This window comes from Pan paniscus, chromosome Y (assembly GCF_029289425.2).
Source record: "Pan paniscus chromosome Y, NHGRI_mPanPan1-v2.0_pri, whole genome shotgun sequence".
In the NCBI taxonomy this organism is placed as follows: domain Eukaryota; kingdom Metazoa; phylum Chordata; class Mammalia; order Primates; family Hominidae; genus Pan; species Pan paniscus.
Window position 1 is genome coordinate 37,982,600 of NC_073273.2, and position 288,358 is coordinate 38,270,957.

The 288,358-nt window shown below is 43.9% G+C and overlaps 3 protein-coding genes and 3 pseudogenes across 3 annotated transcripts; 4 read left to right on the plus strand and 2 right to left on the minus strand.

The window, feature by feature from the left end:
* The first annotated feature begins 1,301 nt into the window (after positions 1 to 1,301).
* LOC129395549 (protein FAM8A1-like) lies at positions 1,302 to 2,514 on the plus strand (annotated as a pseudogene).
* Positions 2,515 to 25,961: 23,447 nt separating this feature from the next.
* Positions 25,962 to 36,215, plus strand: LOC129395550 (arylsulfatase L-like). The gene is made up of 2 exons (XM_055107015.2): positions 25,962 to 27,418; positions 33,577 to 36,215. Exons 1-2 carry the CDS (start codon positions 27,267 to 27,269, stop codon positions 33,905 to 33,907), a joined length of 483 nt encoding a protein of 160 aa, XP_054962990.1. The 5' UTR covers positions 25,962 to 27,266; the 3' UTR covers positions 33,908 to 36,215.
* A 4,232-nt stretch (positions 36,216 to 40,447) lies between these two features.
* LOC129395507 (arylsulfatase D-like) lies at positions 40,448 to 64,520 on the plus strand. Its single transcript, XM_055106939.1, is given in 11 exon segments — positions 40,448 to 40,661; positions 42,051 to 42,160; positions 44,354 to 44,515; positions 47,746 to 47,948; positions 48,736 to 48,885; positions 51,705 to 51,826; positions 52,982 to 53,035; positions 53,038 to 53,103; positions 59,358 to 59,772; positions 63,436 to 63,572; positions 64,366 to 64,520. Coding segments are annotated over 11 exon segments (1,788 nt in total).
* Positions 64,521 to 64,524: 4 nt separating this feature from the next.
* On the minus strand, positions 64,525 to 109,964 carry LOC129395506 (uncharacterized). Its single transcript, XM_055106938.2, has 8 exons — positions 109,944 to 109,964; positions 107,268 to 107,561; positions 106,034 to 106,172; positions 92,961 to 93,077; positions 92,564 to 92,705; positions 92,151 to 92,271; positions 66,503 to 66,600; positions 64,525 to 65,550 (listed from the first exon to the last, which is right to left on the minus strand). Exons 1-8 carry the CDS (start codon positions 109,962 to 109,964, stop codon positions 65,505 to 65,507), a joined length of 978 nt encoding a protein of 325 aa, XP_054962913.1. The 3' UTR covers positions 64,525 to 65,504.
* Positions 109,965 to 141,836: 31,872 nt separating this feature from the next.
* On the minus strand, positions 141,837 to 199,709 carry LOC129395505 (glycoprotein Xg-like; annotated as a pseudogene).
* Positions 199,710 to 220,537: 20,828 nt separating this feature from the next.
* On the plus strand, positions 220,538 to 237,901 carry LOC129395504 (protein Shroom2-like; annotated as a pseudogene).
* Positions 237,902 to 288,358: the final 50,457 nt, after the last annotated feature.

Here is a 288,358-nt window from a genome sequence, read left to right on the forward strand (position 1 = left end):
AATAGTATGGGCCCGTTATCTGAGCGCAAGTTGGGTCATGGGAATACCGCACCCCAATCTATATGCTCAACTGCATCATAAGGTTGCAGGCAGTCCTTGAAATAATAACCAATGAAATGTCAAGGAAACTAGATTTATTGATAACACAAGCAACACAAATGAGAAATGCTACATATCAGAATAGATTGGCTTTAGATTACCTCTTAGCCTCAGAAGGAGGAGTATGTGGAAAATTTAATTTAACCAGTTGTTGCCTGGAAATGGATGATAATGGCCAAGCTCTAATGGAAACCACAGCTAGAATGTGCAAGTTGGCCCATGTTCCAGTTCAGACTTGGTCTGGATGGTCCCTGGATTCCTTGTTTGGAGGATGGTTCTCAATGTTTGGGGGATTCAAAACCCTCATTGGTGGATTTTTGTTTATTCTTGGCATCTGCCTCATCCTCCCTTGCCTTTTACCCCTGTATATTAGGAGTATTTGTCAACTATAGAGGCAGTAGTAACCCAAAACACTACCATGCTATTGACGGCATTAACCAAATATCAGCCACTGCCAATAAAAGAAACAGCTCAGCTCCGGGAAGAGATGGCAAATAGTGGTGCTTTCTATTAACATCTTTGTTTTAAAAAGCACCAAATGGGGGAAATGGAAGAGGAATTGAAAGAAATTAAAGAACGTGTAAGCAAAAACTCAGTCGTATATAAGAAAACGCAGTTCCCCCTGAGGAAGAGAAAGAGCTGAAGTCCTTTAAAATTAACTGCCTGTTTTTCTGTGGCTAGTGAGCCTTATCTCTCCCTTTCCCAGGTATTGTGAAGACCCTGTTTCTCTAGCTGTGCAGCTGCAAAGTCACTAGGCAGATAATCTCAAGTCGTAAAACATGTTGTTTCTTGAAAAGTAAGAACTGATGTAATGCATATCTCAATTGAATAACTGTCTTTGTTTCTCTCTTCTGTAATATGCTTCACCCTGCACAGATCTCCTCCAACCCCACAAAATGCTTAAAAGGTAGCTTGACTCTGTTCACAGCTCAGTTCTTTGGGTGTTAATCTGACTGGGTCGGTGCACCTAAATAATTAAATAATTCCTCCTCAACCCCTAGGTCTCTCTGATTCCTTAATTATCCTGCTACAAGTACTCAGAATTTATTATCACTCTTTAGTGCAGTAAAGAAGTTTTGCCCATGGTTCCTGAACAGGGGGCTATGGAGTTGGATGAATGGGAGAGAATTGGAAGAGATTTTAAAAATGCGTATCAAGATGGAGCAGTGACAGATACCATGGAGGGTGCTTCTGAGGTGACAATGGCAGAGGTGCCCAAGGAAGCCTGAGGCTGCTCTCCCAGTCATGACAAGGGCAGAGAGGACCACAAGCCCATCCCTTCCCTGAGAGGCCCTTCTGCTGCCACTGTCCCATGCCCCCGTGTCAACCCCAGGCTGAACCCCAGGCCCTGGGCTGGCCCACAGCCCCCAGCCTCACAGCTGCCACCACCAACAAATCAGAGCTGCCCAGCAAGATCAGGAAGTGTGGGGAGGCAGCCTCCAGCTCTGGTGCAGGGCTGCAGGGGCAGGCAGGCTGTGAAGTGCCCAAGGCACTGGTGCCATGGGAGAGAGTGGGGCAGCTGAGCACCCAAGAATGCTCCTGGCAAGTGCATGACTGGCTGTGGGAGTTCTGCTGCAGCTATGTCACCTGGTGCAGTGGCCCAGCCACCTTCCCTGCCTGCTGCAGGCCCCAACCATTCCCACAGAGCTTCCCTTCGGGCAGTGCCACCATCCCTGCACATGGGCTATTATAAACCCTTCTACTTCCAGTCTAGTGTACCAGGCCTGACCTGGGGACAGCTGCTGGCATCAGCACCCCTGCTCCAGTTGCAGGCCTGGGACCCTGGGCTCCTCATGTGTAGCCATCAGTCCAGGCCACTCCAGTGATGAAGGGAGGATCTACAGCCCCTTTGAGAAGCCCAAGTGACCCTCAGTGACAGGCAGGCAGAGAATACATTATTCCATCCTTGGGCCACAGATTTATGGCAGAGAAGATGGATTTCTTTATTCTTTTCTTTGTGAAAACAATAATTGTCTTAAGCATTATGCACCTCAGTGGGATAAATGATACCTCTAAGTTTGCTATGCATTATATAATGGAAGAAATAGATGAAGACACATCAATGGAAGACTTGCAGAAAATAATGGTTGTGGCTCTTATATACAGATTATTTGTTTGTTTGATGAGATAATTTGCATTTGGGGAGCAGGTGGATCTACCCCAGGGAAGTTCCTGCTGGGGCTTCGAGTTGTGACATGTGATATATTAGTAGTGCTTATTGCACCAAGTCAGGTTTTAGTGATTTCTTCCTCAACTGTTAGCATTACAATGTCTGCTATATGAGCTTTGATCAAGAATTTTTCTATAGCTTCTTTTTTCCCTGATTGCATCACACTGCTGTTTTTTCCACATAATTGAATAGCCTATGACATTGTAGCAGGAACCATTGTGGTAAAAAGAAATGGGGTCAGATGATGCCCCCCAAAGCCCTTATTACCACACACTATAGTAACAAGACTAAATTATGTATCAAGGCCATCAGTATCCCTGGGTTACACTAACTGATGATTTAGAAATTAAAGCAGTCATTCCAGTGTGATGCAGGTGACTACTCTGAAAATATTGATTTTACTTGAATGCCAAAGAACTTTTCCAGAAGAAAAACCTATTAAATTCAAGTATTAAAATTTTTAGGTCAAAAAGGCAAATGATTTTATAGACAATGGACTATATATACTTTCCTAAGATTTAAGAATTTGCTGAAAGTATTTTCAGCTTTTAAATCTCCAAATGAAACTTTAAAATTTACTTTGGTTTATCTCAAAATAATGGAAAATGTCCAATTGTGTTTTGTAAACATGTATGTAACTCACCTTTTAGTTCACACTTCCTAGGGAGCCACCAGAGAAGGTCCTCACAGAAGTTAGCGGACCCTTACCCTCAGGAACAGTCAGTTTATTTCTTGGAAGTTCTAGTCTAAATTTAAAAGGTGTTACTGTGCATAAGGGATTAATTGACTCTCACTATACCAGAGAAATTCAATTAATTATTAGTTCCTCAAATCTGTGGTCTGCCTCTCCAGGGGAAAGAATTGCTTAGTTGTTGCTGCTACCTTACATGAAACTAGGAAGCAGCACAATGAAAAAAACTGGAGGCTTTGGTAATACTTATCCAGCAGGAAAAGCTGTGTATTGGATTAATCAAGTGTCTGACAAAAGACCTATTTGCACAGTAACTATTCAGGGAAAATATTTTGAAGGACTAGTAGATACTAGAACTGATGTCTCTATTATTGCTATAAATCAATGGCCCTGGCACTGGCCTAAGCAAAAGGCAACCATCAGTATTGTTAGAGTAGAAGCTGCCTCAGAAATTTTTCAGTTTTCCTTGATTTTACCATGTCAAGGGCTGGATGGTCAGGAAGAGACAATTCAGGCTATCATTACATCTATTTCTCTTAATTTATGAGGTAGAGACTTATTGCAACAATGGGATGCTGAAATTTCTATTCCTATGGATCAGTAGAGTAATAATAGTAGACAAATGATGAAAAATATGGGATATCACCTGGGAAAAGGACTAGAAAATGATAATTGGCCAATCAGAATCTTTAGAATTAAAAGGGCCAACAGATTGGACCAGATTGGGGTATCATTTTTCATTAAGCCTCCAACTCTCATTCCTGTTTGGCTAACTGCCAAGGTTTGGGTGGAGCAATGGCCGCTGAAACAGAAAAAACTGGAGGCTTTAAAAGAACAGGTGCAGGAACAATTGCAAAAGGGACATACAGAGCCTGTTTTCTCCCCTTGGAATTCTCCTGTATTTGTCATTAAGAAAAAAATCAGGGAAATGGAAAATGTTAACAGATTTAAGTGCTGTTAATCCTGTGATTCAACCCATGGTTGTGCTACAACTGTCTGCAGAATTGGTTCCTTCCAATGGGTTCTTGGCTTTGCTAACTTCAAGAATGAAGCTGCAGACCCTTGCGGTGAGTGTTACAGTTCTTAAAGATGGTGTGTCCAGAGTTTGTTCCTTCAGATGTTCAGATGTGTCCGGAGTTTCTTCCTTCTGGTGGGTTCATGGTCTTGCTGACTTCAGGACTGAAGCTGCAGACCTTTGCAGTGAGTGTTAAGGGTTCTTAAAGATGGCACATCCAGAGTTGTTCATTCCTCCCGCTGGGTTTGTGGTCTTGCTGACTTTAGCAGTGAAGTTGCAGACCTTCATGGTGAGTGTTACAGTTCTTAAAGGTGGCGCATATGGAGTTGTTCATTCTTCCTGGTGGGTTGTGGTCTCACTGACTTCAGGAGTGAAGCTGTAATCCTTTGCTGTGAGTGTTATAGCTCATAAAGCTAGTGTGGACCCAAAGAGTGAGAAGCAGCAAGATTTATTGTGAAGAGCAAAAGAACAAAGCTTCCACAATGTGAAGGGGGACCTGAGCGGGTTGCCACTGCTGGCTCAGGTGGCCAGCTTTTATTCCCTTATTTGGCCCTGCCCACATCCTGCTGATTGGTCCATTTTACAGAGTGCTGATTAGTTCATTTTACAGAGTGCTGATTGGTGCTTTTACAAACCTTTAGCTAGACACGGACCACTGACTGGTGCATTTTTACAGAGTGCTGATTGGTGTGTTTACAAACCTTTAGCTAGACACAGAGTGCTGATTGGTGCATTTACAATCCTTTAGCTAGACAGAAAAGTTCTCCAGGTCCCCACCCAACCTAGAAGCCCAGCCAGCTTCACCTCTCACAACCAGGCTGCCCTCCCCAACAATGATGCCTAAATAGTGGCCTCTCAGTAATAGATCTAAAGTATTGCTTTTTTTACCATTCCTCTGGCTGCCCAAGATTATGAAAAATTTGCTTTTACTGTTCTAAAGAAATTGTGTAACACTGTTCTGCCTGCCAAGTCCTGCATCAGCCACATTAAGGAACAGGAGTTAACCCAAGAGGTTAATCTCCAAATTCCATTGGCAGATGGATGTAACAAATATTTCTGCTTTTGGACAACTGTCCTTTGTTCATGTTTCAGTAGATACCTATTGACATTTTATCAGGCCACATGTTAAACAGGGGAAGCTACAGCTCATATTAAAAGACACCTTTTATCTAGCTTTTCAGTTATGGGAATCCCAGAAAAAATCAAAACCGATAACAGCCCAGGATACTGTTGTAAAGCCATGGCTATATTTTTTCAACAATAGAACATTACCCATACAGTGTCCAGAATTTATTCCTTCCAGTGGGTTCTTGGTCTCACTGACTTCAAGAATGAAGCTGCAGACCCTCATGGTATGTGTTACAGTTCTTAAAGTGGTATGTCCAGATTTTGCTCTTTCAGATGTTCAGATGTGTTTGGAGTCTACGGCCGTACCACCCTAAATGTGCCCGATCTCGTCTGATGTGTTTGGAGTTTCTTCCTTCCAGTGGGTTCGTGGTCTCACTGACTTCAGGAGTGAAGCTACAGACCTTTGCGTTGAGTGTTAGAGCTCTTAAAGGTGGCAAGTCCAGAGTTGTTTGTTCCTCCTGGTGGGTTTGTGATCTCACTGACTTCAGGGATGTGTGGGGAAAAACAAGAGAGATCAGATTGTTACTGTGTCTGTGTAGAAAGAAGTAGACATAGGAGACTCTATTTTGTTCTGTACTAAGAAAAATTCTTCTGCCTTGAGATTCTGTTAATCTGTGACCTTACCCCCAACCCCGTGCTCTCTGAAATGTGCTGTGTCAACTCAGAGTTAAATGGATTAAGGGCGGTGCAAGATGTGCTTTGTTAAACAGATGCTTGAAGGCAGCATGCTCCTTAAGAGGCATCACCACTCCCTAATCTCAAGTACCCAGGGACACAAAAACTGCGGAAGGCCGCAGGGACCTCTGCCTAGGAAAGCCAGGTATTGTCCAAGGTTTCTCCCCATGGGATAGTCTGAAATATGGCCTCATGGGAAGGGAAAGACCTGACCATCCCCTAGCCCGACACCCGTACAGGGTCTGTGCTGAGGAGGATTAGTAAAAGAGGAAGGAATGCCTCTTGCAGTTGAGACAAGAGGAAGGCATCTGTCTCCTGCCCGTCCCTGGGCAATGGAATGTCTCGGTATAAAACCCGATTGTGTGCTCCATCTACTGAGATAGGGAAAAACCACCTTAGGGCTGGAGGTGGGACATGCGGGCAGCAATACTGCTTTGTAAAGCATTGAGATGTTTATGTGGATGCATATCTAAAAGCACAGCACTTAATCCTTTACCTTGTCTATGATGCAAAGACCTTTGTTCACGTGTTTGTCTGCTGACCCTCTCCCCACAATTGTCTTGTGACCCTGACACATCCCCCTCTTGGAGAAACACCCACGAAAGATCAATAAATACTAAGGGAATTCAGTGGCTGGCGGGATCCTCCATATGCTGAATGCTGGTTCCCCGGGTCCCCTTATTTCTTTCTCTATACTTTGTCTCTGCGTCTTTTTCTTTCCCAAGTCTCTCATTCCACCTTACAAGAAACACCCACAGGTGTGGAGGGGCAACCCACCGCTACATCTGGTGCCCAACATGGAGGCTTTTCTCTAGGGTGAAGGTAAGCTCAAGCGTGGTCATTGAGGACAAGTCGATGAGAGATCCCGAGTACGTCTACAGTCAGCCTTACGGTAAGCTTGTGCACTTGGAGGAAGCTAGGATGATAATGGGGCAAACTAAAAGTAAAATTAAAAGTAAATATGCCTCTTATCTCAGCTTTATTAAAATTCTTTTAAAAAGAGGGGGAGTTAAAGTATCTACAAAAAATCTAATCAAGCTATTTCAAATAATAGAACAATTTTGCCCATGGTTTCCAGAACAAGTAACTTTAGATCTAAAAGATTGGAAAAGAATTGGTAAGATACTAAAACAAGCAGGTAGGAAGGGTAATATCATTCCACTTACAGTATGGAATGATTGGGCCATTATTAAAGCAGCTTTAGAACCATTTCAAACAGAAGAAGATACCGTTTCAGTTTCTGATGCCCCTGGAAGCTGTTTAATAGATTGTAATGAAAAGACAAGGAAAAAATCCCAAAAAGAAATGGAAGGTTTATATTGCGAATATGTAGCAGAGCTGGTAATGGCTCAGTCAACGCAAAATGTTGACTATAATCAATTACAGGAGGTGATATATCCTGAAACGTTAAAATTAGAAGGAAAAGGTCCCGAATTAGTGGGGCCATCAGAGTCTAAACCACAAGGGCCAAGTCCTCTTCCAACAGGTCAGGTGCCCGTAACATTACAACCTCAAATGCAGGTTAAAGAAAATAAGACCCAACCGCCCAGTAGCCTATCAATACTGGCCGCTGGCTGAACTTCAGTATCGGCCACCCCCAGAAAGTCAGTATGGATATCCAGGAATGCCCCCAGCACCACAGGGCAGGGCGCCATACCCTCAGCCGCCCACTAGGAGACTTAATCCTATGGCACCACCTAGTAGACAGGGTAGTGAATTACATGAAATTATTGATAAATCAAGAAAGGAAGGAGATACTGAGGTGTGGCAATTCCCAGTAACGTTAGAACCGATGCCACCTGGAGAAGGAGCCTAAGAGGGAGAGCCTCTCACAGTTAAGTCCAGATATAAGTCTTTTTCAATAAAAATGCTTAAAGATATGAAAGAGGGAGTAAAACAGTATGGACCCAACTCCCCTTATATGAGGACATTATTAGATTCCATTGCTCATGGACATAGACTCATTCCTCATGATTGGGAGATTCTGGCAAAATTGTCTCTCTCACCCTCTCAATTTTTACAATTTAAGACTTGGTGGATTGATGGGGTACAAGAACAGGTCCGAAGAAATAGGGCTGCCAATCCTCCAGTTAACATAGATGCAGATCAACTATTAGGAACAGGTCAAAATTGGAGTACTATTAGTCAACAAGCATTAATGCAAAATGAGGCCATTGAGCAAGTTAGAGCTATCTTCCTTAGAGCCTTGGAAAAAATCCAAGACCCAGGAAGCGCCTGCCCCTCATTTAATACAGTAAGACAAGGTTCAAAAGAGCCCTACCCTGATTTTGTGGCAAGGCTCCAAGATGTTGCTCAAAAGTCAATTGCTGATGAAAAAGCCCGTAAGGTCATAGTGGAGTTGATGGCATATGAAAACGCCAATCCTGAGTGTCAATCAGCCATTAAGCCATTAAAAGGAAAGGTTCCTGCAGGATCAGATGTAATCTCAGAATATGTAAAAGCCTGTGATGGAATCGGAGGAGCTATGCATAAAGCTATGCTTATGGCTCAAGCAATAACAGGAGTTGTTTTAGGAGGACAAGTTAGAACATTTGGAGGAAAATGTTATAATTGTGGTCAAATTGGTCACTTAAAAAAGAATTGCCCAGTCTTAATTAAACAGAATATAACTATTCAAGCTACTACCACAACAGGTAGAGAGCCACCTGACTTATGTCCAAGATGTAAAAAAGGAAAACATTGGGCTAGTCAATGTCGTTCTAAATTTGATAAAAATGGGCAACCATTGTCGGGAAATGAGCAAAGGGGCCAGCCTCAGGCCCCACAACAAACTGGGGCATTCCCAATTCAGCCATTTGTTCCTCAGGGTTTTCAGGGACAACAACCCCCACTGTCCCAAGTGTTTCAGGGAATAAGCCAGTTACCACAATACAACAATTGTCCCCCGCCACAAGTGGCAGTGCAGCAGTAGATTTATGTACTCTACAAGCAGTCTCTCTGCTTCCAGGGGAGCCCCCACAAAAAATCCCCACAGGGGTATATGGCCCACTGCCTGAGGGGACTGTAGGACTAATCTTGGGAAAATCAAGTCTAAATCTAAAAGGAGTTCAAATTCATATTGGTGTGGTTGATTCAGACTATAAAGGTGAAATTCAGTTGGTTATTTGCTCTTCAATTCCTTGGAGTGCCAGTCCAGGAGACAGGATTGCTCAATTATTACTCCTGCCATATATTAAGGGTGGAAATACTGAAATAAAAAGAATAGGAGGGTTTGGAAGCACTGATCTGACAGGAAAGGCTGCATATTGGGCAAGTCAGTTCTCAGAGAACAGACCTGTGTGTAAGGCCATTATTCAAGGAAAACAGTTTGAAGGGTTGGTAGACACTGGAGCAGATGTCTCTATCATTGCTTTAAATCAGTGGCCAAAAAGTTGGCCTAAACAAAAGGCTGTTACAGGACTTGTCGGCATAGGCACAGCCTCAGAAGTGTAACAAAGTACTGAGATTTTACATTGCTTAGGGCCAGATAATCAAGAAAGTACTGTTCAGCCAATGATTACTTCAATTCCTCTTAATCTGTGGGGTCGAGATTTATTACCTAAAATTACCAGATGTGAACCTTTAGAAAATGCTCTAACAGTATTTACTGATGGTTCCAGCAATGGAAAAGTGGCTTACACAGGGCCAAAAGAAGGAGTAATCAAAACTCCATATCAATCAGCTCAAAGAGCAGAGTTGGTTGCAGTCATTACGGTGTTACAAGATTTTGACCAACCTATCAATATTATATCAGATTCTGCATATGTAGTACAGGCTACAAGGGATGTTGAGACAGCTCTAATTAAATATAGCATGGATGATCAGTTAAACCAGCTATTCAATTTATTACAACAAACTGTAAGAAAAAGAAATTTCCCATTTTATATTACTCATATTCGAGCACACACTAGTTTACCAGGGCCTTTGACTAAAGCAAATGAACAAGCTGACTTACTGGTATCATCTGCATTCATAAAAGCACAAGAACTTCATGCTTTGACTCATGTAAATGCAGCAGGATTAAACAACAAATTTGACGTCACGTGGAAACAGGCAAAAGATATTGTACAACATTGCACCCAGTGTCAAGTCTTACACCTGCCTACTCAAGAGGCAGGAGTTAATCCCAGAGGTCTGTGTCCTAATGCATTATGGCAAATGGATGTCACGCATGTACCTTCATTTGGAAGATTATCATATGTTCATGTAACCATTGATACTTATTCACATTTCATATGGGCAACTTGCCAAACAGGAGAAAGTACTTCCCATGTTAAAAAACATTTATTGTCTTGTTTTGCTGTAATGGGAGTTCCAGAAAAAATCAAAACTGACAATGGACCAGGATATTGTAGTAAAGCTTTCCAAAAATTCTTAAGTCAGTGGAAAATTTCACATACAACAGGAATTCCTTATAATTCCCAAGGACAGGCCATAGTTGAAAGAACTAATAGAACACTCAAAACTCAATTAGTTAAACAAAAAGAAGGGGGAGACAGTAAGGAGTGTACCACTCCTCAGATGCAACTTAATCTAGCACTCTATACTTTAAATTTTTTAAACATTTATAGAAATCAGACTACTACTTCTGCAGAACAACATCTTACTGGTAAAAAGAACAGCCCACATGAAGGAAAACTAATTTGGTGGAAAGATAATAAAAATAAGACATGGGAAATAGGGAAGGTGATAACGTGGGGGAGAGGTTTTGCTTGTGTTTCACCAGGAGAAAATCAGCTTCCTGTTTGGATACCCACTAGACATTTGAAGTTCTACAATGAACCCATCAGAGATGCAAAGAAAAGCACCTCCGTGGAGATGGTAACACCAGTCACATGGATGGATAATCCTATAGAAGTATATGTTAAGGATAGTGTATGGGTACCTGGCCCCACAGATGATCGCTGCCCTGCCAAACCTGAGGAAGAAGGGATGATGATAAATATTTCCACTGGGTATCGTTATCCTCCTATTTGCCTAGGGAGAGCACCAGGATGTTTAATGCCTGCAGTCCAAAATTGGTTGGTAGAAGTACCTACTGTCAGTCCCATCAGTAGATTCACTTATCACATGGTAAGCGGGATGTCACTCAGGCCACGGGTAAATTATTTACAAGACTTTTCTTATCAAAGATCATTAAAATTTAGACCTAAAGGGAAACTTGCCCCAAGGAAATTCCCAAAGATTCAAAAAATACAGAACTTTTAGTTTGGGAAGAATGTGTGGCCAATAGTGCAGTGATATTACAAAACAATGAATTCGGAACTATTATAGATTGGGCACCTCGAGGTCAATTCTACCACAATTGCTCAGGATGAACTCAGTCGTGTCCAAGTGCACAAGTGAGTCCAGCTGTTGATAGTGACTTAACAGAAAGTTTAGACAAACATAAGCATAAAAAATTGCAGTCTTTCTACCCTTGGGAATGGGGAGAAAAAGGAATCTCTACCCCAAGACCAAAAATAATAAGTCCTGTTTCTGGTCCTGAACACCCAGAATTATGGAGGCTTACTGTGGCCTCACATCACATTAGAATTTGGTCCGGAAATCAAACTTTAGAAACAAGAGATCGTAAGCCATTTTATACTATCGACCTAAATTCCAGTCTAACAGTTCCTTTACAAAGTTGGGTAAAGCCCCCTTATATGCTAGTTGTAGGAAATATAGTTATTAAACCAGACTCCCAGACTATAACCTGTGAAAACTGTAGATTGCTTACTTGTATTGATTCAACTTTTAATTGGCAACACCGTATTCTGCTGGTGAGAGCAAGAGAGGGCATGTGGATCCCTGTGTCCATGGACCGACCGTGGGAGACCTCGCCATCCATCCATATTTTGACTGAAGTATTAAAAGTTGTTTTAAATAGATCCAAAAGATTCATTTTTACTTTAATTGCAGTGATTATGGGATTAATTGCAGTCACAGCTACGGCTGCTGTAGTAGGAGTTGCATTGCACTCTTCTGTTCAGTCAGTAAACTTTGTTAATGATTGGCAAAAAAATTCTACAAGACTGTGGAATTCACAATCTAGTATTGATCAAAAATTGGCAAATCAAATTAATGATCTTAGACAAACTGTCATTTGGATGGGAGACAGACTCAGGAGCTTAGAACATCGTTTCCAGTTACAGTGTGACTGGAATACGTCAGACTTTTGTATTACACCCCAAATTTATAATGAGTCTGAGCATCACTGGGACATGGTTAGACGCCATCTACAGGGAAGAGAAGATAATCTCACTTTAGACATTTCCAAATTAAAAGAACAAATTTTTGAAGCGTCAAAAGCCCATTTAAATTTGGTGCCAGGAACTGAGGCAATTGCAGGCGTTGCTGATGGCCTCGCAAATCTTAACCCTGTCACTTGGGTTAAGACCATTGGAAGTACTACGATTATAAATCTCATATTAATCCTTGTGTGCCTGTTTTGTCTGTTGTTAGTCTGCAGGTGTACCCAACAGCTCGGAAGAGACAGCGACCATCGAGAACGGGCCATGATGACGATGGCGGTTTTGTCGAAAAGAAAAGGGGGAAATGTGGGGAAAAGCAAGAGAGATCAGATTGTTACTGTGTCTGTGTAGAAAGAAGTAAACATAGGAGACTCCATTTTGTTCTGTACTAAGAAAAATTCTTCTGCCTTGAGATTCTGTTAATCTGTGACCTTACCCCCAACCCCGTGCTCTCTGAAACATGTGCTGTGTCAACTCAGAGTTAAATGGATTAAGGGCAGTGCAAGATGTGCTTTGTTAAACAGATGCTTGAAGGCAGCATGCTCCTTAAGAGTCATCACCACTCCCTAATCTCAAGTACCCAGGGACACAAAAACTGCGGAAGGCCGCAGGGACCTCTGCCTAGGAAAGCCAGGTATTGTCCAAGGTTTCTCCCCATGTGATAGTCTGAAATATGGCCTCGTGGGAAGGGAAAGACCTGACCGTCCCCCAGCCCGACACCCGTACAGGGTCTGTGCTGAGGAGGATTAGTAAAAGAGGAAGGAATGCCTCTTGCAGTTGAGACAAGAGGAAGGCATCTGTCTCCTGCCCGTCCCTGGGCAATGGAATGTCTCGGTATAAAACCCGATTGTGTGCTCCATCTACTGAGATAGGGAAAAACCGCCTTAGGGCCGGAGGTGGGACATGCGGGCAGCAATACTGCTTTGTAAAGCATTGAGATGTTTATGTGGATGCGTATCTAAAAGCACAGCACTTAATCCTTTACCTTGTCTATGATGCAAAGACCTTTGTTCACGTGTTTGTCTGCTGACCCTCTCCCCACAATTGTCTTGTGACCCTGACACATCCCCCTCTTGGAGAAACACCCACGAAAGATCAATAAATACTAAGGGAATTCAGTGGCTGGCGGGATCCTCCATATGCTGAATGCTGGTTTTCTGGGTCCCCTTATTTCTTTCTCTACACTTTGTCTCTGTGTCTTTTTCTTTCCTAAGTCTCTCGTTCCACCTTACGAGAAACACCCACAGGTGTGGAGGGGCAACCCACCCCTACAGGGATGAAGCCGCAGACCCCCGCAGTGAGTGTTACAGCTCATAAAGGTAATGTAGACCCAAAGAGTAAGCAGCAGCAAGATTTATTGTGAAGAGCAAAAGAACAAAGCTTCCACAGCATGGAAGGGAACTCAAGCAGGTTGCCACTGCTGGTTTGGGTGGCCAGGTTTTATTCCCTTATTTGGCACCACCCACATCCTGCTGATTGGTCCATTTTACTCAGTGCTGATTGGTCCATTTTACAGAGCGCTGATTTGTCCATTTTAAAGAGTGCTGATTAGTGCATTTTTACAGAGTGCTGATTGGTACATTTACAATCCTTTAGCTAGACACAGAGTGCTGATTGGTGCATTTACAATCCTTTAGCTAGACACAAAAGTCCTTCAAGACCCCACCCAACCCAGAAGCCCAGCTGGCTTCACCTCTCAATACTATGGGTATTCCATATAACTCACAAGCACAAGCAATACTGGAAAGAGCTAATCGTACTTTAACAACTCAAATACAAAAGCAAAAGGGAGGGGACCAGGAATATAAGACACCACATATGCAATTGCATTTAGCTTTATTAACATTAAGTTTTTTTAATTTACAAAAAGATCAACCCATGACTGCAGCTGAACAACACCTGATGGGACAAAAGGATAAGAAAAAGGCTGGACAAGATATATGGAGGGATGAACATACAAAGAGCTGGGGAAACGGAAAGATAATTTTATGGGGAAGAGGATTTGCTTTTGTCTCTCCAGGTGACAATGAGGTACCTGTGTGGGTGCCCACCAAACGTCTGAAGCTCTACCATGAATCACAGCATCCAGTGGATCCACCTGTACAGTGCAAATTGAAGAGGTTTAAGGATTGCTTTTAAGCCTCAATTTGTGTTCTCTGTGCTTTTTGCCAGAAGGGGCCTGCTTCTCATTATCAATGGTAAGTTTTATCCCATGGTAATTAACCAAAGAGGCAGAGGCTGAGTTACAAATGCTTCAACAATGGCATGCCTCCTGGCTACAGCCACAAAAGTTTTTGCTTCTGTTTCAGTAGATTTACTAACATGGGGGTGAAAGTATGCTTGTGTTTTTGCAGGAGACACAAACCATGTAGGTGCCCTCAAGATGTGTACAACCATGGAACAGGAGACTGGAAGGACCCATGGATCCCAACCACGGACCAGGTTCACCTAGTACAAGCCATGCTGAGAAACTACTGGAGTGCCAGGGTTTTACCTATGCTTAACTGACCAATGCTTTTTAACCGAACTCCTCTCTACCCTGAATACAAGAGACCCTAATACGTAGGCAAGAGTATCATCACCCCTATTCAGCAAGAAGAAGTTACAGAAGATGGACCTTCATCCTCCTGAAACCGCTAACATTAAAGGTTCTTTTGTAAAAGGGAAAGGGGAGATATGTAGGAAGCGTTCAAACCAGAGCAACTCCATTTTGAATAAGGTCTAAGAAAAATGAAGCTGGATCACCAACCAGCAATTAAGGGCTACACAGCCTGCAATTGCCTTGCTCAATTAATTTTTTAAAAGGCCACCTTATGCTAATAATAGTGACAGCTGTGGTGGTTTTTATGAAAAAGAGAAGGGGGGCATGTTGGGAGAAAAGCTGAGTGTTGGGAGAGAAGCTGAGGCAGGGCTTGCATTTCTGCTAGACTTGCTGGCTCCTTGCTTCTAGCACTCCCATTATCTCAAGCAGCCATATGTTTCTCATTCACTTGTACACTGTTTCCTTTCAACCGCCACATCCTCACCACCTGTTTATTTGTTTGAGCACCAATAAATAGGGTGGGCGCCCAGAGCTCAGGGCCTTCGCAGCCTCCACACTTGCAATGGCCCCCTCGTCCCACTTTCTCTCTCCAACTATCTTTTTCTCATTCCTTTGACTCTGCTGGACTTTGTCACCTCCACGACCTCATGTTGGGTCTAATCACCCCTACAGAGGGTCTTTTATGGATGCCTCAGAGAGCCAGCAGTACATTCCTTGGGGACTTGCCTGATCTGTTCCTGGGATAACCTAGCTTTGTTTCTCCAGAATTCCTGTTTTTGCTTTTCAGACTGAATCAACTATGCACATGTGTGACCCAGACGTTCAGTGCTGCCAAAACAGCCAGTGCGTGTCTGTTTTGGCAGGAAGAAGACGTTTCTTCTGAGGAGCAGCCTCCCTGCTAAATCCAGCTGGCCTGGCCCTGACAGAACTGCATGTCAGGTAACTGGACTTTCTTGGGCTTTTTCTTACAGGCCAGCTTTTGCTCCTGCAGAGATGCTCGAGGGCTTATTCTCAACAGAACACTCGTTTGCGCCAAACTGCGTCTTTTCAAATTGCATCTTTTCTGTCGATGTTTTATAAGCAATTTCCTTTCAAAATAATAATAATAATCAATGAAAATGTCAAGTACATATTTTACATGGGAGATTTCTAAATGTAATGTGTAAGAAAAATCAACAAGGGAAGATGTACCAAATGGGAGGCATTGCATCCACACTAGATTCTTGTCTTAGAGATGCTGAAGGTACATGTGGTGAACGTTGAAGAGATACTGGAGATGAAAAGCAAAATTGGGTTTGGGAACAGGGCCCAGGCAAAGCGCTGAAGACAGGCTCACTGCCCAGGGCTAGAGATCAGGGCAGGAATGGAAGGTTGTGATTCCTTCTCCCTGGAAGAGAATCAAAGGCTACCTTGTCAGTCTCGCATGGGTGTTTCCTCATCTGCTTCTTTTATCTTTCTTTTTATTGTATTGTATTATATTTTATTGCATTCTATATTTTATCATTTTGTTTTATTTTAAATTCAGACAGGATCTTGCCATGTTGCCCAGGCTGGTCTCAAACTCCTAGCCTCAAGTGATCCTCCCATCTCAGCCTCCCAAAGTGCTGGATTACAAGTGTGAGCCACCATGCCCAGCCTCTTGTAACTTTCTGAAGATATCTTGTATCTTTAGAATAAAAAATAGAAAGTTTTATTCAGTAGCAAAAACTCAATCTGGAGCAAAATGTGTAACATTCTAAAGGTTAAAGTGCAGAGTTCTTTGGAAAAGAAAAATCTGCTTTTATTGTGTCACTAAATAGAGAAATACATCACTTCAGAGTTAGGCCACAGACTTGATATCTAACCGTACGTCATATGACTTTTTAACAATGACTGAGGGTCGTTTATTTAGACACCAATATACCAGCCAGATAAAACAAATACAACCAGTCATGTTCCCCAGGCAAGTCAGAAGCAGCCCATAATATGCTTTTCCTTGAAAAATGATGTACATATACATAATGTATATGTGTATGTTTTATATGTATATGTGTACTATACATACACATATAAACATTTTTATTTTAAAATGTACATATATTAATGTTATGTGTATATATACACGTTTTATATGTATGTGTATATGTTGTGTAAACATGCATGTGCATGTTATGGATATATGTATTATATGTTATATACATGCATGCACATACATACATTATATACAAGTACATTTACACATGTGTGAACATAAGCATGTACATATATATGCTTATATGTTATACATTTATATTTACATGTGCATTTATAACATGTATTTATATGTATGTGTACATATATGTACACATTTTAGGTATATGTACATATAGTTTAAAAGCATGTTTTTATATCTATTTTATTTATTTTTACAAAGAAAAACATGCATATTTTAATAATGAAAAATTATGCAGCTAGGCACAGTGGATCACGCCTGTAATCCCAGCACTTTGACAGGCCAAGGTGGGCAGATCACCTGAGGTCAGGAGTTGGAGACCAGCCTGGCCAACTTAATGAAACCCCACATTTACTAAAAATACAAAAATTAGCCGGGTGTGGTGGCACACACCTGTAACCCCAGCTACTCCAAAGGCTGAGGCAGGAGAATCGCTTAAACCAGGGAGGTGGAGGTCACAGTGAGCTGAGATAGCACCACTGCACTCCAGCCTGGATGACAGGGTGAGACTCCATCTCAAAAAAACAAAAAGTTATACTATATTATATATAATAAATGTGAATAGATAACTTAAAATATAAGTGAAAACATTCCTTTAGGCCCCCTGTGAGGAAATGATTTAAGATTTGTTGCCAAAAATCACAAAGTAAAAGCAATTACCATTAAGGCACACACCTGTGGCAGGGAAAAGAAGCATTTCTGATGTCCCTCCTAATACTAATTTTGAGACACACCATCAAAACCGTTTACTTGTAAAAATGAGTCAGTCCGGAGTGTGCCAGCGTTTCAGCTCCTCATCCTAGAAGTAGAGTGGTTTCCACCCCCACATAAGGTAGGCTATGTGACTTTTCACAGACCCAGCATATGGCTGCACATGAAGTTGTGAAGAGACGGCAAGTGGAACTCTATGAAACCCTGTCCTTGTAGGTCATGGATGGTTGAATAATAGGGACCATTGCATAGGGTTACTTTCCATAGAGTAACTTCCCAACAATGATCATGCAGTGCCTCAGAAACTGCTTCCTGCCCTCTTGGTCTTGTCTTTTCTTTTTTTGGGAAGCAGTCACTCTGTCACCCAAGCTGGAGTGCAGTGGCACAATCTCAGCTCAGTGAAACCTCTGCCTCCCAGGTTCACATGATTCTCCTACCTCAGCCTCACCACTAGCTAGGATTACAGGCATGTGCCACCACACCTAGCTAATTTTTGTATTTTTAGTAGAGACAGTGTTTTGCCATGTTGGCCAGGCTGGTCTTTAACTCCTGACCTCAGGTGATCCGCCCACCTTGGCCTCCCAAAGTGCCGGGATTACAGGTGTGAGGCACGGCACTCAGCCCATCTTTTCTATTTTTTTTAAATGAAGCATTGCTTGAAAATAATCCTTTTTTTATCTTTTTCTTTTTTGCTTATTTATATTTTTTATCTTATCATTATTATTATTATTGACACAGAGTCTCGCTTTGTTGCCCAGACTGGAGTGCAGTGGTGCCGTCTTGCCTCACTTCAACTGCTCACTCCTGGGTTCAAGCAATCCTCCTGCCTGAGCCTACCAAGCAGCTGGGATTACAGGTATGCGACACCACGCTTGGCTAATTTTTGTGTTTTGTTTTTTTTTTTACCATGTTGGCCAGGCTGGTCCGGAGCTCCTAGGCTCAAGTGATCCACCCAACTCGTCCTCCGAAAGTGGTAGAATTACAGGCATGAGCCAAACTACCACGCCCGCCTTTTTCTTTTTTTTCTTTTTTTTGAGACGAGTCTCATTCGGTCACTCAGGCTGGAGAGCAGTGCCACGATCTCTGCTCTCTGCAAGCTCCGCCTCCTGGGTTCACGCCATTCTCCTGCCTCAGCCTCCCGAGTAGCTGGGACTACAGGCGCCGGCCACCACACCCGGCTAATTTTTTGTATTTTTAGTAGAGACAGGGTTTCACCGTGGTCTCCATCACCTGACCTCGTGATCCGCCTGCCTTGGCCTCCCAAAGTGCTAGGATTACAGGCGTGAGCCACCGCGCCCGACCCTTTTTGTTTGTTGTTGCTGTTTTGTTTACTTAAATTGTTTTTCTTTTTTCTTTTTATCTTTATTATTTCTTATTTACTTCGTTTACCATTAAACAGATATCTTCTTTTAAAAACAATTTTTTTTGAGACAGGGTCTTGCTCTGTCACTCAGGCTGTAGTGAAACTGCAGCTTCAACCTCCCAAGCTCAAACAATCCTCCCACCTCAGCCTACTGAGTAGCTGGGACTAAAGGAACATGCCACCATGCCTGGCTAATTGTTTTATTATTTGTAGAGACAGTGTCTTGCTATGATGCCCGGGCAGGTCTCTAAGTCCTGGGCTCAAGCAATCCTCTTGCCTCAACCTCCTGAAGTGCTAGGATTATAGGCATGAGCCACAATGCGCAGCCTAATTTTTTTATTTTTGAAGAGATGATGTCTCGCTTTGCTACTCAGGCTGCTCTGAAACTCCTGGCCTCAAGCAATCTTCCTGCCTCGTCCTCCCAAAGCGCTGGGATTATAGGCATGAGCCACCATGCCAGGCTGGATATGATCATACTATAGCCAGCAGCCTGTGTTAATAGCATAGGCAATCACTTAAAAACCTAAGGACACTGGCAGGATACGGTGGCTCACGCCTGTAATCCCAGCACTTCGGCAGGCCAAGGAGGGCAGATCACTGGAGCTCAGGACTTTGAGACCAGCCTAGGCCACATGGCAAAACCCCGTCTCTACAAAAAATAAAACAAAATAGAAACCTAACGAAACTGACCACTGGTTTGGTAGACGTGGGCGTGGCTTTGAGAGTCCCCCATGCTGCGATGTGGGGGGAGTCTGCTCTGTCTGTCCTAACTCTCTCTGATCTTCTGACTTGGGAAAAACAAACTCGAAGTCAATCATTCCCAGCTCAAAGCCTTGTGCGAGTGCTCTCTGCCTTCACGTTTGCTTCCTTTGGTAGAGAACCTTTGATTGGGGATTCAGGAGGGGCCGGAGGAGCAGAGGTGAGTCCTGTGAATGTTCATTTGTGCTGGAATGGGACTCCATCCCCAGGCATAAGGTAGTGTGGTGAACAAAGAGTTTCCCATTCCCTTTTCTGTCTCAGAATAATTGCCCAGATTGTTTTTATAAAGCAGAAAAGTACCTACTTTCTTACGGGCCTAGGAATGTAGCTCTTTCCTGGAGAAGGGGAATCTGTTTTCTAATCTGCAGGAGAGGCCTTGGGTAGGCCTAATGCTCTGGGTCACCTCAATGTCACAATTTCCAAAATTAAACTCATTCAAGGCTTTTATCACCATCTCTTTATTTATTTAACTTTTTTATTCATGAAAAAAATTTCATCTTTTTACTTATAAATACATATCATTGTGGGAGAAAGAAAAATTAGGCCGTGCACCGTGGCTCAGGTCTGTAATCCCAGCACTTTGGGAGGTCAAGGCGGGTATATCGCTTAAGCCCATGAGTTTGAGACCAGCCTGAGCAGGAGAGGAAATCCCACCTCTACATACAAGAAACAATAAATAAACAAACAAGAAACAATAGCCAGGCATAGTGGCATATGCCTATAGTTTCAGCTACTTAGGAGGCTGAGGTGGGAGGATTGCTTGAGCCCAAGAATTTGAGGCTGCAATGAGCTATGATTGCATCACTGCTCTCCAGCCTGGGTGACACAGCAAGACCCTATCTAAAAACAGAAAAGAAAAAAAAAAAGAAGAAGAAGAAGAAGAAGAAGAAAAATTAGAAAAAGAACATTTTCCTAAAGCTCTACACACCCAGAGATAAACTATTGCTGGGCAGCATTGCTGCAAACCATCTTCCCCTATTTTCTGGTGGTTTTGGGTTTTCTAAAATCTGAGACAGCTCTAAGATGATTTAGAAAGTCTATTTTGTCAAGGTTGAGGATGCTCCCATGACAGACACATGCTCCATACATGTGTGGAGGCTGATGCTCCACAGCCTCAGGAAGTCCTGATGACATGAACCCAAGGTGGTCAGGGCAAAACTTGATTTTATACATTTTAGGAAGATACGATTTTATACATTTTAGGAAGATATGTAATTAACATCTATTTGTACAGTATTTTGCTTGTATTTATTGTTTTCTGAACATTGGCAGTGTGTCATTGTAGGTCAGAAAGCAAAGCTGAGGGTATTAAAATGCTCCTTTGGTTTTCTCTCCATGTACAATTTTAAATCAGTCTCTTTCCCAGTAAAGATGCTATTAGGTTGGTGAAAAGTAGTTGTATCTTTTGCTATTACTTTTATAATATTAGAATTGTGTGTGCTCTCTAGGGTAAAACAAACAAATAAACAAACCTATGAGCAAGGCATACACCTTTTCCCTTCCTCCTGTTTTCTAAACAAAGCACAGGTGACATCTGAGGTCTTTTTCTCTTCAACAGACAGAAAATTATTGGAGATGTAGCAATTCAGTGTTATGTACTCTTGTCTTTAATTTTTTTATTTTTTCTTTATTTTAAATTGAGACCGGGTCTCGATATGTTTGCCCCTGCAGGCCTCAAACTCCTGGGCTCAAGTGATCCACCTACCTCAGCCTCCCAAAGTGCTGGAATTACAGGCATGAGCTGCCAGGTCCAACCTCCTCTTGTCTTATTTAATCAATTTAGCTAATTTATTCTTACGTTAGAATGTTTGACGTTGGCGTACAAAGATAAATACTGCTTTTTGTACGTTGATTTTGTATCCTGCAACTTTACTGAATGTGTTCATCCATTCCAAAAGCTTTTTTTTTCAGGAGTCCCTAGGATTTTTTCTAAATGTAAGATCATATCATCTACAAAGATAACTTGACTTATTCCTTTCCAATTTAGATGTCCTTCATATATTTCTCTTACCTGATTTCTCTGGCTAGGACTTCTAGTACTCTGTTGGATAAAGTGATGAAAATGGGCATCCCTGTCTTATTCCAGATCTTAGAGGAAAGGTGTTGAGCTTTCCCTATTCAGTATGATACTAGCTGTGGCTTTGTCATATGTGGCTTTTGTTGTGTTGGGGTATGTTCTTTCTATACCTAGGCTTTTGAGAGTTTTTATCAGGAAAGGGATATTGAATTTTATCCAGTGCTTTTTGGCATCTAGCTTATTTGTATTTCTAGCAATATTTATATTTGTATTTCTTCTATTTGAGCTGTAAATAATTACTATTTGGAAGGTTTTCTTCTCTCTTTCTCGCTCTCTTTCCATCTCTCTGTCCCTCTTTCTGTCTGCCTTTGTCTTTCTCTCTGCCTCTTTCTTTTTCTGACTTTTTCTCTCTCTCCTTTTTTGCTTTCATTAAAGTTATATATGTACTAAATCAATACACACTCATTATGCTTTTTAGCATAATATCTGTTTTAAATCATCACAAGAATGCATTTCTTTTGAACATCACCTGACATCTGAAGAAAAGACACCAAATCTCCTTTCCTAGCCACCATAAATAAATCTCTTGACCATTTATTTACTTGATTTTTTTTCCTGTTTGTATCCACATAAATACACTAGATCATCATATCACATAGTGTATATGGCTTTGTCTTCTTTTATCACAACGTGTGATCAGCATTTTTCACTTTGTTATTAAAGCTGTGAACCCAGAAAAATCTGAGACAGCTCTAAGTTGATTTAGAAAGTTTATTTTGTCAAGATTGAAGATGCTGCCATGACAGACACATGCTCCATGCATGTGTGGAAGCTGATGCTCCACAGCCTCAGGAAGTCCTGGTGACATGAACCCAAGGTGGTCAGGGCAAAACTTGATTTTATACATTTTAGGAAGATATGAGACATCAATCAATAACGTAAGAAGTACATTGGGTGCTTCTAAAAGTGGTCAGGTCACTGCCCTGGTTACTCACAGGCCAAAACCCAACACGTCTGTATGCTCCCATCTCTTTTTCTTCTACGCATGCCTATGTCCTGTCAACAAAAAGAAGTGAACTCTGTAGAATATTTGAAGAGATTTATTCTGAGCCAAATAGGAAATATGAGTGTCCATGGCCCATGACAGAGCCCTCAGGAGGTCCTGAAGACATGTGCCCAAGGTGGTCAGGGTGCAGCTTGGTTTTATACATTTTAGGGAGGCAGGAGACATCAATCAAATACATTTAAGAAAGACATTGGTTTGGTCCAGAAAGCTGGAACAACTCAAAGCCAGAGGGGTTGGGTTTCTCTAAAGACCTGGGATCAATAGAAAGAAATGGCTGATTTTGGCGGGGCATGGTGGCTCACACCTGTCATCCAAGCACTTTGGAAGGCCAAGGTGGGTGGATCACGAGGTCAGGAGATGGAGCCCATCCTGGCTAACACGGTGAAACCCCATCTCTACAAAAAATACAAAAAAAAATAGCTGGCTGTGGTGGTGGGCGCTTGTAGTCCCAGCTACTGGGGGAGGCTAAGGCAGGAGAATGGCATGAACCTGTGAGGTGGAGCTTGCAGTGAACCAAGATTGCACCTCTGAACTCCAGCCTGTGCAACAGAGAGACTCTGTCTCAAAAAAAAAAAAAAGAAAAGAAAAGAAAAAGAAAAGAAAGAAAGAAGAGAAATATTCGGTTTAATATAAAGGATTGTGGAGGCCAGGCACAGTGGCTCACGCCTATAATCCCAACACTTTGGGAGGCCAAGGCGGGTGGCCTTGAGGTCAGGAGTTTGAGACCAGCCTGGCCAACATGGTGAAACCGCATCTCTACCAAAAATACAAAAATTAGCTGGATGTGGTGGTGTGTGCCTGTAAGCGCAGTTATTCGGGAGGCCGAGGCAGGAGAATTGCTTGAACCTAGGAGGCAGAGGTTGCAGTAAGCTGAGATGTCGCCACTGTACTCCAGCCTGGGCAACAAAGCAAGACTCCATCTCACAAAAAAAATAAAATAAAATAAAATAAAGTTTGTGGAGGCCCAAGTTCTTATTTGCAGAAGAAGCCTTCAGGTACTAGGCTTCAGAGAGGAGAAGAGGTAGACAATGTTTCTTATCAGACCTAAAGTCTATGTGGATGTTAATACCAGAGAGGTATCATGAGGCATCTTCAACCCCTGCTTCCCATCATGGCCTGAAACAGTCTCTTAGGTTAAATTTTAAAAGAGCTCTGACTAGGCCAGGCACAGTGGCTCACACCTGTAATCCCAGCACTTTGGGAGGCCGAGGCAGGCAGATCACGAGGTCAGGAGTTTGAGACCTCTGGCCAACATAGTGAAACCCCGTCTTCACTAAAAATACAAAAAATTAGCTGAATGTGTTGGTATGTGCCTGTAATCTCAGCTACTCGAAAGGCTGAGGCAGGAGAATCACGTCAACCCAGGAGGCGGAGGTTGCAGTGAGCTGAGATCGTGCCATTGCACTCTAGCCTGGGCAACAATACGAGACTCTGTCTCAAAAAAAAAAAAAAAGATCTCTGACTAAGGAGGAAGTCCATTCAGATGGTTGAGGGACCTCAGAATTTCATTTTTGTTTTACGACCACTATTTATTTTCATTCTTAAAATTTATTATTATTATTTATTTTTATTAAGACAGAGTCTGGCCCTGTCTCCCGGGCTGGAATGGAGTGGTACAGTCTCGGCTCACTGCAACCTCTGCCTCCTGGGCTCAAGTGATCCTCCAGCCTCAGTGACTACAAATAGCTAAGACTACAGGTGCGCACAATCACTCCTGGCTAATTTTTGTATTTTTGTAGAGAGGGGGTTTTGCCATGTTGCCCAGGCTGGTCGCGAACTCCTCACTTCAATTGATCCTCCTACCTTGGCCTCCCAAGGTAATGGGATGACAGGCGTTAAGCCACCACATGTGGCCTACCACTGTGTATTTTCAGAACATTTCATCACCTCACAAAAAAATCCTGTACTCACAGCAGTCACTCCCTTTTCCCCTGTGCTAACATCCATCACCCAAAAACTTATTTTTGGTTTATTATTTAATTTTTAAAATTTTTTTGTAAAGATAGGGTCTTGTTATGTTGCCCAGGCTGGTCTGAAACTCCTGAACTCAAGCAGTTCTCCCAACTGGGCCTCCCAAAGTGCTGGGATACCAGGCGTGAGCCACCATGCCTGGCCACAAAATTATTTTGTATCATCATATATTTTCCTACTCTAGACATTTATGTAAATGAAATCATGCAATATGTGGGGTTTTTTGTGAATGGTTTATTTTACTTAGCATGATGTTTCTGAGGTTCAACTGTGTTGTAGAAATGTTTCATTCCTTTCCATGGCTGAATATATTCCATTGTGTGGACTCAGGTTTGAATTTTATCTTCAAACAATGCATCCAAGAAGGATAAGGCCAGGCACAGTGGCTCTCACCTGTACTTCCAGCACTTTGGGAGACCAAGGCAGGCAGATCACTTGAGGTCAGGAGTCCAGCCTGGCCCACATGGTGAAACCTCATCTCTACTAAAAATACAAAAATTAGCCAGGCATGGTGGCCCACATCTGTAATCCCAGCTGAGGAGGCTGAGGCAGGAGAATTGCTTGAACCTGCGAGGTGAAGGTTGCAGCGAGCTGAGATTGTGCACTGCACTCTCGCCTGGGTGACAGAGTAAGACTCTGTCTCAAAAAAAAAAAAAAAAAAAAAGGAAGAAGGGTGGACACCTAGCTGGCCACATTATATTCAAAGCTGTATTCCATTGTTTCCAAACACGCCATTATTTCGTGTACCACAAAGATTCTAAAATGTGCTGCCCCATGTACAAGACTTCACACTGTTGTGCTTACACATTTTGTCTTCTCCCTGCTTAGAGAGCTTTATTTTTCAGTCCTTGAAAGAGCCTTTTTGGACTAATGTTGGCAAGTATACCTATGATGTTTATTTGCTTTGAAGTAGATGGATCCACCAATCTAGTACATATGTAAAACGGAATATATAAATGCCAACTGCATCCACTAATGCCTTCCCAAAACAACTTCACATTGAAGGCCTGACTCCTCAGAAACCTTCTTTATCTCATTGCCATTGACGTTAATGTATCCTCTACCCAATCTGGTTTTCTGTGCCATGAAGAATGTCAGTATTATAAACTGGGGGAGCTTTAAGCAACAGGAATTTATCCTGTCCCAGCCCTGGAGATCAAGAGTTTCAGATCAAGGTTTCTCCGGGAAATGTTCCCTCCAGAAGATCTAGGGGAGGCTTCTCCCTGCCTCTGCCAACTCCTGGGGGCCCCAGGTGTCCTTGAGCCTGTGGCCACATCACTCCAGTCTCTGCCTCCATCTCTATGTGGCCTTCTCCTCTGTGTCTGTGTCTCCTCTTCTGTCTCTTAGAATGCTGTCATTGGACTTAGAGTCCATCCTTCTCCATGATGATCTTGAGATACTTAATTGCATCTACAAGGACCCCTTTTAAAAATAAGGTCCCATTCACATAATCTGGAAATCAGGATGTGGATATATCTTTTAGGAGGACTACACTGCAATCTACTGCAATTGAATCCACTTCTTTCTGGATGCTCTAGGGGAGGCTCCTTCCTGCCTCTCCCAGTTACCGGGGGCTCCAGGCATCCCTGGGCTTGTGGCCACATCACTCCAGTCTCTGCCTCCGTCTCCATATGGCCTTCTCCTCTGTGTCCATGTCTCCTCTTCTATCTCTTAGAAGGACATCTGTCATTGAATTTAGGGCTACCCTAATCCAGGATTGTCTCAAAGTCCTTAACTTGATTATGTCTGCAAACCCCCTATTTCCAAATAAAGTCTCATTTATAGGCTCTGGGAGATATGACATGAACATGTTTTGGGGTCACCATTCAATACATTGCAGTTGTACCCACTTTCTTCTTGAGCCTCTAGGGGAGGATCCTTCCTGCCGCTCCCAGCGCATGGGGGTTCCAGACTTCCCTGGGCTTGTGGCCACATCACTCCAGTCTCTGCTTCTGTCTCCACGTGGCCTTCTCCTCTGTGTCTGTGTCTCTTCTTCTGTCTCTTAGAAGGACATCTGTCATTGCGTTTAGGTCCACCCTAATCCAGGATTATCTCAAGGTCCTTAACTTGATTACATCTGCAAAAACCCTATTTCCAAATAAAGTCTCATTTATAGGCTCTGGGAGACATGACATGAACATGTTTTGGGGTCACCATTCAATACATTGCAGTTGTATCCACTTTCTTCTTGAGGCTCTAGGGGAGGATCCTTCCTGCCACTCCCAGTGCCTGGGGGTTCCAGACGTCCCTGCGCTTGTGGCCACATCATTCCTGTCTCTGACTCCATCTCCACATGGCCTTCTCCTCTATGGAATGAGGACTCTTATAAGGACAAGAGCCATTTGCAGTGAAGGACCCAACTTAATCCAATGCACACTAACCAACAACAAGGTTAATAAAAAATATAAAATCAAACCTCTAAAGGGGAACTACATGAGATTGAATGTTTTAATGTCACTAAAACAGAGAGAAAGAAAGAGAAGGGGAAAGAGAGAGAGAGAAATTGAGATACTCAGGGGGAGAGAAACTTAAAAGAAGTGAAACAAGCAGAAAGGTTAAATCACCGAAGCTGAGCATTTATTTCTGGTTTTTAACCACTTTCTTTTGTTTCTGTTCAAACACAGGTGGGAAGGGCATGGGAGGATGGGAAGGTGGGATCTGCATGCCTGGGATCTTCCGCTGGCCCGGGCTGCTCCTGGCCGGCCGAGTGATTGGCGAGCCCATGAGTCTGATGGACGTGTTCCCCACCGTGGTCCAGCTGGTGGGCGGCGAGGTGCCCCAGGACAGGTACAGAACAACCCAAAGAAACAATTCAGCTTTGCACAGACACAGCAACACTTATGGAAAATGAAAATGTCACTTTGGCTTTGCAGTAAGGCGTCCCTGAAATTGTTCCCCGATCAAACTGAGGGTCGGGCTGCTTAGTCTCATGGCCCAATAACGAGATGCAAATGAACGAGGAAAGAAAGGAGTTTTATTTCTGTAACCAGATACAGGGAGAAGGCTGGAAATGATCACTAGACCAACTCCAAATTACAAAGTTTTCCAGAGCTTCTATACCTTCTAAGCTGTATGTCCACATGTAAGCGTGCATCCATCTAGACATAAGTGATTCAACTTCCTTTCATCTAGAACTAAGCTCTGAGTCCTGAGGACCTTCCTCTGGAACCTCAGTAAATTGACTTAATCTAGATGGTTCCAGGTGCTGGGGTGATTACCCTTATCTTGTCTTCTGCTAAGCATGGAGGTTTGGGGAGTTCCTTTAGACCCCCAATAAAACTTCATTGTGGAGGTCTGGGGAGTTTCTTCAGACCCCCAGTAAAATGTGTTTAATCCTAAATGGGTCCAGTTAAGAATTCCTTCCTTGTCTTGTCATGCTTCAAGGCCTAGGAGAGCACTGGGCCAAACTCTTGGTGGGCTTTTGTTAGATTCCAGCCTTTGTATAAGGGCCTGGGTCTTTCAGCTTTTTTTTCTTTTTCTTTTTTTTTATTGAGACCAAGTCTTGCTCTGTCACCCAGGATGGAGTGCAGTGGTGCAATCTAGGCTCACTGCAACCCTTCTGGGTTCAGCCCTCCTGGGTTCAAGGGATCCTCCTGCTTCAGCCTCCCTAGTAGCTGGGATTACAATCATGTGCCACCACAACTGGCTAATTTTTGTATTTTTAGTTGAGATGGGGTTTCACCGTGTTGGCCAGGGTGGTCTCAAACTTCTGACCTCTGGTGATCCACCCACCTTGACCTCCAGAAGTGCTGGGATTACAGGTGTGAGCCACCGTACCCGGCCAATTAATTACTTTTAACCAAACAGGTGATGTTTGGTGATGACTAATGTGGGTAGCTGCTGCATGCTTCTTCTAAGCGTGCTAACGCACACACATGCCTTCCATCCATCTGCGTTCACACCCAGACTTTCCCTCCACTGATACAATATAAGGAGAGTGCAGCACCTGGGGCTGGGGCTGATGGATGCTGGAGGGACAAATGTCCAAAGTCCCTGTTCCAACCCTGAGCCATGCCATGTTCCTTCCTGCGTTGTGATTGACAGCCAGGACCTTCTGCCCTTGCTTCTGGTGACAGCCTAGCATTCAGACCACGATTCCTGATGCATTACTGTGAGAAGTTTCTGCACTCAGCCAGGTGGCATCAATGGGACAGTGAGTAGGGGAGCCCCTTCCTAACACTCTTTGGGAAAGAGTCCCTCTATGCAGGAAAGCACCATGCCCTAGAACAGGCTGGGAATGGAGCTGCATTCCAGATTCCATCTCCATGTCTCCACACTTCTGTTTTTCTTCAGGAGCTTTTAAAATTTAGTTTTTGTCAATATGTATCCTTCTCATTCCAGTGACATACCTTCTGAGATCACCTGTCAATCGTCTTAAAACAATGGGAAGGGGGTTGTTACCTATAGTTTAAGCACCTTGTATGGTCTGTATTTCATTCTTTTTTTCCCTGCACTATATGAAGTGCAACTTTTATCATCACACACACGTATATGCATGCATACACATGCACACACACATGCTTGCACACACATGTGTTCAAGACTTTTCTAATCCTCTTTTTTTCTTATTTTTTGTAATAATTTTTTTGATACTAGTCTTTCTTTGTCTCTCAGGCTGGAGTGCGGTGGCGTGATCTTGGCTCACTGCACCTGCAGTCTCCTGGGTTCAAGCGATTCTCCTGACTCAGCCTCCTGTGTAGCTGAGATTACAGGTGCCCACTACCACACTGGCTAACTTCTTGTATTTTTAGTAAAGAGAGGGTTTCACCATGTTGGGCAGGCTGGTCTCGAACTCCTGGCCTCAAGTGATCCACCTGCTTTTGGTATCCCAAAGAGTTGGGATTACAGGCCTGAGCCACCATGCCTGGCCTCCAGTTTTTCTTATTAAACTGAAACAAGGTCTCAGTATGCTGCCCAGGCTGGTCTCAAACTCCTGGGCTCAAGCGATCCACCCATCTTGACCTCCCAAAAAGCTGAAATTATAGGTGTGAGCCACTATGCCCAGCCTTTTGTAGTCCATTTTATGCATCTAGATGTGCTTCCAAATGTTTTACCCACCTGACCTTAACACAATTTCATCTTCTTTGTTAACAATTATAACTTTGTAATATAAACAAACACATGCTTACTGAATACTTTTTGCTTCCCTAAATTTTCTTGGTCTTTTGACTCCCATGTCCTCTCAAAAGAGCTATGAAATCATTTGCAAGTTTAAAAAAGAAAAAAAAATGCCACAGAAGTATTAATCATCTCTGCATTTGATGGTTCATTACCTTTAAAACACTAGCTCTGTCCACACTGAAATATGCTACATTTCTCTATTTAGTTAATTCTTCATATTTAAAAAAGTATTTATTTCATTAAGAACTTGTCCTCTTGTTAAGTAATTGCATTTTTTGTTTGTTTGTTTTTGTTCTTCCTTTTTTTTTGAGACAGTCTTCTTCTGTCCCCCAGGCTGGAATGCAGTGTTTCCATCTTGGCTCACTGCAACCTCTGCCTTCCAGGCTCAAGCAGTCCTCCCACCTCAGCCTCCCAAGTAGCTTGGACTACAGGTGCATGCCACCGTGCCCAGCTAACTTTTTACTTTTCATAGAGATGGGGGTCTCCCTACATTGCCTAGGCTGGCATCGAACTCCTGAGCTCCTGCAATCCTCTTGTCTCAGCCTCCCAAAGTGCTGGAACTACAGGCATGAGCCACTGCACCTGGACTTCATTGTGTTTTATTTATTTATTTTTGAGTTTTTGAGACAGTCTCACTCTGTCACCCAGGCTATAGTGCAATGGCTGGTCTCGAACTCCTGACGAGGTGAAGTGATCCTCCCGCCCACTTTGGCCTCCCAAAGTGCTGGGATTACAGGCTTGAGACACCATTCGTGGCCTTCATTGTCTTTTAATTGCTTGTATATGTATGGCTATGTTTACCAGAGCTTTATAGGATCTTTCTGTCATTCTCTGTCATTTTAAAAAAATCCAGCTCTTGGATTTACTTAACAATTGTATTCTTTAATTTTATAAATGATTGATTTCCGCTTCTAACTTTGTGTTCAGACAAGAGAGTTCTACCTGTTTGACTTTATCAAATTCTCTTTTTTTCCTTTATGCTTCCCTTTCTGTAGCTTTGTCTTGTCTTGATGTTTTTCATCTTTTCTGGATTTGCTTGACAGACGTGGTTTTCTTTGGTCTTTTTCCAAGATTTGATAAGATCTGTATCCTCTTATGATTCAGTTGGCTGAAGATTTCTCAAAAGAATTGTCTAGATATCTCCAGGTATCTGAATCAACAGTGAATTTTTTTTTTTTTTTTGAGACAGAGTCTTGCTCCGTCACCCAGGCTAGAGTGCAGTAGCGTGATCTCAGCTCATTGCAACCTCCGCCTCCCAGGTTCAAGCCTCAGCCACCCAAGTAGCTGGGATTATAGGCACCTGCCACCACAGCAAGCAATTTTTTTTTTTAAAGACAGCTTCTCACTCTGTCACCCAGGCTGGAGTGCAGTGGTATGATCTCGGCTCCCTGCAACCTCTGTCACCCAGGTTCAAGTTATTGTCCTGCCTTGGCCTCCTGAGTAGCTGGGATTACAGGCCCCTGCCACTGTGCCTGGCTACTTTTTGTAGTTTTAGTAGAGACAGGGTTTCACCATCTTGGCCAGGTGGGTCTCAAACTCCTGATCTCAGGTGACCCGCCTGCCTCAGCCTCCCAAAGTGCTGGGATTGCAGACATGAGCCACCATGCCCGGCCAAAAAAATATCATTTACAGTCTCTTTTATTTGATGGCATTACAATAGATTTTTTTTTTCTTAGTCTCTCTTCCTTTTCTTTCTTTTTTTTTAATTTTGAGACAGAGTCTTATTCTGTTGCCCAGGCTGGAGTGCAGCAGCTCAATCTTGGCTCACTGCAACCTCTGCCTCCCCTGTTCAAGAGATTCTCCTGCCTCAGCCTCCTAAGTAACTAGGATTACAGGCGTGCATCCCCTCGCCAGGCTAATTTTGTATATTTTTTATAATAAGTTGAACTTGAACCACTTAAATGCCCTGAACCTACTTTTTCCTTCTATTTTTTTTTAATTTCTTTTCATTTTTCTAGAGGTGGTATCTCACTATGTTGCATAGGTCGGTCTCAAACTCCTGGGCTCAATCAATCCTCCTCCCTCAGCCTTCCAAACTGCTGGGATTATACGCATAAGCCAGTGATCTGAGGACAGGCTCATCTTGTCGCTGCCTCATGGCCTTTGTACGAACCATTCCAACCACATGGAATGCACTCAGAGGACTGGACCTCCACATGGCTGGCTCACTGTTGATGTGCATGTCCTAAGTCAAATATTACCTTCTCAAGCAGGCTTCTGGGATGAAAACCAAGTCCCCTGAACTGCACTCACACAAACCTCCACTGTTAACTATCCATCACCCATCATGTGAACCAACTGTACTTAATTTGGAGCACTTACACCTGGCCACAATTTTCTGTTTTGTTTTGTATTGTTTTGTTTTACTTTAAATAGATGTGGGGCCTTGCTGTGTTGCCCAGGCTTATCTGAAACTCTTCTATGCAGGCAGTCCTCCTACCTCACACTCCCTGAGTGCTGGATTATAGGCGTGACTGCATGTCAGTCACTCTAATCTATCTATCTATCTATCTATCTATCTATCTATCTATCTATCTATCCATCCATCCAATCATTCATCTCCCTATCCATCTATGAATTATATTTATCTATTTATCTATGAATATCTGTCTATCTGTCCATGTATCTATGAATGATAGTTTTCTATTTATCTGTGAATATCTCTCTCTGTCCATCTGTCTATCCATCCATCCCTATCTATCTATCTATCTATCTATCTATCATCTATCATCTGTGAGTGATGTCCATCTACTTATCTATGAATGATATTTATCTGTGGTCTATCTACCTATCTATCTATCTAATCTATCATCTGTGAATGACAGGGTCTTCCCCTGTTCCTCAGGCTGCATACAGCGCACTGGCATAATCACAGCTCGCTGCAGCCTCAATCTCCTGGTCTCAAGTGATCCTCCTACCTCAGCCTCCTGAGTAGCTGGGACTATGGGCGTGAGTGCATGCCCATCCGGTCTATCTATCTATCTATCTATCTATTTGTCTATCTATCTATCTATCATCTATCATCTGTGAATGATGTCTATCTACTTATCTATGAATGATATTTATCTGTGGTTATCTATCTATCTATATCATCTGTGAATGACAGGGTCTTCCTCTGTTCCTCAGGCTGCAGTGCACTGGCATAATCACAGCTCACTGCAGCCTCAACCTCCTGGGCTCAAGTGATCCTCCTACCTCAGCCTCCTGAGTAGCTGGGACTATGGTTGTGAGTGCATGCCCATCTGGTCTATCTTATCTATCTATCTATGAATGACAGGGTCTCACTCTATTGCCTAGCTTGGAGTGCAGTGGCATGATCATAGCTCACTGTAGCTTTGACCCCCTGGACTCAAGCAATTCCAACCTCAGCTTCCTGAGTAGCTAGGACTATGGCATACACACCACACTGAGCTAATTTTATTTTATTTTTTTTAATGGAGGCCAGGCATAATGGCTCATGCCTGTAATCCCAGCACTTTGCGAGGCTAAGGTGAGCACATAATGAGGTCAGGAGTTTAAGACCAGCTTGGCCAACATAAGGAAACCCCGTCTCTATGAAAAATTTAAAAAAAATTTAGCCAAGCATGGTGGCAGGCACCTGTAATCCCAGCTACTCAGGAGGCTGAGGCAGGAGAATCACTTGAACCTGGGAGATGGAGGTTGCAATGAGCCAAGATTGCACCACTGCACTCTAGCCTGGGTGACAGACCAAGACTCTTGCACAAAAAAAAGAAAAATTACCTTTTAGCCCTATGAAGATGCCATTCTCCAGCAAGGCACCCTATTTCTCTATGCCAACTCTGTAATTATTATCTTTCCACCAGGAGGAACAATGCGGAACTCCACTTTGTGATGCCTGTGTTCCAGCCAGAGGGAGCTGGTGCCTGCTATGGAAGAAAGGTCTGCCTGTGCTTTGGGGAAAAAGTAGTCCACCATGATCCACCTTTGCTCTTTGACCTCTCAAGAGACCCTTCTGAGACCCACATCCTCACACCAGCCTCAGAGCCCGTGTTCTATCAGGTGATGGAACGAGTCCAGCAGGCAGTGCGAGAACACCAGCGGACACTCAGCCCAGTTCCTCTGCAGTTGGACAGGCTGGGCAACATCTGGAGACCGTGGCTGCAGCCCTGCTGTGGCCCATTCCCCCTCTGCTAGTGCCTTAGGGAAGATGACCCACAATAAATGTCTGCAGTGAAAAGCTGGAGCCCTGATTCCTAAATTTGTCACTCAAATTGAAACAAACCAGCTGGCCATGGTGGCTGTCATCCCAGCACTTTAGGAGGCCACCACAGGAGGATCACTCCCGTGATCAAAACCAACCTGGTCAACATGATGAAATTCTAGCTCTACAAAACAAAAATAAAAAAAAAATTAGCCTGCATGGTGGCACACGCCTATAGTTCTAGCTTCTCAGGAGGCTAAGGCAGGAGGATCATTTGAGCACAGGAGTTGGAGGCTGCACTCAGCTATGATTGTACCACTGCACCCCAGCCTGGGCAACAGAGCAAGACCCTGTCTTAAAAAAGAAAGAAAACAAAAAATGAAACAAACTTCGGTGTCAGGTTAAGGCATCTATGTGCATAAGGATGAATCGTTTCTCCCTGACAGAAACAAAGAAAGGCGAGAAAAAGTAGAAATGAACAATAAACACTGGCCAGGTGCAGTGGCTTACTCCTGTAATCCCAACACTTTGGGATGCAGAGACGGGCAGATCACTTGGGGTCAGGAGTTCAAGACCAGCCTGGCCAACATGGTGAAACTCCATCTCTATCAAAAAAAGAAAAAAAAAAAAAAGGCTGGCATGGTGGCGTACACCTGTAATCCCACCTACTCAGGAGGCTGAGACAGAAGAATTGCTGGAAGCCAGGAGGCGGAGGTTGCAGTGAGCTGAGATCACACCACTGCACTCCAGCATGGGTGACAGAACAAGACTATGTCTCACCAAAAAAAAATAAATAAACAAACATTAATAATGCACTGTTGAATGATCACTCAGACACCCAAACTGGAGAGGTAAAGTATCTCCTGGAGTAGGGGAGGATTCTGTCAATGGATCCTAACTCAGTCCAGAAGAGGCTGCCCTGTAGCCCAAAACAGCACAAGTCCCAGGAAAGGTGTCTCTGTGACCTACAGATTTGCACATGAACAGGAGATAGGTTCCAAAGATAAAAACTGGCACTGATGTGGCTTTGTCTGTGGTGCTCATTTATAGTGTCTGTTTATCGTTTACAACCACAAGGATGTACAGTCCTTTCCATTGGAATTGTTTTCAGTCCCCAGTGCCCCAGGTAATTAGGGCAAATTCAGGCTTTGGAATCTGTGCTGCACAGGCAGTGTTCTCCCCAGCTCTGAGCTGCAAGGTCATTGCAAAATCAGGCTTTGCCTTACTTAATATGTCTAGGCTGCTAGAATGAAAATACCATAAAGTGGGTATCTCAAGAATATTTATTTATTGCAGTTTTAGAGGCTGGATGTCCAACACCCAGGCATGACAGAATCTGTGTCTGGGTAGAACCTGTTTTTTGGTTCACAGCTACCACCTTCTTCCCCTGTCTTCAGACAGTCATCCATCTATGTCCTAGTCTCCGATTCTTGGTTTTTTGTTTTTTTTGTTTTTGTTTTTGTTTTTGTTTTGAGACAGAATCTTGCTCTGTTGTCCAGGCTGGAGTGCAATGGTGCAATCTCAGCTCACTGCAACCTCTGCCTCAGGTTCAAGTGATTCTCCTGTCTCAGCCTCCCAAGTAGCTGAGACAATAGGCTACTTGCTCCATGCTCAACTAATTTTTGTATCATTTAGTAGAGGCAGGTTTTTGCCATGTTGCCCAGGCTGCTCTGGAACTCCTGACCTCAAGTAATCTTCCCGCCTTAGCCTCCCAAATTGCTGGGATTATAGGCATGAGTCACTGCACCCAGCCCTAATCTACTCTTCTTATAAGGACCCCACTCCTATTGGAATAGGGCCCATTCTTGTGACCTCATTTTAAAGGATGACTAAAAACCTTATTCCTGTGAGTTTGAAGGCAACACAATTCAGTCCCCACCACATTCTCCCCTGGGAGTAAGGAGGTCTTTCCAATAGCTCTTTCTGTCTCCAGATTCAAGAACAGTTCCCTCCTCCCACTCTTCCAAGACTAGGTATGTGACGAGCAATGCCCCACCTTGTCACCACTTCAAGAACATGTCCTCAAATTATCCAATCCACATCAGCCTCCAAGAATTCAGGCTGTGCATAGAGACCAAAAAGTCAAATCCATCTCCAGCCAATTCTCTTGGGTCAAGAAAGAAATAGTAAGCCAGGTGCGGTGACTCACATCTGTAGTCCCAGCACTTTAGGGCACTAAGATGGCTTCAGGCCAGGAGTTTCAGACCAGCTGGGGTGACATAGCGACACCTTGCCTCCACATAAAATTTAAATAATTAGGTGTGGTGACACATGCCTATAGTCCCACCTACTTGGGAGGCTGAAGTGAAAGAATCACTTGAGTCTCTGGCCTCCGAATGTGTTCAAGGCTGCACTGAACTATGATTGTGCCACTACACTCTAGTCTGGGTGACAGGGTGAGATCTTGTCTCTAAAAAGAAAGGAAGAAGGAAAGGAAAGAAGCAAAAAGAAAAAGGAAGGGAGGGAGGAAGGGATGGCAGGAGGAACCAGTTAACCCCTATGGCTTTCCCCATAGCCATGGCTTATGGAACAAGACCAGCACTTTGGGTCAGCTGTGCCAGATGTTCCTGGCCCATAGAGTCGCCTTTAAGATCTTCAGCATCCACTGGGGAGAGTCACCTCTGTCTCCACACTTGTCCACACTCTTGACCTTGATGGCTTTGAAGCCAAAGTCCCCAGTAGAGGCTCCATGTGCTGAAAGTCATGTGAGACCCTCAGGGTCAGGGCTTACCCACCCTTTCCATCCCCACAACCTCCCCCAAATATGACTTCTGGTACACCAGCTTCTACTGCCCCCAGGCCCCATTTCCAAATCCTGGGCACCCAAGACAGCTCAGTGTGTTTACATAATTTACCTAAGTGCACCCAAGGCTCTTTTCTCTCTAGTTCTCAGGATCTCTAGTTCTCAGGAATCTCAACTCCCAGCAGTACAGGATTTCTTCCAAGGATCAAATCTCCACTCCACCCCTGCTAAACCTCCCTGCAGAACTGCTTATGGGCTGTCTCCTGCCCGCTCCTTCTAGGCCTTTGCCTGGCCTTCTCCATCTGTGTGATAATGGCTCAGCAAGAAATCCCAGTTGCAAAGCCCTCAAGGATAAAAAAGTTATTTTTTAAATTTTTATTTTAGAGACAGGGTCTTGCTCTGTCACCCAGTCTGGAGTGCAGTGGTACAATCACAGCTCACTGCAACCTCAAATTCCTGTGCTCATATGACTCTCCCACTTCAGCCTCTCAAGTAGCTGGGACTACCGGCACACCACCATATTCGGCTTTTTTTTTTTTTTTTTTTTTTTTTTTGTAGAAATAGGGTCTCTCTATGTTGCCCAGGCTGTTCTCAAACTCCTGCTTTTAAGCAATCCTTCCCCCTCAGTCTCCCAAAGTGCTGGGATTACAGGTGTAAGCCACCATGCCTAGTCTGATAAAAGCTCTTTCAGAGTAACAGGGCAAAGAGAGAAGCAATAAACAGTGCTCAAGGACTAGCTCTGTCTGGACATGGTGGCTCATGCCTATAATCCCTGCACTTTGGGAGGCCAAGGCGGGTGGATCACCTGAGGTCAGGAGATCAATACCAGCCTGGCCAATATGATGAAACTCTGTCTCTACTAAAAATAAAAAAATTAGCTAGGTGTGGTGGTATGTGCCTGTAGTCCCAGCTACTTAGGAGGCTGAGGCAGAAGAATCGCTTCAACTTGGGAGGCGGAGGTTGCTGTGAGCCAACATTGCACCACTGCACTTCAGCCTAGGCAATGGAGCATAATAAATGTAAATGAACCTAATTTGCCAATTAAAAGTTAATGGTCTTTTTTCTAAATAGAATTCCCAGCACCATTTTGGGAGATTCCAATTCAATCAATTGAGGGAGTTGGGGGCTCCTGACTGTATTGTCTTGAACAAGCAGCCCCATTATCCCATGCCAGGGGAGTGTGGGGCAGCTCTCTCATATATGAAAATCCTAACTCAGTGAATTTAAGGAGGGACTTCTGATTCTATGTTTTCAACACAAACTTCCACCCCACCTCCCTGGCCTTACTGACTCTATTTGGTAAGCATAGAGAACTAGTTACAAAGGGGGGGGGGGAAGGCATAATTGTTGGAGGCATAATAATGGTGAGGAGGACCTGGATTTACCTCCTACCTATACACTTAATATAGAGTCTTCTGGATGGTCAGGCACAGTGGCTCACCTGTAATCCAGTACTTTGGGAGGCCAAAGCAGGAGGACTCCTTGAGGCCAAGAGTTTGAGACCAGCTTAGGCAATATAGTGGGACCTAGTCTCTACAGAAAAAATAAATTAATAAAAATGGGTCAGGGGTGGTGATGCACACCAGTAGTTCCACTTCCTTAAGAGGTAGTGATAGCCTCACCCTTGACAGCCAGAGCCTTAGAAGAAAAAAGTACTGTTATCTTGAAGACTATGGAATTATTTTGCCCCTGAACAGTGCAAGAGGACCTAAGCAACCCCCTTTGAGGGAAAGTGGGTCACCTGGGCTGGAGGTAGAAATGTGATATTGTTTTGTAAGCTAGCATTTCCTACAAAATATGAATTTATACTTTGAGCAGATCTTGCATTGTGAGGGGATGTGAGGGGATGAGGTACGAAATGAAGGGGCTTGAGAAAATCAGTGACTAGGGTTCAAGAGAGTTAAAGACAAAAAGGTTCACTGCAGCCTCAACTCTCAGCCTTGATCTTTCTAGAGGTCAAAAGAGTTAAAAACAAAACACACAAACAAAAAAAGGGGGACCCAAAGATACAAAGAAAAGAATTACATGACAGCCGCCCCATCTGGGAGGGAGGTGGGGGGCAGCCCTCTCCCGGCCAGCCGCCCTGTCCAGGAGGGAGGTGGGGGGCAGCCTCCGCCCGGCCACCACCCCATCCAGGAGGTGGGGGGCGCCTCTACCCAGCCGCCCTGTCTGGGAAGTGAGGAGCCCCTCTGCCCGGCCACCACCCCGTCTGGGAGGTGTACCCAACAGCTCATTGAAAACGGGCCATGATGACGATGGCGGTTTTGTCGAATAGAAAAGGGGGAAATGTGGGGAAAAGAAAGAAAGATCAGATTGTTACTGTGTCTGTGTGGAAAGAGGTAGACATGGGAGACTCCATTTTGTTCTGTACTAAGAAAAATTCTTCTGCCTTGGGATGCTGTTAATCTATAACCTTACCCCCAACCCCGTGCTCTCTGAAACACGTGCTGTGTCCACTCAGGGTTAAATGGATTAAGGGCGGTGCAAGATGTGCTTTGTTAAACAGATGCTTGAAGGCAGCATGCTCCTTAAGAGTCATCACCACTCCCTAATCTCAAGTACCCAGGGACACAAACCCTGCGGAAGGCCGCAGGGTCCTCTGCCTAGGAAAACCAGAGTCCTTTGTTCACATGTTTATCTGCTGACCTTCCCTCCACTATTGTCCTATGACCCTGCCAAATCCCCCTCTCCAAGAAACACCCAAGAATGATCAATAAATACTATTTTTAAAACATGCAAGTTACCTCCCTGCTATCCTGGCGTTTTCCTAATTACTGTAATAAATCTGTCTTTCTCTACCTACAAAAAAAAAAAAGAAAAGAAAGGAATCACATGAGAGGGTAATGAGCAAAACTGCATCACTCAAAAACAAAAGGTTGAGTCACAGAAAAGACGGGGAGGGGTCCAGGGCACAGCGGTTAATCAAAAGGAGTAATTTCAACAGCAGTCTGATGGAAGGAATAAAGATTAAAATAGCAGTTGGAATTAGCCAGGCTTGGTGGTGGCCACCTGTAGTCCCAGCTACTCGGGAGGCTAATGCAGGAGAATCGCTTGAACCCAGGTGGAGGTGGAGGCTGCACTGAGCTGGGATCGCACCACTGCACTCCAGCCTGGGCCACAGAGTGAGACCCTATCTTAAAATAATAATAATGGTAATAAAAGGAAAAAAAAGAGTCCATCTAGCATTCCCCATCCCAAACTTAGAGTACAAGTCCAGCATCTGGAACAGACATTTCAAACACCAAGTTTTGAGAAACTGAAATTGCAACTTGATTGCTCTGGGCAGGTCATAAGACCCTTCCCGACAAAAAGAAAAGAGACTCCGTGTGCTCAAACCTAACTGGGTTTGTTTATTTATTTATTTATTTATTTATTTATTTATTTATTTATTTATTTATTTTATTCTTTGAGACAGAGTGTCACTCTGTAGCCCAGGCTGGAGTGCAGTGGCGCAAACTCCACCTCCCAGATTCAAGCAATTCTCCTGCCTTATCCTCACCACTAGCTGGGACTACACACGCGAGCTACCACGCCTGGCTAATTTTTGTATTTTTAGTAGAGACAGGGTTTCACCATGTTGGCCAAGCTGGTCTGGAACTCCTGACCTCAGGTGACCTACTCCTCTTGGCCTACCAAATTGCTGGGATCCGAGGCGGGAGCCGCAGCTCTGGGTCAATCACAACTGGGTTTAATCAGCTCCTCCTTGGCATCGGCCTCTCTGAGTGACGACCTGGGAAACCTGCTTCCACGCACAGGTCCTGGAGATCCCTGAGGTCCCGAGAGCCAGGACATGAGGCGGATGAAGGAGGGGCAGGCGTACACCCTAGATCCCGTAGCTGAGAGGGATCACCTTGGCACTAGCGGAGCCCTGCGCAGAGTGCGCAAGGCAAAGGTCCCTCGCTCTGGGCCAGCGATGGGCCATGCGATCAGCCAGCTTGAGTGGACGCACCCGCCCGCCGCCAGGTGCCAGGGACCCTGGGATGCGGCCCACACTAAGGCTTGGGGTGAGGGCCTGGGAAGGGGGTCGCGAGCACGAAGGGTCCCTGTAAAGGGCGTGGTTATGTCCGGCACCCTGTAGTCCCCAGAATGTAGCTGGAGGCGCCTTCTGTGCCTGGGAAAGACGCCAGACATCAGAGCCCAGGGATAGGAGGCGACTGAGGGGATTCCTCGGTTATAACAAGGGGGTTAGTTACATTGGGTTTTAAGATACGTAAGTTTGACAGAAGCTATGCGTTGTTTTACAGATTTAAGAAACTAATTTTAATATATAATGGTTGGTAGACTAAACAAGAGAAGGAGAAAAAGGGTTCTGCCAATCTAGTAATTAGGGTAGTTAGTCATAGATTACAGTTAAACATGCTTTGTACTAGGGGGTGTCATGAATGTAAGCATTCCTTTCTACTTTTAGAGCCATTGGGGTGGTAAGGATGACAGTATGAGGTCTTTTCTAAGCAGGAGTCCTTCTTTCTGGAACTTTTTAACAAACACCAGGTCACCTGGCTGGAACGAGTGGCAGGGCCCCATCTGATCAGGAACTGGATTGGGATGAGCTCTCAGTCCAAGTGGCTGGATGATATCTCACACCTTTTGAAGAGACTGTAGGTAATGTAATAAATTAGCTTGTGAGATTTCTGCTAAATGGGTATCTTTTAGCTTAGGCAAGTTGGGCGGAACCCTCTTATATATGATTTTAAAAGGTGAAAACCTAGCCTGGTAGGAAGTTCATCTTACTTTAAGAAGGACTAAAGAAGGAGCCTTACCTAATATTCACCAGTCTTTAAGATTAACTTTGTAAGAGTATTTTTAGGGTGTGGTTTATGCGTTCTACCTGTGCAGAGCTCTGAGTTCTTACTGACTGACTGAGGTATGGACAAGGTGAAGGCTGGTCTATTATCAGACCTTATGGCAGCAGGCAGCCTATATCAAAGGATGATTTCATCGAGTAAAAACCTAGCTACTGTGGTGGCAGTCTCGTTTTTGGGGGCAAATGCCTCAGTCCATCCAGAAAATGTGTCTGCTAGTACCAAAAGGTATTTCTACTTAGTCCAGTGTGGTTTTATTTCTGTAAAGTCAATTTCCTACCTTTTTCCTGGCGAGTTTCCCCGGAGGCAGTGCCCTGAGATGGGTTTAGGACCTTGCTTGGCATTTACTTGAGCACAAGCCATACACCACAGAGCTGCTTGGTTTGCAGGGTTCTGAAGGCGAGGGATCTTGAAATGGCTCCTTAGGAGCTGGGCCAGTTTTACTCCTCTTAAATGGGTGGTAGAATGAAGACGACTGATTAAAGTTTCCTTGAGAGCTCGGGGTATGAAGATTCTAGAATCAGGAAGAATCCACCAACCTTCCTGATTTTTATTGGCCTGAAGATCTGAAGCTTGTTTCTTTTTTTTCAGGGGCTGCCAAGTTAGGTTGCGGAAAGGACACAGCGGACAGCAGGGTTAAAGGCACGACAGGGAGCCATACTGCCTTTCGAGTTACAGAATCTGCTCTTTGGTTCCCATGGGCAATGGCCAAGTCTTCCTTTTGATGTCCTTTGCAGTGAATTACAGCCACCTGCTGAAGAAGTCAAACAGCTTCAAGCAGGGCTAAAATTTCTTCTTTGTTTTTAACAATCTTTCCTGCTGAAGTAAGTAGCCTGCATTCTTGATAGAAGGCTCCATGTACATGTACAGTAGCAAAAGCATACCTGCTGTCAGTATAAATATTAATACATTTGTCCTTAACCCATCAGACAGCCTGAGTGAGGGCAATCAATTCAGCCTTCTGTGCCGAGGTACCTGCTGGCAACACCTGGGACCACAGCACATCTGTCTCCGTAGTAAAGGCTGCACCAATCTTTTGTACTCCCTGTTCGAGGAAGCAGCTACCATTTATAAACACGCTGGCATCTGCCTTCTTTAGGGGCACTTCTTGGAGATCAGGTCAGCCAGTTTCCCTAGTTTCTAACAGTTCCTGGCAGTCATGGACAGTTGTAGTGAAGTTTGGATCAGGGAGGAAAGTAGCTGGATTTAAACACCTTATGGGAGAGAAAGTCAAAAGAGGCTGATCTAACAGTAAACTCTGATACTTCAGGATGCGAGCATTTGACATCCATTTGCCAGAAGCGCTTGGTAGCAAAATCTCTATGGCATGAGGAGCCATGAGGGTTAAGTTTTGGCCCAGAGTCAATTTATTAGCCTCCTGGACTAGGCTTGCTGTTGCCACTACGGCTCACAGACAAGTTGGCCATCCAGCGGCCACAGGGTCCAGTCTCTTAGACAAATAGGCTACTGGGCGTCTCCAGGGTCCTAAAGTCTGAGTGAGCACCCCCTTAGCAACTCCCTGGCTTTCATGAATAAAAGGTGAAATGGTTTTGAGATATTAGGGAGGGCTACAGTGCGGACCTCAGTTAATGCCTTTTTCAGGTTTTCGGAAGCCTGTTCTTTGGTGTCAGTCCATACTAGTGGGCCATTCCTTCCAGTAGCAGTGTACAGCGGCTTGGCAATCTCTGCGAACCTTAATATCCACAGGTGACAGTATCTTATGGCCCCCAGGAATTCACGTACCTGTCTCTTGGTGGGAGTGGGGATTTGTGGGATGGCTTCCTTACAAGCACTGATAAGTGCCCTTTTTCGTCTATTTATCTCATACCCTAGGTAGGAGACTCTGGGAAGACAAAGCTGGGACTTTTTGGCTGAGACTTGATACCTGAGTTCCTGAAGGAGGTAAAATAGGTCCTTAGTATGTTGCAGGCAACTGTCAGTAGTTTCAGTACCTAATAAAAGGTCATCTGTGTACTGAAGAAGAGTACAATTAGGGTTCTGGCTTGAAATGGTATAAGATCCTGTTGGAGGGCTTCCTTAAAAAGGGTGGGGGAATGTTTAAAACCTTGAGGTAACTGAGTCCAGGTCAATTGGGTGGTGTTTCCTGAGCCAGGATCTGTCCATTAAAAAGCAAAGATAGGTTGGCTTTTGGGGGCCAGAGGAATAGCAAAGAAAGCATCTTTTAAGTCAAGGACAGTGCAAATTGTGTGTTCTGGTGGAAGCAGTCTGAGTAAAGTATAAGGGTTAGGGACAGTTGGGTGGACAGTGACTATATGTCTGTAAACTTTCGTTAAGTCCTGTACAGGCCAGTAATCATTTGTTCTGGGTTTTTGGACCGGAAAAAAATGGAGTATTCCAGATGGACTGACAATAGTGTGAGTATGCCAGTTTGTAACAGTTGCTGAATATGGGGGTTGATTCTCTCCCTAGCCTGCTGACTCACAGACTATTGCTTCACCTGGACTGGCAAGGCGGTGGCCAGGAGTTCTACTACCACTGGTGGATGGTGCTTAGCCTGTCCTGGGGGGATTGGCTCAGCCCAGACTCAAGGAAAGAGAGTCTGTAATTCCAGTAGGAGAGGATTAGTTTTATTTTCTGGTGGTTTTGGAGGTGAAACTAACAGATATTCTTCTGACAGAGGGGTGGTTAACAGGAGCTGACCAATAGGGGGCATTGTGTCCCCTAACATGAGGTGAGCTTGTTGGGCCGAGAAGGAAATAGATGCCTACAGCTTGTGGAACAGGTCTCATCCTAGGAGGGGAAAAGGACACTCTGGGACCAAGAGGAATGAGTGAGTTGCTCTTTTCTGTCCCAAACTCACCTCTTATGACTGGGTGACAGGATATTCCTGAATAACTCCAGTAGCCCCCTGTACAACCACTTTCCCATTACAGACACTGCCTAGGGGCATCTGCAGTACTGAGTGTTCCAACCTGGTGTCAGTTAGGAAGTGTACAGGCTGGCGCCCTACTATGGCGGTCACCATGGGCTCCCGAGGGCCAAGTGTAAAGGAGCCCTCGTCCCATCAATCATCAGATTCCTCCGCAGCAGGGAGGGTGAGGACTTTTTTGTCTTCTGGTTTTTCCTCTGGTCTTAATGGGCATTCCTTTTTCCAGTTTCCTATCTGCTTGCACTAAGCACATTGGTTTTTCTTTGAAGGGAACCCTGGTCACTTTTCTGGCTTTTCTAGCATGGACCCAGGGTCCCCTGGCTAGTGTTCTGTGATGGGGGCCTTTCCTTTCTGGCTTCCTGGATGGCCGCCACTAAGATTTTCACTTGTCTTTCTGATGCTTTGTCAGCAGCCTTGTCAGCTGCCTCAGCTACCTGTTTTTGCTTTTTAAACTCTTGATTGTCAAAAACTTTTTGGGCTATTTCTAAAAGTTGACTGATATTCATCCCAGCAAATCCTTCCAGTTTTTGTAGCTTTCTTTTAATATTAGGGGCTGCCTGAGCCACAAATGCTAAATTAAGAGCACAGCTATTTTCAGGAGACTCCGGGTCAGAAAGGGTGTAAGTCTGATAGGCCTCCTGGAGGCATTCTAAAACGTTCAGTGACTCATCAGGCCCCTAGACAACTTCAGTCGTCTTAGACAAGTTTACGGGTTTCCAAGCGGCTCACTTGATACCCACAAGGAGATACCGGTGAAAATCGTCTAAAGATCTCTTCCCACCTGAGGAGTTTGGGTCCTAATTAGGCCGGGTAGAAGGAAAAACTTCCGTAAGGAGGCCTCTAGCTTCCACTTCTGGCCTATTGGCTGATGTGAGGAAATACTTACTGGCCTCTCTTTGGATCTATTCCTTCTCTTCAGCGTTGAAAAGGGTCAAAAGGAGCTGCTGACAGTCATCCCAGGTGGGCCGATGGGTCCAGAGCATGGACTCCATCAGTGAGGTCAAGACCTGGGGCTTTTCAGAAATGGGGGGTTTATAAGCTTTCCCATTATACAGCTCAGAAGTAGAAAAGGGGACATAAACTAAGAATGGAGCTGAGCGCTCATCACCCAAAGGGACTTGTGCCTCTCTCAGTGGGAGGAGGAGGGCTACTTCCTCCTGCCATGGCCGCAATCTAGAGGCAACAGGCGGACAGCCCACAGGGGACGTCCTCGAGGAGACAAAGGAAGATTCTAAGGGAGCAAGAGGGTTATAAGGTGGTGGAACTGGGTGAAGAAGATTCTCTTCTTCTTCAGAAGGAAGCAGAATAGGAGGAGCTGAGCCAGCTGAGGGTTGAGGCAAAAGTGAGGTCTGGCTCAAAAGGAACTTAGAGGTAGAATTATGAATGATGCATTAGCAGAGCCATGGAGGAGGGCTCCTGATCAAACTCAGCCACTTATCAATGTATGGAAACTGATCTGGGTGACCAGGAGTTCCAGCAACAACCTGCCACACAGCCTGAACAACTGCGAGCTTCAGTGACCCTTCTGGGGGCCACCCAGCTCCAAAATTTGGCCATTCTACTTCGCAGAGTGTCCAGAGTTTGCCTTTTTTAAGGCAGACCCCATAATCCTATGAGAAGCCTAGAGAAAATTTTTGTAACATACATTGGAGAGGGCTCAAATCTTTATGAGGCCGGGAAGAAGAGTATCCTATTCTGGGGCAGTTTAACAAGGTTTGAGCAGAGATAATAAACCCAGCACTGACAGAGAAATTCATGACCTGGGGGGTTGTAGCATCAGAAGAACAGAAATAATATGGCTAAAAGAAGCAGGAAAACAGCTATTGCCAGTGCTTCTTGCTACATGAGTTCTGTCCTTTTAAGCTTTGAGATTTAGGGAGAGGACAAGAGGTGGGTCCGAGGCTGGTGGGACCTACATGATTTCCCTCTGCCTTTTGATTTACAGCCTAAATATCTTTGGTGTCTCCACGACTGAAAGGCAAATAGTTCAAACTCAGCCTTTTCTTTTAAGGGTTTGAGGAGGGAGAGCAGAGCTAAGTCTTGGAGGCGCTGGACTTGCTGTGACACAGGAAAATGAGATGTGCAGGGCAAGGTATGGGGATGAGGAGAAAAGGGGCCACTCAGATCCTTTCAGGCTGAGAGGAGCCATGCTGGGCAGTGCTGGTTTGCCAGGATGACTCTGCAGTCCCCCGCCCCACCTCCAGGCCCCATCAGGCACTGCAAGCCTAGCTTAGAAGTCTGGCCCAGGGCCAAGGCTACCACAGCAGGCTGGGTGCCTGCATTCTGAGCTGGGTGTGGAAGCACTGGGGCTCGGGGAAGTCGGCGGCTTTGATGCCTGAAGGCGTAGGAGCCGGGCACCTGCGGGGTCCCCTTGGGGAGGGGGTCCGGCACTGTCACCTCCTACTCTTCGCCTGTGGGTCAGGAGCCCCTGCCAGTGGGGAAGGAGGCTGTTTCTTTTGTGTACTGGTGGAAGCATGCCTGGCCCCTGGGCCCAGCAACCTGAAGACACACACCTGAGACCTCCTGTGTTAGAAAATCTGTACTCAGGACTTTGAAGAAGTCCTTACCCAGTCGTCTTGGGCAATATTGATGACCTGACATATGAAACTTACACAAACACTAAACGGGACAATAAACACCAAACACAACAATAGACACAAAACAGGCAATAGACACAAATCAGGCAATAGACCCTAGGGTATATAAACAATTATGGAAGTTTTTATAGACAAACAAAGGGGAGGGGATCCCGTGATGGGATCAGTCAGATGCCCGCCTGGCCACTGCCCCTGAGGGGACTTAGGCTCCTCTTAGCATTTGCAGGCCGGTATAAACCCCTGGCTCGGATCCAGCTATGCCCGATGCTGCCTTAAGCCTTATGAGGTCACCACGGAACTGCAGGTGAGGGCCCACTCGAACTCCGTAGCTTTCGCCGTGGAGCTACAAACTGGAGATTCAAGGGCAAGCCTTTGAATTCCACATTCATGCACACATTCACACAGAGTTTATAACAATTTTTCTTATTCCCGTTCTAAACAGAGGTCTCCAGGAGACCTGAACAAGAGAAAGAGAAGAGATAGAAAAACGGGGAGGGGGAGAGAGAGAAAAAAAGAGGGGGAGAGACTGAGAGACTAGTCTTAATGGAGAGGCCGGCCTGCCAGAAACCAGGACTCTGTCCTCCAACATCCTGGAATATGGACAGAGTCAAAGAGAAATGCCCTCATCAGGGACAGTTCCCGCTCACCAAACCAGAACCAAAGGTGCCTAACAGAAAACCAAGGCTCTGTCCTCCAGTGTCCTGGAATGGGGGCAGAGTCAAAGAGAGAGACACCCTCATCAGGGCCACTTCCCTCTCACCAAACCAGAGTCAGAGCTGACTTACATTCCTGAGACCAGAAACTGAGGACTCAGAAGTTGAATTTTGTGGGCACACACCAGTGGTCGATCCGTTCTCCTCCGGAAGATGGGGTCTTATGGGGCCCTGGGACATCTTCAGGTGGTGCCTCCCCTATAAGTCCACCATCTGGGGGAGCCTGGAATGAGTCCAGCTCTCACCTGGTGGCAGATATCTCGCTGGGGTCTCCAAATATTGTAACCAAGTGAGTTATAGAGAAACGCCACACTTTGAGACTAATTAAAGAGACCTTTATTAGCGGGCAACTGAGAGATGACTAACGCTCGAAATTCCCTCAGCCCTGAAGAAGGGGCTAGATTTTCTTTTATACTGTGGTTTAGAGAGGGGAGGGGGAATTGAGCTGAAGCAATCTTAAAGAAGTAAAACAGGCAAAAGAGTTGAAAAGACACATGGTTACAGGAAAACAAACAGTTCCAGGTGCAGCGGCTTTAAACTCATCACAAGGTGATAGGTGCGGGGGCTCTGGGTGCTATCTGCCAGACACAAAAGCGGGGGCTTAGGGTACTATCACCCAGGTGAATTCCTGGAAACTGTGGACATAGCTTGCCACCTTACCTTATCAGTTAATTGCACTGTTTGATGTGCTAAGTGTCAGCTTGCACAAGTTAAGTCCTTGAGGAAGGGGGTGGGTAAGGAGCCCTTAATGTCTTGCAAATGAAGGAGCCAAATGGAATCCATCCGGCTTTTTCAGCTAAGAGAGAGTCAATAAAGTTAATACAAGTTAGGGTATCAGACATCTGCATCTCGCTATTGAGTCACAGGAAATAGCAGTCTGACCCTCGTTTGGTCTGGGGACACAAGTGCAGGAATTCAGGCCAAGATAATAACCTCCCATAAAGATGAATGTCTTAATTTAGTGAAGAAGATCTTCCACTAGGAAGACTTTCACCTTCCCAGCAAGCCGCCTTGAAATGCCTACTTCCCTTGCCAAATTGTAGATAGTCATTTCTGTGTTTCGCTTTTCTCTCCAGGGACTCTTTGCCGGTGCTACTGTTTTTATGCTTGCTTCTGAAGACGTGTGAACCTAAAACTGCAAATGCCTTTAAACCAAATATCCTACTGATCATGGCAGATGATCTAGGCATTGGGGATCTCAGTTGCTATGGGAACAATACACTGAGGTACAGTTGGTTGTTGCTATTGGTGATGATGTGATGTGAGTTTGACGGAATAGTGCATTTAAAATCTGCCTGGAGAAATTAGGAAACTCCTTAGGGCCTCAGAACTCAACAAAAAACTACCAACAGGTAAAAAGGCCCTTTTCAACGCTGCGGAACTGCGGTGAGGGGGTGAATGTATTACTACCACAAAATGGGTAGCTTAAAACAACAGAAATCTTAAATCCAGGTGTGGGCAGGGCCGGGCTCCCTCTGGGGGCCCTATGGGAGGATCCTTCCGGACTTTCCCAGCTCCTGGGGGCTCCAGGTGTCCCTGAGCTTGTGGCCACATCACTCCAGTCTCTGTCTCCGTCTCCACGGGGCCTTCTTCTCTGTGTCTGTCCTAATCTCCTCATCCTATAAGGACACCGGCCATTGCAGCAAGGCCTGCCCACTGTAAAGATCTCATCTTCTGTTGATTACGTTTGCAAACAACGTCTGTTGTGGGCTGAATTCTGGCCTCCTCCAAATTTGTAGGTTGAAGCCCTAACCACCGGTACTTCAGGGTGTGACCGTATTCAGAGATGGGGTCTTTGAAGTGGTAATTAAATTAAACTGAGGTCCTTAGGGTGAGCCCTAATCTCATATGGATTACTAAAAGAGGAGATTGAGACACCAACAGAGCGTGGTGGTGCATGCCTGTAGTCCCAGCTACTCAGGAAGCTGAGAGTGGAGGATGGCTTGAGCCCGGGAGGTGGAGGTTATGGTGAGCTGAGGTTGCGCCACTGCATTCTAGCCTGGGCCACAGAGCAAGACCCTGTCTCTAAATCAATCAATCAATCAATCTGCCCCCTGTCCAGGGATCCCCTTTCGAACACCCTGAGCAAGCCTGGTTGTAATTCACAGAACATGCAGTTCATCTGTTTACAGTGTACAGTTCAGGGACTTTTATTCTATTCATGGAGCTGTGCATCTGTCACCACAAACCATGTTAGAGCATTTGCATACCCCCAAAGAAACCCTGTATCCCCTTAGCCATCACCTCCAGCTAGGAGCGAATCTGTGTCCCCTACATGCCTACGTTGAAGTCCTAACCCCCAGGACCTCAGACTGTGACTCTATTTGGAGACTGAGTCTTTAGAGGGGTTATTCAGGTAAAATGAGGTCACTAGGGTGGGCCCTGATCCAATAGGACTAGGGTCCTCATAAGAAAAGGCGATAAGGACACAGACACACATAGAGCAATGACCACCTGAGGACACAGGGAGAAGATGGTGTCTACGAGCCCAGGATGGTGGCCTCAGGAGGAACCAGCCCTGCCCATGCTTGAGCTCAGACTTCCAGCTCCCAGAAATGTGAGAGAATAAATGTCTACTGGGTTTGTTTTTCTGTTTTATTTTGTTTTGTTTTTTTGAGACAGGGTCTCACTCTGTTGGCTGGAATGCAGTGGCATGATCACAGCTCACTGCAACCTCCCTCTCCTAGTCTCAAGCAATCCTCCCACCTCAGCCTCATGAGTAGCTGAGACTGCAGACACATGCCACCACATCCTTGTATTTTTTGTAGAGGCAGGTTTTCACTATGTTGCCAAGGCTGGTCTCGAACTCTTGGCCTCAAGTGATCCACCCACTTTGGCCCCCCAAAGTGCTGGGATGACACGCATGAGCCACTGTGCCCGACCAATATCTGGTGTTGAAGCGGCCAGGTATGTAGGACTTTGTTATGGCAGCCCCAGCTAACACTCCTCCACCTCTCAGCACCCTAACCCTCCGCGTCTGGCAGCCACTAATGTACTTTCCATCTCTATAGACTCCCCTGTTAGGGACATTTCATACAAATGCAATTATATAACCTGTGGTCTTTTATGTCAGGATGCTTTCACAGAACACAGTGTTTTCAGGGTTCCTCCCTGTGGCAGCAAGTGTCAGTACTGTGCCTCACGCCTTGCAGTGGCTGAATCTATGAGAATTCCAGATTCCATTCTATGTGGATACCTCTTTTGGCTTCCTTTTTTTTCTTTTTTGAGACAGGGTCTCACTTTGTTCTTTCACCAAGCCTGGAGAGCACTGGTGCGATCTCGGCTCACTGCAACCCCCGCCTCCTGGGCTCAAGCTATTCTTCTGTCTCAGCCTTCCGGGTAGCTGGGATTACAGGTGTGCACCATCTTGCCTGACTAATTTTTGTATTTTTTTTAGTAGAGACGGGGTTTTACCATGTTGGCTAGGCTGGTCTTGAACTCCTGACCTCAAGTGATCTGCCCGCCTAGGCCTCCCAGAGTGTTGAGATTATGGGCATGAGTCACCATGCCCGGCCCTCACTGTTTTTTGATATCTGATGCTGAAAGCTTTTAGGCCTCTTTTCTCTGTGTTCCCCATCTGGACAAGCAGATAAGAAAGCACAGGGAATGTCTACTTTGGTGCTGATGGCAGATTCAGACCATAAACGCCCCCACCCTTGCATGGGAACTCTCATCCAATCCCCACACCCTCACAGCAATTAAAAACATAAATCTCCTTTCTTTGCTTCCTTATTTCACATGAGCTTGGAAGGTCTGCACTGCTCTCCCTAGAAAGCCTCAGAATGTTTGTCATAAGTTGTCTCATGTACTCTGTGTGTGTGTGTGTTTGTGTGTGGGTGTGTGTGTATGTGTGACATCATCCATCTCAACATCAACACCAAACTTAGGATAGCGGTCAATCTGCCTCTACAGGAGACCATAATGCAACTAATTCTGAAATCCAGTGAAGTCTTCGCAGTCTATTCCTGTGCCTTTCAGAGCAGGGATCTGCTTAAGCCACATGCATGTCTCCCTTCCAGCAATGACATTTGTGTGCTTTGCTCAGAATGCCGAATATTGACCAGCTTGCAGAGGAAGGTGTGAGGCTCACTCAGCACCTGGCGGCCGCCCTGCTCTGCACCCCATGCCGAGCTGCATTCCTCATGGGGAGACATTCCTTCAGGTCAGGTTGGTGTCATGGAGATGATGGAGGAATGGGCACATCTGTGTGCACTCATTCTATCATCTGTAACAGTTGAGTACTGATGGTGAAGATATAGGGGCAATGGTACAAAGATCATCTGCAATTCATCCTCTTCCCTATATTTATGTAAGGAATATTGTATTGTGTGCATACACATAAAAGTTGTGATCATTAGGATGTGAACAGAAAAGCCAAGGTCTGTTGAATATTTTAAAGAGGTTTATTCTGGAGCCAGTATGACTGATCACAAGACCAAGTGTGTCTTAGAGAGAGCAAAGTTTCCCCAAGTTGAGAAGCATTGTGAGATAGATAGATAGATAGATAGATAGATAGATAGATAGATAGACAGACAGATAGATAATTGATAGCTGGATACATGCTAGATGGATGATAATGATAGATGAGGGATAATTGATAGATAAATAGATGATGATGATACATAATGATAGATGATTGATAATGACATGATAGGTGATTGATAGCTAGACAGCTAGATAACAGGTGATTATAATGATAGATGATAGAGAAGTGATAGATGATAATGATAGCTGATTGATAGCTAGATGAGTAATGATAATGATATATAAGAGATACATAGATGGATAGATATAGATGATAGATGATGGATACATATTGGGATAGATAGGTGATAGGTAAACAGATAGATAGCATATGAGAGACCACATAGAGTCTGTCATCCTAAGGTAGGGTGTCTCTGTTTTGGCATGATGGACATTTGGGGCTAGAAAATTCTCTATGGTGAGGCCGTTCTGTGCACTGTATGTAGGGTCTTGAGCAGCATCCGTGGGCTCCACACACCCAATACGAGTAGCACCACACCCCACTCTTTCTGAGTTGTGACACCACAAACATCTCCAGACATTGGCCATGCTTATTATTTTGAAAATAGTGTGATAGGTAGGTAGGTAGGTAGGTAGGTAGGTAGGTAGGTAGGTAGATAGATGACAGATGATAGATGGGTAGATAATTGATAGCTCCATACATGATAGATGGATGATAGATAACAGCAGCTTGGCTCGGCTGCGCAAATCCAGATCTCAGACACCAAATCCCCGTAGTTGAGAAGTGCTCCTCTAGAGAAGGGAAAGTAAATTCTTACTCTCTTCCCTGCCCCACAGGCATGGACGCCAGCAATGGATACTGGGCCCTTCAGTGGAATGCAGGCTCAGGTGGCTCCCTGAGAACGAAACCACTTTTGCAAGAATCTTGCAGCACCGTGGCTATGCAACTGGCCTCATAAGTGTGGATATGTGGGAGCCTTATATTATATGGTGGTTGAGAAGATTCGTGATAAAAAAGATCCCAGTCTGGGTGCAGAGGCTCATGCCCGTAATCCCAGCACTTTGGGAGGATGAGGTGGGCAGATCACGAGGTCAGGAGTTCAATATCAGTGTGACCAACATGGTGAAACCCTGTCTCTACTAAAAATACAAAAATTAGCTGTGCGTGGTGGCGCACACCTGTAATCCCATCTACTCAGGAGGCTGAGGCAGAAGAATCACTTGAACCCAGGAGACAGAGGTTTCAGGGAGCTGAGATCGCACCACTGCACTCCAGTCTAGGCAACAGAGCAAGACTCCGTCTCAAAAAATAATAATAATAAAATAATAAAAATAATCCTGTTTTCCCTCAAAGGAAAACAATCCTGTCTCCTCTGAATCAGAAGTTGGTGCCCGGGTGACCGGGTGCGGTGGCTCATGCCTGTAATCCCAGCACTGTGGAAGGCTGCGGCGGGCATATCATGAGGGCAGGATATTGAGACCATCCTGGCTAACACAGTGAAACCCCGTCTCTACTAAAAAAAAAGACAAAAAATTAGCCAGCCACGGTGGTGGGTGCCTGTAGTCCCAGGTACTCAGGAGGCTGAGGCAGGAGAATGGCATGAACCCACGAGGAAGAGCTTGCAGGGAGCCGAGATTGTGCCACTGCACTCCAGCCTGGGCGACAGAGCGAGACTCCGTCTCAAAAAAAAAAAAAAAAAAAAGAAATTGGTGCCTGGTCCGTCTCATACCTATTGGATTGTTCCCAGCTTTTTATGAGTTTTTTTCTTTTTAAATTCCAAATCCTAGGAGATTGCCCTCTTTTCTTCTCTAGACCTATCAGTCTTCAGCGTGTCCCCATTTATCATGACCTTCTTCAGACATTATCTTTCTCTACATGTTGACTCATCATCTCAAAACCCCCAGAGTTAACAAACACTGCCTTCCTTTAGACAACAAGCCCCAGCAGGGGCACAACACCTTCTTTATAACAGATACCATGTCAGGGGTCTCCAAGAGCACCCTTTAAAAGAGACAGCATGTCAAAAGTCTCGAAGACCACCCTTTATAAGAGCATGTCAGGGGTTTCCAAGACCGCCCTGTATCAGAGACAGCATGTCAAGGGTCTCCAAGACCACCCTTAAGTTCAGGAAGTTGCTAGGAGGACTTGGCATACAGTTGTGCTCATGGGTGATTTATGACAGTCAAAGGAGGTAAGGCAAAATCAGTGAAGGGAATTACATGGATGAAGCCCAGGACAGACCAGACACAAGCTCCCAAGAATACTCCCACAGTGGGATCACACAGGATGCACCAATTCCTTCAGAAATGACTTTTAACAACACGCATGGAATGCTGTCTATTAGGGAAGCTCCGGGGAGATTCAGCGCCCAGGGGTTTCTGTTGGGGGCTGGTACTGCAGGCACTCACTGCCTGGCACCAACCCGAATTCCAGACTCCCAGAGCCAAAGGAGATGTTTAGCATGTTTCACTCATGTCCTTGTGAAGAGACCACCAAACAGGCTTTGTGTGAGCAATAAAGCTGTTTATTTCACCTGGGTACAGGCAGGCTGAGTCCAAAAAGAGAGTCAGCGAAGGGAGATGGGGATGGGGCCATTTTATAAGATTTGAGTAGGTAGTGGAAAATTACAGTCAAAGGGGGTTGTTTTCTGGCAGGCAGCAGGGGCGGCGGGGAGGGTCACAAGGTGCTCAGTGGGAGAGCCTTTGAGCCAGGATAAGCCAGGAGAAGGAATTTCACAAGGTAATGTCATCAGTTAAGGCAGGAACAGACCATTTTCACTTCTTTTGTGGTTCTTCAGTTACTTTAGGCCATCTGGATGTATACATGCAGGTCACAGGGGATATGATGGCTTAGCTTGGGCTCAGAGGCCTGACAGCATGAACACATTGCTTTTGCATATAGCTTAGGCAGTCAGCTTATTATTTTAATAATGTGAATTCTCCATTGGAAATCCAGATCTCAAACACCAGCCATGGGGAATCTTACAAGCCGGCCTTCCTAAGGGGCACAAGCTCAGGCCTGCCCCTTAAACTCCTTTCTGCATAGCGAGGAAAGAAGGGAGATGTTGGTTTATGCCGCCAAGCACCAGGCAGTCTGCTGGTTACCTCCTTCATTCCTTACCCAGCCTGTGGGTTTAGAGGTGCTGTCCCCGTCACACACATGAGAACGTGGGAGCACAGTGGTGAGGCCACCCACCCCGACCTGGTGGTGGGATCTCTGTGCAGGGTCCCCATTTCCTCTCTGTGCTTTTCTCACACTCAAAGCCACTGTCCCATTCACAGGAGCTGCAACACCCCAACTTGTCCAAAGCTGTGGTTTTCTTAAGGAGGACAACCATTGTTCCTCCTTTTCAAGTTTCCTGCCACTTTATTTTTATGTTTTTAATTTTTTTTTAAGTTTTTTCTTGTTGTATTTATTTTTTATTTTTATTTTTTTGAGATGGAGTCTTGCTCTGTCCCCTAGACTGGAGTGCAGTTGCGTGATTGAAGCTTACTGCAGCCTCCTCCTCCTGGGTTCAGGTGATTCTCCTACCTCACCCTCCCAAGTAGCTGGGACCACAGGCATGTGCCACCATGCTCAGCTAATTTTTTTGCATTTTTAGTACAGCCAGGGTTTCAGCATGTTGGCCAGACTGGTCTCGAACTCCTGACCTCAAGTGATCCACCCACCTCGGCCTCCCAAAGTGCTGGGGTTACAGGGCCAGTGCTTTATACTGTAGAAGTCTGTGTATCTCCTACTCTGAGGGTGGATTTATTCTTTATTTTATTTTTTTTAGAGACAGGTTCTTGCTCTCTCACCCAGGCAGGAATGTAGTGGCAAAATCACAGCTCACTGTAGCCTCAAACTTCTGGGCTCAGGCGATCCTCTCACCTCAGCTTCCTAACTAGCTGGGACCACAGGCATGCGCCACCATGCCCAGCTAATTTTATTTCTTGTTTTTGTAGAGGTGGGGGTCTTGCTATGTTGCCCAGGCTAGTTTTGAACTCCTGGCCCCAAGAGAGCCTTCCACCTTAGCCTCCAAAACTGATATTACAGGTGTCAGCCACTGCACTCAGCCAATTTTTCTTTCTTTTGTTAACTATTTAAGTGGATTTACTTTGTTTACCAAGATTGCATGCATCTTGGTAAACATTTGCATTTCTTCTAAGAGTCTTCATTTTGTGGTACACACACTCAGTCTGTTTTGGTGAAAGCCTGTTCTTCATGTTCCAGAGACACTCCTCACTATATCCAAGCATATTTTTCCCCTAAACGTAAGAAGGGGGAATAGGAGTGTGTCTGGGTTTGAGAAAAAGATACATTTTTAGGGATTCTGAGGACAGTTTGTGAGGAATGGTCAGGAGGAAGTAGGGAGAAACCAGCTTGAACTCCTCCACTGTTTTTTTGTTTGTTTGTTTTTGGAGACAGGGTCTTACTTACTGGGTGTCCCAGGCTGGAGTTGGAGTGCAGTGTCACAGTCTTGGCTCACTGAAACCTCTACCTCCCAGGCTCAAGCAATCCTCCCACCTCAGCCTCCTGAGTAGCTGGGACCACAGGTGCCTGCCACCATGCCTGGCTAATTCTTGTATTTTTAGTAGAGACAGGGTTTTGCCATCTTGCCCAGGCTGGACTCAAACTCCTGGACTCATGCCATCCTCCCACCTTGGCCTCCAAAAGTGCTAGGATTACAGGCAAGAGCCACCATGCCTGGCCTTATCTCCTCTAGTTTCAAGTGGGGCAAATAAGGCCCTGAAGCCTTTCCCATCTATTTCTGTACCTGAATTTGAGTTGGCAAGTGGTCTGGATGTGAGATGGACAGAAGGGTTGCATGGACATCCCAGTTCTCAGACATTCTCCTGAAATTTGAGGTGTGGGCTTCCCCACATTCTAGCTCTACCATATTGTTCTAACAGTTATTGCCTTAGGAAAAATTGTATAAGGGCATTTTGATTACAAGTTGGTGGAGAGAGCCAGTTTCTGCTACTACATTTCAGAATTATTCAGGAGTCAACTATCATTAGTAACTGGTTACCTTTTAAGTAACATATATATTTATATACATATAAAATATAATATATAATATATACTTTATGTTTTATACACTTAAATATATATTTATATACTTTATTTTTACTTTAATACTTATATATAACTTATAATACTTATATTTACTTATATACTACTATGTATTACTCATATATAACATATAATATATATTACCTTATAAAATATGTAAGTATATATTATATATGACATATAAAATATATAGGTAATGTATACTTACGAATTTTAGGTAATATATCTGTTACTTAAAGATATTTACCTGTGGTGAGGCGTGGTGACTCACACCTGTAATCCCAGCACTTTGGGAGGCTGAGGCAGGCAGATCACCTGAGGTCAGGAGTTCAAGACCAGCCTGACCAACATGGAGAAACCTCATCTCTACTAAAAATACAAAAAATTAGCCGGAGACGGTGGTGCATGCCTGTAATCCCAGTTACTCAGGAGGCTGAGGTAGGAGAATTGCCTTAACTGGGAGGCAGAGGTTGCAGTGAGCCAAGATCGTGCCACTGAACTCCAGCCTGAGTGACACAGCATGACTCCATCTCAAAAAAAAAAAAAAAACTATTTACCTGTATATATAGATTATATATATTTATATATTACCTATGTATATATAAATATTAATATTTATACAGATATATATCTATGTTATGAATGTATATTTAAAAATTAATACATTTTATTTATATTAATATATTTGTATATATAAATATTAATATTTTTATATACATAGGTTATATATTATATATAACCTGTATTCATATAGGTTATATAGAATATATATTTGTATTTATTTATATATATAAATTTATATATAGGGTCCCTTTGATGTATTGTGTATTCTTACATTATAAAGGTTTTCTTTTTTCAGTATAATATATAATATGCTATAACATATAATATGTAACTATGTATTTGTAATGTATATGATATATAACCTATATTTGCATTATATATAAATATAAATATTTTGAAAGGTATGCAACTCCTATATTGAAAGGTATGTAACTATAACATTTTAAATATTTATATTTATCACATTATATTTATAGTTATATAGGTTATATATTACATATAAAACCTATATTATAGGTAATATATTACATATAAAATCTATATTATAGGTTATATATAAAATCTATATTATAGGTAATATATATCCTATAATATAAATACATGTATTACATATGTATGTAAATGATATTTTGTAAATTATTTAATAGAATGGTCTAGGGTTGCAAGACTGTAAGAGCAACATTCTGGAAAGTGTAAAACCTTTTATTTATTTATTTATTTATTTATTTATTTATTATTACTATTTTGTGTGTGTGTGTGTGTGGAGTCTCTCTCTGTCGCCCAGGCTGGAAAGCAGTGGCATGATCTCCGGCTCACTGTAAGCTCCGCCTCCCGGGCTCACGCTGTTCTCCTGCTTCAGCCTCCCGAGTAGCTGGGACCACAGGCGCCCGCCACCACGCCCAGCTAATTTTATTGTATTAAGAAGAGACGGGGTTTCACCGTGTTAGCCAGGATGGTCTCGATCTCCTGACTCCGTGTCCTCCCACCTCGGCCTCCCAAAGTGCTGGGATTACAGGCGTGAGCCACCGCTCCCCGCCAAAAGTCTTAAACCTTTAATCACTTGCCAAGGGTTCTGACACGGATACATTCATTAGTCTTTCACGGATCAGAATGCATTCATTTAGGCCGGGCGCGGTGGCTCATGCCTGTAATCCCAGCACTTTGGGAGGCAGAGGCGGGCGGATCATGAAGTCAGGAGATCGAGACTATCCTGGCTAACACCCCGTTTCTACTAAAAATACAAAAAAATTAGCCAGGCGTGGTGGCGGGCGCCTGCAGTCCCAGCTACCCTGGACGCTGAGGCAGGAGAATGGCACGAACCCGGGAGGCGGAGTTTGCAGTGAACCCAGATCGGCGCCACTGCACTCCAGCCTGGGCGACAGAGCGACACTCCGTCTCAAAAATAAAAATAAAAATAAAAAATAATGTGTTCATTTAAACACAGGTATCCAATCCATTCATTGCCTTTCCATTTCCAGTTTTGCTCTTCGCAGACTTTTCTTTTCCTGCCGAGGCGGAATGATTCCGAGGTTCTTTGCAGCAGAAAGGGCTGCTTCAAAGCGGGTTTCCGTTGAACGTCTGCGTTTCTTTTAGGAAAATGGCACCAGGGTGTGAATTGTGCATTCCGCGGGGATCACTGCCGCCACCCCCGGAACCACGGATTTGACTATTTCTACGACAAGCCCTTCACGCTCACAAACGACTGTGACCCAGGCAGGCCCCCCGAAGTGGACGCCGCCCTGAGGGCGCAGCTCTGGGGTTACACCCAGTTCCTGGCGCTGGGGATTCTCACCCTGGCTGCCGGCCAGACCTGCGGTTTCTTCTCTGTCTCCGCGAGAGCAGTCACCGGCATGAGCTTCTTGTGTTTTATCTCTTGGTACTCCTCCTTTGGGTTTGTGCGACGCTGGAACTGTATCCTGATGAGAAACCATGACGTCGCGGAGCAACCCACGGTTCTGGAGAAAACAGCGAGTCTTATGCTAAAGGAAGCTGTTTCCTATATTGAAAGGTAAGCAACCATCGCATCTTAAAGAGGAGATGAGGCCGGACGCGATGGCTCATGCCTGTCATCCTGTGTCCGGAGTTGGTGGGTTCTTGGTCTCACTGACTTCAAGAATGAAGCCGCCCACCCTCGCGCTGAGTGTTACAGCTCTTAAGGCAGCGCGTCTGGAGTCTGTCCCTTCTGATATTCGGATGTGTTTGGAGTTTCTTCCTTCTGGTGGGTTCGTGGTCTTCCTGGCTCAGGAGTGAAGCTGCAGACCTTCGCGGTGAATGTTACAGCTCTTAAGGTGGCGCGTCTGGAGTTGTTCGTTCCTCCCGGTGGTCTCGTGGTCTCACTGGGCTCAGGAGTGAAGCGGCAGACCTTTGCTGTGAGTGTTATAGCTCATAAAAGCAGTGTGGACCCAAAGAGTGAGTAGTAGCAAGATTTATTGCAAAGAGTGAAAGAACAAAGCTTCCACAGCATGGAAGCGGACCCTAGCGGGTTGCCGCTGCTGGCTCGGGCAGCCTGCTTTTATTCTCTTATCTGGCCCCACCCACATCCTGCTGATGGGTAGAGTCCAGTGGTCTGTTTTCACAGGGCGCTGATTGGTGCGTTTACAATCCCTGAGCTAGATACAAAGGTTCTCCAACTCCCCACCAGATTAGCTAGATACAGAGTGTTGACACAAAGGTTCTCCAGGGCCCCACCAGAGTAGCTAGATACAGAGTGTGGATTGGTGCATTCACAAACCCTAAGCTAGACACAGGCTGCTGATTGGTGTGTTTACAAACCTTGAGCTAGATACAGAGTTCAGACTGGTGTATTTACAATTCCTGAGCTAGGCATAAAGGTTCTCCACCTCCCCACCAGACTCAGGAGCCCAGCTGGCTTCAGCCAGTGGATCTTGCACAGTGGGTGCAGGTGGAGACGCCTGCCAGTCCCAGGCGGTCCGCGTGCACTCCTCAGCCCCTGGGTGGTCGATGAGACTGGGCTAGGTGGAGCAGGGGGCGGCGCTCATCAGGGAGGCTCGGGCGGCACAGGAGCCCATGGAGGGGGTGGAAGGCTCAGGAATGGAGGGCTGCAGGTCCCAAGCCCTGCCCCGGGGAAAGGCAGCTAAGACCCGGTGAGAAATCAAGCGCAGCACCGGTGGGCTGGCACTGCTGGGGGACCCAGTACACCCTCCGCAGCCGCTGGCCCGGGTGCTAAGCCCCTCACTGCCCGGGCCGGCAGGGCCGGCCGGCTGCTCTGAGTGCGGGCCCGCCAAGCCCACGCCCACCCATAACTCTAGCTGGTCCGCAAGCGCTGCGCCTCTCCCGACACACCTCCCTGCAGGCTGAGGGAGCCGGCTCCGGCCTTGGCCAGCCCGGAAAGAGGCTCCCACAGTGCCGCGGTGGGCTGAAGGGCTCCTCAAGTGCCGCCAAAGTGGGAGCCCGGGCAGAGGAGACGCCGAGAGCGAGCGAGGGCTGTGAGGACTGCCGGCACACTGTCACCTCTCAATCTCAGCACTTCGGGAGGTCAAGATGGGAGGATCTTTTACCCCAGGTGCTTTAGACGAGCTTGGGCAACGTGAGAAGACTGGTTCTACAATAAATAAAATCATTAGCCGGGCATGGTGGTGTGTGCCTGAAATGCCAGCTACTCAGGAGGCTAAGGTGGGAGTTTCGCTTCAGCCTCGGATGTTGAGGCTGCAGTAAGCAATGATCACACCACTGTGCTTCAGACTGGGTGACAGAGTGAAACTCTGTCCCTAAAAAAATAAAAATAAAGTTTAATTTAAAAAAAGAGGCAGTAACTGCTCAGAGCATCTGAGAGTCTCCTTATAATCTTTGGGATCTCAGACACCAACCCTCGGACGAGACGGCTTTGCAGAAGCCAACCTTTTCATGTGGCTGGGTTTCCCATATGAGAGTCTCGAAGTGGATGTCATGTGATGGCTTGAGTAGCATTGACATACACGCCATTGGATTCTGTACATTTTTATTGACATTTCTTTAAACTTTTTTTTTTTTTTTTTTTTTGCATTCTTTGTAGAGATGAATGCAAAAAATGTTGCACAGGCTGCTCTCAAACTCCTGGGCTCAATCCTTCCATCTTGGCCTCCCAAAGGGCAAGGATTACAGACGTGAGCCACTGTGCCTGGCCTTTTTCTAATGTCTTATTTTTTTTTTTTTTTTTTTTTTTTGAGACAAGGTCTCACTATATGGCCCAAGCTGGTCTTGAATTCTTGGGCTCAAGCCATCTTCCCACCTCTGCCTTCCAAAGTGCTGGGATTATAAGTGTGAGCCACTGTGCCTGGCCCTTACTTTTTAATTTGTACAAATGTATGGGGTATGTGTGAAATTTTGTTACGTGTATACACTGAATAGCGAGCAAGTCAGCATACTTACAGTGTCCATCTCCTGAGTACAATACATTTTGCTAGCTTTGGTCACCCTACTCTGCTACCAGACATTGAATGTATTCCTTTAAGCTTACTGTATGTTTGTACTGTTTAAACCACTTCTCTTTGTCCTTCACCCTTCCCAGCCTCTGGTCTCTATCATTCTATTCTCTATCTTCATGTGATCAGTTTTTCTTAGCTCCCACATGTGAGTGACAATGCAGTATTGGTCATTCTGTGCCTGGCTTATTTTAGTTAACATAGTGACCTCCTGTTTCATCTGTATTGCTGCAAATGACAGGATTTCATTCTTTTTGATGGCTGAATAGTATTCCATCACATACGTACACCAGATATTCCCTTTTTTTCTGAGACAGGGTTGGTTCTGTCACACATGCTGGAGAGCAGTGGCATGATCACGGCTCCCCGCAACCTGTCTCCAACGCTCAAGCAATTCTTGTGCCTCTGCCTCTTGAGTGGCTAGGATTATAGGCACCTGCCACCACACCCTGTTAATTTTTTTATTTTGACTAGAGACGGGGTTTCCCCATTTCACCATATTCTCCAGGCTGGTCTTGAACTCCTGACCTCAACTGATCTGCAAGGCTTGGCCTCCAAAAGTACTGGGATTACAGGCTTGAGCCACCGTGCCCAGCCTCCAGTCTTTATTATGGCTGAATGGTATTCCACTGTGGACATACACAGTATATATATATACACACACATATATATATACACACACACACACACATATATACACACACATATATACACATATATACACACATATATAAATAATGTGTGTATATAAAATATATATAGTAGTGTGTATATATATAAAATATATATATATATTTTTTATTTTTTTTTTTGAGCAGGGTCTGGCTCTGTCATCCATGCTGGAGTGCAGTGGAGTGATCAGGGCTGACTGCAAGCTCCACCTCCTGGGCTCAAGCCATCCTCCCACCTCAGCCTCCCGAGTAGCTGGGACCACAGTCTCGAACCACCATGCCCAGCTAATTTTTCTATTTTTGGTAGAGGCGGCATTTCACTGTGTTGCCCAGGCTGGTCTTGAACTCCTGGCCTCAAGTGATCCTCCCGCCTCAGCCTCCCAAAGTGTTGGGATTACAGGCATGAGCCACCGCGTCTGGCCCACCATCTATTCTTTCTGTGTTCACCCACTGATGGCCTCAGAAGGTGATCCCCTGCCTTGGCTCTTGTGAATAGTGCTGGAGTGAACATATGGGTGCAGGGGTCCCTTTGATGTACTGTATATTCTGTGTATTCTCAAAGAGGTTTTCTTCTTTCAGACACAAGCATGGGCCATTTCTCCTCTTCCTTTCTTTGCTGCATGTGCACATTCCCCTTGTGACCACGAGTGCATTCCTGGGGAAAAGTCATCATGGCTTATACAGTGATAATGTGGAGGAGATGGACTAGCTCATAGGTAAGTCAAGGTACCACGGAGCCTCACTCCACCCTCGGCCTCAGCATTGAACATACAGACTGGCCATCTGAATATGAACCAGTTTGCAATAAAGAATAACGGTGGTGGCTCATGCCTGTAATCCCAGCACTTTGGGAGGCTGAGGCGGGTGGATCACCTGAGGTCAGGAGTTCAAGACCAGCCTGGGCAACATGGTGAAACCCTGTCTCTACTACAAATATAAAAATTAACCCAGTGTGGTGGTACACACCTGTATTCCCAGCTACTTGGGAGGTTGACGTATGAGAATCGCTCAAATATGGGAGGCAGTGGTTGCAGTGCGCTGAGATTGTACCACTGCACTCCAGCCTGGGTGACAGATCAAGACTCCGTCTCAAAAAAACAAACAAAAAATAAAAATAAAAATAATAAGAGTTACTCTTAGCACTTTTGGAGGCCCAGGTAGACAGATCGCTTGAGGTCAGGAATTCAAAACCAGCTTGCACAACATAGTGAGACCCCATCTCTACAAAAATAAATGCTTAGCCAGCTATGGTGGCACATGCCTGTAGTGGCAGCTACTCAGGAGGCTGAGGCAGGAGGATCGCTTCAGCCTGGGAAGTCAAGGCTGCAGTGAACTGAGATTGCACTGCTGTACTCCAGGCTGGGCAACAGAATGAGACCCTGCCTCTTCAACAATAATATAATAGTACAAAGAATGGGGGCAGAACACACTCCCATATCATATTTATTTGCTCCTTCAGTATTTCCAATTACTTGGTCTAATTCTGCACAAAATCAACCTTCTACACAGCCAGTGACTTCATGTCATCATCAGAAGCTACCGAAAGTGAAGCAATAAAGTTAATGTTCAGGAAAATGCAGAGACGCTGTCTTCCTTCTATGGCCTTCAGGAAACCATGGAGAGGACCGGTGAGGCTGCAGATTCTTAAAAGAGCACAGACATAAAAATTCTTGCAGAATCTGAATGTGCCTCCTGAGACAAGCATAGGGTTAGAGTGGGATTAGTTCACATTCTTAGAAGTCTGCATTTTCAGGTGGGGCAAAGTGGCTCATGGCTTTAATCCCAGCATTTTGGGAGGCTGATGTAGGGAGATGGCTTGAGGCCAGGAGTTCAAGACCAGCCTGGGCAACATAGTGAGAGCACCCCCATCTCTACAAAAAATTTTAAAAATTGGACAGGCATGGTGGTGTGCACCTGTGGTCCCAGCTACTCCGGAGGCTGAGGTGGGAAGATCATTTGAGCCCAGGAGGTTGAGGCTGCAATGAGCTATAATTATTGCACCATTGAACTCCAGCCTGGGCAACATATCAAGACCCTGTCTCCAAAATAAAAAGAAATAAAAAATGAATAATAGGAAGAAAAACTTCTCTCATATCATTTATTTGCTCCTTCAGTATTTCCAATTACTTAGTCTAATTCTGCATAAAATCAACTGTATTAGTCCATTCTTGCAAAGAAATAACAGATTGGGTAATTTATAAAGAAAAGAGGTTGGATTGGTTCACAGTTCTGCAGGCTGCACAGGAAGCATGGTGGTGTCTGCTTCTGGGGAGACCTTGGGGAGCTTTTGTTCATGGTGGAAGGTGAAGGGGGAGTAGGAGTCTCAAGCAGGAGCAGGACCAAGAGAGGAGGGGAGGAGCTGCACACTTTTAAACAACCAGATCTCGTGAGAAGCTACTCCCTCTGCAGCACCAAGCGGGGGATGGTGCTCAACCATTCATGAGAACTCTGTCCCCATCATTCAGTCACCTCCCCCTAGGCCCCACCGCCAACACTGAGGATGATAATTCCACATGAGATTTGGGCGGGGACACACATCCAAACTATATTGTCAACCTTCTACACAGCCAATGACTTAACATCCTCATTAGAAGTTACAGAAACTAAAGCAATAAAGTTCAGGACAATGCAGAGATGTCACCTTCCGTCTATGGCCTTGAAGAAACCCTGGAGAGGACCAACGAGGCTGCAGGTCTTAAGAGAGTGTAGATATTAAAATCCTTGCAGAATCTGAACATATCTCCTGAGACAAGCATAGTGATAGGGCGGGATTGGTTCATAGTGTAAACCAAAAATAAATTCAAAGGCCCCCCACAACCATCTGAATGGATTCCCGCCTTTGCCAGGGCACCCTAAAACTTAACCTGAGAGTCTGGCTCATGCCATGATGGGAAGAGGAGTTGGGCATGCCTCATTCTACCCCTCCAGCACGAACATCCATACAGACCTTAACTCTGGTAAGAAACATTTACAATCTGTTTTCTCTGAAGCCTGTTACCTGGAGGCTTCATCTGCATGATAAAACCTTGAGATTGAGACCTGCCTCAGATACTTTTCAGTTTATAGCAGTCTTCAAAGTCTGCATTTTCAGAGCTACAGATGACCATGTGGCTTATATCGTTTTGACTTTATGTCAGTGCTTTCAATGACCAGTGGCCTCCAGGGATAAAGCAATTGCATGGTTTGCAGGGCATCCTCTGCACTGCTGAGCCATCAAACTCCAAATGCCAATGCCCATAGATGCTACTTAGAGCCCTGCTTCCTCCTACATACTGCTTCCTCCTACATAGACAGGATTCTGTCATCACTGAGTCTCACCATTTCCCTCTCCCCAGCATCTTTATTATGTCACACAGACACACACACACACACACGGCACTATGTTTACAAAAGCATGCCCGCTGGCAACCTCTTGGCGTTGTGTGTTCATTCTGTTTTGTATTGGTGGTATCCTGGGGTCGACCAAAAGAGTCAAACTCCGTAAAATATTTGGAGAGATTTATTCTGAGCCAAATATGAGTGACCAGTGACCCATGACACAGCCCTCAGGAGGTCCTGAGAACATGTACTCAAGGTGGTTGGCATGCAGCTCAGCTTTATACATTTAGGGAGACATACGGCATCAATCCATATGTGTAAGACGTACCTTGGTTCAGTGCAGAAAGGCAAGACCACTGAAAGGGGGACTTCCAGGTCAAAGGCGGATTTACAGATTTTCTGATTGGCAGGTGGTTGAGTTATTATCTGAGAATCAATAGAAGGGAATGTCTGGGTCATGATAAGGGGTTGTGGAGGCCAAGGTTTCATGATGCCAAAGAAGACTCCAGGTAGCAGGCTTCAGAGAGAATACATGGTAAATGTTTCTTATCAGACTTAAAGAGTCTGTTCTATCAGTCTTTTTTTTTTTTTTTTAAACAGGGTCTCACTCTGTTGCCCAGGCTGGATTGCAGTGGTACGATCTTGACTCATTGCAGCCTTGCCCTCCCAGTCTCAGGCGATCCTCCCACTTCAGCCTCCCGAGTAGCTGGGACTACATACAAGCATGTGCCACCACATCTGGCTAATTTTGTATGTTTTGCATGGTTTGCCATGTTGCCCAGGCTGTTCTTGAAGTCCTGAGCTCAATCAATCTTCCTGCCTCGGCCTCCCAAAGTGCTGGGATGATAGGCATGAGCCACCGTGCCTGACCTCTCAGTCATAAGGCCTCTGTTTTAATGTGAATGCTGGTCAGTTGCACCTGAATTCCAAAGGGAGGGTATCATGACGCATGTCCACCACCGCCCCACCCCCCACCCCCGCCACTTTCCATCACAGCCTGACCTAGTTTTTGTTTTTTGTTTCTTTTTTCTTCTTCTTTTTGCTTGTTTTTTAGAGGGAGTCTTGGTCTGTCACCCATGCTGGAGTGCAGCGCAGTGCGATCTCAGCTCACTGCAAGCTCCGCCTCCTGGATTCACACCATTCTCCTGCCTCAGCCTCCTGAGTAGCTGGGACTACAGTTGCCTGCCACCATGCACGGCTAGTATTTTGTGTTTTTAGTAGAGACAGGGCTTCACACTGTTGGTCAAGATGGTCTCGATCTCCTGACCTTGTGATCTGCCTGCCTCAGCCTCCCAAAGTGCTGGGATTATAGGCATGAGCCACTGCACCTGGCCCTCTTTTGGGTTTTTTTCTGAAACAGTCTTACTCTGCCACCCAGGCTGGAGTGAAGTGGTGCAATCTCACCTCAGTGCAACCTCTGCCTCCTGGGTTCAAGCGATTCTCCTGCCTCGGCCTCCCGAGTAGCTGAGATTATAGGCATGCACCCCCACACCTAATTTTTGTGTTTTTGGTAGAGATGAGGTTTCACCATAATGGCCAGGCTGGTCTTGAACTCCTGGCCTCAGGTGATCCACCCACCTCAGGCTCCCAAAGTGCTGAGATTACAGATGTGAGCCGCCAGGCCTGGCCTGACCTAGTTTTTCAGGTTGACTTTGGAATGGCCTTGGCTGAGGTGAGAGTCCATCAGTTGATTAGGGGGCTTCAAATTTTATTGTTGCTTTGCATTGTAAACAGTCCTGTGGTATCACAATGATTAGCTATGTCTTACCCTTTGGGATCACATCGTAACCATGGCCTCCGAGTAACTGTGGTCTCTTCTTATGACTTCCTGGCAAGAGGTGTCTCACGCAGAAAGGAAGAAGTGTATTGAACTAGCGGACGCTGCTTTGTTTTCTTGGTCCTGAAACTTTCCATTTTCTGTAAAGGTAAGATTCTTAATGCCATCGAAGACAATGATTTAAGAAACTCAACATTCACATATTTCACCTCTGACCATGGAGGACATTTAGAGGCAAGAGATGGACACAGGAGTTAGGGGGATGGAACGGAATTTACAAAGGTGAGCTCTGGACACTGGGGACACATATGCATTTGACCAAATAGCTCCCACCACTGAGGGTCCCAGAACAAGTCAAACTGAAAATGACTTTGCTCATTTCAAAAAGAATGTATTGAACAGCTACTGTAGTACAAGTTCTACCTAGATGAGTAGGACAGGCAGATAAAAGTCACATCCCCTTCCTTTAAAGGGTTTACACTTTAATAGAAGAGAGAGAGGTATAAATAAATAATTCAGATAAAATTAAAATTTATTATATTCTTAATTTTTAAATATTTAATAAATGCATTACTATTTTAATATTTTAAATGCATAAATATTGATGCATATTTGATAAATATTTTTAAAATTGTTGGTATTTAACAAGCATTTTTAAATTACTAAATGTAATGAATATTTTAATACATTCTTTTATTCTAAATAAAGGTAGCATAGATTTACAAGAACAGTTGAATCAGCCACAGTGACCCACCGATATTCAAGAGCCCAGGTAGTAGCACGATTCTGGAAATGTTGCTGTGGCTGTTTTTGGGGAGCTGAGGCTGCCCCAGTGTGCATGTGTGTGTGCAGATGGTTGTGCATATTCATATACCTATGCACAAATACATCCAGGTATGTGTATAGACTGGGCAGTTTCCGGCAAAATCCTAACGATGCCTTTTACTTACAGGTGGGAAGGGCATAGGAGGATGGGAAGATGGGATCCATGTGCCCGGGATTTTCCACTGGCCCAGGGTGCTCCTGGCTGGCTAAGTGATTGGAGAGCCCACGAGCCTGATGGACGTGTTCCCTCCTGTGGTCCAGCTGGCAGGCGGCAAGGTGCCCCAGGACAGGTACGTGGTGATAAGGCTGCGTGTTCCCTATTTTTTTAAATTGTTCTTAGTTTTTTTTTTTTTTTTTATTTTCAGTAGGATTTTGGGGAACAGGTAGGTGGTGTTTGGTTACATAAATAAGGGTTTTTTTTGGTTGTTTTTTTTTTTGTTTTTTTTTGCGATGGAGTCTCACACTGTTGCCCAGGCTGGTGTGCAATGGCACGATATCGGGTCACTGCAACCTCTGCCTCCTGAGCAATTCTCGTGTATCAGCCTCCCAAGTAGCTGGGATTACAGGCATGCACCACCATCTCCTTTACCCATGTGACCATGTGTCCTGGGGTCTATTATGATTAAAAAGTAAGAACAGGTCAGGTGCAATGGCTCATGCCGATAATCCTGGCACTTTGGGAGGCTGAGATGTGCTGATCACCTTTGGTCAGGAGTTTGAAAGCAGCCTGGCCATGTGGTGAAACCCCATCTCTACAAAAAATACAAAAATTAGCTGGGTGTGGTGGCTTGTGCCTGTAGTCCCAACTACTCAGGAGGATGAGGTACGAGAATCACTTGACCAGGGGGCAGAGGTTGCAATGAGCTGAGATTGTGCCACTGCACTGCAGCCTGGGCAACACAGCAAGACTCTGCCTCAAAAAAAAAAATTAGGAAAATTCAACCTGGAAATGTTGGCTGTCCAGCTGGAATTTGAAGGCTTTGTGTTAACATCCACAGTGACAGTGCTGTGTGTTGGTGTGTGTATGTGTGTGTGTGTATGTGTGTATGTGCACTCTGCTTATGCAGTGCTGCATAATAAATGACCCCAACACTTAAGAGACACCATGTCTTGAAACAACCACATGTATCCTGCTCAGCAACCTGCAATCTTAACAGTAACTGGAGAGACAGCCCATCTCTGCTCCATTTGCTGGGAAGGCTTGCATTCTGGAACATGCGTTCCCAGGTGCAAAAGGCTGCCTGGGAACCCGTGGTCTGACTCTGCTCTGTGTTCTCTTCATGGAATCAGGGTGATTGACAACCGCAGCTTGGTGCCCTTGCTGCAGGGAGCTGAGGCATGCTTAGCACATGAGTTCCTATTTCATTACTGTGGGCAGCATCTCCACACAGCACACTGGCAACTGAAGGACAGTAAGTACACACTGCCCACAGCCAGGGTTGTCCAGAGAAACAGCCAATAAGATGTGTGGATGTGTGGATGGATGGATGGATGGATGGACAGACAGCTATAGGAATACAGATAGATAAACCAATGAGTAGATTATAGATAGACGAGAGGAGGGGGAGAGAGAAAAAGAGAGAGAGAGAGGATAATGGATAGATAAATGATAGAGAGAGAGAGAGAGAAAGATACACAATGGATGGATAGATATATAGATAGATAAGATGAATGATAAGTTACATGATGGATGGATAGATAAGATAGATGATGAATAGATAATATAGATAGATAAAAAGTAGAAGCAGTTCATGGATGGATGAATAGATGGATGGATCTTTCATGGATGATGGATGAAAAGTAGATAGAGATATCTGGTGGGCTGTTTGAAAAAGACAGATGACCATATAGTTAGATAATAGACAGATGATAGGTGATAGATAAGTTGATAGATAAATAGATGATAGATGGATAGAATAGATGGTAGATAGGTAGATAGATGACAGGTATGTAGGTAGATGGATGATAAATAGATAAGAGTCTGTAGATCAATGGACTTATAGATAGGTAGGTAAGTAGGTACACAGAGAGAGAAACAGACAGAGACAAATTTTAATGAATCATCTCACATAGCTTTCAGGCTGACAGCATTGAAATCTGCAGGGCAGGCCAGCAGTGTAGAAATTCTGGCAGGAGCTGATGTTGCAGTGTTGAGCCTGAAGGCTGAGGGACTTATGCAGAATTTCTACACTGTCATCTGAATCCAGATTTCCTTCTTCCTTTTGGGTCATTCTTGTTTCCTCAAGACAGTCAACTGATTAAATGAGGCCCACCACATTATGGAGGGCAATCTGCTGCACTCCAATCTACTGACTTAAATCTCAATCACATCTAAAAATACCTTTACAGCAACATCTAGTGTTTGACCAAATATCTGGGTACTGTGGCCCAGCTAAGCTGGCAGATAAAATTCACCATCACAGAGCAGATCCCTTTCTTTCAAGCTAAGAAGAGTCAGTCTGTTATCTCAGAGAGATACCAGTGATGACTGGTATTTGGCTGTGTTTCTTTTTTTGGGAGGGGGGTTGGGGGAGACAGAGTCTTGCTCTGTCACAAAGGCTGTAGTGCAGTCAGTGGTCTCAGCTCACGGCAACCTCTGCCTCCTGGGTTCAAGCAATTCTCCTACCTAAGCCTCCCAAGGAGCTGGGATTACAGGTGCCCACCACCACGCCTGGCTAATTTTTGTATTTTTAGTAGAGATGGGTTTCACCACTTTGGCCAGGGTGGTCTTAAACTCCTGACCTCAAGTCATCCACCAACCTCAGCTTCCTAAAGTGTTGGGATTACAGGCGTGAGCCACCATGCTCAGCCTGGCCATGTTTCTAAGGAAAGAAATGTGCTGAGTCCACACCATGCCCTCTTCTTATTGCCTTTATTATCCATAATTAATCCAACTGAAGACCCTGAGCACACATGATTAGCAGACAGATAGAGGTAGACAGATGATTAGATAGGTACATGTGTAAGCTGATGGATACATAGATAAATAGTTAGATACATATAGATGATAGAAGAGAGGAGATAGATGATAGATAGACAAGTAGGTAGATAGATGATAGAGATATAGATAAGATAAATTGATGGACAGATACAGATAGATGATAAAGGATAAATAGAAGATAGACAATAGATTGACAGATAGACAGGTGGGTAGACAGATGATAGAGATAGATGATAGATAAGATAAATTGATGGATAAATAGGTAGTCAGAGATAGACCATAGAGGCTAGACAGATAATAGGGAGACAGAGCATAGATAGATAATTGATAAATAGATAGCTAGATAGGTAAGTAGATGATAGATGAATGGATGGATGATGGATAAGATACACTGATTGATAAATAAGTAGAGATAAACAGTAGATAGGTGACGGATAGGTAAACAAGAGACAGATGATTGATAGGTAGATAGATCATCCATAGATAAATAGATGATCGATAGATGAGATCGATAGGTAAGATAAATGGATGGATTGATAGATAAATAGCTAGCGATAGATAGGTAAGTACCCAATTGTGCCATTTAAAATATCTTGGTTGTTTCTGTATAGAAAGGTAGTAGATCGACGCTGAACAGTTTCAACATGGAGGAAAGGGGAAGAATTAAGGAACCTCTATGATTCTGATTTCTGAAAGCAGCCACAGTGAGCACTCTGCAATGAGTCCCTTTGCCTGGGGCATGCGATGCAGAGACACAAACGGACACACACGGGTGCATGCACGCACACACACACACTCTGACTTGACAAGCTGAAGGCTGTGATTGTGTGAACTGCCTCGTGTCCTCCCTCCTTTTCATTGAACAGGGAGGTTCATGCTGATTTCACAGTGCTGACATCTGCATCCTATGTTCACACCTGCCTGGATTTCTGCCACCCTGACTCCCTTCTTGTCTGCAGCCAGGTGGAAGCATCTGGAAGGTTCATTACATGATCCCACAGTTCCACCCCGTGGGAGCAGGGGCCTGCTACAGCTGAGGCATCTGCCCATGCTCCAGGGAGGGCATGACCCATCACAGACCCCCTTTGCTCTTTGACCTCTCCACGGACCACTCTGAGGCACGGCCCCTGACCCCCGACTCCAAGCACCTGTACCACGCCATGATAGCAAGGGTAGGTGCCGCAGTGTCGAAGCATTGGCAGACCCTGAGTCCTGTGCCCCAGCAGTTTTCCACAAGCAACATCTTGTGGAAGCTGTGGCTGCAGCCGTGCTGCAGACATCTCCCGTTCTGCTCATGCCCAAGGACGGGGATGGCACCCCGAATGCCAAGACTGTGAGAGAGGATCCAGGAGAGCCTGACTGCATTGCAAACAAAATTCTCCAAGCTTGGTTCTATCTTCAGCTTCCCTTTTTGCAAGGAGCATGCCCTGGACTGACAGTGAGTCCCCATTTTTTTTTTTTTGAGACAGAGTGTTACTCTGTCCCCCAGGCTGGAGTGCAATGGTGCAATCTCTGCTCACTGCAATCTCTGCCTCCCAAGTTCAAGTGATTTTCCTCTCAGCTTCCTGAGTACCCGGGATTACAGGTACCAGGCACCCCCCACCATACCTAATGAATTTTTGTAGTTTTAGTAGAGACAGGGTTTCACCATGTTGCCCAGGCTGGTCTCGCACTCCTGACGTCAAGTCATCCACCGGCCTCAGCCTCCCAAAGTGCTGGGATTACAGGCACGAGCCACTGCACCCATGTAGGGTTTCCCTTTCCTGATTTGTGAAATAAGACTGTCCCAGTAGGTACCCACTGATGCCTCCTCTTCCTCTTCTAAATCTCAGGGTTCGTCATTGTGCCAATGCCCGATGTTTTCACCCCTCTGTCTTAAAGCATTGTTGCAATTTCATCACCTAGATGACATAACAGCCTTACAAAAGGACAGGGAGGAGTGTCTGTTCCTACTCTCACATAGCAGAGGAAAGTTAGAGCCTCTCAGTCTTTGTTTATGAGGACTCATTGATCTCAAAGAATTGATGCGTTTTTCATACATTAGGGTCTCTGTCCATGTGTCTTCCTGATGTTGTTATAGAAATGGCTTCAGGCTGCTGGTAACAGATGCTGGGGGAAAAAAATGCCTTAAACAAAGCCAGGCACAGTGACTTACACCTGTAATCCCAGCACTTTGGGAGGCCAAGGTGGGAGGACCACTTGAACCTAGGAGTTAGACACCTACCCAGCCTGAGCAACACAGTGAGATCTCATCTCTACAAAAAAACAAATAATTAGCTAGATGTCGTGGTGCACAGCCGTAGTCTCGGCTACTTAGGAGGCTGAAGCGGGAGGATTATTTGAGCCTGGGAGGTTGAAACTGCAGTGAACTATGATTGCACTACTGCACTCCAGGCTGGGGGGCAGAGTAAGACCCTGCCTTAAAAAAAAAATGACTTAAAGAATTAAGAACAAGAGAAGGGTGTGTTCTCTTCCAAGCAGTGAACCAATCAAGGGTAAGCAACCCAAGGCTAGCAGGCTCTTTTCAATTCCCACCTCTGCCACTCTTAGCATGGCAGAGAGTTGGCCTCATTATGTCAGCATGGCTGCCACAGTGCCAGACACTCCAGGCAGCAGGAAGGAGAAAGAACCAAACGGCATCCCTTTCTCTTGAAGCAGTCCCTACGACAGGGGATTATCTGAAAGCCCCAACCCAATTTCTGCTTGCAACCATTATCCATAGAAACAACTGGAGGTTGAGAAGTGCAGTCTTTTAGGTGGGGACCTGGCTGCCCTGTATGAAACCAGAATTAGGTTGGTTAGCAGGAAAAGAAAATGCTTACTGAGTTGACTGAGGTTTTTGATGCATTGCTTTATTGTCATATTAAATGACTTTATCTCACTCTGCAGTGAAACACGTACTACCATTGCCTATAATTGGCAAATGATCCTCAGATGCACAGAAGATGCCCAGATGGAAAGTTTGCACCTTGGGCAAAGAGACAGTGTTGGGAACCTCCAGACATGCAGAGAGAAGTCAGCTTTTCTTCCTACATTCCTCAAATAGCTAAGATTTGACCAATATGTTTTCTAAGTCAATTCTAGTGTGTTTCATCCTCACCTCTTACCCTGTGTCACTTTGATGATGGAAGTATAGTCCTAACCTACTGCACAGCTGGGACCCCCTGCCCCCACATCCCAGCTAATTTTTGCATTTTTCGTAGAGATAGGGTCTCATTACGTTGCCCAGGCTGGCCTTAAACTCCTGGCTTCAAGCAGTCCTCCCACTTGGCCTCCTAAAGTGCTGGGATTACAGGTTTGAGCCACTGTGCCTTGCAATTTTTAAAACTTTTAACTTTTATGGATACATCAGAGTTGCACATATCTATGGGACTGGTGTGATATTTTTGATACAAACATACAATATGTAGTCATCAAATCTGGGTAACTGGGCTATCCATTACCTCAAATATTTATCATTTCTTTGTGTTGGGAACATTTCTAAATATACTCCTCTAGTTGTTTTGAAATACAAATTGGCTGGGCACAGTGGCTCACACCTGTAATCCCAGCACTTTGGGAAACTGAGGTGGGTGGATCACTTGAGGTCAGGAATTCCACAGTGACCAACATGGTGAAACTCCATCTCTGCTAAAAGTACAAAAATTAGCTGAGCGTGATGGTGAGTGCCTGTAATCCTAGCTACTCAGGAGGCTGAAGTGGGAGAATTGCTTGAACCTGGGAGGTGAAGGTTGCAGTAAGCTGAGATGGCACCATTGCACTCCAGCCTGGGCGACAGAGCAAGACTCTACCTCAAAAAACAAAAAAAAAAACAAAAAAAAAACAAAAAAAAAAAACCAATAAATTATTGTCAAAAAAGCAAATGTTTGACTGGGCACAGTGTCTCACACCAGTAATCCCAGCACTTTGGGAGGCCAGAGCGGGTGGATTACTTGAGGCCAGGAGTTCAAGACCAGCCTGGCTAACATGGTGAAACCCTGTCTCTACTAAAAATACAAAAATTAGCTGGGTGTGGTGGTGCACACCTGTAGTCCCAGCTACTTGGGAGACAGAGGCAGGAGAATCACTTGAACCAGGAGGCAGAGGTTGCAGTGAGCCGAGATCATGCCACTCCAGCCTGGGCAACAAGAGCAAGACTCTGTCTCAAAAAAACACAAAAACAAAAACAAAAAACAAACAATCTGCAAACATTTTAAAAGGAAGAAAGCCTTGAGGTTAAAGGTCATCTCCAGGCTGAATACCTCACCCTCTGTCCTTGGCCTCCACGTCACCCCATGCCACTATCATGCTATCCATTAAAAAAAAAAAAAAAAAATTGCATTCCCCTAGACCATCGTGAGAACCTGGAACAGAAGAATGACATGTTTTCTTCTTTGTTTTCAGAAACCATAGCACATTCCCCACCCAGAGAACATGCTCAAAAGGAAAAAAAAGAAGATTCAGAAGTGTTCATCTTCTTTTTTATATTTTTTTAAATTTAAAAACCTCAACTTTCCTCCATACCTGTAAGACCTATGACATGAGCAGACATGCTTTAAAGGTAGAGGTTCTGGCTGGCTTCGAAGCACCCAGGATTTCTGCAGAAAACCTCATTGGGGCTTTAAAAAAATACATTCTTTAAAACTTTCTTGTATGGCTCTTTGTTTTTGTTTTTGTTTTTTATTTTGTTTTGTTTTGTTTTTGGAGACAGGGTTTCACTCTGTTGCCCAGGCTGGAGTGCTGTGGTACAATCACAGCTCACTGCAGCCTCCAACTCCCAGGCTTAAGCGATCCTCCAGACTTAACCTCCAGAGTAGCTGAGGCAACAGGCACGTGCCACCATGCCCGACTAATTTTTTTTTTATGTATAGAGATAGGGTTTCCCTATGTTTCCCAGGCTGGTCTCAAACTCCTGGCACAAGCAATCCTCCACTTCGGCCTCCCAAAGTGCTGGGATTATGGCTCCTTGAGAGTTAGATTCCCTTTGAGTCAAACTGTGGCAGGCCAGGCTTCCATTAGCAGCCGGAGCAACCAGTTTTTCCACTAACGCTTTATTATAATTCTGATGAATGCGTAAATTAAACATTAAAGAACTGGAGAAAGTGGTGCTGGGGAAGGAGGGCCAAAATGCCAAAACAAACCTATGAAGGCCCTGCGTGAGTTTCCTCAGACCCTAAAGTCGGATCAAATAATAAAAGCATTCTTACACATACACCTCATACCAGGGCTCACTGAAGATTAAGAAACTTTCCAGGCGTCTAGAGAAAACTTTGCAGACCCCAGACCCTAGTTAAAGATTAGACAGGAACTGAATGAAATACTCCCGCTCGTAGGTGCAATCCTACACGTGGGCATAGAGCTTAAAATGCATAGAAACCGTGGAAAAAACTTGTCGCTTTGAGTTGACCTGGTAAGTTAATCTGACCTTCTCCCTGTAACCCGTTGGAGAAATAAATTCCCTTCTCCCCAATCTGTCTGCACCTCATTATTGAACCCCAAGAACAAGCAGCCAGCCCTCGTTCGTTCGTCCGGGAGCAAAACCTTTGTTAAAGAAAAAAACTATTCAGTGATATTAGGTTGGTAATTGCAGTTATTACTTCTGCACAAACCTCAAACTTGTGAAAGCGTCACCAAAAAGATAATGAAGACATTATCCAGGCTTATCGTGTGAAGTACAGGGACCACTGCAATGGCGGTTCACAGTGCAGGAGAGGCTGGGCTCAGCTTCCAATATGAACACAGCAAGGGCAAGTGGGAATGTATAGCCACGGGGGCAGGCAGCGGGTGTATAGATGGCAAAGCACTAAAAGGAAACATCAGAGGTGAAGCGGGTCCTGGCTAAACCAGCCTGGCTTGTTAAAGCCAGCCGGGGGGGTTAAACATCAACCAGGGGTGGTGGACGACGAGGAACATGATATCAAGAATGGTGGCTTCTCGCCAAACTGACTTAGCCGGTACTTTGCTGAAATCTAATTCTATAAGGAAACGCACGACCGGGCCTGGAAGGGGCTTCAGGTGCCTGGCTACGGTTTGGCCAGGCAGAGACTTTTTGTCACATCTCCTTCTCACCTAAAGGTGTCCGCGGTGAATTCTTGCATCATTTCCTTTTCATGCATTTCCCCAGTCATGTGTTGCAAACCTAACCCTGAAAATACCAAGTACGCAGCCGGTCTGTGAGCTGAGGGAATATTCGGAGAAACCTGCAGAGAAGCAGCGTTGTCTGCAGATTTAAAGAGGAAGGAAGCAGGACTCGGATAAGGAGGGGGCCAGCCAGAGGAGTGGAGGAGAGCTGACTTACAGCTGCCTTGCAGAGGGCCTACCTTTATCTTGGGGGATGCCTGCAAGTCCGGTCTTTGACTCTTGTTCAAGATAAGAGCTGGGATTTATGATGCATTAGTTAAAGTTCAAACCTCCCTGCTGACCCGAGTCCGAGTCCGTTTCTTTACTTAAGGTTTGCACATTTGCAAGTGGCCTAACCAGTTAGACAGCCTGGATGCACTGAATGACTGGAGTGGCAACCGCCTCCCCTACCTCCTCAATGTCTGGTTTGAGGCCCCATGAAACCAAGATTGCTCTCGCCGTCCTTGGTGTGCCAACCATGAAACAGAACAAAGGAGACCCTGGGAAGCTCGTGCCCGGGATGTCCCTGAAGCTCCAACACTGGCTGCATGCTCTTTTCTCTCCTCGCACTCTCTCACAATCTTACACGAAATAAGCATGCTGTGTGGGGGCTGGGAAGTCCACTCAAATATCCAAACTAGAAACTGGCTGAGTGCAGTGGCTCATGCTTATCATCCCAGCACTTTGGGAGACCAAGGTGGAAGGATCACTCAAGCCCAGGAGTTCGAGACCAGCCTGGCCAACACAGTGGGACCCTGTCTACAAAAAATATAAAACCAGGCAAGTGTGGTGGTGCACACCTGTGGTCTCAGCTACTTGGGAGGCTGAGGTGGGAGGATCTCTAGAGCCTGGGAGGTCAAGGCTGCAGTGAGCTGTGATTGCACCACTGTACTCCAGCCTGGGTGACAGTCTCAAAAAGAAAAGAAAAGAAAAACTTTGCGGGAAATTTTTCATATATTGACCTTTTAGAAATCCAACTGCATGTTCCATGAATGGAAAACCCAGCACCAAAATTAACTCAAAGTGGATCAGAGACCCAAATGTAAGTGCAAACTCTATAACACATGCAGAAGAAAACAGAGGAGAAAGTCTTTTTCGCTGTGGGTTAGGAAAACTTTTTAGATAAGACACCAAAAGCCTGACCCATTTAAACAAAAATACTTGATTGAGTTTACCAAATTCTGGACGGGTGCGGGGTGGCTCATGCCTGCAATCCCAGCACTTTGACAGGCTGAGGCAGGCAGATCACGAGGTCAAGAGATTGAGACCTTCTTGGCCAATATGGTGAAACCCCATTTCTACTAAGAAGTACAAAAATAGCTCAACGTGGTGGCATGTGCCTGTGCTACTCAGGAGGCTGAGTCAGGAGAATCACTTGAACCCAGGAGGAGGGGGTTGCAAGGGACCGAGATCAGACCACTGCACTCCAGCCTGGTGACGAGCAAGGTTCCATCTCAAAAAAAAAAAATTCTTTTTCTTTGAGATGGAGTTTTGTTCACTCTTGTTGCCCAGGCTGGAGTACAGTGGCATGATCTCTGCTCACTGCAGCCTCCACCTCCTGGGTTCAAGCAATTCTCCTGCCTCAGCCCCCTGAGTAGCTGGGATTACACGCATGAGCCACCACGCCTGGCTGATTTTTGTATTTTTAGTAGAGACGGTGTTTCACCATGTTGGCCAGGCTGGGCTGTAGCTCCTGACCTCAGGTGATCAACCAGCCTCAGTCTCCAAAAGTGCTGGGATTACAGGCATGAGCCACCACACCTGGCCTAAATTCCTAAATTTCTTTTGTTTTTCTTTTTTGAGATGGAGTCTTGCTCTGTCACCCAGGCTGGAGTGCAGTGGCATAACCCCGGCTCACTACAACCTCCGCCTCCTGGATTCAAGCGATTCTCCTGCCTCAGCTTCCCAAGTAGATGGGATTACAGGTGTGTGCCACCATGCCTGTTTTTTTATTTTTTGTAGAGATGTGGTTTCACTATATGTTAGCCAGGCTGGTCTCAAACTCCTGACCTCAGGTGATCCAGCTGCATCAGCCTCCCTAAGTGCTGGGATTACAGGTGTGAGCCACTGCCGTGCCTGGCCTGGGGTCCCTTTTATAAGAACACTTATCTCATTTATGAGTCTAGACCTCTAATTGTTTCCTAAAAGCACCATCTCCTAATACTATTGTCTTGGGGATTAAGTTTCAACACATGAATGTTCAAGGCACACAATGTTCAAGGGAAGCATTGAGACCATAGCAACAGCCAAATCCACAACACTGCCAAAGAATGCCCAAACAGCTGCCATTGTCTTCTACAAGACTCTACGCAACCTCCTAAAAGGCAGAATGCCTATACTGGCCTCTGCCAGCCATCAACAAGATTCCCGCTTTCCAGGCTCTCTGCCGACTCTATCCTATGAATTCTGGATGGCCTTTGACCCTTCACTTCCCCAATGGACTCCCCTCTGAGAGAAGAAATCCATTTGAATGCAAGATCACTGACCAGTGTACAAAATGACAAGGTGTCTCAGTGTTCTTGTACAGAGGCCAAGTCACCAAGTCACATGACCTGAACTGGGGTAGAAGGCAGTAATGAAGGAAGAAAGGAGAAGTTCAAAATAGCTCATGAGCTGGATGAGCTCTACTGAAGCTATTTCAATCTTGCTGTCAGAGGCTTTTGCATGAGAGTGACTCCATCTTGAATAGGGCCTGGGTAAAATGAGGCTGAGACCTGCTGAGCTGCATTCCCAAGAGGTGTGGCATTCTAAGTCACAGGATGAGATAGGAGGTCAGCTCAAGATACAGGACATAAAGACCTTACTGATAAAACAGCTTGCATGAAAGAACCTGGCCAGAACCCACCAAAACCAAGAGGTGACAAATGTGACCTCTGGCTGTCCTCACAGCTCATTATATGCTAATTATAAAGCACAGAATACTAAGAGACACTCCCACCAGGGCCATGACAGTTTACAAATGTCATGGCAATGTCAGGAGATTACCCTATATGGTCTAAAAGGGGAGGAACCCTCAGTTCTGGGAATTGCGCACCCCTTTCCCAGAAAACTCAAGAATAATCCAACCCCTGTTTAGCATCTAATCAAGAAATAACCATTAAAAAAGGCAACCAACAGCCCATGCTGCTGCTCTGTCTATGGAGTGGCCATGCTTTTATTCCTCTACTTTCTTGATAAACTTGCTTTCACTTTACTCTATGGATTCACCCCAAATTCTTTCTTGCCGCAAGATCCAAGAACCCTCTCTTAGGATCTAGATAGGGACCCGTTTCCAGTAACACTGCTATTTTAATTTTTCACCCCTAGGTTTTGTCCCATCAGGGTACATCCTTTGGGTTATAAAATCCTTACAAGGAGAAATTCCTGTAAAGTCATTTTCCTGCAGAGCCAGGAGTTAGGGCACTGTGAGAAGTGCAGCAGGCCCTGGAGAGCATTCATGGGAGAAGGGAAACAGCAAATGGTGCAGGAGAAGAAGGGGAGGACAGGGAGGAAAGGAAGATCCACCAATGCACCTGATTGGTGAGAACAAGATTTGGGGGTGCTTCTCCCATGGGGAAGACTTCTTGGTTTTAGCTTTCAAGAGTTCCTCATTGGAATCGGACAAGATGCTGCTGATAAAAAGAGTAAAACTCTAAAATAGTTGAAGAGATTTATTCTGAGCCAAATGTGAGTGAGCATGGCCTGTGACACTATCAGAGGCACTGGAGGCAGAGCCACTCCATCTTGAATAGGGGCTGGGTAACATGAGGCTGAGACCTGCTGGGCTGCATTCCCAGGAGGTGTGTGAGGCATTCATAGTCACAGGGTGAGACAGGACGTCCGCACAAAGCCCTCGGTGATAAAACAGGTTGCAGTACAGAAACCGGCGCGATCCCACCCAAACCAAGATGGTGACAAGAGTGACCTCTGGTGGTCTTCACTGCTACACTCCCACCAGCGCTGTGACAGTTTACAAATGCCATGGGAACGTCAGGAAGTCTCCCTATATGGTCTAAAAAGGGAAAGAATGAATAATCCACCCCTTGTTTAGCATATCATCAAGAAATAACCATAAAAATGGGAAACCAGGAGCCCTCGGGGCTGCTCTGTCTATGGAAGAGCCATTCGTGTATTCCTTTTCTTTCTTAATAAACTTGCTTTCACTTTAGTCTATGAACTCACTCAGAATTCCTTCCTGCACGAGCTCCAAAAACCCTCTCTTGGGGTCTGGACCTGGACTCCTTTCCAGTAACACAGCTATTAACATTAAAGTGTTAATTGACTGCAAATGCCAGGGAAAAGAGATGAAACTGAAGTATGAAGTATGACCCTCCAGGAGCCTCCACCAGAAAAGGAAGAAAGCCTCAGATGGGCATTTGTACAATCCCTAAACACACTGCACATGCTCACTTTCCAAGGGTAAGAAGGGCACTGCTTAGGTGGGCAGCCCACCCCAAGGGAAGAATCATGGGTAAGAAAGAGGCCAGCATGTAACTCCAGCATGTAAACTCCCAGGATCAAGGTTAGACTCCCTCGCTCTCGCTCTCTTTGACCTTCAGGCATGCACTTGCGTCTCTTCCAGGAGTACCTTCCTTTCTTTCTGTTCTAAGGCTTTTTAAAATAAACTTCCACTACTGCTCTGAAACTTGCCTCGGTCTCTTTTTCTGCCTTACGTCCTCAGTGAAATTCTTTCTTCCAAGGAGGCAAGTATTGAAATTGCTGCAGACCCCGACAGATTCGCCACTGGTAACTCAGGGTAACTCGGATCTCCCCACTGCTATCAGACACAGAGTTTCAGTTTTGCAAGATGAAAAAGTTTTGGAGACCCATGCACAGCAATGTGATTAGACTTAACTCTACTGAACTCTTAACTCTACTCCCCACCTTTTCTTTTTTTAATTTTTGTATTTTTTTGTAGAGACGAGGTTTCGGCATGTTGCACAGGCTCATCTCCATGTCCTGAGCTCAAGAGATCCACTCACCGTGGCCTCCCAAAGTGCTGAGATTACAGGCATGAGCCACCACAGCTGGCCTGAAATGTACTCTTGAAAATGGTTAAGATGGTAAATTTAATGTTTTGTGTTTTGCAAACTGTGTCATCCCAGTTTATGTTGCTTCAACTCTTGTCTCCTTTTCCTATATGTTTCTCTTCTGTTTTGTTCTCTCCTCCTTTTTTGTTACCCCCACTTTCCTCTGAACCTTGACATATTGCAAAGCCTTGCAAAATAAACAGTCCTGAGAGTTGCTGAAAAGGGACTGCACCAATAATACCAAGAAAAAGGCATTTAAACCACAGCGACAAGTCTCCAATTGATACGATGCCAGGTTTTGCAACAGCTGAAGACGAAGAAAAGTGTAATTTGTTTTTTGCTTTTGTTTTGTTTTGTTTTTTTAAAACAGAGTCTTGCTCTGTTGCACAGGCTGGAGTGCAATGGCCAGATCTTGGCTCACTGCAACCTCTGCCTCCAAGGTTCAAGCGATTCTCCCACCTCAGCCTGCTAAGTAGCTGGGATTACAGGAGTGCAACAACACGCCTGGCTAGGTTTCATATTTTTAGTAGAGATGGGGTTTCGCCTGTTGGTCAGGTTGGTCTCCAACTCCTGACCTGAAGTGATCCACCCGCCTCAGCCTTTCAAAGTGCTGGGATTACCAGCGAAAACCACTGCGCCTGGCCAGAAAAGTGAAATTTGGGCGAGTCCTCAAAAACTTGTACCCCTCTCTTCTCCTCGTCTTACAAAACTCAGATCCTGCTGTGCCACAGTGAATCAATTATCTGTGCACAGGGGCTGTCGGGTGAGGATCTGCTGAATAAAAGCCCTTAGCTCTATTCAAGTCACTTCTTTTCCTTCACCATGTTTTCAAGCAGAATTAATGAACAGGCATCTACCATGTTTACTAATATTTCTAAGTTTTTTTTTTTTTTTGAGACAGGGTCTTGCTCTGTTGCTCAGGCTGGACAGTACGTGGTGCGATCACAGCTTGCTGCAGCCTTAACTTCCCGGGCTCCAGCGATCCTCCCACCTCAGCCTCCCAGGTAGCTGGGACTACAGGCATGCACCACCATGCCTGGCTATATTTATGTATTTTTATAGAGCTGGGGTCTTGCTATGTTGCCCAGGGTGTTCTCAAACTCCTGGGCACAAGTGATCCTCCCACCTCAGCCACCCGAGTAGCTGGGACTACAGGCACATACCACCACACCCGGCTAATTATTTTTGTTGTTGTTGTAGAGACAGGGTCTTGCTATGTTGCGTAGGCTGGCTAAATTTGTAAACATTATCATACACACTCATAAACATTTTTTATCTCCATGTTAATTTTTTTCTTCTTTTTTTTTTTGAGACATAGTCTCACTGTGTCACCCAAGCTGGAGTGCAGTGGCGTGATCTTGGCTCACTGCAGCCTCCACCTCCCAGGTTCAAGCAATGTAATTTTTAAAAACCCAAGTTATTGGCAGTGTCTCTACAGATCTCAATAAGGCCAGGAACAGTGGCTCACACCTGTAATCCCAGCACATTGGGAGGTAGATGTGGGCAGATCGCTTGAGTCCAGGAGTTCGAGACAAGCCTGGGCAACATGGCGAAATCTGTCTCTACTGAAAAGAAAAAAAAAAAAATTACCTGCTCATGGTCGTGCAAGTCTGTCGTCCCAGGTACTAGGGGGGCTGAGGCAAGAGGATGACTTGAGCCTGGGAGGTCAAGACTGCTGTGAGCCCTGACGGTGCCGCTGCACTCCAGCCTAAGCAACACAGTAAGACCCTGTCTCAAAAACAAGATTTCAATCAGATGTTGACAATGACAGCAGCAGCTCATGCTTTCATGCTTAATTGTTCCCACAGACTGTGCTAAGAGCTTTATGTTTATTGTCTCGTTTTATCCTCAGAAAATTCCCATGAGCATGTGGTATTGTAATCCCTATTTTATAGATAAGGAGAGAAGATGTGGGGCTTAGCGTTCATTTGTTACAAAGATGTTTTTAAACTACTGGCTGCAATTCCCTCAGGAGGTGTGAAGTCAATTTAGAACATAAAAATTGCCTTGTTCTTAAAAATCAGACCTTGGAGCAATGTCTGGCCCCAGCTGTGAGGGGAGAAAATCTATGATGGTTCTGGAGAATCTCATTTTGCCAGGAAGCAAGGAAGTGATCAAAGACTAATGGGGGCCAGGTGCGGTGGCTCACGCCTGGAATCCCAGCACTCTGGGAGGCCAAGGCAGGCAGATCACTTGAGGCCAGGAGTTCAAGACCAGCCTGGCCAATGTGGTGAAACTCCATCTCTACTAAAAATACAAAAATTAGCCAGTCATGGTGGCATGTGCCTATAATCCCAGCTACTTGGGAGGCTGAGGCAGGAGAATCACTTGAACCTGGGAGGTGGAGGTTGTAGCGAGCCAAGATTGCGCCACTGCACTCCAGCCTGGGTGACAGAGCGAGACTCTGTCTCAAACAAAATAAATATAAATAAAAATTTAAAAATACTAATGGGATCAGTTCATAGTCTTAAGAATCCATCTAAAGAGAATCCCACTGGTAAATCTGGTACAATTTGAGCCAAACATGGTGGATCTTGCCTGTAGTCCCAGCCACCTGGGAGGCTGAGATGGGAGGATCACTTGAACTGAGGAGGTTGAGGCTACAATGAGCTATATGATCATGCCACTGCACTCCAGCCTGGGCAACAGAGTAAGACCCTGTGTTATTTAAGGTAAAAAAAAAAAGGAACAGTTTAAACATTAAAAAAATAATAAATTGGGCTGCTTTTTACATATTGAACAATCAAAACAGTAGTGATATTCAGGAGAAGGAGTGTGCTAGGGAGGGAAGAGAAACAGAAAAGCTCTTTTGTGCAGCTGAGTGTTAGGCCATAAATGCTGCAATAATGACAGACTCACAGAGCATCAGCATTTAGCAACTATGCAATGGAATCCAGACAAGCATCCTCAAGGCATGCTACAATCTCGTGTAAAGTATATTCTTGCACAGTATATGTCACATACTAGGTATAGCTGGATTTGCACGAATGTGCTTCCAACAGATATTGTCTGTGCCAATAAAAACTTCATTTTGTTTCTTAGGATGATGGATAGAGCAGGGATGGAAGACATCAAGTTTGTAAACCTATGCAACTCATTTGATCTATTAAAAAAATGGGAGCCAGGCACAGTGGTTCATGCCTGTAATCCTCAGTACTTTGGGAAGCCAAAGCAGGAGGACTGCTTGAGGACAGGAGTTGGAGACCAGTCTGGTCCACATAGGGAGACTCCTATGAGAACATACCTCTAAAAAGTTTTTAAAATTAGCTGGGTGTGGTGGCACATGCCTGTAATCTCAGCTAATTGAGAGGCTGAGGTGGGAGGATCACTTAAGCCCTGGAGTTGGAGGCTGCAGGAAGCAGTGACTGGGCCACTGCACTCCAGCCTGGAAGACAGCGTGAGACTCCATGTCAAAAAAATAGAAATAAAATAAAAAATAAAATTATTTATTTTAAAATAAACACATTATTTATTTCAATTATTTTATTTTTCTATTATTACTATTATTTTTTAGATGGAGTCTCACTCTGTTGCCTAGGCTGGAGTGCAGTGGTATGATCTTAGCTCACTGCAACCTCCACCTCCTGGGTTCAAGTGATTCTCATACCTCAGCCTCTTGAGTAGCTGGGATTACAGGCATGCACCACCGTGCCTCATTAGTTTTTGTATTTTTGGTAGAGACAGGGTTTCACCAGGTTGGCCAGGCTGGTCCTGAACTCCTGACCTCAAGTGATCTGTCCGCCTTGGCCTCCCAAAGTACCAGGTACAGGCACGAGCCACTGTAATCGGCCAAAGATACATAAATAAGTAATTTTTAAAACAGTACTGTACACTAAAGAGCAGAGGCCTATGAAACCAGAAAGAAAAAGTGCTCTGCTTTTCCTAATTCAATGGTGGTCGGAAAGAAACCCCTTTCTTATTCAAACTACAGTTCCAGCCCAAAACGCTTTAACACTAGGATCTGTTTCGCGCTTCCAAGTATCAGCCAAAGGTTTCGGCAAGATTTGACCAAGTGGCTTTGAGGAACAAAAATACTGTAACTTATTCCTGTGGATCTATAGGCATCAATCCACCCTGCCAATTCGACAGATCTAGAAATCCTTTCCTTCCCACATCATTTCCACTTGCCACAGGATAATAATCTCATAATATTTATTTATTTATTTTTAAATAATTTCAACTTTTATGTTAGGTCTAAGGGGTACACGTGCCGGTTTGTCACTAGGGTATATTCCATGGTAGTGAGGTACAGGGTATGCATGAACCCCCCACCCACGTACTCAGCACTGTACTTGTGAACCCTGAAAATCTGAGACAAGTCTCAGTTAGTTTAGAAAGTTTCTTTTGCCAAGGTTGAGGACACACACCCGCGACACGGCCTCGGGAGGTCCTGGCGACATGTGCCCAAGGTGGCCAGAGCACAGTTTGGTTTTATATATTCTAGGGAGACATGAGACGTCAATCAACCTATACAAGTTGAACACTGGTTCAGTCTGGAAAGGCAGGACAAAAAAAGAAAAAAAGCAAAGGCGGGGAGACTCGAAGTGGGGAGGGGGGCTTCCGAGTCACAGATACATAAGAGAAAAATGGCTGCATTCTTTTGAGTTCCTGATGAGCCTTTCCAAATGAGGCAATCAGATATTCATCTATCTTGGTGAGCAGAGGGGGGACTTTGAATAGAATGGGAGGCAGAAGCCCTAAGCAGTTCCCAGATGGACTTTTCCTTTAGTGATTTGGGGGCCCCCGAATTTATTTTCCTTTCAACACCCAACAGGTGGTTTTTCAACCCCAGCTGTCTTCCTTCCCTCCGCCTTCTAGGAGTGCCCAGTGTCTGACATCCCCATCTTCATGTCCATGTGTACCCACTGGTTAGCTCCAACTTATGAGAACATGCCGTATTTGGTTTTCTCTTTCTTTATTAACTCACTTAACATAGTGGCCTCCAGCTCTCCAGCTGCATCCATGTTGCATTACTTCATTCCTTTTTATAGCTGTGAAGTATTCCTTGGTATAGATACACCACATTTTCTTTATCCAGTCCAATGCTGATGGACAACTGGGTTGATTCCTTGTCTTTGCTATTGTGAATAGTACTGCAGTGAACACACTAGTCCAGGTGTCTTTTTGGTAAAATGAATAATCTCATAACATTTCCAGATCAATGAAACATTTTTTAACTGCCTAAACATTTTTATTTATAAATTTTTTTAATTATACTTTAAGTTCTAGGGTACATGTGCACAATGTGCAGGTTTGTTACATATATATACATGTACCATGTTGGTGTGCTGCACCCGTTTACTCGTCATTTACATTAGGTATATCTCCTAATACTATCCCTCCCCCCTCTCCCCGCCCCACGACTGGCCTCAGTGTGTGATGTTCCCCACCCTGTGTCCAAGTGTTCTCATTGTTCAATTCCCACCTATGAGTGAGAACATGCGGTGTTTGGTTTTCTATCCCTGCGATAGTTTGCTCAGAGTCATGGTTTCCAGCTTCATCCATGTCCCTACAAAAGACAAGAATTCATCCTTTTTTATGGCTGCATAGTACTCCATGGTGTATATGTGCCACATTTTCTTAATCCAGTCTATCATTGATGGACATCTGGGTTGGTTCCAAGTCTTTGCTATTGTGAATAGTGCAACAATAAACATACGTGTGCATGTGTCTTTATAGCAGCATGATTTATAATCCTTTGGGTATATACCCAGTGATGGGATGGCTGGGACAAATGGTATTTCTAGTTCTAGATCCCTGAGGAATCGCCACACTGACTTCCACAATGGTTGAACTAGTTTACACTCCCACCAACAGTGTAAAAGTGTTCCTATTTCTCCAAATCCTCTCCAGCACCTGTTCTTTCCTGACTTTTTAATGATTTTTATTCTAACTGGTGTGAGATGGTATCTCATTGTGGTTTTGATTTGCATTTCTCTGATGGCCAGTGATGATGAGCATTTTTTCATCTGTCTGTTGGATGCATAAATGTCTTCTTTTGAGAAGTGTCTGTTCACATCCTTCGCCAACTTTTTCATGGGATTCTTTGATTTTTCTTGTAAATTTGTTTAAGTTCTTTGTAGATTCTGGATATTTGCCCTTTGTCAGATGGGCAGATTGTAAAAATTTTCTCCCATTCTGTAGGTTGCCTGTTCACTCTGACGGTAGTTTCCTTTGCTGTACAGAAGCTCTTTAGTTTAATTAGATCCCATTTGTCAGTTTTGGCTTTTGTTGCCATTGCTTTTGGTGTTTTAGACATGAAGTCCTTGCCCATGCCTATGTCCTGAATGGTACTGCCTAGGTTTTCTTCTCAAGTTTTTATGGTTTTAGGTCTAACATTTAACTCTTTAATCTATCTTGAATTAATAGATTCAAGGTGATAGATATACAGATACATAGATACATAGGTGGAGACAGATAGACGATAAATAGAAGATAGATAGATAGATAGATAGATAGATAGATAGATAGATAGATAGATAAGATAGATAGATAGACAGATAGATAGAAAGTATAAGTAAAGAGATGATGGGTAAAAGAATTCCAAGCCAGGCATGGTGGATTATGCCTGTAATCCCAACATTTTGGGAGGCCGAGTTGGGTGGATCACTTGAGGTCAGGAGTTTGAGACTAGCGTGGCCAACATGGTGAAACCCCGTCTCCACTAAAAATACAAAAAAAAAAAAAATTAGCAGGGTGTGGTGGTGATCACCTGTAATCCCAGCTACTTGAGAGAGTGAGGCAGGAGAATTGCTCGAACCCAGGAGGTTAAGATTGCAGTGAGCCAAGATGGCACCACTGTGCTCCAGCCTGGGTGACAGAGCAAGACTGTGTCTTAAAAACAAAAAAAAAAAAACAAAAACACATATATTATAAATATAGAGGTAAACATTTAAAACATAGAGAAATCTTAGAAGAAAGTAGATGAAAGTTTCTCAGCACTGCTGCTGTCTGGGACTGGGGGGTTCCATGTGGTGGGGTGTCCTGTGTACTGCAGGGTGTTGAGCAGCATCCCTGAGCTCCACCCACCAGATACCAGCAGGAGGTGGCAGTTGTGACAACTAAAAATATCTCCACATATTGATGCAGGTGGATGTTTCGTTTATCTAGAAGCGGAAATGCTGTTGTAAATTAAACAAGTTGGAAGAGGACACCAGAACTGCTGTGTGTCAGAGATAGTATGTGTGAAAGTAAAAGATAAAACAAACTGAGGGCCACATTTAAAATATTATAATGGAGAGGTTCTTATTGTCCCTCACATACAAAGAACTCTTAAAACACTTGAGGGGTTTGCAGGGGCTCGTCTCTAGCATGCCAGAAGCAAAGATAGACAAATACAAAAATATCTTTGCTTTCTTAGGGTAAGCTCTATTTATTTCTTTACTACAGGGCTAGAGTTGCCTTATTAACATCCTGTATTTGAGGGCTTTCTCAATCCAAATGTAAACACAATCAAACCTGTAAATCAAGTTTGGGTGTCAAGATTATAACAGTTTCTTAAAATAAGTGAACACATTCATCTTTTGCTAGGCTCCGTGACAGTTTATGCAGCAGGGAAATTAATTCATCATGAGCAATTTACCAGAACTTCCCTTAAAATTGCCCAAACCAGGGCCTTTCTACAAGATAAGCCTTTGGTAACATTTTCAGTTTTTCTCATAGTTATTGTCAAATAGAAGGTTTCTATTTCTTCTGATGACAACATCCAACATCTCACTGATTTCCCTAGAAGGATCAAGCGCTTCTTCAATACTTCCAGTGTTATTACTATAAGGGGTTGTATATAGTATTCGCTTTTAAAACTGCCTCCAAATGACTTCTTTCCAATTTCTATTTTGTACATTTATGTTTTCTCAAATGAAAGATTCATTTTTATTTGTTATTTTTATTTTTAGAGAGAGGAGCTCACTCTGTTGCCCAGTCTAGAGTGCAGCGGTACGATCATGGCTCACTACAGCCTCGAACCTCTGGGCTCAAGCAATCCTCCCACCTCAGCCTCCTGAGTAGCTGGGACTACAGGTGCGCACGACCACATCTGGCTCTTTTTATTTTTTGTAGAGATAGGGTCCTGCTATATCACCCAGACTGTCTTGTCAAACTCCTGGCCTCAAGCAATCCTCCCACCTTGGCCCCCCTGAAGATGCGTTAATCAAATCCCTGAATTTGTTTCTTGTTCCCAATTATTAGTTGTGTTGTTTTATCTTTATGAATTTTTTTACTGCTGTTTGCTTTACTTTTTTTTTATTTTAAAAATATTTGGAGCTGGTCATGGTGACTCACACCTGTAATCCCAGCACTTTGGGAGGCCAAGGCGGGCAGATCACTTGAGGTCAGGAGTTGGAGATCAGCCTGTCCAATATGGTGAAACCCTGTCTCTACTAAAAATACAAAAATTAGCCAGGCATGACGTTGGGTGCCTGTAATCCCAGCTACTCAGGACGCTGAGGCAGGAGAATCACTGGAACCTGGGAGGTGGAGGTTGCACTAAGCCAAGATCCCACCCCTGCACTCCAGCCTTGATGACAGAGTGAGACTTTGTCTCAAAAAATATATATATATATTTGAACGTATATATTTATATATATATTTGAACATATATGAACATACATGAACGTATCCATAAACATATATATGTATATATAAAAATATGTATATATTTGAACTGGATGATTTCTTCACTGATTTAAATTTTCTGTCTTGTACCACTGTAGTTGCTGTCTTTGCTTTGTATAGGTAGCACTCACATTGCAGTGATTTTCTGAAATAGTACATAATTCAAGCTTTCATTTGTACCCGGATTGAGTTATTTCGTTTCAAACTTCCAGTTTCAAACGTCTGAGGACACACTGGTTGGTTTTTTATTTGTTCTCTTTTTAGTTTAGCTATTAATGTCTGGATTTATTATTTCATTGTCAAAGAATATGACATTCAATTCCTGCTACATCTACAAATTAAATGCCTCCTCGTCCCATTCGTATAAAATCAATTTTTTTAAGTGGTCCATGGTTGATGAAAGAAAAAGATTATTGCTTACATAATGTATGACATTTCAGAGAAGCCTTATGCTTTATTCATTAGATGCATTTCTTTATGTATTTGCTTTATTTGAGAATTAAAGACAAAGGGAATTATAAAAGGAAATTATAAGAAAAGACTCCTTGGCTGGGCGCCGTGGCTCATGCCTGTAATCCCAGCACTTTGGGAGGCCAACCTGGGTGGACTGAGTCCAGGAGTTCAAGATCAGCCTAGGCAACATGGCGAAACCCTGTCTCTACCACAAATACAAAAAATAAAAATAAAAATAGCCGAGCATGGGGGCACATACTTGTGGTTCCAGCTGCTTAGAAGGCTGAGGAGGGAAGATCACTTGGGCCAGTGAGGGAGAGGTTGCAGTGAGCCGAGATGGTATCACTGCACTCAAGCCTGGGCGACGAGCGAGACCCTGTCTCAAAAAACGAAAAAAAAAGAATTGAATTTTCAGTTTCCGTGGTTGGGAGAATGAACTGTAACCATACCCAGTATTGTTTTTTAAAGTATTGTGAGGCCGATCACACACCTATATTTTCACATGATTCGAAGGTTCATTACAAATGTAAGATGCCCATCATGATTGCCAGCCATCCAGGCCGGTGAAGAATGGTGGTCAGTCATCAGAATAACTCGTAGGACCTCTTTGGGGAGAGGTGACCCTCCTTCTGTAGGACCCATCTGGGCACAAGCCACATCTCTGAGCCTTACCTGAGCAGGCTGGACACCTGAGGAGTGATCAACACCACCAGCTTCCTCATCAGCCTGTGTCTCCTCAGTGACTGCCCCAGGACCAGGGCGCCCTGGCAGTAGATGTCATCGGTGGCCAGTGTGACAAAAGCCTGATCAGTCACTGTGAAAATCAACAGAAACACCAGAGTTACACTCCTGAGGGACAGCAGGGGTGACGGGGCCATAGTCACCTCCTCTCCTCTCCCAAGATTCATGGCTTGGGCCAGACGTGATGGTTCACACCTGTCATTCCAGCACTTTGGGAGGCTGAGGTGGGTGAATTGCTTGACCTCAGGAGTTAGAGACCAGCCTGGGCACCATGGTGAAACTCTGTCTCTACGAAAAATACAAAAATTAGCTGGGCATGGTGGCATACCTGTAGTTACAGCTACTTGGGAGGCTGAGGTAGGAGGATACTTGAGCCTGGGAGTTTGAGGCTGCAGTGAGCTGTGATTGTACCACTCTACTCCAGCCTGGGTGACAGAGTGAGACCCTGTCTCAAAAAAAAAAAAAAAAAATCACGACTTGCAGTGAATATTCAGTATTCTAATTCACATACATGCTTCCTTTCATTCTAAACAAAACAAAACACAGGAGGAGAATGAAGGAACCTTAAACATGAGTAAAGTCAACCCAATGGCTATGCCCATTTCCTGATGCTGCAATGCCATGGAAACTCATAGCTATTATCCCTTATTTTATGTTGTGTTTGACTCTTGAAAACTCACCCAAAGTGTTTAGATCTTAGGTGGAAACAAAAGGCAAAAAGTGGAAGTGATGACTTGATGACCTGAGTTACAGCAAAGATGTAATCCAACTAACTCAAAGAACTGTGTTCTGGGCTAGATGCAGTGGCTCATGCCTGTAATCCCAGTGCTAGGGCTGAAGAAGGGGGACTAATTGAGCCCAGGAGTTTGAAACCAGCCTGGGAAGCACAGCAAGACCTCATCTCTACTGGAAAAAAAAAAAATTAGCCAGGCGAGGTGGTGCATGCCCGTAGTCCTAGCTACTTGGGAGGCTGAGGGAGGAGGATTGCTTGAGCACAGGAGGTCAAGGCTGCAAAGAGCCATGATCACACCACTGAACTCCAGGCTGGGCAACAGAGTGAGTCCCTGTCTTCAGAAAAAGAAAAAAGAAAGAAAAGAAAAGAATCGTGCTCCACAAAGCAGCCAAACATGTTATTTAAATTCTGGACAGACCATTTCTTACAAAGACTTCAACTTCAACTCAGGGTTGTATGAGGTGGTACAGTCAACATAAGGAAAAGTGTATTGTTTCATTAGGTAGAATGTGCTCAGTTTCCTAATGCCTCAATAGGAGAGGAAGGAACTCTCACATTAGATATAATTAATGGCTTTTAAGTCTCTGTGCATAAGACTGATGTGAACTTTGGTAATGACTTTTAAACCACTCAATTCTTGGGCACCCAAGCCCCTCTTGCCAGGAGAAAGACAACAGTCAGGAGGGCTGCCAGCAACACCGACAAGTGCCACACAGTGTGCAGCCCAGTGTACTGTCTATGGAAATTAAAATGCTCAGCATGTAGGCAACCATGGCACCTTCCCCAGAAGCAGCACTCCAAGAGAAGCCAAACCACAATTCGCACTAAATATAACACAAGTGTCCCAGACGTGTGGCCCAGGGCTGCCTCCTTGACCTTTACATTGCAATGGGGTAAATTCCAAAATGCGCCTGTTACAGCTGCTCCTGTAGATTCCTCTCCCTACCCTTGCAGGAAGGAAGAACAAGAATTCCTGACATCTCCACTGGGAGTGAGTATCATAGACAGCAAACTTTACAACTTAATTCTGTAGACTAAAAGATATCTGTCATCAGTCCATATCTATCTATCTATCCATCATCCATCCATCCACCCATCCGTTCATCTATCATCTGTCTATCTATCCATCTGTCTATCATCTATCATTGGATAATATCTGTATTATCCATCTACCTATTATCTATCCATCCATTCATCCATCCATCTACCTATCATCTACCAATTCTCTGCACATCTATTACTTTCTATCTTACTATCATCTATCTCTATCCATCCATCCAGCTATCCATCTATCTCTCATTTATCCATCCTTCCATTATCTATCATTTATCCATCCATCATCTATCTATCCATTTATTCATGCATCCATCCATCTATCATCTACCAATTCTCTGTACATCTATTTATTATCTATCTTACTATAAATCTGTCTTTATCATCTATCAATCAATCATATATCTATCCATCCATCATCTATCCATCTACCTATCATCTATCCATCCTTCCATCTATCCACCTATCATCTACCAATTCTCTTCACATCTATTATTTATTATCTATCTTACTATCATGTATCTGTATATCTATCTAATCCATCTATCTCTATCATCTATTTATCCTATATCATCTATGTAAATTTATCATCTATGTATCTATGATCTATCATCCATCTATCTCCATCATCTCTCCACCTATAATTTTCTATTATCCATCTATCTATCTCCATCTGTCATCTACCTATCATATATGTGTCCTCTCTGTATCTACTTATTTATATCTATCAATCTTTCAAACATCTACCTACCTAGTCTATAGATTATAAATTGTCTCTAGCACCATTATCTATAATCTATCTATAGTTTTCTTAATTACTAGCTTTAAAATGATAATAATGGTGATTATTACTCCTTTAGACATTTCCCAAGGCCTAAGCTCTGACCAAAATTATTTCCCAAGAACAGGCGTAGCTGTCATGGACCCGTTCAGCCATCTGTAAGGCTCTTTTGTCTCTAAGCAGAGGAGAGAGATGGGAGAGGAAGCAGACATTCAGGACTGGCATCTGCAAAGCCCAAAGCTGGCCAAGGTACTGTGTGAGCTTCACCCACAGACCTCAAAAATCACACAATGCCCAAAACAGAGCCAGAGATCCAATCCCCTACCCCGTCCTCACCAAGGTTTCTCTGACCCATATCTTGAAAGAGTGTGGAAGCAGAAAGAATTACCAAGTAGAACCCCCAGTGCTGAGCCCTAAGTGTGAACATATTTCTAAGCAGCATAATGGGTATCCCCACACCTAAACATACGACCTGCTTAGAGCTTCACCTTTCCATGCAAACTCTCAAAAAATTAACGGGAAATTAACATAACGTAAAACAAACCATTTTAAAGTGCACAAGTGACTCGCATTTAGTCCATGTGCAATGTTGTGCAACCACTAACTCCAGGCAATCCGAGGATATTCTCAGCACTCCAAAAGGAGGCCCTGTACCCATTACACAGTCACTCCCCATTCTGGCAACCATGAGTCCGCTTTCTGTCTCTACATTCCTATTTTGGATATTTCCTATAAATGGAATCAAACACTATGTAGTTTTTGAAAATGGAATAATTTTGTATTTCCTTTTTATTTATCACAGTAAACTTCAGATGACATAAAATTCACCATTGTAAAGAGCACAATTCATCACAATGTTGTGCACCCACCACGTCTATCTAATCCTGGGACATTTCATCACTCCAAAAAGAGACCCTGCACTCATTAAGGAGTATCTCCCCTTTCTCCCTTCCCTAGCTTGTGACAACCACCAATCACTTTTTATCTCTGTGGATTTGCCTGTTCTGCATATTTCATGTAAATGGAATCAAGCATCATATGGCCTTTTGTGTCCGACTTCTTTCCATCAGCATGATGTTTTCAAGGTCCATGCATTTTCATCAATTCAACCGTGTAATTAAAAGTGTAAACCAGGAATCTTCCAAGCAAAGATGGTGGATGTGGAGCTCCTAGTTTCTCTTTCCTTCCTTCTGAGATAAAAGGAGAACAAACTAAAAAGTGTGCTAAGGAAGGCAAGTGTGAACCCCAAGCCAACAAAGAGGCAGGAGAAAACCATCAGCCAAGAAGAGAAACTGGAGAAGTCACTGAAATTCTGCAGAATTCTCAGAGGCCAAATATACCCATCACGAGAGGCAAAATCAGATAATAGGACCTACTCTACAGGAAACCAAAAGCCCAAGAAAAAATAATTACCACCACACAGAAGTGGAATTCCTAACCTATAACATAACCTTGACAAATTCAGACAAGTCGGCAACCCTTGCAAGTGGGCACAGCACAACTGACATTCCTGATTTTTATACACGTAGATATAAACCATTACAGGTATTTGAAAAACACCTTCACCACAAAAGAGAAAACTAAAAAGTTATGGGGCGGAATGGAAAGAACCCCATAAATACCAGAGAATTCATGGAACAGAAATTCAAGGAACAGACAAACAGACATAAAAATTCTGACTGCATTAATTAGTATTCTTTCAAAAGATTACAGGGAGAGGGATGCATCTATAAACCAAGAATCAAATGCCATAGAAAAGATCACTCCAAGGATAAGAAATAGTTATTAGAAGTTAAAAATATGATTTGCTGAAATGAAAATGGAATAACAGAAGGTTTGGAAAATGTCAATGAGGAAATCTCTCAGAAAGTACAATTAAGGGACAAATGGAAAATTTCAAAAAGCTAGAAGCCTACAGGAGTGATTCAGAAGGTTCACCAACATAAGTTTCAGAGTAAGAGAATAGAAAAAAAAAATAGAAGAAAAGTTTTCGAAGAAATTAAACAGGAAATGTTCTCAACAGCAGCAGAAAATCAGTCTTCAGATTTTAAAAGCCCAGAGAGTATGCAGCAAAAGAAAAAGAAAAAGAAAAAAGAAAGAAAGAAAGAGAGAGGAAGGAAGGGAGGGAGGGAGGGGAGGAGAGAGGAGGGGAGGGGCGATGGGGACAGAGAGACAGGGAAAGAAAGAAAGAAACTCAACAGTCCTTATCCTGACAATATGTTTCTGGAGTTTAAAAACACCAAGGATAAGGAGAACATCGTGATAATGCCAAGAAAATGAAAGTAAAATAAAAATACAGGTCAATCCTATTAAGGATGAGACTGAGACTTCTTATCATGAATAGTGGACACTAAAACAAAGCACCATATCTAAACTCTTTTAGTGCAATGGTCCTCAACCTAAAATTGTATACCCAGACCAAGTAGCTAAATTTCTAGGCCCAGGCCAATTAGCACATCTGCTGCACATTTATACGCCACATACCATTTCTCAGGCAGGTATTTGAGTATGTGTTTCACACTAAGAATAGACTTGTATTCTTTTAATTTAAAAATACATTTTTTTGCACATGCCTGAAGTCCTAGCTAACTTGAAAAGCTGAGACAGCAGGATTGTTTGAGCCCAGAAATTGGAGGCTGCAGTGAGATATAACTGTGCCACTGCACTCCAGCTTGGGTGACAGAGCAGAGCCCTCTCTTTAAAGAGAAAGCATGTGTGTGTGTGTGTGTGTGTGTGTGTAATTGCAAAGTAGATGGCAAAGTAAAAAATAAGATAAATCAAATAATATATGTTATGAGAAAAATCATCAGCAAAGTAATGTCAAACTGAAAACAAAGTGCCATTTACAATTTTTAGCCTCTCATTGGCAATATTAAGATTTCTTTGTGATCTCCAATGTATAGATTATTGAAATCTGAGGAACCATGTTTAAGGACCCTGTGAATTAAAGAATAGAAAGGAAAAGGAGTGCATCCTTTAGGAACTACAATGACAAAGGTAAGAGAACTCCCGAGGAGGGGTGTTGTTTTGAGATTTCCTCCTGAGCTGACTTCTGTCCACCTTCGAGATGCTCAGAGGGATTGGCTCCCCTCTGAACTTCACCACTGAATCTGAGAATGAGGGCTAAATCACACTCCAAAGGCCATGCTTTGGGATTTTCCTCCAGAAACAGATGACTGAGGTTAGACCTTACTATTTAGATGCTTGGTCCTGCAAGAGCAAGCTTTGCAGAATATTTAGCGTGCCAACTCCTATACCCCAGTAAGGAAGAGTCCACTGTTTCCAACCCCACTTACTGACCTGCGCTCTTAAGGAACAGAGAAGAAGAACAGAGAATGTATAAAATGAAATTTGGCACCATCTGACCTGGGACATGGGCTCCACCGGGTAGATTCATATCCCTGTTACCCACCTCCTAGCTCTCCCTGAGAGCCCTAGAAGCCTCGTCTGTGCAGAGCATTTATGACATGAATTCTGGGGTAAGGAGAAGTCCACTTGCCTCCAATCCCACATTCTACTCTTGCATAACTAACTGAGATCTTAACCGAGAGGCACAACAGAAAATGTTGGGGTTGTTCATTATGTTGTTGTGGTGGTGGTTTTTGAGAGAAGGTCTCCCTCTGTTGCCTAGGCTGGAGTGCAGTGGTATGATTTTAGCTCACTGCAGCCTCGACTTCCTGGAAGCAAGCAATCCTCCTACCTCAGCCTCCTGAGTAGCTGGGACCACAAGTGCACATCACTACATCCAGCTATTTTATATTTTTTGTAGAGACATATTATGTTGCCCAGGCTGGTCTTGAACTCCTGGGCTCAGGCAATCTGCCTGCCTCATGCTCCCAAAATGCTGGGACTACAGGTGTGCCTCTGTGCCTGGCCTTTTTTTTCTTTTTTGACAGGGTCTTTCTCTGTCTATCACCCAGACTTGAGTGCAGCAGCAGCATCACAGCTCACTGAAGCCCAGAACTCCTGGGCTCAAGCAATCCTCCTGCCTCAGTCTCCTGAGTAGCTGGGACTACAGATGCTCACCACCACACCTGGTTAATTTATTTTTAATTTTTCTGTAGAGATGAGGTCTCTTGCTCTGTCACCCAGACTGGTCTCAAACTCCTAGCCTCAAGCAATCCTCCCGTCCTGGCTTCCCAAAGTGCTAGGATTACAGGTGTGAGCCAGCCACCGCACCAGACTAGAAAACATTTAAAATGGGTCTCTGCATCAATCACCCTGAGCCACAACTTCCCTCCTTTGCATTCTCTGCTCCACCCTGTAGATTCTGGTTCCTGTTATCTGTTTCCTCAGTCCTTAAAAACCACATTTTCTCCCCCAACACACAGTGAAAGCCATCAGCTGCCCTGAAAGCCAACCCAACGCCAATGGTTTTCTGATTGTCTGCAAATGTAAGCTGGGTCCAGACTGCTGGTCATCTCATCCCCCACACTCAGTCCCCACGTCCAGCTCAACCCCTCTGGGTCTTCAAGCACATCCTATGATGTGTGCTACTACCATGGGGCTACTACCACTCCCTTAACTCACCTGGCACTCACTCTCCTACCGGCACATGGTGGCCATGGAAAAAACCACCCATCCCTCAGAGATCTTCCTGCAAACCCTGCTCCCCAAGACGACCCTTCTCATCACAGTCCCTCACCTCCTATGACACAGGACCCTTCATCTCTTGTGCCATCTTACCTGCTGTGCTCATTTTGCTTACTGGTGGGCTCATCGCTGACTCCTTTCCCTAGCAAACCCATGAATGAGCTTCCTGGGGCTGCTGTGAGAAAGTACCACACGCTGGGAGGCTTAAACAACACACATTTACTCTCTTGCAGTTCTGAAGGCCAGGATTCCAAAACCAAACTCTAGAGAAGGGTCCTTCCTGCCTCTTCCAGCTCCTGGTGGCTCCAGATGTCCCTGGGCTTGTGGCCACATTACTCCAATCTCTGCCTCCAACTCCACATGGCCTCCTCTGTGTCTGTGTCTCTTCTTCTATCTCTTAGGACAACACCTGCCATTGGATTTAGGGCCCACCCAAATATTCCAGGATAATCTTATCTTGAGATGCTTAACTAATTACATCTGCAAAGACCCTATTTCCCAATAAGGTCTGTAAATTTAAACTAAAATTCTAGGCCTCGCAACTACCTAATTGGCCAAGGGCATTCCAAAGTTAACCTGAAAAACGAGTTCAGGCCATAATGAGGAGAGGGTCAGACATGCCTCATCATACCCTCCTCCATTTTGGAATTCAGGAAAAGCTGACCACCATAAACATCCACACAGACCTCAAGTCTGATGAGAAACCTTTACAATCTATTCTCTCTGAAGCCTGCTACCTGGAAGCTTCATCTGCGTGATAAAACCTTGGTCTCTACAAACTCTTATCATAACCCAGACATTCTCTTCTATTGATAATAACTCTTTTGACTAATCAGAACATTTAAAAATCTACCTATGACCTGGCACCACCCCCCGCAACCCCCTTGCTTCAAGTAGTCTCACCCTTTCAGATCAAAGCAATGTGTATCTTACATGTATTGATTGATGTCTCATGTCTCCCTGAAATGTGTAAAAGCAAGCTGTACCCCAACCACCTTTGGCCCATGTTGTCAGGACCTCCTGAGGCTGTGTCACAGGCATGTCCTTAACCTTGGCAAAATAAACTTTCTAAATTGATTGAGACCTGTCTCAGATACTTTTGGGTTCACAGGTCCCATTCACAGCTTCTGGGGAGATGTGAGTTTTATGGGGGGCACTGCTTACCCCAGTCAACAGTGCTGTGCCATAAGCTGCCCACACAATGGCACCTGCTTAGAGAGAGTGAAGGTTTGAAGCTGGAGGCAGAAGACAAAGAAGGTGAAGGGGCAGAAGATGTCTGTGTGGGCCTAATGACATGCTCTCAGTGCATTACACATTCACTGTGGGTTCATGTCCCAGGCAATTCCCAGGCACGAGAATCTGCTATGTGCTGGGTCCAGCAGCTAACAAGGTACAAGCTCTGTCCTCAGACACCCACAACTCCATGAGAAACATCAGCCCTAAGAAATGGGTGTTTCAATACTGCAAGGCAAGTCCTATGGCTGGCAGCAGTTTTTGAAAAGGCACCATCCAAGCTCAGGGATAAATGGCCAGGAATAACTTATCCATCAAGAAATCAGTGGATCAATAAACAAGAATGAATATGGCTCCCATCCATCCAGGAGTGTCTAGATGGGGCATACCTATGCACTGTCATTAATTCCCTTTCCAACACAGACATGTGCTTCAAAAACTGGGGCTTCAATGAGTAACTAAATGTCTGAGGTCACCTCTGACTCCAACACCAACAAAAGCCCTCAAAATAGCTACTCTCTCCTGCCTCCAATAAGAAACTAAACTAAAAATAATAAGGCAAAGAAGGAAGAGGCAGAAAAAGTCCATGAGCCAAGGTCAGAGGTGGAGATGATAGGTTGCATGTTGCATCCTGCATTCCTCACAGTGTAGCAACAGCAGCTGGAGAATAAGGACCCACAGGAAGAGATGGGGTCAGAGGGCCAGGATATCCAGCCTTTTCTATTATCCTGAGGCTTATGAGGAGCTATTTCAGGGTTCCAAGACCTGTAAGAAGGTCTCATCTCCATTGCCAGGGAGGGCCCTCTGGCTGTCTAAAGAAAAGGATGATGCAAGTGAATTGGCCCAAAGCAAGGTGCAGAGGACAACACAGAGAAATGGCAAAGTGATCAGTGATTGATCGCCACCTGTGCTAGTTTTACAGTTCTTCATGAGGGCATCACTGATGACTAAGAGAAATGGCAAAGTGATCAGTGACTGATAACCACAGGCATTGGTTTTTTACCCCTTCATGAGGATCTCAGTGACACCTGAAAGAAATGACAGAGTGATCAATGATTGATAACCATGTGCATGGCCTTTTTCTCTCTTCATCAGGATGTGAGTGACAACTATGCGAACTGGCAAAGTGATCAATGATTGATAACGATGTGCACTGGTTTTTTTAATCTCTTCATGAGGATCTCAGTGACAACTAAGAGAAATGGCAGAGTGATCATTGATTGATAACCACATGCGCTGGCTTTATAGCTCTTCATGGGGACCTCAGGGAAAACATGAGGATTAATCGGTGTTATAGACGGATGATAACCCATCCTGAAATGCCTAGGATGAAACCCTACCCCACAGAACCTCTGAATGTGTCTGCATTTGAAGATGGGGTCTTTAAAGAGGTGATTATGGTAAAATGAGGTCACTAGGGTGGGCCCTAATACAGTAGCACTGCTGGCCTCACTACAAGAGGAGATGAGGACACAGACACACACACACAGAAGGATGACCTTGTGGAGATACAGAGAAAGACAACATCTACAAGCCAAGGAGAGAGGCGTCAGGAGGAAACAGCCCTGCCCACACCCTGATCTCAGATTTCCAGGCTCCAGGACTGTGGGAGAGTAAATGTCTGTTGTTTAAGCCGCCCAGTCTGTGGGACTTTGTTATGGCAGCCCCAGCAGAAAAACACAGTAGTATTCAAATAAATGAGTTATCCTATTATGGGCTGAATTGCACACCTCCAAAATTCATATACGAATGTCATAACCTCCAGGACCTCAAAATGTGAGTATATTTGGAGATGGGGTCTTTAAAGAAGATATTAAGGTAAAATTAGGTCACTAGGATGGTCTGATCCAATAGGATTGGTGTCCTTATAAGAAGAGGAGATTACGCTGAGCGTGATGGCTAACACCTGTAATCCCAACACTTTGGAAGGCCGAGGCAGGTGGACCACTTGACGTCAGGAGTTTGAGACCAGCCTAACCAACATGGAGAAACCCTGTCTCTACTAAAAATACAAAAATTAGCTGGGCATGGTGGTGGATGCCTGTAATCCCAGCTGCTCAGGAGGCTGAGGAGGAGAATTGCTTGAACCCAGGAGGCAGATTGCACCATTGCCTGGGTGACAAGAGCAAAACTCCATCTCAAAAAAAAAAAGAGGAGCTTAGGACACACACACACAGAGGGAAGACCCTGTGAGGACCAAGCCCAGGAGAGAGGCCTCAGGAGGAACCAGCCCTGCCCACACTTACCTTGATCTCAAACCCAAAAGAGAATGCAGACAGGGCTGCATTTAGAGTGAGAGTTTTATGGAACTACTGGACACCCTGTTTCTCTCTTTGGTTTAGAGTTGGGGGAATACTGACCACAGTCACACAATGACAAGACAACACCAGTTGGCACAAGAGCTCTCCAGCAACAAGGTATCCGAGACTCAGACTTCTGCTTTGGAACAAAAATGTGCACCTCCTGAAGGTTAGCGACTTCCCATCCAGGACACTGTAAAACCCATCTAAAGTGCAAAGACAGACCAGCGGATTGAAATAGAACAGATCATGAAACATTGATTGATAGGTGCTTAGCTTCCACATCACCTTGCCCTGAAGAAACAACTGGTGATCAAGTCGTGGTGCGACGCCACAGAACATCCACAATTATCCAATGCTGCTGCATTCAAAGAGGGAGTTTCCACTCCATGTGCCACTGTGGCAGACACTTTCAGCAACGGCATGGAGTGGAAAAACAGCAAAAGAACTTGTCACTACACTACAGCCCACAAAAAGGAGACACTGTCACAAAATCAAGTCCAGCCTGGAGATTGCAGTGGCTTAGAATTTTATGACTCTGTGACAACAGTTTCTTTCTACCCCTTGCCTGCCCCCCTGCACTCAAGGAATCTTCTGATCACCCCTCAGAATAACCTTAGCATCTTCCTTCTCAGCCCTTCTTTACTCAAAGGCAGTTTTTGTTTTCTGCAAAGAGTTGAGTCTTCTCTTCTGGCATGAGGCTGACCAAGATGTATGCGAATGTCTGTCTTGAATGCTGCTATTATACAGACACAAGCAGGCTTGGGGAAACCTGTAGCTTTCACTTTAGAGAGCTCCAAACGCGTCCCTAGAACAGAGAATCTTTTCTGCTATTCCTGGGAATAGAGTCTTCCAGTACACCTCATGAAAACAGCCCTTAAGATCCCTGCCCCGAAAATTTTCCTCTCTAAGTCCAGAGTGAGAGAAAACAAGAGAGAAGCAGCTCTGTGATTTACCAAATCTCTCCTCTGAATTAAGAAGTCATCTGTTCTGTTTGTGTGTTTTAAATTGCATTCATGGCCAGGTGTGCTGGCTTGCGCCTATAATCCCAGAACTTTGAGACGCCAAAGGAGAAAGATTGCTTGAGCCTAGAAGTTCAAGACCAGCCTAGGCAACATAGCAAGACCCTGTCTCTGCAAAATTTAAAAAATATACAATTAAGGGCCAGGCACAGTGGCTCACGCCTGTAATCCCAGCACTTTGGGAGGCCGATGCAGGCAGACCACAAGGTCAGGAGTTCGAGACCAGCCCAGCCAATATGGTAAAACCCTGTCTCTACTGAAAATACAAAAATTAGCTACTACAGGCACGCGCATCTGTAATCCCAGCTACTTGGGAAGCTGAGGCAGAAGAATCATTTGAACCCGGAAGGCAGAGGCTGCGGTGAGCTGAGAATGCAACACTGAACTGGAGCCTGGGCAACAAAGTGAGACTCTCTAGGGAAAAAAAAATATATATATATATACATACATATATATACACACACACACATATATGTGTGTGTATATATATGTGTGTGTACATATATGTATGTATATATTTATATATGTGTATATATGTATATGTATATTTATATGTGTGTATATGTGTTTATATATATTTATATATGTGTGTATATGTGTGTATGTGTATATATGTATATATGCACATTTAAAAATAAATACATAAAATGCACTCATGAATGATCCAGTGTGGTCTAGTACAAAAAGGAGGTGTCTTAATGATTTAATGATAAAAAATAGAGCCAGCATCTTTCTTGTGGGATGAGGTTACAATCTATGTTCACATATCTAGGCCTCTTAAGTCAACCGGTATATCTGAAGTCCACAAAACCCAAGGACAGGGAGATGGGGCTCACTGGTCCTTGCGGGGCAGGCCTTTTCTGCCATTCCTGCCATTCCTGCCAGCCAGCCCTCTGCCTGCAGGAGGATTAACCTGAATTGTTATTTTTTTTAATTTCAATTTTTTTAGAGACAAGGTCTCACTCTGTCACTCAGGCTGGAGTGCAGTGGTGCAATCATAGCTCACTGCCACCTTGAACTCCTGGCCTCAGGACCCTCCTACCTCAGCTTCCCTAGTAGCTGGGACTACAGGCACGTGCCGCAATGCCCAGCTGATTTTTAAATTATTTTCCTACAGATATGGTCTCCCTGTGTTGCCCAGGATGGTCTCAAAGTCCTGGCCTCAAGCAGTCCTCCCGTCTCAGCTTCCCAAAGTGCTGGGATTACAGGCCTGAGCCACCAAGCCGGGCCATCCCTTTATCTGTACTGGAAACCGAAATTAAACCCACGATCTGAACTTTAAGAACTCAAGGCAGCGTCTTCCCAGAGCTTTAGTTAGGGCCGTTTCAGAACAGACTTCTTCCCATGGGCCTTCCAGGCAGTGACAGGCTCAGACACTGCTATTGGGAATAGCCAATGCTATTCCGAAGAAACAAGCCCATTGAGTTTCAGGACTATATTTTACAAAAGGAAACTGGTGAGATCCCAAGGTCCCCTTCACTTGCTGTAAATCACCCCCTCCCAGCAGCTGAGGCTGGTATCTCCATTCCCTCCAGCCCCAGAGAGACCTGGGCGAGGCAGTGAGGGGGAGACTTGGGGTTTGGGGCAATCCTGCGGTCAAAGTGGGGTTCTCCCCAGTGCAGACCAATCTCTCACCCATGCCAGTAGGAACAGGCAGGCTGAACTGAAGGAGCTTGAGCTACTCACCCGACATGGTCCGTGGCGCCGCACGCAGTGGGCGCGGACCCGCAGACCTGCGCCCAGGCGCAGTGGGTGGAAATAAATCCTCGTCACGAACCCGCAGAACAGAGGCGCCGTCTTTGGGAAGCCGCGTGGATTTCCAGGCCTGGGGGCGACAGCGTGGCTGTCTCGACACCCTTGGCTGCAGGCCCCGCCGGTGTCACCCCCGGCCTCCTACTCATTCCATGTCACCTGCGCCCCACGGGGCCCTGGCCTCCCCCGACGCCCCCTGAGACCCCCACGCCCCGCACTTCCTCCTCGGCGCTCTAGGTCAGCCTCGTGCCCTCTGGCCAGGGGCCCCTTGACCCCCTGTCCTCCCCACAGTCACCTGCGACCCCGCTGCGTCTTAACACCCATGCGCCCAGCAACGACACCGCACGCGGAACACCGCCCGACCTCAGCGGTGTCAGCAGCTGCCCCGACGCCCAGCGCACTTGCTTGGAGTACTGGACATCCTCTTCCCCCACCCCAGCTGCCCCCCGACCCGGTCACCCCTCTCCACTCCCTGGCCCACTCCTGCGCTCCCGGACCCCAGTATCTGCACCTCCTCCGAGCTTGAGCTGCCTCTGCCCGCGCCCCCAGGCCAGGCGCCCCCTCCCCCGTCACTCCCGTGCCGCCCCACCCCAGCCCACTCCTGCGCCTCTCGCCGCCCCTCCTCCCCGTCCCGGCCTTCTGCCCATCCTCTCCAAGCGCCCCCGAATCCCCTCCACGCCCTGCACCTCTCCCTCCCCGCGCGCTCCCGCAGCCTCTGCCTTGGGCCTGCGCCTCCCTCCCCAAGCCTCTCAGCTCTACGCCCCCGCCCCCGTCTGTCCTCCATACTGAGGCAGCCTCCGTCTCCCCGTGCCCACCGCGCCTGGACCGCCTGTACTCCTCAGCACTCGGCACCTCGGCTCGGCCCACCCACCCGCAAGCGCCGCTAGCCTATCCCTGCGCCCCGCACCCCTCCCCGCCTTTGCTTTTGGGCAACCTCTCTCTGACCTCCAGCTCCCAGCGCCTCTCGCCCCTCCTCTGCACTCCAAGGCCGGCGCCCCTCCCCCAGCCCCCAGCCCCTGCCTCTGGGTTCCGCCCGCGCCCCGCTGTACGCCACCCACCCTCGAGACCTCCTAGGCGTTCGGGCAGCCTCAGCGCCCCCCGGCCCCCAGCCGCGCCCAGGCCTCCTCCACTGCATACGATCCCCTGCACCCCGCTGCAGCCCCCGCACCTTTTCCGGCGCCCTGGCTGCCTCTGCCCAAAGCCGGCGCTGGGGGCCCGGAGGGCAGCGATTGGCTTCTGTCCTGAAGCCCGGCCCCGCCTCCGCCCAGCCCTGGTAGGCGCGGGTCAGCTCCTCAGCCCTGCAGCCCCTGCCCGCAAGCCCGCGCGCCTCCTGGTGTCCAGCCCCAGCTACCGAGGAGAGAGACCCAGGAACCGCCAGTGGCTGCGCTCCACGCCGGCGCCCAGCCCCTCGCCCACCGTGGCCCCCTTGGCAGTTGGCGGTTTCCAGGTTTGGACATTTAACCTTTAATTGGCCGGCCCCAAAGTAAATGTTTGCGATGACTTAAGGCCCTGGGCCCAAGGCCAGCGCGCAGCCCGAGTGGAGGCCGCTCTGGAAGCCTCCCAGAGGAGAAAGCAGAGCTCATACACTATCTTGTTGAATGCATGAAAAATACACGTGCGCAAACTTGCACGCATGAATGAATGAATGAGTGCACGAAAGAGAGAAAAAATGAGTGTTCAGGCCTCAGCTGTTGAATACATAGCGAGTGAGTGGCTATACGCACGCGGTGAGTGCATGTATGAGTGAGTGCATGTATGCGTGAATGCATGTGAGGCGAGAATGAACAAACAACTATTCGTGAATGAGATAGCGAGGAAATGAATGAACCAGTGAATCAACATTTGCGCCAAGGAGGGAATGAATGCATGAGTTGAAGGCATGAATGGGCCAATGCATGTATGAAGAAATTTAGAGATACATGCATGAATGGAGGAGTGACTGTGTGGAAAAAATAGGTGAATGCATGCATGCATGAATGAAGGCATGAATCTATGAATGAGTGAATGAATGAGTTGAATGCATGAATGATTGAACAAGTGAATTCATTCATGACAGAGTGAGAACATGAATGATTGAGTGAACAAGTGAATTCATACATGCATAGTGCATGAATTAGTGAAAGGTGAATTCATGTATGCATGAGTGAGTAAACAAATAAATTAATGCCTGCATGAATGAGTGCATGAATGAGTGAACAACTGAATTCATGAGTGATTGAGTGCATGAATGACTTAAGAAGTGAATTCATGCATGTGTAAGTGCATGTATGAGTAAGTGAACAGGTGAATTCATGTATGCATGAGTGCATGTATGAGTGAGTGAGCAAGTGAATTCATGTATGCTTAAGTGCATGAATGAGTGAACAAGTGAGTTCATGCCTGCATGAGTGAGTGTATGAACGAGTAACTAAGCGAATTCCTATATGCATGAGTGAGCACGTGAATGACTGAGTGAACAAGTGAATTCATGCCTGCATGAGTGAGTGAGTGAATTCATCCATGCAGGATTGAACGAGCAGGTAAAGTCATGCATTTATACAGGAATGAATGTGTGTGTGTGAGTGAATGAACAGAATACATGACAAGTGAATATGTGGATGAATGAATGAGTGAATAAATATGTATGAGTACATGAATGAGCTGAACAAACTAGCATGTGTGTTAATGCACACACACAAGTGAATGAGTGAAGACTGCATACATTTCATGAATTCATGTATTATGTATAAGTGAATGAATGAATTGAATGCATGAACAAGTTAATGGATGCATGAACGAATTAAGTGAAAGTGTGAATGCATGCATGCGTGAGTGAATTAAATGAATGAATCAATGAATGTGTGAATGCAAGCATGTATGAATACATGAGTTGAATGAGTGATGATTGTGTGAATGCAAGCGTATACGAGTGCATGAGTTAAGTGAACAAGTGAGAAACCCTGCTCCGTAGCAAGAGAGCGCCTTCTGGGTGGAAGCAACTTGGAACTGCACCAAGCAGAGCCACTGCCAGGCCCTAAGGAAAGACATGGGAATGCTGCCCCTTCCTCAACCTTCCTATGGCGTCTTCACCTTGTGTTTCCAGGTATTCCCAAAGTACAGTGACAGTTGTCACAATGAACCCAATGAAGACAACCCCATGCTGGCATCCTCAGGATAGATTCTGTCAGCTGTCGAGCAGCTCACTGGCAGGGTAGACAGGCAGGGGCCTGCCTCCTGCCTGCTTCTAGGCAGCTCTTATCTCTCTGGCCTGGTGAACACATTTTTCTCCCCATGCATAACAGAAGCCTCTGATCTCCTTAACACACATCACCCACCCCTGGGCATCTTATCCAGAGCAGAAGTTGGGTAAAACCCATCTTCATTATGGAGTCCCAGTGCTTAAGGGCTTGAGGTCTTTGCGGTGGCATCATCCTGTGCACTACAGCGTGTTGAGCAGTGTCCCAGGGCTCCACCCACCTGATACCTGGAGCACCCCCACACAATGGTGATGACATCTCCAAGAGTCCCCCAATAGAACAAAAACTTGGGCTTCTATTTCCTTGTGATGTTTTTAATGCACTCCCTAAATTAAGAAAACAAAGTAAACAGAGCTTTCCTGTGCTTCAGCAAGGATGTGAAAAACTTCAAATTACACTGGTGGTTTCTTCAGCCTATGGCAGGCTTTCTCAGACTCTTCAACGATATTTGGGGCTAGATAATTACTGTGGAGCCATCCTGTGCACTGTGCCTTGTTTAGCAGCATCCACTGGGCTCCACCTGCTACGTGCAGTACCACACCCCACCTAATCCTAACAAGCACAAGGGACTGCACACATTACCATGTGTTCTCTGGCATCAAAATCACCCAAGTGACAGCCACTGCCATGGTTAGATGTAGAGAGATGGATGATAGATAATAGAAAACAGATAATAGCTAGATAAGCAATAGATGATAGGAAGATAATGATAGATATAAATAAACAGAAAATAAGTAGATGGTAGAAAAACAATGATAAATATAGAGGGATGACAGGTAGACAGATGATACAGACACATAAATGAGGACTGATAGATTAGAGAAACAGATAAATAATAGATAAATGATGATAGATAATAGATAAATGATGATGATGATAGATACATAGATAATAGATAAATGTGATGATGATGATAGGTAGACAGGCAGAAAGCCATAATAGATAGATATAGATAGATAAATGACAGGTAATAGATAAATGATAGATGGATGGGTGGATAGACATATAGATTGATGTTAGATACATAGATTATAGGTAGACAATGGACAGATAAATGATGAGGATAGATTAGATTGAGAGGCAGAAAGGCAGGCAAGCAGACAGATAATAGATTGATAGAAGAAGATGAAGAAGAAAATGAGGAGGAGGAAGATAGGAAGACAGATACTAGATAAATGATAGATAATAATACGTAAATGATGATAGATGGATGATGGATGGCTAGATGGACAGATAATAGATAAATGATACATAGGTAATAGATAAATGATGATGATAGATGAATGGATGGATAGACAGATAGATACATAGATAGGCAATAGATAGAATCTTTCTCAACTTTACTACTATTAAGTTGAATGACTCGCTGTGGCAGGCATCCTGTGCACTGCAGGGTGTTGAGCAGCGTCCCTGGGCCCCACCCACCAAGTGTCAGGAGCACTGCTCTTCTCTCTGGAACAGGGGTCTCCAAAATAGAATCTCAGGCTGCGTTTTGCTGAGAACCCTCACCACATCTTTTGATTTTGAATTGGGGGTAAGATGTGCAGGCTCAGTCCTGGTCCAGCAGCATCAGCATCACCTGGGAAACTGTGTCTTGCACATTCTTAGGCATCCGAACTCTGAAATCAGAGCCCTGCGTCTTGGGGCTTCCCCCAACCCCACTATGTGAACCAGGCCTCCAGGAGTTCCTAATGCGCAGGCTTGAGAGGCACTGCTTGCATTTCTGAGATTGAGGGTGTTGGGGAGGGGTAGCTGGAGCCAGGAGGGCTGGAGAAGGTGGGGCATGGATTTGGCAGAGACAGAAAAGGGTTGAAACAGCCACAGAGAAAGAGACGTTGGCCCAGTTGCAGGGATATTTAAACAGCATGTTTAGAGAACGCAGGAGGCCTCAGTCTCCCAACACAAACAAGGGTAGGTGTTCCACCATTCTCTGCCCCATAAATCACCCCACCCCTCCTCACCCGCCTGTTTCTCCCGTTCCACTGAGAATTGGTGCTCTGAAAGCAGAGTATAAGGCACCAAGTCACAAGGCAACAGTCATGATCCCCGGGCAAAAGGGTAGCTCCATCTTTAAACCTGGAGGAGGCGTCTTCCCCTGGGGGTTGCCGGGCTTCTGTTCTTGTGTGTGTTGGTCTCCAGGAAGCCATGGAGAGCTTGGCAGCAGGTAAGCTTTGTCATGGGTGCATTCAGAGTAAACCTTTCTCTCCTCCCTGTTGCCGGGAATAGGTGAATGCCAATTTTCCTAGGGAGGCATTTGAAGAAAACGTCAAGACATTTATATGCCTGGGACAATTTTATTGGAGAGTTAGTTACAAGACCTTTTTAAAGTTACATGTGTACTGGGAAAGGAAGGATTGAAACCCAGCAGGCAGCTGGGCATGGTGGCTCATGCCTGCCATCCCAGCACTTTGGGAGGTAAAGGCAGGAGGATCGCACCAGCTCAGGAGTTCAAGAACAGCCTGGCCAATATAGTGAGATCCCTCTGTCTTTACAACAAATTTAAAAAATTAGCACAAAGTGTTGGCACACGCCTGTTGTCCGAGCTACTCAAGAGGCTAAAGTGGGAGGCTCGCCTGAGCTCAGGAATTCAAGACCAGCCTGGCCAATCTAGTGAGATACCCCTCATCTTTACAAAAAAAAGTTTTTTTAAAAAACAGCTGGGAGTGTTGGCACATGCCTGTAGTCCCAGCTACTCAGGAGGCTAAAGTGGGAGGATTGCTTGAGCCTGGGAGTTCAAGGCTGCGGTAAGCCATGATCAGCACTCCAGCCTGGGTGACAGAGCAAGACTCTGTCTCAAACAACCACAAAAAAAAATCAAAAACAGATGTTTGTGCCAAGCTATTTCATTGCACAAAATGATTGTGACAAAGTTCTAAGAATTGAAGACAAGTACAGGATGAGGGAACACATTTGCGATACACAGAACATGCATCTATATGTATGTGTGTGGGTCACAATTGCAATTACAACTCAATATTTTATATTTTGATAATGATTAACATGATAATATATAAAGAACTACATTGGCAAACAACTTGACACAAAAATAAGCAAATAATTTGCAGCACATGCTGCTGGCTACCCAGTCAACCATTATTTTTCCTTATTGTTGGTGGAGCCTGTATTTTTTCCCAGGGTTCCTTCATGCTTTCTCACCTGATCCATTTATTTATTTATTTATTTATTTATTTATTTATTTATTTGAGAGGGAGTCTCACTTTTTTGACCAGGCTGCAGTGAAATGTGAAATGGCACAATCTTGGCTCACTGCAACCTCCACCTCCTGGGTTCAAGTGACTCTCCTGCCTCAGCCTCCCAAGTAGCTGGAATTATAGGCGCCCACCACTATGCCTGGCTAATTTTGTATTTTCAGTAGAGACGAGTTTTTACCATGTTGGCCAGGTTGGTCTTGAACTCCTGACCTTAGGTGATCCTCCTGACTCAGCCTCCCAAAGTGTTGGAATTATAGTCATGAGTTGCCATGGCTGGCCTACAACTGATTACTTTTAGTTAGGGGCTGTGTGTAAATCAGGGATGAGGAATTGGGGGTGATACCTGAAAGAATGTCTTTGTTTTTAAAAGAGAAAATCTGAGAGGAAATGATCTTAACTGGGCCTCCGGATATTAGTGGATGAGGCTGTGATGTCTGGAGGTACAGCAGCTTCTGCCATGAGTGAAATGGGCCAATGACATATGAAACACAGGACTGCAAGACACAGGGAACTGGCTACTGGAGGACATTGTTAAGCCCTCAAATTGATCCAGCCCAGAGGTCCTGAATCTAAGTACATCTTGTTACGGATGCTGTCTTTATTGCTTCAACCATTTTGAGTTGGCAGAGATAGAAAAGGACTGAGGCAGTCAGACAGCGAGGGAGACTGATAAAACTGCAGAGATTTCAGGGGGAAACTGCCATCATTTATAAAATCGAGCAGAAATTGTGAAACATGTTGGTCACAGAATTCCTTTGCCTTCTTTTTTTGTTTTGTTTTAAGACAGAGTCTCGCTCTGTCTTGCCCAGGCTGGAATGTAGTGGCATAATCTCAGCTCACTGCAAACTCCACCTCCCAGGTTCAAGCAATTCTCCTATCTCAGCCTCTCAAGTAGCTGTGATTACAGGCACATGCCGCCACACACAGCTAATTTTTGTATTTTTAGTAGTGACAAGGTTTCACCATGTTCGCCAGGTTGGTCTTGAATTCCTGACCTCCGGTGATCTGCCTGCCTCAACCTCCCAAAGTGCTGGGATTACAGGCATCAGCCACAGTGTCTGATCACCTGGACCCATTTACATTAAATAAATTTACTGAGGCTCCAGAGGAAGGTCTTCAGGACTCAGACCTTAGTTATAGATTAGAAGGAGTTAATCACTGTTTTTAGATGAATGTACACTTACACATAGACATACAACTTAGAAGGTATAGAAGCTCTAGAGAACTTTGTAATTTTGAGTTAGTCTGGCAGTAATGTCCAGGCCTTCTCCCTATAACTGGTTACAGAAATAAACTTCCTTCTCTCCTAGTTCATATGCATCTTGTTTTTGGGCCACCAGAATAAGCATCCTGACCCTTGGTTTAGTCTAGGAACAAAAATTCAAACCGGAGTATGACAAATTATCAACTTGAACCTGGGAGGCGGAGGTTGCAGTGAGCCGAGGTTGTGCCACTCTATTCCAGCCTGATCGACAGAGTGAGACTCCATCTCAAAAATAAATGAATAAATAAATAAATAAGTTATTTTAACAGCTTATTTTTCTCATTTTCCTACTAACATACAAGGAATAGCAAATAGCATTGTTATTATCTATTACTCCTACTGGCAGTAGGTGTTCCTAATTAGAACATTATTTACTTCATTAGCTTTCTAAAATGCTATATTTTGATAGACTGCTTTATCATTTTCTGGGTGAAATAATAAATTATTCTTCATTTTCCAGCTATAAAAGGATTACTTCTAAAATCACATTAAATGGAGAATAATTTAATGAAAGTAATCAATTTTAAAAAGATTGTAGGCTTTTGTAATGTTCAAAATACCTATTTTTTTCTCTTTTAGAGACAAGGTCTCATTCTGTTCCTCAGGCTGGAGTGCAGTGGCACAATCATAGCTCACTGCAGCCTTGACCTCCTGGGCTCAAGTGATCTTCCTGCCTCAACCTTCCAAGTAGCTGTAACTACAGGTACACACCACTGCATCCAGCTAATTTTTACAATATTTTTGTAGAGATGAGGTCTTGCTTTGTTACCCAGGCTGGTCTCCAACTGCTGGCCTCAAGTGATTCTTCCATCTTGGCCTCCCAAAGTGCTGGGATTACAGACATGAGCCACTGTACCCAGCCTGAAAAATCTAATTTTTAAGAGATCTTTGGGGATATATGAATTTTAGTGTGGTCACCCCTTTGTAAAATTTTTAGTATTTTAATCATTAAATTTAGTGACAATTAATATCCAAAACTCCCTCTTTTTTATTTTGAATATTTTGTGAAATTGTTGTACAGCTTATTTTAAAAAAACTTTCATACTGCAGATCTAAGAATAATATATTGAAAAAAATAAAATTTCTGAAGCTATAAGGACAACAGCTGCAAGGCCTCCTTAATACAATATATTGTTTTTATTTTTACAGGAGATACACACACACATACATGTAATATACATATTTTTCCTTTCGCACAAAAATGTTCTGATTAAAGCTTGAATGTCGTTAGAATCACAAGATAACACAAGTGTCCTCCTTAGCTAAACTAATGAGCCTATTTCCATTTGGATTTGTGCACCCCAATATTTTTTTTCTCTGCAGCCTCAAGGTCTCATTTGCATAGAAAAGTTATGAAATGAAACAAAATCCATTGTCCTCACCACAAAACATGACTTCTGCACAGAAAACATACAGTAGGAAAAGTCTGAACTCTTTAGCAGGTCCTCAAAGGCAAAAAGTGGCATCTGTGGATTCAAGAGGCAAGTATTACCTTGACTCAAATCCTTCATAGAACTGCAGAATCCCTCACTTTATCCATTTGAAGGAAAACTCTCAACCCTGTAGTTTGGATCAATGAAGCCTAGCAAACAGAACAGCTGCCACTTTTGCACTGTTCTCTAAGAAGATGTGTTTTAGATCATGTCAGATGGCATTGAAAAATCTCCTCTAGGTCTGGGTCAGTTGTCAGAATGATAAATTTCAGAAAAACCAAGCTGCCCACTTCTGACTGTTTTGAACTTCGTAGTAGAAAATAATATCAGAATCTTGTCATCTGCTATTTCTACCAAACCAGGGCAGCTTTCCAAAACTGGTGTCTCATCACAAGTTTGTGGGTGAAAAGAATCAAATTTCCTTCCCTTCCTTCCTTCCTTCCTCTTTCCTTCCCTCCTTCCTTCCTTCCTTCCTATGTACCTTCTAATAGTCTCACTCTGTTACCCAAGCTGGAGTGCAGTGGTGCTATCACAGCTTACTATGGTCTTGAATTTCCGTGTTCAAGTGATCCTCCCACGTAGCTGGGACTATACAGGTGTGCACTACGACGCCCAGCTAATTTTTTACTCTTTACTAGAGATGGGGTCTCCCTATGTTGCCCAGGCTGGTCTTGAACTCCTAGGCTCAAGCAATCCTCTTACCTAGGCCTCCCAAAGTGCTGGGATTACAGGTGTGAGCCACTACACCCAGCCTAAATTTTTGGAAAACTATACCAACGCCACTAATTTTTCAGGGTTAGTTATTACCTTCAAATGACACTTAACTGACATTTCTGACCATCTAAATGAACTTAACTGAAAAAAAATCAAGGGCTGTATGAAAATAGCATGTACTGAAAACCTTGATGGGTTCAGAGCAAGAATTTGCTTTTGATAAAAAGAATTACATGGTTCACTGCTGATGGTTTTAGAATTTGAATCCTAAAGAAGAACTGTTAAAATGAGCAGGACTATATCTGTGCGTGCATGAAAAGAAAAGCCATTGTTTCAAAATACTAGACAGGAAAAAGTTTGATGGTATTTGAAATCCAGTGGCCCCATCACAATACACTTCAACATGACATTAATCAATGAGTAAAATGGAAAGACCTATGAGATTTAACAGTCTCACTTAAGATGGCAATAAAAGATGGTGTGAATGAAAATTTCCATTTTCATGGATGCATAAACCTGATTTCCCAAGAAGCCAATGGATGCAAAGAAAGAGTGAGTGGATTTAATAAACAAACACAAACAATATTAGAAAATACTTGCTGAAGACAGATCAGACTGCCATTCTTGGAGATGATGCAGTGGATAGTGAGCCCTTGTCATTGAGTATAAATGCATTAGAAGGTGGAGAATTGCTAGAAATCAGAAGGAAAGTTGATGAAACTGATTTATGTGTTAAGGTAAATTCGTCTTTAAAATCTCTGGAAGAAAAAGCAATGAAATCTACACAAAATTATCTGAAAGTGGATAAAATAACAATATACAGATTGTATGAAAAGTCTCCAAAATGAACAAGACAGAAAACACACACACAATTTGAAAGTCAAATTCCAAAATGTCTGCAAAAACATAAAGTCTTAGTAAATTGTACTCCCCCCATCAACATAATGAATGATCAGCAAAGATTGAAGGTGAATTTACCCTGGAAAGAAGAAGGAGAATCTTTCCCAAGCAGCTGAAAAGATCATCTATTCATTCAGGAAAATGAATGCCTATGGAATTCAAGCAAAAATTCTTCCAGCAAAAAAATATCAGAAAGAACTACTGATTTTTAGCAATTACCCTGAGAAGATAAAGCTCATGTTGTTTGAAGACTTAATGAGAAAACCTGGGGACTTGGTTAACTTAAGAAAATGTATGTATCAGGAAAAAAAATTGAGGGGGAAATTAAAATTTTCAAAAAGTATCTTTATGTTCTTGGTGTTCAAGTAAAGCAAGGATTGGTGGATGTGTAAAGATTCTCACAGAGCTCCCAGGAATTATTTGGATAACTGGATCCCCAAGAAAAATTTAAATTTAGATTATTCCTCAGTTATTTTTCACATGCAAAAAACACAGGGAAAGGATTCCTCCATTAGACCTACTGGGTCCTGATAGCAATTTCTCCCCAAATGCAGGACTGACTCACCGTGGTGTTCCTCATCCTGGAAGACAATTTTTCGTTAAATCATCACATTATCTTTCAGCTTCAGAAATAGAGGTAACTCATCATTTGCCAGAGTGCAGTCATGTGACTTCACCTACCCACAAGGGATGCTGGGAAATGTAGTTGAGCTGGGGAACCATGACCGCAGTTCCATACACTAGAAATACAGCACTATTGAAATTATTAAGACAGAAAGAAGAGATTTGGGTGGACAACGTGTGCATTCTCTAAGACTCCGTGTTTTTAGTTAGGTTGAGCAGCCTTGGCTTCATGGTCTTGACTTCTGAAACAATTCTTTTATTTTTATTTGTATTTTAAGTTCCAGAGTACATGTGCAGGAAGTGCAGGTTGTTACATAGGTAAATGTGTGTCATGGTGGTTTGCTGCATCTATCAACCTACCCTCTAGGTATTAAGCCCAGCATGCATTAGCTATTTTTCCTGATGCTCTCCCTCCCCACACTCCACCTGCCAACAGGCCCCAGTGTGTTTTGTTCCCCTCCCTGTGTCCATGTGTTCTCATTGTTCAGCTCCCACTTATAAGTGAGAACATCAATGTTTGGTTTTGTGTTCTTGCATAAGTTTGCTGAGGATAATGGCTTCCAGTTCCATCCATGTCCCTACAAAGGACATGATCTCATTCCTTTTTATAGCAGCATATATATATACATATGCACACACACAGACACGTGTGTGTGTGTGTGTACCACATTTTCTTTACCCAGTATATTACTTTACCCAGTAAAGTACCACATTTTCTGTGTAAGTACCACATTACCCAGAAAAGTACCACATTACCCAGTAAAGTACCACATTTTCTTTACCCAGTATATTACTGGTGGGCATTTAGTTTGATTCTATGTCTTTGCTATCGTGGATAGTGCTCCAATGAACATACACATGCATGTATCTTTGTAATAGAATGGTTTATATTCCTTTGGGTATACACCCAGTAATGAGATTGCTGGGCAGAATAGTATTTCTGGGTCTAGATCTTTGAGGAATCACCACACCATCTTCCACAATGGTTGAACTAGCTTCCATTCCCACCAACAGTGTAAAAGTGTTTCTATTTCTCCACCATCTCGCCAGCATCTGTTGTTTCTTGACTTTTTAATAATCACCATTCAGACTGGTGTGAGATGTTATCTCACTGTGGTTTTGATTTGCATTTCCTTGATGATCAGTGATGTTATGTTGAGCTTTTTTTCATGTTTGTTGCTTTTCAGCCAATCCTAAGAAATGCTCTATGTATTTCAATGAGATTGATTTTATTTACACTAACAGAAAAGCTTGTTTTTTTCCCCAACCCCTGGGCAGCCCTTACTGCCTCCCAGGCACCACTGAGAATGCTTTTTACACATTAAGTCATTTCTTTCTTTTTTTTTTCCTTTGTGACAGGGTCTCTCACTCTTTCACCCCGGCTGAAGTGCAGTGGTATGATCTCCATTTACTGAAACTTTGACCTCCCAGGTTCAAGTGATTCTTGTGCCCCAGCCTCCCAACTAGGTGGCATGCACAACCATGCCCAGCTAATTTTTTTGTATTTTTGGTAGACACGGAGTTTCACCATGTTGGCCAGGCTGGTCTCAAACTCCTGACCTCAGGTGATCCACCTGCCTTGGCCCCCCAAAGTGCTAGGATTACAGGCATGAGCCACCGTGCCCAGTCTTCACACATTAAGTCTTATATCCTCAACACATCTTGGAGAGGAAGATCTTCTTAGGATACCTCTCCTTTGTTTCCCCCAAATGGGATAACCGTGGCCCAGAGAGGTTGTATAACTTGCCTAAGTGTGCACACCTTGAAATGGAGAAACCAGGTTGTGAATCTGTAAATTGAGTGTCAGAGTCTGGAATTTAACCCTGAGTAATCTTGCCTACTACCTCTATAGGCAAGCTAAACTAATTCCTCATCATTTTTGTTTAATTAGGGGGAAGAAACATGTACACAGCATGTGTTAACGTATATATTCATTCCCTGGAACTGCTATAGCAAAGTATTGCAAACTGAGTGGCCTAAACAATGGACATTTGTTTATTCTTGCACAGTTCTGGGGGCCAGAAGTACAAAACCAGGGTGTCTGCAAGGCTGTGCTCCCTCTGAAGTCTCTAGGGAAGGATCTGTTCCAGGGTCCTCTTGCTCTTTGGGTTGTTCTCTGGCTTGTAGTAACATCACTCTACAGCCTTCTCCTTGTGTGACTACCTGTATCCAAATCCCACATTCTTATAAAGACACCAGGCATGTGGGATTAGGAACTCACCTCACTCCAGTATAACCTCATTTCAATAAACTAATTACCTCTGCAACAGACTTATTTTCAATAAGGCCACATTCTGAGGTGCCAGCGGTTAGGACTTCAACATATGAATTTGAGGGGACATAATTCAACTCATATCAGTGTGTTAATACTGTGCTTGTGTATGTATGTGTGTGTGTTTGTATGTGGCGTGTTTCTGTGTGTAACTGGATATTCGAATTCCAGTAGTCAAAGGCAAATCAGCAGAATCATACTTTCCTCGCCCCCAAAACCAGAAGAATTTCATATAGTGGTTTATACTTGGACAAAAAAAGTTGTTATTTTTTCGTCTGTGTAGAAAAAGTTAAACAAAAATATAGCTCGTATATTTGTCATTTTCCTCTTCACCCTACTAAAATTAGTCATGTCTTCTCTTCATTCCAACATGAAGATATTTATCCATTGACCACCAAATGCATTCAAGTCCCCACAAAGAGGAGGTAAGTGTGGCTTTTAACATTATACAATTGACCCTTGAACAATGTGGAGTAGTGAGGGGAATTGACCCTCCGCACAGTTGAAAGCCCATGTATAACTTTTGACTCTCCAAAAACTTAACTACTCATAGCATACTGTTTGACTGAAAGCCTTGCTGATAACAGTTGAACACATATTTTGTATATGTATTACATACCATATTATTACAGTAAAGTAAGCTAAAGAAAATGTTATGAAGAAAATCATAAGGAAGATAAAATTAATGAATTTACTATTTATTAAGTGGAAGCGGATCACCATAAAGGTCTTCATCCTTATCATCTTCCCATTGAGTAGATGGAGGGTTGGTCCTGCTGTCTCAGTAATGGCAGAGCCAGAAGCAAACTCACATACAGGTGGACCTAGGCAGTTCAGCCCTGTGTTGTTCAAGGGTCAGCTGTACAGTCAAGGTTATCCTTCTCTAAATTACATGGAGATGACGTTTTATCAAGGCTTTTCTCATCTGTTCAATTCTCACCTTCTCAGCATGAAAACAGAATGCCCAGCAGGTGGTCCTCATGACCCCTCAAAGAGAGGTTCCCCCAAGCAATCATGATTCAAATATTTTCATCTTAAGTAGCTTGAACGTTAGCCTTGTCATCCAGGTGAATTTAGTCTCATGATTAGGTAACTATGTATTTCATATGTTCATAGAGCTATATGTTATATGTTTATATCTTGAGCTTTAAAACAGATTTGTTGCTTCATATTCACAGCTATGAAGGTTCATAATTTTGGGGCCACTTCTACAGTCATTTCATAAAATTTATTTGTGAGATATAGAAAAAGCTATGCAATAATCAAATCCATTTATTTTTCTTTTACGTTTATTTAAAATGATTAAAAATAGTTTATGATAGTTTTAGAAAATGGAATGGATTAAAGGCTAAAAGTGTTTAGATTCCATTTAAGTAGGTATGTATGTGTGTACGTAACTAAAAACACAGAGACTTATTCACAAGAATTTAATTAAGCTCATGCTGAAACTCTTATAGAGAAAACAGTAATTGAGCATCAGACATCACCACTCCTGAAAAAAACCTTCTACAAGAATTGAAAAGTGTTGCAGGACCTAATACTGAAATAGGAAATATGGACTATCTTCAAATTGCACAAATGATGCATGAATCCACATTTGAGACCCGCAACTCCGAGATACCTAATGTGAATGATTAAAGATATTTTACAAACCGGGGAGCCCTTTCGAGTGCTTTCCACTTTCAACCTTCTCTCTTTGAAGACCCCACTTCATAATGGTGAGCATAAAACATGCATACTGGGAAATTTTATGGGCCCCATATATACATTCCAGACTGTACATGAATGTCTTCATCTTTGGTTCTGATATTTATGGCAAAGTCTAAATGTTATATGAACATTAACCTTAGTTTACTCAAATTATACCAATATGCCCAAACCATCCTTTTTTCTGTACCCACAAGTGTTTCTAAAAGAGAAGGAAAAAGCTGGTATACTTCTTGGATGCCTAAGGATTTAAGATTTCCTACTCTGATGAATAGAAAAAGTATAAACCAAGGAATGCAATGTTGGTGCCTTAGGAACTAGTACTTACAGAGTATCAAAGACTAAAAACACTACAAAAAGGCTCAATGCCTGATAATCGCCATTTCTATCTCCTATGTGCCAAAACATATCAAAACCATATGATTTCCTAGGAAAAAGTATCCCAAGATTTCCCCCAGATGGTTTTAACATCAGTCGTTTTGCACTTAACATTTCAAAATGCAGCCTTATTTTCTTCAGGTAATAATAATTTTATGTGCAGATATATCAAAGCTGAAAGGATGATCAAACCCTGCTTGTGGGTGTCAGAAATAATGCATCCCCACTTCACTGGCAATAATGAATGCTCAATGGTTTTTTATATCACTGAAGAATTTAGCATCTTTGGAACCTCAAAAATATTCTTCATCTCCCAGAAGCTGCTAACATCCCCTCCCCACCAAGATATTCTACCTCCCTACTGCTCACCGCTTTGTGCCATCAACATGGTTAAGCGTGTGTGTGTTATTGCACCATGAGGTAGCTGAAGATCTCACAACAGAGAGCCACAGTCTCTTTGTGCAAATGAATGGCCAAACCAACATTGCAAGCAATCCTTTTTTAGAATGCAGGGTCTAGCTGCCTAACTTATCTTTATAACCACATCACATTCAATGAGTTGGGAATGCTTAGTGAGAAAGCTCACGTACTTTACACAGAAGAAAACACACTTTAAGACATCAAGTTGTGTCAAGAATAAAAGGAAATTTCCACAACAGTGATAAACAGCGTTCTTGTTTTAGTTGTTTTTTCTCTAAGTAATCAGGGGATCTTAACATCTTCAGACATTTTCTGGTTCTGAAAGGAAGACTGGAAATAAATGACACTGTGGGGACAAAAAAAAGTCTATTAAACAAAGAAAAAAAACCAAGATCCAACTCTATGTTGTTACAAGAGATGCTTGCTCTATATTTAGAGCAAGAATATTTAGCAGAAGGAAGATTAGAACAGAAAAAAAATGCAGCAGAAATGAAGTTGCACATCTTAAATATATACAATGTTTGTTTATTATGCTTTAAAAAATCTAGAAGAATGAAAAATCTATTTTAAAAAAAAGAAAACCAAGATCCAACAATGTGCTGTCTATATGACACTTGCCTTACTTTCAGCAGAAGGAAATAGATTAGAAAAAATAAATTATGCAGAAATGAAGCTGTGCATCTTAAATATATACAATGTTTATTTGTCAATTATACCTTAATAAAGCTGGAAAAATTAAAAATAGAAAATATTTGGGCCAGGCGCAGTGGCTCACACCTGTAGTCCCAACACTTTGGGAGGCCGAGGCAGGCAGATCACGAGGTCAGGGGATCGAGACCATCCTGGCTAACACAGTGAAACGCTGTCTCTACTAAAAATACAAAAAATCAGCCAGGCATGGTAGTGGGTGTCTGTAGTCCCAGCTACACGGGAGGCTGAGGCAGAAGAATGGCGTAAACCTGGGAGGCAGAGCTGGCAGTGAGCCGAGATCCAGCCACTGCACTCTAGCCTGGGCAACAGAGCAAGACTCCGTCTCAAAAAAAAAAAAAGAAAGAAAGAAAATATTTAAAAACTGTTAAAATCATATCTGGAAATAAATATTAGTTTTCAAAACATTGTTTTTTTACATTTTGCCATTTGTTAAGGATTTTGATGACCTTAAATGAATTGACTAACTTTCTTTTTGGTTAAAACTAATATTTGTAGGAACTTCTTTTTTAGAATATGGCCTTGTTGGTCTTTATAACTTCTGAAGTGATGTTGTCATTTGCTCCACTTTATAAAATAAAAGCAAAGTATGATTCTTAAAAGTCCACATCAAGTGACAGACATCTGCTTCTATCTGTGCAGCTCTGTTACTACAACTCTTTCTCTACAAAGTGTGCAAGCTTCAGTGTATGGCCTCAGCATGTACACAGTTTTACAGGTTGTGCACTGCATCACATCACCATGGATATGGTTAGTATACCATGTATGTCATCCTTTAGGAGACAGAGAAAATTAATGACCTAACTAAGGAGAGGTGGACGGCTGGGTACCATTAGCAGCAGCCTGGAACTTTAGAGTCAAGTTCGCAGAGCTCTGAGCCCCATTTGATACCAAACCCATAAGTATTTGCTGTCATGCACATATTTCCTAGATAGTATAAAGGCTTTACAGCCAGCGAGGTGATATAGGCCCAGGATCCACATAAATGTCACTGCTCACCCTTGAAGAGATCTCCCTAACATCAGCTCACTCTGTCTATATCCTCCTTTCTGATCTCAGGAACTTTAAGGGAGGGGAAGATAAACTTGGTGCTTGGGAATACTTGGTGAGGGTATCATCGAAGTACAATGGAGAAAGTAGACAAAAATACTTACCAGGCAGCCAAAAGGCATGAAAGAGCTTCAAGACATTATACTTCTTTAGCAAAAACGTGCTTCCACGTCAGATAAATGGGGCAGGCATCATCCACGTTTTTAAAACTACACCTATTTCAGAAACTCAACTGGCCCCCATTCCAATGATTTTCCTTTAAAATATTGCACTAAAATATATTTGTCTTGATTATTGAGTTTGTGGGGGACCCCTGTACCCCGCCCTTACATTTTGTGCTTGTGGAGACTGCCTCTCTCTGCTTATTCAGTTTCAGCCCTTGGTTAACAAAGGCTTACAAATCACTGCCACGAAGGCTACTGAAATTAACAAATGGTGTTCGTTAATGATGGCTGCCATGTTGGGTGAAAGAGTGTTGTCACTGAACCCAAGAATCTGCTCTCAGGTTGCCAGGAAAATAAGGCAGTTTTTCAGTAACTCAGTTTCCTCCTAAAATTTCAGGACGGGGCGTAATGTAGACGGAGGCTCACCCCCAACGGAGGTTCATTAGCTAACGGTTGATACTGCCCATTCACCAGCAGAGGGAGCGCATGGGAAGGTTTTAGGATTTTTGAGGCCAAATGCAAATCCTAAAGCAAACACCGTAGGAATGGGCACCCCTTTCTGGTTTCCTTCGGGGACACAAAGAAGGTATGAGTTAGAGGGCCCTGGGCAAACTCCAGACAGATTCTGACGTGGGTGGCCTGAGGTTTAAACCAAGCCTCCAGAGACACCCAGTTAAAGATCTGAGTCACTCTTTAGGCTATAAAACAATCCCTGACTGTTGTTTCAGAGATTTCTTTAGGGCATCCCCTGCTCTCAAATCCCAAGTGATTCTTCAAACCCGGGAGTGTGGAGCCGGCATTGAACCAGGAAGCCACAGCAGATCTTTCTTCTCCCCTACGGTCTGAGCGCACCTTCGGAATTTCAGAGAGGCTTATAATTGAGTGTTTCGGGAGTTTTCTTTGCGGGTGGGCTTCTGTGCAAAACATTCACATTCAACCCAGATGTTTTTCCTGACCCGCCTGTGACGACAATTTCACTGAATACAAAACAGAACAGAACTATATTTGGCTAGTTAAACCAACCGTCATGCTTATAGTCTTGCAATGTAGGTTGGTAATTTTTTTGTTTGTTTCTTTTTCTTTCCTTTTTTTCTCCCTCTCTTTTACATTAGACAGATAACGTGCCAGCGTCATTGTAACAAGGTTTAGAGGAAGGTACAGACTACACCTGACCATGAAAACCCAATCGTTGACCAGGCACGGTGGCCCATGCCTGTAATCCCAGCACTTGGGGAAGCCAAGGCAGGCAGATAATCACTTGAGGTCAGGAGTTCAAGAACAGTCTGGCCAACATGCGGAAACCCCATCTCTACAAAAAATACACAAATTAGCCAGGCATGGTGGTGCATGCCTGTATTCCCAGCTCTTCAGGAGGCTGAGGCAAGAGAATCTCTTGAACCCAACCCAGGAGGTAGAGATTGCAGTGAGCCGAGATCATGCCACTGCAGTCCAGCCTGGGCAACAGAGTGAAACTCTGTCTCAAAAAAATAAATAAATAAATTTTTAAAAATCACATTATTGGGCAAGTTGTGTATATTGAACTCAACCAGGAATAACTTTGCTAGTGACAGACATCCGAAAGTAATTTTTAAAATAAAAAATCAGGCATCGTAACAAGGAAAACAATGTTTAGAGCCAAAGTTACCATGGGTCCTGAAACAAATTCCTCCTATTGTTTAGTTTGGAATAACTGGCTGCTGCCCCCAGCAGTGTCACCACCACCATGGATATGATGGAAGACACAATTTTTGCTACCATATTGCCTGCAGGAGTGGAGAAAAAGCAAGCTCATCTGAGAAAAAAATATGGCTGCAGGAAAACTGCTTAAATATTAGATTGGTCCAAAAGTTATTGCGGTTTTTGCCATTGAAAGTAATGACAAAAACTGCAATAACTTTTGCACCAATCTAATAACGTCTCCATCACATTCCTTCCCACCCTTGTACCCACAGGAAAAAAAAAGAGAAAGTTAATTTAAAAAAAAAAATCCTTAGGAAGTAATTCTGTTTTCACAAAGAGCCAAGCTTGTCAACCACATCTTATCACTGAAGACATCCAAGCCCAGGATTTGCACAGACAAGGCACTTGGTATTTTTGTTTGTTGAATTCAATTCATGTATGCCTTTTAATTTTATTTATTTATTTATTTATTTATTTATTTATTTATTATTTTCTGAGAAGGAATCTTGCTCTGTTGCCCAGTCTGGCATACAGTGGCGTGATCTCGGCTCACTGCAATCTCTACTTCCCATGTTCAAGTGATTCTCCTGCCTCAACCTTTCAAGTAGCTGGGACTACAGGTGTATGCCATCACGTCCAGCAAATTTTTGTATTTTTAGTAGATGCAGGGTTTCACCATGTTGGCCAGGCTGGTCTCGAACTCCTGACTTCCGGTGATCCACTCACCTGGGTCTCCCAAAGTGCTGGGATTACAGGCACAAGCCACCACGCCTGGCCTTATTTATTTTTTTAGAGATGGGGTCTCACTATGCCGCCTAAGCTGGTCCTGAACTCCTGGGCTCAAGTGATCCTCCTGCCTCAGCCTCCTGAGTAGTTGGGATGACAGGCACATGTCAAAACTATTTTGTGCCTTTTTAGATGTAGAATGCCCACTCATGCAGAAATATTGTTCCACTAAAAACTGCCAGATAGGCTTGCTTTCAAAGGCATGCTGGAACTCTAGACCCAAGCACACACTAGACACAAGCATCCTCAATGCCTCGATGGCAAATTGCTCCAGAGCTTTGGCACTCCTGCACAAAGAACAAGAAGGAGCTTGATGTGACAAAAATCAACACTTCCAAAGGGAAAAAAGGAAGAAATCACCGTTTCCATTTGAAATAGCCACCCTTTCCATGCATGGCTTTCTTCAGACAGGGTTGAACACCTGGGCCAATACATGGCATGGCATAGATGAGGGACACAAGACTGCTCCAAGAATGAGGCTGCCATGTTGGGGGGAAGAGTGTTGTCACTGAATGCAAGAACCTGCTCTATGGCTGATGCTGCCACCTGCCACACCCTGCCTCCTGGGCATGCACACATGCACACAATCCATAGTATGATTTCACAGTGTTCCCCATCCAGAGCTGGAGCTGCATCTTCATTCTGAGAATTCAGGCTTTAGCCAACAGAATGTCACACAAGTGAAGACATGTGGCTCTAAGCCCAGGCACGCTTCTCTTCATGCTCTTGGTACCCTACCTGGTCTGTGGTGTGTGATGAAGCCTGGCCTGGCTTCCTGGAGGGATGTGAGAGCCCACATGAAGCTGAGATGAGCCATTCCACCTAAAGTCCCAGATACATAAGAAGACCCAGGAAACATGGTCAAAGCGCTGGCCACACCTACAGCTGACTGCACACAAGACAAGTAGTTCAGAAGAGACCAGGAGGACCACTAGAATGGTTTCAGCCCAAATTGCTGACTCACATAATCATGAACATAGTAAATGGTGGTTATTTCCAGCCACTAAGTTTTGGGGTCTTTTGTGACACAGCATAGCTGACTGATACATACCTTTTCCTCTCTCCCATCTCTTACAAATCAGTCAAGTACCATCAATTGTCATTACCAAGTGGTCATCCAAGCTGACTGCTTCTCTTTGCCTCCCTTGCCCAGGCTTTAATTCAGCCTGTCATCATTTCCAGAGGGTACTAAACTGGTCTGAAATGGAGTCTCCCTGGGCCTTAGTGAGTCCCCTCAGGTCCATTATTCACCTACACATCCAACAGGGGCAGGCTGTTCCCCATGAAGGTTCTAAGAAATGCAGACTTCACCTCTGCTAACCTGGTGGTCTTTCTTTGTCACCATTGCATCCTTCCCTGGTTCCCGTTGCATTCCACACTCTGGCTACACAATCTCTAGTGTCCCCTTATGTGTATCCAGCTCTACCTAGCACACTATCTTCCATGACACCTCGCTCTTCTCCTGGGCACTTCCCACCCATATTTTGGGGATTGGTTTGGATATTGTTCTCTCCAGGAAGCCCTACCTCCCTCACCTAACCCAGTCTAGGAGTATCCCTTCTGCCTTGCTACAGGATCCCATATGTTCCAGCAAATTATTCATCAGATTTGACTGCAATTACTTGTTTATTTGCCTTGCCCTTTCCATCTCTGGACCTCACTTTACACCACAGTGGGAAAAAGGTGAATCCATAAATTTGTCTAAGGATGCCAACCTATCCCAAAAATATTGATACTAGTACTCTGCATGTTCATTGAAAGGTAGAGGTCACGTTCAATCACTTTCTCCTCCCCCATAATTGAAAACTCACAAGAGCCTTGGGGTTGAGTGCGTTTACTCTCAACTTAAACTCAAGCAGGTGTCAGCCCAAATCTCTAAGAATATGACTCTTAGGGAATGGGGAACCTGTTCTCCCAGCAATACAGGACACAAAATCAGCCTTCTGGGCTTCAAGTTCTCCCTCCTTTGACCTGAGACGGGATTGACAATGCATTCTGACGGCTTCTTTGGGCAGAGTGTTCATAACTTCCTTTCTCCTGTCCTTGGGTTTCAAGTTAGTGCTGGTCAAAGAAAGGGGAGTAATGGTGGTACTGGGAGAAATGTAAGTCTCAGCACTCATTCACAGCCTTGCTTTGAGAGCTAAGGGGCATCTTCTGCAGTGAAAACCAATGCTTGCCTCTCCTTTCTCTGAACTCTGATTGGTCCTGTGCTGAAGGTCAGATATTTTTATTCAGAAGCTACTTTATATACATACAAAGTATGAGTGCTCCATGAAAGTCATGAGGTTGGGAAACAGAAGCCCACACAGCTCCTCCCAGCGCTGATTTAGGAGAGTGTGCTCTTATTAAAGGTTGGGACCAGGTGAGTCATCAGTTACCTTCTGGATTGCCATACGTTGAATGGTGATCTCCACCTGTAAGCAGAAAAGGATGCTCATGTTTATTCAGCAGAGCTTATGGAGGGCTTTATATTGCCGGGCACTGTTGAGGATGCGACTATGAACACAGAACACAGATCTCTGTTTTCAGGGAATTTACATTCTTGTGGGGGGAGGGGGACAGCCAAGCAGCATAAAGAGGAGGAATGTGAATGTGTATGCCATGTCTAATGGTCATTAGTGGAATGGGGATAATACCAGGGAGAGGCAGATGCAGCTTTAATTTCAGGATTGGAGAGTCTACATACATGTGCATGCAAAACACACACAGGCTGACAACCCCATGGACACACATGGACACACACACACGCCATTCATACACACGCACATGCAACACACACTGACATGCACAAATGTGTGTGCACGTGCATACACACATGCAGCATGCAACAAACGTGCAACACACAGGCAGACAAGCACACATACACATATGCACACACACATGCATTTACACACATGTGCAACATGTAGATACAAATGCAACACAGAAGCACACATGCCCTCAATGTGCACATCCACACACATGCACATCCCACATATCCCCACATACACACACATGCACATACCACACACACAGGCAACAACAGCACATATAAAGCACAATTCGCCTAAACAAACACATGTACACATGTGTGCATATGCACACACCGATGTGTGCACATGTTAACACCTGTATGCATAAACGCATGTACACACAAATATGCACACACACATAAACACATTCATGTGTGTATGTGCGTGCCTGTACACATGCATGTATACACACAATCCACATGCACAGATGCACATGATATATTCATGCAGTATGCACATACCACACGAGCACACCCAGATGCACACTCCTGCATCTATCCACATGCACACATGTGCTTGCACACACCTAAATGTATGCATGTGAATGGACACACACGGGAAACATGCAATGCATATGCAACCCAAGCACAAACATGCACACATGCAAAATCCACAAGCACATGCCAACACATCTGTGCACATACACAAACATGCATCGCTCAATCCACATGTGTGCACACAGACACTTGCACACATGCATATGAAATCCACATGCACTTATGCACATGATTACAAAATCCACATGCACATGTACACATGCATGCACACACAATACACACAAGCATACCTGTGTGTGAATACATATGCATACACACACACATGCACACACATGCACCCAGTAACACCTGTAAGTGGGCCATAGTTCCTTTCAAGAAATTAAGTCCTCAGGGCATGCACAACATCTTCCCCCAGCATGGATGACCAAGGAAAATGCAAATTAAAGACCGGAATGGCCAGTTAGTTGTTGTGCATTGGATAAAAGCATCAGCTTCCCATCAGTGCAGACAGTGTGTTAGTTATTTGCAAATGGACAGTTTTGCCTCACATATTCTGTAAGACATAATTCCTTTTCCGTATTTCCATAACAAGAGTTGGGTCTATAGCCCCCTCTTCCTGCAGGATAGAAAAGAGACCATGAAATGCTAGCTATTGCTCAGGAAATCTACATGATCTTACAGAAACAAGCAGGTCAGCAAACCTGAAGCAAGATGCTCTTAAAGGCTGCAGAGATTCCAATGGCTCTCCCAAGGCCAGGGAAGGTGCACAGGCGCCATCTGGCCCTTGTTCACTGTTTACACTGGTGGCTGAAGGTGCATTAGATGTGCATCCCTGAGGGTCTGGAGGCCTGACATAGATGGCCAAATGCGTTTTCTTTGGCATAAAACAAATGCCCGCAAATGTTGGTTAAAAAAAAGAGAATAGGATGAAAACGCAGGCCATAAGTAGTAATCATAACCCATTAAAAAAAAGAGTTCCTCCAGGTTGGGTGTGGTGGCTCACACCTGTAATCCTACCACTTTGGGAGGCCAAGGCAGTAAGACCACTTGAGCTCAGTTGGAGCCCAGCCAGAGAAACATAGCAAGACCCCATTTCTACTAAAAATAAAATTTTAAAAAAATTAGCTGTGTGTGGTGATGTGCACCTGTAGTCTCAGCTACTTGGGAGACTGAGGCAAAAGATTGCTTGAACCCAGGAGGTGGAGGCTGCAATGATCTATGATCACATCCCTGCACTCCAGGCTGGGCTACAGAGTGAGATTTTGTCTCAGAAAAACAACAAAAAAAAAGTTTTTCTATATTTTTCTAATGTGTTAAGAGCAATTTTTAAAAATACAGATTTGAGATTTTTAAAACTAATGCTTTGTGCTGATTTTGAAGTGGAATGACTTATGTAGATAGTGGGTTCTATGGGCTGAAATATATCCCCCTCCAAATTCACAGGTCGCAGTCCTAACCCCCAGGGCATCAGACTGTGACTGTATTGGAACACAACGTCTTTAGAGAGGTGATTAAAATAAAATGAGATCACTAGGGTGGGCCCTAATCCAATAGGACTACAGACCTTATAAGAAGAGGAGATGAGGACACAGACACACACAGAGGGAGGACCCTGTGAGGACACAGGGAGAAGATGATGTCTACAAGCCAAGGAGGGAGGCCTCAGGAGGAACCATCCCTGCTCACACCTTGATCTTGGACCTCCAGCCTCTAGGACAGTGAGAGAATCAATGTCTGTTGTTTCTAAGCCACCCAGTCTATAGTATTCTGTGATAGCAGCCTGAAATGGACTAAGACATCTCATAAGAAGACGAGATTGGAACACAGACACACACAGAGGGACGACCCTGTGAGGACACAGGGAGAAGATGGTGTCTCCAAACCAAAGAGAGAGGCCTCAGGAGGAACCAGCCCTGCCCACACCTTGATCTTGGACCTCCAGCCTCTAGGGCTGTGGGAGAATCAATGTCTGTTGTCTATAAGCCACCAGTCTATAGTATTAAGTGATAGCAGCCTGAAATGGACTGAGACATCTCATAAGAACAGGAGATTTTAACACAGACACCCACAGAGGGACGACCCTGTGAGGACACAGGGAGATGATGATGTCGACGAGCCCAGGAAAGTGGCTTCAGGAGGAACCAGCCCTGCTCACACCTTGATCTCAGATTTCCAGTCTCCAGGACTGTGGGAGAAGAAATCCCTTTTGCTTCAGCCCTCCTGACTCTAGTAATTTACAATGGCAGCCTTAGCAGACAAGAGAAACTTGCTAACCAGTATTTAAAAACGACGAGCGCAACATTTTCTCCCCAGTCTCCGCAGGGAGGCCAGACTTTGGGCTTCCCTCCGCGGCCAGCCAAGGTCAGCCCTCACCCCTCAGTGCTCTGCGTGAAGCCAGAACAAGCCTAACACGCTCTGCCTCCTTTGGGGATTCGGGGAGAAGCCGCGTGACTCATCCCATGGCGGCGGCTTGCATCCCAGCCGGCACCTCCATGCTGATGCTAATCCGAGCGCTGACTCACAGCCTCGCTCTGCCGGGGCTGGAGAGCAGGGGTCCAGGCAGGAAGGGAAGCAGAGGCATCCTCGAAAACAAGCGTCATGCTCCCAAAACTGGGCTGTGCCTCATGCACGCCTGATGCTCTTGGCCCAGCTGCTGCTTCCACCGGGCCCTGGCCCTGCCAAGGACCACAGGGCTATCTGCTATTTTCTGGCAGTTTTGCCCCAGGGATACAGCAGCACCCTGACCAGTAAGCTTTGATCCATTCGGGAGCCAAAATGGCACAGCGCAGACCTCCCGAGACTAACTTCACAGGAAAACAGGAAACGATCAGGGCTCTCAGGGGAGCCGCTTGCTGAATCATTTCTTTCTAACTGATGAGTATGCCAGAGAACAAAAGAACGTGTCCTGAATAGCTCCTTACAGAGAGAAGTTTCAGAGAATCGTGCATGGGGTGAAAAGGCTCATTCGTAGGCTGTAGGGGTGTGGGGACGGCTCGCTTTATATAACACGCTCCAAGGTGGGCCGGATGTGGTGGTGCAGGCCTGTAATCCCAGCACTTATGGAGGCCAAGGTAGGAGGATCGCTTGAGCCCAGTTCAAGACCAGCCTGGGCAACGTGGCGAAACCACCTTTGCAAAAATTGTAACTGAGGAAATGATGACAGTGAAAGAGGCCAGACCTAACCGACTCCATCTTGTTTCTAACCCTTAAGCTGTCCTTGTTCATTCCTGGGCATAGGCCCAACTAACTTTGGGAAGGAATTCAGTTCATGGTTTGACTCTGAAACAAGATTGATCATAGCCTTTTCCTGAAAACACCTCCGTCTTGCCTGCGGACCAGCTGGACTTTGTAGGACGAACAAATTAGCTACAAGATTAAAAACTATAGTTTAGGGCTGGGCGCAGTGGCTCAAGCCTATAATCCCAGCAGTTTGGGAGGCCGAGGAGGGTGAATCGCCTCAGGTCAGGAGTTCGAGACCAGCTGGAACAATATGGTGAAACCCCGTCCCTGGTAAAAATACAAAAATTAGCTGGGCATGGTGACATGTGCCTGTAGTCCCAGCTACTGGGGAGGCTGAGGCAGGAGAATTGCTTGAACCAGGGAGGCAGAGGATGCAGTGAGCTGAGATCACGCCACTGCACTCAAGCCTGGGCAACAGAGTGATACTCTGTCTCGAAAAAAAAAAAAGAAAGAAAAGAAAAGAAAAATTATGGTTTAGAGGACATGCAGCCTCTGGCTCAAGAGTCTGAACCTCTGCAAATTGCTCCTGGGGGTAACATCACCATTGTAAAATGTAAGTGCGGTGTTTGAGATATTTTGCAGACCCTGAACTGGATGGAACAGCTGACACCACCCAGCCCCAGTAATCTGGCTCAACCACTTCCGCCATCCACCCAGGAACAGAAAACCGCAAGAAAACCTCACTTCAACCCCCTCTGCAACCTGACCAATCAGCCCTCCCCACTTCCCAAGCCCCTACCCGCCAAATTATCTTTAAAAACTCTGGACCCTGAATGCCTGGGGAGACTGATTTGAGTAATAATAAAACTCTGGTCTCTGGCACAGCTGGCTCTGCATGAATTACTCTTTCTCCATTACAATTCCTCTGTCTTGATAAATCAGCTCTGTCTAGGCAGGGGGCGAGGTAAACCCATTGGGCAGTTACAAAAGTGAGATCCTATCTCTACAAAAAATTTTTTTTTAATTTAGCTGGGTATGATGGTGTGTGCCTGTAGCCCCAGCTCCTCGGGAGGCTGAGGTGGGAGGATCGCTTGAGCCCAGGAGTTTGAGGCTGCAGTGAGCTATGATTGCACCACTGCACTCCAGCCTGGGCAACAGAGTAAGACTCTGTCTCTAAATAAATAAGTAATAGAATAATAAAAAACTACTCCCAGTGGCTTTCTGTAAAAACATTTAATTTGGTCTTTGCCTGACATTTTCAGTTAAATTGAAACCGCCTTTGCAAAAATTGTAACAGTGAGAAAATTACGACAGTGAAAGAGATCTGACCTAACCGACTGCATCGTGCCTGTAGCCCTCGAACAGCTCTAGTTCATTCCTGAACACAGACTCAGATAACCATAGGAGGAATTTCCAGCTTAACATTCAAACAAAGATAACAGCTCTTTTCTGAAACAAACTCCCTTCTTCCCCGGGGATCAGACTGCCTTTGAAAGACTAACAAATTAGTCACAAGATTAGAAATTATATTAATAGGTTAGGAGCCATGCAGCCGGAGGCCACAAGATTCCAAACCTCTTCAGTTGCTCCTAGGGATGGCATCACTATTGTAAAACCTAAGGTTGAAGTTGAGATATTTTTTAAACCCTTCATTGAGATGCACCAGCCGGCACCACCCAGACTGGTAATGCGGCTCAGCGAGCTCTACCGTCCCACACAAGAACAGAAGACAACAAAAAGAACCCATGTCCATCCTCTGTCATTCCACCTCCAACCAACCACTCAGCACTCCCCACGCCCCGGTCTCCTACCAGCCAAATTACACGTTAAAAAGCCCAGTGTCCAAATTTTGGGGGAAGCTGATTTGAGTCGTAAAACTCCAGTCTTGGCTAGGTGCAGTGGCTCATGCCCATAATCCCAGTTCTTTGGGAGGCTGAGGTGGGAGAAACACTTGAGGCCAGGAGTTAAAGACCAGCCTGGGCAACATAGTGAGACCCCATCTCTACAAAAATTTTTTAAAAATTAGGCAGGTGTGGTGGCACACACCTGTTGTCCTAGCTACACAGGAGGCTGAGGCGGGAGGATCGCTTGAGCCCAAGAGGTTGAGGCTGCAGTGAGCTATGATTTCACCACTGCAGTCCAGCCTGGGTAACAAAATGAAACCCTGTTTAAAGAAAAAAAAGCAAAACCTCCAGTTGATATAGGAGTTAAGAAGGAATTACTTTATTACTTAGGCACATAGCAAGGGTATGGGAGTCCTTGATAAGGCTCTTCTTTTTAATGAAAAGCAGCCCCAAATCATTTCCTAACAAAAAGCAGCCTGTAAAGTTGAGCTGCAGACATAGACAAGCCAGCTAGAAGCCTGCATGGGTGAATGCCAGCAGGAACTAGGGCCTAGACATGTTCAAGATGGCTGCTTCATCTTCCCTCCTCTTTGTCAGCCCTATGTACAGTAAGAAGCAGACAAGATGGCACTGACCAACTGGAAAGCCCATTTACATAACAAGATTAGGGTGGGGCTACCAGCCTTCCCCACACACTATGTAGAAGGCATACCTGATCGAACCAATCTGTGAGCCCTATGTAAATCAGACACCGCCTCCTCCAGCCTGCCTATAAAAGCTGCTGTGGTCTACAACTTCCCAACTTTTTCAGACATTTCTCTCTCTCTCACACAAGAAGATGCTCTCCTCTCTCCTTTCTTCTATCAAACTTTCAACTCCTTAACCCACTCACATGTGTCCGTGTCCTGAATTCTTTCTCAGGATGTGACAATGAACCCCAGGGTATGTACCCCAGAGAGCATAGCTGCTTCACAGGTTCCCGTTCATTCAGCTCTGTGTGAATTAAACTCTTTTTCTATTGTAATTCCTGTCTTAATAAATCAGGTCTATCTAGGTAGTAGGTAAGGGGAACCCCTTAGGTAGTTACAGAAAGATGGTGGAAGGAACCCATAATATGTTGAGTTGAAGGTGGTCAATTCTTTTTTTGTGTTCTTTTTTTGTTTTGAGACATTCCATGGCCCAGGCTGGAAGGCAGTGGTGCTATCATGGCTCACTGCAGCCTCAAACTTCCAGGGTCACTTCAAACTCCTGACTAGCTGGGACCACAGGTGCACACTTCCATGCCCAGCTAATCTTTGCTTTTTTTTTTTTTTTTTTTGGTAGAGACAGGGTTTCACTATTTTGCCCAGGCTGATCTTGAACTCCTGAACTCAAGCGATCCACCTACCTTGGCGTGGGATTACAGGCGTGGGCCACCATGCCCGGCCAAAAGTGGACAGTTCTTGACCTCAGGTAATAAGCACCTTGTCATGAGCCCCCTCCCACCCTGAAGCTTGTCTGTGTCATAGGAAGTGAGTTCTGAGGATGGCCTACATATAGCGCCACAGCTATTGCTCCTTTGAAGTGGACGATTGAGTGTCGTGCATTGTTTTCATTTTGTTAAATGGATCTGATGACAATACTCGCTTCAGAGTGTAACGAAGATGACGGACATCAAAAAATTTTACTCCAAAATATATTGCTTTGCCTTATTTTGAAATTGCCGCTCCAGGACCAGCAGACTGAGGTGGGGAAATTGGCATCTGTAGAGGATCTTTGCTGTTGCAGCCAGGCCTTCCCTTTTTAAGCTTTTCCTGGATGTAGGAGAGAGAAACGGAGACTCTGACACCTTTACAGGTCTGAAAAGAAACATTTACCATGGTCGTCTCTAAGCGCTGCTACCTGGGAACCTTCATCTGCATAACAAGGACCCCCTTGCTAAGCAGGCCTCTTCCTGTCTCCCTCTCATCACCTGGCTTGCCACCCATTATACCTGCTTTACCAACATCACCTATTTGGGGCCATGCTCTGAGCCCACATTCTTCCTGCAAAGAACAGCAAATAGCAAACTCAAATAGCAAAGTCATGGAATCAACCTAGGTTCCCATCAATGGTAGACTGGACAAGAAAAATGTGGCCCATATACATTGTGGAATATTACACAGCCATAAAAAAGAACAAGATCATGTCCTTTGCAGCAACACGGATAGAGCTGCTGGCCATTCTCCTAAGCAAACTAATGCGGGAACAGAAAACCAAATACCATGTGTTCTCATTTACAAGTGGGAGCTAAACATGGAGTACGCATTGTGAAAGGAAATTAAATTTTGTGATCCTGAACTCATTTAGTCAAAGGGAAAAGTCAAGCTGGGAAGTGGGTCACACAAACCTGCCTCCCCCTTTTGGTTCCTAAATAAAATGGCTACAAGATGAAAAGCTACACGTCTCCCCCATATTTTGCCCACAAGGAAAATCCTAATGAGCTGTTAAGATTTCACCATGACAATGTATATCGATAGCTTATCTTTACAGGTGCAGTAACCCCCACCCACCAGACACAAATCATATGTGATTGCTCCCCTGCCCCATTTTGTCCAGATTATCTTATGCAGCATGCAGATTCCCTGCATTTTCCCTCTACCCCATTTGTCTATGTCATCTTACGTAAAAAACACAGATTCACTGAGCCAGACAAAAGCATGAATAACTATTTTCCCTACCCACCTCTTCCATGAAAATTATGTACTTCTCAATTTCCCACCCTTTCCCCTTTAAATTTGCAGCCTTCAAAATCGTCTTCGGAGAAGGCCACAGACCTGTCTCCTGGGTGCACGTCCTTAACCTTAACTTTGGCAAATAAATCTTTTACACTCGTCTCATCATTTTTCTCGATTGACAACATAGACACAAAGAAGGGAACACCAGACACCAGGGCCTACTTGAAGGCAGAGGGTGGGAGGAGAGTGGGGATGGGAAAACTACCTATCAGGTACTATGCTTATTACCTGGGTGATGACATAATCTGTACACCAATCCCCTGTGACAAACAATTTACCTATATAACAACGCTACACAAGGACCCCTGAACCTAACATCAAAGTTAAAAAAGATGGTCTATAAGCTTTTGCATCCCATTGGTGGTTGAGTCTTGGTTCTGAAGGTTTGCATGTACATCCACTCAATAAATTTATACGTTTTTTTCTCCTGTTAATTAAGCTGCCTCATTTCAGTGATTCAAAGAAAACTTAGGGGGCCAAGAGCCTTGGCTCTCACAAAGCCTAATCAGACTATATCAAAAAAAAGAAAAGAAAAGAAAAGAAAAAAGTACTTCCCACATTACCAGAGCTCTTGGCACGTATTAGTTTTTGTTGGTTTGTTTGTTTTAGTATTTATTGATCATTCTTGGGTGTTTCTCAGAGAGGGGAATGTGACAGGGTCATAGGATAATAGTGGAGGGAAGGTCAGCAGATAAACATGTGAACAAGGGTCTCTGGTTTTCCTAGGCAGAGGACCCTGTGGCCTTCCGCAGTGTTTGTTTCCCTGGGTACTTGAGATTAGGGAGTGGTGATGACTCTTCACGAGCATGCTGCCTTCAAGCATCTGTTTAACAAAGGACATCTTGCACCACCCTTAATCCATTCAACCCTTCAGAGAGCACAGGGTTGGGGGTAAGGTCACAGATCAACGGGATCCCAAGGCAGAAGAATTTTTCTTAGTACAGAACAAAATGGAGTCTCCCATGTCTACTTCTTTCTACACAGACACAGTAACAATCTGATTTCTCTTTCTTTTCCCCACATTTCCCCCTTTTCTTTTTGACAAAAACGCCACATCATCATGGCCCATTCTCCCTGGTCGCTGTCTCTTCGGAGCTGTTGAGTACACCTCCCAGATGGGGCGGCCGGGCAGAGGCACTCCTCACTTCCCAGACGGGACGGCCGGGCAGAGGCGCTCCTCACTTCCCAGACAGGGCGGCCAGGCAGAGGCGCTCCTCACTTCCCAGATGATGGGCAGCAGGGCAGAGGCGCTCCCCACTTCCCAGATGGGGTGACGGCCGGGCAGAGGCGCTCCTCACCTCCCAGATGGGGCGGCCGGGCAGAGGTGCTCCTCACATCCCAGACGCGGTGGCGGCCGGGCAGAGGCGCTCCTCACTTCCCAGAAGGGGCAGCCAGGCAGAGGCGCTCCTCACATCCCAGACGCAGTGGCAGCCAGGCAGAGGTGCTCCTCACCTCCCAGACGGGGTGGCCGGGCGGAGGCGCTCCTCACATCCCAGATGGGGTGGCTGGGCGGAGGGGCTCCTCACTTCCCAGACAACGTGGTGGCTGGGCAGAGGCGCTCCTCACCTCCCAGACGGGGCGGCCGGGCAGAGGCACTCCTCACTTCCCAGACAGGGTGGCCGGGCAGAGGCACTCCTCACTTCCCAGACGGGGTGGTGGCCGGGCAGAGGCACTCCTCACCTCCCAGACACGGTGGTGGCCGGGCAGAGGCACTCCTCACATCCCAGACGGGGCGGCCGGGCAGAGGTGCTCCTCACCTCCCAGATGGGGCGGCTGGGCAGAGGCGCTCCTCACATCCCAGAAGATGGGCAGCCAGGCAGAGGCGATCCTCACCTCCAAGACCAGGTGGCCAGGCAGAGGCGCTCCTCACCTCCCAGCCAGGGTGGCCGAGCAGAGGCTCTCCTCACTTCCCAGACGGGGCGGCCGGGCAGAGGCGCTCCTCACTTCCTAGATGGGGTGGCGGCCGGGCAGAGGTGCTCCTCACTTCCCAGATGTGGCGACCGGGCAGAGGGGCTCCTCACATCCTGGACCATGGGTGGCCAGGCAGAAATGCTGCTCACTTCCTAGATGGGGTGGCGGGCGGGCAGGGGCTGTAATCTTAGCACTTTGGGAGGCCAAGGCAGGCGGCTGGGAGGTGGAGGTTGTAGTGAGCCGAGATCACGCCACTGCACTCCAGCCTGGGCAACATTGAGCACTGAGTGAGCAAGACTCCGTCTGCAATCTCAGCACCTCGAGAGGCCGAGGCAGGCAGACCACCCAAGGCCAGGAGCTGGAGACCAGCCCGGTCAACATGGCGAAACCCCGTCTCCACCAAAAATACAAAAACCAGTCAGGAGTGGCGGCGCGTGCCTGGAATCCCAGGCACTGGGCAGGCCGAGGCAGGAGAATCACGGGAGCCCAAGGCAGGGAGGTTGCAGTGAGCTGAGATCATGGCAGTACAGTCCAGGCTGGGCAAGAGAGGGAGACCGTAGAAAGAAGAGGGAGAGGGAGACAGAAGGAGGGGGAGGGGGAGGGGAAGAGGGAGAGGGAGAAGGGCACGTATTAGTTTTAACCAAAAAGATGGTTACTCAAGGCTGGGTGCAGTAGCTGACGTCTGTAACCCCAGCACTATGAGAGGCTGAAGAGAACAGATCACCTGAGGTCAGGAGTTCAAGACCAGCCTGACCAACATGATAAAACCCCGTCTCTATTAAAACTACAAAAATTAGCCAGGCACAGTGGCTCATGCCTGTAATCCCAGCACTCTGGGAGGCTGAGGCAGATGGATCACCTGAGGTCAGGAGTTCAAGACCAATCTGACCAACATGGTGAAACCCTGTGTCTACTAAAAATACAAAAATTAGGGGGAGCTGGTGGCACATGCTTGTAATCCCAGCTACTTGGAGGCTGAGGCAGGAGAATCATTTGAACCCGGGAGGCCAAGGTTGCAGTGAGCAGAGATTACACCACGGCACTCCAGCCCAGGCAACAAAGGAAACTCTGTCTCAAAAAAAAAAAAAAAAGAAAGAAAAGATGGTTACTCAATTCATTGAAGGTGTGCAAAACTGTTAACAAAGAGAAAATGTTAAACTCAACCCAGCCAAGAACCCCTGTTTATGGCTCCTGTAGAACACTGCTTTAATTCTGAGCATAACCACCACCCAAAAGTGTTTTCTTGCTTTTTTCTTTTCTTTTTTTTATTTATTTATTATTATTATTAATTTTTTTTTTTTTTGAGACAGGATCTCAGTCTGTCACCAAAGCTGGAGTACAGTGGCACAATCTTTTTGTTTGTTTGTTTTTTGAGACAGAGTCTTGCTCTGTCGCCCAGGCTGGAGTGCAGTCGTGCGATCTCGGCTCACTGCAAGCTCCTTCTCCCAGGTTCAGGCCATTCTCCTGCCTCAGCCTCCCGAGTAGCTGGGACTACAGGTGCCCGCCACCACGCCCGGCTAATTTTTTGTATTTTTAGTAGAGATGGGGTTTCACCGTGTTACCCAGGATGGTCTCTATCTCCCGACCTTGTGATCCGCCCAGCTCGGCCTCCCAAAGTGCTGGGATTACTGGCAAGAGCCACCACGCACGGCCGGCAGGATCTTATCTCTGTCTGCTCACTGAAGCCTGGACCTCCTGGGCTAGAGGGATCCTCCTACCTCCGCCTCCTGAGTAGCTGGAAGTACAGGCACGTGCCACCACGCCTGGCTAATTTTTGTATATATATATATATTTTTGTAGAGACAGGGTTTTGCCATGTTGCCCAGGCTGGTCTCAAACTCCTGGGCTCAAGCAATCGCTCCCACCTCGCCCTCTCAAAGTGCTGGGATGACAGGCATGAACCACCGCGCCGGGCCATTGAAAGTGTTTTCTATTCTGTTTGAAGTAAGTGAACTGCGCCCCTACTCTCTCTCTCTAATTAGTTGTATAGTTCTTTGCTCTGTTTACTTTTACCTAAAGGGGTGTGTGTGTGTGTGTGTGTGTGTGTGTGTATGCGTGTGTGTATGTGTGGCTGCACCCACCCTCCTGGGGAACAGAAGCGGAACAGCCCAGCACAGACAGGTTCTCAGAAGACCAGGCACCAGCACACAGCACCCTACTCACCAAAGACTCCAGGTAGAAGGCCCAGGGCAGAGTGCAACCGGGAGCCCTAGAAACACGACCCATCTGGCCCTCCGCCCACCGCGTGCCTAGATGTGGGGGCACAGTGCGTGTTGCCGAACTTGTTATAACTGGAGTCGCCACCGCCACCACCTCCTGTTAGACAGAGAAGGTAGAGCTGAGGGATGTTCAGGTGTCCGAGAGTGGGGTTTCCTGCAGGTGTTGGTCTGTCCAGCTCGTTGGGAATGGCAACAAGTCGTGTGAACGTGTCACTGCCAAGAGAGCTCCAAAGAGTGACCAGCAGGGGAGAGTCAAGGGTGGCCCCACCAAAGCTTCCTCTTCCCCGTGGGAAAACTCATGCCAACACTGAGCTCTAGCTATCAAAACACTTTGCCGTCACGGGACTAACATTTACCCTGGGGACTCCAAATTCACGCAGGCGCACCCGCTTCCTGCCGAGAAACTGATATGAGATCAGCCACCCCGACGCCGAATTAGAAGGACCTTCCAGCAGATGGTCTCAATCTTAAATGTTCTCAGTTTCTCCTTTCAAAAATAACTAGTAATTTTTAATTTATTCCTGATCGTTATTGTAATAAATTCTAAGACAGTGCTTTTATTTATTGCAAGTAAACACGGCAGAAAAGGTCACTGGATGCAATCTGGTTGTCTGAAGGATGCAAATCCAGCTTTGCAAAACAGCTGGGACAAGTCCTTTACGTCTTCTAAAATAAAATTGCAGAACTAAACAGACCAGAAATCTCACATGCTTGAAAATAAACCCTCAAACATCACACTCTTCAGCCCAATGTTGCATGCATCTCTATCTCCTATTGTCTGTACTTGTATTTCTATATGAAAGATTCTTGGCAGACATTCACCTCCAATTATAGAGAAAATTTTATATTAGAAGTGTTTATATATGTCTGTGTGTATAAAGATACACGTACATGTATAAAGGTATATATACACACACACACAAATACCTAAATGTATATACACATATACATGAAGGGACCTATACACACATATATAAAACAGTATGCATACATATATAAAGGTACACACATATATATAAATATGGAAACATATGTAAGCTATACATGCATACATATATGGAAAGACATATACAAAAGTGTGTATATGCGAAGAATGCATATATACACATAAAATATATACTTATATAAGATATGTATACATATATAAAGGTTATATATAGATATATAAATACATTTATGAAGATATTTATACATATAAAGACATGCATATATAAAAGTGTATATATAAATGTATACATATATAAAAGCATAGATACATAAAGGTATATATGTACATATATATAAATAAAGATATAACTATATATGTATAAAAATATATATTTATATAACATACACATAAAATATAAAATGTATATGATGTATATAAGGTTATATTAAAGATATATATAAAGATACATTAAAAGATATACATATAGACCAGTTGCAGTGGCTCACACCTGTAATCCCAGCACATTGGGAGGCCAAGCCGGGTGGATCAGGAAGTCAGGAGTTCAGGACCAACCTGGCCAAAATGGTGAAACCCCATCTTTACTAAAAATACAAAAATTAGCAGGTCGTGCTAGCAGCACCTGTAATCCAAGCTTCTTAGGAGTCTGAGGCAGAGAATTGCTTGAACCCGGGAGGCAGAGGTTGTAGTGAGCCAAAATCATGCCGGCACTCCAGCCTGGGCAACAGAGCAAGACTCCATCTCAAAAATGTATGTGTATATATATAGTTAGATATATGTATAAAGACATTTATATACCTATATAAAGATATATACACATGTATATATAAAGTTTTGTGTATATATAACATATATAAAAGTATATACACATAAAGGTATATGTGTATGTGTACATAGGTACATTTATACACACATATAAAGATAAACATATGTATTTATAAAAGTGTATATATAAATATATACATACATATATAAAAGCAAATAGACATAAAGGTATGTATGTACATATGTAAAATATACATAAAGGAATATATTTAATTATATATGTAAAGATATATATAACACACATAAAATATAAAAATGTATATAAAATGTATATGTATTTAAAGATATACATGAAGATATATTTAATTATATATGTAAAGATATATAAAACACACACATAAAATATAAAAATGTATATAAAATGTATACATATTTAAAGATATACATGAAGATATATTTTTTAAAAGATATATTAAAAGATATACATATAAATACATAAATATATATAAAAACATATATCTGCATATAAAGATATATACAGATATAAATCATGTACCTATGTAAAGATATACATAGGCACACATATAAAGTCAGGAATATACATATATAAAAACATAGAAAGGTATCTACATAGTGTATATATACAAAAGCACGTATTTATACACATGAAAAAACCCATATACCTACATATGCAAATGTATTTATATCTATTTAAAAGTAATATACACACAAATATAAAGATATATAAACATTTATATACACACAAATGAAGATTGATAAGCATGCAGATACACAAAGGTGTGCCTGGACATATACACCCACACTTACACATATACAAGTCTAAACAGAAATGACCACAAGTGTTTCAGTGGACCCTCCAGGTCTACCTTTGCATTTTGTTTCCATCCCATTCACTAGCCTGGGGAGGAAGACAGATGCCCAGACTGCAAACCCCACTGATACAGCCATGGAGCCCTCTCCTTCATCCCCTGCACTAGCCTATAGTCCACTCGTGACCAACTTTTCCCCAATCTCAGGCCTCTCATCCCTCCTTCTCTGCACAAATTCAACGTGTCGCATCTGGAGAGGCTCGGCACCTACCTGCAGGCGTCACTCTGCCCAGCTAATTTTGTATTTTTAGTAGAAACGGGTTCACCATGTTGGCTGCTGGTCTCGAACTCAGGTAATCCGTCTGAAGAGACCCTGGCCTCCCAAAGTGCTGGGATTACAGGTGTGAAGCATATTTTTTTTTTTTTTTTTTTGAGACAGGGTCTTGCTCTGTCTTCCAGGCTGGAGTGCTGTGGTGTGATCTCGGCTCACAGCAGCCTCCACTTTGTGGGTTCAAGTGATTCTCCTGCCTCAGCTTCCCAAGTAGCTGGGATTACAGGCATGTGCCACTATGCTCGGCGAATTTTTGTATTTTTAGTAGACACAGGGATTCACCATGTTGCTCAGGCTGGTGTCAAACTCCTGACCTCAAGTGATCTGCGCACCTTGGCTTCCCAAAATGCTGGGATTACAGGCATGAGCCACTGTGCCTGGCCCCAAACACTTCTAAAATGGATTTTAATACTCATTATCAGGCTGGGCCACAATAGCTTGTGCCTATTATCCCAGTATTTTGGGAGACTGAGGCAGAAGACTGTTTGAGACCAGGAGTTCAGGACTAGCCTGGACAACATAGCAAGATCCTGTCTCTGCAAAAAAATTTAAAAATAGCCACACATGCTGGTGCACATCTGTAGTCCCAGCTACTTGAAAGGCTGAGGGAGGAAGATTGCTTGAGCCCAGGAGTTCGAGGCTGCGATTACATCACTTCACTCCAGCCAGGGCAACAGAGCGAGACACTGTCTCCAAAATAAACAATAAAATAAAATAGTAAAATAACATAGTATCAAATAACATACTAAAATAAAGTAAAATAACATAGAATGAAATAAAATACTAAAATAAAAAAATAAAAATAAATAAAAAATACTCATTACCTCCACTGTTGCCAGAATTGCTGGGGTTGAGGGCATGGCTTCAGCTTTGGGTAGATATCTGTTGGGAAACAACAGGATGATTTCAGAAAATAATGATATCTTTCAGGGAAATACCATCTATAAATAAGAATGCCAAAATACAGAAAAGGTGTAACCATCCATCGCTTTTAAGGAGCTTATTAATCATGTAGACAATATTCACAATACCACCTCAGAGCTTACAATTAAAAAAATAAACTTCTATTTTTGTACCCTAAACTTACTCCCTTGGTACTTTTGCAAGAAGTCCAAGGCTCTCTGAAATTAACAGGGCAGGAAGTGTGTTGTTGACCTTTCCCTGTTTAGAGCCATTACAAATGCCAGCATGGTTTATAGAAGTCAGTCACCAATATTAGGATGAAACATCTGACCTTTTGATAGTGCGTTATATTTCCATCTTGCTTGAGTTACACCCTTTTATTTGAATTTGTTTTGTTGTTGTTTGTTTTGAGACAGAGTCTTGCTCTGTTGCCTAGGCTGGAGTGCAGTGGTGCAATCATAGCTCCCTGCAGCCTCGACTTCCTGGGCTCAAACAATCCTCCCACCTCAGCCGCCCATGTAGGTCAGACTACAGGTGCACACCACCACAGTTGGCTAATTTTTTTAAATTTTTGTAGAGACAGCGTCTTGCTTTGTTGCCCAGGCTGGTCTCAAACTCCTGGCCCCAAGCAATCATCCCGTCTTGCCTTCCCAAAGAGCTAGAATCATCATAGGCCTGAGCCACACTGAGTCTGGCTTCATTTAAATTTCTTAAAATTTTTGTAATGACTTTTACATGTTCCTGAAGTTTACCATCAGCTTTCTGACCCAGGACATTTTTTTTAAGATGCAGTCTTACTCTATTGCCCAGGCTGGACTGCAGTGGCACAATCTTGGCTCACTGCAACCTCCACCTCCTGGGTTCAAACAGTTCTCATGCCTCTGCCTCCCGAGTAGCTGAGATTGTAAGTGGGCACCACCATGCCTGGGCAATTTTTGTATTTTTAGTAGAGATGGGGTTTCACTATGTTGGCCAGGCTGATCTCGAACTTCTGACCTCAGGTGATCTGCCCACCTCGACCTCCCAAAGTGCTGGGATTACAAGCATGAGCCCCCACTCCCAGCCCTGCTCCAGGACTGTTGCAGGTGACATTACTTCAGTCATGACCCCTCCTGTTCCCTGTCCACCACTTTACATGTTCCCTAAATATTTGAAGAACACATTTGTCACCTGGAAAAACATTAGCTCATCCCTTGTATCTCAGCTTAAATGTCCTTGGACCCGATTCAAGCAGCCGAAATGAAATAATCAGTGCAAGCTCTTTGCACAACATGAGTCTGTATCTTCAGCACCTTTTTGTCGCTGGACTAGAAACTTTATTTTCTGTACTCATTTTATATTCCTGGTACCTAGCACTGCCAGTACCTGGTAAGTGCTTATACATATTGGCTCAAGAGTGAAATTATTTAATTCACAAAAAAGGCAAGGATGCTGTTCTCAAAGTCCTTCCTCAGGACAGACATCTCAGAATACTGGAAATCTGGGCTGAGAATGACTGGTTTTTCACTTCCCAGAATAGTCTCACTCTCTTTCCCTTTCTCTCTTGAGACTCTCTGTTGCTTAGGCTGGAGTGCAGTGGTGCAATCATAGCTCAGTGCAGCCTCCACCTCCTGGGTTCAAGTGATCCTCCTGCCTCAGCCTTCTGAGTATAGCTGGGACTGCAGGCATGGACTATCATGCCTTGCCGAGATTCTCTTTTTTTGTTGTTTTTTGAGACAGAGTCTTGCTCTGTTGCCCAGGCCGGAGTGCAGTGGTGCTATCTCAGCTCACTGCCACTACCACCTCCCGGATTCAAGCAATTCTCCTGCCTCAGCCTCTTGAGTGGCTGGCATTACAGGTATGCACCACCATGCCCAGCTAATTTTTGTATTTTTAGGAGAGTCAGGGTTTCACCATGTTGGCCAGGCTCGTGTTGAAATCCTGACTTCAGATGATCCACCCACTTCAGCCTCTGAAAGGGCTGGGATTACAGACGTGAGCCGCAACACCCAGTCTAGACTCTCTTTTGAAGTCTCTAAAATGATACAAATGTGGGAAATTACGGAAACTTGGGGGCCAAAGAGAGAGTGGGGATGGGACACAAGGGAGCTTTGGTTTCCAGGCCAGAAGGCACTGCCCAGAGCTCATGAGCTGCATATTCGTGGCTTGGTTCAGGAAGTCTCTGGGTACCTCACTTTAAGGTCAGTCCTCCCTCAAAATGCCTTCCTCTGTGAGCTTCCCTCCTCCATTCACACACAGAATCACCAACTGCATTGATTCCTGGGCTTACTGCTGAGGTCTTTCTCCTTGGCTTACTGCTGAGGCCTTTCTCCTTGACTTGTAGACACCATCTTCTCCGTGTGTCCTCACAGGGTCATCCCTCTGTGTGTGTCTGTGTCCTCATCTCCTCTTCGTATGAGGTGTCTTAGTCCATTTCAGGCTGCTATCACAGAATACTATAGACTGGGAGGCTTGTAAACAATAGAGATTGATTCTCCAGAAGTCCTGGAGGCTAGGAGTCTGAGATCAAGGTGTGAGCTGGGCTGGCCTCCTAAGGCCTCTCTCCTGGGCTTGTAGATGCCGTCTTCTCCCTGTGTCTTCATATAATCTTTCCTCTGTGTGTGTCTATGTCCTCATCTCCTCTTATTAGGATACCAGTCCTATTGGGTCAGGACTCACTCTAATGACCTTATTTTACCTTAATCTCCTCCTTAAAGACCCTGTCTCCAAAGACAATCACATTCTGAGGAAACTGGGAGTCAGGACTTCATGCTTTGAATTTGTGGGGAGGCTTAATTTATCTCATAACAGATTGCATCAAATAGAATCCTTGCCTGTCTTGCTACTTTTAAGACAACATGGAGCCAGACACGGTGGGTCATGCCGGTAATCCTAGTGTCAGTCCTCTGACCCCAAGCTAAGCCACCATATACATACAACATATATGTATACATGTTACCTGCATGTATATATCCAGATGGCCTAAAGTAACTGAAGAATAACAAAAGAAGCGAAAATGGCCTGTTCGTGCCTTAACTGATGACATTCCACCACAAAAGAAGTGAAAATGGCCAATCCCTGCCTTAACTGATGACACTACCTTGTAAAATTCCTTCTCCTGGCTCAAAGGCTGAAGGGGTGGGTTGCCCGTCCACACCTCTGGGTGCTTCTCCTTAGGTGGAATGAGAGACTTGGAAAAGAAAAAGACACAGAGACAAAGTATAGAGAAAGAAATAAGGGGACCCAGGGAACCAGTGTTCAGCATATGGAGGATCCCACCAGCCTCTGAGTTCCCTTGGTATTTATTGATCGTTCTTGGGTGTTTCTCAGAGAGGGGGATGTGGCAGGGTCATAGGATAATAGTGGAGAGAAGGTCAGCAGATAAACACGTGAACAAAGGTCTCTGCATCATAGACAAGGTAAAGAATTAAGTGCTGTGCTTTAGATGTGCATCCACATAAACATCTCAATGCCTTACAGAGCAGTATTGTTGCCCGCATGTCCCACCTCCAGCCCTAAGGCGGTTTTCCCCTATCTCAGTAGATGGAACATACAATCGGGTTTTATACCGAGACATTCCATTGCCCAGGGACGAGCAGGAGACAGATGCCTTCCTCTTGTCTCAACTGCAAGAGGCATTCCTTCCTCTTATACTAATCCTCTTCAGCACAGACCCTTTATGGGTGTTGGGCTGCGGGACAGTCAGGTCTTTCCCTTCCCACGAGGCCATATTTCAGACTATCACATGGAGAGAAACCTTGGACAATACCTGGCTTTCCTAGGCAGAGGTCCCTGCGGCCTTCTGCAGTGTCTGTGTCCCTGGGTACTTGAGATTAGGGAGTGGTGAAGACTCTTAATGAGCATGCTGCCTTCAAGCATCTGTTTAACAAAGCACATCTTGCACCGCCCTTAACCCATTTAACGCTGAGTAGACACAGCACATGTTTCAGAGAGCACAGGATTGGGGGTAAGGTTATAGATTAACAGCATCTCAAGGCAGAAGAGTTTTTCTTAGTACAGAACAATGTGGAGTCTCCTATGTCTACTTCTTTCTACACAGACACAGTAACAATCTGATCTCTCTCTCTTTTCCCCACAAGACTCCCCCACTGAGCACCTTGTGAACCCTGCCCCTGCCAGAGAACAACCCCCTTTGACTGTAATTTTCCTTTACCTAACCAAATCCTATAAAACGGCCCCACCCCTATCTCCCTTTCCTAACTCTCTTTTCGGACTCAGCCCGCCTGCACCCAGGTGAAATAAACAGCCTTGTTGCTTACACAAAGCCTGTTTGGTGGTCTGTTCACATGGATGTGAGTGAAACCTAGCATTCTGGGAGGCCAAGAGGGGGTTGGATCATGAAGTCAGGAATTTGAGACCATCCTGGTCAACATGGTGGAACCCGTCTCAACTGAAAATACAAAAATCAGCTGCGCATGGTGTTGCATGCCTGTAATCTCAGTTACTTGGGAGGCTGAGGAAGGAAAACCACTTGAACCTGGGAGACGGAGGTTACAGCGACCTAAGATCATGACATCATGCCATTACACTCCAGCCTAGGCAATAGAGTGAGACTCAGTCTGAAAAAAAGAAAAAAAAAAACATGGATAGGAGCTGTTGTGGTCAGAGAAAAGAATCGGTAAACAATGCTGACATCTCTCAAAGGGACAAGCACAGATGAAAGGAGCCGGGCACATTCCTCAGCCCCGGGCTCAAAACAAACAAGCCCAGTACAAACACATCCCATCCTCCCATCCCACCACATATCGCCATATATCTCCGAAACTTCCTGAGCCCAGTACAAACACCACCAGGAAAGTCTCCGATAAGGGGACAGCCATTCAAAGTTTTACTGAAAGAGTGGGAACCAAAAGAATTCCTTTGTTCCCCTGTAACTTTCAGGCTATAAAAAGCAAAAACTCTCATTGTTCAGGGCCCTCTTGTATGCTGTGGAATGGAGGGACCAGGTTCGAACTTGTAGTAAAGATCCTTGCTGCTTGGCTTTGACTCTGGACTCTGGTGGTCTTCTTTGGGGAACTAACAGTCTGAGCATAACATCTGGGGGCCCGTCCAGGATTCCCCAAGCCCACCAGACCCCTGGTCAACGGATCTGCTAGGATCGATCTACTGATAGGTGAGCTGGCTCGTCTCCGTTTGTCTGTCTGTGTCTGTTCTGAACCCGAATCTGTGACTCGCGAGGTCTGAAACTGGAGCTGGCACAGTCCTGGCGGACGCGCTATAGGACAGCCAGCAGAGACCAGTGGGAGACGTCCCCTGGCTTTCATCTGATCTATATTGCAATCTGAGCTGCCCTGGTTTGGCAGGCAGCAGCTGTCTCTGATCTGAGCTGCCCCGGTTTGGCAGGCAGCAGCTGTCTCTGATCTGGGCTGCCCCAGCGTGACCGCTATCCAGGCAGCTAACTCTGACCCAGGCTTCCGGTGCACGCTTGCGATCTGAACTGCCCCGGTTTGGCGGGCAGCAGCTGTCTCTGATCTGGGCTGCCCCAGCGCGACCGTGAACCAGGCAGCTAACTCTGACCCGGGCTTCTGGTGCACGCTTGCAATCTGAACTGCCCCGGTTTGGCGGGCAGCAGCTGTCTCTGATCTGGGCTGCCCCAGCACGACCGCGATCCAGGCAGCTAACTCTGACCAGGGCTGCCAAAGTGCGCCTGCGATTAGATATCATTAATAAGTCAGATCAGATTTCCTTTACAGGGATTCAAACCCACATTCCTTTACAGGAAGAGACTACAAATTATTACAGGATGGGTAATACCCAGAGCACTCCTCTATCTCTCCTTATGAGTAATTTCAAAGAAGTTAGAGCAAGGGGCCATGATCTTGGTATAGAAATCAGGAAAGGAAAGCTAATTACTCTGTGTCGCTCCGAATGGCCTGCCTTTGATGTGGGGTGGCCGCCCGAAGGGACCTTCCGACTTACTGTCATCACTAGGGTAAAGTCCAAGATTTTCCTACCTGGGCATGTGGGCCACTTAGATCAAATCCCATATATCCTCATATGGCAGGACCTTGTTGAGAACCCGCCTCCTTGGGTTTCCCCTTTCCAATTGGCCTCTGAACCCTGTAAGGCACTGGTTGCTCGACCACTAAAATCCAAGCAACCAACTGCCCCCCCCCATCCTGTTCTACCTGACAGTGGGGACCCACTGTTCACAGAACCCCCTCCGTACCTCTCCGGGCTCCAGGCCCCAGCCCCCCTGGCTGAGCTGCGGGAGGGAGCAGGCGGACAGGAGGCGGCCGGCACACACGGGCCCGCTGAAAGGGAAAGTAACTTTGAAGGGCCGGAGGGGCGGACGCGAGGGCGCACTTCACGGACTAGCCCCCCTCAGCCGCCTGACTCCATGGTGGCTTTACCCCTTCGGGAAATAGGACCCCCAGATGACACAGGAATCCCCAGGCTCCAGTACTGGCCATTCTCCACCAGTGATCTGTATAACTGGAAGACTCAGAGTGCTCGGTTTTCAGACAACCCCAAATATTTACTGGCTTTATTGGATAGTGTCATGTTCACCCACCAGCCCACTTGGGATGATTGTCAGCAGCTCCTCCGAATCTTGTTCACCATGGAAGAGCGAGAGAGAATACAGATAGAAGCTAGAAAGCTGGTCCCGGGGGACGACGGTCAACCGACCGCCAACCCCGACCTCATAAACGCAACCTTTCCTCTGACCAGGCTGGTGTGGGACTACAACATGGCAGAAGGTAGGGGACGGCTACATCTTTATCGCCAGACTCTAATGGCAGGTCTCCGGGCAGCTGCTCGCAAGCCCACTAATTTGGCTAAAGTATATTCTATTCTGCAGGGGAAGACAGAGAGCCCAGCTACCTATGTAGAAAGATTAATGGAAGCTTTTAGACAGTACACCCCCATAGATCCAGAGGCTCCAGGAAGTCAGGCAGCTGTTGTAATGTCTTTCGTAAATCAGGCAGCCCCAGATATTAAGAGAAAACTCCAGAAATTAGAAGACTTGGAGGGAAAGCGGATTCAGGACCTCCTTCAGATAGCCCAGCGGGTTTACAATAACAGAGATACTCCAGAGGAAAAGCAATTTAAGGCCACTGAAAAAATGACCAAGGTCCTGGCAGCAGTGGTACAGAAAGAGCATCTACAGCCAGAGTACACCCAACCTAGGCGCCCCACCCCCCGGCATGATAACCTGAGCAAAGACCAATGTGCTTACTGTAAGGGGGCTGGCCACTGGGTAAGAGACTGCCCCCTTGTCTCCGAATGATTGCGGCCACAGCTCTGATGGTGCAAGATGCTGATAAACTTGTCATAGGGCAAGAATTGCAGGTCGTTACTCCACATGCCATCGAAGGTGTACTCAAACAGCCACCTAATCGATGGATGAGTAACGCCCGGCTCACCCACTACAAAGGACTACTACTAAATCCTCACAGGATAATTTTCCTGCCCCCAGTGACCTTAAACCCTGCCTCACTGCTGCCCAACCCCTACCTGGATGCCCCACTCCATGACTGCACCAAGATACTAGCTCAGGTGCACGGAGTTCGAGAAGACCTGCAGGACCGCCCACTTCCTGACGCCGACCTCGTCTGGTTCACTGATGGGAGCAGCTTCATGCATCAAGGCCAGAGGTACGCTGGAGTGGCAGTAACTTCAGAGACTGAGGTAACCTGGGTGGAACCCCTGCCCCCAGGGACATCGGCCCAGAAGGCCGAACTGATAGCGCTCACCCAAGCTCTTACCTTAGGGGCGGGGCGAAAGCTGACAGTATATACAGACAGCCGATATGCTTTTGCAATGGCGCATATACATGGGGCCATTTCCAGGGAGCGAGGGTTACTGATGGCTGAAGGAAAAGAGATAAAAAACAAGCAAGAGATCCTAGCCCTGCTAACAGCCCTATGGAGGCCAGAAAAATTAGCCATTGTACATTGCCCAGGGCATCAGAAACTAACTACTCCAACTGCTCAAGGCAACTTTCTGGCAGACCAAACTGCAAGGAATGTGGCGAAGGCTCCCAGCCAACTCCTTGTACTCCAGCTCCCTGACCCGGGCCCCCGGGACTTGCCATATTTCCCTGAATATTCAGAACAAGATCTCCAGTGGATTGACAAACTTCCCCTGAAACAAATCCAGAATGGGTGGGGGACTGATACTAATGACCAAACCATCCTACCAGAAAAATTAGGACAACAGGTGTTAGAACACATCCACCGAACCAGCCACCTGGGGGCCCGGCGGATGATAGACCTGATCAGACGCTCCAAGCTCAAAATCAGACATATAGCTGAGACGGCCAGCAGTATCATGACAAGTTGCAAAGTCTGCCAGCTTAACAACGCATACCCCCAATCTCAAGCTGCAACAGGAACAAGGCTCAGGGGAACCAGGCCCGGTATCTACTGGGAAGTAGATTTTACTGAAATAAAGCCAGGAAAGTACGGGTACCGGTACTTACTTGTCTTTGTAGATACTTTTTCAGGGTGGACTGAAGCATTCCCAACCAAAAGAGAAACTGCTCAGGTCGTAGCAAAGAAAATTCTGGAAGATATCCTTCCCAGGTATGGCTTCGGCATCCAGATAGGGTCAGATAATGGGCCCGCTTTCGTCACTAAGGTAAGTCAGGACTTGGCTTCCATCCTTGGGGCAAATTGGAAACTACATTGCGCTTACAGGCCCCAGAGTTCAGGACAGGTAGAAAGGATGAATCGGACCTTAAAAGAGACCTTAACTAAATTGACTATAGAGACTGGCGCTAATTGGATAGTCCTTCTCCCCTATGCTCTGTTCCGGGCCCGTAATACCCCTTACAAACTGGGCCTTACCCCTTACGAAATCATGTATGGCAGACCTCCACCCCTGGTTCCTAGCTTAAAAGATGACCTGCTTAAGTCTGAAACAGAAAATGTCTCTGAATTCTTATTTTCCCTACAAGCCTTACAGAAAATTCACCAAGAAATCTGGCCCAAGCTGAAAGAGCTATATGAGACCAGTCCCCCACCGACACCCCATCCGTACCAGCCGGGAGACTCGGTCCTGGTTAAGCGACACCGACAAGAGACCCTAGAGCCCAGGTGGAAACGACCACTCCAAGTACTCCTAACCACACCCACCGCCCTGAAGGTAGAAGGCATTGCGTCGTGGATCCACTACACCCACGTCAAGCCAGTGGACCCAACCTCCGACCTTCTGGGGCCAATCACGGCGGCGGCTGAAACACCGGACACGTGGACTGTGGACAGAGCTAAGAACAACCCCTTAAAACTCACCCTGCGCCGGCAGCATAGCTCACTGCAAACATGCAGTTAGGTAGTCTAACTCTAACATTAGTCTCCCTAGTGGCCACTGGGGAAAACATAAAGCCAGCTCCTAATCCCTTTGTCTGGAGATTCTGGCTTTATGAAAACCAAACCCACCCTGGGCAACCTCATAAGCCCGGGAAATTAGTGGCCAGTGCAGATTGCCCCTCCTCAGGGTGCAATAGCCCAATTTTACTAAATTTTACCAATTTCCCAGTAGCCAAACCAGTGGCACCAATAATATGCTTCGAGTATGATCAGACTAAATACAATTGTAAGCACTATCCAAAGTGCCAGCTGCCCTTATAACTATTGTAACATCCATAAATACCAATGGTGGGGTGGAAAAGAACAGATAGATCCCAGATGGCCCTTCCATCGCAGACGAGATAGAGACCTTTCATATACATGGATAGTTAGAGACCCCTGGAACTCCTGCTGGACCACGCCTCAACACGGGGCTGTATACTACTCCTCCGCCTCCACATGCCCTAGCAGTCACCTCTATCTGTGGTGGGGTCTAGTGCAATTACGGCCCCTGGTCCATGGAAATATCCAGCGACAAGAAAACCGCCCGACGCAAGATTTACGTCCTTTTTCCTGGTTAAAATTATTACAAGAAGGATTAGAACTTGCCAACCTTACAGGACTTCACAGCCTGTCTGGCTGCTTTCTGTGTGCCACTCTAGGGCGTCCACCGCTAACCGCTGTCCCCCTGCCATGGGGATCCTCCACCTCTGCCCAAGCTAACAACCACTGAAACCTCTCATATGCCCCTATCCCTAACGTGCCACTATACCTAAAGCCCAGTCAAGAAAAGTTTCCCTACTGTTTCTCAGGAACTAATGCCAGCCTCTGCAGCATCACTGCAACGCCCCCTAATATCACCTTAAGGGCTCTGTCAGGCATATTCTTCTGGTGTAATGGAACATTATCTAAAAACCTATCAAGCCCCTCTGTTACCAACCTACTGTGTCTTCCTGTCACATTAGTTCCCCGGTTAACTCTACTTAGTGCCAGCGAGTTCCTAGGGTATACCGGTAACTGGACTAGTGCTGTTATTCACCCAGACCCTAGACCGAGACCTGCACGAGCCATATTTCTCCCCCTCATTGCAGGAATCTCCCTCACCGCATCCTTCATGGCGGCCGGACTGGCTGGGGGAGCCCTAGGTCACACCCTCATAGAAAGTAACAAGCTGTACCAACAATTTGCCATTGCTATGGAGGAGTCAGCTGAGTCCCTTGCCTCCCTCCAGCGGCAGCTCACGTCCCTAGCACAGGTAACCTTGCAGAACCGGAGGGCCTTAGACCTACTCACTGCTGAAAAAGGGGGAACGTGTATGTTTCTAAAGGAAGACTGTTGTTTCTACATAAATGAATCAGGGCTCGTGGAAGACCGGGTCCAACAGTTACGCAAGTTAAGCACAGAAATAAGAACACGGCAGTTTGCTTCAGCTGCAGACCAATGGTGGAACTCATCTATGTTTTCTCTGTTAGCCCCCTTCCTTGGACCCCTGCTGAGCCTACTATTTCTGCTTACCATAGGACCTTGTGTTGTTAACAGAATTTTGCGGTTCGTTAAAAAAAGGTTTAACACTGTACAACTCATGGTCCTCAGAGCCCAATACCAACCTGTAAATGCTGAAACAGAATCAGACTTATAAGACCCAAGATTGGCTCTAAAAAATACCTGAAAAGAAAGGGGGGAATGAAAGGAGCCGGGCACATTCCTCAGCCCCGGGCTCAAAACAAACAAGCCCAGTACAAACACATCCCATCCTCCCATCCCACCACATATCGCCATATATCTCCCAAACTTCCTGAGCCCAGTACAAACACCACCAGGAAAGTCTCCAATAAGGGGACAGCCGTTCAAAGTTTTACTGAAAGAGCGGGAACCAAAAGAATTCTCAGGCTATAAAAAGCAGACACTCGCATTGTTCAGGGCCCTCTTGTATGCTGTGGAATGGAGGGACCAGGTTCGAACTTGTAGTAAAGATCCTTGCCGCTTGGCTTTGACTCTGGACTCTGGTGGTCTTCTTTGGGGAACTAACGGTCTGGGCATAACACAGACATGAGAAGCAGAGTCAACAGTTGGGCTGAGAAATGCCTCAGGGGCTCAGGGAAGCCAAGAAAAATGTGCTGAATTTCAAAGGACACAGAGAGAATCTTGGGTTCCTCCAGATCAAATTCTAAGGGAAAGAGACCACTGTGCTCCAAGCATGCCCGGAGTCATCCTGAGAAAGCTGGTTGGTGTGTGATGAATACTTATAAATCCCCCAGCCACCTGTCAAGTCACTGGAGAAAGAATAAGAAAGAGAACATGGAAAGGCCTAGAACATTCCATCTCTGGGGTCTTCCCAATGTTGCCCATAAGCGATTGCCTTCGTTGTCTGAGAGAACGTTCCACCCTGTATTGAAGGGACTTTACACATTGCTTTCTAGGGCTCTTCTTCCTTCTCAAGATACACATTTGGGAACCTAGGCTAGCCTAGGCTCATTTGGGATAGCCTGGGCAGGAACACTGGTTAAGGGGAATTTCTGCTCTTGTACCACAGTATCTGTAGCTATGTTCCAACCAGCTTCATGTTTCCTCTTCCTTGGGTGCATAGGTTAAATTTGACCATTTCCTATGCCAAATACTCCATGTTCTCATGTTCAATTATGAAAGGAAAATAATTATTTATCTTGGGACCCCAAAATATTAAGCCAAGGGAAAAATCAACCCAGAAAAAAAATGTCAGTCAGCCCTGCCTCCCATTTTCTTTCTAAATAAGATAACTACAAAAAATAATTTTTTTAAAGTTTTTTAAAAGCTACATACTGTCCTCACAACTTGAGTAAATTGTTTTGTTTACCCTAAAACAGTTCTGTGGAATTTCACCCTGGCAATGTGCACTGATAGCTCATCTTCACGGGTGTGGGACAGAAAGTCATCCCCTCTGCTCCCCTGAGACAAACACATGTCTGATTTCTCCCTCTGCCCTATTATTGATGTAAAAATGCAGATTCACTGGGCCAGACTGAGGTATAAGTAACTATTCCTTTGCCCTGTCTCACATGTAAATTGAGTTATCAGTGAAAGCCCAATCAAGGACTTGGAAGAATGCAACTAGTTGTCTCTTAATTTCCTATGACCTGGAAGCCCCTGCTTCCAGTTGTCCCGCATTTCCAGATCAAACCAATGTACTTCTTATACATATTGATTGATATCTCATGTCTCCCTAAAATGTGTAAACCTGACGACTTTGAGCACTTGTCATCAGGACCTCCTGCAGCTGTGTCACGGGCATGTCCTTAACCTTGGCAAAATAAACTTTGTAAACTGATTGAGACCTGTCTCAGATATTTTGGATTCACACAGTATTAATTAATAATTCAGGACTGCCATGTTAAAGGCATCAGCGTGGCTGGATTTAAGCACAACATGAAAAACCAAAGTCAGAAAGGAAGCCTCCTCTTTGTCAAGGCAAGCATCAGGAGATTGAGGCTTGAGTCATGGGGGGTCACCTCCCCAGCCTGAGCCTCTCTTCCCCTACTCCTCCTCTTACTGGGGTTCATGAGTCACTTTGCTGTGGAAGGAGGTGAGTGTTCAGACTCTGAAGATGCCCTTCCTTAAAAGATCTTGCATTTTAAGCTTTCTTTTCTTTTCTTTCTTTTTTTAAGACAAAGTCTCTCTCTGTCCCCCAGACCTGGAGTGCAGTGGTGCCATCTCAGCTTGCTACAACCTCTGCCTCCAGGTTCTCAGCCTTCTGAGTTGCTGCAAATACATACCAAGACTAATTTTTGTATTTTTCGTAGAGATGGGGTTTCACCATGTTGGCCAGGCTGGTCTTGAACTCCTGACCTCAGGTGATCCACCCACCTTGCTCTACCAAAGTACTGGGATTACAGGCATAAGCCACCATGCCCAGCTGAACTATGCATTTTAAGTCCTGATGAATTCTCTGGGAGGGAAGTCCACGGTAGTCTGTTTAACCAGGCATTTCCCAAGTCTGTTTCAGCAAGAAACACGTTCCCTGTGGAATTCCCATGAGTGCCTTGCAACATAGCCATGACCTATGGGACAATGGTTTTTAAAAGACTAGGAGGAAATAGTAGGAGAGAAAAGTTGGGTGGTATTTGGGATTTTCATCATGAAGTGGGGGGAAAAAAGAAAGACTAGCTGGCTCAACCAATACAGTTAAGGGTGAGGTGGTGTTTTGGGGTTTTGTTTTGTTTTGGTTTGTTTTTTGAGACAAGCCTCATTCTGTTGCCCAGGCTGGAGTGCAGTGGAGCAATCTTGGCCCACTGTAACCACCCTCTCCTGAGTTCAAGCGATTTTCGTGTCTTAGCCTCCTAAGTAGCTGGGATTATAGGTATGTGCCACCATGCCCAACTAATTTTTGTATTTTTGGTAGAGACGGGGTTTTGCCATATTGGCCAGACTGGTCTCGAACTCCTGACTTCAGGTGATCCACCCGCCTTGGCCTCCCAAAGTGCTGGGATTCCAGGCATGAGCCCCTGCGCCTGGCCTGAGGTGTTGTTTTTCAAGTGGGTGTCATCTCCCTTGGGTCTTGGTCTCTATTTTTAATGATTCCTTGTAAGAGGAGATAATTTCCATCCATCTGGATGTGCTGTTTCTGCATCATATGGACATGCTGTTAAGCTGTGAAAGTTTAAAACCAGAACAAGCTACCAGGAAGCTTCCAGAACCCCTCTTGACTTAGCCAGCTTCACGCTGCTCTGCCTGGTGAATATTTAAGTTTTTAAGGTTATTGAACTGCTGGTAACATTAACGGCCAGAATCTTTCTCTTCCTTTCTTCTTTCCCCTTTCTTTTCTCTCTTTCTCTTTCTATCTCTCCACCCCAACCCTGCTTCTCTCCTGCTCACTTTCTTTTTTTGACTTGCATATTTTTCAACGATGAAAGTAATAAATCTGCAGAAAAAAGTGTCTGCCAGATGTTACAAAAAATGGAGAGAAACCAAGTCTAAAACACATGAAAATGCACAGCACACTTGGGGTTTCATGAATGGTCAAGCCAAAGGTATTTGGAGCACTGAAAACAAGTGAGAAAAAAGACTTGTCTCTCAGCCTGATTAGCTTTCTGTGATGATAACATAAAGTGTCCTTTGAGTATAAAGCCACCTTTGTGAAAATTATGACTGAGGAAATGATGACAGTGAAAGAGGTCAGACCTAACCAACTCCATCTTGCTTCTAACCTTTAAGTTGTCCTTGTTCTTTCCTGGGTGTGGGCCAAACTAGCCTTGGGAAGGAGTTTAGTTCATGGTTTAACTCTGAAACAAAATTGATAATAGACCTTTCCTTAAAAGACCACTTCCTTGCTTGGGGACCAGTCTGCCTTTGCAAATTAGCTACAAGATTAGAAACTTCAGTTTAGGGGTCATGCAGCCTCTGGCTCCAAGAGTCTGAACCTCCCCAAGTTTCTCCTGGGGGTAACATCACTATTGTAAAGCCTAAGATCAGAACTTGAGATATTTTGCAGACCCTGCACTGGATGAATTAGCTAGCACCACCCAGACCTGTATTCTGGCTCTATCAGCTCTGCTATCCACCCAGAAGAGAAGACAGCAAGAAATCCTGACTTCAACCCCCTATGATTCCATTTCTAACTTGACCAATCAGCACTCCCCACTTCCCAAGCCCCTACCCACCAAATTATCCTTAAAATCTCTGGTCTCTGAATGCCTGGGGAGACTTATTTGAGTAATAATAAAACTCCAGACTCCCTTAGAGCCAGCTCTGCCTGATTACTCTTTCTCCATTGCAATTCCCCTATCTTGATCAATCAGCTCTGTCTAGGCAGCCTACAAAGTGAAGAAATTGGGTGGTTACAAGTATGCCATAGTGGTTTCAGATATCAAAGAAAAGGGAAAATATTATTGTTTCTCTCTACTGAACTTTCTTGCTACCCCCAAGTGAGGAAGGAAACTACATTTCCAGTAAGGTAGCTATTACACACATGTATTTCAAATGCAGCCAGGCTAAACCTGCTAACAAACAAAAAGGGAAACATCATCAAACCAGAGTTAGAAAGAGTTTCAAATCCACAGATTCTTACTTCCACCACTGTAGGGATTCTCACACTGTGGGTAGCAAGGTGGTTTTAGCTTTGGGTAGATATCTATGGAGAAAACAACATTGCATTGTTACAAAAGAAAATTGTCCTTCCCTTAGGAGCAGCCTGCAGAAACAAGCACATCAGTGTGTCTATCAACCTTGCAGTTTGTTCTCATTTGCTGCCCATGGTGTGTTTATAGATTACCATTGTCCAGTTAAAAATCACTTTGCAGATAGAAGCAAAACCTTGAAATCTGAAACTTAAAAAAAAAAAAAAAAGGTTTCTGTTTTGTTCCTGAAGTTTGTTTCCATGGCAAGAAGCCAGTGTAGCTGTCTGCCATGATGGAAGCAAGTAATACAAAAAAGAAATCTAGGAAGAATTGTCATGGAATAAATTTACCAACAGTTTGATGCCTGTGATGAAAATAACACCAACCTTATATTCCTGGACCAAACTAAAGATTGGGCTGCTATTTCTCATGGCCCTATAATGAGACGCAGATGAACTGGGGAGGAAGAGAGTTTTTATTCTGCAACCAGTTACAGGGAGAAGGCCTGGAAATTATCACCAGACTGTTAGAAACAAATGCTTGTTCCTTGGTGCCAAAAAAAAAAAAAAGAACTAGCACTCTGATGAAGAATTTTCTCAGCAAGGCAATTTTTACTTCTATAGAAGGATGTAACTTGTGGATGGAGCAATGGCAAGAGCACATCAGAACAAGGGAGGGGAAGGGGTTTTGATTCCTGTTGCAGGTCACCTCTGCTGATTAGTCATTCCTCTATCTGGTATGGTTGGGCCACACAGCCTAAGCTAATTCTGATTGGTTATTTTAAAAAGAGCAGGGGTATGAGTCAGAGTGGTGTGGTGAGTAGTTTCATGAGAAGGACGGTTACAGAACAGGTGACTCAGGATGAGTCAGGTCAGAGCAGGTGACCACGGGTGACTCAAGATGGAGTACAAGACCAGGGGATCAGATGTAAACTACTGATTAGAACTGACAGGAAAGTTGTTTACTGAAACTAGAGGCAAGGGGGTGAAGAGAACCAGAAAGTTGAACTTTAAAATGGAAAACAAAGAATAAAATAGCTGAACATATTGACATACTGATTCTTTGAAGAGAAACTTGGAGATCACTATATTTAACAATCTCCCATCTTGAATGTTTACAGTTCTTTCTTCAAACTTCCTTAACATGTCTTGATTCAGTTGTTCTACTTGATTCTCTAAAAGAAGCTCCTCTGAATAAGGTGAAGAGTTGAGGAAGGTTTTAGTAAGTGCTGTCTCTATGATCTGTGCACCTGCCCATGATTCATGGTATGGCATAACACCCTACAAGAATAAGTACAGCTACTATGGCTGCGAAAGAAGTAAGAATTGAGGTTGTGATTCTTTTCCATTTACCAAAACATTTTTCTAGCCACCCTGTGAAGGGGTCATTTGCCCCCAAGTTTTTGGCTAGCTCATTGGACAGAGCGCTTAGACCTTGCAATGCCTTTGTTATACTTCCATCAGGAGTGGTGTTGTTTGTGATGAACGTAGTACATTGAGTTTTAATCATTATGCAAACTCCTCCTCTTTCTGCTAATATCGTGTCCAAGGCTATTCTATTTTCCCAAGCCATCTGGCAAGCAGCCCCTAATTGCTCAGCTATTCCTTTAACAGCATCTCTAGCGTAGTTAATAAACTGCTGTTTGTTGTATAAATATAATTTATCTAATCTACATGCTTATTAATTGTCACCCACCAAAATATTGACAAAAATCCTGCAGCTATTTGATTGCGGGCTTTAAATTTATCTGGTACTCCTTGTGGGACTCCAATTGCATCTAGATAGATGTGTAGGTTAAAAGACCCATAAGGGGCTTCTCTTGCTTTATGATATCGCATTTTTCTTTCCTCTGGCTGATAAAATGCCAGTGTGAAAGGGACAGCCAATTGGATTAGAGCACAAGTGCTGCTCCAGTTACTCAGCAGAGTGTCCAGTAAAGCTCCATCACAATGCCACCACACATCTGCTAGGGGATGAACAAGGGCTGACTGATTGATAAGCTCTTGAAAATTCTTACACTCACGGCATCCCCTCAGGTCTCCAAGGATTGCTAAGTTTCCTCCTTGTTGTGAGAGACACGAAGTAACTTAGTGTTGGGAGACAGAAGCTGGATGGCCCTCAGGGGCTGGCCTGCAGGGTGTCAACCTTTGGGATATAGCAGAGAGAGAGCTTGGCACAACTTGTTTCCCCAGACTGTGGAATCCTGGAAAATAACTACCATACAGCCCATGCCTGGTCAACTGGAGGACCATCCTAGTCGAAAGGTGACAATCTGGGCCTCTGGCCTGCCATGCGCACAAGCGTAACAATTGCTTTTGTTTAATGTGTGTACAGAATATTTGATCCATTCCAATCAGGCATTTGCATCTTGATATCCTAGCTCTATTGCCAGTTTGTTATAAATCATTTACCTGCTACAACATCTACTCTGGTCCTATCATTGGGTATGGAAAGGATGACAGTTTGATCAGAAGAAGTTCTAAACAGAGAAGAGGGGCTAGGGGGTGAAGAGGGTGAGGGATTAATAAAATGCATTTCAAATGAGTCTATGAGGTCTGTGCCAGCCAAGTTAGCTCCCATGTCATAGAAGCAACATAAAGTGGCCTCGGGATCAGTAGACATAAGAATAGAAATCTGCATCAGATTGCATTGATATTATTGACAATTAGAGGGAACACTTTCTTTGGTGAAATGGAGTAATGGTTCTAGAGAGGTGCAGCCCTTTGAGGAAGTCCACCCTTGTTCCTCAGTGGTCTATAGGAGGGACAGTGCTATGGAGGTCCATAGGACCTCATTAGTGCTATGGACCACTTGTTCCTCAGTGGTCCATAGGAGGGAGCTAGAAACTAGTCCACGTTTTGTTCCTAAAATGTGAGAAACATAAGGGAGTTGGTCTCTATGAAGCAAGAGTTGCAGAGGTCAGATGTGCCTTTGGAGAGACAGATATTTTTCTGAGGAGGCCAGTTACCTTTGGTTTTGGAGATCCCTGCAAGGTATGGTGAGCAGGCATCAAATGTGATTGTCTGAGCAAAAGGTGACCTGGTTACATTAATAACAAGGTGCTCAGCAGTAGAGCAAGGAAAGAAGGAGTTATAAAATAAAAGGACGGTTAAACTTTGCTTAGCATTAGTTTGGTAGAGTTTTGTCCTGGGACTATGGCCCATGACTCCAGAGGGGACAGTGCTCTTTTGACTCAGGTGTGATGGGTCCAGCCTCTTTCTGCTGTCCAAACTGCAGTTTCAGTAGTTAGGAGCACTAAGTAATGTCCTTCCCAGGCTGGTTTGAGCTTTTTGCCTTCCAGCTTTTGATGGAAGGCAAAAATACCCAGGTTGATATTGTTGCCTTGCGAACTCCAGGGGTGGCAACTGTGCTAAGAGACCTTTAGTTTTATGGAAGAGAAAATAGATGACAGACCAAGTGTATAATTTTTAAGAAACTGATCTTTTGTTTCAAAGGTAGGAATGTCAGCAGTGGCGTGTAAATAAGGCAATATGTACTGCCATCTCATAAGGAGAAAGACCAGTCTCTTTCTGCAGGGAAGTTCAGATTCTCAGCAGGACAATAAGAAGGCATTTAGTCCATGGTAACTGAATCTCCAGAACAAATTTGGTTCAGTGGTTTTTTAGAGTTTGGTTCAGTCTTTCCACTCTTCCTGATGAAGGTGGCTGCCAGAGAGTATGATATTCCCATGTTATATCCAGTACCTAGGCTAATTTTTAATGACATGTGCAGTAAAATTGTAGCAGGACAAGCCACAGACAAGCACCTCTCAGACATCAACTTGTGGAAGGAAAGGCCTTTATTCAGCTGGGAGCATTGGCAAACTCACATCTCCAAAAACCAAGCTCCCCAAGTGAGCAATTTGTGTCCCTTTTAAGGGCTTACAACTCTAAGGGACTCTGCATGAGAAAGTTATGATCTATTGAGCAAGCAGGGGGTATGTGACTGGGATCTGCATGCACCAGCAATGAGAACAGAACAGTACAGGACAGGGATTTTCACAGTACTTTTCCATACAATGTCTGGAATCTATAGATAATATAACCAATAAGGTCAGGGGTCAATCTTTAACTACCAGGTCTGGAATGCAGTGTTAGGCTGCCTGACTAGTGATTTCATTTCTGTCTTTTCTTTAACTGCTATTTTTCCTTTGAGGCAGAAATTTAGTCATAAAACAATATGAGAGGTGGTCTCCTCCCTTGTTCCCCCACTTTGAAACCTCACTCATTAGTGGGAGTTCTCACTTTCATCCTCACTACTCATGTCTTCTTGCAAGACAGATCGATAGTTATTCATATGGTACACTTGTGCTGACACATTTTGGTGAACTAGGGTAGTGATGAAGCTTTTTATCCTTTGAAGAAGTACAGGTAGCAAACAAGGGAGCAGTAAGCAGGTTCCTATTACTATTATAACTCCTATTATAAGAGTTTTAAATCCTCCTAGCACTGGGAACCATTTTCCAAACATGGCCCCAGGATCAAATCCATGCCACACTTGCATGGGCACATGTGCCAGTTTTGTCATATCTCTAACAATGTCTTTAACTACTTCCCCTTGATCATCTATGTGTAGACAGCAATTACTAAGGTTAAATTTCCCACAGACCTCCCCTTCAGCTGCTAGCAAGTAGTCAAGAGCCAATCTATTTTGATAGATAGCATTTCTCTTCTGAGTTTCTTGCCAGGCCACAATAGTCAAGGCTCTGCGGTTTTATTAGTGATGATTTCTAAGACAGCTTGTAACCCTATGATTCGGTTGAGCATGTAAATGGGGCTCCAGTATCCCCATGAGCCGTCTTGCGCCCAAGTAGCAGGCTCATAATAGTGTATGATTCTCTGAGGGGGCCATTCATCATCTTTCCAATTTCCTACAGCTATGCTTCTCTTTTCATGAGAAGCATATACAGGGAAGCCCAGGAGTTCACCTGTTTTTATGGGCAGTAGGAAGAAAGATGGTTTAATAGTGCCAGTAACACAACTACCTGCCCGCTGGTCAGGTAATTTGGCATAAGCTATATGCCCACATATCCAGTATAATCCACTGGGGGCTGTCCAGTCCCAGTGGGACTCCAGGTGGGTCCACACAGTTTGCAACTTTGGAAATTTACTAAACAGATTCCTCTCTGTGTGATTTGGACTTCACCAAGTGACAATTTGGGGGTATCATTATACAGTTTCTGTCCCAGACAACTAAGTCATCCTACAGGGTGAGTGAATTATTTTTCTTCTCCAGTATGCAATATTGTCCAATAATATAGACTTTTAGGACCCAGAAATTATCACGGTGATTCTTTTGAGCCAGCAATTCATCAGTAACTGGGTCTATATTATCGAATTTCTCATGGCCATTGATCTCCCATCACAGTTCCTCCACATACATAACACGAAGTGACATTGAGAGACTGGGCTACATGCTCGGCTAATTGCAAAAATAAATTTCTTGTTTTTCCTGGAATTTCTGGTACTGGCACATTCAGTTCATCATAGAAAGTTTGAAACACTGGCTCAGGATAGGGTTTAAAAGGAACATGTTCCTTTTAAAGTTCCTAGGCATTCATAGTAACTATAGAACAGAAAGATTGTTTTAACTTGTTGCCCTACCTCGGTAACCTGATATATACACTGACAGCACTCCTCCATGCAGGGAAAATCAGTGGAAGTTTTTACTATAAAGTCCAAATTATAAGGAAAATGAGTCCCATGATGATCCTCCTCATGCTTCAGCCACGTAGACCAGTCAGCTTCCGGGTGTGACTGGAACAGGGCTTGTCGTCCTCCTCAGAGTCACTTTGCAGGGTTTGTCCGGGCTCGGTTTTGCCTCCCAGGTTTCATTGGCTGCAGGTTTCACACAGCTGTGGTGGATCCAGGTTGAGATTCCTTCTACCTTTACAGCCGTGGGGGTGGTCAGGATGATGTTCTGAGGTCCTTTCCACCGTGGCCGCAAAGGGGCTGCGTTCCAGTCCTTGATCCACATGTGATCACTTGGAGAGAAAGGGTGAACTGGAGAGAATAAGCTGATGGGACACCTCTCATTTGCCCAAGTTGAGATTCTCTGTGTAATTTTTCCCAATGCCTGTAGCTGTCACTGTAATTCAATTCCACCTAACTCTCAGGGAGTGCCTGGAATTCCCCATAGTATAGGAGGAGGCCTATGATACAGTATTTCATAAGGGCAGTATCCTGTTTTCTTAGAAGGCATGAGTCTTATTTTAAACAATGCCATAGGAAGGGCATGTATCCACCTTAATCCTGTTTCCTTAATTTTTCCAAATGTATGAGCCACTCCAAGACATACTTAGAATAAGTATAGATAGTTCCTTCCTGGTTTTGTATGTACTTCAAAACTTGGCTGAGTGCAAACAGCTCACATGTTTGACCAGACCAATTATTAGGCAATTTTCCTGACTCTATTATTATAAGAGTTTCTCTGTCAATTTACTGAATACCCATTGTGTCTTTTTCCCTCAATCACCCAGGAGGAACTATCTATAAATAAGTGTCATCCCATCCTGAAGTGAGTTTTCTCCTAGGTCTGGTCAGACCTTTATATGGTAATTATTTAAGGATATGATGACTTCAACCAATTCAAGCTCAATTTTCCATTTACTTTTGCTAATTAAATGACTTTTTCTAATATTTGGCTGAGTAAATTTGGAGACTTCGTAAGACTTTGGGTAAGACTGTCTATCAGTTTTACTATTTTCGACTGCAGTGAGGTCTTCTCTCTCAAAGGCAAATAACTCTTGTCTGTCTTCTGCTAACAGAAAAGCCCAGAAGGCATCTTTTAAATCTATTACTGTAAACCACTGGTGACTGTATGGGAAAAACAGGGTGGGTAGTTTGGACTATCTGATTAATAATAGCTCTAAGGTCTTGCACTAACCATCTTGCTTCTTTACAGGGAGTATTGGAGTGTTATAGGGAGACTTACAGGGCTTAAGTAGCCCATCACAGAGAAGACCTTCAATTATCAATTGCAGGTTTTAAATTTACCCTGGCTTTTAAAGGAATGGGGTACATTGCTTTCTTGTTCTACTTTCCCAGGGGTGTTTAACTTTTTTAATTTAGCAGGAATTGGAGGAATCTGTAAATTTCCTCGATTCCCATCTTTTGTTATGGTGGTAAGCAAGTTTAGGAGATGGAGGAATTTTCTAAGATTGATTTGGAGGCCTAGGCCTAAGTGTAACCTTAACTCCTGTTATATATAAAGTTTCAGTGCCACAAAAGAAATAGCACTCGAATATAAAATTTTCTTTTAAATTCTCAGCAAGGCAAGTTACTTTTATAGAAGTTTGTCCATTACAGATGGAATAATGGTGAGTGCATACCTGGACAAGGGAAGGGAAGGGGTTCTTATTCCTGATGCAAGTGGCCCCTGCTGCTGTGTTGTACCCCTATTGGCTAGGGTTAGATTGCACAAGCTAAACTAATTCTGATTGGCTAATTTAAAGAGAATGATTGGGTGAGTGCCTGGTGGGAGTCAGGGCAGAGCAGGTAGCAGGTAATTGGAATGAGTTAGGGTGGAGCAGGTCATTGGAATGTAGGGTGGAACAGGTGATAGAAGGAGTCAGGGTGGAGTAAGTAATAGAAAAAGCTTGCTTTATGAGGAAGTTTAAAAGTAGAAGGCAAAGAATTGAACATACTGACATATTAATTCTTTGAAAAGAAATTTAGAACTCATATCTAACAATCCCTTCCTAATAGGTTTGTACCTGCTTCCAGAATTAAAAGAAATTTAATATTAGCTGATGTGCTTTTATATATGACTTTTGTTCTTTTTCCCATTTGGGACATTCTCTTTTGAAGTGACCTATTTTTAATTTGAAGCATTCGTTTTGTCCTCTTTCTCTCCCTTTGCCTCTCCCTCTCTCTTTGCCTCTCTGTATCTCTCTCTCTTTCTCTGCCTCTCTGTCTCTTTCTTTCGCTCTCTGACTCTCTCTTTCTTTCGCTCTCTGACTCTCTCTTTCTCTCTCTCACACATATACATTTTGGGCTTCTTTTAGAAGCTCTTCTATAGGTTTATCTTTCTCATTCTCTATATTTTGTAATTTCTTGTTAATATCTGGCCAGCTGTTAGTGACAAAATGAAGTTTTAACATTCCCTGCCCATGAGGATCCTCAAGACCAGCATATTTTCTCAATTGTTTCTTTAATCTGTCTAAAAATTCTATAGGACTTTCATCTTTGTCTTGCTGTATATCAAATATTTGGGTAAGATTCTGGGTTCGGGGTACTGATCTTTTAATCCCATTTATTATCAATTCCTTAATGTCCTGCACATTTTCTTGGTGAGCTGCATTGTTATTGTCCCCCCAGTATATGGAGTTCACTATATTTAACAAGACTAACCTAATATTAGTTTTCCAGAGCTTATATACCTTCCAACCTATATGTGTACATGTAAGTGTGCATTTATCTAATGATGTCAGTGATTAACTTCTTTTAATCTATAACTAAGGTCTGAGTCCTGAGGACCTTCCTCTGGAGCTTCAGTAAATTGACTTAATCTAATGGGTCCAGGTGCCAGGATGATTACCCACATGTTGTCTCCTGCTAAGTCACAGAGGTTTAGGGAGTTCCTTCAAACCCCCAATAAATGTGTTAGTGGAGGCCTGGGGAGTTTTTGCAGACCCCCAATAAAACTTGTTTAATCCTAAATGGGTCCTGTTAAGAATTCCTTCATTATTTTGTCACGCTTTAAGGCCTGGGAAAGTCCTGGAAAAAACTCTTGGTGGGCTTTTTTTACAGTCCAGCCTTTGTATATGGGCACTGGCTTTTAATATTTAACCACTCAGTCAATACTGAATCAGGTGTTGTAGGGGCCTGTGTTAGTGAGAACTGGCCTGCCACACTTCCACTCTGTTTCCAAGTGTTCTCACTCATGCACTGTGAAAGGAACATAAATCTTGGGGCCCCCAAGTCAGTAAGTTAAAGGGAAATGTCAAGCTGGGGACTGCTTAGGGCCAACCTGCCCCCCATTCTGTTCAAAGTTATCCCACTGCTCACTGAGATAGATGCATATCTGATTGCCTTCTTTGGAAAGGGTAATCAGAAACTCAAAAGAATGCAACTGTTTGCTGTCACCTATCTATGACCTGAAAGCCCCCTCCCTGCTTGGAGTCTTCCTGTCTTTGCTTCAAGCTGTGCTGCCTTTCCAGACCTAACCAATGTACTTCTTACACATATTGATTGATATCTCATGTCTCCCTAAAATGTATAAAACTAAGCTGGGCCCCAACCACCTTGGGCACATGTTGTCAGGAACTTTTGAGTCTATGTCACAGGTGCATCCTCAATTTTGGCAAAATAAACTTTCTAAATTAACTGAGACCTGTCTCAGATTTTCTGTGTTCATAAAACTGATTATCTTCCTGCCCTTTGAAGCACTATGAGCTTAAATTAATAAAGATTAGATTTTGGCCCGGCACGGTGGCTCACATCTGTAATCTCAGCACTTTGCGAGGCTGAAGAGGGCGGATCACCTGAGGTTGGGAGTTAGAGACCAGCCTGACCAACATGGAGAAACCCCGTCTCTACTTGTTGTAACCAAGGGAGTTATAGAGAAACGCCACACTGTGAGACTAATTCAGGGGCCCTTTATTAGACAGCGACCGAGACATGGCTAGCGCTAAAAATTCTCTCAGCCGCGAAGAAGGGCCTATATTTTCTTTTATACTTTGGTTTGGAAACAGGAGGAGGAATTGAGCTGAAGCAATCTCACAGAAGTAAAACAGGCAAAAAAGTTGAAAAGACACATGGTTACAGGAAAACAAACAGTTCCAGGTGCAGGGGCTTTAAACTCATCACAAGGTGATAGGTGCGGGGGCTCTGGGTGCTATCTGCCAGACACAAAAGCGGGGGCTTAGGGTACTATCACCCAGGTGAATTCCATAGCAATTACCTTATCAGTTAATTGCACTCTTTGATGTGCTAAGTGTCAGCTTGCACAAGTTAAGTCCTTGAGGAAGGGGGTGGGTAAGGAGCCCTTAATGTCTTGCAAATGAAGGAGCCAAATGGAATCCATCCGGCTTTTTCAGCTAAGAGAGAGTCAATAAAGTTAATACAAGTTATGGTATCACATTCTAAAAATACAAAATTAGCTGGGCGTGGTAGAGCATGCCTGTAATCCCAGTTACTCGGGAGGCTGAGGCAGGAGAATCGCTTAAACCTGGGAGGTGGAGGTTGTGGTGAACCAAGATTATGCCATTGCACTCCAGCCTGGGCAACAAGAGTGAAAGTCTGTCTCAAAAATAAATAAATAAATAAATAAATAAATAAATAAATAAATAAACAAACAAATAAATAAATAAATAAGATTAGATTTCAATTAAAAAAAAAAGCAGTGAAAACACCCAAAAAGAAAGAAATTGTAGTTTACTTGCAAGTATTTTCTCTTTTCAAAATAGTAACTCCTAGCTCACCAACCTCTTTCCTAGAAAAAGTAAGGTAAACACTAAACACTATTCAATAGTAGGTGGGTGCCTCTCTATGTAATTTTTTTAAAAAACTTCTACTACAGGCTGGGAATGATGGCTCATGCCTGTAATCCCAGGATTTTAGGAGGCTGAGGCCAGAGGATTGCTTGAGGCCAGGAGTTTGAGACCAGCCTGCATAATATAGCGAGAACTTATCTCTACAAAAAATGTAAAGAAAGAAACAGTAACTGGGTATGATGATGCATGCTTATCATCCGAGCTACTTGGGGGGCTGAGGTGGGAGGATCACTTGAGTCAAGGAGTTTGAGGCTTCATTGAATCGCGATCATGCCACTGCACTCCAACCTGGGCAACAGAGCAAGACTCCATCTCTAAAAGAAAAAAAAAGCTTTATTACACAAGTGTGTGTGTGTGCATGTTCATAATCAAGCCATAGTATTCTTTGGTGCATGTTAAGATAGACATCAATGTAGTCTTCCTTTGGTTACCTTTCTTCTCCTTGTCTTTTTAAACTGCTTGTGATATTTTTGAGAGGTATTCCTATTGGTGCTATAGACCCACTTCATTCATATCAGCAGCACCATCGCCCAAGTGTCCCGCGATGATATCACTGGTGAGCATTTCATGTTCTTTCTTTTTCTTATGAACAATGGTGCCACCAGCCTTCCCAGCTTTCCCCCATGCCCAGGTAGTTGCGCTGTTGCTGTTTGTGCATGGCAAGCAGAATCAGAAGGGAGATTGCTCATATTCGAATGCCCCTGAAGGTCTCTTCAGGATTTTGATGGGGTTATAATCCCACCAGTAATTGGTCAGATCTTGGGCTGTCTCAAATTGCCATTGCCACACCTTTACTTGAACTTTTTAAAAAATAAATAAATAAATAAAGCCCAATTGTTTAATTGGTTTAAATTTAAACAGTGGCTTAAATTGGTTTGCAATGGATATGTGTGACCCTGAGGATTTCACACACATGTCAGTTGGGCAACTCTGTGATTCCCTCTTTGAATTTTTCTTTTCAGTGAATGGAATGATCATATCTCTCTTCTTTTAGTTGCCTCATAGTTTCTCTCCTCCATTTTCTTCCTTTCTTTCTTTCTTTTTTTTTTTTTTTTTGCCATCCATCTGTTTTGGTAGGAGCTATCTATACATAGTTTGCGCTCTATAACCAGAATTTCTGCATCTATAGATCCAACCAATCTTGTATTGAAAATATTTCAAAAATAAAATATAGCAATCCAATAAAAAGTAATACAAATAAAAATAATATAGTATAACAACTATTTGCATAGCCTTTACACTGTATCAAGAATTATGAGTAACATAGAGATAATTTAAAGTATAGAAAGGGCTGGGCACCATGGCTCGTGCCTGTAATCCCAGCACTTTGGGAGGCTGAAGGGGGTGGGTCACTTGAAGTCGGGAGTTTGAAACTAGCCTGTCCAACATCGTTAAAACTCATCTCTATTAAAATAGAAAAATTAGCTGGGAGTGGTGGTGCATACCTGTAACCCCAGCTGCTTGGGAGTCTGAGTCAGGAGAATCTCTTGAACCGGGGAGGGGGAGGTTACAGTGAGCCAAGATCACACCACTGCACTCCAGCCTGGGCAACAGAGTGAGATTCTGTCTCCAAATAAATAAATTAAAATATACAGGAACATATACTTGCATTATATGCAAATGCTACACAGTTTTATATCAGGGACTTCAGTGGATTTTGGTGTCTACAGGGAAGCAGGGGTCTTAAAACTAACCCCCATGAATACTGAAGGGTGACTGTATTTTGCATATTAAACTTTGCCTGAGGATACGAGCAGCAAGGAGCCTCTTCCAGTTGACAGCTCATCTTTTAACGTTTTTAGAGCCTGAAGTGGAACATTATTATTATTTTTTTAATGTACATATAATCTAATTTACCCATTTTTAAAGGTTGTGTTGTGTTTTTTTGTTTGTTTTCTTATGATAGATTCTCACTCTGTAGCCTCAGCTGGAGTGCAATGACGCGATCTCAGCTCACTGCAACCTCCACCTCTCGAGCTCAAGCAATTCTTATGCCTCAGCCTGCTGAGTACCTGAGACTGCAGGCGTGGTTATGCTTTTTGTATCTTATATAAGAAAAACTTCCTGACACTGAGGTTATAAGACATTTCCCTCTATTTACAAAAAATTGTTTTCTTCTACATTCACATATGTAATCCACCTGTAGTTAATTTTTAAGTATTACATGAGTCCCAGCATGGTAGTTCACACCTGTAATCCCATCACTTTGGGAAGCCAAGGCAGGAGGATCACCTGAGGCCAGGAGTTCAAGACCAGCCTGGCCAACTTTGTGAAATCCCGTCTCTACTAAATATACAAAAATTGTCCAGGTGTGGTGGCAAATGCCTATAGTACCAACTGAGGCATGAGAATTACTTGAGCCCAGGAAGAGAAGGTTGCAGGGAGCCTAGATCACACCACTGCAGTCCTGCCTGGGTGACAGAGCGAGACTCAGTCTTAAAAAAAATATATTGCATGAGATTGAGATTTGATCACATACAAGAACAGCCAATTGTCTCAGTCCTGCCTATGTGGAACTTGGTTTCTTCTTTCATTGTTTTATAGCTGCGACCCCTCTCATATGCCAAGACACAATTTAGTCAGTCTGTTTCAAACCCTTCTGAACCTATGCATTGCTCAGTTTCTTTGTCTCTGAGCTACGGTTTTCATTTCTTTCTTTCCTTTTTTTTTTTTTTCTTTTCTTTTGAGACAGGGTCTCGCTCTGTCACCCAGGCTGGAGTGTAATGGCATGATTCTAGCTCACTGTAGCCTCAACCTCTGGGGCACAGGTGATACTCCCAACTTAGCCTCCTGAGTAACTGGGACCACAGGTGCACGCCACCATGTCCAGTTAATGTTTTATTTAATTTTTGTAAAGATGGGGTCTCACTATGTTGCCCAGGCTAGTCTCAAACTCCTGGGCTCAAGAAATACGCCAGTCTCGGCCTCCCAAAGTGCTGGGATTACAGGCATGAGCCACCACGCTCAGCTCCACATCTTTATTCTAAATAACATTTCCATCTACAGATCCTGGTATTTCAGGGGAAATGCTTTTCAAAATCTCACACTTAGATCTTTAAATTTCCACTTTTAACTTAACCTGGGGTGCAGGCTGGGTCAATACTCCATTATCATTCAGGGAATCATTCTTTTAGTGGGAAGAACCTCTATTTGGGCTTCAAAGTTGTTTGCGCCTTGAAGGTTATTTTGTCGGATTTTGCTAGCCCAGCTTGGCTTTCTTTCCATTGATATTTGCTTTGTGCATTTCTTCCTGGGTATTTTCACTTTCTCTTTGGCATTTTGTTGCAAATGCTTCTCTTGTAAACAGCATGAAACATTTTAAATTGTATCACCTAATTTCCATCTTTTTACAGATTTATTAAATCATTCAACATCTAACAGAACTAAGGATACACTATTCCTACTATTTTACTTTACTTTTCCTTTTTAACTCCTTCCTTCCTAACTTCCATTTAGTATTCATGTTTTTTATTTATTATTATAATTTTTTATTTTTGAGACAAGGCCTGGCTCTGTCACCGAGGCTGAAGTGCAATGGCATGATCTTGGCTCACTGCAGCCTCCAACTCTGGGCCTCAAGTGATCCTCCCACCTTAGCCTCCCAATTTGCTAGGACTACAGGCGCTCACTGCAACAACGTGGCTAATTTTGGTATTTAATTTTACTTTTCATTTCTTGTATTTAATTTTATGCTTCATTCTTCATTTTCCTCCACTAGTTCAGGAGTTATACATTCAATTTCTATTTTTGTGTGTGTGTGTGTGTGTGATGGAGTTTCACTCTTGTTGCCCAGGCTGGAGTGCAATGGTGCTATCTCAGCTCACCGCAACCTCTGCCTCCCAGGTTCAAGCAATTCTCCTGTCTCAGCCTCTGAGTAGCTGGGATTACAGGCATGCACTTCCACACCTGGCTAATTTTTTTTGTATTTTTAGTAGAGACGGGGTTTCTTCATGTTGGTCAGGCTAGTCTCGAACTCCTGACCTTATGATCTGCCTACCTTGGCCTCCCAAAATGCTGAGATTACAGGTGTGGGCCATTGCGCCCCACCCAATTTCTATTTTTAACAGGAATATTTAACATTAAAATATCAAAATCTAGCAATATCTAACTACTTTTATTCAGTTCTTCCCTTTCTTATCCTCCTGTGAAGGTAGCCTAATCTTTAGAAAATAAGGTTCACTTTACTGTTAACACCAGTTATTATTTTTTTTTAAACAGCTAACAATCACTTAGTTTTACCAGCTTGTTTGCAATGTCTTTGGCTGGCATTGCTATTCACATCCTGCTGTGCTATTCAGGGTGTGAATTTCTTCTTACAGCAGAGCATAATTTGGAAGATTTTTTCAGCAAGAATTGCAGAGCTCCTTGTTGGAAATCTTTACACCATCATCACTCTCCAACAGCAATTTAGCTGCATTTTCAATTCTTGCTTAATAGTGAACATTTCCTGAACAACCTATAAACACCTGTCTATTTACTTCCTGACATCTTTCATGGCCATCAAGGAGTCTGCTAGAAGTCTGGGAGTTATTTCTTTTTCTTTTTTTATGAGATGGAGTCTTGCTCTGTCACCCAGGTTGGAATGCAGTGGCGTGATTTTGGTTCACTGCAACCTCAAGTGATTCTCTTGCCTCAGCTTCCTGAGTAGCTGGGATTACAGGCATGTGCCATCATGCCCAGCTAATTTTTGGTACATTTAGTAGAAACAGGGTTTCATCATGTTGGCCAGGTTGATCTCAAACTCCTGACCTCACATGATCTGCTTACCCTGGCCTCTCAAATTGCTGGGACTACAGGCATGAGCCACTGCCCTCAGCCAAAGGTTACCTTTTTAATCGAAAAAAATAAATTGAGGTGAAATTTGCATATAAATAACCATTTAAAAGTGAACAATTCAGGAGCATTTAGAACATTCACAATGTTATGCAACCATCACCTCTGTGTGCTTCCAGAACACTTTCATTCCCCCAAAAGGAGACCTAGAATTAATTAAGCAGTCACTCTCCTTTTCCCCTCCAGCCCCTGGCAGTCACGACACTACTTCTGGTCCTGTGGATTTGCCTAGTCTTGAAATATAATATTCATAAAAATACCCACTATGTGATCTTTTGTGTCTGGCTTCTTTCTCTTTTCTTTTTTGAGGGTCAACCATTTTGCACAATTTTCCGTGCTTCATTCCTTTTCAAGGCTAAATAATATTCCATTGTGTGGATGGACCATATTTTGTTTATCCATTCCTTCCACTGTTGAACATGTGAGTTATTTCTACCTTTTAGCTATAATGAATAGTGCTGCTCTGAACATTTGCATATATGTTTTTCTTGGAACACCTGTTTTGAATTATCTTGAGTGTATACCTAGGAGTGGAATTGCTGGTTCATAGAGTAATTCTATATTTAACTTTTTTAGTATCCACCAAAACATTTATTCACAGTGACTGTACCATTTTAGACTCCCACCAGCAACATACAAACATTCCAGTTTCGTCATATCTTTGTCAACACTTGTTATTTTCCATTTTAGATTTTAGCAATCTCAGTGGGTACGAAGTGGTGCTTCATTGTGGTTGTGATTTACATTTGCCTTATCACCACATTTTGCTTTCAATATCTGCTATCTGGTACAGTTGTTGCATCTCCTTCATACACCCTACAGTTCTGTAAAACTTCCTCAACCATCCCTCCATAAGCATCAGTTCAAGGACATTGCCTCAGTTTTTCCCAGCCAAAGAGTCACTCACCTGAGTTTGGCTTCTTGGTGGGTTCTGTGAACAAAGAGAGAAAATAAATGCAATATGCATTGAAGAGTCACTGGAAGCACAAACAAAGGCCATAAATGCCCTGATGAAAGATGAAAAGGGAGTGACAAAGCAATACAAAGTAAATAATATGGACACAAATTCCATGTCGAATTCAGAAAAAAAGCAAGAAAACACCCTTAAAATTCATTTAAAAACAATCAATCCACCCTTGAGGCTATGAGGATGCCCACAGGATGGCTGAAGTAGCTGAGAACATCCAATACAGGTAAGTGAGCCACCTGCCCATAGAGCCACCATAGAGCTGGACGGTGGAGGGCGGGGCAGGGGGAAGGCAAAAGAAAAGATGGAGAAAGACTTGCAGCTTCCAGAATGATGGCTTTTCTCACTTTCTTTTATTCATTCATTTATTCATTCAGCAAATATGTATTGCATGGATGTGGATATCAGGTCAGGAGTGCTCAGGGTAGTCTGTGACTGCCCTGCTTAGTGAACCTGGGTGTGCAGTGTGGATGGGCAGACGAGGGCAGGAGGAGGTTTGAGGAAGATGGCTCAAAGGAGGTGGAGTCGGCCATGGCTGGGAAAATTGGAGCTTCAGGGCTGTGCAGGCCAGACTTCTTCCAAACAGAGGAAACAGTGTATTTGAAAGCATGGTTTACATAACAGCCTAGCATTGCCTTGATAGGAGGCAGCTAGAACATAGGGGTGTGTGTGTGGTGGGGAAATTCACTGGGAGTGCAGAGACTGCAAAAGGGAGAGCTTGAAGCTCCAAATGCAGCATATGGTTTCACATGTCCTGTATTTTAATTGAAGGTTTCCCATATCCTTTTCTCCCTATTGCCACCTCCCTCTCCCTCCTGCCCTCCCTACTTCCTTCCTCCTCTCCTTCCTTCCTTCTCTCCTTTCTTCCTTCCTCCCCTCTTTCCTTTTGCTCCTTCTTCTTGCCTTCTTCCACTTTCCTTTCTTCTTTCCTCCCTGTTCTCAATCCTTTCTTCTCTTCCTCTCTCCTTCCTTCCCTCCTTCCTCACCTTATTCTTTCCTTCATTTCTTTCTTCCTCCTTTCTTCCCCATCTTTCTGTCTTTCCTTCCTTCCCTCCTTTCTTTCTTTCCTCCTTGCTTCCTACCCTTCTTCCTTCCTTCCCTCCCTCAGTCTTTCCTTATCTCCTTTCCTTTCTTCTTCCTTCCATCCATCCTTCCTTGTCTCTTTCCTTTTCTTCTCTTCTTCCTTCTCTCCTATTTTCCTGCCTCACTTCCTCTTTTCTCCCTCCTTTCTTTGTTTTCTTCTTTTTTGCTTCTCTTCCTTTTCCCTTTCTCCCTCCTCCTACCCTCCCTCCCTCTCTCCCGTCTTTCCTTTCTCTGTCTGCTTTTTAAAATGTAAAATTATAACAATTTTTTAAAATAGTGATACACTCACAGAGTTTCTTAAAGCCCAGGCAGTATAGACAGTGAAAAGTGAATTCCCCACAGTCACCATGCAGGTGACTGCGGTTCCTATGCACTGGGGCTTCCTTCCCATAAGGAAGGGCTGTGTGTGAACAGGCACATGCCTGCCCATTCATGGGAGGCTCTTGGTAGCAAAACGATGCATTCAAAGATGTGTTTGCAGGCACTGGCAGTCCTCTAGGTGAGCAATGAAAAGGTAGTAGCAGGTGAGTGGAAAGGGAGTTTATTTCTGTGATTTTTAAAAAATCAATGTGAAACTCACATATCATAAAATTTGACATTTTAAGGAGTACAATTCAATGGTGTTTCATATATTCACAATATTGTACAATTACCACCTGTATCTAGTTCCAGAACAGTTTCATCCCCCCAAAAGGAGACCCCATAACCGTGAGCAGTCCCTCCCTTTTCTCCCCTCTTCCAGCCCAACAATCGCTAATCCACTTTCTGTCTCTCTGAATTTGCCTATTCTGGACATTTCATATTAATGGGATCCTACACCCTGTGGCCTTTTATGCCTGGCTTCTTTCACTGAGCACATTTTCAAGGCTCATGTAGCACGCATCAGAACCCCCTTCCTTTTTAACAGCCAAATCATATTCTGTTGCCTGGAGGGACCACATTCTGTTCATTCATTCATCCCCTGATGGACAGTTGGGTTGTTTCCACCTTTGGCTTATTGTGAATATTGCTGCTGCAAACATGGGTACACAAATAACTGTTTGAGTCCCTGCTCCCAATTCTCTTGGGTATCTGTTTAGAAGTGGAACTCCTGGGTCACATGTCAGTGATCTTTCAGATCAATAACATGTCTTGTTCTGTATCTGAGCCTACCAGCCAGCCCCTCCTTCACTATTGCACAGGGTTCTCTTGCAGATATGCCTCATTCTTTATCCAGACCAAACGCTGGTGCTACATACTCGGTCTGAATTTTGGAGATAATTCCCCAATGCTTCCAAAGTGGTTACAACCACACACCTGCCTCCAACCCCCACCCCTCAATATGCCTTGACAGGGTAGGATTCAACCTTCACCTTTTCTAACTTCATGGGAGAAATGGCATCTCCATGTTGGGGTGAGTCATTACATTTTCCTGTTGCACTGACAACAATTTTGTATCTGCTTTGTAGGATAATTATTAGCAAAAACATCACAGTGTGCAGAAAACTTGGAGAGAGATGAGTTCCTATCATCTTGTTTTTGGCTTTTTAGGATCAGATCTGGTTATCATTCTCTCTTCCTCCAAAAAACACCATTATGTAACTGCACTGGTCAACCAGTTGTTCCCAATGCTAAAGCCCAATGGATTCTTCTTCGGTGTACACAAAAGTTTATTTTTCTTTCAAAACAAATCTTTGCATTGGAAACCAAATCTTTCCCTTTCTCCCAATCACCGCTATCAGAATACACCTGAATCTCAATTAGACTCTCTGCCTCAAGCAGGACATTCTCCTGGGTCCGGGACGCATATTTTCAGCTTTCCGTTGAGCCACTAAGTTTCCAGCTGAACTTGGATGGACAAAAACACAGAATGGGAAGATTCCAGGACCTAAGTGCCCTGGAATAGAAAAACTCACAGCCTCATGAGTGAAGGTGACCAGAGAAGCCAGTGGGAAAATGGAATGTAGTGTGCTCTGGGAGGTGTGCGACAATGAGGGATATGAACTGAACTGTAAGAAAAGCAGGTACTGGTCCAGGCATGCTGGTGCACCTCTGTAATCCCAGGATTTTGAGAGACCAAGGTGGAAGAATTGCTTGAGCCCAGGAGTTTGAGGCCAGCCTAGGCAACATAGTTGCCTACAAAAAATAAATAAAAATAACTGGCATGGGGGCACACACCAGTAGTTTCAGCTGCTTGTGAGGCTGAGGTGGGAAGATTGCTTGAGCCAGAAAGTTGAGGCTGTGTGTTAAGTTATGATTGCACCACAGCACTCCAGCTTGGGCAACAGAGCAAGACTCCCATCTCAATAAAATAATATAAAATAAAATAATAAGATACTAGCATATTCCTAAACCACAGGCTTCAGAAGCACAGACCTACCAGGAAATGAGTCTGAGAGTTTCAGAGAGTGTGTAAAGGTTTGTCTCAAGGTGTCTGCAATCTCCTGTGAAGAACAGAGATCTCAAAACCAAGAAATTCCCAACACTGGCCCAACCCAACCCCAAAGTAACTATACAGCTGATGCTGTTAGACTTGAGCTGAAAAAAGAAGGCTCCCCTTGAAATATCAGCTCTTACCAGGGTCAACAAGGGCGTCTCCTAAGTCTCTTTGACCTATTGGGAGTAAACAGGGCATAAGTCACCCCATGATGGAAAGGCCAGAATCACCTTTGTTCCTCACCTCATGCTGCTCCCCTCCTCCTGCAAGCCTAAGGTCACCCAGAGGACTCAAACTAACCTGACCATGAGCTATGTGGGAGATGCAACCACCACCTCCACCTAGTCCCAGAGCATACTCATCACCCAGTACAAGACCAGTGTCCCCATTCAGCAGTCAATTCCCCTCTGCCTCCCCAGCCCCTGACAAACACTAATCCACTTTCTGTCTCCATGAATTGTCTATTCTGCAAATTTCATGTAAATAGAATCCTACAATATGTGGTATTTTGTGCCTGGCTTCTTTCACTGAGCATGATGCTTCTGAGTTGCATTGACATTGCAACTTGTGTCAGAGCTTCATTCCTACTCATGGCCAGGGAACTTTGAAGGAAGCTTCTCTCCAAGCACATAGACTTCTCTCCTGGACTCTCCCACTCACAGCTTAAGATTGGGATTTCCCTCATACATAAACAAACACATACACACATACACACATACACACACACACACACACACACACACAGAGTATAGGTTGAGAGGGGCTGCCTTAGGAGAAGGTGAAGCAGAACAATATGAGGGTCCCGGATCCCTGAGAGACTATATGGAGCAGAGGACTCCTTTGCCACATCCCCTGGATGCAACACAAGAGAAAAACTTTTAATTCTTTGGGGGCTGTTTGTTACAGCAGCTAGCCTACACTGACAAATACAGATCAGGAAGCAACCTGTGTGGACAAGCTGAGGTTCCTACCTGATCCAAAAGCAGTTAACCTAATGAATGTGTCTGTAGCAGAGAGATGAGAACATTCACATCTTTGTGACTCATCATTAAAAATATACTGCAGAATTTGTGAGGGTGACGGGTCCCTCTTGCTGACATATATGCACACCTTGCCCTTGTTTCTCCCTTAACCCCTGCAAATACCAACCCTGCAGAGAAAATACCACTGGAGAACTTACCAGGAAGTAGAGGATGCAGCTGGGAGGGCACTGAATCAGCATTCCTATGCATTGAGTTCTATTGCAGTAATGCCAGGCACCAAAGCATCTCATCTGCCAACCTGAGGATGCTGGTATGACCAGCATGCATATTTCCCAAAGGAAGAAACTAAGTTCTGGCAGGTTTAGGGCAAGACAGGAGCAGTCAGAATTTTCAGAATTGTCCAGGGGTGAAAATGTCTTGCTCAAACACTAAACCCTGGAGGAGGCTAAGCCTGGAGAACCCAGTGAGCTCTTTTTGGTGGGTCTCCCCCACCTCTGTTATCTGTCTCCCTTGCAGAAATCCATCTGCCTGGATGATGTTTACTCTGGGGTAAGGTTCAAGGGCTCCCATATACATTCATACAGTCTGTGGCATGACTGCAACCACATGCCACCCAGGCATGCTTTATAGCTCCTTGTGGAGGCAATTAGGGCCTCTCCAGAGCAGAAGGTGCATCCCCAAGCAGGAGTCCCTAAGTGAGGACAAAATTACAAACCTTGGAGGGAAGGGGAACTCTGAGCCCAGGGTGCACACAACAGCTGCCCCGGGCCCAGACAGGAGGCTGGGAGCTGGCGGTGCCATCACAGGTCAAATCCCACACGGCCATTTCTCTCAAACTCTGGGAGCCCCCACATCCCTCTCAGATGACGTTCTCTGTTACCAGTGATCACTACAGGCTCCCCTATCAGAACAACCTGGCCTGTCTTTGATCTCCCCAGCAATCTCCCAATTTTTTTTTTTTTGTATATTTGGCTTTTTAGACGGAGTCTCACTCTGTCACCCAGGCTAGAGTGCAATGGCATAATCTCAGCCTACTCCAACCTCCTCCTCCTGGGTTCAATAATTCTTGTTCCTCACCTCAAGTGATCCACCTGCCTCAGCCTCCCAAAATGGTGGGATTACAGGAGTGAGCCTCCACATCTGGCCTCCTCCAACTCTCTTGGTCATCACCGTCCAAGCTGCTCAGACTGGGCTGGGGGACGGGAGCCATGTCAGTCTCTTGGATCCATGAGACATCTCCCCTCTGAGTCTGTCAGCAGTTCCAGTTGAGACACCTGTCCAGGACCCCAGAGTTAAGTGTCTTGGCTATGCACACACCCTGAGAATTTAGATTCCGATTTAGATTCAGCATTGACCAATATCTTTCACTGTGTTATATCTTGGCACATCCCAGCAGTTCCAGGCATCCCCTCAGCAACCACTTAACAATCTCCTCTAATCTCTGCACCCAGACCACTCCCTGCTGTTGCCCTAAATAACCAAAGGCCTCGGTGTTATCTCTCCCCTCCCAGCCCCTCCTCTCAAAATGCTGTTGCATAAAACAGGCAGGTGGCACGGGAGGGCTGCAGACAGCTCGTCTCATCCTGCAGCAGGAGGCCAGGTTGCAGCGGAGGCTCCTTCAGCTTTGAGATGCTCCGGATGACCCTGAGAGATGACAGGAATTGGGGATGGGGAGGGTCACAGAGGAAGCGGAGCCTGGGGGTTTTAGGCTTTGCTTGGTTTCAGGTGTTGCACTGCAGCCAGAAGTTGCTGCATGCGTGACTCACACACACGAGGCCGTTGTCGGTCACACCTAGACCTCGTTACATAAACCAGACGGACTCTGGCCAGCATATGGCCGCCTGAGCACTAAGAGTCTCCAGTCTTGCACACCAGGCAGGGCCCTCTGACCTCTCTCCTCTCCAGGGAAGTTATAGCAAAGCCATGGCTGGGGTCCTCATGGGCCTGGAGTAAGACCCCTGGGCTGGGAGATGTCTCAGGTAGACAGCGCTAACTCTGGGGTCTCTGTCTCCAAGGTCAGGTTGCACATGGCGCTATTGCTTTTGCAGGGTTTATTTTCTTCTGGGAACATAAGACGGGGCAGGACAGGAGATCTGTTTCTGATTTGTTTTGCTTCTACTTAGTGAACTTAGCAGTTTTTAATCAAACCCTTGTGTTCTGGGATCCCTAAACCCCCAAGAAGAAAGCAATCTCATTTTGTGCTGTGACTATGGCATCCTGGAGATGTAGATTAAGTGGCTCACCTCAGGACCCTTCGGAGCAAAGCCATGTGATGTAGTGCTTGGAGGCATTCTTCTGTAGCCTGGAGTCACCAAATCCCTCTTGAGTTCAAATTCCACCCCTGCCAGATTCAAAGATTCTTCTTATTAGATTTCCGCCACCCTCTGAATTCTTTACATTGATTCAGACATACAAGTTGTTCAGGTTCAGAAAATGATACCCCCAAATGCAGGCCTTAGTAACAGCCTCAGAAGCAGAAGTTTGTCTTAGAACTTCTCCAGCTCTCCTGTCTCTCAGTCCCATTCTCCCAAGGCACTGTAGGGACGAGAATCCATCTTCCCCAAGGCAGGTCCCAGAAACAAGAACGACTTTTTCCCAAAGCCAGCCATAAAACCTAAAAACAAGACTCTAACTTTCCCTCTATTCTATCTGTATAAAGACTGGCCATGAGGAAATTACCTGACCTGTTCTTGTTTGGGCATCCTAAGAACCCCATTCCAGAGAGGGTCCCGCCTCACACCCAGAAGGAAGGAGTGCTGCTCAGAGAGGCCAAGAAGAATCTAGACACACAGGCCTGGCTGGGTTTCCCCACTCAGACCATTAGCATTGGATCAGGCCCTTTTTGTCCAACCCTATTTCTACACAGCTGTCCAGACTTGGTTGAACTAAAGCATAAAAATGGACCATCTCCCCTTGTATCTGGGGTCTTCATTCTGAATGCTCCTGTGTATACACGTTAAGTACATTTGTTATGTCTTTTCTCCAATTAATCAATCTGCTTCATGTCCATGATTTTTAGCAAATCTTCAGGCGCCATGACCCCACAAAATCAATATAACAAACAACAATTTTGCAAAGCAGAGTGCTGTTGTTGGAATAATAATTACACAATGTCAAGGTCAATGCCCACTGAACATTACCTGCCTCCAGGCAATGGTTGCCACATAGCACAGAAGACTAATCAGCCCACACCCAAACCTCCACTTCCCACTTCCCATTGAATTATTTACCTCAATCTAAAGAAGAAAATCAGCTCCCAGCAGGCTCTGAGCAGAAAATAAAAAGGAACATACAGAGACTGTCTAAATCCCTGACACCAATTACAGCTATTATCAGCAGAATTTATACACTGCGGAATTGAATGAGAACCAACTGCAATCATTACGGGACGTGCAACCACATTAGTAAATTCAGACAGACTCTTCTGTTTCATTATTAAATCCAATGTCCTTTGATCTGTGTGTCCAGGAGAAACATCTGCCCTTTAAAGTAATTGTTTTCTTTTTTCTTTTTTCTTTTTTCTTTTGATACAGAATCTCACTATGTTGCCCAAGCTGGAGTGCAATGGCACAATCTCAGCTCTCTTCAACCTCTGCCTCCCTGGTTCAGGTGATTCATGTGCCTCAGCCTCCCAAGTAGCTGGGATTACAGGTGTGCACCACCATGTCCAGCTAATTTTTGAGGTTCCACCATGTTGGCCAGGCTGGTCTTGAATTCCTGGCCTCAAGTGATCCACCCGCCTTGGCCTCCCAATGTGCTGCAATTACAGGTGTGAGCCACCACCTCTGGCTTGTTTTTTATTTCTTTACATAGGATTGTACTGGTTTCCTGTGAAGTGTTCATTTAAACCAATCTTTCTGGGATCAGCTGCTGCAGTTGAAGACAGTGGGTCTTAAACCCATAGAACCCTTCTCATCTTGAGGAAACTCACAGAGGGGAAAGTTCTGAGGTTTTACAAAGCTGGCACAGGGACCCCAAGAAGAACAAATCTTGACTTCCTTTAGGCAAATCCTAAGGTTTCTCTTTGACTCCTGTTCAGCAATTAAAAAATATATATGTGTATATATAGAAAGCATATGATAATTGTTCTTAGGGGTCCGGAATCAGACCCCAGGAGAGGGTTCTTGGATCTTGCACAAGAAAGAATTTGCAGTAAGTCCATAGAGTAAAGTGAAAGCAAATTTATTAGGAAAGTAAAGGAATAAAGAACGGCTGCTCCATAGAATACAGCCACTGGTGGCCCATTTGTATGGTTCTTTCTTGAGGATATGCTAAACAAGGAGTGGCTTATTCATGCCTCCTCTTTTTAGACCATATAGGGTAACTTCTGACATTGCCATGGCATTTGTAACTGTCATGGGGCTGGTGGGAAGATACCAGTGAGGACCACCCGAGGTCACTCTCAACGCCTTCTTGGATTTGGTAAAATTTGGCCGACTTCTTTACGGCAAGCTGTTTCATCAGCAAGGTCTTTATGACTTGTGTCTTGTGTCAACCTCCTATCTCATCCTGGGCCTTAGAATGCCTTGACCATCAGGGAATGCAGCCCAGCAGCTCTCGGCCTCATTTTACACAACCCCTACTCAAGCTGGAGTTGCTCTGGTTCGAACACCTCCCACTAACTCAACTGAGGTCCACCGGCCCTGTGCAGTAAAGCCGAACACTGCCATTGGGATTGCAGCGTGAGGAAGTGAGGCATTTATTCCGGGCTACTTAGAGGGCATCAAGCAACCTCCTTGATGCCTTAAGACCCAACCTCCTGGGTGGCCAGTAGGTGAGGGTTTTCAATGGCAAGGAGGCAGAGGTTACAGGCAAAGCCATAATACATGCAGGCTATACATTGCTTTGATCTAAAAAGGCGGGATACCTGGAAGCAGGAGCTTAATGTGGATTCAAAGTTTCTCTGATTTGTCATCAGTTAAGGAGGCAAAGTTTGTCTGAGCATTTGGGGTCAGCAGAAATCAATGTTAGTTCTGGCCCATGGGTGTGACTTCCTCCAGCTCTCCACCCTCCATGTCTCTAGGAAGGAATTTAGAGCAAATATTGGTAATGAGAATTCAGTTTCTCTTACCTGAGGTCTATAAGCCAGCAGATGGCATTTGTCATTTGGTAGGGGTCTGGGTTCCTGCAAATCAACTCAGGACCATATATTAAGATGTTATTTTGGCTGGGTATGGTGGCTTACACTGGTAATCCCAGCACTTTGGGAGGCCGAAGGGGGTGGATCATCTGAGGTCAGGAGTGTGAGACCAGATGAACATGGTGAAACCCCATCTCTACTAAAAATAAAAAAATTAGGGAGTGGTGGTGCACACCTGTAGTCCCAGCTGCTCGGGAGCCTGAAGCATGAGAATCGCTTGAACCAGGCAGGCAGAGGTTGCAGTGAGCTGAGATTGTGCCACTGCACTGCAACCTGGGTGATAGAGCAAGACTCCATCTCAAAAAAGATGTTATCTTTAGTCTTTACAGGAAACTAAACATCTTGAGGCTCTAACTTCCTTGGCTATTGTTCTACACTACAATAACCTTGCTTATCAAGCCGCTCCATGTACTTCTCAAGGCCAGCCAGGTGCCTGGAATTTCCCTTGAAGGAACTCAAGATTTTCCTTTATTTCCATGCTAGGGAGAGTGCCTGGCAAGCCCCTAAGAGGGGTGTCCTTGCTCGTCTCATTCTCTCCCAGGACGGCATGATTCACAGAGTAAAAAAAATTAAATCATATGACTAGGTTAGGACCGTAGATTGCAACAGAAAGTGACAAGGAAGGCTGTTGCCCCAGTGGGGAATCTTATTCCCAGGGGGCTTGTTTGCCAAGGGCTGAATTCTACTTTAGCCCCATGGATAAGATGAAATCCATTCTGTTCTCTAATTGGTTAAGAAGTTTATATTTCCAGCAAGACAGGAAATCAAACACAGCTGGAGTCTCCTCCTCCACACCTCAACATGAATATCCAGGGACTCCCTAATGCTCAAGCTCACCGGGGCTGCAGATGCCAGAGCTAAGCAGGCCGCCCTAATGCATGATCTGCTCCTCGGAACCCATGAACACTCCACGGTCTCAGCATCCGAGCAGCCCAGCCTCTCCCCAGAAGGTCAACCAACTGGCCCCATTCTTGACTTCCCAGTGACCATATTATGCAGTTGCAGATTGAAGCTCCATTAGAGCAAACATTAGTAATGAGAATTCAGGCCTCAGTGTATGTCTGTAACACAACAGACAGGGTCTGCAGGGGTCGAAGTATTTTGTCATCAAAGAGAAAGGAATGATCATTCATCATAAAAGGCAAGACATCTTTGGTGCAAGGAAAACTCAAGGAAAATACCGCAGACCATGCAATGAGGCACTGGTCGATGGAGTGTTGTAAACCCGTCTTCTCAGAGTGGCACGCACACGGATCCCTCAGCACATGGGTGACACACAGACTATGCTTCAGCAGGTCTGTCTGGGCCCAAGACACATTGTTTCTCATCAGCTCCCAGGGGATGTCAAGGCTGCAGATCCATGGATCTCACTTTGCAGCACAGAGACTTGGTAATGACTTCCCAGAGTTGTTACAAAGAAATCCCAAAGACTGGGCCCCTTAAACAACAACCTTGATTCTCTCACAGTCCTTGAGGCTAGGTCTGAGATCAAGGTATGGCCAGGGCTGGTTCCTCCTGAGGCCTCTCTCCTTGGGTTGTAGATGCTGTCTTCTCCCTGTGTCCTCACAGGGTTGTCCCTCTGTGTGTGTCTGTGTCCTCATCTCCTCTTCTTATGAGGTGTCTTAGTCCATTTCATGCTGCTGTCACAGCATGCCGTAGACTGGGTGGCTTATAAGCAACAGACATTGATTCTCCCACAGTCCTGGAGGCTGGACGTCTTGAGATCAGGATATGGGCAAGGCTGTTTCCTCCTGAGGCCTCTGTCCTGGGCTTGTAGACGCCATCTTCTCCCTGTGTCCCCACGTGGTCGTCCCTCTATGTGCGTGTCTGTGTCCTCATCTGCTCTTCTTATGAGATGTCTTAGTCCATTGCAGGCTGCTATCACAGAATACCCTAGGCTGGGTGGCTTACAAACCACAGAGTTTTATTCTTCCACAGTCCTGGAGGCTGGAATTCTGAGATCAAGGCATGGGCAGAGCTGGTTCCTCCTGAGGCCTCTCTTCTTGACTTGTAGACACCCTCTTCTCCCTGTGTCTTTACAGGGTCATCTCTCTGTGTGTGTCTGTGTCCTTATCTACTCTTTGTATAAGGATCCCAGTCCTATTGGATCAGGGCACAACCTCCTGAGCTCATTGTACCCTTCTCACCTCTTTAAAGACCCCATCACCAAACACAGTCATGTTCTGAGGTCCTAGGGATTAGGCCTTCAATATATAAATTTTGGAGACGCACAATTCAACCCTTACAGAGGTAACTCATTCATTGGAATACAAATGTGTTTGTCCACTGTGGCTGCTGCAAAGTCCCACAGACGAGGCTGTTTAAACAGTGGACATTGATTCTCCCACAGGCCTGGAAGCTGGAAGTCTGAGATCAAGGTGTGGGCAGGGCTGGTTCCTCCTGAGAACTCTCTCCTTGGCTTGTGGATGCCATCTTCTCCCTGAGTCCTCACAGGGTCATCCCTCTGTGCATGTCTGTGTCCTTATCTCTTTTCTTTATAAGGTCCACAGTCCTATTGGATCAAGGCCCAACCTAGTGACCTTGTTTTACCTGAATCACCTCTTTAAAGATCCCATCTCCAAACCCAGTCAAAATTGGAACTTCCATTTATAAAATTGAGGAGGGTACAATTCGGCTCACAGATTTAAACCATGGGACATGGTCAACTACTACCGCTGGACAGCCTGCTTCAGTGGAGACAGCCAGGGTTTGGGAATCTGGAGAGAGAGTTTCATCTCAGCTACATCACAGGCCTGGCCCATGCCCTCAACAATACTCTTCCTTAATGATTTTTTTTTTTTCTGAGATAGAGTCTTTCTCTGTCACCCAGGCTGGAGTGCAGTGGCACAGTCTCAGCTCACTGCAGTGCAATGGTGCAATCTCAGCTCACTGCAATCTCCATCTGCCAGGTTCAAGCAATTCTCTCACCTCAGCCTCCTGAGTAGCTGGGATTACAGGCACACGCCACCAGGCCCAGCTAATATTTTGCATTCTTAGTAGAGATAGGGTTTTGCCACATTGGCCAGGCTGGTCTTGAATTCCTGACCTCAGGTGATCCACCTGCCTCAGCCTCCCAAAGTGCTGGGAGCCACTGTGCCCGTCCTCTTCCTTAAAGTTAACGTCAGTATCCTTTTCTTCATTGGCAAACTCAGGAGAACCATGATTCTGCTGAACACACAGGGCTGCGGGGAGAGGTGGGTGAGATAGCTTAAAGAAAGAGATTTACAAAACTAGACGTTTTTCAGCATGGAGGAACTGTCATTAAATATATAGAAACCCACCCAGCTGTTAAGTGATGATTCTGGAAGTCATGCCATTCCTGTGCCCTGAATGAAAAAGAAAGGCTTCTTGGGAAGATCTGTGGAGCGCCAGGTTTACACAAGAATTGTTGCATCCACCTTGTGACATCTGCCTCAATGCCTCTCAGATCCTAAAGAGTGTGAGACTCAGACCAGAATCCAGCCACATGCAGATTCTAGATCAGCAGGTCTGTGTGGGGCTATAATTATGTTTTATTGTAATTATAATAAAATAAGAAAATATTTTTTAGGAAAACATCAGGAGGCATCCATTTGGGTTTAAGGAAATTGTCTTAGGTTGAAATGTACTTTCCTCCTTCCTTCCCTCCTTCCTTCCTCCCTCCTTCCTCTTTCTCTCTTGCCTTCCTTCCTTCCCTCCATCTTTCTTTCTTCTGCTTCTGCTTATTCCTCTTTCTCTTCCTCTTCTTCCTTCTCCCATTCCCCTTCCACTTCCTCCTTCCTCCTCTCTCTCTTCCCTCTTCCTCCTCTTCCTCCCTGCCGCTCCTGCTGCTGCTTCTTCTTCCTCTCCTCCTCTCCCTCCTCCTCCTTCTTCTTATTCTTCCTCTTGTTCTTCTTACTCCTCCCCTCCTCCTCCCCTCCTCCTCCTGCTGCTGCTGCTTCTTCTTCCTCTCCCCTTCCCCCTCCTTTTCCTCTTTCCTCCTCTTCCCCTTCTCCTCCCCTCCTCCTTCCCCCTCCTCCCCCCTCTTCCCCCCTTCCTCCTAATTCTTCTTCGTCTTATTCCTCCTCCTCCTTCCCCTCCCCCTTCTCCTCCTCCTCCTCCTGTCCCTCTTCCTCCTCCCCCACCTCCTCCTCCTCCTTTTCTTTCTCCTTCTGACAAGGCCCAGCTCTGTTGTCCTGGCTGCAGTGCAGTGGTGCAGTCATAGCTCACGCAGCCTTAACTCCTGGGCCTCCCAAGTAAGAAAACAAACATGTTTTAGATAGATAGGTCAATAGATAGGTAGATGGGACAGATGATAGATGCATAGATAGATAGATAGATAGATAGATACATAGATACATAGATACATAGATATATAGATTAGATACATAGATACATAGATATTGAAGATAGATATTGGAGATAGACAAAGATAGATGAACAGGTAGATAATAGAGAGATAGATAAAGAGATAGATGGATAGATGATAAATAAATAGGTAGACTTTTGAGATAGACGAAAGACAGAGATATAGGTAGATATAGAGTTAGATATAAATGTATCTTATTGGTTCTATTTCTTTGGAGAACCTTGACTCATATACATATTAACAAACATCAAGAAGAAGAAAATTCTAAAAATCACCCCGGTCCCCTATCGTGCAGAAAGCAGCATGTGCTGTTTTTTGGGAGATAGATTTGCAAACTTTTTTTTAGTTTTTTCTACATAATTTTGCCACATAAAAATACGAACATTTTTGTGGATGAGATGACTCCTCTTGGGTTTTTAAACATCTGAAGCACTCCCAGAGGTTGGGATTCACAGACTACAGCAGTTTCCCAGCCTCAGCACCGTGGCTGGACACATCGCTCACAGGTTTAGATGCCTCTGGCCCCTGATCCATCGGGGGAATCCCCAGGAGCTTAGCCGTGTCTGGCAGAGCCCCACCTGCAGGCAGAACCCCAGTTTTCTACCCCCTGTGTGCCAATGAGAAAGAGGAAAATGGCTGGAATGAGGGGGTCCCTCACAGGAAGGGTCAATTGTTATCCAAGAAAGGGGAGACATTTCTTGGACTCCGTGCTTGTCTGGTAATTGGCTCCAATATTTGCCAGATGTCTTCACACTCAGGTGCCAAACAGCTATAGACTTTTTCTGCACAGCCCCTTCCTACTCCAACAAGGAAACTATGGAATGCTTAGCTTCTGGGTTATATGTGCCATGGCTCTATGCCCTATGGGGAAAAGATCCTACAAGTGCATTCTGACAGTAAGATCCATTTAGAAATGCCCCAGACAAATATACCATACCTCCTATACTGTACAGGACAACTATACCTCCAGACAACTATACCTCCAGACAACTATACCTCCTACAGTGTACAGGAGCATGACATTTCCAATCTGTCCCCTTTCACAGGGTTAGAAGTTACAACTAACAGCAGGTTCTCCGCTACAGTACTAATGACACTTGGGGCTGCATAACGGTCTGTCATGGGTGCTGTCCTGTGCACTGTAAGGTGTTGAACAGCATGCCTTGTCTCCACCCACCGGATGCGAGAACACCCATCCCAGTGCAACTGCCAAAATTGTTTCCAGACATTGCCAAGTGTTACTGGAGGAACACAATTATCCCTGAGTAGCAGAAGAATGTCATAGATAGATGATGGACTGCTAGATAAATAGATAGATTGATAGAGGGAGGGATAGATAGATAGATAGATAGATAGATAGATAGATAGATAATACAGATGAGAGTTGGATACAGAAGTAGGTATAATAGATAGATAGATAGATAGATAGATAGATAGATAGATAGATAGATAGATAGATGATAGAAGACAGAAAATCATTGACAGATAGATTAGGTAGATGATAGGTGTATATAATAGAGACAGATAGGTCGATGGATAATGGTAGATGATAGATAGATCTAGAGATAGGCAGACAGATAGACAGGATCTCTCATGCTAAGGCAAGATTCCTCAGCCTCAGTCCTACTGACATATGAGGTTGGATCATTCTTTTCTGTGGGGCGTCCTGTGCACTGCAGGGTGTTGACCAGCATCCCTGGGCTCTACCCACTAGATGCCAGGAGCATCCCTGCTATCAGTGTGGCAACTCAAAGCCTCAAGATATCGACAAGTGTCCCTGTGGATAAACATGATCCCTGGTTGAGAATGGCTGGATGGCAGCATCTGTATCTGGGGGTGTCACCTTGGGCCTGCATAGAGTGAATGACACATCACCGAATTGGAGAGCACAGAGCTGCCTCCTCACTGTGGCAGTGATCCATGAGACTTCACGCAAAGGTAACTACATGGTTGCACACAGAGTCATCATCTCTTAAAAGAAGCACATAGCTCCGCTTGGGCGTCACCTGGGGTGCTTCTTAAAATGCAGGTCTCCCAGCTCCCAAATGCCTGACCCACACCTACTGAATAAGGACCTCAGTGGGTGGGGACGGGGTGGTGCTTTTAATACCTCCTCCCTTCAAGGTGATGACCTGCACATCAAAGACAGAGAATCACTGCACTAAATGGCTACATGCTCAAGGTGACAATGGCAGGGAAATGACCCATTTGTGGTTCCCTTTCCACACCTAAAAATTTGCTAGATCCTTTGCAGGGAAGGAGGGGGCAGGGAGAGAGGGGGCACCAGAATGGAAGCAAGTCAAGAAAAATATAACTGAGACGTAGGATGAGGCTGGCGTGGTTTGGGGTTCTGTACGCTGGCATGGTATGGCTTCTCACCTTAGGCGATCATCATAACGTTTTTTTCCTTTTTTATTTTCTTTTTTTGAGGTGGAGTCTTACTCTGTCACCCAGGCTGGAGTGCAGTGGTGTTATCTCTGCTCACCGCAACCTCCGCCTCCTGGGTTCAAGCAATTCTCCTGTCTCAGCCTCCTGAATAGCTGGAATTACAGACACCCCCCACCATGCCTGGCTAATTTTTGTATTTTTAGTAGAAACAGCATTCTGCCATGTTAGCCAGGCTGGTCTCAAACTCCTGACCTCAAGTGACCCACCCTACTTGGTCTTCCAAACTGCTGGGATTACAAACCTAAGCCACTGTGCCCGGTCCACAAATTCCCCATATCCCAATTTTTAGAAGTAAACTAAACAGCCTGTGACAACCTAAAGCAGCAAGTAATGAAAAATACTTCCACAATCCTCACTTACCTTTACTCAACAGGAAGTACTCAGAAATATGATGTGCTACTGTTCAGAGCTCTGAGTGATCTTTTTCATAAGTCTTTTTTAGTCTTTACATAGAAACACAGCTCTATACAAATGCACACACATTTTAAGTCATGTTGATATGGACAGGAGGCAGGAAGATACTAGATAGAAGAGGGCAGTTCCCCAGCAAAGGCCCCGCCCTCAAGCCTGGAACCTGTAGTCCTAAATGGAAACAGGCATTCCTATTTTTGTGCCCAAATGTTGCCTTTTGACCCACCATGCCTCCGTGTCCTGTACCCATATAAACCCCAAACCCCAGACCCCATGTGCAAACAGACAGATGAGCAGAAAAGGCGAGGAACCAAAGAGCAGCACAGCAGAGAAGGAGAGAAGAGAAGGAACATCTGAACACTGAGAGGTGTTCAGCTGGGGTGGCTGAAGAAGAGATTAGCTGCAGAACAACTACACTCCAGGGGAAGATCATCTTCCCACTCCATCCCCTTTCCAGCTCCCCAACCATCCCACTGAGAGTCACCTCTACCTGGCAACAAACTCTTCTGCATTTACCATCCTTCAGCTTGTTCATGTGATCTGATTCTTCCTGGATGCTGGACGAGAACCCGGGTACCAAGACGGCACTGAGCTGGCTAACACTTAAGCCACGTGCGGATGGCAGAGCTAAAAGAGCACCGTAACATACCCACTGGGGCTTCAGGGGTCACAGGCACCCACCCCTAGATGTTACCGTGGGGCCCAGAGCTCAAAAACACTCACACTAGCTGCTGCACCTGCCCGTCTGCAAGTTCTGCCTCCCATAAGAGGTTTCAGTGTGTGGCGGTCAAACAGATCAAACACACCCCTGTCGCACATCCTGTGAGGGGGGTCAGGGAACTCTCAGGTTTCAAATCTGATAAGGGAATAATGTACAATAGACTTGGAAGAGACTGTGTTAGCTAGTGTATATCCTGGACATTATCCTTTTCTTTTAATTTATTTTTAATTGATACATAACAGATGTACATAGCTTCAGGATATATGTAAAAATTTAATACATTTATATAATTTGTAAAGATCAAATCAGCCTACTTGGGATATCCATCCACCTTAAATATTTGTCTTTCCTTCATATTAGAACCATTCCGACACTTCTATTTTGAAATCTACAATAGATTATTGTAAACTAAAGTCACCCTATTGATTATCTAAACACTAGTGCTTATTTCTTCTATCGAACTCTGTCATTTTCTTTTTTTTCCCTCAATAAATGACATTTCATACGCTGCCCTTTGGGGTTTCCACTTCTGGTTCTCAGCTTCTTCTCAGCTGTTAGAAGACTTGATTTTGTCTCGTGCTCCTTCATGCCCCTCTGGATTGGACGGCAAATACTAATTAAATACAGTGGAAATGTGCGGCTGCTAAAATATCAACCTCTATTAGGAATATGGCCGTCTTGCTATTATCTTGTTTTGTATTGATAATTTAGTAATCATAATAATGATTTACAGCATATTAACCGTGAACAATATTCTGTCTTCTTTATTTTATTTTAAGTTCCGGGATACGTGTGCAGGACGTGCAGGTTTGTTACATAGGTAAACATGTGCCATGGTGGTTTGTTGCACCTATCAACCCGTCACAGAGGCATTAAGCCCCACATGCATTAGCTGTTGATCCTGTACAATAATCTGTTTTCTTAAGTACTTCGTAGCAATCATCGCACCAGCTTGCAGAATGTTTTTGGGATCTTGGGAGTGTGCTCCATTTCCAGCTGGTGATGGCTGGGGATGAAACACGGTCGTCTGTGCATTTAACTAATTTTTACCCAGGACATACCCAGCTGCTGCATGTACATCATCTTATTTACACAGAAGGGCCCTGATCCAGACCTCACTTTCTTTCCAGGCCCTCCTGTAACCTCCCTAAGGGGCGCTACTTGTGTCAGAGGCACTGGAACAAGAGCGACTCCATCTTGAATAGGGGCTGGGCAATAGAAGGCTGAAACCTACTGGGCTGCATTCCCAGATGATTAAGGCATTCTGAGTCACAGGATGAGACTGAAGGTCTGCACAAGATACAGGTCATAAAGACCTAGCTGATACAACAGGATGTAGTAAAGAAGCCGGCCAGAACCCACCAAAACCCAGATGGTGATGAGAGTGGCCTCTGGTTGTCCTCAGTGTTACACACCCACCAGCACCATGACAATTACAAATGCCACGGCAATGTCAGGAACTCTGCATGGTCTAAAAAGGGGAGGCATGAATAATCCAAGCCTTGCTTAGCATATCACTAAGAAATAACCATAAAAATGGGCAAGCAGTAGCTCTAAGAGCTGCTCTGCGGAGTAGCCATTCTTTTATTCCTTTACTTTCCTAATAAACTTGTTTTCAGTTTACAGACTAGCCCTGAATTCTTTATGGAGCGAGATCCAAGAACCCTGTCTTGGCGTCTGGATCCAGACCCCTTTCCTGTAACACTTGGAGAAGGGATGATTCTGATTTTCAGAACACAAGGCTTGGGATAGAGCGGGATGCTCACTGGAGTCTTCCCAGAGAGAGCTACAAGACAGCTCAGATTCTGCTGCTGGCTGCCCCCGTCCAAATCCTCAGTGCCTCAGTTTACACATATCTGTGATGGTTAATACTGAATGTTAACTTGATTGGATTGAAGGATACAAAGTATTGATCCTGGGTGTGTCTGTGAGGGTGTTGCCAAAGGAGATTAACATTTGAGTCAGTGGACTGTAAGGGGCGGACCCACCCTCAATCTGGATGGGCACCATCTAATCAGCTGCCGCTGTGGCTAGAATATAAGCAGGCAGAAAAACGTGAAAAGAGACACTGGCCTAGTCTTCTGGCCTATATCTTTCTCCCATGGTGGATGCTGGAACATCAGACTCCAAGTTCTTCAGTTTTGGAACCTGGACTGGCTCTCCTTGCTCCTCAGCCTGCAGACGGCCTGTTGTGGGACCTTGTGATCATGTGAGTTAATACTTAATAAACTCCTCTCTCTATATATATTTCTATTGCATTAGTTCTGTCCCTCTAGAGAACCCTGACTAATACACCATCTGTAAAACGACATCAGGCACGACACTCCCGTCATAGGGTTGAGGGACAATCAACTAAGTTAATCCATGCCTAGTGCATAGGAAGTGCTGCCGTCATTCAAAGAATTTAGCGCAGGACAGGGTGTGGTGGCTGATGCCTGTAATCTCAAGATTTGGGGAGGCCAAAGCAGGTGGATTGTTTGAGCTAAGACGTTCAAGTCCAGCCTGGACAACATAGTGAGATCCCGTCTCTACAAAAAGTTTTAAAAACTAGTCAGGCATAGCGGCAAATGCCTGTAGTCCCAGCTACTCTGGAGGCTGAGGTGGGAGGTTTGTTCGAACCCCTGGGGTGAAGACTGCAGTGAGCTATGATGGAAACACTGCACTCCAGTCTAGGTGACACAGTGGGCCCCTCCCTCAAAAAAATTAAAACACATTAAAAAAAAGAAAACATTTTATGTCATAAGTGCATTTAATACAACTATCCTACCAAATGCCATAGCTTAGCCTTACCTGCCTTCAAAGTGGTCAGAACACCAGCCAACGGATGGACAAATCATCTAGCACACAGTTAACTTTATAATGAGGTGTTGCATACCTCACATAATTTATTGAATATTGTACCGAAAGTGAAAAACAGAATGGCTGTATGGGGCCGGGCATGGTGGCTCACATTTATAATCCCAGCACTTTGGGAGGCCGGTGGATCACCAGAGGTCAAGATTCAAGACCAGCCTGGCCAACATGGTGAAACCCAGTCTCTACTACAAATAGAAAAATTAGCTGGGTGTGGTGATGGGCGCCTATGATCCCAGCTACTTGAGATGCTGAGGCAGGAGAATTGCTTGAACATAGGAGGTGGAGGTTGCAGTGAGCTGAGATTGTGCCACCGCACTCCAGCCTGGGCAACAGAATGAAACGACACAACACCTCAAAAAAAAAAAAGAAAAGTTGTATGGGTACTCAAAGTACAGTTTTAGTTTGTACTGAATGCATACCAATTTTATACCATTGTAAAGTTGAAAAACCTTAAATTGAAGCATCATGTCAAACCATGGTAAGTTGGGAACTGTCTGTATCCGCACTTTGCAGAAGTTGATTTGCCCAAGGGGATATGCTTAACCTTTGGCTCTTACTGTGAATGATACAAACTCCTGGAAGTACTTTTCTGGGGAGGTGGGTTTGCTGTTGAACATCTCCCCGTAAACAGAAGCTAATGAATGCATGGCCGCATTGTCCACTTACTAGGTGAGATCTGAAGACAGCACAGAATAATAAAAAATTCTCACTGCAGATCCTAGACTATGTCCACCAGGATCTATCCATCCCGACACCGCCTCCGCCCATAAACAACCAACTCCAATCTTAATGATGTCCATGTCTTTAAATAGGATAAACAGGAAATGCTGCCACAGGGACATCTGAATGATGTGTTTTAACTCCTAACAGAAATACTTCTCTCTCTTAAGATGCGCCCAGGCGTTCCCTTCTCTGAAATCGCCACATTAAAATGACCAAAGAAACTTACTCAACCGTTGTTCAAATCCTGTATTTTATGAGTTCATTGGAGTTTCTCAAAGAGGTCCTTGTACGGAACTGAAAAATCTAATCTTGGAGTCTGGGACAGCCAGCCTGCAAGTTTATATCGAAGTTTTTGATGTGAATAATTCAGGTGGTTTTAATTTGCAAGAATGAATGACAGTGTTTAGGAAAAGGTTTAAAAATCTGAACAAATGCAACCCTTCCGGCAAATGAATCTCTGGTAATCTGCCCCACGGGATGAAGTAGTTTCAACTCTACTTTTACTGTATGGAAATGGTCAGAACTAATTTTTAAAATCAGAAAGAAATGACTGACATTCCACACACACCCAGTCATGCTTGAATCATGGAGTTAAATAGGTCATTTTTTAAACGCTTGGGACACATGGATCAAAACAGGAAAATATGGCGAATATCTAGATGGTATCAGCTAACATCCTGCCCTTCTGGATCTAATTCCCAGATTCCAAATGGGAGCAGCCCGTCTTCTCCCTCCCCTCTCAGCCACCCATCGCTCTTAGTCTCCTTTCTAATCCCATTGGGCAAATTATCCCCATTCACTTCATAGCAACTCCTTTGGAAAGAGTTTCTTAAAGCAAGAATAGAAAAATCCATGCCCAGGCAGATCTCCCTCAAAGCAAAATGACTCTTACCTCGGGCGTGCATTAGAAAACACAGAAACGCAAGACAGGGAAGTCCCCACCAGCTCTCCATGGTTTGCTTCAGGATGCAAAAACCTCAGTGGACTCCCCAGCCAAGCGGATTGTGAGATCCGGCCTCTCCACCCTCCTGTTGTTGACTTCTGGTCTCCCAGCTTGGAAGGAAGGGAGGCGATGTCTTCAAGTGGAAAATATGAGCCGAACTGCCAGAAACAAATGGGCTCCAAGCTCAGATCCCAAACTCCACAGCTGAAAACCTGTGGGACCAGTGTAGGCACACTCAGTCGTGTGTCGGAGCCAGCCTCCCCGGGCTGCCCCAACCAATCTGCAGCAGCGCAGAGGATGGGGAAACTGGGGTGGTTCCCAAGCACCAATGGGCATCTCAGGCTTCTGGAAGCCGGCACACTTGCTTGGCAACTCTGCTCGCTGCGGGTGTGGGAGCTGTAGCAAGTTCAAAGTCACCAACCCAGAAACCAGAGAAGACACTGGCCGCCTGTAATCTTCCTCCTGCAGGACGTGATTGTACAGTGATACCCGGTGTGGGGTTAATGTACACATCAGTGCAAAGACCTCAGTTGAAGTCTTGCCTTTTATACCTAACAAACTCAGTGACTTCCAAGAGGCATTTTTTATCCTCAGCCTTCAGTTGTCTTTGTAGGTGGCAGAACTAATATTTCAGCAGAGACGGTTGTTCAGGAAAAGCAGATGACATGTGGCTTTTTGTGTCTTTCACTTACGCTGCATTGGAGATGATTGAAAGTCCCTGATTTGTAAAATTCCAGGCTTTTGCTTTCTGAGTGTGCAGTATCAAATTAGTTGATGCATTCATTCAACAAACATCCAATGCGCACCACTCTTTTTTTGTAATTTTCTTTTTTATTATTGTTACACTTTAAGTTCTGGGGCACATGTGCAGAACGTGCAGGTTTGTTACATAGGTATACACATGCCATGGCGGTTTGCTGCACCCATCAATCCATCACCTACATTAGGTATTTCTCCTAATGCAATCCCACCCACAGCTCCCCACCCCTTCAAAGGCCCTGGTGTGTGATGTTCCCCTCCCTGTGTCCATGTGTTCTCATTGTTCAACTCCCACTTAGGAGTGAGAACATGCAGTGTTTGGTTGTCTGTTCCTGTGATAGTTTGCTGAGAATGATGGTTTCCAGCCTCATCCATGTCCCTACAAAGGACATGAACTCATCCTTTTTTTATAGCTGCATAGTATTCCATGGTGTATACGTGCCACATTTTCTTTATGCAGTCTATCATTGATGGACACTTGGGTTGGTTCCAAGTCTTTGCTATATACCCAGTACCGGGATTGCTGGGTCAACAGGTATTTCTAGTTGTAGGTCCTTGAGGAATCACCACACTGTCTTCCACAATGGTTGAACTAATTTAAACTCCCACCAACAGTGTAGAAGTGTTCCTATTTTTCCACATCCTCGCCAGCATGTGTTGTTTCCCGACCTTTTAATGACCACCATTCTAACTGGCATGAGATGGTATCTCATTGTGGTTTTGATTTGCATTTCTCTAATGACCAGTGATCATGAGCATTTTTCCATGTTTGTGGCTGCGTAAATGTCTTCTTTTGAGAAGTATCTGTTCATATCCTTTGCCCCTTTTTTGATGGGGTTCTTTCTTTCTTGTAAATTTGTTTGAGTTCTTTGTAGATTCTAGATATTAGCCCTTTGTCAGATGAACAGATGGCAAAAATTTTCTCCCATTCGGTAGGTTGCCTGTTCACTCTAATGATAGTTTCTTTTGCTGTGCAGAAGCTCTTTAGTTTAAATAGATCCCATTTGTCAATTTTGGCTTTTGTTGCCATTGCTTTTGGTGTTTTAGACATGATGTCTTTGCCCATGCCTATGTCCTGAATGATATTGCCTAGATTTTTTTTCTAGGATTGTTATGGTTTTAGGTCTTACGTTTAAGTCTTTAAGCCATCTTGAGTTGATTTTTGTATAAGGTGCAAGGAAGGGGTTCAGTTTCAGTTTTCTGCATGTGGCTAGCCAGTTTTCCCAACACCATTTATTAAATTGGGAATCTTTTCCCCATTGCTTGTTTGTGTCAGGTTTGTCAAAGATCACATGGTTGTACATTTTTACCCCCAAACTTTGTATATTGAAGTGCTACCCTTCAGTACTTTAGAATGTGACTTTCTTTGGAAATAAGATCATTTGCATATGGACGCAAAAGGAAAGGCATGAAATCGATTCTACCTCACAGCCTCAGAAGAAATTAGCCCTGCTGGCTGGGTACGGTGGCTAACATCTGTAATCCCAGCACTTTGCGAGTCCGAGGCAGGCAGATCACTTCAGATCAGGAGTTCAAGAGCAGCCTGGTCAACATGGTGAAACCCCATTTCTACCAAAAATACAAAAATTAGCATAGTGTGGTGGTGCATCCCTGTAATCCCAGCTACTTGGGAGCCTGAGGAAGGAGAATTGCTTGAACCCAGAAGGCAGAGGTTTCAGTGAGCTGAGATTGCACCGCTGCACTCCAGACTTGGCAACGGAAACAAAATGAGACTCCATCTCAAAGAAAAGAACAGAGAGAGAGAGAGAGAGGGATATCAGCCCTGTCTGCCCCTTGATTTCAGACCTCCGTGCTCCAGAACTGTGACAGCTTAACTGTCTGTTTTGTAAGCCCCCTCCCCACTCAAGCATGTTTTCGTGACAGACCCAGGAAGCTAATATAGGAAACAACTGCTAATGAGATTTCTATTTCGGGCAGTGAAAATATCTTGGAACTAGTTAGAAGTGGTGGCCACACAACACTGTGAAAGCAGCAAGTACCCTGAATTGTTCACTTTAAAATGGTGAATTCTCCTGTCATCCTGGCACTTTTGGGAGGCTGAGGCAGGTGGATCACCTGAGGTCAGGAGTTCGAGACCAGCCTGGCCAACACTGTGAAACCCGTCTTCACTAAAAATACAAACATTAGCGGAGTGTGGTGGCACATGCCTGTAATCCCAACTGCTTGGAGGCTGAGGCATGAGAATCGTTTCAATCCGGGAAGCAGAGGTTAAAATGAAATGAGAGCATGCCACTGCACTCCAGCCTGGGCGACAAAGAAAGACTCCATCTCAAAAAAAAAAAAGCTTAATTCTAAGATTTGTGAATTTCACCTTAATTTAAAAAAAGGTTCCCAAAAAGTAGTGAGGAATTAGATTAAATGGTTAAATTCGGGAAAGCCTCTCAGATGAAATGAAGATGCAAAATAATTGCTACGATTTCCACCATGCCTAACATGTGCCAGTGTTGTAAGTATTTTACATGCTTCTTAAGGCAAGAGTAGATAAGCTTTCTGTAGAAGGTCAGATAGTAAAGGCATTTCTCTTTGCAAACTGTATGGATTCTGCTGCAATATGTAACCAATATCTGTACAACTGGACTTTATTTATGGACATAAAAATTTGAGTGTCACATAATTTTCATGTATCATAAAATATTGTTGTTCTTTCATGTTTTAAAAATTATTCAGACATATAAAAACCATTTTGGCTGGGTGCCGTACCTCATGTCTGTAATTCCAGCACTTTGAGAGGCAGAGACAGGCGGATCACTTGAGGCCAGGAGTTCGAGACCAACCTGGCCAACATGGTGAAACCCTGTCTCTACTGAAAATACAAAAAGTAGCCGGGCGTAGTGGTGCATGCCTGTAGTCCCAGCTGCTCAGGTGGCTGAGGCAGGAGAATCGCTTGAACCCAGGGGCGGAGGTTGCAGTGAGCCGAGATCATGCCACTGGACTCCAGCCTGGGCGACGGAGTAAGACTCCATCTCAAAACAACAATAACGACAATAATACAAAAAAATTCTTACCTCGAAAGCTGTACAAAAACACACTGTGGGCAGATTTGGCTCCCGGGTTCTAGTTTGCCGACATCAAAGCTGTGTGTTGCGGGAGTCCTGTGAAACACAGTTTTATCACCTCTGCTTCACTAAAGTATGGTCAGGGCAGGCCGTGTGCCCAGCGGTAATACACACAGGCTCCAGATCAGAGCATGTTAGGGGAAAAGCACTCTACTTCACCGCTCGAAGCCTCAGCTGATCAAATGCTGGGAGCTCACAGACACAGCAGAATTTACAAAGCCGACTTTAATTTTCACATCCTCGATAACCTTAAAAAGCGTGAATGCATCTCCTTTTCAATGTTCATGGGATGCTCCTGAAAATTCACAACTGCACTACAAAGAAAGCTTTAGCAAACTGTTTTTTTAAAGTAGAAACAAGACAGAAGACATTCTGTTGCTGTAAAATTGGAAATAAGAATATTCTAGGCCACGCATGATGGCTCACACCTGCGATCCCAGCACTTTAGGAGGCCGAGGCGGATGGATAACCTGAGGTCAGGAGTTTGAGACCAGCCTGGCCAACATGGTGAAACCACATTTCTACTACAAATACAAAAATTAGCCGGGTGTGGTGGCATGTGCCTGTAATCCCAGCTACTTGGGAGGCTGAGGCAGGAGAATCACTTGAACTTGGGGGGTGGAGGTTGTAGTGAGCCAAGATTGCACCACTGGACCCAGCCTGGGTAACAGAGTGAGACTCCATCTCTAAATAAGCAAGCAAACAAACAAACAAATAATTATCTCTCCATTGGAGAGAAACAAAAACCTTTTGCCCCTTCTAAAACACACACACACACACACACACACACACACACACACACACCCCATGCCTAGAAAAGTTTAGCCAATCAGATTTTCCACAATAGAAAGAAGAAAATCTACCAAAATATATGTATGAAGAAAGCACAATATTGAAATTTATTATGTGCAAACACATAACATACATGAATTTGACTTTTGAATATTGACACAATAATCCTAAAGAAAATAACAAAACTAAAGTGTAATACCAAATAAGATTGAATTGTAGAATGGAAAGATGGCTAACATAAGGTTATCTATTATATGTAATTATATTTAATTCACCATATTAATAGATCAAAGTAGAAAATCATACAGTCATCATGATGCATCCCCAAAAAGGCACTTGATTGAATTTAATACCCATTTCTAAATAATGTTCTTAAGAAAGGAGTAGATACACTTTTTCATGATTTTATATATGAAAACCTGTTGTATCCCCACAAAGGTGTTAGAAGAATAATTTTTCATGGTTGTATATATGAAAACCTGTTGTATCCCCACAAAGTGCTAGAACAGATACATTTTTCATGCTTTTATATATGAAAACCTGTTGTATCCCCACAAAGTGTTAGAAGAATAGATACATTTTTTCATGATTTTATATATGAAAGCCTGTTATATCCCCCAAAATGTTAAAAGAATAGATACATTTTTTCACAGTTTTATATATGAAAACATGTTGTATCCAGGACTGTATGTATGCCCGTATGAATCATGAATTAAGGAAATTAGCAGGCCACAGAATTAACATAAGTAGGTAGTTTAAACATATAAAATACGAAAGGTAAAAATCAATATAAAAATACGAAACCACTATGAAGAAATACAAAAGAAGTAACTAGAAAAAGAGATGTAGCTTATTCTTACACTGACTCTAGATTACAAACATTCCTAAATTAATCTGTAAATTTAATGTAATTCTTCTAAAAATATTAATTGAGTTTTTCTTAGAATGGGCAAGTTGATTCTAAAATACAAATGAAAAATTAAACAGCAAAGGATGGCCAAGAATATCCTGAAAATATGAATGGGAAAGGCAGTGAGTCTTGTCACATATGAAAAACTATAATTCTCAAGCAACTGTCATTAGAATCATGTGGCATTACCTCATTTGCAAACAGAGTGATCAATGAGAGACAGGAGAGGTTGGAAAGTATCCCCACCAACTCCTGTACATAAAGGAAGTTAGTGCATGATGTAAACTGCATTTCAAATCAGTGGAGAAAACATAAGATTACCTCGTTTTGGGGAAAATACTGGATAGAGAAGCATCTCTTTCTCACTTCCTATAGAAAAAGTGCATCCCTGGAAACCCAAATATTTTCATGTAATAAACAAAAAAAATTCCCACAAAAGTGTTAGAAGACTATGAGTGTTCTTTTTTTCAATAAAGAAAAAAATATGGACAGAGTATGTTCTAGTATGTTTGAGTATGGACAAAGCATTTCTAAATATTACACAAAGACCAGAAACCATTCATTTTACCACACAAAAATAATAAATACTAGAATGAAAAATAAAATGCCACTTAAAGATTCAAAAGGCTAAGGATAAAGTGGAAAAGCATATTTGCTGTCTACTTCACTAAGGGCATTATCTTTCACATGTAAAGGGTTCCTATAGCCCAGTAAGAAATGGACTGATAACACATAAAAATGAAAAAAGTGCAGTTCAGATGGTTTCTGGTAATGGATTCTCAACACACAGACCCTCAACCTCACTCAAGATATGAGAAATGCAACGTTAACAGAGTTGATTTGATTCCATTTTTCAAATGAGAGATTGGCAGCGACCAGAAAGTTTGGAGGGCTCCTAGGAAAGAGATCTGAAGCATCCTTCCAATCCTGTGAATTTGCACAATGTGTAGGGGGAGTGATTTGACAGTCTCCATAAGCAATTAAACATGCAACACTTTTTTATCTAAGAAAGCTACCTTTAGACATTTATTACAACAAATTCATTTACATAAGCTCACAATCATGTACTTCCTAAGATGTTCATGGCAGCATTTCCCCAACAGTAAAGACTTGACCACAGCTTAAGTGGGTTGGTTAAGTACATTATGGTCCAGGTAGCAATGAATCCTCTGCCTTCTTTAAAAGAACAAATGAGTCAAGGGGCTTTTTCTTTACTGACACTGCCAGCATGTACTGAAGCTTAGTAAGCACATGCAGAATAAATCACATAAAAAGTCTCTCTTCCTTAAGACGTTAGGTATTGGCTCTGATACCAACAACTACCATACTATTTCAAATACTATTATTTTGAAAATTTATAAAGTATTTTATCCTATGTTCTATTACCCCTTAAATAACTTCTTTTTTTCTTGAGACAGAGTTTTGCTCTGTCAGTCAGACTGTAGTGTAGTGGGGCAATCTTGGCTCACTGCAACCTCTGCCTCCCAGGTTCAAGCAATTCTGCCTCAGCTTCCCAAGTAGCTGGGACTACAGGGGCACACCAGCACCCCTGTCTAATTTTTGTATTTTTATTAGAGGTGGGTTTCACCAAATATTGTTCCATGTGTTTAGAAGCATGGTCGATGTTATTCTTTTTTTGAAGTAGAAGTAGATATGTAATGATAGAGGTAGACATTCTGAACTCTGTTGAAAGGAAAGCCTTCAGGCCACAGGAGATCTGGTTGATGGGAGGAGAGAGAAAAGACCTCATGGCATTTACTAGCTGGTTTCACTGAGTAGTTGCTTAAAGGACTCTTGGGAAGAGGGATTAAACTTTTGCTCTGAAGGATCCACAGAAGCGACTGTGTAGAATCCCTATTTTGTGTTCTGCAGAACTACTTTCCTTTAAATGAGAGGTGCAGACAAAATGATAATGTGGTTTAGATAGAATTTTAATTAATACATAAAATTGGACATAAAGCAAATGAGTTTATTTACATACTTTTATGTTCACACAGACTTTCTTTTTTTTCTCTCTCTTTTTTTCTTATACTTTAAGTTCTACGGTACATGGGCACAATGTGCAGGTTTGTTACATATGTATACATGTGCCATGTTGGTGTGCTGCACCCATTAACTCATCATCTATAATAGGTATATCTCGTAATGCTTTCCCTCCCCCCTCCCCCCTCCCCCCACCCCATGACAGGCCCTGGTGTGTGATGTTCCCTAACCTATGTCCAGGTGTTCTCATTGTTCAATTCCCACCTATGAGTGAGAACATGCGGTGTTTGGTTTTTTATTCTTGCAATAGTTTGCTGAGAATGATGGTTTCCAGCTTCATCCATGTCCCTTCAAAGAACATGAACTCATCATTTTTTATGGCTGCATAGTATTCCATGGTGTATATGTGCCACATTTTCTTAATCCAGTCTATCATTGATGGACATTTGGGTTGGTTCCAAGTCTTTGCCATTGTGAATAATGCCGCAATAAACATATGTGTGCATGTGTCTTTATAGTAGCATGATTTATAATCCTTTGGGTATATACCCAGTAATGGGATGGCTGGGTCAAATGGTATTTCTAGTTCTAGATCCTTGAGGAACCACCACACTCTGTTCCACAATGGTTGAACTAGTTTACAGTCCCCCCAACAGTGTAAAAGTGTTCCTATTTCTCCACATCCTCTCCAGGACCTGTTGTTTCCTGACTTTTTAATGATCGCCATTCTAACTGGTGTGAGATGGTATCTCATTGCGGTTTTGATTTACATTTCTCTGATGGGTAGTGATGATAAGCATTTTTTCATGTGTCTGTTAGCCATAAACGACACTTCTTTTGAGAAGTATCTGGTCATATCCTTCACCCACTTTTTGATGGGGTTATTTTTTTCTTGTAAATTTGTTTGAGTTCTTTGTAGATTCTTGATATTAGCCCTTCATCAGATGAGTAGATTGCAAAAATTTTCTCCCATTCTGTAGGTTGCCTATTCACTCTGATGATAGTTTCTTTTGCTGTGCAGGAGCTCTTTACTTTAATTAGATCCCGTTTGTCAATTTTCGCTTTTGTTGCCATTGCTTTTGGTGTTTTAGACATGAAGTCCTTGCCCATGTGTACATCCTGAATGATATTGCCTAGGTTTTCTTCTCGAGTTTTTATGGTTTTAGGTTTAACATTTAAGTCTTTAATCCATCTTGAATTAATTTTTGTATAAGAGCTTTCTACGTATGGCTAGTCAGTATTCCCAGGACCATTTATGAAATAGGGAATCCTTTCCTCATTTCTTGTTTTTGTCAGGTTTGTCAAAGATCAGATAGTTGTAGATGTGTGGTATTATTTCTGAGGGCTCTGTTCTGTTCCATTGGTCTATATCTCTGTTTTGGTACCAGTACCATGCTGTTTTGGTTACTGTAGCCTTGTAGTATAGTTTGAAGTCAGGTAGCATGATGCCTCCAGCTTTGTTCTTTTGGCTTAGGATGGTCTTGGCCATGCGGGCTCTTTTTTGGTTCCATATAAACTTTAAAGTAGTTTTTTCCAATTCGGTGAAGAAAGTCATTGGTAGCTTGATGGGGATGGCATTGAATCTATAAATTACCTTGGGCAGTATGGCCATTTTCACGATATTGATTCTTTCTACCCATGAGCATGGAATGTTCTTCCATTTGTTTGTATCCTCTTTTATTTCGTTGAGCAATGGTTTGTAGTTTTCCTTGAAGAGGTCCTTCACATCTCTTGTAAGTTGGATTCCTAGGTATTTTATTCTCTTTGAAGCAATTGTGAATGGGAGTTCAGTCATGATTTGGCTCTCTGTTTGTCAGTTGTTGGTGTATAACAATGTTTATGATTTTTGCACATTGATTTTGTATCCTGAGACTTTGCTGAAATTGCTTATCAGCTTAAGGAGATTTTGGGCTGAGATGATGGCGTTTTCTAAATATACAATTATGTCATCTGCAAACAGGGACAATTTGACTTCCTCTTTTCCTAATTGAATACCCTTTATTTCTTTCTCCTGCCTGATTGCCCTGGCCAGAACTTCCAACACTATGTTGAATAGGAGTGGTAAGAGAGGGCATCCCTGTCTTGTGCCAGTTTTCAAAGGGAATGCTTACAGTTTTTGCCCACTCAGTATGATATTGGCTGTGGCTTTGTCATAAATAGCTCTTATTATTTTGAGATACATCCCATCAATACCTAATTTTTGAGAGTTTTTTAGCATGAAGGGCTGTTGAATTTTGTTGAAGGCCTTTTCTGCATCTATCGAGATGATCATGTGGTTTTTGTCTTTGGTTCTATTTATATGCTGGATTACATTTATTGATTTGCATATGTTAAACCAGCTTGCATCCCAGGGATGAAGCCCACTTGATCATGGTGGATAAGCTTTTTGATGTGCTGCTGGATTTGCTTTGCCAATATTTTATTGAGGATTTTTGCATCAATGTTTATCAGGGATATTCGTCTAAAATTCTCTTTTTTGTGTCTCTGCCAGGCTTTGGTATCAGGATGATGCTGGCCTCATAAAATGAGTTAGGGAAGATTCCCTCTTTTTCTATTCATTGGAATAATTTCAGAAGGAATGGTACCACCTCCTCTTTGCACCTCTGGTAGAATTTGGCTGTGAACCAGTCTTGTCCTGGACTTCTTTTAGTTGGTAGGCTATTAATTATTGCCTCAATTTCAAAGACTGTTATTGGTGTATTCAGAGATTCAACTTCTTCCTGGTTTAGTCTTGGGAGGGTGTATGTGTCCAGGAATTTATCCATTTCTTCTAGATTTTCTAGTTTATTTGCATAGAGGTGTTTATAGTATTCTCTGATGGCAGTTTTCACTTCTGTGGGATCAGTGGTGATATCACTTTTATCATTTTTTATTGCATCTGTTTGATTCTTCCCTCTTTTCTTCTTTGTGAGTCTTGATAGTGGTCTATCAATTTTGTTGATCTTTTCAAAAAACAAGCTCCTGGATTCATTGATTTTTTGAAGGGTTTTTTGTGTCTCTATCTCTTTCAATTCTTCTCTGACCTTAGTTATTTCTGGCCTTCTGCTAGTTTTTGAATGTGTTTGCTCTTGCTTCTCTAGTTCTTTTAATTGTGATGTTAGCATGTGGATTTTAGATCTTTCCTGCTTTCTCTTGTGGGCATTTAGTGCTATAAATTTCCCCTCTACACACTGCTTTAAATGTGTCCCAGAGATTCTGGTACATTGTGTCTTTGTTCTCATTGGTTTCAAAGAACATCCTCTGCCTTCATTTTGTTATGTACCCAGTAGTCATTCAGGAGCAGGTTGTTCAGTTTCCATGTAGTTGAGTGGTTTTGAGTGAGTTTCTTAATCCTGAGTTCTAGTTTGATTGCACTGTGGTCTGAGAGACAGTTTGTTATAATTTCTGTTCTTTTACATTTGCTGAGGAGTGCTTTACTTCCAACTATGTGGTCAATTTTGGAATAAATGTGATGTAGTGCTGAGAAGAATGTATATTCTGTTGATTTGGGGTGGAGCGTTCTGTAGATGTCTATTAGGTCTGCTTGGTGCAGAGCTGAGTTCAATTCCTGGATATTCTTGTTGACTTTCTGTCTCATGGATCTGTCTAATGTTGACAGTGGGGTGTTAAAGTCTCCCATTATTATTGTGTGGGAGTCTTAGTCTCTTTGTAGATCTCTAAGGACCTGCTTTATGAATCTTGGTGCTCCTGTATTAGTTGCATATATATTTCAGATAATTCGTTCTTCTTGTTGAATTGGTCCCTTTACCATTATGTAGTGGCCTTCTTTGTCTCTTTTGATCCCTGTTGGTTTAAAGTCTGTTTTATGAAAGGCAAGGATTACAACCCCTTCCTTTTTTTGTTTTCCATTTGCTTGGTAGATCTTCCTCCATCTTTTATTTTGAGACTATGTGTGTCTCTGCATGTGAGATGGGTTTCGTGAACACAGCACACTGATGGCCATTTACATTTAAGGTTAATATTGTTATGTGTGAATTTGATCCTGTCATTATGATGTTAGCTCATTATTTTGCTCATTAGTTGATGCAGCTTCTTCATAGCATCAATGGTCTTTGCAATTTGTCATGTTTTTGCAGTGGCTGTTACCAGTTGTTTCTTTCCATGTTTAGTGCTTCCTTCAGGAGCTGTTGTAGGTCAGGCATGGTGGTGACAAAATCTCTCAGCATTTGCTTGTCTGTAAAGTATTTTATTTCTCCTTCATTTATGAAGCTTAGTTTGGCTGGATATTAAATTCTGGGTTGAAAATTCTTTTCTTTAAGAATGCCAAATATTGGCCCCCACTCTCTTCTAGCTTGTAGAGTTTCTGCTGAGAGATCAGCTGTTAGTCTGAAGGGCTTCCCTTTGTGGGTAACCCTACCTTTTTCTCTGGCTGCCTTTAACATTTCTTCCTTCATTTCAACTTTGGTAAACCTGACAGTTGTGTGTCTTAGAGTTGCTCTTCTTGAGGAGTATCTTTGTGGCATTCTCTGTATTTCCTGAATCTGAATGTGGGCCTGCCTTGCTAGATTGGGGAAGTTCTCCTGGATAATATCCTGCAGAGTGTTTTCCAACTTGGTTCCATTCTCCCCATCACTTTCACGTACACCAATCAGACATAGATTTGGTCGTTTCACATAGTCCCATATTTCTTGGAGGTTTTGTTCATTTCTTTTTAGTCTTTTTTCTCCAAACTTCTCTTTTGCTTCATTTCATTCATTTGATCTTCAATCACTGATACCCTTTCTTCCAGTTGATCAAATTGGCTACTGAAGCTTGTGCGTTCATCACGTAGTTCTCATGCCATGGTTTTCAGCTGCATCAGGTCCTTTAAGAACTTCTGTACACTGGTTATTCTAGTTGGCCATTCGCCTAATCTTTTTCAAGGTTTTTAGCTTCTTTGCGTTGTGTTCAAAGTTCCTCCTTTAGCTCAGAGTAGTTTAATCATCTGAAGCCTTCTTCTCTCAACTTGCCAAAGTCATTCTCCATCCAGCTTTGTTCATTGCTGGCAAGGAGCTGCGTTCCATTGCTAGCAAGGAGCTGCGTACCTTTGGAGGGGGAGAGGTGCTCTGATTTTTAGAATTTTCAGCTTTTCTGCTCTATTTTTTCCCCATGTTTGTGGTTTTATCTACCTTTGGTCTTTGATGATGGTGATGTGCAGATGGGGTTTTGGTGTGGATGTCGTTTCTGTTTGTTAGTTTTCCTTCTAACAGTCGGGACCCTCAACTGCAGGTCTGTTGGAGTTTGCTGGAGGCCCACTCCAGACCCTGTTTGCCGGAGGTCCACTCCAGACCCTGTTTGCCTGGGTATCAGCAGCGGAGGCTGTAGAACAGCAAATATTGCTGAACAGCAAATGTTCCTGCCTGATTGTTCCTCTGGAAGCTTCGTCTCAGAGGGGTACCTGGCCATGCGAGATGTCAGTCTACCCCTACTGGGTGGTGCCTCCCAGTTAGACTACTCGGGGGTCAGGGACCCACTTGATGAGGCAGTCTGTCTGTACTCAGATCTCAAACTCCATGCTGGGAGAACCACTACTCTCTTCGAAGTTCAGTCAGAAATGCAGAAATCACCTGTCTTCTGTGTTACTCATGCTGGGAGCTGTAGAGTGTAACTGTTCCTATTTGGCCATCTTGGAACCAAGAATTCCACACACACTTCCAATAATTGTGTTAGGAAAAAACCCACAAGCTGTTTTTTGTCTGCCCTCACACAACAATCAACACAGAAGACTTCTGTGACCAAATCTGTGCTTGGTAAGACCTTCTAAAACTACAGCTATCTACTGTTTGTTTTGTTTTATTTGTTTGTTTGTTTGTTTTGAGACAGAGTCTCGCTCTGTCGCCCAGGCTGAAGTGCAGTGGTGCGATCTTGGCTCACTGCAAGCTCCGCCTCTCAGGTTCACGCCATTCTCCTGCCTCAGCCTCCCGAGTAGCTGGGAATACAGGCACCCACCACCATGCCTGGCTAATTTTTTGTATTTTTCGTAGAGACGCGGTTTTACCGTGTTAGCCAGGATGGTCTTGATCTCCTGACCTCATGATCCACCCGCCACGGCCTCCCAAAGTACTGGGATTACAGGTGTGGACCACCATGCCCAGCCGACTACAGCTACCTTTTTATGTGGTTATCCTTATTGCAAAAGCACCAGCAGATACTTTCAAAATTGTTCTTCTTAAACCCATAACATGTATACTCCTCTATGTAAATTTAAATCTCTCTAAATCTCCCTTCTTTTTCTCCATTCCTAGGCAACCACTAATCTGCCTTCTGACTCTATGGATTAGGTAGCATTTTCTAGCATTTTAAGTAGAGCTCCAAGATGGAGTGTGTACCTTTATAAGTGGCTAGCTCATGAAAAGAACTCTGCAGGTAGTTCACAGATTGAGACACCAACATACTCCTATTCTATATTGCTCCAATTAAAAGCATGACCAGATGGTAAACTAGCTTGCCCAAGCCTTGTTTGACTTGTTGCAATTGCCTGCCCCCATCTGCAAAAATGTGATAAGTTATAGAGGTACATACATCTCAGTGTAAGGCGCAGATATCTATGGGTTTTTTGTTTGTTTGTTTGAGACAGTTCTTGCTTTGTTTCTCAGGCTGGAGTGGAGCAGTACAAACAATCATAGCTTACTGGAGCCTCTAACTTAGGCTCAAGCAATCCTCTGAAAGTGTTGGGATTACCAGCATGAGCTATTGCACCTGGCCTCTCCATGGTTTTTTATTTTAGTTTTTAGTCTCTGTCACCCAGGCTGGAGTGTTGTGGTATGATCTTGGCTCATTGTAACGTCTGCCTCCCAGGTCCAATCGATTCTTCTGCCTCAGCCTCCCAAGTAGTTTATTTTTCCCACCACCACAATCAGCTAATTTTTGTAGTAGAGACAGGGTTTTGCCATGTTGGCCAGCCTGGTGTCGAAATCCTGACCTCGGTGATTCACCCACCTCAGCCTCCTAAATTCTCTACATGGTTTTTTAAACATCACTTGAATGGTGGTTCATATATAAACTCTCCTCCCTGTAGTGACAGCTGCTATGTGTCTTATTTTGTAGGCTCATTTTATCTTTGCATGTGTGGGGACCAGGCAGCCAGGATAGGGTTGTGATGGACCACTTTCACAAAGCAGTGGTATCTTGTTTCACAGGCATGGGCAGCACAGACCTTGTGGTCCTTGAGAATCTGCTGCTGGGAAAGCAATGCAGAAGGAGACAGGCAGGTAGCTATATCCCCAGACAAATGAGAGCCAGTGCTTCCTCTTGCCCAGGGCACGGAAAGTTCAGGGCAGACATGTGCCCTTTTATTGTGTGTATGTGTGTGTGTGAGAGTGTGTGTGCGTGTGTGTGTGTATCCAGTTTTCATCTGTACTATTTTCCTAGGTCCCAGGTCCACTGCAGAAGAGTCCTGGACAGGTCTTGAATGGATCCAGGCTCTGAGATTTTCACAGAGGCTCACAGGCTATTTTGCCTGGCAGAAAAGTGGTTCTACCACTTACTGCCTTAAGCACATGTGCTTGGGAAGGTTAAGGCTAGAAACCTGGTGGCCTATTGGCATTTTCCTCATAACTTAGCCCAGCTGGGTCAGTGCAAAAGGGAGGTCAGCCTGATGCCCTCGAGCTGCACTGGAGGAGAGGGAGCAGCATGGGGAAGGACGGAGAAAGGGATGGCAGGTTCTAGCTTAGCTGAGCTTGTCCTACCACTCAGTGCTACGGTTGATGGCTGTTGTCTGTTGTCGTGGTCTGTTGCTATTCTCTCTCTGGCATCTGTATTAACAACTCTGGGGACACAGTAATCTATTTTACCTACTTCATAGGCAAATTGCCAAAAGTTCAGCCTCTAAAAAGCACCTATAATTTCAAACACCCTGAGGAAAATTTCTTTTAAATATCACATCATAAATCATTTTCTAAAGCTTTACAATTACCCTTTTGATCTTTTCCCAAATTTACATTATTAGTTTTGTTTACAACAAAGTCTGCCTGCTGCCTTGTCATTGACCCCACTTTGGGGAGTTTCTCTTGAACCGATCAAGTGTTGCAAGTCATTTTTGGGGGGCCAAATCCTGGATAGGGTCAATTCAGCTCATTTCCTGCCATTTTGCTGGCAGTGCTAAACCCTCTTATGAATCTAATTACATCTGCTAAGCTTGCATTCAAGAGCAGCTTAGAAGCAGAGGGGAGGGTTTTCTGCAGCAGGCTGTAAGGGTTTGTAAGACTGTGTAGTGTGGTCCTACCTTTGAAGAGAAGAGTCTGCACATTGAGGGACAGCATTCGTCTTGCTAGGAGCAAGTTTCTTACAACATGAGCCCCCTCTTGGGCATTGCTAAGGTGCCCTGACTGCTGCTCCAAGCCCACATTGTGCTGTGCCCCCCTCTGCTGCTGGTTCCTTGGAGCTGTCCTGGAGCAGGTGGCCCTGTGGCCCCAAGATTGATTAGCACAGATGTTCCAGCAGCTGCTACTCGAAACTCTGTGGCAGCCAGTAACGGGCCTGCCTAATATGTCAGCAGGTTTACATCCCCACCCAATCCTTCCCAGCCCTCTCTACTCCCTCCAAAGCTACTCCTGGGGCAGAAACTGTATATGTTTAGATGGAGAGTATGCTCCTTAGTGGGGACACTGGAGGATGTCTGGTGAAACTCGTGCCTTGAAGGCTGTCTGATATCATTGATATCATTTGTCTGTGATTCAGGAGTGGGTATTTCGTTTCTTCTTTTTTTTTTTTTTTTTTTTTCAGATGGACTCTCACTCTGTCACCCAGGCTGGAGTACAGTGACGTGATCTTGCCTCACTACAGCCTCCACTTCCCAGGTTCAAACAATTCTCTTGCCTCAGCCACCCAAGTAGCTGAGACTATAGGCACGCACCACCATGCCTGATTAATTTTTTGTGGTTTTGGTAGAGATGAGGTTTCACCATGTTGGCCAGGCTGGTCTTGAGCTTCTGACCTCAGGTGATCCACCCACCTCAGTATCCCAAACTACTGGGATAACAGGTGTGAGCCACCACACCTGGTCCAGTATTTATTTTCTATGAGCATTTGGGGGCTTATGGCTGTTTGCTACTGTGCTTATTTTCTTGTTAAAACAAAAGAGACCATGCTTTTTTGGCTTATTTTCCATTATTGTTTTTATTTAATTTATTTTATTATGAATGCAGGAAGGGAAGGAGAAAGGGAGGGAGGATACGAGGAAGGAAGAACAGGATCTCACTCTGTTACCCAGGCTGGAGTGTGGTGGCTATTGATAGGCATGATCATACCTCATTACAGCCTCAAACTCCTGGGCTCAAGCAGTGCTCTTGCCTCAGCCTCCTGAATAGCTGGGACCACAGGTACATTCCACCATTCCCAGCTTATTGTTTTTATTAAGTAAAATCAGGAGAAAAAAGAAAACCACATAGATCAGAATTGTTTTATTTCGGGGAAAATTATTAATACTTCTATTTGGGTTTTGCCTTAATGTGTGGCTTAAGTAATTTAATCAGATGAATCTCTAAATACTTGTGGCATTTCATATTGTAAGTCAAGTAGAGAATGGTAAATAGTTAAGATTTTGCTTTTCATGTCTCCCCTTATTAGTTATCATAAAAGAACTAGAGCTTTATAAGGCATATAATGCATGCTAATAATAACCAAGACATAAAAGTGATGTCTTTAAGATTTAGTTTGGAAGCATTGGTGGTTTCTAATATAGTAAGACTTATGGAGAATGATTAGCTTATTTCTTGGTTATTTGGGATATCTGGAGTACCTGTGAATGTTGTGCAGTGGGATCCACACTATACAGGTTAAGTTTATTTTGAGGTTTGAGGAATTGAGAGGTTAGTAATAGCATTTGCAAAGAAGCTTAAATGACTTATTTTTGTGTGTATTCTGCAAATGGAGTAGACTTAGGAAAAGAGATTTACCCAAATTGGTCGAATTCCTAGTTTACTAATGGATTGGAAGAAGAGTGTTCTGGTGAGATTTTGAGAGAAGACCCTGGAAATGTCCTATCTTGAGACTTGAGGGCACAGGGATCTGGGGACAGGTCTTGGTGTCTGTTGTCTGGAAGGTGGTGTCCTGTAAGAGGCAACAGACACCAAGGGCCCCTGGGCCAATATGCTGAGTTCTTAATGAGCTTTGCAGGGCAGGAGGCCTGCATATGGCTTCTGTCCAGTGTGCTACTCACCCTTGCAGTTACCTCTAAGGTACAGGTAGATCAGCCCTTTCCAGGTAGAGAAGCCTCCAGAGGCTCTCTTTGCCCACATGGAACACAATGAGCAGATCCCCTTTCTGTCCATCCCATCCTTGGCTTTGGCAGCACTGGCACGCTGTGATATTCTGCTCTGCACTGGCCACTTTGTTCAGATGGAAACAAACATGCTTTCAATGTGTTGCCAAGGTGCAGGGAGAGGTGATGTTGGCTGAGCCATGAGTGGTGGCTGCCCAGTAGGTTATAAAGGTGGAGAAAATGTTGCCTCTTGAAACTTTTACCTCATGCCCGGCTACCATAAACACCCCTTGGTTCTAAGGTAGGTGAGTCTTTGGGGGAAGAAATGAAGTTCCCAATACAGCCTTGGCTATTTCTGCAAAGTGAGGGGCATACTTTATCTGTAAAAAGGCCTGATTTTGTTTTGTTTTAGCATCACTCGCTAATTTATTCACACAAAGAAAGTGCTCCATAATGAAAACAACTTCATCCTATGTCTCCATCCCAAACAGACACACTCACATCCCACCTGTCCCCAACTGCAAAGATGTGTCTTGGCTATCTCAAGGTACTTTTAGAACCAAATCCTCATAAAAACAATTTGGAATAGTTGCCTGATAACATGGTTTTATTGCTGAAGAAAGCCTGTTTGTGGCAGTTAGAGTCCAAAGGCCTTTTGAATTGAATGAAGTGGCATGTTTAAGTAGAGTGCTGAGAAGGATTTGCTGAGCGGTAATCATGACAGCATTGATGGGGATATGAAATGGGCTGATCAAATAACTGGGGCAGTTCTGGTATCCAGACTGTGTTTCTGTGGGGTAGCCAGCATCATGCACAGGGCAGGTGCCAAGAGTTCTCTCCACCATGGAGGGTGTTTTGCCATTTTCTCTGCTGGTGGTGGGTGTGCTTGCCTTTAATAATATGGAAAGCAAGATCATTGGTCTGTAGCTTCTAGTAAATAACAAAAAAGAGGAAGGAACCAGTTCTTTCTTCAGTGATTTCACTACTTTCATTTGCTAACTATGACATGATCATTTATTAAATCTAAAGACACAAAGACAATTTCTCTGGCTCAGTGCTCTTGCAAAGAAAAGGATGCCTCTCACCCTCTTGGTGAGTTGATAAGTGATCAAATAAGGAAAGATTTTTATCAGCCACTTGGCGTATATTGATGAACACATGTGAGTGGACGGCTGGCTTACCATAGTGACCACACATGTGTGGTGGTATTCAATAGTTCTCTGAATGTGTACAGGTCTGTAGAAAGTTTGCAGTAAAATCACAGGCTTCGTTTGGAGAAACGTTATTTAATCATTATAGCATTTCACTATTGCCACATTTAGTTAACCTACATTTAACCTACAGTGCCTACAACTTTACATTTAAAGGAATCCGTGGACCTTGTTTTTTCTTTTCCTGATTTGCCACTCAGTTTCACCTCTTTTCCTGATCATGGCTCAACGTTTCTTTGCTGTGCCATGACTCCAAAATCTGTTTTACTGGTTACTTTCCCTAAACGTCATATCTCTTCTATATACCCTGTTCCTTGTTTTTGTTTTTATTTTTTTCTAGGAGGAATATTTTCTTAACTCTTCTAGTACCATGAGTAACCATGGGTCTTGGGAAGGGAATTTGAGGACAAATTGCATAAATATACAGTAAATTGCTATGGGCTTTCTGTAGTGAGCAGAATTCCAGAATGGGATAAAGAAGATTGTTTCACATGATCTTCTGCTGGGCAGAGAATTCCAGAAAGGGCTAGGATAGATTGTTTCTTTAAATCTCATTCCTTTCCCTTTACATATATTTATATAGCTAGAACCCATTATACACAGCATTTAGATGACAGTAGTTGGCAATCTCTAGTTGCCTTGTCTTTTTTGTTTTGTTTTGTGTTTGTGGGGTTTTTTTTTTTTTTTTTTGGTGTGGCTTTTGCTATGTTTATACTGACATGTTGACTAAGTGAAACTTTTTGGCCTTTATTCTTATATCCCTGGTGTTCATTCTTAAGGCTATATAGAACTAGTCATATTAATGATTGTGCACTTGGATATGCTGAGTTTCTTTGCCAACAAATTCATTCTGTTGAAACATAGCCAAGAAGTTGTGTAGATGCCCTTCTTTTTTTTTTTCTTTTTTCTTTTCTTTTTGAGAGGGAGTCTCACTCTGTCACTGAGGCTGGAATGCCATGGCACGATCTCAGCTCACTGCAACTTTTCCTCCCAGGTTCAAGTAATTCTCCTGCCTCAGCCTCCTGAGTAGCTGGGATTATAGGTGCCCGCCACCCCACCCAGCTAATTTTTGTATTTTTAGTAGAGATGGAGTTTCACCATGTTGGCCAGGCTGGTCTTGAACTCCCGATCTCAGGTGATCTACCTGCCTCGGCCTCCCAAAGTGCTGGGATTATAGGCATGAGCCACCATGCCTGGTGGGATGCCCTTTTTAAAACCTCAGGCTGAATGAAATGATTATTTGACACTTGGGGTATGTTGAACTCAAATGGTTTGGATACCTGGAAAGAGATCTTTTTTTTTTCCTTTTCTTTCTAACAGTAATGGGTTTACCAAAGTGAAGATTACAGAGGTCAATAGGAAAAAACAAGTCATTGAGGTCTGCTCCACTCCTCTGTTTCATGCCACTCTGTTTGGCCTATGGATTCTGTGGCATTTCTCTGCAGTCTTTTCTGCTGTAGGACCCAGGTTGCACACCAGAGGCTGAGGACAGAGGTGGGGCATGCTCTTGCTAGGGGAGAGAGGGAGAAGCCTGGTGGGGCACAGAGCAGCTCTGGGGCTTTCACACCCATGAATGCTGCTGCTGGGCCCTGGTATTTGCTTACAGTAGAGCTCTGATATCTTGTCTCAGTTTCAGCTACATAAGTCATTAGGTAATTTTTATCTTGCCCCAGTTCTCTTCAGGTATAAAAGCAGGAACTAGTTTCCTTTTACCTTCTATGACCTTATCAGCCACGCAGGCATTGGCCTCACCATGCCTGGAAAAAGACACACTGTGTATAAATCTTCCCAGAGTGTCCTTGGGGGCCAACTTTTTTCTTATAAAAAATATACACATGCAAAATTGTGTGTGGCTCATGCCTGTAATCCCAGCACTTTGGAAGCCCAGGCAGGCAAACCACTTGAGGTCAGGAGTTTGAGCCCAGCCTGACCAACATGGCAAAACCCCATCTCTACTAAAAATACAAAAATTAGGGTGGCCCATGCCTGTAGTCCCAGCTACTTGGAAGGCTGAGGCAGGAGAATCACTTGAACCCAGGAAGTGAAGGTTGCATTGAGCTGAGATTGCAACAGTGCACTCCAGCTTGGGCAACAGAGCCCCTGTCTCAAAAAAAAACAAAAGAAAGAAAATACACACACACAGAATTAACCATTTCTAGTTAACACATTGTATGCACTACGAATTGTATTGTACATTATGAATTTGTATTGTATACAAATATGAATGGCATATTTGTATACATTCATATAATGTATGTGAGAAGCACTCCCGCCACATGGCTATGATCATTCCTTTAGGTCCTGCCTCATGGGAGCTTGCAGGTGAGTGGGCTGAAGAGCTCTCACCAGTGTGGACTCAGAGAGGAAGGAAGGTTAGAAGCCAACCCAGGAAAATCTTTGCTGAGGACAGGCCAGCAGAGCTGGGTCATTCATGTTGTAGCATGTGTCAGAATTTCCTTTTTATTTCCTAGTAATATTTCATTTTGTGGATAGACCACATTTTGTCTGTGCATCCTTCCATCCGTGGAGCAGTATATGTTTTGATAAAATGGCTAGCTGTTAAAGTCCATAGTAGATGTAAACCAAATAACATTACAGAGTAAACATCTAATGTAAAAAAGCAAATCTGAAATAATAATATTATTACAATTTCATTTTAAAACATAATATCCGGATTTCAACAGAATGACATTTTGGTCCAGGAACAGAATTGTTTAGGACTCTCAGCTGCAAGAGGGCTTCTGTGGTCATTACCTTACTTGTTCCCAACACTTACTTAATTCTTCTTTTAGCCTGAGGCCAGTGGAAGGGTGAGATGTGTTTTGGGTTTTTAGCTAACTGCTAGTATAGGTTAATGTTACTAACAAGCTGCTATCTCCTCTGATGTAACTGACCAAGCTAGAGAGCTAATTCCTGTTCATACGTGGATTTAAGGAATCAGTGCATGGGGACAATTCACTTTCTTTGAAACAGTTCTGCAAAATGAAGCTCTGTGTACATGGGAAGGAAGATGCTTCCAGGACATTTTCAGAAGCAGATTAAAGACATGCCTGTAATCTCAGCACTTTCAGTGGCCAAGGCAGGAGAGTTGCCTGAGGCCAGGAGTTTGAGACCAGCTTTTGTGACATATCAAGACCCCATCTCTACAAAAAATAAAAATAACTTTCTTTTTTTGAGACGGAGTCTCACTCTGTCGCCAGGCTGGAGTGCTGTGACGTGATCTCAGCTCACTGCAACCTCCGACTCCCTGGTTCAAGCGATTCTCCTACCTCAGCCTCCTGAGTAGCTGGGATTACAGGCACGCACCTCCACGCACAGCTAATTTTTGTATTTTAGTAGAGACAGAATCTCACTATGTTGGCCAGGAGGGTCTCGATCTCCTGACCTCATAATCCGCCCGCCTCGGCCTCCCAAAGTGTTGAGATTACTGGCGTGAGCCACTGCACCCGGCCAAAATAGTGAGTTTTAACGCACATTGAAGATGGTTACTCTACAGAGCACTCTGGTGCCCCTAGTGGTGTAAAATAGAATTTCTAGTTGTAAAATTGAGCACAAAGCAGTTGGCTAACCTGAAGGTACTTAGAAGCGTTCTGTCTATTCCGGGCTGGCTTTTGTTTTGTTTTGTTTTGTTTTGTTTTGTTTTGTTTTGTTTTGTTTTTTGAGACAGAGTCTCACTCTATTGCCAGGTTGGAGTGCAGTGGCATGATCTCAGTTTAGTGCAATCTCCATCTCTTGGGTTCATCTCCTGCCTCAGCCTCCCAAGTGGCTGGGATTACAGGTGCCCAGCTAATTTTTGTATTTTCAGTAGAGATGGGCTTTCACCATGTTGGCCAGGATGGTCTTGATCTCCTGACCTCATGATCTGCCCACCTCTGCCCCCCAAAGTGATAGAATTACAGGCGTAAGCCACCGTGCCTGGCCATATTAAAAATATGATTAGAAAATCTCACTAGAGTGGTTATCTGCACATTATGGAAGGGTGGTAGGGAAAGATGTGGTGCAAGTGGATAGCAGTGATCCTGCCATGCAGAAGAGATCGACTTACTATATCTCTAAAGCAGTGCTCCAGCTGCAAGGTTACAGATGGCTCTTATCTGTGCTACCCAGTGCAGTAGCCACTGCCCACATGGCCACTGAGCACTTGCAATGTGGACAGAATGACCAAGGAACTGAACTTTGGATTTTGTCATTTAAATAACTCCATGTGCAGCTGTGGCTGCTGGATGGCACAGCCAACCCCTGAGAGACTGTCCTTATTCTACCTCATGACTTGTCAGTGGCCATACCCAGGACTGACATACATTCTATTTGGGACAAAGCTAGGAATGGAGGCAGGGCACAGCAGAGACTCAGTGTCAGGCCTCTGAGCCCAAGCCTGCACGTATACATCCAGATGGCCTGAAGCAAGTGAAGAATCACAAAAGAAGTGAAAATGGCCAGTACCTGCCTTAACTGATGACATTACCTTGTGAAATTCCTTCTCCTGGCTCAGAACCTCCCCCACTGAGCACCTTGTGACCCCCATCCCTGCCCACAAGAGAACAACCCCTTTTGACTGTAATTTTCCACTACCCACCCAAATCCTATAAAACAGCCCCACCCCTATCTCCCTTTGCTGACTCTCTTTTCGGACTCAGCCCACGTGAACCCAGGTGATTAAAAAGCTTTATTGCTCACACAAAGCCTGTTTGGTGGTCTCTTCACAGGGACTCAAGTGACATTCAGTCTCTCCCTTCCCCCATGGCAGAGGCCTCTACAGGGCTGACTTCAGCAGCTACAGAGGCTCAGAAGCTTTGGGCTTTGGTTCTGGCTGCCAGCTGAGTTCCTCAGTCTTCTTCCATGTTCCCTTTGCAGGTGCCAAATATGCAAATGACTTCTTTCCCTCCTGTGTCTGATGCATGGGCCAGGAGGCTGGACAACAGCTGGACCTGCCTGGTATCACTGTCTGTGTAGCATTTCTGTGTAGCTCACTTTGGCTTCCTCACACCATGGCGTCACAGGGTCAGTGGATTCCTCATAATCTATCACATGTATATATTTTTTAAGAGACAGGGTCTTGTTCCATCACCCAGGCTGGAGTGCAGTAGTGTGAACATGGCTCACTACAGCCTCAACCTCCTGGGCTCAAATCATCCTCCCACCTCAGCTTCCTTAGTAGTTGTGACCACCGGTGCACACCACCACGCCTGGCTGATTTTTGAATTTTGTGTAGAGAGAGGGGTCTTACCGTGCTGCTCAGGTCAATCTCAAACTCCTGACCTAAAGTAATCCTCCCACAGCAGCGTGGCCATTTACACACATACTTTGTGAGACAAAAATCTGTTCCTAATATTTTTATACATGCTTGCTAATGATGGTTTATCTGGGAGAACTTTTATTGTATCCATGGGGAACTGCTGTCCCACTAACCCAGCTGGTAGCCCAGTTTTTCCCACAGCAGGGTTGAACTAGCATCTTGAGTGTCAGATGTTTTCTCTTCCTAGCTTTTTCTTTTTCTCCCCTTTCCTCCAGTTTCAGTCAGTCTAGCTTATTTTCTTCATTAATTAACTGTAAAAGAAGATGAAAGAAGTTGTGGATATCATAGCACAGAGAAACCCAGCTGAAAATGAAATTAACATGGATAGACCCTGCCTTAAAGGATTTTGAGAAATTCCATGAGGTATAGTCCGGGTTTTACAATTGCTTTCCTTCTGTGGTGTGATGAATTTGTCTTTTATACTTTCTCTTTGGCTCCTGTGAAAGTATTGTTATGCCCAGACTGTTAGTTCCGCAAAGAAGACCACCAGAGTCCAGAGTCAAAGCCAAGCGGCAAGGATCTTTACTACAAGTTCGAACCTGGTCCCTCCATTCCACAGCATACAAGAGGGCCCTGAACAATGCGAGTGTCTGCTTTTTATACCCTGAAAGTTACAGGGGAACAAAGGAATTCTTTTGGTTCCCACTCTTTCAGTAAAACTTTGAACGGCTGTCTCCTTATCGGAGACTTTCCTGGTGGTGTTTGTACTGGGCTCAGGAAGTTTGAGAGATATATGGCGATATGTGGTGGGATGGGAGGATGTGATGTGTTTGTACTGGGCTTGTTTGTTTTGAGCCCGGGGCTGAGGAATGTGCCCGGCTCCTTTCATTCCCCCCCTTTCTTTTCAGGTATTTTTAGAGCTAATCTTGGGTCTTATAAGTCTGATTCTGTTTCAGCGTTTACAGGTTGGTATTGGGCTCTGAGGACCATGAGTTGTACAGTGTTAAACCTTTCTTTAATGAACGGCAAAATTCTGTTAACAACACAAGGTCCTACGGTAAGCAGAAATAGTAGACGCAGCAGGGGTCCAAGGAAGGGGGCTAACAGAGAAAACAAAGATGAGTTCCACCATTGGTCTGCAGCTGAAGCAAACTGCCGTGTTCTTATTTCTGTGCTTAACTTGCGTAACTGTTGGACCCGGTCTTCCACGAGCCCTGATTCATTTATGTAGAAACAACAGTCTTCCTTTAGAAACATACACGTACCCCCTTTTTCAGCAGTCAGTAGGTCTAAGGCCCTCCGGTTCTGCAAGGTTACCTGTGCTAGGGACGTGAGCTGCCGCTGGAGGGAGGCAAGGGACTCAGCTGACTCCTCCATAGCAACAGCAAATTGTTGGTACAGCTTGTTACTTTCTATGAGGGTGTGACCTAGGGCTCCCCCAGCCAGTCCGGCCGCCATGAAGGAGGCGGTGAGGGAGATTCCTGCAATGAGGGGGAGAAATATGGCTCATGCAGGTCTTGGTCCAGGGTCTGGACTCTGGTGGTCTTCTTTGGGGAACTAATGGTCTGGGCATAACATCTGGGGGCCCGTCCGGGATTCCCCAAGCCCACCAGACCCCTGGTCAACGGATCTGCTAGGATCGATCTACTGATAGGTGAGCTGGCTCATCTCCGTTTGTCTGTCTGTGTCTGTTCTGAATCCGAATCTGTGACTCGCGAGGTCTGAAACTGGAGCTGGCACAGTCCTGGCGGACGCGCTATAGGACAGCCAGCGGAGACCAGTGGGAGACATCCCCTGGCTCTCATCTGATCTATATTGCGATCTGAGCTGCCCCGGTTTGGCGGGCAGCAGCTGTCTCTGATCTGAGCTGCCCCGGTTTGGTGGGCAGCAGCTGTCTCTGATCTGAGCTGCCCCGGTTTGGCAGGCAGCAGCTGTCTCTAATCTGGGCTGCCCCAGCGCGACCGCGATCCAGGCAGCTAACTCTGACCCGGGCTTCCGGTGCGCGCTTGCGATCTGAACTGCCCCGGTTTGGCGGGCAGCAGCTGCCTCTGACCAGGGCTGCCAAAGTGTGCCTGCGATTAGATATCATTAATAAGTCAGATCAGATTTCCTTTACAGGGATTCAAACCCACATTCCTTTACAGGAAGAGACTGCAAATTATTACAGGATGGGTAATACCCAGAGCACTCCTCTATCTCTCCTTACGAGTAATACCAAAGAAGTTAGAGCAAGGGGCCATGATCTTGGTATTGAAATCAGGAAAGGAAAGCTAATTACTCTGTGTCGCTCCGAATGGCCTGCCTTTGATGTGGGGTGGCCGCCCGAAGGGACCTTCCGACTTACTGTCATCACTAGGGTAAAGTCCAAGATTTTCCTACCTGGGCGTGCGGGCCACTTAGATCATATCCCATATATCCTCATATAGCAGGACCTTGTTAAGAACCCGCCTCCTTGGCTGTCCCCTTTCCAATTGGCCTCTGAACCCTGTAAGGCACTGGTTGCTCGACCACTAAAATCCAAGCAACCAACTGCACCCCCCCATCCTGTTCTACCTGACAGTGGGGACCCACTGTTCACAGAACCCCCTCCGTACCCCTCCGGGCCCCAGGCCCCAGCCCCCCTGGCTGAGCTGCGGGAGGGAGCAGGCGGACGGGAGGCGGCGGGCACACACGGGCCCGCTGAAAGGGAAAGTAACTTTGAAGGGCCGGCGGGGCGGACGCGAGGGCGCACTTCGCGGACTAGCCCCCCTCAGCCGCCTGACTCCATGGTGGCTTTACCCCTTCGGGAAATAGGACCCCCAGATGACACAGGAATCCCCAGGCTCCAGTACTGGCCATTCTCCACCAGTGATCTGTATAACTGGAAAACTCAGAGTGCTCGGTTTTCAGACAACCCCAAAGATTTACTGGCTTTACTAGATAGTGTCATGTTCACCCACCAGCCCACTTGGGATGATTGTCAGCAGCTCCTCCGAATTTTGTTCATCAAGGAAGAGCGAGAGAGAATACAGATAGAAGCTAGAAAGCTGGTCCCGGGGGACGACAGTCAACCGACTGCCAACCCCGACCTCATAAACGCAACGTTTCCTCTGACCAGGCTGGCGTGGGACTACAACACGGCAGAAGGTAGGGGACGGCTACACCTTTATCGCCAGACTCTAATGGCAGGTCTCCAGGCAGCTGCTCGCAAGCCCACTAATTTGGCTAAAGTATATTCTATTCTGCAGGGAAAGACAGAGAGCCCAGCTACCTACTTAGAAAGATTAATGGAAGCTTTTAGACAGTACACCCCCATAGATCCAGAGGCTCCAGGAAGTCAGGCAGCTATTGTAATGTCTTTCGTAAATCAGGCAGCCCCAGATATTAAGAGAAAACTCCAGAAATTAGAAGACTTGGAGGGAAAGCAGATTCAGGACCTCCTTCAGATAGCCCAGCGGGTTTACAATAACAGAGATACTCCAGAGGAAAAGCAATTTAAGGCCACTAAAAAAAAAAAAAATGACCAAGGTCCTGGCAGCAGTGGTACAGAAAGAGCATCTACAGCTAGAGGTAACATATCTAGGGTACCTGCTTAAGGGAGGGCAGCGCTGGCTAACAGACGCCCAGAAAGAAACTGTTCTGCAGATCCCCAGGCCACAATCCACCCGACAAGTGAGAGAATTCCTGGGGTCGGCGGGATTTTGCAGACTATGGATACCTGGGTTCGCAGAACTGGCTAAACCCTTGTATCAGGCAACACGGGGGCAACAGCTGTTTAATTGGACAGATGAAGCCGAGTTGGCCTTCCAACAGATTAAAACCGCCCTATTCTCTGCGCCTGCACTAGGACTACCTGATGTTACCAAGCCCTTCCACTTATACGTGGATGAGAATAAGGGTGTCACCAAGGCGGTAATAACTCAGAACTTAGGCCCCTGGCGGAGGCCAGTTGCCTACCTGCCAAAGAAGTTAGACCCAGTAGCTGCCGGGTGGCCCCCTTGTCTCTGAATGATTGCGGCCACGGCTCTCATGGTGCAAGATGCTGATAAACTTGTCATGGGGCAAGAATTGCGGGTCGTTACTCCACATGCCATCGAAGGTATACTCAAACAGCCACCTAATCGATGGATGAGTAACGCCCGGCTCACCCACTACAAAGGACTACTACTAAATCCTCTCAGGATAATTTTCCTGCCCCCAATGACCTTAAACCCTGCCTCACTGCTGCCCAACCTGGACCTGGACGCCCCACTCCATGACTGCACCAAGATACTAGCTCAGGTGCACGGAGTTCGAGAAGACCTGCAGGACCGCCCACTTCCTGATGCCGACTTCGTCTGGTTCACTGATGGGAGCAGCTTCATGCATCAAGGCCAGAGGTACACTGGAGCGGCAGTAACTTCAGAGACTGAGGTAATCTGGGCGGAACCCCTGCCGCCGGGGACATCGGCCCAGAAGGCCGAACTGATAGCGCTCACCCAAGCTCTTACCTTAGGGGCGGGGAAAAAGCTGACAGTATATACACACAGCCGATATGCTTTTGCAACGGCGCATATACCTGGGGCCATTTACAGGGAACGAGGGTTACTGACGGCTGAAGGAAAAGAGATAAAAAACAAGCAAGAGATCCTAGCCCTGCTAACAGCCCTATGGAGGCCAGAAAAATTAGCCATTGTACATTGCCCAGGGCATCAGAAACTAACTACTCCAACTGCTCAAGGCAACTTTCTGGCAGACCAAACTGCAAGGAATGTGGCGAAGGCTCCCAGCCAACTCCTTGTACTCCAGCTCCCTGACCCGGGCCCCCATGACTTGCCATATTTCCCTGAATATTCAGAACAAGAGTATCATAAAGTCAAAATGTTCCACATTTTGCCACTTATATACTTTTCCTCGTTGAAATGATCTGAGTCATCAAAAGTTTTGTGTTATAAATGCTTTTCAGTTTTCTTTTGTAAGATATTCTTTATTACATAATACTCTTCAATATCTTTGCCTGCTGGGAAAAATGTCTGATCTCCACAGAGTACTTAAAGAGGCCCCACATGAGCTCTTCCTCCATTCTTGATTGGGCTATCAGCTGTCAGTACTGTCCCAAATTAGAGAAAAGTAAAGTTGGCTTCCCACCTTGAAGCTAGAGAAGTGAGCTCAGGAGGGTCTCCATGCAGCATTCCCCTGGAAGCCATATTTCATCACCAACATCCATTGGGATTTGCAAATGGACACACCTTATCACAGCTGGGCAGGTGTGGCCAAGATACTAAGAAGCCACACATAGGATGGTGCAGACTATGGCATGGAAGCCCAGGAATGCTCCCCTGTCAGGAGTCCTGGCTAAAGCGACTCTAGCTTGTTAATGTATGTCGTCATGACTCCCAGGGGGTATCCTTGGTTGATGAGACAGATACAGACTGAGTGGCTCAGGGGAAGTTGTGGCTACTAGTCTTAGTTAACCAGAAGGCAGCTGTCTTTATTTAGTTACCTAGGTAAACAGCCAGATACGCTGTGTGAACTCTGTGTGACCCAGCCTCCTGGGGTACCCATATGCATTTTCTCCAGCAAAAGATAGGAGATTCTGTTTGTGTTCATATTGGGGCAGTGAGAGGGCATGATTTGCTTGCTTTTTTATCTATTTGGAATAAAAGTTCTTTACGTATTTTTACATATGTAAGATTTTAAATGGACAACTAAGAGTGTCCATATTTTTGAAGAAATACGTTTTAAAGATAAGGATAGCTGAATATCTGGAGGCTGTCATTCGTGCTCTGCCTCAGGGCAAATGGGAGGCGAACAAAATTCTAAAAAGAAGGTATCTGGGCCCGGATTCAGTAGGCAGCTTTTGAATACAGTGCTGTAAACCCGCCTGAGTCCCTGTGACCCAGCGTCTGTCCCAGCGTCCGCACATTGTTCAGTCCCTGAGCACCCTGCACTGTTTGGCATAAGCAGGCATGCTGTATGCAGTCCCCGAGCCCACTGCACTGTTTGGTACAAGAGCACCCATCTTGTGTGGTCCCTGAGCCGCGGTGCACTGTTTGGCACGAGCTCTTGTGCGTGTGCAGTCCCTGAGCCTCCGTCCACTGTTTGACACGAGCGCGTATGCCCTGTGCCATGTTTGAGCCGTCTGCACTATTTGGTATGGACATCCGCCCCGTGTGCAGCCTCTGAACCCCCTGCACAGTTTGGCAAAGAGCACCCACTGTGTGAGGTCCCTGAGCCTCCCGAGCACTGTTTGGCAAGACCGTGCAAGCCATGTGCAGTCCCTGAGCCTCCTGAACTGTTTGGCAGGAGCGCGGGCGCCCACTGTGGTCCCAGAGTCCCCTGAGCCACCGTGCACAATTTGGCACAAGGGGGCTAGCCATGTGCAGTTCCTGTGCCTCCTGCAGTTTTGCACAAGCGCGCGCATTGTGTGCGGCCCCTAAGCCCCCTGAGATGTTTAGCACGAGCGCCCGTGCTGTTTGCGGTCCCCTGAGCCCCCTGCACTGTTTGGCACGAGCGCCCGTGCCGTGTGCGGCTCCCGAACCACCTGCACTGTTTGGCACGAGAGCGCGCGCCCTATGCGGTCCCTGAGCCTCCAGAACCACCGATCACTGTTTGGCACAAGCGTGCGCGCCGTGTGCAGTCCCTGAGCCTCGTGGACTGTTTGGCACAAGAGCACCCACTGGGTGCGGTCCCCGAGCTTCCGTGCACTGTTAGGCACGAGCGCGCAACCATGTGACCTCCGTGAGCCTCCTGCACGGTTTGGCACGAGCGCCCGTGTTGTGTGCGGTCCCCGATCCCCCTGCACTGTTTGAAAAGAGCGCTCAAGCCATGTACAGTCCCTGACCCTCCTGCACTATTTGTCACGAGCGCGTGCACCGCCTGCGGTGCCTGAGCCTCGTCAGCCACCGTACTCTACTGGACAAGGGCGCTTTTGCCGTGTGCGGTCTCTGAGCCACCTGAGCCACTGTGACCTGTTTGGCACAAGAGCCGTGTGCCGTCCCAGAGCGCCCTGCGCTGTTTGGCAGCAGTGCGCCCTGTGTGAAGTCTTTGAGCCCCCTGCGTTCTTTTCCAGGAGTGAACTGGGCTGGAGTCCTCACTCCTGGCATGACACCAAGTTCACCAACAACCACCCTGAACTAACGGCCTCACGGTTCCCCTCCGCCAGCTGCTGCCCTTCCTGGCCTGGCTGTCACCACTGGAGGTAGACAACTGTTCCTGTCCGACGCCAGGTTTGTTCAGGCTTCTGCAGTCTCCCAAGCTTTCAGGCTTGTCCGACACTTCTTGACTGAAGAATGATAATGTTTTTGGTAAGACTGTGCCACTGACAGATGATCACAATTTGTGCGCTGTGAGTTTTTCATTGAACAGGCAAGCGTGTGACGCTGAGAAACAAAATGACATGGCAAGACAGGGCATGAGTGAGAAGGAGATTGCAGGACGGGGCTGTCCAGCGGGATGCCAGGCATAGGGTTCTTAGCCAGTGGGGCAGTGTTCATTGCACCCCCGTGTCCGCAGCCACCATCCTCTTTTCCAGGATTTTACGGGTGGACTGGAATGCAGGAGATATTTGTGGGGCGGCGGGTGTATCCTGTAAAAGCTCCCAGGAGGTTCTGTTAAGTTTTGACAGCCTCTCCTTGAACCTCAGGGCATTAGCGGCAGTATCCTCACTTGTCTCCTGTTAAAAGGGTGGCAGTAATAGCAGATAGTCTCGTTTTGGTGTGTGTATGTGGATATCCTCCTGCTTGTGTGAGTGTGCATATCTGTGTGTGTTTGTGGTTGTGTGTATGTATGTGGGGGGTTGGACATGTATGTTTTTACATGTTTGTGTGTATGTATTCATGTGTCTATATGTATATTTGTGTCTATGTGTGTGTGTGCATGTGTATCTCTGCTTGTATGTATGTGTGCACATATGTATCTGTATGTGAGTATATGAGTTTGAGCATGTTTGTGTGTGTGCAGGTATGTGTGTGAATTTAGAGCTAATGTAACCACTCAGTTTTGGCTGTTAGTAACTGGTCTTGGCTGGTCACAGTGGCTCTCGCCTGTAATCCCAACATTTTGTGAGGCTGAAGTGGGAAGATTGCTTAAGGCCACAGAGTTTGAGACCAGCCCGGGCAACACAACAAGACCACATGTCTACTAAAAATTAAAAACAAAAAACAAAACAAAAAAAAAACTTGGTTGGGCATGGTATCTCATGCTTATAATCCCAGCACTTTGGGAATCCAAGACAGTCAGAACATTTGAGGTCAGGAGTTTGAGTGCGGCCTGACCAACATGGTGAAACACTGTCTCTACTAAAAATACAAAATAATTAGCTGAACTTGGTGGCACACACCTGTAGTCCTATCTACTTGGGAGGCTGAGGCAGGAGAATTGCTTGAACCCAGAAGTTGGAGGTTGCAGTGAGCTGAGATGGTGCCACTGCACTCCAGCCTGGGCAGCAGAGAGAGAGTCTGTCTCAAAAACAACACCAACAACAACTCCCTTTTAGGTAGCCAGGTAGGATGCCAGGCAGCAGGGTTCTGATCCAGTATGGTAGTGTTTTGGTGCACACCTGTAATCCCAGCTACTCAGCATATTGAGGTAGTAGGATCACTTGAGCTCAGGCATTCAAGGCTGCAGTAAGTTGTGATTGTGCCACTGCATTCCAGCCTGGGTGACAAAGTGAGACCCTGTCTCTATAAAAAGAAAAAAAATACTGGTCTGTGAAATTGCAAGGTAAAGATTTATGTGGCATGAAGGAAATATATTGAAATACAACATTACCTACCTAAAGTGACAAAAGATGATGGTACTTCGAGCCAATTTTATTGTTGAAAACAACCAAAGATTCCCAACTGAGTTGTAAAACTTAAGTGAACAGTGGGCCTTTTATTTTATTCCTGAAGTGACTTTTAAGGTAAGGAGATCTCCATTAAGCCCATTTGGCAGTCTCTTGATGAAATAAACATGCACACTGCCCACATCTCTGTGGAAACAGTGCTCAATGTTCTCTAGGTCTGCTTGGACTTGGGATTGCCTGGAAAAATCCCCTCTGGAATATTGGTGAGTAGTCAGGAGCACGCCCCGTGTTTGAGGATATGTGGTCTGTTCTTACAGAAGATGGTGGGAAACCCAAACAGTCCTCTCCCTCCTGCAGATGACAGCCAGTCATTCTCTAGTGTTCTGTCCTGGTCACATGGTTCTCTCATCCTCACTGTCCCCCAACCTAGTGGAGCCACAGCTTCTTCCCCTTGAAGGGTCAAAGTCTCAGCTTTGTTGAGCTTTAAAGAAAGCATTTTACATCCTGGATAAATAGTTTCACCATCGAGAACTCTCACACAATTATCACCTTTCAGAGGAATGTCTCAATGTCTCAGTCACTTTATTTCATCTTCTTACATGCCATCCTATTAAGGAGCCTGTTTCTTGGTGTTCACATATAGCTTGAATAACTTCACAGCGTGCAACTACTCAGCTGAAAGCTAAACACAGCAGTTTATGGTATTTCTATAGATTGGTGGAAAGTAATTGCAGTTTTTGCTATTACACCAACTTCCTTCTCCCCCTCCTCCTCCTCTTTCTTCTCCTATTGAGACAGAGTCTCAGTGTCCTGTCCAGGCTGGAGTGCAGTGGTGCAGTCTTGGCTCACTGTAGCGTCATGTGATCCTCCCACCTCAGACTCCTGAGTAGCTGGGACTGTAAGAGTGTGCCACCACACCTTGCTAATTTTTGAAACATTTTTATAGAGACAGGGTCTTCCTACATTGCCCTAAATGGTTTGAAACTCCTGGCCTTGAGTGATCCTCCTACCTCAGCCTCTTAACGCACTGGAATTTTAACCCTGAGTGACCAAGCCTGGTCTATATAACAGGCTAGATAATACGTATTTTCACTTCACTTACGAACTGAAATTTGAATTTCAGATCATTTTTATAGGTTAAATAGGAGAAATAGTATACCTTTATTTCTTCCCCCCACCATTAAACATATAAAAACCATTCTTAGCTTTTGGGTTGTCATGTGCCCACCTCTGCACTTAACTATTGATTGACCATAGATGTGTAAATTCAGACTTTACCTGCCGGTAATCTGGGCATCAGGCTGAGAATTTGCACTACTATTGAAAGGCATCTGTTTGTAAAAAGACATGCTACCGGGAGGACACGTTCTTTTCAGCCTGCACTTTCTTTCTGCCTGTCTCTACTAAAATCTATGTGTGTTAAGCTGAAACCTCAGCCCCAGCGATTTGACCCTGAGAAGTTACAGTTTGGCATTTTGATATTTCCACAGAGGGCCAGCTGTGTACGCCACGTTGCTCTTTGCCAATTACTGACACTAAAGAACAACATGCCTTGTACTTCTTCTTGTTCTTGTAGTTCTTCCTCCCACAACCTGTCCAGTTCCTGGGAGCATACAAATCTGCAGTGTACCTTGGATCACTTCAGCTCCCTGGGGAGTCTCGACAGCCTGGACCCCTCTGGGCGCCTCTTGGTGGCCAAGTCCAACAGCAACATCGACCACCTGAGCAGCCACAGCAAGTGTGACTCTGCCTATGGCTCCTTCTCCACCAGCAGTAGCACTCCTGACCACACCTTGTCCAAGGCCAAGGCCTCCTCTGCAGAGAACATCCTCTACAGCCTGGGCCTCTGGGAGACTCCCAGGCAGGGCAGCCAGCAGGCACAGGCCACAGGTGGCCCCCAGGGCTTGGAAGAGAGGCCTGGGTGTTTCCTGCCTATGGTTCCTGGTGACAGTGCCAGAGGCCCCAGGCCAGAGGACAATGCCGAGCCCAAGCTAGCTGTCCCTGGGATGTTCAATTTTGGGCCAATCTTGTATGTTCCTTATAAGGAGAAGGCACCAGCTTCCCCCTTCCTCCCACTTCCCCTCTGCACAGTGACAGCTTTGCTGCCACCAAGAGCCTTGAGAAGGCCCAGGGCCCTGTGCTTGTAGAGGTGACCATAGCACAGCACATTATGACCCCAGCCCAGCCTCAGCCCTGCAGCGACTGGAGACCAGAGCCCACCAATTGGCTGTGGAGGCCAGGGAACCGGGGAGCTTGGGGCAGGGAGCAGGAGGCACAGGCTGCCCACAGGAGGCTCATGCAGACTGCAGCTGGCCATCTACCAAGGACGGAGCTTCAAGTAGGCTGCAGGCCTCTCTATCCAGCTCACACGTGCACTTCCCGCAGTCTCCCCATGGCAGCTGTCACCCTCTTACAGCGACTACAGCCCACTCTGTGCTGACAGCCTCGGGCAGGAGCCAGCAGCCGTTGGCTCCCAGGACAACAGCTCTCCTCACCTGAGCCAGAGCCCACAGCATCACCCACCTCAGCCCAAGGGTTCTCTGGATGCCTGTGAGACATGACAGTGTTACCCACTGGACACAGTCTGGGTTGTCCCACAGGAGCCCAGGAGCCTCCCAGGGCTAGCCATGCCAAAAAAGCCAGCCAACTGCCAGCAACCGGCTTCACATGGGCAGACATGGAGAGCAGCAGGATCTCCCTGCAGGAGATACCCCTGTTGCACTCCCTGACCCAGGAGAGGAAGTGTTGGCCACAGAGCAGCCGGGAGGGCAGCTCCAAGAGGCCACCACTATTTGATGCCCAGGTGGACAAGCCCACTTGGAGAAGAGACCACTTTTCCACCACCTTACAGAATGAGATCCAGATGCATAGAGCCAACCTGCAGAAGAACTGGAGAACAGTGGCTCTGACTACAGTAGGTGACACAGAGGATGCCACTGGTCGCTGGAGGGCAGGGTTGGGAGGTGGCACCCAGGAAGGACCCATTGCTGCTCCTATAAAGACCACCTGAAGGAGACCCAAGCATGGGTCCTGAGGGCCACTTCAAGTGCCACGACTTGGACCCCAGCCCAGAAGACCCTTACCCAGAGTCACTGGAACACCAGACAAAAGATCTGGATGCTGCTCCCACTTCTAGGAGGCAGGCTTGGCCCAGCTGCCCTCATCTGCAGGTTGCGGGTGGTCCCACCTGTCCTGCATCGGAGCCTGAAGACAGTTCATGGCTGAGCAGAAACTGAAGTCCTACTCAAAACCTGAGATGAACATGGTGGGCCTCACAGAGGGCAGCTGTGGTCCTTACCAGTATCTCAGGACATCTGAGGATACCATGGGCACGTTTGCCCACAGGTGCAAGTTTTTTGAGGAAGCGGGCAAACTCATTCCCCAGAGGCCTGCACGGAGGCAAGGTCTTCAGGGGGTCCTCAGAGACAAGCCGGAGAGGTCACGGACAGTGGACCACACATGTGAGGGCATGGAGCCCTGGTCGCACACTACCTCCCTTGTGGAAAGCCTCAACAGTCACAGCACAGCAGAGAAAGCAGGGATGTTGGACTGTCTTGGCACCTTTGCAGAGTATCAGGCCTTCTGGAAGGAACAGAGGAAGCCTCTGGAGGCTAGGAGCTCTGGGTGCTGCCACTAGGCAGATGCGATCCTAGAAGTGGGCCTGGACCAGGAGGAGAGGCCACAACACATTCACAAGAGGTCCTGGTTGCCCTCCATAGACCACTACAAGCTGGTAAGCCATGGAGCCAAGCGAGGGCATGACCCCCATTTGACCATCATCTTAACACATGGACAGGACACACCCAGGATGCAATGGCTGAGGCCAGCGCTACTTAGCTCCAGCTGTTCAGGAGTTTACCTTTCCCATACCTCCTAGTGTCCACTGTGTCAGAGTTACTTGGGGACAAAATCAACCTATTCAAGGTAATTTAAAATGCCAGGTTCTCAAAAACCCACTTTTTTCATTCCCGTTCTTGCTGCCATAATCTCTGGCTTTAACTGTCTTTCACCTTAAGTAGCCCTTTCCTACCTTCAGACTCAGCAAAGAACTTGGAGAGAAACTGTCGAAAATGATAACGAACCACCTTGACCTGGAAAAATGTGTGGTTTATTTAAAGGCTTAAAACAACATACAATAGTCACCAAACACTGATGATATTTAATGTCTATGGTATTTGGGTTTTTATACTATTCTGTTTTTTATCTGCAAATATTTTTAAGGATTGCTCTGGAACAAAATGTAGTCTTTTTTTGAAAACACCTAAAACACATTAAGTTATTACACATTTTTAATGTGAGAGTTTTGATGGTCAGAGTTTACATCAAGCTTTCTAGAAAACTGTGTATTTCTCAGCCCTGCTTCAAGGTTGACAGTCCCTTTCTCTCTTGCCCCTGCCCCTTTGAAAGCTTTTTCTCCCTATTACATCTGCACCTGTATATTTCAAAGAAAAAAAGTTCTGCAGTGATAGATACAGTTCCTTTTTAAAAGAATAAGAGGTGAGTGGGCTGGTGCATTTGCAGTCCTACCAGTTTGGATGGCCAGGAAAGGATGATCACTTGAGAACAGGAGTTCCAAACCAGTCTGGGCAACAAAGCAAGACCTTATCTCTACAAAAAAGGAAAAAATACTTCGCCAGGTGTCACAGTGGTGCCAGGAGGTAGAGGTTTCAATGAACTGTGTTCTCAACACTATACTCCAGCCTGGGCAAAGGAGCAGTAAGTAGTACCCTCTCTCAAGAAAAAAAAAAGAAAAAGAAAAAGAAAAAAAAGAACCACTAATAGATTTAATAGAAGATATTTAATATGTGCATGGAAAGAAAGCTGCTGGTTTGCTCCGTGGTGTCCCGGCTCTGAAAATCCATGCAGATGGTGTGAGTGTGTGTTTTCAGCATTGGAATACCCTGGCTTGTGGGCTATTCAGCATTACCTCTGAGAATATCATGCTTGCTCTTTCAGGAGCAAAGAATCTGGGGCCCTGACATCCTAGAGCTTGAGGTTTCACCACTATAATTTGTGACCAGCTATATTTTATTTTATTTTATATTTTATATTCTATTTTATTTTAAATTTTTTATTTTGTTTTGTTTATTTTATTTTATTTTAATTTCTTTTGGCCAGTTGTGCCACACGGTTTTATAGGCTTCACGTAAGAGTTCTGTTTCCTGCCCAGAACAGAAGTGGTTATGGGTCTTAGTTGTTTCAGTGAAATGCTTTGTAGAGCTGCACTGGCAAGGTGAACGCACAAATGACGGCTTTCATAATCACAGCCAGCTGTGGACTTAGTGTCTCATTGTGTTACCCTTTGCAGGATGCTTCCATCAAACTGCGAAGGCAGGCAGAGGACCCCGGCAAGCACATAGAAGAGCTTCCCTCTGCAGTCTGGGCCAAAGAGGAATAGTCCATGCCGAGGTGGATGAAATTTGGATTCAGAGTTACTGAAGAAGTGTCTGGAGGTGGGCCTCAGTACGTATGGTGGGTGACATCTGGTTTTTGCCCAACACAAAGCAGCTGAAACCCGGCATGATTTCCAGCATCCTTGATGCCCTGGAGGTCTGGACAGAACCTGTGCATCCTGCAGCCCTGCCCAGAGACACATCCCTAGGGCAGGAAGGCCTTCTTATGCAGCAGTGACATTTTTGGTTCTTGAAATAGCTGCTGTGTTTTCTGCATAGTAAGACCGTTTATGGAGACAGAATGAGAAATCCAGTTTACCACACTGGAGCTGGACACTTTTCACAGAATGCCTGGTGGAAGATCAGCTTTAGCTGTCTAGCACACAGCTGTGTGCCTAGCCATGGCGTGGAAATCAGAGTTTTCTCTAAGGATTATCAGTCAGAAAGGAACAGGGCAGTCCTTCCTAAATTGGATCTAGTTAATGAGTTAATTTTAAGCTTTAAAATAGAAATCTAGTCAGCTGACTCCCAGAGAGGCTGCAAGCATCTGCAGGAACCATGGCAGGAGCAGCAGATTAGAGCATTTTGTGCCATAATTCCAGAACATGCCTTGTAGCTGCTTAGCTGAGGCAAGGACAGAGTTAGATAAAATATATAGTATAATCTGGGCCAGGCATGGTGGCTGACACCTATAATCCCTGCACTTTGGGAGGCTGAGGCAGGTGGATCATTTGAGTCACTCGCTTACTCAAGATCAGCCTGGGCAACATGGTGAGACCCTGTCTCTACTAAAAATAGAAAAAAAAAATTAGCCAGGTTTGGTGGCAAGCACCTGTAGTCCCAGCTACTCAGGAGGCTGAGGCATGAGAATCACTTGAACCTGGTAGGTGGAGGTTGCAGTGAGCTGGGACTGTGCCACTGCACTCCAGCCTGGACAAAAGAGTAAGACCCTGTCTCAAAAAAAAAAATAGTATAATCTTGCCCTTCATTGTACAAGGAGGGAAGGAAGAGATAGCGTGTGTCTCTGGAGAAGATGTGGTGCAATCTTGTTAGGGGAATAACTGTGCATATGGATTTTTCTGTCGCTTTGAGAATCTTGTGTGATTGCCGTGACTTTCAGATTAAACACTGACCTCAAAATTCAAGGTTCTCTTGCAGAAATTGCAAATTAAAAAGTTTGCTTTCAAGCACCTCATGTTACCGGGTTTTATTCATTTCGCTTTTTTTTTTTTTTTTTTTTTGAGACGGAGTCTCACTGTTGCCCAGGCTGGAGTGCAGTGGTGGAGTCTTGGCTCACTGCAAGCTCTGCCTCCCGGGTTCGCGCCATTCTCCTGCCTCAGCCTCCTGAGTAGCTGGGACTACAGGAACCCACCCCCAAGCCCAGGTAATTTTTTGTATTTTTTATAGAGATGGGGTTTCACTGTGTTAGCCAGGATGGTCTCGAACTCCTGACCTCATGATCTGCCCGCCTTGGCCTCCCAAAGTGCTGGGATTACAGGCGTGAGCCACTGCGCCCAGGCCGGCTTTTATCTTTTTTGAGACAGAGTCTCACACTGTCACCCAGGTTGGAGTGCAGTGGCATGATCTCAGCTCACTGCAACTCCACCTGCCAGGTTCAAGTGATTCTCTTGCCTCAGCCACCCAAGTAGCTAGGACTACAGGAACACACGACCACACCTACTAACTTTTGTATTTTTAGTAGAGATGGGGTTTCGCCATGTTGGCCAGGCTGGTCTTGAACTTCTGACCTCAAGTGATCCACCGGCCTCGGCCTCCCAAAGTGCTAGGATTACAGGCATGAGCCACCGTGCCCAGCCTCATTTGGCTTTAAACTGAGAGCTGGTAGCCTTCTACATGGGGATCAAATATTAATGTGACTCTGCAGCAACGGGATTGATATTGTGTGTGTGCTTGTGTAGGAAGTCTCTGTAGTTACTTAATTGACTCTGAGGCTGAATCCAAGAATGTATGTGTCAGAAAAGCTGACGAATAATCCACCTACAGAATGTAGCTATGTCTGAGAAGCACAGTTGGAGCTTTGTGACTGTGGATTCCAAGTAGGTCGGGTGCTGAGGGCCAGATGCTGTCTGTTTTCCAAGCCAGCTCTCAGACAGTTGAAGACGGCTGTGTGGTGCATTGCGTGCAGTGCTCAGTGAGCTCTGCACTGCGGGCCGTTGCTCTGCTGCTGAGCTCTGCCTGGTGCCCCAAGCATTTCAGCTGTGCAGAGGGCATCCATGCTGGTGGGGTTGTATATCCCTTCTGTGCATGGAGAGGGTCACCCTGAACAGCTGTAATGTGCAGACTGTGTGTGTGTGAGTGAATGGCAGTATTAATGCTGTAAGAGGTTGAGAGGAGGTGGGGGTTGCCCATGCTTCATTCATCAAGGCCATGTCTTTCAGCAGACTGCATAACCACTCTGAAGAAATTAGTTCCAGGAACTCTGCTTTTGAGCTACCAACTTAGCAATTTTCAGAATTGTGTGCGTGTTTTTGAATGGCAAGACATGATGATATTCCAGCATATGTAGGTTGAAAAGGTATCTCCAACTTATTTCAGAGACTCTAATTTCTGAAGGGTCAATAAGAAAGAATACACTTCAAAAATTAAAATGGAGAATAACAGAAGTCAGAATTCAGGCTCACCAAAAAAAAAAAAAAATCTAAAATACAAAGGTTTGAAGATACCCAATGTTTTGTATAAGTTTAAAGTAACGTAAACATGTCTGGGTAAGTCAGATAAAGTACTGCTGTGATAACCGATGCATAACAAGAAAAAGTGTTGGTTGTAGTGTTCTATTTGGATAACAGAAGCACGTTAAGATTGGAATTATTTTTTGTTGTTCTTGGATGTTCATGGGAACCAAATAGAGGTAACATTTTTTGTAAGGTTCAAGATGCTATGTTAATATAAAGCAAAGTAGAGTAGATTGAAGTGATGATACATACATATTTGTAATTTTTTTTGGAACAAAGAGGAATGTTTCATATAAGTACAATATCTCCAAACATGGAATGACCTTGAACCCTTTTTGCACCACACACCATAGCTACCAAATAGATAAAGCAAAAACTATTGATACACTGGGTAAAAATGACAAATTCATAACCATTATGTGATTTTTCTGAGGAAATCTGTTTATGACCTGAAAATGAGACCCAGACTTTGTCTTACATAGGGTTTTGGGAAGAATGGAGATGCTAAGGTATTGGTGGATTTTTCTCAAAAGTGGGAATGTTCAGGAAGTGCTTGCCCTTTATCTGTAAAAGTGTGGATATTCCAACAAGACTTGCTGATTGGTTGATATAAAATGAGCTCATTAGGGTGAAGCTGTTACTGATTGGCTTTTTTTAAAATCTGTTTTTAATACTTTAAGTTCTGGGATACACGTGCAGAACGTGCAGTTTTGTTACATAGGTATACACATGCCATGGTGGTTTGTTGCACCCATCACCCCATCACCTACATTAGGTATTTCTCCTAATGCTATCCCTACCCTAGCCCCCCACCCCACAACAGACCCTGGTATGTGATGTTCCCCTCCCTGTGTCCATGTGTTCCCATTGTTCAACTCCCACTTATGAGTGAGAACATGCAGTGTTTGGTTTTCTGTTCTTGTGTTAGTTTCCTGAGAATGATGGCTTCCAGCTTCATCCATGTCCCTGCAAAGGACATGAACTCATCCTTTTTATGGCTGCATAGTATTCCATGGTGTTTATGTGCCACATTTTCTTTATCCAGTCTATCACTGATGGACATTTGGGTTGATTCCAAGTCTTTGCTATTGTGAATCATGCCACATTAAACATATGTGTGCATGTGTCTTTATAGTTGAATGATTTATAATCCTTTGGGTATATACCCAGTAATGGAAGTGCTGGGTCAAATCGTATTGCTAGTGTTAGATCCTTATGAAATTGCCACACTGTCTTCCACAATGGTTGAACTATTTACTCTTCCACCAACAGTGTAAAAGCATTCCTATTTCTCCACATCCTTTCCAGCATCTGTTGTTTCCTGACTTTTTAGTGGTTGCCATTCAAACTGGTGTGAGATGCTATCTCATTGTGGAAATAAGAGAGAACATAAAGAAATGGAAAAACATTCCATGCTCATGAATAGGAAGAATCAATATCATGAAAATGGCCATACTGCCCAAAGTAATTTATAGATTCAGTGCTATCCCCATCAAACTACCATTGGCTTTCTTCACAGAATGGGAAAAAACTACTTTAAAGTTCATATGGAGCCAAAAAAGAGCCCTCATAGCCAAGACAATCCTAAGCAAAAAGAACAAAGCTGGAGGCATCATACTACTTGACTTCAAACTATGCAAGGCTACAGTAACCAAAACAGCATGGTACTGGTACCAAAACAGAGATATAGACCAATGGAACAGAACAGAGGCCTCAGAAACAACACCACACATCTACAACCTGCTGATCTTTGACAAATCTGACAAAAGCAAGCAATGGGGAAAGGATTCCCTATTTAATAAATAGTGTTGGGAAAACTGGCTAGCCATATGCAGAAAACTGAAACTGGACCCCTTCCTTACACCTTATACAAAAATTAACTCAAGATAGATTAAAGACTTAAACTTAAGTCCTGAAACCATAAAAATCCCAGGATAAAACTTAGGCAGTACCATTCAGGACGTAAGCATGGACAAAGGCTTCATGTCTAAAACACCAAAAGCAATGGCAACAAAACCCAAAATTGACAAATCGGATCTATTTAAACTAAAGAGCTTCTGCACAGTAAAAGAAACTATCATGAGAGTGAACAGGCAACCTACAGAATGGGAGAAAAATTTTGCATATGTCCATCTGACAAAGGGCTGATATCCAGAATCTACAAAGAACTTAAAGAAACTTACAAGAAAAAAAAAACCATCAAAAAGTGGGTGAACGATATGAACAGATACTTCTCAAAAGAAGACATTTATACAACCAACAAACATTTGAAAAAATGCTCCACATCATTGGTCATTAGAGAAATGTATTTGTAATTTTTTTAAGTTACACGATGCTTCATAAGCTCAGAGAAGAGATGGTTGAATGGATGGATGAGTGGATGGATGGGAAGGTAAGTGATGGATGGATAGATGGAAGGGTAGGTAGGTGGATGGATGGATGGATGAATGGAAAAGTAAGTGGATGGACGGATGAATGGAAAAGTAAGTGGATGGATGGATGAATAGGTAAGTAGATGGATGGATATATAAAAGGGAGGGTAAGTGAGTTGGTGGATGGGTGGATGGATGGATGGATGGATGGGAGGGTAAGTGGATGGATGGGAAGGTAAGTGGTAGATGGATGGATGGAAGGGTAAGTGGGTGGATGGATGCATGAATGGAAAAGTAAGTGGATGGATGGATGGATGGATGAATAGGTAAGTGGGTGGATAGATAAGAGGGAAGGTAAATGAGTGAGTGGATGGATGGAGGGATGGATGCATGGATGATGGATGGATGGATAGTGGATGGATGGATGGATGGATGGATGGATACATGCGTGTGTAGATGGATGGAGGCATGGGAAGGTGGATGGATGGGGGAGTGAGAAGAAGGATGTAAGGATAAATAGGTGGATATATAACCAGATGGACTGGTGGCTGAATGGTAGGTACCAGCCAGACTTTCCTTGAGTCAGTCAGTCTTGATTTTGGTGAATAATCTTTCCATATTGGTACATTCTGTGTACTGAAATTTTATTTAGCATTTTAATTTACACACTAATAAGTGAAATGGGCTTCTCTTACCCTTCTGCACTAGCAAGGCATTTGGAATCAAGAAGACATAAATACCTCAAAATAAATTTGGTAGCACAGATTTGTTTTTTGGTATGAGATTTTAGACCTTGTAGGAAAGTTTAGATGTAGCATATTTGTTTGTTGTTCCTCAAGTTCAAGAGGCCTTGGGTGAGGACTGGGTTCTGGGTGTCTCTGAAGACTGGTGCTGAAATGTGATCTGGAGGTGGTCCTTGGAGCTGTGGGTGCTGGCATTGTCTTCCTTCTCTCCCATCTTGCAGAGTGCAAACCACTATGCTGGGCCAATTTTTGTATTTTTTGTTCAGACGAGGTCTTGCCATGTTACTCAAGCTGGTCTTGAACTCCTGGAAATATATTTCCAGCAATCCACCCACCTTAGCCTCCCAAAGTGCTGGGATTACAGGCGTGAGTCACCATGCCTAGCCCTGTTTTTATGTCTTACTTGCAAATATGTTTTCCCCTTGCATTTATACCCATGGGGACTTTGGAAACCCAGAGCCAATATAGGCAGCTGCCTATTTGTTTACTTGTTAGTTTCATATCATGACTCCACATTATTTAGAAGGAATAGTTTTCAGATAATACTTTAGGGTTACAGGACCACTATGTTGCACAGGCTGGCCTTGCACTCCTGGCCTTGATCCTCTCACCTCAGCCTCCCAGAGTGCTGGGATTATAAGGGTGAGCCACAGGACCACATCCAGCCAATGTGTTCATTTTTGAAGTTTGACTTAAGAGTCTCATAGATTCAGTATCTTACGTGGCTGTAGTCACTGTCCTTACCATTAGTCTCAGGAGGAGAAGCTAGAGCAGGGAGGCAGATCCACAAAGCACTCACGCGGAGGGAGAAGCATGCAAAAGGATGGTGGAAGAGACCAATGCCCTGAGATGCCAGAGCTGAGGGAAGCTGAAAAGAAATGCAAAGGAAGATTTAACTCAGACATATCAGTTCTAGACAGGGTAGGTAAGCAGTCTTCTACAAGCAAATTCATGTCATTGAGCAGGGCACAGTGGAGCACGCCTCTAATCCCAGCATTTTGGGAGGCTGAGGTAGGAGGATCACTTGAGTCCAGGAGTTTGAGACCAGCTGGCAAAACCTAGCAAGATCCCATCTCTACAAAAAATACAACAGTTGCTGCCTTGTGGTTCGGTGCCAACATACATAGCTGTACTCACACAGCTCCTTGATCCCTCATGTGACTCCCAGTCTGTGACCTGAGAGTTACCTTTCCAGAAGAATCCAGCCCTGTCGAAAGCTGCCCTTTTGTTTCCCAGCTGCCCCATCCCTGGTGCCTACGCAAGAGCTCCCACTAGCCAGGTGTGCAGTCTGGAGCCCCTGTGCCCTCTCTTGGGGGAGAGACTCCTGTAGTGTGTGCTGATGTGGCAGCCCCCTCCTCTCTGGCTCTCCTCTGGCCTCCTTGTCAGCTGGATGCATTCTTCAAAGCTGCCACCTCTGGGTTGACCTTGGCTGACTTTGCATGTTATGGGATCCTTTCATGCTTTCACCTTTCTCCAGAGAGCTACCTGGATACAGAGATGTCCATTTTCCATGTTAGCATCTTCCAGCTTCCATTCCTGTTGACTGTGTCCAAGTCCAGTCCCCCTCCCAGGCTGGGCTGAGATAACACAGGCACCCACTCAGAATGCTGTACAGATACATAGATGGATTGATTGATTCATTGACAGGGTCTCACTCTGTGGCCCAGGCTGGAGTGCAGTGGTGCAGTCATGGCTCTCTGCAGCCTCGACCTCCAAGCTCAGTCAATCTTTCCAGTAGCTGAGATCACAGGAGGACCCCAGCATGCCAGCAATTAAAAAAAAAAGTTTTTGTGGACAGTGTCTTGCTATACTGTGCAGGCAGGCCTCGAACTCTTGGCCTCAAGCAATCCTTTCCCCTTAGTCTCCCAGAGTGCTGGGATTACAAGGGTGAGCCACCACACCACACCCACCCAATTAAAGTTTGACTTAAGAGTCCCATAGATTCAGTGTCTTATGTGGCTTTTAGGTCCTTGTAATTAGTCTCAGAAATCAAGTTAGCTCATCCGTTTTCTGAAGGCCCACACATTTGAAGTAAGAAAGGAAATAGTTCTGAGTCACATCCTTCTCAATATAAATAGAAAATGCATTCAAATATTTCCACAAATTTTGTGTCTTTTAAATCTGCACAAACCCAGAGAATTCCTAGAGGAGGCTGCCAGAACTAGTAGCACATGTCAGGTCTGCATTCCACCAGGCCAGCTGAGCAAACCACGTCAGGCCCCTTCATACCACACAGCTCACCACCACCTCACAGATGTATTTCTGCCTCAGGCTTTCTCACATGTGGCATTTGAAGCATGTCCTTGGGAACATGTTTGTCCTCTCAGAAAGTTTAAATTTTTGTGTGTTCATTTCTGTGCTAGCTCTTAGAGTCTAAATCAAGATGTGGTGAATGGTGTGAATGACCATGGCTTTGTGTCGGGGAGTCTCATTGACCACAGTGCTGACCCAGTTTTCCTGGGTGGGAGAAAAGAGTGAGTTCAGGACTCCCCTGTGAACAGTATGCTCCCCGTGGATGAGGGACAGGACATCAGGGTGCCGTGCCAGCAGAGCTCTGTGTCTTGTTAGTCTAAACAAAAGTGATGGCTGAGATGAGTCCTTCTGTGATACCCCAGAAACTGTGATAGCCGGGCCCAGAAGCAGCACCATTGCAGTGCCCAGGGCCACGAACATTGTGATTCATGTTCAGCAAAGCCACACCACCTGTCATTAAACCTGAAGTTGGCTTTACAGTTTTGCTTGCATATAACATTGTTTTGCATTTTAAAGGAAACAGATTTTATACATAGGCATATTTAACAGTCTAATAAAAAATAATCGAATTCACATATTGTATGATACCATTTCCAGAATAAGTACATCTATAGATAGAAAGTAGATTAGTTGCTGCCAGGGGTTGAGCGGGACCAAGTGAGGCAGAGACTGCTCATGGACAGAGGGTTTCTTTCTAGAGTAATGGAAATCCTCTGGAATCAGATAGTGGTGACTGCTGTGAATATACTAAAAACTACCGACCTGTGCTGTTTCAAAGGGCAAGTTTTATGATACACTAATTTTATCTTGGTTATAAAAAAGATCTCAACACTGGGAATCCACAAGAAAACTTTTTAATTTAAAATGGGTCTGTGCATTAAGTGGCTGTAGCTCAAAGGTCAACAGTGTTTGCAGAATATGAGATGATAAATATTTGTGGCTTAGAGGGACATAGCATCCCTGCTGCAGCCACTCAGCTCTGCTGTGATAGCGTGAAACCAGACATGTGGTGAACAGGTTGCCCTCCCTACAGGCCTGCTTAGAGAACCCTGGCTAGATTCCAGCCCTTGATGGTCACCCTGGCAGGGAGCAGCATCCCTGCTACCCCACCAGACCCAACAGCCACGGGGGCTTTTCCCTTCTCCACATTTCTTCCTGCCCTTCCCTAAAGCAGGAAGCGAGACAAGGAAACATCTGAGTCAGGTATGTGGATGTCTTCTGCAGAACTCATCTGGCCCCTTCCTTCAAGTCATTTGTTTCTTTCTGTGAGTTAGCCCTGCCCCCTGCTTACCAGAGACAGGTAGTTTTACTTGTAGGCTCCCTGAGCAGAATTGGAGTCAGTGTGACACAGATTGTGTCTTTGAATAGAAAGTCTCCACAATGCCGTGCCCCTCTTAACTCTGTGTGTGTCCACTGTATGCACTAGATCTCCCTCCCAGCTCTCCTCCTCCCAAGCATATCCCATACACTTCTCAAACTGCATCTCATCCTTCCTTAGATCACTTCCAGAATTGTCTGCAGAGTTGAGGTCTCATGGTTTGTGAGACAATCTCAAGCAGCTCACCCATATCAGGTGGTGTCAGATGGTGACAGATTGGGGGGTTTAGGTCAGGGTCACCTGGAAACAAGTTTATTGGGGAGCAGAGCAGCTTTCTTCTCAACTTGGAAGAATATGATAAACCATCCCTAGATTCACTGGTTTCAAGTCTAGGGAAGCAGATGGACTCAACAGAGGAAAGGATTGCATAACCATTGTTTTAGTCAGGGGTTAGCAAACTATGGTCCACAGCCCCCTGTCTGTTTTTGTAAATAAAATTTTATTGGCGTGCAGCCACATTCATTTGCCCATAGACTGCCTGTGGCTGCTTCCTGTCTATAATGGCAGTGTTGAGTCTTTATTGCAGCGGATCAGATGGCTTTTACAGCTGAAACTATCTACCATCTGATCCTTTACAAAAAGGTTTGCTTGCCGACCAGGCTTAGTGGAGGGATGTAAGGGATGGTCTTACCTGAGTGTGCTTCCAGCACAGGGAGCATGGAACCCAGTGGCAGTCTGTCTAGATGTTTTCAGAGAGGCTTCTTTGTGGTATTTCATGATTATATTGCAACATAATGTCCATCTCCCCATGTTTTTTTACTTTCCTAGTCTCTGGTGTGGTTAACTTGGTAAAGTTTGCTTTGTCCAAGTAGAGGGGGCTGTGGCTTGTTCACAGCCCAAGAATGCAGGAGCACGCAGGATGCTGTAACATCAGCTTCTCTTACTTATTAGTGATAATCTGGGTTAGGGAAGGTTGCCCTTGGACCACATGGGCATGCCTCCCAATTCATGGAAAGTGACTCATAAAGTTTCACATTTCACCAAGACTGTCCAGGAGATGAGGAGGAAGTTCTTTCAGAACATAAGGGTACTAGGGTGGTGATTTCATCCTGTTCTTTTTTTATTTGTGGAATTTTTCAAGAACAAAAATGTTTTGTGTCAAATAAAAGCAGACTTGTATGCATTTTATTACAATGATTTTGATTTTAAAGTCTATACTGCACAATCTATGAAAAGATTTGAGCATCTTATAAGCCCTGATAATTATGCCTCACTCTAAGAAACATGGATATGTGGAACCAACATTGTAAACCTTAATATTATAATAGTGTGTTTTCTGTTTAGAAGTAATGCAGGGAGAGTCTCCTTTAAGAATGGATTCCTAGGCCAGGTGCAATGCGTCATACCTGTAATCCAATACTTTAGGAGGCTGAGAGGATTGCTTGAGCCCAGAAGTTCGATACCAGCCTGGGCAACATAGTGAGACCCCATTTCTAAAAAAAAAAAAAATTAGCTGGGCAGTTACTTGGGAGGCTGGGTTGGGAGGATCAATTGAGCCCAGGAGGTCAAGGCTGTAGTGAACTGTGATGGTGCCATTGCACTCCAGCCTGGGTGACAGTGAGACCTTCTCTCAAAAAAAAAAACAAAAAACAAATTTTAGCTCTAAATTGACTGCAAGAACAAACCAGGAATCCTGAGAGGACCCACAGACCCTCTGAAGAAAACAGACTGCTTCTGCAGGAACTGGGAGACCCCCTGCAAAACTGTGAGCCCCCCCTGCAGAAGTGGGAAATGGAGACCCTCGTCTCCCAGACATACACCCCCACTGAAGAAGCTGAAGCTGTGTTTGTGGGAAAAGTTTCCAAATTTACCTGGAGCTGGATCAATTTGGAGAGCCGAGTGAAACACACGGGTAGAGGAAGCAGCAGAAAGTCACTGGGAGCTCACTGGGTCCCCAAGTAGCCCATTCCTGCCTGGCACCACAGGGCTCTCACAGGTGAAGAGCAGGGGGTAAAACTCCACAGAGAGAAATAAATCTCTAGATGAACTTTGTAACAATTTGAAGTGGGGTGAGAAGGCTCCTGGCCAGAACTCTGAGGAGGGTGCAAATCTGGTGTGCAGACTCCACAGACAGGGGAAGAACCAAGCTTTTTCTTTCACAGCTGGGACGAGGGTAGCCTGGGACAAGTTTTCAGGCTGGCCCATGTTGCTGTCCACCTGGAAACATACTGGGGGATGTTGGTGTGGGCACAGTGGGGGTGAGTAGCTGAGTGAGACCTGTGACTGCTGCCTTTCCCCCACTTCCCTGATGACCTGCATGACTCAGCAGAGGCAACCATAATCCAGCTAGGTACACAACTCCAGTGACCTGGGAATCCCACCCCCATCTCCCACAGCAGCCACAGCAAGATCCACCCAAGGAGAGTCTGAGCTCAGACATGGCTAGTCCTGCCCCCACCTCATGGTCCTTCCCTATCCACTCTAGTAGTGGAAGACAAAGGACATATAATCTTGGCAACTCTAGGGCCCCACCCACTGCCAGTCCCTCTCCACACAATTACAGCAGATGCTTTCTAGAAAGTGCCACCTCCTGGCACCAGCACAAAAATAGAACATTAAACCACCGAAGCTAAGGACCCTCACAAAGTCCACTGCACCCCCCAGTGCTTCACTGGCACAGGCACTGATATCCATGGCTGGGAGACCCATAGATGGTTCTGGTTCACATCACAGGACTCTGTGCAGACAACCCCCAGTACCAGCCCAGAGCCAGGTAGACTTGCTGGGTGGCTAGACCCAGAAGAGAGAACAATCACTGCAGTTTAGCTCACAGGAAGCAGGAACGGGGAGAGTACTACATCAAGGGAACTCCCTGTGGGACAAAAAAATTTGAATAACAGCCTTCAGCAGACCTTCCCTGTAACACAGCCTACCCAAATGAAAAATAACCAGAAAACCAGCCCTAATAATATGACAAAACAAGGCTCTTTAACACCCACCAAAAATCACACTAGTTCACCAGCAATGGATCCAAACCAAGAAGAAATCCCTGATTTACCTTAAAAAGAGTTTGGAGGTAAGTTATTAAGCTGATCAGGGAGAGACAAGAGAAAGTTTGAAATGAGGTGGTATGATGCCTCCAGATTTGTTCCAAATTGTTGCTTATCTTCCTTTGGCTATGCAGCCTATTTTTTGGTTCCATATGAATTTTAGAATTGTTTTTTCTAATTCTGTGAAGAATGATATTTTGATTGGGGTTGCATTGGATTTGTGGACATCTTTTGGCAGTATAGTCATTTTTACAGTATTGATTCTACCCATCCATGAGCATGGGATGTGTTTCCATTTGTTCATTTCAGCTATGATTCTTTCAGCGTGTTTTATAGCTTTTATCTTAGAGGTCTTTTGACTCCTTGGTAAGGTATACTCCTAAGTATTTTATTTTTTTGCAGCTGTTGTGAAAGTGGTTGAGTTCTTGATTTGATTCTTAGCTTGGTCACTGTTATTATGTAGAAGAGCTACTGATTTGTGTATATTAGTCTTGTATCTGGAAACTTTGCTGAATTCTCTTATCAGTTCTCGGAGCTTTCTGCAGGAGTCCTTAGGATTGTCAAGGCTAACAGTCATATCATCAACAAACTGCGACAGTTTTACTTCTTCTTTACTAATCTGGATGCTGTTTATTTCTTTCTCCTGTCAGATTGCTCTGGCTTAGATTACCAGTGCCATGTTGAAGAGAAGTAGTGAGAGTGGACGTCCTTGTCTTGTTCCAGTTCTCGAGGAAATGCTTTCAGCTTTTCCCCATCTGGTATTCTGTTGGCTGTGGGTTTGTCATAGATGGCTTTTATTACATTGAGGTATGTCCTTTGTATGCCGATGTTTTTAATCATAAAGGGATGCTGATTTTGTCAAATGCTTTTTCTGCATCTATTGAAATGATCATGTGATTTTGTTTTTAATTCTGTTTATGTGGTGTATCGCATTTTTTGATGTGCATATGTCAAAACATCCCTGCATCCCTGGTATGAAACCCACTGATCACGATTATAGTGGATTATCTTTTTGATATGTTTTGGATTTGGTTACCCAGTATTTTGTTGAGGATTTTAGCATCTATCTTCCTTGAGGATATTGGTCTGTAGTTTTCTTTCCTGGTTATGTCTTCTCCTGGTTTTGGGAAGCTGGCTTCACAGAATGAATCAGGGAGGGTTCCTTCTTTCTCTATCTTGTGGAGTAGTGTCAAAAGGATTGGTACCAATTCTTCTTTGAATGTCTGGTAGAAATCTGCTGTGACTCTCTCTGGTCCTGGACATTTTTGTTAGTAATTTTTTAATTACCAATTCAATCTTGCTGCTTGTTACTGGTCTGTTCAGGGTATCTAATTCTTGATTTAAGCTAGGTGAGTTGTATTCTTCTAGGAATGTATCCATCTCTTCTAGGTTTCCTAGTTTATGTGCATAAAGGTGTTTCATAGTAGCTTTGAATGATCTTTTGTATTTCAATGGTATGAGTTGCAATATCTCCAGTTTTATTTCTTATTGAGGTTATTTGGATTTTCTCTCGTCTTTTCTTGGTTAATCTTGTCAATGGTCTATCAATTTAGTTTATCTTTTCAAGGAACTAGCTTTTTGTTTCACTTATCTTTTATAAATTTTTTTTTGTTTCAATTTCATTTAGTTCTGCTCTGATCTTGGGTTATTTCATTTCTTCTGCTAGGTTTCGGTTTGGTTGTTCTTGTTTCTCTAGTTGTTTGATGTATAACCTTTGAGTGTCAGTTTATGCTCTTTCAGTCTTTTTGATGTAGGTATTTAGGGCTAAGAACTTTCCTCTTAGCACTGCCTTAACTGTATTCCAGAGGTTTTGATAGGTGTCATCACTGTTGTCATTCAGTTTGAAGAATGTTTTTAATTTCCATCTTGATTTTGTTTTTTACCCAGTGCTTATTCAGGGGCAGGTTTCTGTCATGCAAGTCTGTGTGAAGAAACCACCAAACAGGTTTTGTGTGAGTAATAAAGCTTTTTAATCACCTGGGTGTAGGCAGGCTGAATCTGAAAAGAGAGTCAGCGAAGGGAGATGGGTAGGGGCTGTTTTATAGGATTTGGGTAGGCAGTGGAAAATTACAGTCAAAGGGGGTTGTTCTCTGGCAGGCAGGAGTGGAGGTCACAAGGTGCTCAGTGGGGGAGCTTCTGAGCCAGGAGAAGGAATTTCACAAGATAATGTCATCAGTTAGGGCAGGAACCAGCCATTTTCACTTCTTATGTGATTCTTCACTTGCTTCAGGCCATCTGGATGTATATGTGCAGGTCACAGGGGATATGATGGCTTAGCTTGGGCTCAGAGGCCTGACATTCCTGTCTTCTTTCATTAATAAGAAAAATAAAACAAAATAGTGGTAAAGTGTTGGGGCGGCAAAAATTTTGGGAGGAGGTATGGAGAGATAATGGGTGATGTTTCTCAGGGCTACTTCAAGGGGGATTGGGGTGGTGTGGGAACCTAGAGTGGGAGAGATTAAGCTGAAGGAAGATTTTGTGGTAAGGGGTGATATTGTGGGGTTTTGTAAGAAGGAGCATTTCCTGTATAGAATGATTGGTGATGACCCGGATACAGTTTTGTATGAATTGAGAAACCAAACAGAAGACACAAGTTCCGAATAAGAGGAGAAAAACAGGTATTAAAGGACTAAGAATTGGGAGGACCCAGGACATCCAGTTAGAGAATGCCGAAGGGTGTTCAGCATAATTATTTGCTTGGTTGGTGAGTTTTGGGGCTCTATCCTTGAGTTTTTTTTGTGTTGTCATACAGCAGGCCAGATTGATTTAGGTTAAAACAACAATTTTCATTTAAAAATACACAGAGTCCCCTTTTTTTAGCAGTGAGTAAGTCGAGGCCTCAGTGATTTTGGAGGAAAGAGAAATGCAAAGCCAGCAATTGTTTGCAAAGAAGGATTAGAAATGGCTAGGAGAGAGTGAGTGAGATTGATAGTGTGGTGGAGATAGCTGGGGAGAGGTAGAGGGTGACATAAGAATGGGAACAAGAATAAAAGTAAGTATAAAAGTAAAGAATAGAACTTCATCAGGGTGAAAGTATTGGAGTGTACCCTGTCAGCAAACATTATTTATCCACTTTAAGAGTGACTTCAGGGTGGCGGTTTGAGGTAAAACCAGGAGATACCAGTTACGATGGTTTGAAGGAAAAGTGCAAACTGGCAGTGTAAACAAGGACAGGGTATTTATGAGTAGTCAAGAATGGTGAATAGGAGTATGACTAGACAGAAGATGGTAGGGATGACGAGTTTTTGGGGTGCGGTTCAAGTTGGGCTGGTGTCTGGAATGAGACTGGGGCCTATGAAAAAGGAGCATCCATACAGGAGCTCAAATTGGCTGTACCTTGTAGCATTCTGAGGACAGGCCCAAATTCTGAGAAGGGCAAGTGGTAAAAGTATTGTCCAGTCCTTTTGAAGTTGGAGGCTGAGCTTGGTGAGGTGTGTTTTTAAAAGACCATTAGTCCGTTCTACCTTTCCTGAAGATTGAGGATGATAAGGGGTATGAAGATTCCACTGAATACCAAGAGCCTGAGAAACTGCTTGGGTGATTTGACTAATAAAGGCCAGTCCGTTATCAGACTGTTTAGAGGTGGGAAGGCCAAACCAAGGAATTATATATGACAGAAGGGAAGAAATGACTGTGGTGGGCTTCTCAGACCCTGTGGGGAAAGGCGTCTGCTCATCCAGTGAAAGTGTCTACCCAGATCCAGAGGTATTTTAGTTTCCTGACTCTGGGCATATGAGTAAAGTTAATTTCAGTGGGGCCATGAGGGACAGAAGTTGGAACACTAGCTGCTTCTTTAGCTACCTTATCAGCATATGTGTTGCCCTGAGCAATGGGATCTGATGCCTTTTGACAGCCCTTGCAGTGAATGACTCTAGCTTCCTTTGGAAGTAAAGCAGCTTTGAGAAGAGTTTTCATTAAAGAGGAATAAATGATGGAGGACCCTTGCATAGTGAGGAAACCTCTTTCAGCCCATATAACAGCATGGTGGTGCAGGATATGGAAGCGTATTTAGAGTCAGCATAAATATTGATGCATAGTCCCTTTGCAAGAATGAGGGCCTGAGTTAAGGCAATGAATTCAGCTTGCTGAGAGGTAGTGGAGGAGGGCAGAGTGGTAGCCTCAATGATAGATGTGGAAGATACTATAGCATAGCCTGCCTTTGCTGGTGAGTGGCGATTAGGCCTGGTGGAACTGCCACTGATGAACCAAGTATGATCAGGATGAGGAACAGGAAAGAAGGAAATATAGGGAAATTGAATGAATGTCAGGTGGATCAGAGAGATACAGTCATGGGGGTCAGGTGTGGTATCTGCAATAATGTGGGAAGCCGGATTGAAGTCCAGGCCAGGAACAATGGTAACTGTGGGAGACTCAGCAAAGGGTGAGTATAGCTGAAGGAGCCAGGGAGCAGAAAGTATATGCATCAGGTGTGAGGAAGAAAATTGAGTTTGGAAGTTATGAGAACTGTAGAGAGTGAGTGAGCATAGTTTGCGATTTTGAGGGCCTCTAAAAGTACTAGGGCAGTGGCAGCCACTGCACAGAGACATGATGGCCAGGCTAAAACAGTAAGGTCAAGTTTTTTGGACAAAAAGTCTACAGGGTGCGGTCCCAGCTCTTGTGTAAGAATTCTAACCGCACAGCCCTGCACTTTGGCTGTGTGCTATGAAAAAGGGTTGGAATGAGTTAGGGAGATCTAGTGTGGGAGCAGCTTCTAGGGCTGTTTTTATGGAATGGAAAGGAGTAGGGAAAGCATTTAAGATTTACGGGGTCAGCTAGGTTTCCTTTTGTGAGTTTATATAATGGTTTAGACAGGATGGCAAAACTAGGTATCCAAAGGTGAAAGTACCTAACTATGCCTAGGAAGGAAAGGAGTTGCTGTTTTTTAGAAGGGGTTGGGGTTTTGGAGATTAACCAGACACAATCAGCAGGGAGAGCATGTATGCTTTCATGAAGAATTATGCCAAGGTAGGTAATGGATGAGGAAGAACTTTGGGCTTGACTGAAGTAATAGGGGCTGTCCGTGAAGCCTTGCAGCAGTACAGCCCAGGTAATTTGCTGAGCTTGATGGGTGTCAGGATCAGTCCAAGTGAAAGCGAAGAGAGGCTGGGATGAAGGGTGCAAAGGAATAGTAAAGAAAGCATGTTTGAGATCCAGAACAGAATAATGGGTTGTGGAGGGAGGTATTGAGGATAGGAGAGTATATGGGTTTGGCACCATTGGGTGGATAGGCAAAACAATTTTGTTGATAAGGCACAGATCCTGAACTAACCTGTAAGACTTGTCTGGTTTTTGGACAGGTAAAATGGGCAAATTTTCAGGAGAGTTTTTAGGCTTTAAAAGGGCATGCTGTAACAGGCAAGTGATAAAAGGCTTTAATCCTTTTAAAATATGCTGTGGGATGGGATATTGGCATTGAGCGGAATAAGGGTAATTAGATTTTAATGGAATGGTAAGGGGTGCATGATCAGTTGCCAAGAAGGAAGTAGAGGTGCCCTATACTTGTGGATTAAGGTAGGGAGAGACAAGGGGAGGATGTGAAGGGCAGCAATGAGGTATGGCTGTAGCCTAGGAATAGTCAGGGAAGCAGATAATTTAGTTAAAATGTCTCGACCTAATAAGGGAGCTGGGCAGGTGGGGATAACTAAGGAGTGTATGAAAGAATATTGTCCAAGTTGGCACCAGAGTTGGGGAGTTTTAAGAGGTTTAAAAGCCTGGCCATCAATACCCACAACAGTTATGGAGGCAAGGGAAACAGGTCATTGAAAAGAAGGCAATATGAAGTGGGTAGCCTCCATATTGATTAAGAAGGGGATGGAACTACTCTCCCTTGTAAGAGTTACCTGAAGTGTCTGTGATGGTCCAGGAAGCTTCTGAGGTGATTGGGCAGTGTTAGTCTTCAGCCGCTGAGTCAAGAAGATCTAGGAAGGAATCAGTCAGGGAGCCTTGGGCCAGAGTTTCAGGGGCTCTGGGAGTGGCTGCGGGGCATGTTGGACAGTCCAGTTTCCAGTGGGGTCCTGCACAGATGGGACGTGGCTTAGGAGGAATCCTGGGCTGCAGGCATTCCTTGGCCCAGTGGCCAGATTTCTGGCACTTGAAGCAAGATCCTGGGGGAGGAGGTCCTGAAGGAATGCCTGACTGCTGTGGCTTAGGTGTTTTGAAGTTCTTGTGTGCTGGAGATGTGGCTGGGGTTTCTCTCACAGTGGAGGCAAGGAATTGCAAGTCAGAAATATGTTGCTACTTTGCTGCCCCTACTCTTCTGGTACACCTTGGAGGTGAGGTTAATTAGATCCTGTTATGGGGTCTTGGAGCTTTATTTAATGTCAGAGCAGATTGGGCAATAAAATGTATATTGAGAATAAGAAAGCCTTCTGACCTTTCAGGGTCTAGGGCTGTAAAGCATCTCAGGGTTGCTGCCAAATGAGTCATGAACTGGGCTGCGTTTTTATATTTGATGAAAAAAAGCCTAAATGCTAACTGATTTGGGAGAGGCCAGATAAAGAAAAAGGAACATTAACCTTGACTGTGCCTTTAGCTCCAGCCACCTCTTTAAGAGGAAATTGTTGGACAGGTAGGGGAGGGCTAGTCACAGAAAGAAGCTGGACCAGGTGTGAGGAGGGAAGTTGATAGAAGGATTATAGGGTGTGGGAGTGGAGGCTGAGGAAGAATTGGAGCCTGATTCAGCCTGGTGGGGAGCAACGTGGGGAGCAGTCTGGGGAGAGAAGAGAGGTCAGATGGGTTGGTAGAAAAGAAAGATCGAAAAGACTAAGCGACACTTGGGGTTGGGACTGAGGGGATGGTGGGAGGGAAAGAAGAAAGATTTGGCACAAGTCACATTGGGAGCAGAGATTAGGAAGGGACCGATGTCTAAAAGAATGCCTGGACATGAGGCATCTCAGACCGTTTGCCCATTTTACCACAAAAATTATTGAGATCTTGTAGGATGGAAAAATCGAAATTGTCATTTTCTGGCTATTTGGAACCATTGTTGAGTTTATATTGGGGTTAAGCAGCATTGCAGAAGAAAATAAGTCATGTAGGTTTTAGGTCAGGTATGAGTTGAAGAGGTTTTAAGTTCTTCAGAACACAGGCTAAGGGAGAAAAGGGAGGAATGGAGGTTGGAAGGTTGCCCATAGTGAAGGAGGTAAGCCCAGAGAAAAGAGAGGGTAGAAACATGGAGAGAAGGGGTAGGGGGTGCTTGCCCCACAGGAAAGTGGTGCTTGCCGCTAAGGGTGAAGGATAAAGGCATTCATCCCCACGATGATCAGACACCTCTAATGTGGGTGAATAATCAAGCAGGCTTCCCTGCAGTGATTAAACACCAAGGGAAGACTATCTTCCTGAGTCTGTGACTGGTGCTGGAGTTTTGGGTTCATGGATAAAATGCATCTCCTCTGTCTCTACTAGAAAAGGAAAGGAATTGAAATTAAGAGAAAAGAGATATTGAAGGATGGCACCAAGATCGAAAGGAGTAAGAGGTTGAGAGATGGTAAGAGAGGTTGGTGAAGAGAGTAAAAAGAGGCTGCTTACCCAATTTAAAATTGGGGAGATGTTCCTTGGGCTGGTCGGTCTGAGGACCAGAGGTCATAGGTGGATCTTTCTCATGGAGCAAAGAGCAAGAGGACAGGGGATTGATCTCCCAAGGGAGGTCCCCTGATCTGAGTCATGGCACCAAATTTCATGCACATCCATGTGAAGAGACCACCAAACAGGCTTTGTGTGAGCAATAAAGCTGTTTAATCACCTGGGTGCAGGTGGGCTGAGTCTGAAAAGAGAGTCAGCAAAGGGAGATAGAGGTGGGGCCATTTTATAGGATTTGGGTAGTTTGTGGAAAGTTACAGTCAAAGGGGGTTGTTCTCTGGCAGGCAGGGGTGGGGGTCACAAGGTGCTCAGTTGGGGAGCTTCTGAGTCAGGAGAAGATATTTCACAAGGTAATGTCATCAGTTAAGGCAGGAACCAGCAATTTTCACTTCTTTTGTGATTCTTCACTTGCTTTAGGCCATCTGGATGTATATGTGCATGTCACAGGGGATATGATGGCTTAGCTTGGGCTCAGAGGCCTGACAGTTACTTAATTTCTGTATATTTGTATGGTTTTGAAGGTTCTTTTTGTAGTTCATTTCCAGTTTTATTCCACTGTGGTTTGAGAGAGTGCTTCATGTAATTTCAATTTTCTTAAATTTATTGAGGCTTGTTTTATGGCCCATCATATGCTCTATCTTGGAGAAAGTTCCATGTGCTGTTGAATAGAATTGTATTCTGTGATTGTTGGATGAAATGTTCTGTATATATCTGTTGAGTCCATTTGTTCCAATCTTTGTTGACTTTCTGTCCTGATGACCTATCAAGTGCTGTCAGCGGAGTTTTGAAGTCCCTATTACTGTGTTGTTGTCTATCTCATTTCTTAAGTCTGTTAGCAACTGTTCTATAAATTTGACAGCTCCAGTGTTAGGTGCATATATGTTTAGGATTGTGATATTTTCCTGTTGCACAAGGCCTTTACCATTATATAATGTCCCTTTTTGTCTCTTTTAACTGTTGTTGCTTTAAAGCTTGTTTTGTCTGCTATAAGAATAGCTGCTCCTGCTCACTTTTGGTGTCCATTTGCATGAAATTCCTTTTTCCACCTCTTTACTTTAAGTTTATGAGAGTCCTTTTGTGCCAGGCAAGTCTCCTGAAGGCAGCAGATGGTTGGTGAGTTCTTATCCATTGTGAGGTTCTGTATCTTTTAAGTGGGCCATTTAGGCCATTTACATTCAATGTTAGTATTGAAATGTGAGGTACTGCTGAATTCATCGTGCTCTTTTGTTGCCTGTGTACTTTTTTCTTTTCTTTTTAATTTGTTCCTTTGTTGTTGTTTCAGAGGTCCTGTGTGATTTATGCTTTAAAGATCTGTTTTGATGTGTTTCCAGGATTTGTTTCAAGATTTAGAGCTCCTTTTAGCAGTTCTTGTACTGGTGGTTTGATAGTGGCAAATTCTCTCAGTATTTGATTGTCTGAAAAAGACTATCTTTCCTTCATACATGATGCTTAGTTTCACTGCATACCAAATTCTTGACTGATAATTGTTTTGCTTGAGGAGGCTAAAGATAGGGCCCCAAACCCTTCTAGCTTGTAGGGTTTCTGCTGAGAAATCTGCTGTTAATCTGATAGGTTTTTCTTTATAGTTCACCTGGTGCTTCTGTCTCACAGCTCTTAAGATTCTTTTCTTTGTCTTAACTTTGGATAATCTGATGACAATGTACCTAGGCAAAGATCTTTCTGTGATGAATTTCTAGGGTGTTCTTTGTGCTGCTTGTATTTGGATGTCTAGGTCTGTAGCAAGGTCGGGGAAGTTTTCCTCAATTATTTCCCCAAATATGTTTTCACAACTTTTAGAATTCTCTTCTTCCTCAGGAACACCAATTATCCTTAGATTTGGTCGTTTAACATAATCCCAGACTTTGTTCATACTTCTTATTCTTTTTTTCTTTGTCTATGTTGGATTGGGTTAATTTGAAGACCTTGTCTTCAAGGTCTGAGTTTCTTTCTTCTACTTGTTCAATTCTATTGTTGAGACTTTTCAGAGCATTTTGCATTTCCAAAAGTGTATCCAGAGTTTCCTGAATATTTATTTTTTCTTTAAGCTATATATTTCCTTGAATATTTCTCCCTTCACTTCTTTTTTTTTTGAGCCTCTGTCACCCAGGCTGGAGTGTAGTGATGCAACCTTGGTTCACCACAACCTTCTAAGGGAGGAGACCACCCCTCATATTGTCTTATGCCCAATTTCTGCTTCCAAAGAAAGAAAAAGTAAAAACTAAAAGGCAGAAATGAAATCCACAGGCAGACAGCCCGGCGCAACGCCTTGGGTCTAGTTAAGGATCGACCCCCAACCTAACCAATTATGTTATCTATAGATTTCAGACATTGTATGGAAAAGCATTGTGAAAATCCCTGTCCTGTTTTGTTCCATGCTGATTACCAGTGCATGCAGCCCCTAGTCACGTACCCACTGCTTGCTCAATCAATCACAACCCTCTCATATGGACCCCATTAGAGTTGCAAGCCCTTAAAAGGGACAGGAATTGCTCACTCAGGGAGCTCCGTTTTTGGAGGCATAAGTCTTGCTGAAGCTCCCAGCTGAATTCAGCCCTTCCTTCTTTAACTTGGTGTCTAAGGGGGTTTTGTCTGTGGCTTGTCCTGCTACATTTCTTGATTCCCTGACTGGGAAGCAAGGTGATTAGTGGATGGTCAAGGCAGCCATTTAGGTGGCTTAGGACTGCCCTGTGGAGCATCCCTGCATGGGACTCTGGCCAGCTTGAGTGACACACATCCTGAGAGCGCTCCCATGTAGACAGTTGCCCTGGTACAACGCCTCACCAGAGCAGCACATGGCAGGCCACCATGGAGAATCAATGCAGTGGCTGAACACCAGGAAGGAACTGGCTCTTGGAGTCTGGACATCTGAAACTTGGTAACTCACCCACTCCATTTGAATGGAAGCATGGCCTGATCACCCACAGTGTGCCTGTACTGGCACTTTGGTTTTTGTTTTTGACTTGACTTGGATTGCTTGATACTTTGGTTTTGGGTTTGACCTGGCTTAGATTTCTTCATACTCCAATTTTGGTTTGAGTCTTATTTGGTGTAAATTGTAAATATGTGTGTGTGCCCTTTTTACCTGTTCTTTGTTTTGTGGTGTGTGTGGTGTGTGAGCATGTTGTTTTATCTTGAGGAAGCATGGGTCAGGCGCAAAGTAAGCCTATCCCACCAGGAACTATGTTCAAAATTTTCAAGAAAGGATTTAAGGGAAATTATGGTGTTACTATGACACCAGGAAACTTAGAACTTTGTGTGAAATAGACTGGCGAGCATTAGAGGTGGGATGGTTGTCAGAAAGAAGCCTGGACAGGTCCCTTTTTTCAAAAGTATGGCACAAAGTAACCTGTAAGCCAGGGCGCCCAAACCAGTTCCCGGACATAGACACTTGGTTACAGCTCATTTTAGACACCCCTCCACCCCCCCACACACCCCACAGTGGTTGAAAGAACAGCAGCATAAGGCAAGGAAGAGCTGGCAGAGGCAAGGAAGGACCAGCAGAGAGAGAGAGAGGAAACAGAGAGGAAAAGAGCCAAATAGAGAGAGGAACAGACAGAGAGACAAAGAGGGAGTCAAGGAGAGAGAGAGAGAGGCAGAGAGAGAGGAAGAGACAGAGACAAAAGGAAAGTCAAAGAGACAGAAAGTCAAAGAGAAAAAGAGATATACAAGTAGTTAAGAAAAAAACCAGTGTACCCTATTCCTTTAAACACCAAGGTAAATGTAAAATCTATAATTAATAATTAAAGGTATTCTTCATAACCCTATAACACTCCAGTACCACTTTGTTGTCAATGTAAACAAGGGTGTATCTCAAAAGCACTGAGGCCTTCCTATCAAAAATCCTCAACCCAGTAACCCACAGACAGCCCAAATGCATTCAATCTGTAGCGGCAACTGCTTTGTTAACAGAAGAAAGTAAAAAAATAACTTTCAGAGGAAACCTCATTGTGAGCACACCTCACCAGTTCAGAAGTATCCTAAGGAAGAAAAAAAAAGAGGATTTAACATTAACCCCTGAAAATTCCCTTAACCCAGTAGATTTCCTAAGAGGTGATCTAAATCTTAATTACCATAAAAAGGTCCAAACAGACCTAGGAGGAACTCCCTTCAGGACAGGAGGATAGATGTTTCCTCCCCAGTAATTACAAAAAAAAAAACCATCTATACCAATTCTAACTTAATTTGGAATAAACAAAGTCTTATTAATAGCAGAGGATAATTGAAATCCCAAACTTACAAGGTTTTCAACAAAAGTAAAATTTGCTAAAAGTTAACAGTATAACATGTATTATAGTAACTTCTAATCTTGTGGCCCTAGACAGTCTAGTCCACAGACAACAAAGAAGTTCACTTTGGAAAAGAATGATTATCTTCAAAAAAAAAAAAAAAAAGGGAAAAGAGAAGTGCAGAATTTATGTGAAAGGATTGCTGTATGGGAAATTCTTCTCCTGAAATAAATGAACTGGTTCTTTAAAGAAAGAAATGTTTGTAGTAAGTCTGAAAGTTGACGCAGGTTGAATAATTGTTGGTGAAAGTTGTGAAAGAGAAAAAAAGTTATATAAAAAAAGAATTTATGCAAGAGATGTTGCATAATTTAAAAGTAATTAGGCCTCCTGAGTACTATTAAACAGTGTATCTGCAAGGTGTATATGGAAAGTAAAATATATCTTTGGTAAAAAGATTATAAGGAGAAGGTGGAGCCAAGATGGCAGAGTAGGAACAGCTCTAGTCTACAGCTCCTAGCGTGAGCGACACAGAAGATGGGTGATTTCTGCATTTCCAACTGAGGTACCAGGTTCATCTCACTGGGGAGTATCAGACAGTGGGTACAGGACAGTGGGTGCAGCACACCAAGCATGAGCCGAAGCAGGGCAAGGCATCGCCTCACCTGGAAAGTGCAAAGGGTCAGGGAATTCCCTTTCCTAGTCAAAGAAAGGGGTGACAGATGGCACCTGGAAAATCGGGCCACTCCCACCCTAATACTGTGCTTTTCCAATGGTCTTACCAAACGGCACACCAGGAGATTATATCCCGCACATCGCTCAGAGGGTCCTATGCCCATGGAGCTACGCTCATTGCTAGCACAGCAGTCTGAGATCAAACTGCAAGGCGGCAGCGAGGCTGGGGGAAGGGTGCCCGCCATTGCCGAAGCTTGAGCAGGTAAACAAAGTGGCCAGGAAGCTGGAACTGGGTGGAGCCCACTGCAGCTCAAGGAGGCCTGCCTCTGTAGACTCCACCTCTGGGGGCAGGGCATAGCCAAACAAAAGGCAGCAGAAAACTGTGCAGACTTAAATGTCCCTGTGTGAGAGCTTTGAAGAGAGTAGTGGTTCTCCAAGCATGCAGCTTGAGATCTGAGAACAGACAGACTGCCTCCTCAAGTGGGTCCCCGACCCCCGAGTAGCCTAACTGGGAGGCACCCCCAAGTAGGGGCAGACTGACACCTCACATGGCTGGGTACTCCTCTAAGACAAAACTTCCAGAGGAACCATCAGGCAGCAACATTTGCTGTTCACCAGTATCCACTGTTCTGCAGCCTCCATTGCTGATACCCAGGCAAACAGGGTCTGGAGTGGACCTCCAGCAAACCCCAACAGACCTGCAGCTGAGGGTCCTGACTGTTAGAAGGAAAACTAACAAGCAGAAAGGACATCTGCACCAAAATCCCATCTGTACGTCACCATCATCAAAGACCAAAGATAGATAAAACCACAAAGATGGGGAAAAAACAAAGCAGAAAAACTGGAAACTCTAAAAATTGGAGCACCTCTCCTCCTTGAAGGGAACACAGCTCCTCATCAGCAATGGAACAAAGCTGGGCAGAGAATGACTTTGACAATTTGAGAGAAGAAGGCTTCAGAAGATCAAACTACTCCAAGCTAAAGGAGGAAGTTCGAACCCATGGCAAAGAAGTTAAAAACCTTGAAAAAAAATTAGGCAAATGGCTAACTAGAATAACCAATTCAGAGAAGTCCTTAAAGGACCTGATGGAGCTGAAAACCACAGCATGAGAACTATGTGGCGAATGCACAAGCCTCAGTAGCTGATTCAATCAACTGGAAGAAAGGATATCAGTGATGGAAGATCAAATGAATGAAATGAAGTGAGAAGAGAAGTTTGGAGAAAAAAGAATAAAAAGAAACAAACAAAGCCTCCAAGAAATACGGGACTATGTGAAAAGACCAAATCTACATCTGACTGGTGTATCTGAAAGTGACAGGGAGAATGGAAACAAGTTGGAAAACACTCTGCAGGATATGATCCAGGAGAACTTCCCCAACCTAGCAAGGCAGGCCAATATTCACATTCAGGAAATACAGAGAATGCCACAAAGATACTTCTTGAAAAGAGCAACTCCAAGACACATAATTGTCAGATTCACCAAAGCTGAAATGAAGGAAAAAATGTTAAGGGCAGCCAGAGAGGAAGGTCGGGTTACCCACAAAGGGAAGCCCATCAGACTAACAACAGATGTCTTGGCAGAAACTCTACAAGCCAGAAGAGAGTGGGGGCCATATGCAACATTCTTAAAGAAAAGAATTTTCAACCCAGAATTTCCTATCCAGCCAAACTAAGCTTCATTAGTGAAGGAAACATAAAATCCTTTACAGACAAGCAAATGCTGAGAGATTTTCTCACCACCAGACCTGCCTAAAAGAGCTCCTGAAGGAAGCACTAAACATGGAAAGGAAAAACCGGTATCAGCCACTGCAAAAACATGCCAAATTGTAAAGATCATCGATGCTAGGAAGAAACTGCATCAAATAACGAGCAAAACAACCAGCTAATATCATGATGGCAGGATCAAATTCACACATAACAATATTAACCTTAAATGTAAATGGGCTAAATGCTCCAATGAAAAGACACAGACTGGCAAATTGGACAAAGGGCAAGACGCATCAGTGTGCTGTATTCAGTAGACCCACCTCACATGCAGACACACACATAGACTCAAAATAAAGGGATGGAGGAAGATCTACCAAGCAAATGGAAAACAAAAAAAGGCAGGAGTTGCAATCCTAGTCTCTGATAAAACAGACTTTAAACCAACAAAGAGATGAAGAACACCATTACATAATGGTAAAGGGATCAATTCAACAAGAAGAGCTAACTGTCCTAAATATATATGCACCGAATACAGGAGCACCCAGATTCATAAAGCAAGTCCTTAGAGACCCGCAAGGAGACTTAGACTCCCACACAATAATAATGGGAGATTTTCACACCCCACTGTCAACATTAGACACATCAACGAGACAGAAATTTAACAAGGATATCCAGGAATTGAACTCAGCTCTGCACCAAGCAGACCTAATAGACATGTACAGAACTCTCCACCCCAAATCAACAGAATATACATTCTTTTCAGAACCACACCACACCTATTCCAAAATTGACCACATAGTTGGAAGTTAAGCACTCCTCAGCAAATGTAAAAGAACAGAAATAATAACAAACTGTCTCTCAGACCACAGTGCAATCAAACTAGAACTCAGAATTAAGAAACTCACTCAGAACCACTCAACTACACGGAAACTGAACAACCTGCTCCTGAATGACTACTGGGTACATAATGAAATAAAGGCAGAAATAAAGATGTTCTTTGAAACCAACAAGAACAAAGACACAACATACCAGAATCTCTGGGACACGTTCAAAGCAGTGTGTAGAGGGAAATTTATAGCACTAAATGCCCACAAGAGAAAGCAGGAAAGATCTAAAATTGATACCCTAACATCACAATTAAAAACTAGAGAAGCAAGAGCAAACACATTCAAAAGCTAGCAGAAGGCAAGAAATAACTAAGATCAGAGCAGAACTGAACGAAATAGAGACACAAAAAACCCTTAAAAAAAATCAATGAATCCAGGGGCTGGTTTTTTGAAAAAAAATCAACAAAATTGATAGACCACTAGCAAGACTCATAAAGAAGAAATGAGAAGAATCAAATAGACGCAATAAAAAAGATACAGGGGATATCACCACCGATCCCACAGAAATTCAAACTACCTTCAGAGAATACTATAAACACCTCTACGCAAATAAACTAGAAAATCTAGAAGAAATGGATACATTCCTGGACACATACACCCTCCCAAGACTAAACCAGGAAGAAGTTGAATCTTTTAATAGACCAATAACAGACTCTGAAATTGAGGCAATAATTAATAGCTTACCAACCAGAAAAACTCCAGGACCAGATGGATTCACAGCCGAATTCTACCAGGGTGCAAGAAGAAGCTGTTACCATTCCTTCTGAAACTATTCCACTGAATAGAAAAAGAGGGAATCCTCCCTAACTCATTTTATGAGGCCAGCATCTTGCTGGTACCAAAGCCTGGCAGACACACAACAACAAAAAAAGAGAATTTTAGACCAACATCCTTGATGAACATCGATGTGAAAATCCTCAAGAAAATACTGGCAAACCAAATCCAGCAGCACATCAAAAAGCTTATCCACCATGACCAAGTGGGCTTCATCCCTGGGATGCAAGGCAGATTCAACATATGCAAATCAATAAATGTAATCCAGCAAATTAACAGAACCAAAGACAAAAACCACGATTATCTCAATAGATGCAGAAAAGGCCTTTGACAAAATTTACCCAAGCTTCATGCTAAAAACTTTCAATAAATTAGGTATTAATGGGACGTATCTCAAAATAATAAGAGCTATCTATGATAAACCCACAGCCAATATCTTAGTGAATGGGCAAAAACTGGAAGCATTCCTTTTGAAAACTGGGACAATACAGGGATGCCCTCTCTCACCACTCCTATTCAACATAGTGTCAGAAGTTCTGGCCAGGGCAATCAGGCAGGAGAAGGAAATAAAGGTTATTCAATTAGGAAAAGAGGAAGTCAAATTGTCCCTGTTTGCAGATGACATGACTGTATATTTAGAAAACCCCATTGTCTCAGCCTAAAGTCTCCTTAAGCTGATAGGCAACTTCAGCAAAGTCTCAGGGTACAAAATCAATGTTCAAAAATCACAAGCATTGTTACACACCAATAACAGACAGAGAGCGAAATCATGAGTGAACTCCCATTCACAGTTGCTTCAAAGAGAATAAAATACCTAGGAATCCAACTTACAAGGGACGTGAAGGACCTCTTCAAGGAGAATTACAAACCACTGCTCAACGAAATAAAAGAGGACAAAAACAAATGGAAGAACATTCCATGCTGATGGGTAGGAAGAATCAATATTTCATGAATATGGCCATCCTGCCTAAGGTAATTTATACATTCTATGCTATCCCCATCAAGCTAGCAATGAATTTCTTTAGAGAATTGGAAAAAACTACTTTAAAGTTCATATGGAACCAAAAAAGAGCCCACATTGCCTAGTCAATCATAAGCCAAAAGAACAAAGGTGGAGGCATCATGCTACCTGACTTCAAACTATACTACAAGGCTAAAGTAACCCAAACAGCATGGTAATGGTACAAAAACAGAGATATAGACCAATGAAACAGAACAGAGTCCTCAGAAATAATGCCACGTATCTACAACTATCTGATCTTTTACAAATCTGACAAAAACAAGCAATGGGAAAGCATTCCCTATTTAATAAATGGTGCTGGGAAAACTGACTAGCCATATGTAGAAAGCTGAAACTGGATCCCTTCCTTACACCTTATACAAAAATTAATTCAAGATGGATTAAAGACTTAAATGTTAGACCTAAAACCATAAAAACCCTAGAAGAAAACCTAGGCAATACTATTCAGGACATAGGCATGGGCAAGGACTTCTTGTCTAAAACACCAAAAGCAATGGCAACAAAAGCCAAAATTGACTGATGGGATCTAATTAAACTAAAGAGCTTCTGCACAGCAAGAGAAACTATCATCAGAGTGAATAGGCAACCTACAGAATGGGAGAAAATTTTTGCAATCTACTCATCTGACAAAGGGCCAATATACAGAATCTACAATGAACTCAAACAAATTTACAAGAAAAAAAGAAACAACCCCATCAAAAAGTGGGCAAAGGATATGAACAGACACATCTCAAAAGAAGACATTTATGCAGCCAAAAGACACATGAAAAAATGCTCATCATCACTGGCCATCAGAGAAATGCAAATCAAACCACAATGAGATAACCATCTCACACCAGTTAGAATGGAGATCATTAAAAAGTCAGGAAACAACAGGTGCTGGAGAGGATGTGGAGAAATAGGAACACTTTTACACTGTTGGGGGGACTGTAAACTTGTTCAACCATTGTGGAACACAGTGTGGCAATTCCTCAGGGATCTAGAACTAGAAATATCATTTGACCCAGCCATCCCATTACTGGGTATATACCCAAAGGATTATAAATCATGCTGCTATAAAAACACATGCACACATATGTTTATTGCGGCACTATTCACAATAGGAAAGACTTGGAACCACCCCAAATGTCCAACAATGATAGACTGGATTAAGAAAATGTGGCACATATACACCATGGAATACTATGCAGCCATAAAAAATGATGAGTTCATGGCCTTTGTAGGGACATCGATGAAGCTGGAAACCATCATTCTCAGCAAACTATAGCAAGGACAAAAAACCAAACACCACATGTTCTCACTCATAGGTGGGAATTGAACAATGAGAACACATGGACACAGGAAGGGGAACATTAAACACTGGGGCCTGTTGTGGGGTGGGGGAAAGGAGGGATAGCCTTAGGAAATATACCTAATGTTAAATGACAAGTTAATGGGTGCAGCACACCAACATGGCACATGTATACATATGTAACAAACCTGGACATTGTGCACATGTACCCTAAAACTTAAAGTATAATTTTAAAAAAAGATTATAAGGAGATGTAGGAATGTAAATTTTTGCCTACATTAAAAGTTTAAAAAAAATTGTTTTGAAGGTTTAAGCAAGTTTTAACACAATTGTAAAGAAAATTCTGTGTCTAAACATATTGGCTAAAGTCAAAGGGGTATCATCCAGCTTTTCTGTCAACTGAACATTAAAATAAAAACACAATGGGTTTTTCTTAAAGCACTAATCTGCTCTTTAACAAAGATTATAAAAGGTTAAAAAAAGGCCTATAAAAATCTTACCTTATGGTCCGACATTAAAAATTGAATAAATGTCTATAAAGTTTTATTAAAACTAAGTTTAACATTAATAACACACTAATATAAAGGTGAAATTTAGCTTATCTGGTATAAAAATCATACAGGAAGCACTGTCAAATATAAAATGGTTTGGCTTCTTTGGTCTAAAAATCTAATAAAAATGGGTGCTAAAGGAAATTTCTCAGTAGAAAGGCACCAAGAACTGTAAAGCCCACTGCTGATGTCCTCACATTTAAAACAAAAGGTCAATTTCTTAAAAATTATATACTTGGTTTATCTTCCACTTTCCTTTCCCTCAAAACTAAAAGTCTTTTAGCACATGTAAAACCCCTAGGATTTCCCATAAACCAGCACCAGCCTGAAGATCACGTTCTCATCAAAAGGTGAAAAAACAAAAAGGAAACTCGAGCCAGCCTAGGAAGGACCCTACCTTGTGCTGCTAACCACTGAGACTGCTGTTCATACAGTGAAAAAGGGATGGACTCACCACACATGAGTCAAGAAAGTGCCACACCCTCCAGAGTCGTGAGCTGTAGTCCCAGGAGAAAACCTCACCAAACCGAAGCTAAGAAAAATTTGACTCTTTCTTCTACTCTATTACTCTTTCTTCTTTCCTTGCTCTATTGATGACCATCTAGTTATTAACATAACGAAGTCAATTTAACCTCAAACTATTGTATTTAATGTTTGCCTTGTTATACCCTGTGGGGACTTGCCAAGTCAAGGACAGCTCTCTACTTCAGAAAAGTACCTCTCTCCCTCCTGACTCTCCTCAGACTGGGCTTTAGTAAATTAGCACCATTTAATCCAGGGAAATTTCAATAAAGACTCCAGTGTCAACCAGGAGTCTTGCCCCCAAATTTAGAGCTTTTTTGCCATAGCTGGTCCCACATTCTGTGGACCACCAAAGAGCAACGATAGACTGCCCCAACCAATTTTTGTAATTTCTTAAAATCATACATTCATTTTACTAGAGGATCATAGAAGTTAAAGACTACTTAAAACAAACTTTGGCAATTAAGACAGGATACCAAGATGCAAATGCCTGGTTGAAATAGATCAAATATTCCATACACACATTAAAGAAAAGCAATTGTTACGCTTGTGTACATGGCAGGCCAGAGGCCCAGATTGTCCTCTTTCCACTAAGGTGGTCCTCCAGTCGACCAGGCATGGGCCAAATGGTAGCTTTTTTCCAGGATTCTACAGCCTGGAGTATTAAGTTGTGCCAAGCTCTATCTGCTATATCCCAAAGTCTGGCACCCTGCGGGTCAGCCCCCGGGGGCCATCCAGCTTCCATCTCCCAACACTAAGTTCACTTCGTGTCCCTCAGGACAGGGAGGAAACATAGCATTCCTTCGAGACCTGAAGGGATCCTGTGAGCTTAAGAATTTTCAAGAGCTCATCAGTCAGCCCTTGTTCATCCCTGAGCGGATGTGTAGTGGTATTGTTGTGGACCTTTACTGGATATTCTGCCAAATAACTGGAGTGGGACTTGTACTTTAGTCCAATTGGCTATCCCTTTCACTGTGGCATTTCATCAACCAGAGGGAGGAAGAGTAAGACATCGTAAAGTGAGAGAAGGCTCTTATGGGTCTTTCAACTCTCACATCTCTTTAGACACAATTGGAGTCCCATGGGTAATACCAGATCAATTTAAAGCTTGAAACCAAATAGCTGCAAGATTTGAGTCAATATTTTGGTGGGTGACCATTAATAAAATTGTAGATTGGATAAACTACATCTATTAAAACCAACAGCAATAAGTTTTTCATGAGTTAAAAGAAAAACTCATATCGGCCCCAGCTCTGGGGCTACCTGACCTGACAAAACCCTTTACACTCTATATGTTAGAAAGAGAAAAAATGGCCGTTGGAGTTTTGATCCAGACTGTGGGGCCCTAGCCGAGGCTGGTAGCCTACCTCTCCAAACAGCTAGATGGAGTTTCTAAGGGTTGGCCCCCATGCTTAAGAGCCTTTATCCAGTCTCTTATCAATGGACGTTTGGGTTGGTTCCAAGTCTTTACTATTGTGAATAGTGCCGCAATGAACATATGTGTGCATGTGTCTTTATACTAGCATGATTTATAATCCTGTGGTTATATACCCAGTAATGGGATTGCTGGATCAAATAGTATTTCTAGTTCTAGATCCTTGAGGAATCACCACACTGTTTTCTACAATGATTGAACTAATTTACACTCCCATTAACAATGTAAAAGCACTTCTATTTCTCCATATCCTCTCCAGCATCTGTTCTTTCCTGACTTTTTAGTAATTGCCATTCTAACTGGCGTGAGATTGTATCTCATTGTGGTTTTGATTTGCATTTTTGTGATGACCAGTGATGATGAGCATTTTTAAATATATCTGTTGGCTGCATGAATGTCTTCATTTGAGAAGTGTCTGTTCATCTCCTTTGCCGACTTTTTGATGGGGTTGTTTGTTTCTTGTAAATTTGTTTAAGTTCTTTGTAGATTGTGGATATTAGTCTGTCAGATGTATAGATTGCAAAAATTTTCTCCCATTCTGTAGGTTGCCTATTCACTCTGATGATAGCTTCTCTTGCTGTGCAGAAGCTCTTTAGTTTAATTAGATCTCATTTATGTATTTTGGCTTTTGTTGCCATTTCTTTTGGTGTTTTAGTCATGAAGTCCTTGCCCATGCCTACCTATGTCCTGAATGGCATTGCCTAGCTTTTCTTCTAGGGTTTTTATGGTTTTAGGGCTTACATTTAAGTCTTTAATCCATCTTGAGTTAGTTTTCTACAAGGTGTAAGGAAGGGATGCAGTTTCAGCTTTCTACATATGGCTAGGCTGTTTTCCAACACCATTTATTAAGTAGGGAATCATTTCCCCATTTCTTCTTTTTGTCAAATTTGTCAAAGATCAGATGGTTGTAGATGTGCGATGTTATTTCTGAGCCCTGTATCCTATTCCATTGGTCTATGTGTCTGTTTTGGTATGAGTACCATGCTGTTTTGGTAGGAGTACCATGCTGTTTTGGTTAGTATAGTGTTGTAGTGTAGTTTGAAGTCAGATAGCATGATGCCTCCAGCTTTATTCTTTTTGCTTAGAATTGTCTTGGCTATGCAGGCTCTATTTTGGCTCCATATGAAATTTAAAGTAGTTTTCTCCAATTCTGTGAAGACAGTCAGTGGTATCTTGATGGGGAAAATGTTGATTCTGTAAATTACTTTGGGCAGTATGGCCATTTTCATGATATTGATTCTTCCTATCCATGAACATGGAATTTCTTCCGTTTGTTTGCGTACTCTTTTATTTCATTGAGCAGTGGTTGTAGTTCTCCTTGAAGAGGTCTTTCACATTCTTGTAAGTTGGATTCCCATGTATTTTTAACTTTGTAGAAATTGTAAATGGTAATTTACTCATGATTTGGCTCTCTGTTTGTTCTTGGTGTATAGTAATGCTTGTGATTTTTGCACATTAATTTTGTATCCTGAGACTTTGCTTTAGTTGCTTATCAGGTTAAGGAGATTTTGGACTGAGACAATGGGGTTTTCTAAATATACAATCATGTCATCTGCAAACAGGGACAATTTGACTTCCTCTTTTCCTAATTGAATACCCTTTGTTTCTTTCTCTTGCCTGATTACCCTGGCCAGAACTTCCAATACTATATTGAATAGGAGTGGTGAGAGAGGGCATCCTTGTCTTGTGCCAGTTTTCAAAGGGAATGCTTCCCATTTTTGCCCATTCAGTATGATATTGGCTGTGGGTTTGTCATAAATAGCTTTTATTATTTTGAGCTATGTTCCATCAATACTGAGTTTACTGAGGGTTTTTAGCATGAAAGGCTGTTGAATTTTGTCAAAGGCCCTTTCTGCATCTATTGAGATAATGATATGGTTTTTGTCATTGGTTCTGTTTATGTGATGGATTACGTTTATTGATTTGTATATGTTGAACGAGCCTTGCATCCCAGGGATGAAGCCCACTTGATTGTGGTGGATAAGATTTTGGATGTGCTGCTGGATTAGCCTCCAGCCTGCCCGACCAGGGCCACTCCCCTGGTTGGGGAGGCCCTGGTTGAGGAGGTCTCCTGTGTCGTTTAATTACATTTTCTTTCTTTGGAATTAAGCATAATACCTATAATTGCTTCATATGTTTTTAAAGCAACTCTATTAATTATTTACAAACTATGTACTGGAAAATTTCTTAAGATAATGGGATTTTTTAAAATATCAAAATAAAGTTCTGCCTTATGCTAATGTGCTCAGATATTTGGATATGTTTGATCACAGCACTAGAATTTGTCAAAGATATAACCAAAAATGGCATGATTAAATATTTTGATTGTTGGTATTTGCAAGCCTGGTGGCAACCTTAATCCAAAAATCATAACATAGATACACAAAAAATAAAAAGAAAGAAATTTAAGTCATGTCACCAGAGAAAATCAACTTTGCTAGAGGCAGACAGGAAGGACAGAAAGAAAAGCAGGAAGACCATGAAACAACCAGAAAAAAAATAACAAAATAGGAGGAGGAAATCCTTACTTATCAATAACATTGAGTATAAATGAACTAAACTCTCTAATCAAAAGCCATAGTCTAGCTGAATGAATGAAAAACAAGACCCATTTATCTGTTTCCCACAGGTAACACACTTCACCTATATAAAAACACATGTATACTAAAAATAAAGAAATGAATAAAAGATATGCCAAGTCAATGGAAACAAAAAAGAAACAGGACTCACTCTCAATATAGATTTCAAGACAGGAACCATAAGAAGAGACATAGAATATCACTATAAAAAGATAATGGGGTCAATTCAGCAAGATTTTAAATTGTTTAATTTAATTGTTGTTTAATTGTTAAAAATTTTAAATTGTTCAAATTTATTTAACAATTTTAAATAAACATGCACGCAACACTGGAGTACCCAGGTATATAAAGAAACTACTATTCATGATAAAGAGAGAGACTGGCCCCAGTACAGTAATAGCTAGAGATTTCAACACTTCATTTTCAGGTCTAGACAGATCTTCCAGACAGAAAATCAACAACGAATCATCAGATTTAATCTGCAGTATAGACCAAATAAATTGAATTAATATTTGCAGAATATTTCACCAAAGAACTTCAAAATTTCCACTCTTTTTCTCAGCACATGGGTTATTCTCAAGGATAGACCACATGTTATATGTGGTAACACATTTGTAACACATTCAAAAACTTGGAAATACTTTTTTTTGCAGTTAATATCAAGCATTCTCTCTGACCACAGTGGAATAAAATTAGAAATTAAAAACAAAAGGAATTTTGGAAATTATACAACTAAGTAGACATTAAACAATCGGCTCCTTAAAAGGTACTTTCATTTACAATAGCCACACATAAAATTAGATATCTAAAAATTAACCAAATAAGTGAAAGAGCTCCATAATAAAACTTATAAAACACTGATGAAACAAATTGAAGAGAACACCAAAAATGAAAGAATATTTCATGTTCATAGATTGAAAGAATCAACATTGTTGAAAGTGCCTATACTACCCAAAGCAATCTATAGATTCAATGCAATCCATATAAAAATATCAATAATGGCCAGGGGCGGTGGCTCACACCTGTAATCCCAGCACTTTGGGAAGCCAAGACAGTCAGATCACCTGAGGTCAGGAGTTTGAGACCAGCCCGACCAAAATGGAGAAACCCCCTCTCTACTAAAAATATACAAAGTTAGCCAGGTGTGGTGGCACATGCCCGTAATCCTAGCTCCTTAGGAGGCTGAGGCAGGAGAATTGCTTGAACCCAGAAGGCGGATGTTGCAGTGAGCCAAAATCGAGATTGCACCATTACTTTCCGGCCTGGGCAACAAAAGCAAAACTCAATCTTTAAAAAAAAAAAAAAAATCAGTAATATTCTTCACAGAAATAGAAAAAAAATCCTAAAATCCTAAAATTTATTTATTTTTGAGATAGAGTCTCACTTTGTTGCCCAGGCTGGAGTGCAATGATATGATTGCAGCTCACTGCAACCACTGCCTCCTGGGTTCAAGTGATTTTCCTGCCTCAGTCTCCTGAGTAGTTGGGACTCCAGGCGCATGCTACCACACTCAACTAATTTTTGTATTTTTAATTAGAGATGGGCTTTCACCATGTTGGCCAGGCTGGTCTCAAACTCCTGACCTCAGGTGACCACCGACCTCAGCCTCCCAACATCCTGGGGTTACAGGCAGAAGCCACTGCACCTAGTTATAAAACTTATGTGAAAACACAAAAGACTTAATAGTCAAAAATAGCCAAAGCAAAAAGAATAAAGCAGGAGGCATTGCCTTACCTGACTTCAAATTATACTACTTAGCCATAGTAACCAAAATAGCATGTTACTGGCATCAAAACAGACACATAGACGAATGGAACAGGATACGGAACCCAAAAACAAATCCACACACCTACAGTGAACTAGTTTTTGACAAAGATGCCAAGAACATACATTGGAGAAATGACAATCTCTTCAATAAATGGTGCTCGAAAAACTGGATATGCACATGCAGAAGAGACTAGACCCCCATCTATTGCCATATATAAAAATCAAATCAAAATGAATTAAAGATTTAAATCTAAGGTCTCAAATCATTAGACTACTACAAAAAAACATTGGTAAAAGTCTCCAGGACATGAGCCTAGGCAAAAATTTCTTTTGCAATACCCCACAAGCATAGGCAACCAAAGCAAAAATGAATAAATGGAATCACATCCAGTTAAAAAGCAATGATAGACTGAATAAAGAAAATGTGGTACATATGTACCATGGAATACTAGGCAGCCATAGAAAAGAATGAGATCAAATCCTTTTCAGGAACATGGATGGAGTTGGAGGCCATTATCCTTAGCAAACTAAAATGGGAACAGAAAACCAAATACAGCATGTACTCACTTATGAGTGGGAGCTAAATGATGAGAACACCTGGGCACATAGAGGGGATTGACACACTAGGGCCTTTTGGATCATGGAGGGTGGGAGGAGGGTGAGAAGCAGGAAAAATAACTAATGGGTACTGGGCTTAATACCTGTGTGATGAAATAATCTCTACAACAAACCCCATGAGAGAAATTTACCTGTGTAACAAACTTGTACTTGTAACCCTGAACATAAAATTTAAAGAAATAAAATAATTAAAAATAAAAAGCTTCTGCACAGAAAAGGAAACAGTCAACAAAGTGAAGAGACAACCCAAAAAATGGAAGAAAATATCTGCAAACTACCCATCTGACAAAGCATTAATTACCAGCATATATAAATAGCTCAAACAACTCTATAGGAAAAAAAAAATCTAACAATCTGATAAAAAAATGCATAAAAGATTTAAATAGACGTTTCTCAGAGGAAGACATACAAAGGGCAAACAGGCATGTGAAGATGTGCCCAATATCATTGATCACCCAAGAAATGTAAATCAAAACCATAATGAGATATCATCTCACCTTAGTTAAAATGGTTTATATACAAAAGACAGGCAGTAATAAATGCTGGTGAGGATGTGGAGAAAGGGAACCCTCATATAAGTTGGAGCCAATGCAAAATGCAAATTAGTACAACCACTATGGAGAACAGTTGGAGGGTCCTCAAAAAATAAAAATAAAAATAAATAAAAACTGAAACTTGAGATACCATATGACTCAGAGTCCTACTGCTGAGTATATACCCAAAAGAATGGAAATTCATATATTGAAGAGATATCTACACTCCTGTTTGTTTTAGCATTGTTTACAATAGATAAGATTTGCAAGCAACCTAAGTGTCCATCAGCAGATGAATGGATAAAGAAAATGTAGTGGCTGGCCATGGTGGCTCACACCTGTAATCCCAGCACTTTGGGAGGCCGAGGCAGGGGGATCACGAGGTCAGGAGTTCGAGACCAGGCTGGCCAATATGGTGTCACCCCGTATCTACTAAAAAATACAAAAATTAGCCTGGTGTGGTGGTGAGCACCTGTAGTCCCAGCTACTGGGGAGGCTGAGGCAAGAGAATTGCTTGAACCAGGGAGGCAGACTGTTGCAGTGAGCCGAGATCATGCCACTGTACTCCAGCCTGGGCAACAGAGTGAGACTTTGTCTCAAAAAAAAAAAAAAAAAAAACAGAAAGAAAAGAAAATGTGGTACATATACACAATGAAGTACTATTCAGCCATAAAAAAAAATAAGATCCAGTCATTTGCAACAAGATAAATAGAACGGGACATCATGTTAAGTGAAATAAACCAGGCACAGAATGACAAACATCACATGTTCTCACTAATTACTGGGATCTGAAAAATCATAACAATTGAGCACATGAACATAGAGAATAGAAGGATTGGGCCAGTCACAGTGGCTCACACCTGTAATCCCAGTACTTTGGGAGGCCAAGGAAGTCAGATTGCTCAAGTCCAGGCCTTTGAGACCAGCCTGAGCAACATAGTGAAATGCCATCTCTACTAAACATACAAAAATGAGCCAAGCATGGTGGTGCACACCTGCAGTCCCAGCTACTTTGCAGGCTGAGGTGAAAGAATCATCTGAGCCTCCAGAGGTCGTAGCTGCAGTGAGCCAAGATCACACCATTTCACTCCACCCTTGGCGACATAATGAGACCCTGATTCAAAAAGGAAACGGAGAGAGAGGAGAGAGAGAGAGTGGGCAGATGGTTGCCAGAGGCTGGGAAAGGTAGTGGGAGTCTCAGCAGGGAGATGGAGGTGATTAATCAGTACCAAAAAAAATAGTTAAAAAAAATTAATAACATCTAGTATTTGATAGCAGAACCAGATGACTATAATCAATAATAACATAATTATATATTTTTAAATAACTTAAAGAGTATAATTGGGGCTGGGAATGGTGGTTCATGCCTATAATCCCAGGACTTTGGGAGTCCAAGGTGGCCAGATCACCTGAGGTCAGGAGTTCAGGACCAGCCTGGCCAACATGGTGAAACCCTGTCTCTACTAAAAAATACAAAATTAGCCAGGCATGGTGGTGGGCACCTGTAATCCCAGCTACTCAGGAGGCTGAGACAGGAGAATTGCTTGAACCTGGGAGGTGGAAGTTGCGGTGAGCCAGGATAGCACCATTGTAATCCAGCCTGGGCGACAAGAGTGAAACTCCATCTCAAAAAAAGAAAAAAGAGTAAAATTTGATTGTTTGTAACACAAAAGATAAATGCTTAGGGAATGGACACCTCCTACTCCATGATGTGCTTATTTAACATTGCATGCCCCTATCAAAACATCTTATATACCCCATAAATAGATACCTCTACTATACACCCACAAAAACTAAATAAAAATAAATAAATATATTGATTTCTTTATTTGGGTAATACATACTGTATGAGAAATAGAAAGACAATAAATATAATGATAAAATGAGACAATTTCATTAATTCACATCAAATATAAAGACTCTAAGATATTTGCACACAGAACCTTAAAAAATTAATTGTCAAATACCTTGATAGAAATCACCACATAACAGGTGTGAAAGAGCATTAGGTGCTATGGTTATTGTGTCTCAAAATAGTGTCTTTATTTTATACTTTCAAAAAATTTGCAAAAACTTGGTCTTTGGAATACAACTTTTAATTGTGAAAGCTATAGAGGTTTCACATGTGTATAATTTGCTTCATACAATGCTTATTTCAAAGTGTTATATATAGGAGCTGAATATGTTTTTAGTAACAGTGGTAGTCAGGATACATAAACTAGTTTCAGTTATTCTGAATATGCTATGATTATCAGCTATCTGGATATTAGACAGTGTAGGTAAGAATTTCAAATTATTGTTCAGTGAGCAATATAAATTGACACAAAGTCTGACATAGGAAAAAAATGGAAATACTATTTTGACAGTTACCTGTCAACCTACTTCTTTAATTGCAAATAAAATATGAGATTACATCAAAAGAAAACACATGTTAATTTACTTCACATATGATGCTTTTTAAAGTTCATTGGAGTCTTAAAAGTATGTAGTAATATATACATATGCTCCATTTACCTGCAGTAAACCAAGAAGTAAGGCGGGGAGGGGGGGCAATGACACTTTTCTACTTACACCCTGATTGTTTTGTTTCATTGTGATAAACCAGAATTTCATAAATCCAGGGTACCTTTGTCTACTACAGTAAGCTGTGAATCTTTTATAATAAACTATAACATACTTTTTTTTTTGGGAAACTGTACCTGGCTGTTACACATTTAAAGAAATAAAAGCATGAATAGGTGAAGTTGGAAACATTTTATAAATGCTTGCACTTTTAAAACAAGCATTTGGCCAGGCATGGTGGCTCACGCCTGTAATCCCAGCACTTTGGGAGGCCAAGGCGGGTGGATCACCTGAGGTTGGGAGTTTGAGACCAGCCTGACCAATATGGAGAAACCCTGTCTCTACTAAAAATACAAAATTAGCCAGGCATGGTGGTGCATGCCTGTAACCCCAGCTACTCGGGAGGCTGAGGCTTGAGAAGCGCTTGAACCCAGGAGGCGGAGGTTGCGGTGAGCCAAGATTGTGCCATTGCACTCCAGCCTGGGCAAAAAGAGTAAACTCCGTCTCAAAAAAAAAAAACAAAAACAGAAACCAAAAAAAACACAAACAAAAAACCACGCATTTCAACTAAAAGACTTCGTTTATTAATTATGTTAGAATAGATTTTGTAGATTTTTGAATTAATCATTTGTGTTTAAATTGAAATTAAGTTGATATATTTAAATAATAAAAAAGTCCATTAGATTTGTAACTAGTAGTCCAATAATTCAGAATAATTAAGAGTAACAAATTTTATTCTTTTTCAGTGATCCATCAGGACTAAAATGTATAGAGGGAAAAAGGTATTTTTCTTATTTGCAAACACTATCATTTAACACCTAGCTCACAGTCATAGATTATCCCCCTGTTTCTGAATAGGTTATTTGGCAATGTATGGAGGCATTTTTAGCTGTCACAACTGTAGGGAAGGAATGGATAGTAGTGGTAACAGCTCCTGGTGAGCAGAGGTCAGAGGTGCTGCTAAGCCTCCTACAATGTACAGGACAGTTAACGAAAGCAGCAGAACAAAATGTATCCAGCCCCAAATAACAAAAATGCCTAGTTTTGGAAGACTTGTGTTAACCTAACAGTGGCAATTTGCATTAGAGGCTTTTGCATAGAGGCTTTTGGGTAGTGGATCGCGTATTTCTTCCCAGTTTCCAAATATTAGAAATCACAGCTTAGTGTACTAATAACTTAGATTAATAAAAATAAAGTTTATTGATAAACTTTAGCTCAATTAACCTAGTTTATATAAATAATACTTGGTATTGATACTGATAGAAACGTGAGGCAGCCAAGGGCCCCCCACAGCCTTCTCCCTGGTGAAACCATGCCTTCAAACCTAAAACAGCCTGAAAACTGAAAAATCGGACTGCTGATCTGGGAGAATCTCCAATTAGCCTGTGCACTGGGAGAATGGAGTGGAGCCACCGAAGTTCCCTTCATTTGCAGAAGGGAGGAGCCCAGCCTTTGGAGTTCCTGTGTGATAGGGCAGGAGCCAATTAACAGGCTTCCCTCTCACACTGCTGACAGTTTTTCTCCTTTTCCTTTTTTTGCCCAATAAATTCTGTTTTTCTCTCCATTCTATGTGTCCACAAGCCTAATTTTTCTTGGATGTGTGACAAGAACCTGGGTTTTAGCTGAACTGAGGAGAAAGTCCTACAACAATATCTTTCAAGGCAAATTCTTATTGTTAACATATATAACTAAGTAAGCAATATTTGTTGTTGTGAGAGAAACCACATAGGTATATGTGTGGTGTGAACCTGCAAAATTTGAGATAGGTCTCACTTAATTTAGAAAGTTTATGTTACCAAGGTTGAGAACGTGTGCCTGTGACACGGCCTAGGAAGTCCTGATGACATATGCGCAAGGTGGTTGGGGCACAGCTTGGTTTTATGCATTTTAGGGAGACATAAGACATCAATATATGTAAAAGTATGTAGGTTCTGATCAGAAAGGCAAGGCAACTCGAACCAGAGAGGGGGCTTCCAGGTCTTAGATAAGTAAGAGACAAATGTTTGCATTATTTTGAGTTTCTGATTGGCCTTTCCAAAGAAGGCAATCAGAATATGCATCTATTGGCCAGGCACAGGCTCCGGCTTGTAATCCCAGCAGTTTGGGAGGCCAAGGTAGGAGGATCACCTGAGGTCAGGAGTTCAAGACCAGCCTGGCTAATGTGGCAAAACCTGATCTCTATTTAAAATACAAAAATTAGCTGGGTGTAGTGGTGGCATGCCTGTAGTCCCAGCTACTTGGGAGGCTGAGGCAGAAAAATCACTTGAACCCGGGAGGCAGAGGTTGCAGTGAGCCGAGATAACACCACTGCACTCCAGCCTGGGTGGCAGAGCGAGATTCCATCTCGAAAAATAAAAATAAAGGAAAATATACATCTATCTCAGTGAGCAGAGGAATAACTTTAAATAGAATGGGAAGCAGGTTGCCCCCAAGCAGTTCCCAGAGTTACTATTTTCTTAGCTTAGTAATTTGGGGCCCCAAGATTTTTATTTCACATTTACTTCTTTTTTTTTATTTTTATTTTTTGAGACGGAGTCTGGCTCTTTCACCAAGGCTGGAGTGCAGTGGTGCTATCTCAGCTCACTGCAAGCTCCACCTCGTGGATTCACACCATTCTCCCACCTCAGCCTCCCTAGTAGCTGGGACTACAGGTGCCTGCCACCATGCCCAGGTAATTTTTTCTAATTTTTTGTACTTTTAATAGAAACAGGGTTTCACCGTGTTAGCCACGATGATCTCAATCTCCTGACCTCGTGATCTGCCCACCTTGGACTCCCAAAGGGCTGGGATTACAGGCATGAGCCACTGCGTGGCCTTTTTTTATTTTTTAAGATGAAGTGTCACTCTGTCACCCAGGCTGGAGTACAATGGCACGATCTTGGCTTACTGCAACCTCTGCCTCCGAGGTTCAAGCGATTCTCGTGCCTCAGCCTCCCGAGTAGCTGGGATTACAGGCAGCCGTCACCACACCCAGCTAATGTTTATATTTATAATAGAGGCAGAGTTTCACCATGTTGGCCAGGCAAGTCTTGAACTCCTGACCTCAGGTGATCCACCCGCCTCGGCTTCCTAAGGTGCTGGGATTACAGGCGTGAGCAACTGCCCCCAGCCCTTCCTTTTCCTTCTAAAAATATTTTGGAGAAAACATTTCAGAAAAAAATGAGTCTCTGTCTCAGTTTTCATATGATCTGTCATGGATAGGATGGTTTATTACTAGACAGATCCTGAAAGCTAATTTTTAGCAGGTTGTCAAGTCTCCTTTCCTATGAAGAGAAAATAGGAGGAAGAAGAGAGAAAACAACAAACAAAAGAACAATACTGGAAAATTGTTACAGTCTACATTCTTCTGAAATTCATACATCAGTAGGCAGGTATGAATGTGGCTTATGTATGTAAATAGGTTGTTGTTATTTTCATGTGAAGTTTAAGTTGTGTGGCTTCAGTTTGCAGGGCTTTAAGAAAGCACAGCTTAGTTTTCCGTGACCCCAAATTAGGAAAAATGGGGGAGGGTAATGAGAAAAAACCTTGGAAAAATTATTTTGAAGACTTGTAGCCAAGAAAAAATAGAATTCAGCCCAAACTGTAGAAAATAATAAAAATTGAATAAAACATTAGGCAAGACTAGAATCTAATAACGGGTGTACTCTAGTTTTTGAACATATTTTTTTCTCTATCCAGTTTCCAATTTTTACTAGAGACAAATCATGGTAGGATCAATTTGGTTTATTTTACTTGGCCAGATTATTTGTATAAACTACAGCAAAAATAAGTATTTTTCACATAGGCTTTTTTAAAAATTGGCTATAATGTGACTTTCTCCATAGAAGGAATCTCAGATGAGACTTTTATAAAGCCCAGCCCATCCATGGCTTTGTACAATCAAATACCTATGAGCTCGGTGAATTTCCTCTCCTCTTTTGGGTCCAAAATTAACTTGGGGCTTCTGTCCCTGTCAGAAAGTGACATTCTTTACTTACCACAGGTCAGGAAGCCTGTATGGGGACTCTGTACACAAAATATGTAACCACTTTTTCCAAGGACTTTATTGGCTCTGTAAATCAAGTTTGATTCCTTAAAAGAAGAACATCATTCCAGTCAATGCTGTGGTAAAATAACCAGTTTCTCCAATAGATTGTTACTGTGCTTATGCAAATAGCTGTATTGCTATAAGTTAAGAATACTCACAAATACTTTCCAAATTCTGGAGAAATCAGATCAAGAGAAACAAATATGCTCCACATTTTATTCATATGTATTTATTAAGTTATTAAAAGCTGACAATAGCACAAAAGAAAAATTTCAAGACTGAAAAACAAGGGATCAGCCATGTTTTAAGCAAAAAGTCAAGAAGTTCATATTCATATTCAGTTCATGCAGTTATTCCTATTCTGCTTGATATTCAGGAAAATTTAAATTCTCCATGAGTCCTAAAAGTTTTTCCTCTATTCTGATGTCACAATCTCCAAAGTTATCAGAAACCTGAATTCAAGAGCACCTGTTAGAGTTTATAGCTGATTATAAAACCACCTTCTAAAGAGGACCAAAATAAAACAACAGTTGTTTGTAAATCACAAAAAGTTTTAGGCAATCAGATATGCATCTATCTCAGTGAGGAGAGGGGTGACTTTGAATAGAATGAGAGGCAAGTTTTTCCTGAGCAGTTCCCAGCTTGACTTTTCACTTTAGCTTAGTAATTTTGGGGTCCTGTGATTTTCCTTTTATACTATTAAGGTTTCTGTTTATCTACCTAGGTCACAATAAGCAGGTTCAGTATTGACTGCTGTGTAGAAGCTTCTTGTCTTAGGAATGTAGTCTACCTTGTAGAGTTGTCAGTTTAGACACTTCATTGCTGATATTGAAAAGAAAAATGCAAAGAATTTCCTTTTACTGTTTATACCACTTCCACAAAAAAGAGTTACTTCTGTTAATCTTCCTAGAATGAGAAAGCAAGTAGAAGTTCAATACCTAGATAATGTTGTTGTTGTCATTGAAATAAAGTCTCACTCTCTCACCTAGGCTGGAGTGTAGTGTCACAGTTTCAACTCACAGCAGCCTTGACTTCCCAGGCACAAGTTATCCCACCTCAGCCTCTCAAGTAGCTGGGATTGCAGGTGTGCACCCCTACACCTGGCTAACTTTTGTATTTTTTGTAGACAGGGTCTCTATATTTCCCAGGCTTATCTCAAACCCCTGGGCTCAGGTAATCCCCATGACTTGGCCTCCCACAGAGCTGGAATTACAGGCATGAGCCACTGTGCCCAGCCAAAAGCCTAAAAAAATTTCCTGAAGAAGTTTGTCACTTAATCAACCCAAAGGATGCTAGATACTGTTTGTATTTGTATCTAATATCCTATTTATAATTGTTTCTAGTATCCTATAGCTTAAGTGACAAACTTCAGGAAAATTCTATTATATATAATGTATACCTGGTATATTATATAATATACAACATAATTATATAATATTATATAATTATACAATATATAATATAATTATAATATATAAATATATAACATAGCTGGTATATCATATATAATGGGTAATATATAAGATAACATGTATTATATATCACTTATGTATTTTATGTATAGTTATATATTATAAATATGTTATGTCATATATTATATTATAATATAATATATAATATTATATATAATATAATATATTATATATTATATTATATATTATATTATAATATATTATATATTATAATATATCATTTATTATATTATATTATATAATGTATAATATATACTTGGTATATTATATAAACCAGGTATATAGTATATTACCAAGTATATAACATATTATATATAACATATAATATGTTATATGTAATGTTGTATATAACATAATTGTTATACTATATTATATAATATATAAAATACACAACATATATAATAATATAACATATAATACATGTTATATATGTTATATATAATATAATTATATAACATATATATAACATATTTAAATATAATATATAAATATATATTTTATATATTTATATAAAATACATAAAATATATAAAATAAAATATATAAAATATAATAATATATTATATATTATAATATATATTTATATATATTACTTCTATAATATATTATATATTATAATATATATTTATATATTACTTCTATAATATATTATATATTATAATATATATTTATATATGTTACTTATATATCATATATATTATATAAATATATAAATATAAATATATAATGTGATATGTAACATATAACATATATTATATTGTATACATTATCTGTATATTATATATAACATATATAACACATATTATATTATATGTTATATATAGTATATAATAGATATAATATACAAAAATCATAAATTATAAGCTTATAATAGGTATGTAATATATACCTGGTATATTATATAAATATATGTTTATATATTGTTATATATTATATTATATTATATGTTACATATAAATATATAATATATATTTATATATTATATGTTATATATACTACATATTTATATTTTTATAATAATATATGAAAATATATATAAATATATATAAAATATATATAAAATATATATAAAATATATATAAATATATAAATATAAAATAATTTATATTTATATAAATATATAAATGTACATATATAGTTATACATTATGTTATATATTATACTATATAACAAATAATATATGAATATATATTTATATACCAGGTATATATTACATGCCTATTATAAGTTTATAATTTATGATTTTTTGTATATAATTATATATAAGATATAATCATTTTATATAACATACATATTATAATTATATATTATATATAATTATATATATCATATATATTATATATTTATATTATTTATTATATATAATTATTATATGTAACATATATAATTGTGTATAACATAATATAATATATGTTATATATAATATGCTATATATAATATAATATGTTATATATAATATGCTATATATAATATAATATAATATATATTATATAATATGCTATATATAATATATTATATATGTTATATATTATATATAACATATTATATAATGTATAATATATACCTGGTATATTATATAAACCAGGTATATAATATATTACCAAGTGTATGTTATATATTATAGAATAATAACAGGTTTATGTAACAGATTTATATAATATACCAGGCATATATTGCATACCTATTATAAGCTTATAATTTATGATTTTTTGTATAGTAAAATTTACTACTAAAATAGGCTATTTATATTAAGATGACGATTAAAAAATTATCACACCTTATTTACAATCAAGATTCAATTAATGTCATCATTACTATAACTGATTTTTCTTCTTTCCTCATTACATTCTCAGGCTTGCCTAATACAAATCTCTTTTATTTCTATCTTGTTTCTCTTTTGATGATAATTTACACTCAGATTTTATCCCCTTCATAGAAACTACTTTTTTATTGTGATAAAACACAACACAACATAAAATTTACAGTTCTAACTACTCTTAAATGTAAATTCAGTGGCATTAAGTACATTCACATTGGCAACCATCATCACCATCCATCTCCAGAACATTTTCACCTTTCCAAACTAGAAATTTAAACCAATTAGGCAATGCTTTCCTGTCCCTTCTTACGCCCCTATCTGGCAACAAATATTCCACTTCCTGTCTGTGTGAATTTGATTACTTACATGAGTGGAATCACACAATATTTTTTATTTGGTGACTGGCTTGTTTCATTTAATGTATTGACTTTGACACTGATTCATTTTGTAGCATGTGTCATAATTTTCTTATTTTATATGACTATTCCATTGTGTGCATAAGCCACTTTTTATTTGTTGATAGATATGAAACGTTAGCCGGGAGAAAGAATGAACGGACCCAAAGTCAGGCAAGCAAGTTTTATTAACCTGCCGGTCTGCTCCACAGTAAACAGAGGAGGCAGCCCTGAGTTGACACACTAGGGGGGCTTTATGGGGGTTGACTGTGGGAGCTGGCATGGCATACATTCTGAGTAAAACCACATCCTGGAGTTGTTTTGCTAAATTCTAACAGTGCTGCATTATTTGTCCTCAGGTTACATAACACCTAAAGGAAATCGGGAGTGGGGATCCTTGCAGAAACAGGTGGCTAAGTTTCACCTAACATTCCTTTTATTAATTTTAGGAAAAAGGAGCTTTGTGGTCATCAGGCTACCTCTTACTGAATGGGGATGAAGGTTGGGTATGGCTACTTATACAGTTTCTATCATTTTTGGAGGAGCATTATGTCCTGTAAGGTGCTGTGTATGAAGGCTTTGATCCAGTCCTGCAAGAGCTGGATTAGGAGGCATAAAAGACAGGGTCTGAAAGCTAGCAGGAGAAACAGCCCTATTGTGGGGCCAAGAAGAGGCAATAACCAGGGTGCCCAGGAGTTTTGTAGCCATTGAAGCCAGTTAGAATGGTTATTTTGGAGTTTTTGAGCTTGGTCTTTGAGTTTTTTGACAGCATTTTGAACTACCCCAGACTTACTAAGGAAGAAACAACACTGTTCATCGAGAAAGAGACATACCTCTTTTTTCAGGTGTGAGGAGGTCTAGCCTCTGGGGTTCTGTAGGGTTACTGCAGCCAGGGAATCTAAATAGTTTTGTAAATGATTGATGGAATTAGCAATTTTTTTCTAGAGTGGATTGGAGATCTTAAGAAAGTGTCCGAAAGTATGACAATGATGTTCCTAGGATTCCTGCTCTTAACCTGACCATAGCTGTAGCTCCAAGTGCAGCTAATAAGGGAATGGACTGTATTGCTTTTTTGGGGCCGGCATGAAGCATGGCAGGGACAGGGAGGTCTTGGTCTGGGGGAACAATGTTAATGGTGGGGGTAAATTAGGGTGCAAGTACCTGTCCAATTGGTAGGGAGAAAAAAGTAGGTTATAGATCCAAAGAAGAAGAAGATGCCTGAGGTGTTAATATAAACAGACGAGTGGATTGAGAATAGGTATTGGGAGTGTGTAAGTTCCTTATGTGGAGGGGCTTGGTTCAGCTTTGGCAACGGACTTGGAAGAGGAGTCGTTAATAGGACAGATATTAGGGAAATGAAGTTGCAGGTGATTAAGGATATTGGTACAGGAGTTGGTGGGAGGCGAGGAAGATACTGGAAGTAGAGATGCAGGGTTGAGGGGAGTGCTTTTGGAAAGGTAGAACTCAGGGTTTTTAAGAAACAGAGCATGGAGTAGTTGGATGTAGGATGGAGAAAGGACACTGAGCACTTTGCAAGACAGTATGTCTTGTAGGTTATGTGGGCTGTGGATGGTGGTGTGTTGACCAAATGTTAGGTTGTTTTGCTTTTTAATGCCAGGGTGGTGGCTGCTGCTAGGGCTCTGAGGCAAGTTGGCCATCTTTTGGTGGTACACTCTAGTTGTTTAGAAAGATAGGCTACAGGAGCAAAGGAAGGAAGATTTCCCTTTTGTTGGCCAAGAACACTGAGGGCTATTTCTTGGCGTTTGGCTGTAATAGATAATGAAGGGCTGATGGAATTGCTAATTCCATCACTCATTTACAAAACCATTTAGATTCCCTGGCTGCAGTAACCCTACA

What these genes read in the sequence shown, in the direction of transcription:
- LOC129395550 (XM_055107015.2), top strand. Translation starts at nt 27,267, where the DNA reads ATGGGAGGATGGGAAGGTGGGATCTGCATGCCTGGGATCTTCCGCTGG. An exon ending in GGCGAGGTGCCCCAGGACAG is followed by an intron (nt 27,419 to 33,576) that starts GTACAGAACAAC and finishes TCTTTCCACCAG; the next exon opens with GAGGAACAATGCGGAACTCC.
- LOC129395506 (XM_055106938.2), bottom strand. Translation starts at nt 109,964, where the DNA reads ATGGCAGTGGCTGTCACTTGG. An exon ending in CCAAGTAGCTGTAACTACAG is followed by an intron (nt 92,706 to 92,960) that starts GTATGCCACCAT and finishes TGATTTTCACAG; the next exon opens with TGACTGATCAGGCTTTTGTC. An exon ending in CCTTTCTGCACTGAACCAAG is followed by an intron (nt 65,551 to 66,502) that starts GTACGTCTTACA and finishes CACTCTCTTAAG; the next exon opens with ACCTGCAGCCTCGTTGGTCC.